Genomic DNA, 263,957 nt, shown 5'->3' with positions numbered 1-263,957 from the left:
GGGTGAAGTGTAGATGGAATCAATGGTCCAGTCTGTGCGTGGAAGTCTAGTCTGTGTGGTGGACGGGGTTACATCTACAACTTTGCAGTTTCTTGCAGTCTTGGGCAGAACTGTTCCCAAACTAAGCTCTGATGCAACCCGACCGTATGCTTTCTGTGACGCATCCATTGAAGTTTGTAAGAGTCACTGGAGACGTGCCGAATTTCTTCGTTGGTATGGCTCCTTGGCTGTCATATCAATATGGTTGGTCCACATTAGATCATTTGTAACATTAATGCCAAGGAACTTGAAGCTCTCAATCATTTCTACTTCTGCACCATTGATGCTGAGCGGGGCATGTACTCCACCACGCCTCTTAAACTAATAATTACACCTCAGTCTTGCTGACATTGAGGGAAAGGTTATTGTCCTGACACCATGTCACTAAGTTCTCTATCACCTTCCTGTACTTGAAGCCACACACATAAATGTGTTGGAAATTCCCAACAGGTGACAGATAGTGTGTTTCAGTTACAGACGGTGAGTATGAACAGGAGTGTTTAGCTTCCAAGGTAGACAAAAATGCTGGAGAAACTCAGCGGGTGAGGCAGCATCTATGGAGCGAAGGAAATAGGCAACGTTTCGGTTTCGACCCGCAACGTTTCGGTTACGACCCGAAACGTTGCCTATTTCCTTCGCTCCAAAGATGCTGCCTCACCCGCTGAGTTTATCCAGCATTTTTGTCTTATCTTAGATTTTCCAGCATCTGCAGTTCCTTCTTAAACAAATGTTTAGCTTCCATATCTAAATAAGGCCAGCTTTAATCAGTATGTACTGTAATAATAGAAGACTTGCATGTAAAAAAATTGCAGCTGATTTGTGTTATTGCTGACATACTTATTTGTACGGATAGTTTTAAACCATCTGTTTTAAAACTCGTTTAGTATTAATGTTGCACATGTTAAATTTATGGCACGATCGAAAACCATTCGATCAAAGCAGACTGAGGTGAAAGGAGGTGCAAAGTAGACAGTGAAAATGAAAATTTGTAAGTGGCTCAGTCAGTTCAACTACTCAAGCTTGCCACTCACTATGCCTGCAGTAACTGATCTGGAATTGCAGGTCAGATCAAGCTGACCTGGTACCCGAGTCGTCACCTGACATGAAGTATCCCGTGAGCATATAACAAGCCCCAGGCAGAGTAGTCTTTGAGTGGATTACTGCACAATAGATTTGTGGAGGAAATTAATACGTTCTTTAATATCTTGTGATAGCCCATAGGTTACAGTGAATAATTCATTGTTAATGACTTAAAGTGTGAAGAGAAGTAGAAACTTGAGACTAAAGCACCACCTCGAGGGACAACTGTGTGTCATATTGGATAGTTATATGGATGGGAAAGGAATGGAGGGTTATGGTCTGAGCGCAGGTATATGGGACTAGGGGAGATTATGTGTTCGGCACGGACTAGAAGGGTCGAGATGGCCTGTTTCCGTGCTGTAATTGTTATATGGTTATATGATATGTACTGGCACAGAAATTCCTATTTGCTGCAGCATAATGGGCCCTTATCATGCAATTACATGCAGATTTATAATGCTCAAAAATACAAGAGCTAAACTGTAATACAAAGTAACCATAATAGTTTAATCAGCTTGCTGAGCTAGGCCATGGTGCAACCTGTCAATGTGCTCTCTACTGTACACCTGTAGAAGTTCATTGACATACTGAATCAAGTAGAGGAGTTGATGAGCTTGCTTGTGATTGTATCAATATGCAGGGCCCAGGACAGATCTTCAGAGAAATGCGCCTCCTGGAACTTGAAGCTGTGGTATATAAAATTATGTGAGGCAAAAGATAATTTAGATAGAACCTTTTAACCCAGGATCCTAGAGGGCATAGCTTTGTGGTGAGAGCGGCAACATTTAAAGGAGATGTGCAAGGCAAGTTTTTATTTACGCAAGAGTGTGGTGCGTGCCTGGAAAGCACTGCTGGGGGTAGTGGAGAAGGCAGATACAATAGTAGCGTTTAAGAGACTAATTGGTCTCAAGCGACTGCAGACTAATTGGATATGCAGGGAAAGGAGAGATGTAGATTATGTGCAGGCAAATAAGAGTTGGACTTGGCATCATATTTCGCACAGTCATTGTGGGCCGATGGGCCTGTGCTATACTGTTCCATGTTGACTCTGTCTGCTGCCAATGTTGAAGATCATGAATCTCTGGCTTTCCCCACCTGAAGTCAACTGGTCTTGCTGAGCAAGATTGCTCTGGCACCGTTCAATCAGGTTTTCAATCTCCCTCTTGTGCTCTGACACATTGTTACTCATCATTCATCCAAGGGTTTTATTGTCATATGTCCTGGATGGGACAATGAAATTCTTACTTGCTGCAGCACAACAGAAAATGTGAAAATGTAAACATAGTACATAGAGGGGGAAGAGGAAAAAAAAAAAGAAAAAGTTCAATAAATTACAAATATAGTGTGACAATAATATTTTATTGCACTTTTGCAGTTTAGAGCTCAGAGCTTATTTGTTGTTGTGTTTAATAGCCTGATGGTTGTAGGGAAGAAGCTGTTCCTGAACCTGGACGTTACAGATTTCAGGCTCCTGTACCTTTTTCCTGATGGCAGTGGTGAGATGAGCGTGTGGCCAGGATGGTGTGGGTCCTTGATGATTTTGGCTGCCTTTTTGAGACAGCGACTACGATTGATCCCTTCGACGGTGGGGATGTCAAAGCCGGTGATGGACTGGGCAGTGGTCACAACTTTTTGTAGTCTTTTTCACTCCTGCACGTTCAAGTTGCCGAACCAGGCCACGATGCAACCAGTCAGAATGTTCTCTACCGTGCACCTGTAGAAGTTTACGAGAATCCTCTTTGACATGCCGAATCTTTGTAATCTTCTCAGGAAGTAGAGGCGCTGATGTGCCTTCTTTATAATTGCAACGGTGTGCCGGGCCCAGGAAAGATCTTCGGAAATATGCACGCCCAGGAATTTGAAGTTATTGACCCTCTCAACCATCGTTGATGTGAACAGGATTGTGGGTCCTCATCCTTCCCCTACCAAAGTCCACAATCAGTTCCTTGGGCTTATTGATGTTGAGAGCCAGGTTGTTGTGCTGGCACCATTTGGTCAATCGGTCGATCTCACTTCTATACTCTGACTCATCCCCATCTGTGATTCATCCAACCACAGTGGCGTCGTGGACGAACTTGATGATGGAGTTTGCATTATGACCGGCTATGCAGTCATGAGTATAGAGTGAGTAAAGCAGGGGGCTGAGCACGCAGCCTTGAGGTGCTCCCGTACTGATTGTTACTGAGGATGACGGGTTACCGCCAATTTGAACAGACTGGTCTGTGGATGAGGAAGTCAAGGATCCAATTGCAGAGGGATGCGCAGATGGCCAGTTCCGTGAGCTTGGTAACCAGCTTTTTTTTTAATCAAAAAATGTATTCCATTATTAAAAAATAATATTTACACTACAATAAAACAAGCCAGAACCCACCACCATAATATAATATAATACAAACAAATATCCATAATAAACTATTATACAATTATGATACAATCCTTATTGAGGATCCATTCTACACCCTGCAGAGCCCAGCGGTCCCGGAACTCTCTCAGGGTGCCTGTGGACAGGGCATATTCCCTTTCTAACCGCACCTGGGCACGAACGTATCCCCGGAAAAGGGGCAGGCAGCAGGCTCGGGTAAAGCCCTCCACCGTCTGGTGCCGTGACTCGCGGATGGCCAGCTTGGCCATGGTAACCAGCTTGGAAGGGATGATGGCATTAAACGCTGAGCTGTAGTTTATAACCAACAGCCAGACGTAAGTGTTTTTATTGTCCAAGTGGTCCAGTGCGGAGTGGAGAGCCAGTGAAAATTGCATTCTCCGTTGGCCTGTTGTGGCGGTATGCGAACTGTAGTGGGTCGAGGTTCTTGTCGAGGTAGGAGTTGATGTGCACCATAACCAACCTCTCAAAGCACTTCATCACCACAGACGTTAGTGCCTCTGGTCGATAGTCATTGAGGCACGTCACCTTACTCTTCTTGGGCACCGGTATAATTGATGCCCTCTTAAAGCAGGTGGGAATGCTCAGACCTCAGAAGTGAGAGGTTGAAAATGTCTGCAAAAATTCCCGCCAGGTGGTCCGCACAGGTCATGAGAACTCGACCGGGTATACCATCAGGTCCAGGCGCTTTCCGAGGTTTCACCCTCCTGAAGTATCTTCTGACATCGGCCTCTGTGATTATGACTGTAACACCGTCAGGGCGAATGGGGAAGGCACATCAGTGTTCACCCTATCGAACCGTGCATAGAACGCATTGAGCTCGTCAGGAATGCGGATCTCATGGTTCATCCAAGGCTCCTGGTTAGGAAACACTGGGAAGGTTTTTGTTGGAACGCAGTCCTCCACACATCTCCTTATGGAGTCTGTAACCACTGTGGCGCATTTACTCTTTATGTCATTAAGCTGTCAAGAGTGCAGAGGAGATTGGCGAGGATGGGGGATGAGCAAAAAGGAGAGGCTAGGATTTTATTCCTTAGAGTGCAAGAGGCTGATGAATGATCTTATAGAGGTGTATCATATGAGGGGAATAGATGTATGCACAATCTTACACAGAGTAAGATCAAGAAGCAGAGGGCATATGTTTAAGGTGAGATGGACAAGGTTTCCATTCATAGGGTGATGAGTATATGAAATAAGCTGCCAGAGTTGATAGTTGAGGTAGGTATTTTGACAGCATTTAAAAAATACAGGGACAGGTACAAGAATAATTCTAGGAATGAGTAGGTTAACCAATGATGGCCATTTGATCGGCACTGGGCCTGTACTCGCTGGAGTTTAGAAGAATGAGGGGGGGACCTCATTGAAACATACAGAATAGTGAAAGCCTTGGATAGAGTGGATGTGGAGAGGATGTTTCCATTTGTGGGAGAGTCTAGAACTAGAGATCATAGCCTCAGAATTAAAGGATGTTCTTTTTGGAAGGAGATGAGAAATTTCTTTAGTCAGATGGTGGTGAATCTGTGGAATTATTTGCCACAGAAGGCTGTGGAGGCCAAGTCAGTGGTTATTTTTAAGGCGGAAATAGATAGATTCTTGATTAGCACAGGTTATGGGGAGAAGGCAGGAGAATGGGGTCAGGAGGGAGAGATAGATCAGCCATGATTGAATGGTGGAGTAGACTTGATGGGGCCGAATGGCCTAATTCTACTCCTATTTCTTATGACCATGGATAGGAAAAGTTAGTGAGATACAGGGCATACATAAGCAAATGGGACTAGCTTAGATGAGGCATCTTGGTCGGCATGGAAGGGTTGGGCAGAAGGGCCTGTTTCCTAGCTGTATGAGCCTATGTCCTACCCGAGTTTGACCTCCCAATGTGCATTACCTCATACTTGTCTGCAATAAATTCCATCTTCAACCATTCTGCCCAACTTTTCAGCTGATGACTTCTCCATCATACTTCAAATTGGGTCCGCAAGTAGCAGAAAGGATTAGGAGCATCAGGACATGGATCACTTGACCATAAGGGGAAACCAGCCGCCTTCTATTTATGAACACCAATTTTCGTGTCAACTGCAAACTTACTATTTGTGCCACTTAGTTACATCTGAGCATCTGTGTACATTACACAGAACAAAAGTATTTGCACTGATCTGTGGTTAACCACACATCTCTTTAAATTCCCCCAGGCTTTGTAATTATTTAACGAGCACTCTTACAATAGAGGGTCGCCAACATCTCTACTTATTTAGAAAATTGAGGAGATTTGGTATGTTGACAAATTATTGAACTTCTGCAGGTATATTTAGAGCGCATATGTTCTGGTTGCATCATGGTCTGGTTCAAATTCAACTCCAATGCCCAGTACAAGGGAGATCACATTGAATGTTACACACACTGCTCGGCCCATCACAGATACTGACTTCTCCACCATTGAAGGGATCTATAGGAGGTGCTGCCTCAAAAAGACAACCAGCAGCATCACCAAAGACCCACACCACACTGGCCATGCCCTCATTTCACCCACACCATTGGGAAGAAGGTATAGGAGCTGAAAAAAACTTGATCAACAGGTTCGACAAGTATTGTGGCAAAAGCAGATGAACTTGGAGCCTGGATCGGTGCTTGGGACTGTGATGTTGTTGCCATTGTGGAGACATGGTTGTGAGAGGGTAGATCTTAGAAATAAGAAATGTGGAAGTGTGGACTCATTGGAATTGTGCTACAAGTCCCCCATTCGCAAGCAGGAGACAGGAGTATACAAATGGACAGATTACCAAGCTATTTATCAGTGGGTGACTGACTTCCCCAATGTTGATTGGGATTTGCTCAGGGCAGAATTTGTGAGGCATATTCAAGAGGGTTTCTTGAAACAGTATGTGTGGATAGTCCAACCATGAGAAAGGAACATACTGGATCTTGTGTTGGGAAATGAGCCTGGCCTGGTGACTGGTGTTTCAGTGGAAGAGCATTATGGGGATAGCGAACACTACTCTGTAAACAATGTTTTCAATGCTCCCCCAAGACCACTCGGTACTCGCCACCCCCAAGACTCCTGGTCCAATATTTCTGCATTTAAACTATATCCCTCTATTCCCGTCCAAACAATATATGTCAATGACTTTTAAAAGTTGTAATTGTATCTCTCTCTATAGCTTCTTCTAGCATCTCATTCCAGATATGGACAACCCTCGGAGCGAAAAAGTTGCCCTGAGGTCCTTAATCCTCTCCCCTCTCACGTTGAGCCTAATCCCTCTTGTTTTTGAATCCTCTACCCTTGGAAGGGAACTGTGAGCATTCATTTTATCCATGCCAATAGTACAAAGGGTCTCACAGTCCAGCACCACTCAAATTCCAAGGGTGCCAGATTATCAGATTTTTAACTGCAGCATTATGAAAGTCAGATTAATAGATTTTCTAGCCTCATTGCAAATTTCAAGTCTGTAATCTCTCCAAGGCCTTGAACTAGTATTCAGATGGTAAATAAATGAGAAACAGTTTGATGGGAGGAATAGTAACCAGATATAACACCATTGGGGGAAAAGAGCTGGAGGTGGCAATGAGAGCCTTAATACATGAAATTACTGTGAAAAGCCATTCACGGTTCAAAAGATGGTGAAAGTGGGATCAAGAATAAAATTGAAATGCAATGTACTTGAAAGGAAAAAAAATGACAGGACTCGAGTAAAAAATGCCAGGACAGACCTACTTGGTTGCCTCCATTCCTGAGTCTGAAGATGGCTCCATACCTGAAACGTCATCTATCCACGTTCTCCAGAGATGGTGCCTGACCTGCTGAGTTACTCCAATACTTTGTGTCTTTTTTTTTGCCTCCATAAAAGAGCTGGCATAAGGCGTAAACATATGCTTCTTTTACATTGTATCACTTCATTCTAAAATTTCTACAATAACAAACGTAAATATATTTAACAATGTTCTCTTAAAGACAGCGGAGTCAGGGGATATGGGGAGAAGGCAGGAACGGGGTACTGATTGTGGATGATCAACCATGATCACATTGAATGGCGGTGCTGGCTCAAAGGGCCGAATGGCCTCCTCCTGCACCTATTTGTCTATTTCTGGTAGCCGCAGTTTCCCCTCATGATTTGTACATTCATTTTCTCTGTGGCTTTCTCTGTCCCATCGTGCTTTTTGACAAGTTTTTCCGCTCTCCTGTAGACACCGCCGACTAGTACAATTTATTTGTGGACATGTAGTATTGGATAAGTAGTCATTGATGTATGTGTCAAGACCATGTGATTGACATAAATATGCAAAATTTAAGGGCCGTCACATGCAAATAATTTTGAGTTTATCCATCCTTCCTCCCTCTCCCCCCCATGCCCTCCCCCCCCCCTCTAGTTTAAGTATGAAGAACGGTTCCGACCCAAGGCGTCATCTATTCTTTTTCTCCATCCTACACAAATGTAATCCTGATCCTGTTTTTACTCTCCATGTGTCAATGTGCACTTTCTTTTTTTTCTTTCTTTTAAAAAAAAAAAATATTTATTAGAAGTACCGTAAATTACAGTGCAGGTAGTACAAGCCACATATATCTTATTACATTTATTGTACCCCTTCATTTTTTAAGCTTTATGGAAAGATAGAAATAAAGAATAAATAAAGTGAGAGAGAGTCGTGTTAGTGTGAAAGAGTGATCAAAAAGAAAAACCCATTAAACAAAGAATTAGGGAAAAAAGCTAAGAAATAGACCATAGAAAAGAAAGAAAGAAAAAGAAACACAAGCTCTATTATGAAAACCGCGCGAAAAAGGGATATACCAACTTCGTATTTTTCATCCCCCCCTTACCAGATCCTGACACCATTTCTTTTTTAAAGTAATGTTGCACCTTATACTTGTAGTAAGTCGATAAATGCAGACCACGTCTTTTGGAAGTGGAGTCTCATATCTTGTCAATGCGCACTTTCAAGTAGGGATAGAGATCACAAGTTATTTAGTTTGGAGATATAACATGGAAACAGGCCCTTCGGCCCATGAAGTCCACGCCAACCAACGATCACCCCGTACACTTGCACTATCCTACATGTTAAGGACAATTTGCAATCTTACCGAAACCAATTAACCTACAAACCTGCACATCTTTGGAATGTGGGAGGAAACTGGAGCACCTGGGGAAAGCCCACACAGTCACAGGGAGAATGTACTGACTCCATGAGACAGCACCCATAGTCAGGATCGAACCCATGCCTCTGGCAAACTCAGGCAGCAACTCTACCACTGCACCACCTAGTGGCATACTACCCAGCAGTGACTTATGTTCCATAAATGGAGAGTCACAAGGTTTCTGCCTGAGTCATAGAGTGCTACAGTGTGGAAACAGGCCCTTTGTGCCAACTTGCTCACACTGGCCAACATGTCTCAGCTGCCTATACTAGTCCCACCTGCCAGCATTTGGTCCGTATCCCTCCAAACCTGTCCTAGATCCATGTACCTGTCTAACTGCTTCTTAAATGTTGGCATAGTCAACAGTCCAAGCCTCAACTACCTCCTCTGGCAGCTTGCTCAATACACCCACTGTAAAAAAGTTCCCCTTTGATTCCTATTAAATCTTTTCTCCTTCAGCTTAAGCCTATGTCCTCTGGTCCTCGATTCACCTACTCTGGGCAAGAGACTCTGTGCATCTACCCGATCTATTCCTCTCATGATTATGAGAATCACATCTGTCAGTGGCTGAGCTTGTCATCACGTTTGATTTATTTAACTTGCCAGTTTATTTATTTTTGTCTAATCCCCTGGAGGTGTGTTTTACAGGGTCAAATTAGGGTTACACTTAGCATCTCATTACCATCAGGCTGTGTCATTCAGTTCCACATGGAGTAATGGGGAGCTGGCCAAAGGCATTCCATCCTGTTGCATAGGTCACTCAAGGACTTTATTGCAATGGGTGACTTGACAGGAAATGGCAGGAAGACTGGTTAGAGAAATGAGTCATTGTCACAGCACGGAAATAGGCCCTTCGGCCCCGCTTCTCCAAGCTGACCAAGAAGCCTTTCTGCGCTAATCCCATTTTCCTGCAGCTGGCCCACATCCCTCTATTCCTTTCCCATCCGTGTACCCTTCCAAATGCTTATTAAATGCTGTGATTGTAGTCACCTCTACTACCTATTCCTTCAGATGTTCCCCCAACACTCACCACCCTCTCTGTGAAAATCTTTCCCTTTAGATCTCATAGAACAATATAGCATTGCAACGGGCCATTCGGCCCACAATGTTTGCGCTGAACATGATGTCAAGTTAAATTGATCTTATCTGTCTGTACATGACCCATATCCCTCTTATTCCTTGCGCCTCCTTGTGCCAATCTAAAAGTGTCTTAAACTCCTCTATTGCGTCTACCTCATCTCCTTAAAATGTTTCCCCTCTCATCTTAAATATATGTTCTCCAGTTTAAGACTCTCCTACCCAGGGAAAAAGACTGTGACCTATCTATGTCCCTCAATTTTGTAAACCTCAAATAAATTCACCGCAGAACCTCCTGCACGCCACTGAGGACAATCCCAGCCTGACCAACCTCTCCTTGTAACTTTGTTCTATCAGTGACGCAGCTGGTAGAGCTGCTGCCTCACAGCGCCAGAGACCTGGGTTCAATCCTGACCTCAGGTACTGTCCGTGAGGAGTTTGCACCTTCTCCTTGTGGCTGCATGGGTTTGCTCCGTGTACCTCCCACATCCCAAAGACATGCGGTTTCGAAGGTTAATTGACCTCTGTAATTTACCCCTAGTGTGTAGGAATGGAAGGGAAATTGAGTGGTGTGATCAATGGGTTGGTGTGGATTCAGTGGGCCAAATAGGCATGTTTCCCAGCTATATCTCTAAACTAAACTAAACTAAAACCCTCCATTCCAGGGAACATCCTGGTTAATCTCATGCATTTAAGAGATATTTAGATAGGTACTTGAATCTGCAGAGAATGGGACAATAGACAATAGGTGCAGGGGTAGGCCATTCGGCCCTTCGAGCCAGCACTGCCATTCAATGCTGATCATATCCCGTTCCTGCCTTCTCCCCATATCCCCTGACTCCGCTATCTTTAAGTGCCCTATCAAGTTCTCTCTTGAAAATATCCAGAGAACCGGCCTCCTCTGTCCTCTGAGGCAGAGAATTCCACAGAATCACAACTCTCTTTCCACAAATCACAACTTTTAAGGATAAGGGGGAAATTTAAGGATAAGGGGGAAATCTTTTAGGACCGAGATGAGGAAAACATTTTTCACACAGAGAGTGGTGAATCTGTGGATTTCTCTGCCACAGAAGGTAGTTGAGGCCAGTTCATTGGCTATATTTAAGAGGGAGTTAGATGTGGCCCTTGTGGCTAAAGGGATCAGGGGGTATGGAGAGGGCAGGTACAGGATACTGAGTTGGATGATCAGCCATGATCATATTGAATGGCGGTGCAGGCTCGAAGGGCCGAATGGCCTACTCCTGCACCTATTTTCTATGTTTCTATGTTTCTCCGTGTGAAAAAGTGTTTCCTCATTCTCTGTTCTAAATGCCTCACCGCTTATTCTTAAACTGTGGCCCCTGGTTCTGGACTCCCCCAACATCGGGAACATGTTTCCTGCCTCTAGCGTGTCCAAACCCTTCATAATCTTACATGTTTCAATAAGATCCCCTCTAATCCTTCTAAATTCCAGAATATACCAGCCGAGCCGCTCCATTTTCTCAGCATATGACAGTCCCACCATCTCGGGAATTAACCTTGTGAACCTATTGCACTCCCTCAATAGCAAGAAGGTCCTTTCTCAAATTAGGAGACCAAAACTGCACACAATACTCCAGGTGTGGTCTCACTAGGGCTCTGTACAACTGCAGAAGGACCTCTTTGTTCCTGTACTCAACTCCTCTTGTTATGAAGGCCAACATGCCATTCGCTTTCTTCACTGCCTGCTGTACCTGCATGCTTATTTTCATTGACTGATGAACAAGGAGACCCAGATCCCGTTGTACTTCCCCTTTTCCCAGCTTGACACCATTTAGATAATAATCTGCCTTCCTGTTTTTGCTACCAAAGTGGATAACCTCACATTTATCCACATTAAACTGCATCAGCCATGCATCTGCCCACTCACCCAACCTGTCCAAGTCACCCTGCATTCTCATAGCATCCTCCTCACAGTTCACACTGCCACACAGCTTTGTGACATCTGCAAATTTGCTAATGTTACTTTGAATCCCTTCATCTAAATCATTGATGTATATTGTAAATAGCTGCGGTCCCAGCACCGAGCCTTGCGGCACCCCACTAGTCACTGCCTGCCATTCTGAAAGAGACCCGTTAATCCCTACTCTTTGTTTCCTGTCTGCCAACCAATTTTCTATCCATGTCAGCACTCTACCCCCAATACCATGTGCTCTAATTTTGCCCACTAATCTCCTATGTGGGAACTTATCAAATGCTTTCTGAAAGTCCAGGTACACTACATCCACTTGCTCTCCCTTGTCCATTTTCCTAGTTACATCCTCAAAAATTCCAGTCAAGCATGATTTCCCCTTTGTAAATCCATGCTGACTCGGACCAATCCTGTTACTGCTATCCAAATGTGCCGCTATTTCATCTTTTATAATTGACTCCAGCATCTTCCCCACCACCGATGTCAGGCTAACTGGTCTATAATTCCTTGTTTTCTCTTTCCTGCCTTTCTTAAAAAGTGGGATAACATTTGCTCCCCTCCAATCCACAGGAACTGATCCTGAATCTATAGAACATTGGAAAATGATCACCAATGCGTCCACGATTTCTAGAGCCACTTCCTTAAGTACCCTGGGATGCAGACTATCAGACCATGGGGATTTATCAGCCTTCCGTCCCATCAGTCTATCCAACACCGGGATGGATCGGAACACTCCGCAGCCATGGAGCTCCCGAGTTGGCCGCTTCTTACCGGAGACCCGTGCTTCAAGGTGTTAAAGTCCACGGCCCCGCGGTTAGAGCTCCAACACTGGCGATCCTCGGCAAAAGATCCCAGGCTCCGCGATGGTAAGTCCGCGCCGCACCCGCAGCTTGAAGCTCTGGGCCGGTCTCCAGGAAAGGCCGCACGACTCCACGTTGTAGGCCGCAGGGGGGAACAGAGATGCGAAAAATACGAGGTAAGTGACTGGAAAAGGTTTCCCCTGATTTCCCCCCCCCCCAATATAAAACATACCAAGAGACATTAAAACAAACATTCAAGACATACTTAATATAATAAAAACAGCGAAGGGACAAGAGAGATTGCTGGCGAGGTGGCCATTACGGGCTCCACCCTGTGGATATTGTGGGCTGAAGGGTCTGTCCATGTGCTGTTCTCAAGTCAAAGCTTAAGGCTCTCCGTCTGAATGCACATCATGTTTCTAACAGGATATCTGAGAGCAGAAATAGTACCTTATGAGTATGATCTAATAGGTAAGACAGAGATGTGGTTGCAGAGCGACCACAAATGGAAACTCAATATTTTCCCAGTTATTTAAGATCCCAAAATAAATGGCAAGAAGGAAAAGGAGATTCATAAGTGCATAAGTATTAGGAGCAGAATTAGGCCATTCGGCCCATCGAGTCTACTCTGCCATTCAATTATGGCTGATATATCTTTCCCTCTAACCCCATTCTCCTACCTTTTCCCCATAACCCCTGACACCCATACCAATCAAGAATCCATCAACACCTTAAAAATATAATTTTATGGCCTCCACAGCCTTCTGCGGCAATGAATTCCACAGATTCACCACCCTCTGACTAAAGAAATTAATCTTCATCTCCTTTCTAAAGGTACGTACTATTATTTTGAGGCTGTGGCCTCTGGTCCTAGACTCTCCCACTAGTGGAAACATCCTCTCTACATCCACACTATTCAGACCTTTCACTATTCGGTAAATTTCAATGAGGTGCCCCCTCATCCTTCCTAACTCCAGCGAGTACAGGCCCAGTGCCGTTAAATGCTCATCATATGTTAACCTAATCACCCCTGGGATAATTCTCGTAAACCTCCTCTGGACCCTCTCCAATGCCCGCACACCCTTCCTCAGATATGGGGCCCAAAACTGCTCAGGTGAGCTAGCTTTGTTAATGAAGGAAGAAAACCAGGTCACTGCTGAATAGCTATACAGACGCAGTGGGAGGTGAGGTGGAATCGGTTTGAGTGGAAATAAGAAATAGCAAGGGAATGAAAGCATAGGCTGGGGGAAGTCAACAGGCCTCCAAGGTGTTTCCCCATGGTAGGACAACGTATAAATGGGGAAACATCAAAAACACACATAAAGACAACTGCAGTTATCATGGGTACTTTAATCTGCATATTCATTGGACTGTTCAAACTGGCAAGGTGACCAGGGAGGAGGAATTTATGGAATGGGAACTTTACCAGAACCAGCAGTGAGAGGCTGTAAAGTTATTGAGGAAGGAAACAAATGGATAATGAGAGGAAAAAACTGGCAAGTAATTGGGAATATAGGACCCTGGAGAGGGAAACTAGAATTAACATTATGAAGAAAAGAAATGCCACTTAAGTTAAATCATTACTTTATGCCAGTTTTCATAGTTGAGGGCACTAAAGATTTCTGAAGTTTCAGAGAGTTTAGAAGAATAATCACCATCGCAAGGTCTTAGATAAACTAATGGGACTAATGGCAGACAAGATATTAGATTCCAATGGCTAGCATCTGAATGTTTTAGGAAATGCAGCTCCAGAAATAGTGGAGCCATTAGGTTTCATTAAGAAAACCATGAATGTGATTCTATTGTTCAAGAGAGGAGAAGTCTGTAACTACATGCCTGATGGCTGAACATCTGTTGCTGGCAAGATGCTGGGATCTAAGGGAAGAAATAGCCAGTCACTTACATTATTATTCTATACTGTGATCAAATCAATATATAACAGTACAGCATGGGAATGGGCTCTGTGGCCCACAATGTTTGTGCCAAACATGATGGCAAATTAAACTGACCTCATCTGCTTGTACAGAATGCATATCCTTCTATTCCCTGCACTTCCATGTGCGTCCAAAAGCCTCCTAAACGCCACTATCCCATCTGCCTTCACTACCACGAAGTTGCACGGTGGCGGCACGATGGCGCGGCGGTAGAGTTGGTGCCTTACAGCGCTTACAGCGCCGGAGACTGGGTTCGATCCCGACTACGGGTGCTGTCTGTACGGAGTTTGTACGTTCTCCCCGTGACCTGCGTGGGTTTTCTCCGAGATTTTCGGTTTCCTCCCACATTCCAAAGATGTACAGGTTTGTAGGTTAATTGGCTTGGTATAAGAGTAATTTGTCCCTAGTGTGTGCAGGGTAGTGTTAATGTGCGGGGATCGCTGGTCGGTGCGGATTTGGTGGGCTGAAGGGCCTGCTTCCGCGCTGTATCTCTAAACTAAACAGCCACGCCTGGCAATGTGTTCCTGGCCCGCAACACACTCTGTATAAAATAACTTGCACCGCACATCTCCATTAGACTTTCCACTCTCATCTTACAGCTATTTCCCCCCCCCCCCCTTATGTTGGCCATTTCCATCCTGGGAAAAAGGTTTTGACTGTCTACCCTATTTATGCCTCTCATGGAGAGGCATGTTTCATCCCTTATGAAAGGACAATCATGTTTGATAAATTTGCTCAAGTTCTTTAAGTTTGCAATAAGTAGAGTAGAACTGGTAGCACATATAGATTTTCAGAAGGCATTTGACAAATTGCAACATAAAACGCTGGTGCACAAGAATAAAAGCTCATGATATTGAGGAAGTGTTTTAAGATGGGTTGAAGATCAATTATCATTTAGAAGATTGAGAGTTGGAATAAACAGGTCTTTGTCGGGCTGGAAGGATGTAATTGGAGAAGTGCTGAAGGATCTGTGTGTGGTCCTCAATTATTAATGATTGTATTAATAATCTGGAGGAAAGGGTGGCGTGTAAGGTATCCATGTTGCCGATGACTCAAAATGAGGAGTGCACATTGCAATGACGATGCTTGAACTTTGGACACAGCATTGGACACAGGGTCTGCACAGTGGCGCAGCTGTCGAGTTGCTGCCCTACAGCGCCAGATGTTCTCTAACAAACCTCTGAGGCCTTCACAGAACAGCTGTATTTATACTGAGATTAGATTACACACAAGTGGACTCTATTTACTAATTAGGTAACTTCTGAAGGCAATTGGTTGCACTGGATTTTATTTAGGGGTATCAGAGTAAAGGGGGCTGAATACTTTTGCACGCCACACTTTTCAGTTTTTTATTTGTAAAAAAATTTGAAAAGCATGTATCATTTTCCTTCCACTTCACAATTATGCGCCACTTTGTGTTGGTCTATCACATAAAATCCCAATAAAATACATTTACGTTTGTGGTTGTAACGTGACAAAATGTGGAAAAGTTCAAGGGGTATGAATACTTTCGCAAGCCACTGTATGTCCCTGTCGAATGATGGGGTAGATTTGAGGGGCTGAGTGGTAACCTTATGACCCGCTGAGTTACTCCAGCTTTTTGTGTCTGTCACAGCTTCAATAATCCAAAGACGTACAGGTTTGTAGGTTAATTGGCTTGGTGAAAGTGTAAATTGTCCCTAGTGTGCGTAGGATTGTGTTAATAATATAATATAATAATAATATATCTTTTATTGTCATTGCACGTCAGTGCAACGAGATTTAGTGTGCAGCTCCACTGATGTACAAGAAAGGTAAATAAATACAATACATAAATAAACAAGCTGAATTGATTGACGTGACCATCTGAGGGAGACTGTCCAAAGAGGATGGGTGGGGGGGCACTCATTAGGGCCGGTTCAGAGCCGCTATAGCTCTTGGGATAAAACTGTTCCTGAGTCTAGAGGTTCGGGCGTAGAAGGCCTTGTAACGTCTGCCGGAGGGAAGTAGTTGAAACAGACCGTGGCAGGGGTGTGATGAGTCCTTATGGATGCTGAGGGCCTTCCTGAGGCACCGCGTGTGGTAGATGCCCTCCAAGGCTGGTAGCTCTGTCCCGATGATCCGCTGCGCTCTGTTGACGACGCGCTGAAGAGCTCTCCTCTCCGCCTCCGTGCAGCTGAGATACCACACAGAGATCCTCTCTGTGGTGCAGCGGTAGAACGTTGTCAGCAGCTGTTGGGGCAGACCAGTCTTTTTTAATGTGCGGGGATCGCTGTTGGTGTGCGGACTCAGTGGGCCGAAGGGTCTGTTTCCGAGCTGTATCTCTGAACTAAACTAAACATCCTTCAGACGGTGACCTTGAGCAACTACAATCCCACCCAGCCTCCAGACAGATTTGATTGCTCATTCGTCAACATAAGATATTCAGAGGTTTGAAAGACTGAAGGACTCAATTGCACCCCAGCATGTGTGTACATGTCCCCACCCAGAGGTCAAATGTGGGAATTGCAGAGTTCTTCATTTGTAGTGACCCAACGAACAATTCAATTCTACTTTTATCATGTGCCTGGGAAATGTCTTGTTTGGAGATAACAACTGTATTTTACATGAGTTTAGTTATAAAAAGACAGCTCGAGATTTATTGGTGAGAACGGTGTCTTAGTTTAGATTAGTTTTGTTTACAGATACAGCACGGAAACAGGCCCTTCTGCCCACCTGATCCGCAACGAGCTGCAATCCCCGCACATTAACACTATCCTACACCCACTAGGGACAATTTTACATTTATACCAAGCCAATTAGCTTACAAACCTGTACATCCTTGAAGTGTGATGAAACCAAAGATCTCGAAGAAAACCTAAGCAGGTCACGGGGAGAGCGTGCAAACTCCATACAGACAGCACCCGTAGGTAAGATCGAACTGTGTCGCTGCTGCTGTAAGGCAGCAACTCAACCACTGCGCTACTGTGCCGCTATGTTGATCCCAAAACGTCACGTATCCATGTTCTCCAGTGAAGCTGCCTGATCTGCTGAGTTACTCTGGCACTTTGTATCCATCGGTGAGCTATTGGTGCCCATTGACATCCGCTGTTCTGTTTGATCCAGCGATGAACAGTCGCAAATTGCATCCCTTGCTTGGCTGTATGGAATGACTAAATGACACAATAAAGGTCTGAAGAAGGGTCCCGACCTGAAACGTCACCCATCCTTTTTCTCCAGAGATGCTGCTTGACCCACTGAGTTACTCTAGCATTTTGTGTCTTTCCACGATAAATAGTATTTGGTCTCTCCTTTCAAATCCACCAGGTGGCGCCGTACAATGGCAGCCTCACTAACAGTCTGTCTCATCCTTTTCTTTCTTTCTTGTTTTTAATATGTGTTCAAAGTATGTTTAGTGTATCTTTATCCTTGTACTATGTGGGGGATGGACTATGTTTAATCTCTTTCCTTGACGGAGATGCCATTTTTCCCCCCATATCGTATCTGCTTCCGCGCTGCGGCCTAACATGGGACGACAGATGGCACAATGGGCTAAGTGTTCGGCTGGCAACCGGAAGGTAGCTGGTTCGAATCCCGCTTGGAGTGCATACTGTCGTTGTGTCCTTGGGCAAGACACTTCACCCACCTTTGCCTGTGTGTGTCCTTGGGCAAGACATTTCACCCACCTTTGCCTGTGTGTGTGGATGTAATTATGTGAAGCACTTTGGGGCCAATGCAAGTTGACTAAAAATGTGCTATATAAATAAAGAAATTTAATTTAATTTTAATTTAACATCGTGGAGCTGGCGGCCTCTTGCTGGGGATCGACTTTGCGATCTCCAATCGCGGGAGCCAGCGGGCTTAACACCGTGGAGCTCATGGTCCCTTGGTTAGGGACGGACTTCGGGGGCTCCAAGCCGCAGGAGCTTTGGCCGTCCCGATCGCGGGCGCTTCGATCGCCCCGACTGTGGGTGGTTCGACTGCCCCGTCCGCGGGAGAATAAGGAGGAAAGAAGATAAGGCTTTATTGCCTTCCATCACAATGAGGGATGTGGGGGAGCCGCTGTGGTGGATGTTTATATTAACTTTTATGTAGTTGTGTGTCTTGTTGCTTTTTTCTGGTATGACATCGAGACCATGTCTCTATTTTTACATTCATTTGCTGCACTTGTCGTTTACACGGTGAAATCTCTTCCTTTACAGGCAGGAAGTGAAGTTTTGAAATTGGAAGACGTTTGAAGTTCACGTTCAACTTGTACACAGCCGCACACATATAGACACATCCCCTTAATCTCCTTAAAGGGCTGTTGAGGAAGAGGGCTCTCTGCACATACCCCTGCTTGGAGGAGGGTGAAGGATATTAAGAGAATGACATTGGCTTTCACATAAGTAATCAAAGCCACATTGACATCCCCAAGAAGGTACCAATGCAGTGTGCTCAGTATATCACACGGTGACAAAGGTTTACTTCGTAACTTCATGTTATGGGAGCAGAATTAAGCCATCGAGTCTTCCTAGCCATTCAACTATGGCTGATTTATCTTCCCCTCTCAACCCCATTCACCTGCTTTCTCCCCATAACCCCTGACACCCGTACTAATCAAGTATCTATCAATTTTCGCCTTAAAAATACCCATTGACGGCCTACACAGCCGTCTGTGGCAATGAACGCCACAGATTCACCATCTTCTGACTAATGAAATTCCTCTTCATCTCTTTTCTAGAGATACGTCCTTTAATTCTGAGGCTACATCCTCTGATCCTAGACTCTCCCACCAGTAGAAACATCCTCTCTACATCCACTCTATCCAGGCCTTCCACTTATACTTTAACGTGACTTGGTTGCTAAAGCCACATGATCTGTATATATAATGTTTGAATAGCAGACACATTGGGCACAGGCATTGTGGGCCGAAGGGCCTGTTCCTGTCCTGAACGGTCTTATATTTATGCTATATTCTTTCTCATCAGAGTGATTGCACCTTTCTCACTACCCATATAGTCTCAGTGTGTCCTCGGCCACCCTCCAGTATGTCTTCACTAAGGACCTGTTCCTGTTCTATACTGTTCCCCATTCTATGTTCTTTAACACTCTGTTTCCTACCCAAGGATTGCCCTTCCCCTCTTTGGAAGCCTCTGTGCATGATTTGCAAAAAGCCTGCATGCAGGTACAAGAAATAATTATAAAAGTTACAGAATGTTGTTGGAGGAATTATAAAACAAAATAGAAAAGTTATCTTCAGTAATTCAGGGCATTGGTGAGGCCTCATCTGGAGTACTGTGCTTAGCACTGGTCTCCATATTTAAGGACAGATGTGGGAAGTTGGTTCAGAGAAGGTTTACTGGACTGATACCTGAAGTGGCCAGGCTGTTTTATGAGAAAAGGTTTGACAGTCTCGGCTTGCATTCATGGAGTTTGGAAGAGTGAGAGGGGATTTGACTGAAACATATTAATCCTGAATAATCCCCGGATGGTATTACAACTAGAGCCCGAGGCCTCCAAGTGGCGCAACTAGTCCCACAGAACGGACCTCCGGAGAAGGTTCGAGTCAAATGGCCACAGGCCTGCAAGACGGCAGTCTGGCATCAATTTGATGAGGACATCGACAAGGTGTTAGAAGCAACTGCGAACTGACAGTGCAGTGGGAGGACCGTCTGGAGGAGGCCCACGAGAGGAAGATGGCCAAGTATGAAGAGCTGGTCATAGACTGCCGTAAGCAGGGCTGGAAGGCAAGGTGTATGCCCATCGAGGTTGGCTGCAGAGGTTTTGCAGGGCATTCGCTCTACTAAGCCTTGAATGCACTGGGCATCAACGTGGAGTGGCGAGGAGAAGGGCCATCAAGAACACCACAGAGGCAGCGGAGAAGGCCTCGAGATGGCTCTGGATCAGGAGAGGAGGTCCATGGGGAGGAGCGAATGCCACCTGAACACAAGTCGTGGTCTGATCAACCACGGCTGGGTCGCCTGGGTGAGGGTGTCTGATGTTGGAAGACCCGAAACACCCAATGACCCCAGGTTACATCACTGATGATGTGTTCAGGAGCATCAATAGATGTATTTTTATCAATCAACCTCTGTCACAGAGGCCGAAGTCCGAAGATGCTTCAGGAGGGTGAACTCTCGAAAAGCATCTGGACCCAATGGTTGTGTTCTTAAAATCAGTGCAGACTAAATGGCTGGAGGTTTTGCGGATATCTTTAACCTCTCATTACTGAGGTCTGAGGTTCCCCCTGCTTCAAAAGGGCATCAATAATACCAGTTTGCATGAAGAGTAAGGGGACGTGCCTCAATGACTAGCTAACGTGGTGATGAAGTGCACTGAGAGGCTGGTTATGGCGCATATCAACACCTTCCTCAACAAGAACCTAGACCTACTACAATTTGCCGACAGCCACAATAGGTCATCAGAGTCATAGAGTCTTACAGCATGGAAGCATGACCTTCAACCCAATTTGCCCAACATGTACTATCTACACTAACCCCATCTTCCTGCATTTGGCCCATATCCCTCTAAACCTACCCTATCTATGTACCTGTCTAAATGTTTCTTAAAGGTCGCGATTGTATCTGCCTCAACTACCTCTTCCAGCAGCTCGTTACATTCTCCCAATGCTCTGTGTGAAAAAGTCACCCCTCAGGTACCCGATCTATACCTCTCATGATTTTGTACACCTCTAAAAGATCACCCCTCATCCTTCTGTGCTCCAAGGAATAGAGCCCTGACCTGCTCCCTATAGCTCAGGCCCTCGAGTCCTGGCACCATCCTTGTAAATCTTCTCTGCACTCTTTCCAGCTTGACAATATCTTTCCTGTAGCATGGTGCCCAGAACTGAACACAATATTCTAAATGCGGTCTCACCAACGACTTATACAACTGCAACATGACCTTCCAACACCTACACTCAGTACTTTGACTGATGAAAGCCAATGTGCCAAAAGCTTGTTTGACCACCTTATCTACCAGTGAAGCCACTTTCAATGAACTATGTACTTGTGCACCTTATTCCCTCGGCCAGTGCACCTTGAACACTTCCCAGAGCCCTACAGTTCAAGATTCATTGTTTATAAGGAAGGGTTTTCTCATTTAAGTATTTTTGAGGTCAAGCTGGATTGATTCTTAATAGGTGAGTGGATGAAACTTACCACAAATAGAGTAAAATATTCTCCCCACATTCTCATCAATCCCACCCAGATTCCACCACTCACCTACACACCAAGGGATGATTAACCTACCAACTCACACAAAACCAGAGCACCTGGAGGAATCCTATATAGTCACAGGGAGAACATGCAAACTCCACGTGGGCAGCACCCAAGGTGATGACTGAACATGGGTCTGTCACGTGCGAGGCAGCGGCTCTACCTGCCCTCCTGGTGAGACAGCGGGAAGTAATTCCATTTACATACAAGCACTGCGCAATGTCAGGCTGCAAATGCCAAGGTTTCCTAAACAATGATTTAGTTCGAAACAAGGAACTTCTTCTCAGGCCCCCTTCGGTCATGGCTGACCAAGGGTGTCTCCAGGGTGCTATTCTCTATATGGAGGACGCCTGTGCGTGACTTTGTTTAACGTGGGGAGACTGGTGCACAGACAGCCACCCCACGGTCCATGACAGATCTGGGCCAGGATCCAGTGGCATGGAGTCCAAGACGACCGGAGACCCTTTTCTGCTGCAGCCTTCATCCGCCTTCCCAGCCGTTGTGACGCTCCACTAAGGTCAGCCATCGTCCTCTGCCTGTTCCACTGTTGAGGTCTTGGTTGGATTGCTCTTTGTCAGAGACCTCCCTCTCGACCTGACCGCCATGGGTGGCCCTCCCAGGAGCATAGCTCCAGACGGCATCGCTCTCAGGATCTCAGGACCACACAAGCTTCTCCACCACGACAAGGTGACAATCCACGGAGAAGGAACTGCAGATGCTGGTTTAATACCAAAGATCGACAAATTTGCTAGAGTAACTCAGCAGGTCAGGCAACATCTCTGGGGAAAAGGATAGGTGACATTTCGGGTTTAGTTTAGATTATTATTATTGTTACATGTACTGAGGGAGAGTGTAAAGTTTTTTGTCAAGTCAAGTCAAGTTTATTTGTCACATACACATACGAGATGTGCAGTGAAATGAAAGTGGCAATGCTCGCGGACTTTTGTGCAAAAAGACAAACAACCAAACAACCAAACAAACTATAAACACAATCATAACACACATGTTGCGTCCTATCCAGTCAGCGAAAAGACTGAACATGATTAAAATAAATACCTCTACCATGTACAGATACAGTACGAAGGCAATAACATTTAGTGCAAGATAAAGTCCAGTAAATTCCGATTAAATATGTAGGAAGGAACTGCAGATGAAGGTTTACAGCTAGTCATACTGCAGTGAGGCAGGCCCTTCGACCTAACTTGCCCATGTCAACCAAGTTGCCCCATCTATGTTAGTCCTACCCGCCCCGTTTGGCCCATGTTGCTCTAAACGTTTCCTATCCATATATCTGTCCAAATGTCTTTTAAACGATGTTATAGTCATAATAATAATAATAATAATAATAATAATAATAATAATAATAATAATTTTTATTGTCATTGCACATATGTGCAACGAGATTTGGGTATGCAGCTTCCATCCGATGTCATAACTTAAATAACTAATAACATTTAGATTCAGATATCACGAGAACATGGTTTGTATAAAGAACATTACAACAGTAAATAGTCAAAACAGACTAAAGTGCAGATGTGTCTGTGCGACGTGACCATCCGAGAGAGACAGTCCAGGGGGGTGGGGGGGCACTCAGCAGGGCCGGTTCAGAGCCGCTATAGCTCTGGGAATGAAGCTGTTCCTGAGTCTGGAGGTTCGGGCGTAGAAGGCCTCGTAACGTCTGCCGGAGGGAAGTAGTTCGAACAGTCCATTACTGTTCGAACTGTCATCATTTGATCATGAGAATCACTGATAACGTTCCTAATGTTAACAGATGCAATGCTGGCACCGAAATTCTCACGCGCACTTGAACCGGGGCTGGCAGATTCACATCCAGAGAGAAGAGCAGAGCAGAGAGGGAGAGGGAGGTTGTGTATGTGGTGGGGGGGAGGGGAGTGATGGGGTGCAAGTACAATAGGGTCAGTAACCCCTGATTGGCTGGCTGTAGTGCGACAAGATATAAAGTCCCTGGATAATGAGAGCTCTCGATTGGACTGCTGTTCTTTGTACGGGAGGCAGCTGCAGGCTCAGCTCCACATTTGAATGTACACCGGGATTGGGAGACAGCAGCTCCATGGGCCATCTGTCCCAGCGGCCGGCAGCAACAAAGACGGCAGCAGGATGGTGCTGGTACATGTTGGCTATCTTGTTCTTCCAGTTTTGGGGTCTGTGAACAATCGAGGTACTACCTTCGCGGGGAAGAAATGATCAAATGTGTTCTTCTTCTCTCTTCTTTAAACGACCAAGTGATGTTGCTTTCATTTTTTGCTGATTGTGGAGTGTGTGTTATGTTGTAAATCTCTGGTGCGAAATCTGTGACACAGTTCAGGTGCTCTTTGTGTTTCACTCTGTGAGGGGATAGTGATGTGTAAATCATAACACATTCCCTGTATTTGTTTACAAAAGCTATCTACGGTGAACTTTCTATACTCTTAACTTAAAATGAAATGTATTTTTGTTAGTCGATCTGTCTTACCCCAGGCTACAAGTTAACATAAGGGTGCAGCAGCATCTATGGAGCGAAGGAAACAGGCAACGTTTCGGCCCGAAACGTTGCCTATTTCCTTCGCTCCATAGATGCTGCTGCACCCGCTGAGTTTCTCCAGCTTTTTTGTGTACCTTCGATTTTCCAGCATCTGCAGTTCCTTCTTAAATACAAGTTAACATAATTTGTTTAGTGTCTATTGCTGAGAATGGCAGAATTGATAATACACCTTCACTGTAAGGTGCTTTATTGAATATAAGTGTAACTGCTGTACTATAGACTACAGACTGGATTATTGTTCTCTGCAGTCCTTTTAAACAGTGCTGTTTCTTGTGATGTACTAATGTACCGAAGCTGAACTGATGTTATCTCCTTTGTTGCTGTACTCTGGTTTCTGCTCTGCTTGAGATTTATTTGTGATCCTTCTCTGGAACTGCTTCTTCTGCGGCACCATCTGACGGCATCATTCTGCAAATTTGCCGATTCCCTGACCTCCTCCATCCGATTCATTGTTTTTAGTTTCTGAGATTTGGTTCTGGAGGCCTCGTCGGTACTCGTGTTGTTCAGATGTAAATCAGAACAGTGAACAGACAACCTGGGAGGAATCAAAGCTGAGGCTGAGGATGCCCCTGCTCTTTGCACATATCTCAAGGCACTCCCGCTGGGTGGCACAGTGGCTCTGCAGTTGAGGTGCTGCCTTACAGCGTCAGAGCCCCGGGTTCGATACTGACTAGGGGTGCTGTCTGTACAGAGTTTATATGTTCTCCCTGTGGCTGCATGGATTTCCTCTGGGTGCTCCGGTTTCCTCCCACAAGATGTACAGATTTGTAGGTTAATTGGCTTCAGTTATATCGTAATGTATAGGATAGAGCTAGTGTATGGGGTGATTGCTGGTCGGCCTGGACTCGGTGCCGAAGGGCCTGTTTCTGCACTGTATCTCTCTAAAGTCTAAAAACCTTCATTTTTCCATGCTTACCTTCCCTATATTTGTTTAATTTAGAGATACAGCGTGGAAACAAACCCTTCGGCTTATGGAGTCCATGCTATCCATCGATCTCCCATTCACACTAGTTCCATGTTATCTCACTTTCTAATCCACTTCTACACACTAGGAACAATTTACAGAGGCCAATTGACCTCCAAATCTGCTAGTCTCGCGATGAAACTGGAGCACCTGGAGGAAACCCACAGGGTCACAGGGTGAACATACAAACTCCACACAGACAGCACATGAGGTCAGGATTGAACCCAGGACCCTGGCGCTATGAGGCAAGCGCTCTACCAGCTGCGACACTGTGCCACCCTTGCACCTGAAATAACAATAAAAATAGAAAACTAAAGAAAACCGAAGCTGTGCCAACCAACGCAGCGGGGATTACTCGGTGGTGATCAGCAGTGCGAATTTTGCTCATTTCATTCCTCTTTCACCCAGGAGCCCTGCATCCAATTACTGGGCTCCAGCTACAGCTCCGAGAAGTGACATAGCTGGTACAGTTGTTGCCTCACAGTGCCAGAGTCTCAGGTTCAATCCTGACGTCGGGAGTTGAGTTGCACGTTCTTCCTGTGACCGCGTTGGTTTCCACCGGATGCTCCGGTTTCTTCCAACATCCCAAAGACGTGCAGGTTGCAGGTTAATTGGCCTCTGTAAATTGCACCAAGAGTGTAAGGGGGTGAGTGTGAAAGGATAGTTGATGGTCGGTATGGTCTCGGTGGGCCGAAGTGCCTGTTTCCATTCTAAACTAAAACTAAAACTAAAACTGATAATCTCAAGTTTGGACTTGAGATTATATCGAAGAAATTGTAGGTGGGGAGGAGGAAGGTAAGGGGAGTAGGGATTAGCATGAGATGGAAGTGACAGGGATGATGAATGGTGCAGGCTTCCCTGTACATCTGTTTCCTTCTCCGTATGGAACACCAGGGCGGCACGGTGGCGCAGCGGTAGAGTTGTTGCAGCGCTGGAGACCCGGGTTCGATCCCAACTACGGGTGCTGTCTGTACGGAGTTTGTATGTTCGCCCCGTGACCGCGTGGTCCCACATTCCAAAGACGTACAGGTTTGTCGATTAATTGGCTTGGTAAATGTAAAACATTGTCCCTAGTGCGTGTAGGATAGTGTTAATGTGCGGGGATCGCTGGTCGGTGTGGACCCGGTGGGACGAAGGGCCTGTTTCCGTGTTGTATCTCCAAACTGAACTAAACTAAATGAAGAAGCCATTTAGTGAAGAGGAATTCTGAGGGCAGCAGATTGGTAATGAGACCTCTTATCCCCACACGGTGGGCTGCCCTGCTCCAGCAAATCACTTGGGTTGGACCCACCCACCAAACCATCAATAAATCGACACGCATCAGGGCTGACTCCCGAGTGATAACACTGTGAGAGATTCCTTTCTTTTTAAGATTGTGTTAAATATTTAATGATCCTCTTCATGGACTTCGTCATCATCTTTCCTTTTGCTCTACCTATTGTTCCTGACCTTGACTTGATTGGATTTATGGAGAGAAGGAATGGGTGACGAGACTTCAGAGTCTGCAGAAGGGTCTCAACCCAAAACGCCACCCATTCCTTCTCTCCAGAGATGCTGCCTGTCCCACTGAGTTACTCCAGCATTTTGTGTCTCTCGTCCATTTAAACCAGTTCCTTCCTACACATTGATTGTATTTATGTCTGGTATCATCTGATCTGATAGGATAGCATGCAAAACGAAGCACAATGATAGTAATAATAATCCCAGATCTAAACCAATGACCTGGTTCAGCATGAAGGCCACTGTAACCAAAATGGAGAAACATGTAGAAACAAAGAACTGCAGATGCTGGTTTATACCTAAGATACTGAAGATAGACACAAGATGCTGGAGTAAACTAGTGGTTAGGCAGCATCTCTGGAGAAAAATGGAGGGGTGACGTTTCAGGTCGGGATCCTTCTTCAGACTCTTAATCTTAGTAAGAGTCATGATGTGCAGTGAGTTTTAAAATTGGGGTTCTCAATTCAGTCACCAAACCCTCACTGGAGATCTCCCAAATTGCAAATTTGGTTAAAAAAAAGACGAACAGCACTTTACTCAGAGAGTGGTAGCTGTGTGGAATGAGCTTCCAGTGGAAGTGGTGGAGGCAGGTTCGATTTTATCATTTAAAAATAAATTGGATAGGTATATGGATGGGAAAGGAATGGAGGGTTATGGTCTAAGTGCAGGTAGATGGGACTAGGGGAAAATAAGTGTTCGGCACGGACTAGAAGGGCCGAGATGGCCTGTTTCCGTGCTGTAATTGTTATATGCATATGCATCTTTCTGAAGAAGGGTCTCGACCCGAAACCTATTCCTTTTCTCCAAAAATGCTGCCTGACCTGCTGAGTTACTCCAGCTTATTGTATTCATTTTGTCAATGCACTCCTGCAGAACTCCCATGGAATTACCGGGTGACTGTGTTAGTCATGATTATTGTTACCTCCGCAGGTCCCACCTTTCCAAGGTGGCAGTCTTCTCAAGTCACTTGCTGCAGACAGCTTCAGCTCGCTCATCAAGACGAGCTTCCTCTGCCTTACTCTGTCGGGCCACAACCGGGCCTGCCCACCCAAGTGGCTTCATCGCACCAGCTCGCAGCATCCCCGCTGCCACTGCCACTGCCCCGGCCTCTGGCAACCTTAACGAGCCGCCGCTTCCAGGACCTGCCCTCATACTTGCCTCAGCCGCTGCACCAGCAATACCTCCTGCACCACCAGCTGCTCGATGCCCAGCGGGGAAGGCTGCTACCGTTCCCCAGGTACGTGAAAGCCAGGGGCAAGCTATGATACCTGTCCAAGATACTCCTGAAGTGAACGTGGTCCAGTTCTGAGCCGTTCTCATCCATCCATGGGATTTATGTGTGATTAGACTCATCCGATCATGATCAAGTTGCAGATTCACGCTAGAATTTAGAAGATTGAGGGGGGGATCTTATAGAAACTTACAAAATTCTTAAGGGGTTGGACAGGCTAGATGCAGGAAGATTATTCCCAATGTTGGGGAAGTCCAGAACTAGGGGTCACTGTTTAAGGATAAGAGGGAAGTCTTTTAGGACTGAGATGAGAAAATCATTTTTCACACAGAGAGGGGTGAATCTGTGGAATTCTCTGCCACAGAAGGTAGTTGAGGCCAGTTCATTGGCTATATTTAAGAGGGAGTTAGATGTGGCCCTTGTGGCTAAGGGATCAGGGGGTATGGAGAGAAGGCAGGTACGGGATACTGAGTTGGATGATCAGCCATGATCATATTGAATGGCGAATGGTGCAGGCTCGAAGGGCCGAATGGCCTACTCCTACTCCTGCACCTATTTTCTATGTTTCTATAGTTGCTAACATTGACCCCCGTTTGGGAAAGGTCAAACCTACTTAAGTCTTCCATTTGGAATTAGAATTGCCATTGATTTCCTCCAAAGTGAAACATTCAGTAAGTATTGACCAGTGTCCCAGGTTCGATCCTGACCTCGGTTGTTGTCTGTGTGGAGTTTGCACACTCTCGCTGTGAAGGTGGGCTCAACAACCTTGCCTGATGTGCAGTGACTTTTAAAGTTGGGGTACTTAGAGGGAACCTTCACCCAAGATCTCCCAGTCTGCAAATTTGGTAGAATAACAGGATTAACAGCATATACTCACAGCCCAGCCATCTCAAGCGAAAAACAAAGTGCAGGAAGAATTCAGTGGCAGGGGCAGCATGGTGGAGGGAACTGGATGGACTGTATTTAGGGACATGACCTTCTCTGTTTTTTAACCCATTGAAACAAAATGGTGGATAGTAAAACTTCAGGTAAGAATGTTAAGTGTCATTTCAGGATCTTTGACCACAGAAAAGTTTCTTCAGGAAGAATACTCCTTTAATCTACTCAGTCAAAGATTCAAATTTCAAAGGTTCAAATATATTTGACACATGCACCATAAGGTGCAGTGAAATGAATTTACCATACAGCGTTACAATGAATCAATTACCTGAGTTACCTCAGTGTCTTTTTTGTAAACTAGCATCTGCAGTTCCTTGTGTCGACAGAGGTTTCTGACCAGCTTTAATGGGATTTCCTCTGATGGTGAGACAGGGCCGCATAGTCTGTGAATCCAGCCAGCTGCCTTCCTCCTTATCACACCTCGCTGCACTGAAGAGTTGGGAGCCATGCTCCCCCTGTAAAACTGCACTAAGGTCTAAACCAGGACATCAGTTCAGCCAGATGCAGTCTACGATTCCAGGGCAATGGAATATCTGCCCCAGTTTCTTTTGCAATGATTAGATTCTGGGTCAGCATCAGTAAGTGTTAACTCACTGTAACTTTCCCGATTCGCTCAGAATAGGCCCATTCTCCAGCAGTTTTGTCTTGTTGTTTTGCAGGCGGATGCAGGAAAGGGCACCTCCTTACCCTCCCCGCCTGCGGCCAGCCTTGGACTTCACCAACCATGCAGCTTCAGCAGTTGCAACGCAGCCCAGGTACCTGACTGAAGGCACTGACTGGTAAGTGCTGGGCAGTCCTTCCTTTGTGGTTTGGTTCTACTGAGGAATCACTGATGCCAAACATTAGTTCTATCACTAGAGTCATAGAGTCTTACAATGTGTAAACAAGCCCTTTGGCCCAACTTGCCCACACCGGCCAACATGGCCCATCTGCACTAGTCCCACCTGCCTGCGTTTGGCACTTATCCCTCTAAACCTATCCTAAATGTTTCTTAAAGTTGTGGTAGTGACTTGAAGAGCAAAACAAAACAAAAAGTCTGAAGAAGGGTCTCAACCTAAAACGTCACCTATTCCTTTTCTCCAGAGATGCTGTCTGACCCGCTGAGTTACTCCAGCTTTTTGTGTCTATCTTCGGTGTAAACCAGCATCTGTAGTTCCTTCCTGCACATAACATGCATTAAATTGTAAATACTTTTTTGGTTTCTGCTCCTGTGTAAGGAATAGGGCACTGAGGAATGTTGATGAACAGAGGGACCTTGTGGTCCAAGTCCTCTGTTCCTTGAACAAGACAACACAGATTAATCAGTAAGATTGTGAAGAAGACATATGATATGCTTGCCTTCATAGATTGAGATATACAATATATGTTGGGAGGTTATGTCATAAATTTACTAAACAAAAGAGACAAGGTTACTTTACAAAGAAAAAAGACACAAAGTGCTGGAGTAACTTAACAGGTCAGACAGGACCTCTGGAAGAAATGCTGCCTGGCTGCATTGCTCTCTTTTTACGGGGGGGGGGAAGAGGTGAGGGGGGGGGAGAGAGAGGTTTGGGGGGGGGGGGGGGGGGGGGGGGGGGTTGCGTGGAGAAGCGGAGGATATCCTGATGTAAAATTATGAGGGGCATATAGTTGAAATCCTTTACTCATGATAGAGGTCTCAAAAACAATAGGGCGTCGGTTGAATGTGGGGAGAAATTTTAGAGGGAATCTAAAGGGTGCTTTTTTTAAATAGAGTAATTAAGGAGATGGTGGAACCAATCTGATACAATTACTATATTTAAGAGACATTTAGCCAGCACTTACATAGGAAAGCCAGAGAAGGACACTGTCCTAATGAGGGCAAATGTAATTAGTGTAGATGGAAAAAAACCATTGGCATGGATGTGGTGAACTGAAGGGCCTGTTTCTGTGCTATGTGACTTTATGATTCTATGATACTATTTTATGAAGGATATCATGTATTATTATGCAAAAGTTATTAAATTAATCTCCAAACTATCTACAATTTGTCCGTTATTTCAGCAGAACAATACACCTCTGGTACAAACAAAAATTGGTAATTGAAATATATTGAGTGTTCCCCAGATAATTTGACCCACAGAGAAACTTATTCACAGAGTTGGATCACAGAATTTGGGGTGGCACGGTGGTAAAGTTGCTGCCTTCAGGGCCTCTCCCACTTGGCCGTCATTTGCGCCTCATTTGCGCCTCATATGTAAAATAGACTGACGCACGGGTAGCATGTGGGTAGCGTGGGACGGGCGCATGGAAATGCGTGGAGGAATGTGGAGTTGCACGCGGTATCGTGCGGCGCTCCAGGATTTCGTTCTGTATGAAATCCTCGCGCGCCACCTGCGTGATGTATAGCGTACGCATGCTGACACATTGGGTACGTACGCTGACGCATTGGCGTCGCACGCTGCGTCACGACATCTCACGTGTATCGGGTGGTGACGCATGGTTACGTTACCATGCGTAACCATGCGTCGCCGTGCGCCGCAAGGTATTCTAATGACATCACGCGCACCAGACGGCATGATGATGCGTGCTTTGCGCGTAACGACGCGTCAACCTATTTTACATATGACACGTAAATGAGGCACAAATGACGGCCAAGTGGGACAGGCCCTTAACAGCGCTTGCCATGCTGGAGACCCGGGTTCGAAGTTCGATCCTGACTACGGGTACTGTCTGGAGTTTGTACGTTCTCCCCGTGACCGCATGGGTTTTCTCCGAGATCTTCGGTTTCCTACCGCACTCCAAAGATGTATAGGTTTGTAGGTTAATTGGTTTGGTATAAATGCAAATTGTCCCTAGTGTGTGTAAGATAGTGTTAACGTGCGGGGATCGCTGGTCCGTGCGGACTCGGTGGGCCGAAAGGTCCTGTTTTCGCACTGTATCTCTAAACTAAATTAAAACTAAAAGAATAATCGCAATCTATTTTAAGTATGTAATGGGCTCAAAATGATTTTTTCCCATTTCTTTGATTCTCTACTTAATAAATGTGGAATTTTCATGCAAAACGTATAACCTCATATTCAATCTGGGAAAGGTCGGCTTCGGAGTTGATGGATTTTCAGAAAAACACAACCTGGTTGCAATTAAATGTTTTCTCTTGTGGCTGTTTCCTGTTTTTGAAGGGACATCAGTGCAGAGGCAGGATTACCTCACACACAATACCAGTTCCTTCCAGTGCATCACCTCCACCGTTACCTAGCAACACCCAGAATACACCACCTATCCAGAGGTGTGTCTTCAACATCAATGGTAAGTGTGTTCAAAAGGGAACTGCAGATGCTGGAATATCGAAGGTACACAAAATTGCTGGGGAAACTCAACGGGTGCAGCAGCATCTATGGAGCGAAGGAAATAGGCGACGTTTCGGGCCGAAACGTCGCCTATTTCCTTCGCTCCATAGATGCTGCTGCACCCGCTGAGTTTCCCCAGCAATTTTGTGTACCTTCAATGGTAAGTGTGTTTGCTGATGGAACGTTTATTGCGAGGGGGTCAATACTTGATGCGTTATCTTAGAGATACAGCGTACAAACAGCCCACCGAGTTGGCGCCAACCAGCGATCACCCGTACACTAGTTCTATGTTATCCCAGTTTATTTTATTAATTAGAGAAGCGTTGATGCAACTTTACATGGTGCTGGCAAGATCTCAGGTAGTTCAAGTTCAAGTGAGTTTATTGTCATGTGTCCCTGATAGGACAATGAAATTCTTGCTTTGCTTCAGCACACAGAACATAGTAGGCATTTACTACAAAACAGATCAATGTGTCCATATACTATAATATAAATATATACACACATGAATAAATAAAATGATAATGTGCAAATAACAGATAATTGGTTATTAATAATCAGAGTTTTGTCCGAGCCAGGTTTAATAGCCTGATGGCTGTGGGGAAGGCACTATTCCTAAACCTGGTTGTTGCAGTCTACAGGCTCCTGTACCTTCTACCTGAAGGTAGCAGGGAGATGAGTGTGTGGCCAGGATGGTGTGGGTCTTTGATGATGCTGCCAGCTTTTTTGAGGCAGCGACTGCGATAAATCCCCTCGATGGAAGGAAGGTCAGAGCTGACGATGGTCTGGGCAGTGTTTACTACAACGTACAGTATTGATCTCCTCGTCTTAGGAGAGATGTGCTTGCATTGGAGAGGATGTCGACTGGGCTCCTGGGGTGAGGGAGAACACTTCAGGAAAGGTTGAGCAGATTGTCCCATAATTATTAAAGAATGAAAGGTATATGATTTTGAAAGGAGTTGCCAGGGTGGATGTTGAGAGCACGTTTCCCCTCTGCTGGTATCTAGAACTTGGGTGCAAAGCCTCAGAATAAGGATTTGTCCATTTGAGATGTAGATGAGAAGGAATTTCTTCTCTCAGTGGGTAGTGAACTTTTGGAATTTTCTGTCCCAGGAATTTGTGGAGGCAGAGCTATCGATTAAGGTCGACACATTGGCGCAGCTGTAAGGCAACGTGAGACCTGTGTTTGAGGCTGACTGCGGGTGCTGTTCGTATGGAGTTTGTACGTTCTCCCTGTGACTGCGTGGGTTTTCTCTAGGTCCTCCGGTTTCCTCCCACATCCCAAAGACGTGCAGGTTTGTAGGTTAGTTGGCTTGCGTGAACTAAACTAAACTAAATGATTTCAGTCAAGGTGGAGATTGACAGCCATTTAACTTGCAGTATAAAGCTATGGAGAGTGTGGGGAGAGAGTGGGAAAGTGATGTGTGTCCAAGAATGGATCAACCAAGATCTCTCTGAGAGGTGGAACAAGTTCGAGGGACTGGCCACCCTACTGCTGCTGATGTCCTTATCATTTTCAGCTCAACTTTGGCTGTTTTCCCATTGTTGTTGATACTATACAATCTATGAGCTGCCTGCCATCGTCACGGCACCATGTACAGATAATGTGAAACGCTTCCACAAACTAACGCAATGTATTTACATTAAGGCAGGTTTCCTCAATCTCTCTCTCTCTTGCTCCTCCCCTGATGGTCCTGTGGGTTTGGGTAGTTTGTGACTGAGCTACGCAAGTTGTGAGGTGATGGGTTGACCCCCATCTGGGTTGGGTTAGCTGAGGCTCAGCTGAAGTCTAGGACTAGAGGTCATAGTCTCAGAATTAAAGGACGTTCTTTTAGGAAGGTGATGAGGAGAAATTTATGGAATCTGTGCAATTCTTTGCCTCAGAAGGCAGTGGAGAGCAAGACATTGGGTATATTTAAGGCAGAGATAGATAGGTTCTTGATTAGTATGGGTGGCAGGGGTTATGGGGAGAAGGCATGAGAATGGGGTCAGGAGGGATACAAGATTGAAAGGCGGAGTAGACTTGATGAGCCGAATGGCCTAATTCTACTCCTATTCCTTATGACCTTAGGAGGTGAAAGATCCTGTGGCCTCGGAAGCCCTCTGTGGGGACATCAGCCAGCTCTTGGTGGAGGAGTGCGTGTGTGTTCATGCATAGACCTGTGTGAGCGAGGGTGTGTCTGCACACCAGGGCATGCATGAGATATTTAACAAGCAGGATTGTAAAATTGTACATTGGTCCTAGTGTGAAGGATAGTGCTAGTGTACGGGCAGGGTGATTGCTGGTTGGTGTGGATTTGGTGGACCAAAAGGCCTGTTTCCACACAGTATCTCTATAGTCTAAAGTCTAACACCTAAAGATTGAGCTCAGCTGTAAAAGGACTTGAAGTGCTAGAATGACTCAGTGGGTCAGGCAGCATCCCTGGTGAACATGGATAGTTGATGTTTCAGGTCGAGACCCTTCTTCAGACTCAGCTGTGAGACGAGCTCAGCTGTGATGAGACGGTACACGCAGTGGTACAGGAGGAAACCTGCACTAGACGTCACAAGCTTACACTCATGGTTAAAGGTTGTCCACCTGTTCTTACCTTTCATCCTGTATCTGTGCACTGTGGACAGCTTGATGGAAATCATGAATAATCCTTCCCATTGACTGGAAAGCACGCAACAAAAAGGCTTATCACTGTACCTCGGTACACATGACAATAATAAACAAACTAAATAAACGTTAAAACTGTCCCCCCCCCCCCACGGGCAGTTAACATCTTCAGGGGAGAGGACGAGGGGCTGAAGAGTGAAATCTCTAACTTGGTGTAGAACAGAAATTGGAAAGACATCACTCTGGTCTGCCAGCCCCAGTCACTGGACAAAGAGATTATTTGTACGCTCTTAAAAATGAAATAAAATCTGTTTTCCAGGTTATTCCTGATCTAAGGAACTATTCTTATCCACATCTTCACCTGCTGACTCTCCAAGCTTTGAATGCGGGACAACAGATTCCTGCTGTCAGAGAAAGTTATGAGGTGCGTTACTTATGTCATGGGTCCTGAGGGAGCTGATGGATCATAAATACGTACAGTATATAATGAAGGATGCCGGTGAAGGGGCATTGGCTTCACACTGTTTTTCACAGTGTGGGTATATGGAACAATCTGTCAGAAGAAGCGAAGGAGAGAGATACAATTACAACATCTATATTACTAAAAGTCTGTTCTTGACCGGTTTTGGCCATCTGTGCTGCGATTTCCGAGAGAATGCCGCCACCTACGGCCATCATTTTTGGCCACCTTGCTCAGAGCCCCCCTCCGCCGCATGTGTGCTGAGGATTTTTCCCGTCGATTAAAAATGACAGAGATATTAATGTATTTACAAAATTCCCCATTCTCTCTGCTGCCCCCGCTGGCGGCAGAGGGGGAGGGACTATAAAACCAGGAAGTGGTGTGCCTCACTCACTCTTCAAGATGGAGGAAGGCAGAGGGTCACGTTTCTCTGAGCCGTGAATAACACTGAACACATGTCTACTCAAATGTAAGTGCCCTTAGTGGTTCTAAAATGCTTGCAGAATGTGTCTATTGGTTCTAAAGCTTGCAAAAAAAGTGTCTATTGGTTCTAAAGCTTGCAAAAAAATGTCTATTGGTTCTAAAGCTTTCAAAAAAATATCTATTGGTTCTAAAGCTTTCAAAAAATGTCTATTGGTTCTAAAGCTTGCAAAAAGTGTCTCTATTGGTTCTAAAGCTTGCAAAAAATGTCTATTGGTTCTAAAGCTTGCATAAAAAGTGTCTATTGGTTCTAAAGCTTGCAAAAAGTGTCTTTATTGGTTCTAAAGCTTGCAAAAAAATGTCTATTGGTTCTAAAGCTTGCAAAAAAATGTCTATTGGTTCTAAAGCTTGCAAAAAAATGTCTATTGGTTCTAAAGCTTGCAAAAAAATGTCTATTGGTTCTAAAACTTGCAAAAAATGTCTATTGGTTCTAAAGCTTGCAAAATGTGTCTCTATTGGTTCTAAAGCTTGCAAAAAAATGTCTATTGGTTCTAAAGCTTGCAAAACAATGTCTATTGGTTCTAAAGCTTGCAAAAAATGTCTATTGGTTCTAAAAATGTCTATTGGTTCTAAAGTTTGCAAAAAGTGTCTCTATTGGTTCAAAGCTTGCAAAAATATGTCTATTGGTTCTAAAGTTTGCTTGCAAAAAAATGTCTATTGGTTCTAAAGTTTGCAAAAAATTTCTATTGGTTCTAAAAATGTCTATTGGTTCTAAAGCTTGCAAAAAGTGTCTATTGGTTCTAAATCTTGCAAAAAGTGTCTCTATTGGTTCTAAAGCTTGCAAAAAAATGACTATTGGTTCTAAAGCTTGCAAAAAAATGTCTTGGTTCTAAAGCTTGCAAAAAAAATGTCTATTGGTTCTTAAGCTTGCAAAAAAAATGTCTATTAGTTCTAAAGCTTGCAAAAAAAAAATTACTATTGGTTCTAAGGCTTGCAAAAAAATGACTTGGTTCTAAAGCTTGCAAATAAATGTGTCTTGAAATTGAAAGGCACTACTTACTGCATATGGTGGCATGAGGTTGAAAGGCACTACTTACTGCAAATGGTGGCTTGGGAGCTTTGGCTTGAAGTTGAAAGGCACTATTACTGCAAATGGTGGCTTGGTTGCTTTGGCTTGACGTTGAAAGGCACTACTTACTGCAAATGGTGGATTGGTTGCTTTGACTTAAAGTTGAAAGGCACTACTTCCTGCAAATGATGCCTTGGGTGTGGCTTGAAGTTGAAAGGCACTACTTACTGCAAATGGGTGCGTGGGTGCATTGGCCTGAAATTGAAAGGCACTACGTACTGCAAATTGTGGCATAAAGTTGAAAGACACTACTTACTGCAAATGGTGGCATAAAGTTGAAAGACACTACTTACTGCAAATGGTGGCTTGGGTGTTTTGGTTTGCAGTTGAAAGGCAGTACTTACTGCAAATGGTGGCTTGGGTGCAATGGCTTGAAGTTGAAAGGCATTACTTACTGCAAATGGTGGCATGAAGTTGAAAGGCACTACTTACTGCAAATAGTGGCTTTGGTGCTTTGGCTTGAAGTTGAAAGCACTACTTACTGCAAATGGTGGCTTGGGAGCTTTGGTTTGAAGTTGAAAGGCACTATTACTGCAAATGGTGGCTTGGTTGCTTTGGCTTGAAGTTGAAAGGCACTATTACTGCAAATTGTGGCTTGGTTGCTTTGGCTTGAAGTTGAAAGGCACTACTTACTGCAAATGGTGGCTTGGATGTGGCTTGAAGTTGAAAGGCACTACTTACTGCAAATGGTGGCTTGGGTGTGGCTTGGGTGTGGCTTGAAGTTGAAAGCCACTACTTACTGCAAATGGTGGCTTGGATGCATTGGCTTGAAGTTGAAAGTTGGATGTGGCTTGAAGTTGAAAGACACAATTTACTGCAAATGATGGCTTGGGTGTGGCTTGGGTGTGGCTTGAAGTTGAAAGCCACTACTTACTGCAAATGGTGGCTTGGATGCATTGGCTTGAAGTTGAAAGGCACCACTTACTGCAAATGGTGACATGAGTTAAAATGCATTACTTACTGCAAATGGTAGCTTGGGTGCTTTGGCTTGAAGTTAAAAGGCACTACTGTAAATGCACTTACTTCCTGTTTGCACTGTATATTGTTTTTAGATAAAACGCTACCACATACGGCTGTGATTTTTGGCCATCTTACTCAGTCCCCCTCCGCTGAGCAGGTGCAGAGAATTCTTCCCATCAATGAAAAATAAAAGTGTGATTAGTTTTTTTTAAATGTTGAGAATCTCTCTCCTGTCAATCACTCCATGAAAGCCACACCTTTTCCGGTGGGGGGGGGGGGAGGGGTTATAAAACCCGGAAATGTAGGTGTGGCTCAGTCTCTGCAAGATGGAGGAGGGAGAGGTCACGACTCGCTGTCTTTAGTGGCTTTGCACCCTACTTCAAATGGTATGAAACTGCACTTGAATTTGGTGGCCTTGCACCCTGCTAGAAGTGGTAAGAAACTGAACTTGAATTTGGTGGCCTTATACCCTGCTTGATAAGGAAATTTCAAGGATTAGCCGTGAGTCAACTACCAGCCCACCAGCCGTGAGTGAGTTGCCAGCACAACAGGCTTGATTGACTGAGACGCCAGCCCAAGAATCCATTTGGTGCACAATTTGCATACTAGCCCTCTGGAAACCAGTCCCTTCAGCCCACAACACCCATACTAGCGCTCCAGAAAGCTCCCCCCCCAACTGGCCACCAATATTAGAATTGGTGGAGAGGTGGAATATTGCGTTGGATGACCAGCCCTCCTGTGTGATGCTGGGACCCAACGGGTCCCACTTAGTCTAGTATACAATATATTTGGGCAGGGATTTGGGCCAAACACAGGTCTGCATGGATTGTTGGGCAGAAGCATCTGTTTCTGTGCAGCAGAACTCTATGACTCTAAATTTCCAATTTTGCATTGATACAAGACTATGAGCATTTGTGTAGTGATGAGGAAGAAAAGAGGCTGCAAGGGGATATTGACAAGCTACGCACAGTGTCGCTGCTTGTAGAGCTGCTGCCTCACAGCACCAGAGACCAGGGTTCGATCCTGACCTCGGGTACTGTCTGTGTGGAGTTTGCGGGTTCTCCCTGTGACCACATGGGCTTCCTCTGGTTTCCTCCTGCACCCCAAAAGATGCACGGGGTTGAAGGTTAATTGGCATCTGTAAATTGCTCCGAGTTGTGGGGAGTGAATGAGAAAGTGGGATAATCTAGAATGAGTGCAAACTGGTGATCAATGGTCAGCATGGACTCGATGGGCTGAAGGAGCTGTGTCCATGCTGTATCTCTAAGCTCAACTGAAAAATATGGCTGACAGACGACATTGTTGAAACATATGTAGTTAGTCACATTGGTAGATATGACATAAATGCTGACTAGATATTGAAGGATGTGAAACAGAGAAACGTTGATCTTCAAGGGCATCTGTGCACCCATGTACATAAATCACTGAAAGCTAACCTATAGGTTCAGCAGAGAATTGGAAAAGCAAATGGTAAATTAATCTACATTATATGAGGAATTGAATACAAGAGTAGGTAACTTAGGAATATAACACAAAACGTTGGTAAACAGACAGAGTTTCTAAAGGAATCAACAGGGTTGGTGCAGGAAACCGTGGAGAATCTTTGGAATTTCCTACCACAGAAGGTTGTGGAGGTTGGGTCATTGAATTAATTTAAACAGAGATCCAAGAATTTTGAGATATTGAAGGAATCTAGGAGGAAAGTGGCATTTGATCTTCAGTGGTGAACCAGGTTAAAAGGCTAAATGAGCTCCTCCTACTCCAATTTGTTAAGTAGGACCGTCGATGAATCGGAGATTTTGTGCAACAATTGTGCGTAAAATTAGATTCTATCCTAATCTCACTGTTTATTCTCCCCACTTCCACACCAGCTCCCCCCCAGACTCTACCACCTACCTTCACCTTAGAAATATGAGGTTATCCATTTTGGTGGCAAGATCGAGAAGGCAGGTTATTATCTGAATGGCGTCAGATTGGGAAAAGGGGAGGTGCAACGAGACCCGGGTGTCCTTGTATATCAGTCAGAGAAAGTAAGCATGCAGGTACAGCAGGCAGTGAAGAAAGCTAATAGCATGTTGGCCTTCATAGCGAGAGGATTTGAGTATAGGAGCAAGGAGGTCCTACTGCAGTTATACAGGGCCCTGGTGAGACCACAACTGGAGTATTGTGTGGAGTTATGGTCTCCTAATTTGAGGAGGAACATTCTTGCTATTGAGGGAGTGTAGCGTAAGTTCACCAGGTTAATTCCCGGGATGGCAGGACTGACATATGATGAAAGAATAGGCCGACTGGGCTTGTATTCACTGGAATTTAGAAGGATGAGAGGGAATCTTATAGAAACGTATACAATTCTCAAGGGATTGGACAGGATAGATGCAGGAAGAACGTTCCTGATGTTGGGGGAGTCCAGAACCAGGGGTCACAGTTTAAGAATAAGGGGTTGGCCATTTTGGACTGAGATGAGGAAAACCCTTTTCACCTAGAGAATTCTCTGCCACAGAAGGCAGTGGAGGCCAATTCACTGGATGTTCTCAAGAGAACGTTAGATTTAGCTCTTGGTGCTAACGGAATCAAGGGCATGGGGAAAAAGCAGGAAAGGGGTACTGATTTCAGATGATCAGCCATAATCCTATTGAGTGGTGGGGCTGGCTTGAAGGGCTGAATAGCCTACTCCTGCACCTATGTTCTATGTAGAAGCAATTAACTGCACCCAATTAACCCATGTCTTAGGGTTATGGGAGGAAAGCTGAACACCCGGAGGAAGCTCACATAGTCATAGGGTGAATGTTCAGACTCCACATAGAATCCAGGATTGATCCCAAGCTTTGGGTGCGCTATGAGCTCCACCTCATAGTAAAGAAGGAAAAGAACATGTTGTTCTGTGCCTAATCTGGCTCGAGATCATAAGGTCATGTGATAGTTGAATTAGCCCATTTTGCCCATCAAGTCTACTCCGCCATTCAATCATGGCTGATCTATTTCCGCCTCCTAACCCCATTCCCCTGCCTTCTCCCCATAACCTCTGACTCCTGTACTAATCAAAAATCTATCTATCTGAAAGCATATTGTTGGCAGATTGACTTGATGTGGAAGCCATAGTCTTGGGTGACGTTGTGTAAATCCTCCATTAAATGGCATGCTCCAGTTCTTGCAATAGTAATAGTTATTATGAATTCATTATTTTCAATTTGTTATTCTTTGCCTGTTCCAGGAATTGTTGCAGTTAGAGGTCAGACTGGGGACCGTGAGCCGGGGCCCCATGCAGTATATGATTGAGAAGTGGACCCTGCCACACAAATATAGGAAGGTGAGTATGGGTGTCTCTTGTGACCTCTTGCAGAGCGTTCAACCAAACCCAGCCATGATCAAAGCTAATAGTGAAGGTGGGTGTTTGGGAGTTGAGTCTGAAAGGAATGAGGTGTATGGGTTGGGACCATGAGAATGGGATTGAATAGACTGCAACGGAGTGGGGTCCATATGTCTGAGACCTTATAACACCAACAACCACTGGGACCAAATTTGGCCACTGTGAATACTATCTCAGTGCACTATTTAGACAATAGGTGCAGGAGTAGGCCATTTGGCTCTTCGAGCCAGCACCGCCATTCAATGTGATCATGGCTGATCATCCCCAATCAGTACACCGTTCCTGCCTTCTCTCCATATCACCTGACTCCGCTATCTTTAAGGGCCCTATCTAGCTTTCTCTTGAAAGTATCCAGAGAACCTGCCTCCACCCCTCTCTGAGGCAGAGAATTCCTCTGAGGAAGAAGATTACGACATTTTCCCACATAATATTCCAACTTGTGTACTTGCACACTTCACCTTATCTATATTCCCCTGATGGCTCTCTGCATTCTTCTCACATCCCATGCTATGCACCTCCAGCAATTTATTAAGTTAGGATGACTTGGCATGGTTATTAGACACTTAGTTTTTCGGAATCACACATTTTCAGCTGTATTAACATCTGCGCCAAGTAAACCACGCAAGAATGAAATAAAAATGTTCACTCTGAATATTTCTATACATGTGCACTATATCCGCAATTCTTATCTAAGATGCTTAGATTGTGCTCAACATAAAGTACTCATGTAGAGTGATATTTGTACTGAACTATATCCAAAAATGAATTTCACTGGACCTTGGTACATATGAGAAAAAACGTACCAATGAATCATCTCTTTTTAGCTGTAATCCAGGCAGCACTCAGGCTCATTTTCTGACATTTCACGTACCTTTCTAAAATGTACAATAAATATTAATTTGCACTTTTTGGAATCCAACAAAAAGGTTGCATTAAAGATTTTCTTTGCAGGTTCTCTGTATAATCAGTGATATTAACTTTAAAACTCCTTAATTGTGAATGAAACTGAAATTGTTGGAAATAATGAGCAGGCTAGGTCGGACTACTGCAGAGGGAATCAGAGTGAATATTTCAGGTTGATTAATTTTCATCAGAGCTGTCAAAAGTCCATTTTAAGTTCCAATTTACAGACCACCTCTTGCACTACAGTAGACTTGTTTTTCTAATTGTGTTTGAACTAATGTCTTGTTCTTGCACAGCCTTAACATAGAACAATACAGCACAGGATCCACAATGCACATGCAGAACATGATGCCAAGTTAATCTCCTCAACTGAGGAGCATAATCTCCTCAGCATATGCTCCATATCCCTCCATACCTTGCATATTCATGTGCCTATCTAAAAGCCTCTTAAATACCACTATCCCATCTGCTTCTATCATTACCCTTGGCAGCACATCCAGTCACCCACCAATCTCTGTGTAAAAATGAACTTGCCTGCTCATCTCCGTTAAACTTTGCTCCTCTCACCTTAACGCTATACATTCTAGTTCTTGACATTTCCGCTGTGCAAAAAAGGTTCTCAAAATTGTATATACTTCTATCAAATCTTCCCTCAGCTTCTGGCATTCCAGAGAAAACAATCCAAGTTTTACCCAACTCCACACCTACAACAAGTGCGACATGAAAATGGCGCCAAATCTGGCCACTCTATACACTGGTACAGACACTTGTCTGAGATGTATCTGAGATGCTTCTCTAAGATAGACAAAAATGCTGGAGAAACTCAGTGGGTGAGGCAGCATCTCTGGAGCGAAGGAAATAGGCAACGTTTCGGGTCGAAACCCTTCGTTAGTCTGAAGAAGGGTTTCGACCCGAAATGTTGCCTATTTCCTTCGCTCCACAGATGCTGCCTCACCCACTGAGTTTCTCCAGCATTTTTGTCTACCTTCAATTTTCCAGCATCTGCAGTTCCTTCTTAAACAACTGCTTCTCTAAGATGCTCAGATTGTGCGTGATATATGGTGCTTATGTATAGTGATACTTGTATTGAACTGTATACAAGAATGAATTTCACTGTACCTTGGTACATGTGACAAATAATGTACCATTGAACCCTCTCTTTTTAGCTAATGCTCTCTAACCCAGGCAGCATTCTATAAACCACATCTGCACCCACTCCAAAGCCTCCACATCCTTCCTGTAGTGGGTGACCAGAACTGCACACAATGCTACAAATGTGGCCTAACCAAAGTCCTATAAAGCTGCACCATGACTTCCTGCCTCTTATACCCAATGCCCTGACCGTTGAATAAATTATATCATACATCTTTCTTACTATTCTATATATGTGTGTTGCCACTGTCAGGGAGCTAAGGACATTTTATTTCTCTTGTGGAATTTATGTCTGATTTATCTCTGTTTTCTGAGTCTGTGATGTTGCTCCAAGCAAGATTCCCATTGTGTGTCTATCGCACCCTACCAGTGCATATGACAATAAACTCAACTTGACTTCACCTTTCCACTTGTTCTCTTCAACCTGCTTTCTTTCTCCACCATTTAAAATCTGCCCTTTTTGGCCTATTTCTCCTTGCCCTATTTCGAATCACCAATCTGAACCATTAACTTTGCTTCTCTGTCTGTAGATGCTGCCTGACATTCACAAGCAAACACTATCACTCACAAGTTTGGATTTGACAGCACGTTTGGGGCAGAGTGATGCTCATGCATCAGTATAAGGTGAAGGAACCATTTGCGCCATTGATAAATCACAGACATTAATCCGTTATTTTTATTTGCAGAGAATACAACTGGAGCTCAAAGAAGATAAAAATGATGAAGAGGAAATTGATTTGGATGAAAAGTGTACAATTTGCCTCTGCATGTTGGAGGAGGGAGATGATGTCAGGTATGTAAAGAGGAAGGTACATCAGTGTTCCTCCAGACTTGCTGTCGTATTCCTCTTCTTCTATACCTTGGGACCTAAGATGTCTTGATTTCACCACATTTCCGTGGATTCTGAGGTATCTAATGTGAAATCCGTAGATGGGACAGGTGGAGTTTGACTGGGCCAGTGGGTGGGTGGATTGGATTATTTGACACTCCTTCCCCTGCCTATGTTTGGTCTCCATCTGATTCCATTGAAGAGGAAATGCTTTGTGCCTTCATGGATCTTTCTCCACTCGTATAATTGGTAAGAGTTTGCATGAGTTTGCATGATTATATTTTTCTTCAAGAAGGTTTTGAGGATGTGGTATTTTCTCTGTCCTCTTGGAAATCCCTTCTGTGACACAGCTTAGAGTAGAGTGCTTGTTCTGGGATTCTGGTCCGAGACACACTGGGACTGGCGTAGATGGGGCATCTGGTCAGCATGGGCAAGTTTGGCTGAATGACTCTATGCCCCATCTTCGCTTGACCCACCTGCTGCGTTTAGCCCATATTGTAATTGTAATTGTAATTAATTTCATTAGCCATGTATGTAAACATACAATATGTAAATATACGAAGAATTTGATTTCCCAACAATCATACAAAAAAAAGTAACAAGATACGTACTCACATAAAAATTAACATAAACTTAAACAGCCACCACAACGGCGTGTGAGAATCCGCAGGGTTTTTTTTCGGGGACCTCACATTCCCCACTGTAATGGAAGGCAAATAACTTGTATCTTCTTTCCTCCTTTTCTCCCGCAGTCGGGGCGATCGAAGCTCACGCTTCAGCGCTATCAGAGCTCCCGTGATCAGGGCAGTCGAAGCTCCTGCGGTTGGAGCTCCCTCAGTCGATCCCTAACAAAGGGACCACCAGCTCCACGATGTTAAGGCCGCAGTGCAGACGGAGATACATAGAAACATAGAAAATAGGTGCAGGAGGAGGCCATTCGGCCCTTCGAGCCAGCACCGCCATTCATTGTGATCATGGCTGATCATCCCCTATCAATAACTCGTGCCTGCCTTCTCCCCATATCCCTTGATTCCACTAGCCCCTAGAGCTCTATCTAACGTCTTTCTTAAATCCATCCAGTGATTTGGCCTCCACTGCCCTCTTGTGGCAGGGAATTCCATAAATTCACAACTCTCTGGGAGAAAAAGTTTTTTTCTCATCTCAGTCTTAAATGACCTCCCCTTTATTCTAAGACTGTGGCCCCTGGTTCTGGACTCGCCCAACATAGGAAACATTTTTCCTGCATCTGGCTTGTCCAGTCCTTTTATAATTTTATATGTTTCTATAAGATTCGCCCTCATCCTTCTAAACTCTAGTGAATACAAGCTTAGTCTTTTCAATCTTTCCTCATATGACAGTCCCGCCATCCCAGGGATCTACGCTGCACTGCCTCAATCACAAGGATGTCCTTCCTCAAATTAGGAGACCAAAACTGTACACAATACTCCAGATGTGATCTCACCAGAGCCCTATACAACTGCAGAAGAACCTCTCTACTCCTAGACTGAAATCCTCTTGTTATGAAGGCCAACATTCCATTAGATTTCTTCACTGCCTGCTGTACCTGCACGCCAACTTTCAGTGACCGGTGTACAAGGACGCCCAGGTCTCGCTGCACCTCCCCCTTACCTAACCTAACCCCGTTGAGATAATAATCTGCCCCCTTGTTTTTGCCGCCAAAGTGGATAACCTCACATTTATCTATATTATACTGCATCTGCCAGGCATCTGCCCACTCACTCAGCTTGTGCAGGTCACCCTGCAACCTCTTAACATCCTCTTCACATTTCACACTGCCACCCAGCTTTGTGTCATCTGCAAACTTACTAGTGTTGCTCCTAATTCCCTCTTCCAAATCATTAATATATATGGTAAACAGTTACGGCCCCAACACCGAGCCTTGCGGCACTCCACTCGCCACTGCCTGCCATTCTGAAAAGGACCCGTTCACTCCTACTCTTTGCTTCCGGTCTGCCAACCAATTTTCTATCCATGTCAACATCCTACTCCCAATACCATGTGCTCAGATTTTAGTCACCAGTCTCCCATGCGGGACCTTATCAAAGGCTTTCTGAAAGTCTAGATACACTACATCCATTGGCACTCCTTCATCCATTTTACTTGTCACATCCTCAAAAAATTCCAGAAGATTAGTCAAGCATGTTTTCCCTTTCATAAATCCATGTTGACTTGGACTAATCCTTTTACTGCTATCCAAATGCCCCATTATTACCTCTTTAATAATTGACTCCAGCATCTTTCCCACCACCAGTCAGGTTAACTGGTCTGTAATTCCCCGTTTTCTCTCTCGCTCCTTTCTTGAAAAGTGTGATAACATTAGCTATCCTCCAATCCACAGGGACTGATCCTGAATCTATTGGAAAGAGATAAAAAAAAGGTTTCCCCCAATACCCCCACCATCCCCCACATAATACAAAAACTAAAGGTACACTAAAACATACAAGTAGATGCAGACCAAAACAACAGAAGAAAAAAGATGAGGCAGGCTGTTGGCGAGGCTGCCATGTACAGCGCCACCCGGTGGAGGGTCTATCCCTCTAGACATTTCCTTTCCATGTACCGCTGGCTCTATGACGTTCTCCAATGTCGTTACAGGACCTGCCTCTTCTGGCAGCTCGTTCCATATACCCACCATCCTCTGTGTGGAAACAGTTGTCCCTCAAGTTCCTACTAAATATTTCTCCTCACCTTAAACTTCTGTCCTCTGGTGAATGATTCCCCAACTCTGGGTAAAAGACTCTGTGCATTCACCGCATCTATTGCCGTATGATTTGACACACCTCTGTAAGAGCTGATTGATCATATTGTGCCTTCTTTCAGGCGGCTCGCATGCATGCACCTGTTCCACCAGGTCTGTGTTGACCAGTGGCTGGCCACCAGCAAGAAGTGTCCAATCTGCCGAGTGGACATCCAGGCGCAACTGTTCCCGGACAGCTGATGGGACAAACGCACGGGACACAATTCAAACATGAGCAAAAAACGTTTCCTTCCCGGAGTGCGGGGAGCAAAACGTGGCCTTCTTACCAATGCTTTGCCTTTTAAGTGATCTGTTTTGGAAACTGGATCAAGCATCAGCGCCCTCTGTTAATGAGGGCTTTACATTCTTTGGAGTAGAGAATAGAAATCCCGACCACTGAATCCTGCGAGCTGGTACTCCCAGAGGCTATTTATCTTTCTTATTAGAATCTTTATTTTCATTATTATTGGACAAGAAAACGTAGATTGAATCACTCAATAATTCTCAATATTATAAACGTGAGACGTATAGACTAACCAATCTCTCACTCATGATTTGGAAACGTCCATCTAGGGTAACAACTGAGGATGAGCCACTTCCCAAAGTAAAGTTCCCAGGCTTTGAACCACGCTCTTGTATCCAAGTGACTACTTATATAGAGATTGCTTAGACTGAGTGCTTTACATATAGAGTCATAGAGCCAGTGTGGAAACCTTCAGCCCAACTTACCGTCACTGGCCAACAAGTCCCATCTGCACTAGTCCCACCTATCTGAATTTGGCCCATATCTTTCTAAACCTGTCCTATCCATGTACCTGTCTAAATGTTTCTTAAACATTGCAATATCTGCCTCAACTACCACCTCTGACAGCTTGTTCCATACACCTACCACCCTTTGTGTGAAAAGGTTACCCCTCAGATTCTTATTAAATCTTTCCCCCCCTCACCTTACACCCATGTCCTCTGGTTCTCTATTCCCCTACTCTGGGCAAGTGATTCTGTGAGTCTATCCGATCTATCTCTCTCATGATTTTGTACACCTCTATAAGATCACCCCTCATCCCCTGGCGCTCCAAGGAATAGAGTCCTAGGTTGCTCAATCTATAGTTCAGGCACTTGAGTCCTGGCAACATCCTCGTAAATCTTCTCTGCACCGTTTTCCAGCATGACAAAATGTTCCTATAACACGGTGCCCAGAACTGAACACAATACTCTAAAGACGGCCTCACCAATGTCTTATACAACTGCAACATGACCTCCCAACTTCTATATTCAATGAGGGTAGACACAAAAAGCTGGAGTAACTCAGCAGGACAGGCAGCATCTCTGCAGAGAAAGAATGGGTGACGTTTCGGGTCGAGACCCTTCTTCAGACTCACTATAGTTTCACTGTAAAACTAAACAAAGTGTTATCATTTATGGTCCAGCCAATCTTTAAAACTGAAAACGACAGGACTTGCTGTTTTTGCTTTGGTTATTCAAACATTTGCAGTATTTAAAGATGATGCCTCTCTCGTTGTATGGAGGTTGTGCCTCACAGCGAGACTAGCCGGAAGCCTTTATTTCTTGGTTGAAACAGAATTAAAAGGTTCTATTGAAAGATGCTTGAGGAATCTCCCAGGAAATCTACACAGTGACCCTGGCCCAGAGTGATCTCATGGATCAATAAATTGCCACTCCGTCTCATTGATTGACTCGAAGAGTAACTGATGGTGATGATCATGAGTGAGCTATTCAGGGTGAAAGGTGATTAGTCTTTTTAGGGTGAATGTTGGAGAAGAGGAAGGACCCTGGATCTTAGTATCTGATAACAAGATCCTGCAACTATTTATGGGAATGTCAGACACACTCCTTTAGACTTGCTTAATGATTGATTGTACTGTAGTAGACTGTATTTTAAAACATGCAGCGTAAATAGAGAGAGTACAGAGGGGACTTACTAGAATGTTGCCTGGGTTTCAGCAACTAAGTTACAGAGAAAGGTTGAACAAGTTAGGGCTTTATTCTTTGGAGCGCAGAAGGTTAAGGGGGGACTTGATAGAGGTCTTTAAAATGATGAGAGGGATAGACAGAGTTGACGTGGATAAGCTTTTCCCACAGAGTAGGGAAGATTCAAACAAGGGGACATGACTTGAGAATTAAGGGACAGAAGTTTAGGGGTAACATGAGGGGGAACTTCTTTACTCAGAGAGTGGTGGCTGTGTGGAATGAGCTTCCAGTGAAGGTGGTGGAGGCAGGTTCGTTTTTATCATTTAAAAATAAATTGGATAGTTATATGGACGGGAAAGGAATGGAGGGTTATGGTCTGAGCGCAGGTATATGGGACTAGGGGAGAATACGTGTTCGGCACGGACTAGAAGGGTCGAGATGGCCTGTTTCCGTGCTGAAATTGTTATATGGTTATATGGTATCAGAACAGAAGCCTTACATAATTAACAATCATAATTTATTACTAACGGCAGCTATTGTAGATGTATATTTAACTTCAAACTTTTGTATAACCGATATAATTTATTTATTTAGAGATATAAAAGTTATTTTAAAATGTTACCTCATTTTTACGTTTTGTGTTGTGGTTTCCTATAATAGAAAGGTTAGGGTAAGTGACAATTGCGTTCCACAATGACAACAACTAACAAGAGAAAATCCAGCTGTCACCCCCTGACCACCTGATACAGGCTCTGGAACCTTGTATAGTTCCCTTTCCGCTTGTTTTGTCACAAGGCAGATGAAGCAAAATGAAGTTGTGGGTGAATGAGCACATATGGTGAATTTAGGTCAGTTCTCTCACCATGTGCTGTGCCTGTTAAGCAAATCCAATTAACCAACAGCAGGGTGTGACTTCAGCAATGCATTAATTAATTTACAAAAGAAAATCGGCAGAAATGTTGCTTCGCCAGCAGGGCTGGAGATTACACCGCCAATTAAATAATTGAGTCACGATGATTGTGCAAACTATGATACCGGTGGAAGTAGATTGCAAGTCTAAATATAACCACACACACCACCACATATACAGTACTTCAATTTTATTGCCACTCCTGTGATTTGGTAAGTTTTTGTTTAAATACCTGGAAAATTAAGCTTATGTCCTCCAAATACGTACAGGTTAGAAGGTTAATTGGTTTGGTATAAATGTAAATTGTTCCTAATGTGTGTAGGATAGTGTTAATGTGCGGGACGGTGCAGACTCGGTGGGCCGAAGGACCTGTTTCCACGCTGTATCTCTAAAAAATCAATTTTAAAAAGAACACGTTATATGGTTTACAATCAAATAACAATTGATGCTCATCACTGGTGATGTTTTGACTGAGTTAGTAGGCTCTCACTTCTCATTAATTTCGAGTCTAGAGGTCCATGGCATTACCGTGAGAATGCTGCAGTGTTCTGCAGATTTAAATTGAGGCCGTGTCATTTTTGTTCAGTAGGATGCAGAAATCCCATTACATTGCTTCAGAAAGAACAAGGGTCTCTGCTGGCAAAATTGGCTTCTGTAAACTGTCCCTAGTGTGTAGGATAGAACTAGTGTATGGGTGATCGCTGGTCGGCGCAGACACCGGTCGAAGGGCCTGTTTCCATGCTGCATTTGTAAACTAAACTAAACTAGTTCACTAGCTTAACTTCATGTTGCTACTTCAGAGCAGATGAAGTGACACGAATTTCATTGCTATATGCAATTAGTTGCTGACCAAAATGCCAACTTAGTGGCAGAGTTTGACAGCACCTGTTCCTGTAAGTGTGGATCTCAGCCACTAGAAGCCTGAGCTGGAGGCCTTGTGGACAGGAATCCTTATTCACAGGGCCAGGAACAAGCCTTCAAGGGCAGGTGGGCAGGGACAACACGTGCTCTTGTGAAGAAGAAACAGAGAGCTGGAGTGGCTCAGCGGGTCAGGGAGTATCTCAGGAGTACATGGATAGGTGACGTTTTGGGTCGGGATCGTACTTCAGACTGGAGCAGCAGCAATTACAGAGGAGAAGCAGTGTGAGAACATCTCACAGATCTCCCTTTGGAGAGGGGAGAACTTCTTCAAAGTTGAAACATAGAAAACAGGTGCAGAGTAGGCCATTTGGCCTTTTGAGCCAGCACCGTCATTCAATATGATCATGGCTGATCATCCAAAATCAGTACCCATTTCCTGCTTTCTCCCCATATCCCTTGATTTTGTTAGCCCTGAGAGCTAAATCTAACTATCTCTTGAATACATTAAGTGAATTGGCCTCCACTGCCTTCTGTGGCAGAGAATTCCACAGATTCACAACTCACTGGATGAAAATGTTTTCCCTCATCTCATTCCTAAATGGCTTACCCCTTATTCTTAAACTGTAATCCCTGGTTCTGGAATCCACCAACAAGGGGAACATTTTTCCTGCATCTAGCCTGTCCAATCCCTTAAGAATTTTATGTTTCTACTAGACCAAGTGGGACCCATTGGGTCCTGTCTCCTCAACGCGCGGTTGCAGGGGGGCGCTGGCCTGCAGCGTCACACACACTAACCACCCCCCACACACACGCACAAACCCTCCGCACAAACCCCCCCCCCTTGATATTATATTAATATTATTCATTTGCTCCTTTTCCCCCTCATCCCCCGCCCTATCCACACGCATAACGCCCAACTATGCAGGCGCGGCTAGAGAGGGAGAGGGAGGGGGTAGAGAGGGAGAGGGTGAGGGGGGTCCCATTACTCACCCTGGAGAGGTAGGGGGGTAGAGAGGATGTGGCGGCAGAGAGGGGGGGGGATCAAAGAGGGAGGGGGATAGAGAGGGGGACGGGGAGGGGAGGAAGATAGGGAGGGAGAGGGTAGAGGGAGGGGAAGGGGGGTAGAGAGGGAGGGGGAGGAGGTAGAGATGGAGGGTGAGGGGAGTAGTGAGGGGGGGAGAGAGGAGGGGGGAGAGAGGGAGGGAGAGAGAGGGAGTAGAGAGAGGGGCAGAGAGGGAGGGAGGACTCCACCTCCTCATTTCCCTCATCCGCATCCCCTCACCCCCATTCCCTGCCGCAGCACCTACCCAGGCCGTAGAGCAGCACCAGGGCCTGGAACACAGCCTGGTTCTTGTACTCGGCCCGGCCCTGGCTGTAGACTGCAGCCGTCAGCTCGGCCTCCACCTGGGCTCCAGTCCAGGCACCCACTTCATCTCCGGGCTTGTCCCTGACCCCGGCTCGTCCTTTGTTCCACTGGCGGCTTCTTTTTCAACGCCGGTCACGGCCACATCCCAAGTCCCGGGCTCAGCCTTCACTCCAGCTCCAGGCTCTGCTCCAGCCCAGGCCCAGGCGCTGGGCTCGGCCCGCGGCAGCACCTCCCCTCCAGGCAGCGGGCCGCGGGTGGGCGTCGACCCGAGGACCCCGAGCGAGGCCGCGGGCGGGCATGGATGCATGGACTCGAGGACCTGCGCAAGGCCGCGAGTGGGCGTGTGTGAAACGGGTGCCAACCTGAGCCATGATGCCCACCCACCTCATTGTGACATCATAACTGAAGCATCAAGGAGTGCATAAAGCAGTGAGAATGAAGCAGGTTGACTGTTGGGGAGGTGATGAAGTGGTTGAGGAATGTTCTGGAAATGCGGCCCTCCCCTTGACGTCACTCGAAGCACGTAGAATATTCTGTGTGAAACGGGCTCCAAGCTGAGCCATCGTGCCCGCCCACCTTATTGTGACGTCATCACTGGAAGCTGGTCGTTATAAAAGGGAGTTAAAAACTTTTTTCTTTTAAACTTTAATCAGCAATAAGTCGTGAAATAAAGCATAAAATCTTAAGTGAAGTTGCTCACTGCTTGGAGGGGGAAAATGTGTCAAAATATGTGTTTTTGTGAAAATATAAAGACACACACATGCACAAGATGAGAGTTTTAAAGTTATGCTAGACCAGGGCCCATCCCCCAAGGGGGGGGTGGGGGGTGCGCAGCGTCACAGGGGAGGGTTGGTCCCCAAATGCAATACTCCACCACTCACCCATAGAGTCCCAATACTCACCACTCCTTAGAGAGGGAGGGGGGGTAGAGAGGGAGGGGGTAGAGAGGGAGGGGGTAGAGGGAGAGGGGGTTAGAGAGGGAGGGAGGGAGAGAGAGGGGACAGGGAGGGGGTGCTAGAGGGGAGGGGGAGGGGGGTAGAGAGGGATGGGGCAGAGAGGGAGGGGGTGGTAGAGAGGAAGGGGCAGCGGGGTAGAGGGAGGGGGTAGAGAGGGAGTGGGTAGAAAGGGGGGGATAGAGAGGGAGGGGGCGGGGTAGAGTAAGGGGGAGAGGGGCAGACAGGGAGGGGGGTAGAGACCCCACCCCATCTCCCTACTCCCCATTTCCCTCATCCTCCTCCCCTCACTCCCATTCCCTGCAGCAGCACCTACCCAGGTTGTAGAGCAGCGCCAGGGCCTGGAACTTGGCCTGGTTCTCGTACTGGTCCCGGCCCTGGCTGTAGCCTCCAGCCGTCAGCTCGGCCACCACCTGGGCTCCAGTCCAGGCCCCGACTTCATCTCCGGGCTCGTCCCTGACTCCGGACTCAGACTCATCCTTGGTTCCACTGGTGGCTTCTTTCTCAGCCCCGGTCAAGGCCCCATCCCAAGCCCCGGGCTCGGCCCTCACTCCAGCTCCAGGCTCGGCTCCAGTCCAGGCCCAGTCGCCGGGTTCGGCCCGTGGCAGCAGCCTCCCCACCAGGCACCGGGCCACGGGCGAGCATGGACCCGAGGCCGCGGGCAGGCGTGGATTTGAGGACCCGAGCAAGGCCGCGGGCTGGGGTGGATTTGAGGACCCGAGCAAGGCCGCGGGCTGGGGTGGATCTGAGGACCCGAGCAAGGCTGCGGACAGGTGTGTGTGAAACGGGCACCGACCTGAGCCATGCTGCCCGCCCACCTCATTGTGACGTCATATCTTTAAAGATGGTGAAGTCAGGATGAGGCATCAAGGAATGCAAGGAATTCGAGTAGGTGACAAAAGTGATTGGTGAAGTTAGGACAGTGGATGTTGTCTATATGGTCTCTCATGGTAGGTTGATCCAGAAGATTAAGATGTGTGGGACCCGTGGTGACTTGATAGATTGGATTAAGAACTGTCTTGCCCATAAAAGATAGATGGTACTGCTGGAATCATGTTATTCTGGCTGGAGGTCTGAGACTAATGATGTATATATTTATATTTATTTTTACGATGACTTTGAATTAAAAATATAGGTGGTTGTTTGAGCTTGCAAATGACACAAAAATTGGTGGAGTTGCAGATGGTGAAGAGGATATAGCTCATGGACAGCGTGGTAAAGAAGGAGTATGTTACGCTTGCCTTCATCGGTCGGGGCATTGAGTATAAGAGTCAGGAACCCATGGTGAAGCTTTCTAGGACTTTGGTTAGGCTGCATTTGGATTATTGTGTGCAGTGCTGGTTGCCCCATTACAGGAAGGAAGTGGAGACTGGAGTGTGTGCGGAACTTGTCTACCAGGTATACCACCCGTTTTAGAGGATATTAACCATAAAGTGAGGTTAAACAAATGTGGGTAGACAAAAATGCTGGAGAATCTCAGCGGGCGAGGCAGCACCTATGGAGCGAAGGAATAGGCGACGTTTCGGGTCGAGACCCTTCTTCAGACTGAAGGGTCTCGACCCGAAGCGTCACCTATTCCTTCGCTCCATAGATGCTGCCTCACCCGCTGAGCTTCTCCAGCATTTTTTTCTACCTTCGATTTTTCCAGCATTTGCAGTTTAAGAAAGAACAAATGTGGATTATTTTCTCTGAAGTGCTGGAAGTTGAGGGGAAACCAGATGGGTTTATTGTAGTTTAATTTGGCATCATGTTCCACACGAACCTCATCGGCCGAAGAGCCTCTTTCTGCTCTATGAAATAAACACTCAGCAAAAAATTATTTTAAAAATCAATTCAAGGATTCTTTATTATAGAGTATCAAAGATATGTTTTTTTTACTTCTATCAACATAATAACACGAAGGCTAGATGGCCAGCAGGTCTTCATTGCTGATCCAGAGCCGCTGTGTGTGGAACCAGCCATGCGACAGACTTCCTCGTTAATTGAGAGTTATTGTAAAGTTTCTCAGATTAGCCATATTCATCAAAGGCCCCGTCCTTCCCTTAGCTTCAACCTCTCTTTCCACTTAGCTCCTCCCTGGTTTCGATTCCTTCTACGCTGCCTCAAAGGACACAATGACTTTAATGACAGTGAGACCTTTGGTCTATTATTTCCTTACCACCGGGGTTTAAAGTATTGTAGGCATGGTGTGCAGAGAGACTATCCAGTGGCTTGAAATACAGTGGAAGGTTTTACTTCTCTAATCAATGTTCCAGTCTAGGCAGCAGATCTTCGCATTTACTTTTCTTCACTGTGCTCCAACCATCGAATCAAATTTACCCAAATATCGAGCTGAAAATCTGCTGCTCGTTGCTAATGGTAATGCCCCATTAACTCCCTTCTTCATTGACTTTGTTAGGTCTGAACTCCCCAAAAAAACAAAGCACAGCTATGGTGTTCCATCATGTTTTCATGCCTAGCTACTTCTCATGCTTGGACCATGGGGAAGCCTATCTTTCAATATTGACCTTGTTCTCTGATTTCTCAACCAATCTTTCATTTGGTGAAATGAGTTGGAAACTCTTGAATAATGAAGATGTCTTCTCTTCGCTGTGATGTCATAAGCATTCTGTTGGATTCTGAGATGATATGACGGAACAAGAAGAATAGTTTGGCTTGTCTGCCACACAGAGCAGTAATTGGCAACAATTACAATTGGTTGATTAGCACACGCCACATAAAGGGCTGGGATGTCCTTTCTCTTTACGGTTTCCCTGACATTGAGGGAGAGGCATCCTAGATGACAGTGAACCTGGGTAACCATTTGATTGTCCCACCGCCCTCTCTATTTGAGAAGCTCAGTGCAGTATGCATGAGGCACATTATAAGTTCCTGCTGAACAGTGGTTTAATAGACAATAAGTGCAGGAGTAGGCCATTCAGCCCTTCGAGCCAGCACCGCCATTCAATGTGATCATGGCTGATCATCCCCAATCTGTACCCCGTTCCTGCCTTCTCCCCATATCCCCTGACTCCGCTATCTTTAAGCGCTCTATCTAACTCTCTCTTGAAAGCATCCAGAGAATTGGCCTCCACTGCCTTCTGAGGCAGAGAATTCCACAGATTCACAACTCTCTGGGTGAAAAAGTTGCTCCTTATCTCCGTTCCAAATGGCCAACCCCTTATTCTTAAAATGTGGCCCCTGGTTCTGGACTCCTCCAGCATTGGGAACATGTTTCCTGCCTCCAGCGTGTCCAATTCCTTATTAATCTTATATGTTTCAATAAGCCTCTCATCCTTCTAAATTCCAGTGTATACAAGCCCAGTCACTCCATTCTTTCAACATATGACAGACCCGCCATCCCAGAAATTCACCTCGTGCTGCCTACACCCTCAATAGCAAGAATGTCCTTCCTCAAATTTGGAGACTGAAACTGCACACAAAACTCCAGGTGTGGTCTCACTAGGGCCACATCCATCCATAGTTCCATCCATAGTTTAATTTAGTAAGCCAATTTTGGCTAGGATGATGACAACTCAATATCAAATGGTTTCAGTTTCCCATCTGGTCAGCTTTTGAAACTTTTCAAGCCTTGAGTTTGAGTTAAACTAGACCATAGGGAGGGTGGGAAGAGGTGCAAAATGAAATACTGAGGGAGGTCATAAGGTGTCAAGAGAAGGCTTTTGACTAAATTAAACAAATGAGCCACAAAGTAGACTTGTGCCGACTGAAGAGATATATCATGGATTGGTCACAGATGGATGTTTAAAGCCTCTTGCCTGGTAGAACTGGTGTTGGAGGTAGAGATTCCTTGGAGTAAAGAAATGTCTTCTCAGCTCAACAGTAAAGGCTCACCTCTGAAGCTTAACATTCAGAAATGCGGAATTTTAGTGGTTGACTTTATGAGTAAATAGTTATCATAAATAACTTAACCCAAGTTGAATGTCAGTAAGGATAATTTCAGGGACAAACACTGGGAAATTGAGCTGGACTATTCATTTGAGGTTTCCCCAACATAAGATGCACACTTAATGATGTCCCAATTTGCATAATCCCCATTCCTGCTCTCAATATTATAAATTAGACCTTTGGAATGAAACCTTGCCATTGGACAATAAAATAACATATCATTCAAGTTTGTTTCTTTTTCTGTAATTCAAAGTCTCTTGACAGTAGGAGATCTGATTGAGCATCTTCAGAACTGACCTCAGGCTGCTCATAGACCTTGCAACGTCTTGTGTGCTTCAACTAACATGGATAGGTGACATTTCTGGTTGGGACCCTTCTTCAACTAACAACCAATGCTGGCACCAGTAATTACCTTCTGAGAGGTTGATTCTATGCGTGCCTCAATGGTGACTCTGCTGGTAGAGTTACGTTACTGGAGCCATGGTTGTAATCTCGTCCAGGTGAGTTCTCAGGATTGGAGGCAAAGTCAATACTCTTCCCCCACAGAGACTTCATGGACACCACAATCTACCTGGACTGGGTCTGAAGAAGGGTCCCAACCAGAAACGTCACCTATCCATGTTCTCCAGAGATACTGCCTGACCCGCTGCCTTACTCCAGCACTTTGTGTCCTTTTTGGTAAACCTCAAAGATAGTCCGATCAAAGATAGTCCGACCAAAGATAGTCCGACTTTACTGGACTCTCTTACACTAAAATTTATTCATGTATTATTTATTTATTTGTCTTTTAAATTCTATTTATTTATTTATTTATTTATTTTAAATAAAGTTTTACGTGAAATAGAAAGATAGCCCGAAAGAAGAAATAAGAAGAAGTAGAAAGAGAAAGAGAAAGAGACGAAATAGAGAAAAAAAAAGGAAAAAGAAGATTGAAAGCGATATACCTATTTAATGTTCCTGGCCACCCGACACAACATTTTATTCACGTTATTCCCTTTATCATATATCTGTGGATGGCTCAATTGGAATCATGTACAGTCTTTCCGCTGACTGGTTAGCATGCAACAAAAGCTTTTCACTGTACCACATGGCAATAAACTAAACTAAATGAAATTGAGCAAAAACAAACTGTTGGAGGAACTCAGTGGGTCAGGCAGCATCTGTGGAGGGAATGGACAGGCAATGTTTTCAGTTAGGACCCTTCTTCAGGCTGCCTGGCCTGCTGAGTTTGGTGTCTGTTGCCTTCTGACAGCAGTATTGATGAATCTGCTGCTGAGCAAACAAAATGGCAGACAGATAAATGCAAGATGGGCAGCCAATACAGCAGACAAGATTAAGAAGAAGGGTGGCACTGAGGACAATCTTCTCCCGACAAGAAGGTTGCTGGGTCATCCAAAAGCACTGATGGGTCTGGCTTGACTCAAAGATCTCTGAACCTCAACAATGCTGAACCTGAGCTTGTCCTTCCAATCCCACTCATCCCAACGTAGGCAACCATGCATTCGTTCCAACTGTTTTGGAGAAGGTAAGCATTTTCCCTGACCTGCCCTTGCTACACGTCACCATGCACAGGACACGAGCTCCCCACATTGAGTTTTCGTAGCTCATAGGACAGTCGGCAAGAGCGGGTTTGGTGTTGAATAGTCTGCTGATGTGTCTTTTTGCTGAGGATCATCCGTTAAAAACCACCAGCAGGGTAAGTTGGCTGTGGAAACATCCACGCATAGGTCATTAGAAGGGAATACTTCAGAAGGGTCTCGACCCGAAACGTCACCCATTCCTTCTCTCCAGAGATGCTGCCTGTCCCGCTGAGTTATTTCAGCATTTTGTGTCTACCTTCAATTTAAACCAGCATCTGCAGTTCTTTCCCACACATCAGAAGGGAGGGTGGGCTCTTGCCACAAGTTAATATTTAGGGTATAACTCCCTGTGCAGCAGCCCATCCCCCTTCTTCTTGTCCAGCCATTTGCCACATGGAAAGATGGAGGTGACCCCAGTGGCAGTGTTGGTAATCTCCACACGTTCCAGCATCCAGCCAGCGTTTGCATTGGCGTTGTCGTGCTCAATTTTCACCTTTGTCAACTCTCCCAAATCCAGTATTTCGAGAATGAACCGGTCTGTGCTGCCACGCTCAAAGAGGTTGCGGAATTTGTGCTTCAGCTGCCGATTGCCCGAGTCCCCATTAGTTCCATAGATGGTGACGGAAACATTAGCATCGGTTCCGGCACCTTTGACATCACTGGTGATGACGATGATTTCATATTTGACGGGCGCTAAACTGCGTACCTTGCTGGCGAAGCTCTCCACTATTCTAGAGCACTCGAACACCTTGTATTCATCTCTCTTGTGGCTCAGCTTTACTTTCGCATTGCATTCAAAGATGTACCTGTAGGGGGAAAAGGTGTTGGCGTGACTTCACAGTAATGAAGAAGTGTCTCGACCCGAGACGTCACCCATCCCGAGAAGCTGCCCGTCCGGCTGAGTTACTCCAGCATTTTATGTCTATCTTCAGTTTAAACCAGCATCTGCAGTTCCTCCCTACTCACTTACTTGTTACCAAGCTCCTTCTCGGTCACAATAACCTCCTTAACGTGCCACTCCACATCTTTCTTCGAAGTGAACTTCCGCCCATCCCGTGGACAGTGACCCACTAAAATTGTCGCTATGTCACCAACGTTTTTTGAAGAAAATTCAAATTTGTCCTTTGCCCCCCTGAAGATAAAGGAAACGCAGATGATTAACGCCAGCGATCAATTCTGAAAAAAGACACAAGATCAACATGGAACTTTTTTGAAATTTCTGAACTTTGATTTTCTTTCCTGTTCCTATTAAATTCCAATGGGCCACAGTATAAATGTATCGGTTTCGTAATTGGAGAGTCATAGTCATAGACAGTAGACAATAGGTGCAGGAGTAGGCCATTCGGCCCTTCGAGCCAGCACCGCCATTCAATGTGATCATGGCTGATCATCCCCAATCAGTGCCCCGTTCCAGCCTTCTCCCCATATCCCCTGACTCCACCATCTTTAAGAGCCCTATCTAGCTATCTCTTGAAAGTATCCAGAGAACCGGCCTCCACCACCCTCTGAGGCAGAGAATTCCACAGACTCACAACACTCTGTGAGAAAAAGTGTTTCCTCGTCTCCGTTCTAAATGGCTTACCCCTTATTCTTAAACTGTGGCCCCTGGTTCTGGACTCCGCCAACATCGGGAACATGTTTTCTGCCTCTAGTGTGTCCAAACCCTTAATAATCTTGTATGTTTCAATAAGATTCCCTCTCATCCTTCTAAACTCCAGAGTATACAAGTCCAGCCACTCCATTCTCTCAGCATATGACAGTCCCGCCATCCCGGGAATTAACCTTGTACACCTATGCTGCACTCCCTCAATAGCAAGAATGTCCTTCAAATTAGGGGACCAAAACTGCACACAATACTCCAGGTGTGGTATCACTAGGGCCCTATACAACTGCAGAAGGACCTCTTTGCTCCTAAACTGAATTCCTCTTGTTATAAAGGCCAATATGCCATTCGCTTACTTCACTGCCTGCTGTACCTGTGTGGAAACAGGTGGAAACTGTGTGGAAAGTACAGTATGGAAACTGGCCCTTCGGCCCAACTTGCCCACACTGACCAACATGCCCCACCTGCCTGCGTTTGGCCCATCTCCCTCTAAACCTGTACAATCCATGCTTCTATCCAAATGTTTCTTGAACAACCTATCTTAGTACTCCTTTCAAATTGGAATTCCATGATTCAGTATTACAAAGTTCATTAGCTTTCTGGCTCTGCATGTTATCCTGTGACAACTCAAACACATGGTCACCTGATGATTTATCTCCTTTCTTTCTGTTCGTTTCAAGCCTACTCATCTGAGCCTGGAGCAATATATAAAGTAATGTAATCTTTACCTCAGGAACTTCTTTTTCTTGGATGAATTCTCCAGTGTGAGTTCCTTGGATTTCCCTTTCTTCCCTTCAAGAATAATCCAGCCATTCTCCTTTGTCTCAGCATCATCTCTGTCACCGGTCATGACAAGGATTTCATAGCCTAGTCGAGCGAAGAAGGTTGTTTGTTATCAGGCAACGGAATCATCCTACCACAACTAGAGAGCAGTCCTGAACTACTATCTTGGTGACCCTCGGACTATCCTTGATGGGACTTTGCTGGCTTTACCTTGCACTAAATGCTATTCCCTTATCATGTCTCTATACACTGCAAATGGCTCGATTGTAAACATGTATTGTCTTTCCACTGACTGGCTAGCACGCAACAAAAACTTTTCACTGTATTTCGGTACACGTGACAATAAACTAAACTGAACTGAACCAAACCAAACATCATGTGTCAAAGGCAATGAAATATTACTCTCAGCAGCTGCTCTTTGACCGCTTGAGGGTTTTAAACCTTGCCTCTCAAGTAGGAAGAAGCTCTGCTGTGATTACCAATATCCTTACAGGAGATACATTGCTAACTTGATTGGGTTTTTTGAGGAAGTCACAAAAGTGCTTGAGGAGGTGGATGTTGTCTTCATGGATTTTATTAAGGCATTTGATAAAGACTCCCATGGTAGACTGATCCTGAAGATTAAGATGCACTGGATTAACAGTGAAACCTTCCCGAGGTGCTGCAGCTGCGGCTCCTGATGAGAAGCCGAGGCCGCAGCCGTGCGCGACCTCGCAGGCTGGAGCCTCGTGGGTCAGAGGTAGAGCCTCGCGGATCAGAACCTTGCGGGTCGGAGGTGGAGCCTCGCAGTTCGACGGAGCCCGCGGCCATCGTCCCCCCCGGAGATGAGTCCCACCACCGTAGTGTCATCCGCAAATTTGACAATGGTGTTGCTGTGGTGGGCGGGGGTGCAGTCATGTGTGTAGATGGTGTAGAGCAGGGGGCTCAGCACGCAGCCCTGTGGAGAGCCGGTACTGAAGCTGAGGGCCGTGGATGTGTGATGGCCCACTCTGACTCTCTGGCTGCGACCCGACAGGAAGCTATTTATCCACATGCAGGTGGAGTGTGGAAGTCCCAGGTCCCCCAGTTTGTCCACCAGTTTGTGGGGAAGGATGGTATTAAAGGCAGAGCTGTAGTCCACAAAGAGCATCCGCACGTAGCTCCCCCGCTGCTCCAGGTGGGACAGTGCAGCATGGAGAGCTGTGGCTACAGCGTCCTCTGTAGATCTGTTCGCTCTGTACGTAAACTGGTGGTGTCAAAGCTTCGGGGCAGGAGTGATGCGATGTGACCCCGGACCAGTTTTTCAAAGCACTTCATCACCGCTGGTGTGAGTGCGACTGGCCGGTAGTCGTTGAGGCTGGAGATGTGGGGTTTTTTGGGCAAGGGGACTATGGTGGAGGACTTCAGACAGGGTGGAACAGTGGACTGGGCCAGAGACTGGTTGAAAATCCTCGTACAGACTCCAGCCAGCTGGTCTGCGCAGTCCTTCAACACGCGTCCAGAGATGCCGTCGGGTCCAGCAGCCTTCCTTGGATTGATGGCCCGCAGCGTGCGCCTCACCTCATGCTCCTCTATCTTGAGGATTAGGCTGCTGTGGACCATGTGGTGTGATGTGGCTGTCTTGGGTGGCTCCACTTCAAAGCGAGCAAAGAAGAGGTTCAGCTCCTTTGCCAACGAGGCGTCACCTTCAGCAGCTCCAAGGTTGGTCTTGTAGTTGGTGAGATACTGGATCCCCTGCCACACCTGCCTGCTGTTGTTGCTGTCCAGGTGGTCCTCTATCTTCCTCCTGTAGTCTGATTTGGCCTCTCCGATGCCTCTCTTCAGGTTAGCTCGGGCCGTGCTGTATAAAGCCCTATCGCCAGACCTAAAAGCGGTGTTCCTCTCTTTTAACAGCTGCTGGACCTCCCGGGTCTGTCTGTGAACACCTCCAGGTCCTGGTGTTCAAACACATCCCAGTTGGTCCTGTCGAAGCAGTCCTGCAGCTGCTGAGATGCACCATCAGGCCAGGTTGTGATGGTCTTTGTGATGGTAGGAGCGGTTTTCCTGAGGGGGGCATATGCAGGAATTAAAAGCAGGTACATATGGTCCGACTGGCCCAGGTGTGGTAGTGGTCTAGCCCTGTAGCCCAGCTTGATGTTGGAGTAGACCTTGTCCAGTGTGTTAGCTCCTCTTGTAGCACATTTAACATGCTGGTAGAATTTGGGGAGCATTTTCTTCAAGTCCGCATGATTAAAGTCCCCTGCTATGATGTGAACACCGTCAGGATATATGCTCTGTTGACTGCTAGTGCTACCATACAAATGTCCGATAGCCGAGTTAGCATTAGCATCCGGTGGTATGTACACAGCAGTTATCATGACAACAGTAAACTCTCTAGGGAGATAAATGGGCCTGCATTTAACAGTCATATACTCCAGGTTCGGGGAGCAGTGACTGTCCACAATCACTGTGTTTGTACACCAGGTGTTGTTCACGTACACACAGAGCCCTCCACCTCTGCTCTTACCGGAGTCTCTTGTCCTGTCATGACGCTGTGCTGTGTAGCCTGCTAGCTCGATAGCAGAGTCCGGAATGAAAGAATGAAGCCAGGTCTCCGTGATCAACAGGATACAGCTGTCCTTCACGGCGTTGTTAGCTGCAGTCTGTAGCCTCAGTTCATCCATCTTGTTAGCGAGGGATCTGGCGTTCGTGAGAACCAGGCTGGGTAGCGGTGGTTTCAGTGGCTGCCGCCGTAGCCTGGCCACCGCGCCGGCCCTGCCGCCTCGCTTTTGCCTTCTCTCTCTGCGCCGTCTTCGCCTCCTCCCCGCGGGGATGGTGATCCACGGAGAGTCGGGGCTCCTCGCTATGTCCGCCGGGATCTTGTATGAGCGGACAAACTCGGCTGTAACCCCCCCGTTCGCGACCGGCTCCAATCCTAAGAAGATCCTGCCGGCCGTAGACGTTGTTCGCCCGACAGTAAGTACACAGGGCGCAAAACAACACGCACACATACACAAAAAACACGAAGCACTGACCGGGAGGACATCGAGCCGCTGCAACTGTGTGCGCCGCCATTTTATCCTATCATGGCACCTTACATATAAGAGTAAGGTGGCATGATGCAGCTTTATAGGACTTTGTTTGTGCTGCATTTGGAGTATTGAGTGCAGTTCTGGTCGCCTCATTACAGGAAGGATGTGGAGGCTTTGGAAAGGCTGCAGAGGAGGTTTACCAGAACGATGCCTGGATTAGAGGGTATTGGCGACAGGGAGCGGTTGGACAGACTCGGATTGTTTTCCCTGGAAAGCCGGATATTGTGGGGAAGCCTGATAGATGCATGTAAACTTATGACAGGCATCAATAGGGTAGACAGTGAGAACCTTTTTCCCACGATGGGAATCAAATACTAGAGGGCATAGCTTTAAGGTGAGAGGGGTAAAGTTTAGAGGAGATGTGCGGGGCATGTTATTTTTCCCACACGATAACTGGTGGGTGCCTGAAACATGCTGCCGGAGGTGGTGACTGAGACGGAGATAATTGTGACACTTAAGATGTGAGCTGCAGAGAAAGTGATTTGGGTCAGCACCTCCCCACATGGGCCATCGAAGGATTGCAATGAAGATTGACACAAAATGCTGGGGTAACTCAGCGGGTCAGGCAGCATCTCTGGAGAAGGGGAATTGGTGATGTTTCGGGTCGAGACCCTTCTTCAGACTGAGAGTCAGGGGAGAGGGAAACAAGAGATATGACAAGGTACAAAGAAACAAATGAATGAAAGGTATGCAGAAGGTGCTTTTAGGTATGCTTGCAGTTCCTTCCTACACAAGGGTCATAAGGTCATAAGGCATAGTAGGCCATTCAGCCCATCAAGTCTACTCCGCCATTCAATCGTGGCTGATCTATCTCTCCCTCCTAACCCCATACTCCTGCCTTCTCCCCATAACCTCTGACATCTGTACTAATCAAGAATCTATCTATCTCTGCCTTAAAAATATCCAATGATTTGGCCTCCACGGCCTTCCGAGGCAAATAATTCCACAGATTCACCACCCTCTGACGAAAGGGTTGGATTGGATCTGTACAATAGGCACATGTGGGGAAGTGAGCCAGAAATTATCTTGGCCACAAACACTTGCGTGATCCTTGGCACAGTGTTCTGCTTTTTGTCACTGCCTAGAGCGCTATGTAGCACAGGAATATGTGACGTTTGTACATCCAACTTACGTGTGCGCTCAGAGAGGTCCAAAATATCATTGTTGGCGCAGGGGATTTCACGGATGGTCTGCCCATCATCCTCATTCTTGGCAAGCCAGCGGTCACAGGGAAATCGGAATGCTTCCTCCATCGCTTCATCCTTCACTTCAACTTGTTCCAAGTGCCAACCAGCTGCTGGGCCTGAAGGGTGAGACAAGACTTTATAGAGTAGCACAGCATGGAAACAGGCCCTTCGGCCCAACTTGTCCATGCCGTCCAAAATGTCCATCTGCGTTAATCTAATGTGGCTTTTGTTATTCACAGTGCAAGCTGCAATGGTTGAAGAGGTTCTCATGCACATTCTTGTGCCCTTGCTGTAGGTTCCTAGAGAAGTCCAAACAGGACAATGGGAATTAGAGAACTTGTGGCGGAACAGCTGCACAGCGGTTGAATCGATGCCTTACAACGATAGAGACCCCGGTTCGATCGTGACTACGGTTGCTGTCTGTATGGAGTTTGTTGTGTTCTCCCTGTGACCACTTCCCAAAGATTGTGTAGGTTTGTAGTTTAATTGGCTGTAGCATGCAGGAAGCAAAACAGGGATAACATAGAACTAATTTATGAGTGATCGTTGGTTGGCGCGGACTTGGTGGGCCGAAGGGCCTGTTTCCACGCTGAATCTGAGGAAAGACATTCTTGCCATAGAGGGAGTACAGAGAAGGTTCACCAGACTGATTCCTGGGATGGCAGGACTTTCATATGAAGAAAGACTGGATAGATTCGGCTTGTACTCGCTAGAATTTAGAAGATTGAGGGGGGATCTTATAGAAACTTACAAAATTCTTAAGGGGTTGGACAGGCTAGATGCAGGAAGATTGTTCCCGATGTTGGGGAAGTCCAGAACAAGGGGTCACAGTTTAAGGATAAGGGGGAAATCTTTTAGGACCGAGATGAGGAAAACTTTTTTCACACAGAGTGGTGAATCTCTGGAATTCTCTGCAACAGAAGGTAGTTGAGGCCAGTTCATTGGCTATATTTAAGAGGGAGTTAGATGTGGCCCTTGTGGCTAAAGGGATCATGGGGTATGGAGAGAAGGCAGGTACAGGATAGCGAGTTGGATGATTAGCCATGATCATATTGAATGGCGGTGCAGGCTCGAAGGGCCGAATGGCCTACTCCTGCACCTATTTTCTATGTTTCTATGTTTCTATCTCTAGACCAAATTAAATTTATTTTTCTCGATCTTTAATGAAGGAATTAACTTGGCCTTCTCACCCAGGCAGAAGGGATCACACTATGTGATCAGACTTGAGTCAGGAATGGTGTGTACCCTGCTGAAAAATTCAGCCTTGAACTGCAACAAGTATTCATTCAAATGAAACATTAGGTGTATATTCTGACAAAGCATTGGGGTTCAGGTTGGGGATGGTTTGATGCACACCAGGTTGTCTCAACAATTTATGCCTCTGTCTTGTGGTCAGGTTGGTGGGTGTGTTTAATGTTCACTTGGCCAGGGAGAAGATGAAGGACTTGGTCGAGATGGGAGGGCAATTGAGAAGTGTCGCTCTCTGAATGGCCTTAGTATCGGTGCCAGGGTACATCGTAATGCAGTGGCTAGGCAACAGAACATGGTTCTCATGTGCCCGATTCAAATTCATAAGTTCATAAGCTCTAGGAGCAGAATTAGGCCATTTGGCCCATCAAGTCTACTCCGCCATTCAATTGTGTCTGATCTATCTTTCCCTCTCAACCCCATTCCCCTGCCTTCTCACCGTAACCCCTGACACCCGTACTAATCAAAATCATGTCTTGGTGCCATGGAAAGGGGGGATGTAAATGTCTGCCCGTGGTGTTGGCATGGGACATCACCAGCTCCTTCTTGGGCTAACAAAGATGTTAACTCTGACTCGATGTCAGTGCCCTGCTTGTAGGTTAATTGGCGGTAGTGTGTTGGATGTAAAACTGGGACAACGTAGATCTCATTTATGGGGTGATCGTTGGTTGGCATGGACTCGACGGGTCAAAGGGCCTGTTTTCATGCTGAATCTCTACACTAAATTTAGCCAATATCTCTGGGTTGGGTCAGACTTGGAAAATGCAAATTCCTCATGGTCAGATTGAGTTCAAATTGGCAGTGATTGGGTATTTACAACCATGTTGTGCTGCTGCAAGTAAGAACTTAATTGTTCAGTTTTTGTACATATGACAATGAAACACTCTCGACTCTCGTGAGGTTCTCAGACCGTTTCACCTATCATCTTCTCTTATTTTTTGGGGGTCAACAAGCAGTAAAGAAGAAATAAACCTGTGATCGAACTATGGAAAGACAAGTTTGCAGAGACAAGTTTGCAGGGCCTATAATGATGCCATGAGAACTCTGCTAAGAAAACCTAGATGGTGTAGTGCAAGTAATATGTTTGTGGCTGCAGGAGTCAGTACTTTAGAAGCTATCCTAAGAAATCATATGTATAAATTCATTTGCAGGATAAATGACTCTAAAAATGTAATTATTATCAAACATAACGTGTAGCACTACACGCTACGAATCCCAGTTGTGGAGACACTGGTATCGTTGTCTCATTGTGGGACATTGATCATTCTTTTTTATTCTGGATTTGAATTCATTTATTGTGGGGTTTTTTAATATATAATTTAAGATGCTTTTATAAGTGATATATTAAGATTTTATATGTATGTTATGATGTTTTTATATGCAATGTATTTTTATGCTCGACGGGCGTACGCAGCGTCTTGACGTCGTATGCCTAGTGCGTGGCGTTGCGCGATGACGTCAGGCCGCCCCTCCCTCCCCCCCTTGCAACCATTGCGGGAACAGACCCAACGGGTCTGCACTTGGTCTAGTTATTATTAAAACAGAAAAACAAATCGGTAGGTAGTAAATTCAAAGAACAGGTTTGTGGTCGAATGTTCAGGATGGCTCTTACCCTTGTTGTCATGCCATATGCGGACTTTGGACAGGTTTCCCAGGCTCAGCATGTCTACGAACTTAAAGACGTCCAAGGCTTTCCTCTCAAATTTATTGGAGTTGTTGGACTGCTTCAACGCCAGGGTGCCTGTGTCACCGTGCTCTCCAAAGATGATGATAAACACGTTAGCGTCTGTCCCAGCTCCTGCATACGACAGATAGCAAGTTAGTGTAATTTCAATGTCAGTGAGAGAATGCTACTCACTAGCACACCGGACACCCCATCCTGTGAAGGTGAAGATTGGATGATCTTATGGGACCAAGATCTGGCTTTCTGAGAAATTGTTTTATTCCCCATTTCTGTTGGTTTACCAACATTGCTTGAAATTGAGCTGGGTTTCCAGTGCTCATAATATTACTAATTACGTAATACTTCATTAACTTTCTAGAATAATTATTACACTAATACTTAACTCCATACATTCAGTTGTATTGTACAGCTGCTTTAAAAGTAGTAAATGATTTTATTGAATTTTTAGACAATAAGCAACACTGTGCAGCCCTTTTCGTTGACCTATCAAAGGCTTTCAATACTGTGGATAATGCCTTATTGTTACAAAGACTATGCAGCATCGGTTTGTCTGATCAAGCTGTCTGTTGGTTTAAAAACTATCTATCAGGCAGATCCCAGTGTGTGCGAGCAGAAGGTATTACTTCTAGCTCTCTTAATGTATCCAAGGGTGTGCCACAGGGATCGGTTCTAGGACCTTTATTATTTACTATTTATATTAATAGTCTAGATCATAAAGCTCCGAACGCAAATTTTCACTTTTATGCTGACGACACAGTGATATATTGCTCTGCGTCTACCCCAAATCAGGCTCTCTGTCAGCTCCAAACTGCTTTTAACACTGTGCAACGTAACCTGTGTGATTTAAAACTTGTTTTACTTGTTTAAAACTTGTTTTAAATGCTGACAAGACAAAGCTCATGCTGTTCACTAAAGCTAAATCAAAGCCCTCGGACCTCCCTCCTATCACCACTTTGCAGGGCTCTGTGGTTGAATCTGTGTCTCAATATAAATATCTGGGAATTATAATTGACGATTCTCTCTCTTTTAAATCTCATATCCAGCAACTTATGAAAAAAATAAAGATAAAATTAGGTTTTTACTTTAGAAACAAATCTTGTTTTTCTTTTGAAGCCAAAAAAAGACTTGTTGCTGCAACGTTTATGTCTGTGTTGGACTATGATGATGTTTTATATATGAATGCTTCAAAATGCCTACAGTCTTTGGACACGGTCTATCACGGAGCACTGAGATTTGTTACTAATTTTAAAACCCTCACGCACCACTGCACTTTGTATGCTCAAGTTGGATGGTTTGCCCTGTCCACCCGCAGACTCCATCATTGGCATATCTTTATTTATAAGACTATCCTCGGTGTTCTTCCTTCATACCTGCAGAAGTATGTAATTCGAAAAAGCACAGGAACTTATCAGCTCCGCTCTGAGGACTTGTTCTTACTAACTGTACCTAAAGTCCGTACTGAACTGGGGAAAAGGGCATTTAGTTATGCTGCTCCCTTCGCATGGAACCAGCTGCAGAATGAACTGAAACTTAAGGAGCTGGTTTCTATAAACAGATTTAAATCCCTTCTTAATGATGTTGAAGCGGGTTCTTCTGTCTGTACATGCTTTGTTTGATGATGTTCTGACCGTGACTCTATTTATATGTTCTCTGTTGTTTTTTTTAAATTGTTGTCTGTAACTGTGGAACTGTGCTGCTGCCTGTCTTGGCCAGGACTCTCTTGTAAAAGAGAATTTTAATCTCAATGAGACTTCTCCTGGTTAAATAAAGGTTAAATAAAAAAATTAAAAAATTCAATACTTTGCATCTCTTTGTTCTTTTGTGTTTAGCGTTAATAAAAAAAACATAGTCTCGATCATCTCCACTAATTCCTTGATGGATTAGTGACATCATAGTCAAGAAGAAAGGAAGCATCTTGCATAAGGTCATGCAGTTAATTAATGCATGGATGTCATAACTCTATAGTTATTCTACGTGTTACACCCACTGATATAAACTCATTGCCCTGAATTATTAACTGTTCTCCTTTCCACAGATGCTGCCTGACCCTCCTCAGTGTTTCCCACATTGTCCTGCTTTTACTTCTGGCTTCTTATAACTTCCTTTTTTATAGTTTCGTTTAGTTTATTGTCGCATGTACCGAAGTACAGTGAAAAACTTTTGTTGCGTGCTAACTGAGGTGGGAAAAAACTTTTTCACCCAGAGAGTTGTGAATTTATGGAATTCCCTGCCACTGAGGGCAGTGGAGGCCAAGTCACTGGATAGATTTAAGAGAGAGTTAGATAGAGCTCTAGGGGCTAGTGGAGTCAAGAGATATGGGGAGAAGGCAGGCACGGGTTATTGATAGGGTACGATCAGCCATGATCACAACGAATGGCGGTGCTGGCTTGAAGGGCCGAATGGCCTCCGCCTGCACCTATTTTCTATGTTTCTATGTCTATGTTTCTAACCAGTCAGCAAAAAGACAATACGTGGTTATAATGAAGCCGTCCAAAGTGTACAGATACATGATAAAGGGAGTAACATTTAGTGCAAGATAAAGTCCACTAAAGTCCGATTAGTGATAGTCCTAGAGTCTCCAATGAGGTAGTTAGTAGCTCAGGACCATTCTCTAGTTATTGATAGAATGGTTCAGTTAACTGATAACTGCTGGGTAGAAACTGTCTCTGAACGTGGAGGTGTGTTTTCACACTTCTGTACCTCTTGGCTGATGAGAGGGGAGAGGAGGGAGAGACCGGAGTGAGACTCGTCCTTGATTATGCTGGTGGCTGTGCCGAGGCAGCGTGAAATGTAAATGGAGTCAACAGAAAGGAGTTTGGTTTGTGTGATGGTCTGGGCTGCGTCCACAATTCCCTGCAATTTCATGTGGTCTTGGATGGAGCTGTTCCCATTTCAAATTCCAATTCCAATTCCAAATTCAGGTTGCTAGTGGATGAGCTTTCATCATCAGGGTATTATATTTCAGTGTGAGCAGTGACTGTTGACACTCACCGATCCTGCTCTTACCAACCTGAAACGTCACTGGTTTTTACGTTGATGATGTAGGTTGTTTTCTCCATCATCGCATCTTCGTCGACCACAGCAGCCAGCTCGCAGATGGTCAATCTCTTTGTACCGCGGGTTTTCGACAGCCAGTCATTGAAGGTAAATGCAGTCATTTCCTTTGTGTTTTGATTCAGCATGAAAATCTTAAAGAACAAAGAGAAATACTTTGCAGCCTGGCTGAGATAAACAAGGCACACTTCCCATCCAAGTTCTTTGCTCATGGCTTTGACAATGTCACCCCTCAGATTCCAATTAGATCTTTTCCCCTTCACCTTAAATCTATGTCCTTATGTCCTCGATTCTTTGGGCAAGAAACCTCCCAACTTCTACACTCAATACTCTGACTGATGAAAGCCAAAGTGCCAAACGCCTTTTTAACCCACCCAATCTACTTGCAACTCCACCTTCAAGGATCCATGCACCTGCTCTACAACACTACCCAGAGGCTTACCATTCACTGTGTAGGCCCTGCCCATGTTAAACGTTCCAAATTGCAACACCTCACATTTCTCAGTATCTGGTCTCCTAATTTGAGGAAGGACATTATTGCTATTGAGGGAGTGCAGCGTAGGTTCACCTGATTAATTCCCGGGATGGTGGGACTGACATATGATGAAAGAATGGGTCGACTGGGCTTGTATTCACTGGAATTTAGAAGGATGAGAGGATATCTTATAGAAACATATAAAATTCTTAAAGGATTGGAGAGGCTAGATGCAGGAAAAATGTTCCCTATGTTGGGGGAGTCCGGAACCAGGGGTCACAGTTTAAGAATAAGGTGTCGGCCATTTAGGACTGAGATGAGGAAACACCTTTCACCCAGAGAGTTGTGAATCTGTGGAATTCTCTGCCACAGAAGGCAGTGGAGGCCAATTCACTGCATGTTTTCAAGAGAGAGATTTAGCTCTTAAGGCTAAAGGAATCAAGGGATATGGGAGAAAAAGCCAGAACGGTGTACTTATTTTGGATGATCAGCCATGATCATATTGAATTACGGTGCTGGCTCGAAGGGCCGAATGGCCTACCTTTTCACCTATTTTCTATGATTCTATATCATTTAGTGCAAGATAAAGTCCGATTAAAGATAGCTCAAAGGTCTCCAATGAGGGAGATGGGATGTCAGGACTCACTCTAGCTGGTGAGAGTACAGTTCAGTTGCCTGATAACAGCTGGGTAGAAACTGTCCCTGAATCTGGAGGTGTGCATTTTCAAACTTCTGTGCCTCTTGCCTGATGGGAGAGGGGGGAAGAGGAATGAGATTCCTCCTTGATTATGCTTGTGGCTGAGACAGCATGGTGTCGATGGGGTTCCATGAAGGGGAGGTTGGTTTGCGTGGTGGTCTGGGCTACATCCACAACTCTCTGCAATTTCTTGTGGTCTTGGAGTAGATGTTCCCAAACCATTCCACAATGCATCTCGATAAAATGCTTTTTTACTGTAGAGGTTGGTGAGGATTGTTGTGGACATGCCAAACTTCGTAAGCCTTCTAAGGAAGTAGAGGCATTGGTGTGTTTTCTTGGCCATCGCTTTGATGTGGCTGGTCCAGGACAAATTGCGGGTGATATTTATTCCAAAGAACCTGAAGCTTTCGTCCATTTCTATTTTGTCACCATCGATGTATGTATGCACCGCCATGAATGTGTGTACTGCTTCGCAGAGAGTCATAGATCAGCCATGAATAAATGGTGGTGGAGCCTCGATGGGCCAAATGGCCTAACTCTGCTCCTATGTCTTATGGTCTTATAGACAATAAACAATAGGTGCAGGAGTAGGCCATTCAGCCCTTCGAGCCAGCACCCCCATTCAATGTGATCATGGCTGATCATCCCCAATCAGTACCCCGTTCCTGCCTTCTCCCCATATCCCCTGCCTCCGCTATTTTAAAGAGCCCTATCTAGCTCTCTCTTGAAAGCATCCAGAGAACCTGCCTCCACCGCCCTCTGAGGCAGAGAATTCCACAGACTCACCACTCTCTGTGAGAAAAAGTGTTTCCTCGTCTCCGTTCTAAATAGCTTACTCCTTATTCTTAAACTGTGGCCCCTGGTTCTGGCCTCCCCCAACATCGGGAACATGTTTCCTGCCTCTCGTGTGTCCAAACCCTTAACAATCTTATGTCTTAACAACAACTTAACAGTCTTATGATCTAAAGTAGAGTACTGTCCGATTCACTTCTGCCCCACTGTGGATATTTGGAATTGGACTATGGAACTGATGCGCTACAATACTGAGAACTATATTCTGCACAATGTATCTTCTCTATTCTTCCCACCAGAGGAAATAGTTTCCAACTTTCTTATTCTTCCTCTCTTATTCCAGTTCCCTGGCCATTGTGTTCTGATCTATTGTTGAAGTCTCGGCATCACCTTATCTAGGAACCAGTCGGCACGACATCCTTTGGCATCAGTGCGAATCCTTACTTTTCTGAGTGGACCAATATCAGAAATCACCATGGTGAAGGTATCTTCTTGACCCCTCTCAAATCTGGAAAGTAAGGGCACAGAGTCATACAGCAAAGAAACAGACCCTTCAGCCCAACTTGCCCATGCCGACAAACATGCCCCATTTACACCAGCCCCACCAGCCCCACTTTGGCCCATTTCCCTCTAAACCTTTCTTATCTATGTATTTGTCTTTCATGGAACAAGATTAAGAAATATAGCTGCAAGAATCAAAATAGTAATCATGTTGATGTAATAATCCCAAACCAAAGTGTAGCAAGAATTCTAACTCTAAGTTTTAACCTTGTTAATGCCTTTGTTATCATGCTCAGCAGATCGGTGGTACAGATCCCAAAGGATATCAGATTACGTAACGTAACACCTGCGGGTGCTGTCTTTACAGAGTTTGCACCTTCTCCCTGTGACCGAGTGGATTTTCTCCTGGTGCTTTGATTTCCTCCCACACTCCAAAGTTACTGTTCCGTTACACTGTCTCTAAACTCTCTGCCACAGAAGGCAGTGAAGGCCAATTCACTGGATGTTTTCAAGGGAGAGTTAGATTTAGCTCTTGGGGCTAAAAGAATGAAGGGATTTGGGGAAAAAGCAGGAACGGGGTACTGATTTTAGATGATCAGCTATGATCATATTGAAGGGCTGAATGGTCTACTCCTGCACCTATTTTTCTATGTTTCTATGTCTCTATGGCATTCACAAGATATTAACCTTCCCCATTGGTGTTGGTGAGTGTGGCAGCACCATGTGTCAACAAAAGCATGTAGTATCCTGAGGAAGGGTCAACTACTCCTTTCCTCCAGAGATGCTGCCTGGCCCGCTGAGGTACTCCAGCATTTTGTGTCTATCATGCAGTGACCTGTTATGTTCATCTGTCAATGCTCAAGGATCATAGTTTTGGAACAGACTGAATGGAAGCCAGCCAACTGATGTAGAATTTAGATTTATTGTTGCTTGGTTTTGTTATTGGGCGGCAGGTTCGTTACTGACCTGTGGTGTTGTTTTGTTTAGTTTAGTTTAGTTTAGAGATTAGGCGTAGATACGGGCCCTTTGGCCCACTGAGCCCGCACCGATCAGCGATCACCACACATTAACACTACCCTACTGGAAAGCACTGCAGAGGATGGTGAAAACTTCCCAACGCATCACCGGTTCCTCGCTCCCCTCCATTGAGTCTGTCCAAAGCAAGCGTTGTCTTTGAAGGGCGCTCAGCATCGCCAAGGACTGCTCTCACCCCAACCATAGACTGTTTACCCTCCTACCATCCGGGAGGCGCTACAGGTCTCTCCGTTGCCGGACCAGCAGGTCCAGGAACAGCTTCTTCCCTGCGGCTGTCACACTACTCAACAATGTAACTCGGTGATTGCCAATCGCCCCCCCCCCGGACACTCCTCCCACCAGGAAAACACTATGACTGTATGCATGTAAATAGATGTATTTATTGCTCATATTCTATGTCGCTCTTCCAGGGAGATGCTAACTGCATTTCGTTGTCTCTGTACTGTACACTGACAATGACAATTAAAGTTGAATCTGAATCTGAATCTGAATCTACACACACCAGGGATAATTTACATTTATACTAAGCCAATTAACCTACAAACTTGTACGTCTTTGGAGTGTGGGAGGAAATCGGAGATATCCATGCAGTCACGGGGAGAACGTACAAACTCCACACAGACAGCACCTGTAGTCGGGATTGGGCTCTACAGGGTCTCTGGAGCTGTAAACGGTGTAAGGCAGCAACTCTACTGCTGCACCACTGTGTCGTCCTTGTCGGTGTGGAGTTTGCACATTTCCTTGTGACCCCCCCCCCCTTGATTACCTGGCATTGTCCCATGTCCTAAAGATCTGCTGATTGTTCAGTTAACTGGACACTGTAAATTACCCATAGTTAAGTGAGTGGGAGGAGAATCAGGGTGGAAGTGATGGACAAGCAAGAGAGAATAGATTGCAGATAAATAAGTGGGGATTGAGAGTGAAGGAATTGTTTAAGATCTATCATTGTCTGGATGGGCCAAATGGTGTTCTTCTATATAATAAGCAAGTATGAAAGGGCGGCACAGTGGTGCAGCACTAGGTTTGCTGCCTTACAGTTCCAGAGACCCGGGTTTGATCCTGAAAACGGTTGCTGTTTGTACAGAATTTGTACATTCTCCCCGTGACCTGCATGTTTTTTTTCCTGAATCTCTGGTTTCCTCCAACACTCCAAAGACATATAAGTTTGTAGGTTGAAGCGGCCGTTCCAGGTGGCCCAGCCGCCGAGAGGACTCTCCCGACGCCAGGGCAAGACCACCCGGTGAGAACGGCCAGGGACATCGGGCCTCCGTAGAGGCAATTGCGGTGGCCTCAATAGGCCTGACTTTGGGGTGAACATGGGGTGGGGACTGGACATTGTGCCTTTCTCCACAGTGCTATCCACTGTGGGGGGATGATTTTTTGTCTAATTGTAGTCCTGTAGGTCTGTGTCCAAGATGGCTGCCGTGAAGAGAGAGTGGACACTGGCGCGCTTTGGCTGCCGCTGCTCTCTCTTCACACTGTGTTTTTGATTTTCTGTTTTTGGATTGAATTCTGTTTTTAATTTGTGTCTCTGTGATGTCTTTATTACTTGTTATATTCCGATTATATGTTATTCCGATTACTATGTAAGGTGTCCTTGAGATGTCTGAAAGGCGCCCATTAAATAAAATTTATTATTATTATAATTGTAAATTGTCCCTAGTGTGTGTAGGATAGTGGTAGTGTGCGGGGATCGCCTGTCGGTGCGGACTCGGTGAGCCTAAGGGCTTGTTTCCGCGCTGTACCTCGAAACTAAACTAAGAGGTTAATCAGGTCATTGTTTTTCATGGGTTCATTATGCTGCATATTTGTTCAGAGCTAAAAAAACACCTCATACACTGAAGCCCCAGATTCGATGAAAAATGCAAAAACGTTGTGCAAATTGACTGGCAAAGGATGGATTTTATTTTAGTGAAAAGTAAAGGCTTCCAGAACATTCCCGATTTTGGAAAGCAAAGAGATGAATCATGCAGGTGGATTCAGACAATGCCAAATGCCAATGTTAAAAGTGGGGGAAAAGATGAAACTGCAATGGACCGGGAACCAACCTGTCTCCATTTTTATCAAGTAGCATCTCCTCCGAGGTCCCGTTGGCTCCAAAGACAGACATGTAAATGTTGGCATCAGTCCCAGCATTTGGAGTGTCACCGGTAATCACTGTTACTTCGAAAGGGACCTGTTCAACAATCGTATTCCTTGAAACTCTTAACAAATAACAAATTTAACCAGAGAATTTCACCAGTATCAATCATTTCTCTTCTATATGATCGATTTGTCCCATTTCTATTTGGATCATGCATCAGGTACCATCAGATAGTTTAGCATCTATATTTATGGGAAGTTCTGAGAAGAGGCATAGATGGGGGAGATAGGCAGAACCTTTTGCCCCGAGAGAAAATGTTGAAGACGAGAGGGCATAGCTATAAGGTGAGAGGGGGAAGGTTTCATGGAGATGTGAGGGGCACGTTTTTGTATGCAGAGAACAGTAGTGGCCTGGAACACATTATTGGTGGTGGGGGTGGGGGTGGAGGCCAATATGACCTGTCTGAAGAAGGGTCTCGACCTGAAATGTCACCCATTCCTTTTCTCCAGAGATACTGCATGTCCCGCTGAGTTACTCCAACCTTTTGTGTTTATCTCCAATGCAATGATTCCAATCTTATAGTGGCGTTTGAGAGGCTTTTAGATAGGCACAGGGAAATGCAGGGAATCGAGGGATATGGATCATGTACAGGCAGATGAGATGAGTTTATCTTTAGCATCATGTTCGGCACAGACATTGTGGGGCGAAGGGGCTGTTCCTGTGCTGCTCTATGTTCTATGTTGAGCAAGACCTTACCTTCTGGCCAACTTGGATAGTTTCTGCATCGAGGATGCTGAATAGTCTAGCTGTCAGTCCATCCCCTCGGTCTTTGGCAAGCCAGCATTTGCACTGAAAGACATACATGATGCCTTTGGTGGGCACTGTGATCTCCATCTCATCCACCATCCAGCAGCTCTCTGGAGTGGCACCGTCATGACCCAGCTGTTTGGAGAGGAACAAAGGCACACTGAAAAACCACACAACTGTAGACATGAATAGACAGAAGTTGCCTTTTTATAGCACCTTTCACAACCTTCAGGTACATCAAAACGGCTTACGGCCAACAAAGATCTTTTTAAGTGTAGTCACAGTTAAAATAAAGGAAGGGCCGCAGCCTTGTGCTGCCATTGGAGACCCCTCAGACTATCTTTGATTGGACTTTACTGGCTTTATCTTGCACTAAATGTTATTCATAGTATTCCCTTTAACATATATCTGTACATGGTGGATGGTTCGATTGTAATTATGTACTAGACTAAGTGGGACCCGTTGGGTCCCATGTTCACATGGGAGGGCTGGTCCCCCAACGCAATATTCCACCTCTCCACCAATTCCAATATTGGTGGCCAGTGGGGGTGGGGGGGGGGGCCTTTCTGGAGCGCTAGTATGGGTGTTGTGGGCTGAAGGGACTGGTTTCCAGAGGGCTAGTACAGACATTGTGGGCCAAATGGATTATTGAGGTGGCAGCTCAGTCACATAAGCCTGATGTGCAGGCAGCTCACTCACGGCTGGCGGGCTGGTAGTTGACTCACGGCTATTCCTTGAAATTCCATTTCAAGCAGGGTGCAAGGCCACCAAATTCAAGTGCAGTTTCATACCACTTCAAGCAGGGTGCAAGGCCACCAAATTCAGGTGCAGTTTCCTACCACTTCAAGCAGGATGCATGGCCACCGTATTCAAGTGCAGTTTCCTACCACTTCAAGCAGGGTGCTAGGCCACCGAATTCAAGTGCAGTTTCTGACCACTTCAAGCAGGGTGCAAGGCCACCAAATTCAAGTGCAGTTTCATACCACTTCATGCAGGGTGCAAATCCACCAATTTCAAGTGCCATTTCATACCACTTCAATCAGGGTGCAAGTCCACCAAACTACAGTGCAGTTTCCTACCACTTCAAGCAGGGTGCAAATCCACCAAACTCAAGTGCAGTTTCCTACCACTTCAAGAAGGGTGCAAGGTCACCAAACTCAAGTGCAGTTTCCTACCACTTCAAGAAGGGTGCAAGGCCACCAAACACAAGTGCAGTTTCCTACCACTTCAAGAAGGGTGCAAGGTCACCAAACTCAAGTGCAGTTTCATACCACTTCAAACAGGGTGCAAGGCCACCAAATTCAAGTGCAATTTCATACCACTTCAAGCAGGGTGCAAGGCCACCAAATTCAAATGCATTTCATACCACTTCAAACAGGGTGCAAGGCCACCAAATTCAAGTGCAATTTCATACAACTTCAAGCAGGGTGCAAGGCCACCAAATTCAAATGCAGTTTCATACCATTTCATGCAGGGTGCAAGGCCACCATATTCAAATGCAGTTTCATACCATTTCAAGACGGGTGAAACCACCATAAAACACCACAAAAGCACCACAAAAACACCACATTCATAGTTCAGTAGACATTCAGTGTGTTCAGTTGATTCACAGCTCAGACAGTCGTTCCCTCTCCCTCTCCCTCTCCCTCTCCCTCTCCCTCTCCCTCTCCCTCTCCCTCTCCCTCTCCCTCTCCCTCTCCCTCTCCCTCTCCCTCTCCCTCTCCCTCTCCCATCTTGCAGAGACTGAGCCACACCCAGGCTTCCGGGTTTTATAATCCCTCCCCCCTCCCACCAGAAGGGGCGTAGCCTTCATGGCATGATTGACAGGAGAAAGATTCTCAACATTTTTTAAACACTAATAACATTTTAATTTGTAATTGATGGGAAGAATCCTTTGCACCAGATGAGCGGAGGGGGACTGAGTAAGATGGCCAAAAATCACAGCCATATGTGGGAGCATTTTATCTAAAATCAATATACAGTGCAAACAGGAAGTTGTCAAGTTTAGACTTTTAATCATTGCCATTTCAAACCAACCACCACCAACCATTTGCTGTGCTTTATTTCAAACCAACCACCACCAACCATTTGCTGTGCTTTATTTCAAACCAACCGCATTTTCATTTTCAAACCACATTAAGGGCACTCAAGGTCAGTTAAACCACACTCACGGTTTAGTATACATGTGTTCAGTGATATTCACAGCTCAGACTGGGAGACGTGACCCTCTCTCTCCCCCATCTTGCAGAGACTGACTGAGGCAATTAACACTTCTGGGTTTTATAGTCCCTCCGGAAGGGGCGTGGCCTTCAGGAGAGACAATCTCAACATTTTTTAAACACTAATAACTCTTTTATTTTTAATCGATGGAAAAAATCCTCTTGTCCTGCACAGCGGAGGGAGACTCTGAGTAAGATGGCCAAAAATCACAGCCGTAAGTGGCAGCGTTTTTTCTAAAATCAATATACAGAACAACAGGAAGTGGTCAAGATCAGACTTTTAGTAATATAGATTGTCTTTCAGCTGACAAAAAGACACAAAGTGCTGGAGTAACTCAGTGGGTCAGGCAGCATTTCTGGAGAACTGAAGAATAATCTAAACCTGAAATGTTCCCCAGCTTTACCCCCTGAGTTACTCCAGCACTATGTCTTTTTTTTTTAACCAGCATCTGCAGTTCCTTGTTTTTAGTGAATGATTAAAGTCTTCTTTCTAGGAATTGTGGGTTTTATTAGTATTTTGAGTTTTGAATATTGAGTTTTGAACAGTTCTTTCAATTTTGGGATCGGCTGTTGATGCAAATATCACAAACAATAAGGTTGGTTGTGCAAATGTAGTTTAATTTACTTCAGTTTAGTTTAGTTTAAAGATACAGCGTGGAAACCGGCCCTTCGGCCCACTGAATCCACACCGACCAACGATCCCCACACATTAACACTATCCTACACACACTAGAGAAAAATCACTTTTTTTATATCAAGCCAATTAACCTACAAACCTGTACCCCTTTGGAGTGTGGGAGGAAACCGAAAATCTTGGAGAAAACCCACGCGGTCACGGTGAGAATGTACAAACTCCGTAGAGACGGCACCTGTAGTCGGGATCGAACCCTGGTCTCTGATGCTGTAAACACTGTTAGGCAGCAACTCCACTGCTGCACCACTGTGCCGCCCATCATAAATCATAAACACCTTAGACTGATACACTGAACATTTGGAATGTAGTTAATAGGGGTTGTTGCCAGAATGTGAGTGGGTGCATAGAGTCTTCTGGCGTGGTAGCAGGCCCTTCAGCCCAACTTGACCATACTGGACAACATATCCCAGTTCCATATCCCTCCACACCTGCCCTATCCATTGACCTGTCTAAGTGTTTCTTAAACATTAGGATAGTCCCTGCTTCAACTACCTCCTCTGGCAGCTTGTTCCATATATCCACCACCCTTTGTGTGATAAAGTTACCCCTCAGATTCCGATTAAATATCTTCCCCATCACCTTACACCTATGTCCTCTTGTCCTCGATTCATCAGGTCTTCAGTAAATGTCCATCTATCGCCATCAGGGGCAGAAAATTTGATTCACTACTGACTGAATGAAAAAGTTTTTTTCCCATGATCTTAAATGGCCCTTATCCCGTTCTTGGATGCTGGACATGAGACGCTATGCATGGAAACATAGAAAATAGCTGCAGGAGGAGGCCATTCGGCCCTTCGAGCCGGCACCGCCATTCATTGTGATCATGGCTGATCGTCCCCTATCAATAACCCATGCCTGCCTTCTCCCCATATCCCTTAACCCCACTAGTCCCTAGAGCTCTATCTAACTCTCTCTTAAATCCATCCAGTGACTTGGCCTCCACTGCCCTCTGTGGCAGGGAATTCCATAAATTCACAACTCTCTGCGTGAAAAAGTTTTTTTCTCACCTCAGTCTTAAACGACCTCCCCTTTATTCTAAGACTGTGGCCCCTGGTTCTGGACTCGCCCAACATTGGGAACATTTTTCCTGCATCTACCCGATCTGTTCCTCTCACGATTTTATATACCTCTACAAGATCATCCCTCATCCTCCTGCGCCCCATGAATAGAGACCCAGCCTACTCAACCTCTCCCGATAGCTCCCACCCTCCGGTCCTGACAACATCCTCATAAAAACATCCTGGTATGTGTGTCAGTTGCAGTGCTCTCCATGCTTAGTATCTGGGCATTCGGGTAAACAACATCCAACTGAAGAGGAAGTAGAGGCCAATAAACGCATGATTAGCTGCAGGAGTCAGCGGGGATAGAAATTAGATCATAGAAGAAAGGTGGAAAAATCAACCGCTAATCGTGAAATGATCCAGAAACGTTCTTGCTGCAACAGTTGGTCAAATGTGTTCGTCCTGCTTCTTACAAACTAGTCCTGCACAGCCATATGCAGAGTTAAAATACTGTGGGAGGACGATCATTATCTGAGCTCACCTCAATTTTCTTGATATCTTCGATGTCCAATCCCTTTATCTGGAACTTTTCAACTGAACCGGGAACAAATCCATTCTTCCCTTCAGGAAGCTCCAGCCACATCCGCGAGGTGTGATTCTTGTGAGCGCCCATTATAATGACGTAAGCCCTGCTGGTGGTGCCCGCATCCCGTTCCAGGCCTGTGGTAATTGTTATGCAGTAGGGGATGGCTGTAAACAGAAGAGGGCAGAAGGAATGCGTTACCTTATTTACGTTGTTTTCTTGTGATTTGACCCCCTGTGGCCATTTAACCGCAAACTATAAACTCATCAATAGTGGTTTATAATCATAGATCTCCATATAGTCTTCATGGCGACTATTCTTCTCCAGGGATAGCGGTAGCAATGTGAATCATTGTAGACTGCAGAACTAACAATAAGCCTGGGTGACAGAAAATAGCCAAGCCAACTGACCAGAGATTAAAAACCCTTGTCAATTGTGTTCATTCTTTTTCATAAATAAGTTGTGGGAAAATAAGTGAGGGAAAGGGAATGATGAAAAATGTTCTGAGGGCTGGCATATTGATCAGCTGAATAGCCCACCATTGCTGTGAGAAATTCTCAAATTTCTAATCAAAATTCTCAAATCATGTCTTTCCCCTTTAATCTCTAGTCCCTCAATATGCATTGCTTGCTCTTGTCCTCGATTGCCTCTACTCAGTGCTATAATTTTGCTTTTATTTCTCATCCCCCCATTTTTCATTGCATACATTGTTTGCTTTTCTCTGATGTATTTTCCATCATATTTTCTTATGACGTACAAGGAAGCCATTTTGGCCCATCGGGTCTCAGATCATTCCTTCCCTCACGCATTTTCTCTGCAAGCTATTCTCTCCTCAATCTCGTCACCTTCTTCAATAGACTCTACATTCACCAACATACCAGGGTCAGTTTACAGTGGCCAATTAACCTACACAAATGCACATCTTAAGGATGTGGGAGGAAACCCGTGAGGTCACAGGTCGAGCGTAGCAAACTCTACATGGATAACACTGAAGGTGAGGATTAGACCCATGTTGCTGGAGCTGTGCTATTATGGTGTCTGATTCATTTTTCATATTTCTTTAGATCGCATTGAGTCTCAGTGGAATCCTATCAATCCCATCTCCCTCATCTTTGCCTGAAACTCATTCTCTTTCATTTGCCTTTAACTTCACTCAATGTTCCTTCCTACACACGACACAGAGAAGTTTTGAGTTAAGGTTTAAGTTTATTATTGCCATATGTACCAAGGTACAGTAAAAAGCTTTGTTTTGTATGCTATCCAAACGGATCAGATATACCTAATATAGATACAATCCACCCAACTCAAGTACAATAGAGGGTGCTAAGGGGAAGATAGTGCAGAATATACTTCTCAGCATTGCAGCGTACCGGTTCCATAGACAAAGTCCAATGCGTTCAATGTGATAGAGGATAGGGAGAGAGGTGGAAGGGGAGGGAGAGAGGGGCAGAGGGAAAGAGGAGCAGTGGTGCAGAGGGGAAGAGATTGCATCTGTAATCAATACAGATGTGACAGGATTTTGTAGTGCATCGCACACTTTACTAATAAAGAGCCGCAAGACATTATCCTGAGGTAGTAATAGACTTCCTATTATATATATATAAAGATGAACAAGTTCAAGTGGTATGTAATCTTACTTGGCCCTTCTTCAATTGTGTCTTCAATAATACTCTTCCGTTTACCCTTCTTGCTAAGGGCACTATTGTTTAGGTTCCGGAGACTCAATGAGGAGCCATGTAGGCTTTTGGCAGAGCTGCGAACACTAGTCCGATCACCTTCAAAACCCTAAGAAGGGAAATAAAGAGGATCAAACAAGATTAAACAGCATTCATTAGGTTTAAGTTTATTATTGCCATGTGTACCGAGGTACAGTGAAAAGCTTTGTTTTGCAGGCTATCCAAACAAATCAGATATACCACACATAAATACAATCGTCAAATTTGAGTGCAATAGATAGAGCAAAGGGGAAGGTACAGAATGCAGAATATAGTTGATGCATTGTAGCGCCCCAGTTCTGTAAACAGTCCAATGTCCACAATGGGGTGGAGGTGAATTGGACAGTGCCCTAGCTTATGGAAGGACCGTTCCAGAAGTATGATAAATGAGAGGGAGCAGCTATCCCAGTGTCTGGTGGTGCTTGTTTCTAAGCTTCTATATCTACTGCTAGATGGTGGGGGGGGGGGGGGGGGAGAAGGAATGACTGGGGGTGGGACAAGTCTTTGATTATGTTGGCTGCTTTTCCAAGGCAGAGGGCAGTGCAGGTGGAGTCAATAGTGGGAGGTCTGGTCTGTGTGATGGACTGGGCTACATCTACAACTCTCTGGAATTTCTTGCGGTCTTGTGCAGTGCTGTTTCCAATCCAAGCTGTGATATAACACGACAGTCTCACCAAATCTGTACTTGTCAGTATCTTTATTCCATCAACTTTCAAATCCTCATCTCAATTTCCTACATTGTCCTGGCGCTCAGCTTTGGGTACGCGCTGATATTAATCCACGTTACTGCTCTGTATATTTGTTGCTTTCATTTATTCTTCAGGATTGTTGCTTGTACCTGGGTTGAGATCTGATAATTTAAATATATCTCCTATCACATAAATGTTCTGAGTTTGAGTTTAGTTTATTGTCATGTGTACCGAGATACACAATTTAACTGAGGAGCGTCATCCACCAATGTCTACCCCAGTTCCGATATCCAAAGTGCTCATAGGTTGGGTAGAAACAGAGTGCTGCATGAACTCAGCGCGCCAGGCAGCATCTGTAGAAGGGAATGGACAATAGACGTTTTGGGGTCTGGACCGTCTTCAGGCTCTTGGCTTTGTTTTCCATGGAGATAGGGTAGATAGTCAGAATCAGTTCCACGTACATGGGGTATCGAAAGCAAGAGACCAAGGGTTTGAGGAAGACATTTTAAAGAGGATTTCAGAGGAATCTTTCTTTAGCCAATATCTGGAACGATTTTTTTTTAGTCAATATCTGGAACTTGCCACCAGAGAAGGTATTGGAATCAGGTACAAGCACTACATTTAAGAGGCATTTAACCTACGATGAACGTTTGTTGGCACTGGGCCTACACTCGCTGGAGATTAGAAGAATGAGGGGAGATCTCATTGAAACGTACAGAATAGTGAAAGGCTTGGACAGAGTGGATGTGGAGAGGATGTTTCCACTAGTGGGAGAGTCTGGGACTAGAGGTCATAGCCTCAGAATTAAAGGACGTTCTTTTAGGAAGAAGATGAGGAGAAATGTCTTTAGTCAGATGGTGGTGAATCTGTGGAATTCTTTGCCAGAGTTGTGAAGGCCAAGTCAGTGGATATTTTTAAGGCAGAGATAGACAGATTCTTGATTAGTACAGCTGTCAGAGGTTGTGGGGAGAAGGCAGGAGAATGGGGTTAGGAGAGAGAGATAGATCAGCCATGATTGAATGGTAGTGCAGAATTGAATGGCCTAATTCTATTCATAGCATTTATGACCTTATGACTTATTTAGACAGACATGTAAATAGGCAAGGCATAAGAAGAAGATGTAGGATGGAACTGCAGATGCTGGTTTATACCGAACATAGACACCAATGCTGGAGTAACTGAATGGCAGCAGCATCTCTGGAGAAAAGTAATAGGTTACGTTTTGGGTTGGAACCCTTCTTGAGTTCTGACCCGAAGCATCACCTATTCCTTTTCTCCAGAGATGCTGCCTGACCCTCTGAGTTACACCAGCATTTGGTGTCTCTGTCCATGCATTAGAAGGACACAATGTTGTCAAATGGGATTAGTGTAGATGGGCAGAAAGGCAAATAGGCACCTGCAACTTCCCTCTTCTGTTTCTGTGGGAGTCCAGGTCATCTTCGCACCAGTAAACTTTTAATCATTTAATGCTGCAAGCATTTTCAATATCCACCATATGGCATGTCCAGAGTAAATAATCATGAATTCATTAAGGAACCCACACTACTCAAATAGCCATACTGTAAGATAGATGCTATTTTGATTTGTCCTGGTGTGTGGCCTATTACACTTCTATTCAGGTTTAGAGGGATATGGGTCAAATGCAGGCAAATGGATGATGGGCATCAGATGGGATCAGGTAGATGGGCAGCTTAGTCGGTTTGGACCAGTTGGGCCAAAGAGCCTGTTTCCATGTTGTATGACTCTATGACTCTAACTGTGGCCATATTACTCTAAATCTAGTTAGTATTTGCTTTTTGCTACCATACTCCCTGACATTAATTTGAATCAGTCACCCTTTAGACTTCCAACATCTCTCTCCTGTGTTGCAAAATCTTACACATTACACAGTTTAAGGATAATGGGGAAATCTTTTAGGACCGAGATGAGAAAATCATTTTTTACACAGAGAGTGGTGAATCTCTGGAATTCTCTGTCACAGAAGGTAGTTGAGGCCAGTTCATTGGCTATATTTAAGAGGGAGTTAGACGTGGCCCTTGTGGCTAAAGGGATCAGGGGGTATGGAGAGAAGGCAGGTACAGGATACTGAGTTGGATGATCAGCCATGATCATATTGAATGGCGGTGCAGGCTCGAAGGGCCGAATGGCCTACTCCTGCACCTATTTTCTATGTTTCTATGTTTACTTGCAATCCCCTCCCTCAAAAATCTGCATCTGTTGTCTATTTGAAGTAAATGCAGTGGCAGCGCCTGTCAGCAGTGCGTTAGTCTTTTCAATTTGTAGTATGTTTTAAAGTATGTTTTAAAGTTTGTTTTAATGTTCCTTTGTGTGTCTTGTGTGGGGGGTGGTGTGGGGGAAACCGCTTTGGTCGCCTCCTCCATGGAGAGGCGACTTTTTCCAGGTCGCCTCGCCCGTGGCCTAACAACGAGGATCGGCGCGGCCTTTTCCGGAGACGCGCCCGGGGCTTCAGCGGCGGGCGCAGCGTGGACTCTCGGCGTGGAGCGGGCGAGCCCTCGCTGGAGGGGAGCGCTCCGTTTCGTTGGCCCGCGGCAGCCGGCAGCCTGAAGCCGCGGTCTGCAGAGCTCCAGATGGCGCGGCGTCCGCAGCCCGGGATCCCTCGTGGAGGACCCGGGGGAAGAAGAAGCCATCACGGCCGGCCCACGGCCAACTTCTACCGCGGGTGCGGCATGGACTTACCATCACCCCTGGAGGGGAGATTCGACCGCAGGCCCTGCGGTCTGCGGTGCTTCTGGCTGCGGCGCGGCGGGAACCTTAAATCTTCGACCGCCGGCCTGCGGCCTACACCAACCTGAAGCCGCGGTCTCCGGTGGGGAAGAGCCGATCCTGGACTTACCTTGACTTTGACTTTGTCCCTTACCATCTGGACGCCCGCAGCAACGGCTGCGGAGGGTGGAGGTCCCGACCACGGGGGTAAATGGAGGAGGTCTGGCCAAGTTCTGTGCCTTCCACCACAGTGATGAATGCTGTGGTGGATGTTTGTGTTACTTTTTTATTGTGGTTGTGTGTTCTTTATTATTGTACCGTTGCTGACAACCCAAATACCACCGACCCTGGTTGTGTGGCAAATAAATTCTATCTATCTATCTATCTAAATGCGATACAAGTCAGTAAATGTTCCCATCCAATCTGAATTGAATGTACTGCCATCTAAAAATATGTTATTTCTGTTCCAACCTCCAGATAATATAATACATCCATATGCACAGTGTAAGTTCCCGTATCTCCAACCCCTGTGTACAATATTGAGTATTTGGCGCACAAGGTACCTTCGCAAACAATATCCTTTCAATTTTCTTGTCCTCCCTGGTCTTTGAAAGCCAGCGTTCACACATGAACAAGTAGTTCTCCTCTAAATCCACGTCAACCACCTCCACTTTCTCCAAATACCAATCAGGGCTCGCCATGCTGTTGTCGTGGCGAATCTTGATCTTGTTTATTTGGCCAAGGTCCACGGCTTCCATGGTGAAAGTATCAACCTGTGGTTATGAAGTAATAATAAAAATAAAAGACTGCAGGTGCTGGGAATCTGAAGTCGAAACAGAAAATGGTGGAAACTCTTGGCAGGTCCGGCCACATCTGTTGACAGAAACACTGTAAATATTAAAGGGTTGGACCCTTCTCAGAAGTGGGAATATGAAAAAAAAAGACACAACTGCGTAGCTGGTAATGTTGCTGCCCCGCGGCGTCAGAGAGCCATGTTCGATCCTAACCTCAGGTGCTGTCTGTGTGGAGTTTGCATGTTCTCCATGTGGCCGCATGGGTTTCCTCTGGGTGCTCTAATTTCCTCCCACATCCCAAAGATGTGAGGGTTTAGTGACTATTTGGCCTCTGTAAATTGCGCTTGGTGTGTAGGGAGTGGAGGAGAAAACGAGATAACATTAAACTAGTGTGAACAGATTGTCGGCATGGGCTCCTTGGGCTGAAGGGCCCGTTTCCACGCTGTATCTCTAAACTAAACTAAATAAATTGCTGGAGTAACTCAATGTGGGTCAGACAGCATATCTGGAAACATGTTGTAGGCGACTTTTCACGTCGGGACACTTTTTCAGACTGTGACTTGCTGAGGGAAACCTGCTCCGAATTTGCAGCACAAATTAAGAATTCATGACAGTATTGCGGTCCTTCTCAGCGGAAAATGCAATGCTCCGAGTCAAAGGCTATACTTTCCCATGTACAGTTTATTGGGATGGACCATCCACATTTCCCAACCCTGTTATATCACTGACACATTTCCCTGTGTTGGGGGTCAGCCATGCACAGCGAATAGACCTCTGGATGAGGGGGCGGTTGGTGGGTGAGTCTGGCACTCTCAAGTCCATCGATGGGTAATATCGTTTCTGAAAGAATGACAGGACTTTCAGGATCAAGCAAAAGTTCCTAAAAAATAAAATCCACATGTGTCCTGGATTCTGCCCTCACAAGCACTGTCAAACACACAGGGTTACGTGGGAAAGGCATGTGAAACCAGGATCACTGCTCAGAGGGAAGCCAAATATCCCAGATCTAGGTCTGGACCCCAGCTCCATTCTCAGGTTATCCTTGAGATCTGCCCCACCTTCTTCCTCCTGTGGTATCATAGCTGTTCAATCTAACGCAAATAGTTTTACTGACAAAAAACAAATCTTATCTATAATTGCTTAAGAAGGAAATGCAGATGCTGGAAAATCAAAGATAGACAAAAGTGCTGGAGAAACTCAGCGGGTGCAGCAGCATCTATGGAGCGAAGGAAATAGGCAACATTTCGGGCCGAAACCCTTCTTCAGACCTTATCATAATTGCTAATGGTTATGATCAGCTTTCATCCAAATAAATGAAAGCCATCTCTGGCCATAGTCAAGGTAACTATAATTTATTTTGCTGCATTTGCTGCACCTGTAGGGGCAAGCAAAGAGCACTCAGGTCACTGCCCTGTTACCACCAATCTTTCCACCACCACGCACAAGAAGCACAAGAAGCACAAGTCAGAGACCATTGTATGCGGATGCCGAGAAGTGTGTTCAGCTCTGGCTGAACAACTTCTAATCTTGTTTAAGAAGGAACTGCAGATGCTGGAAAATCGAAGGTACACAAAAATGCTGGAGAAACTCAGCAGGTGCAGCAGCATCTATGGAGCGAAGGAACTAGGCAACGTTTCGGGCCGAAACGTTGCCTATTTCCTTCGCTCCATAGATGCTGCTGCACCCGCTGATTTTCGCCAGCATTTTTGTGTTACTTCTAATCTTGTGTGTGGACTCAGTAAGAAGAAGAAGATGCGCCTGTAAAGCTATAGCAAGTAAGAATTTCATTATTTCGGTCCCGGTGCATGTGGCAATTCAATGCTCTTCACCAATAATGGTTCAGTGGAGTCGAGATACAGAGTGATTTTCTGATCTCCCCCAGTTCCAATATGTTCCACTCTGAGTCAAAGCTGCAGACTAACCTGGCTTCGTTCAAACTTGTTGGAGTGTGACTCTGATTTACTCAGTTTCCTTTCTCCAGTGTCTCCCAGGTCTCCGTAGATAGTGAGGAAGACGTTTGCATCCGTTCCTCCTCTGTAGACATCGCCCGTGTACACAGAAATCTTAAAATTGTGAGCTTCAATCAAACAGGCATCATTAAGGGATATTTGCATGAAATGTTGTGGTTAAACATAATCCAAAGGCAAGTTAAAATATTAAAAACTCAAAACATAGAAACATAGAAACATAGAAAATAGGTGCAGGAGTTGGCCATTCGGCCCTTCGAGCCTGCACTGCCATTCAATATGATCATGGCTGATCATCTAAATCAATATCCCATACCTGCCTTCTCTCCATACCCCCTGATCCCTTTAGCCACAAGGGCCACATCTAACTCCGTCTTAAATATAGCCAATGAACTGGCCTCAACTACCTTCTGTGGCAGAGAATTCCACAGATTCACCACTCTCTGTGTAAAAAATGATTTTCTTATCTCGGTCCTAAAAGACTTCCCTCTTATCCTTAAACTGTGACCCCCTAGTTCTGGACTTCCCCAACATCGGGAATAATCTTCCTGCATCTAGCCTGCCCAACCCCTTAAGAATTGTAAGAAAAGGCCCCAAAAGTATTCTAACCATTTATATCTTCATGTTATTTATTCACATTGACAATAGACAATAATCAATAGACAATAGGTACAGGAGTAGGCCATTCGGCTCTTCGAGCCAGCACCGCCATTCAGTGTGGTCATGGCTTATCATCCACAATCAGTACCCCGTTCCTGCCTTCTCCCCATATCTCCTGACTCCACTATCTTTAAGAGCCCTATCTAGCTCACTCTGGAAGAGGGTGGGCAGTGGTGGAATCTGATACAACCAAGAGGTAAGTAGACACACTTAAATAGCAGGGTATGGTCCTAATTTGAGAAAAGGGGATGGGCGAAAGAGATGACAAGGTGGGTTGAAGGGCCCATTTCTTTGCTGTACAACTCTATGTTTCTGACTCCAGTAAAATGCAAAGTTAATCATTTGTTCCTGCACTGCTCCATAAATGGTCACCAGAAGTAGGTGTGGACGACCCAGTGACACCTTTGTTTCCGCTTCACAAGGATTAATTTTTGATCTGGTTGGTGAACTACAACAGCTCAGCTGAGAAATGGCAGTCCATGGCTATCATCCACCCCCACCCCTCAGATTCACCCAGTGTAAGTGCATGCTGCCTAGGTCTGCTGTTTGATGACTCAGAGAGCGACGAGCCAGAACCTTTCAGCCAGGTTTGTCTCGGCTGCCAGTGCAGGAGTACTCACTTTCCAGTGCATCTTCCACGGTGGTTTCAGTCTGCCTCAGGGTCCCGTCCTTCAGCAGCTTTTTCTGAATAATCTCCAAGGGCACCAGCTCTCGAATGATTTCTCCATCGTCTTCGGATTTTGCCAGCCAGCGTTCACAGGGGAACACAATCGTTTCTGAGCCCTGGCATTGAATAAATGTCAGATATTTAAGATGCGTGTACGCCCGTAATCTCTTCTTCCCCGTCTTAAGACCATAAAACCGTAAGACATAGCAGCAGAAGTAGGCCATTCGGCCCATTGAGTCTTCTCTGCCATTATGCATGTTTGCCCATAATCCCCTCTTCCTCATCTTGGCAGTGGAGATTTTACCCCAAAATCAGAAGATTGTGGATTAATTCCCCAAACATTCCCCAGATATAATGGACTGAAACATTATTTAGAGCCTAATAGAACAGCACTGGAGCATTGGAAATATACTTTGCACTCTCAATAGCTGGTTAAATTGCACGATGAGAATAAATGCAGAGGAAATCTCCAACTAGCTATTTATATTGCAACAGGCAGCACCCAAAAATAGTTTATCTGGCTATTCATCTCATTGTTACTGTGCACTACATAAATAACTTAAATAACAATGACAACACTTTAAAAATAATTTATCAGCTGCACTAAGTTGCAACATGAATGGTACAAAATAAATTTTAAAATTCATATATTTCCATTCATAACTTTATTGGTGCCAAAACGTGGCGATACTTGTGTACTGCCCAGGTTGTGTGCAAAACAAAGCATTTCACTGTACCTAGGTACATGTGACAATAAAGTATTGTTTAATTCATTCATTCATTCATTCATTCATTCATTCATTCATTCATTCATTCATTCATTCACTCATTCACTCATTCATTCATTCATTCATTCATTCATTCACTCATTCACCTCAAGATCCCACAGCTTCCTTCACCAGCAAAGTCTGCTGGAAACTCTCTAGATCTGAACAGGACTCGAGGGCCTGGGCTATAGGGAGAGGTTGAGCAGGCTAAGACTTTGTTCCATGGAGCACAGGAGGATGAGTGGTTTTCTTACAGAGGTGTATAATATCTTAAGAGGAATAGATAGGGCAAATTGGCACAGAGTCTGTACCCTGAGTTGGAGAATCAAAAACCAGAGGATATAGGTTTAAGGTGAGGGGGGAAGGATTTAACAGGAACCTGAGAGGGAACCGTTTTACACAAAGGCTGGTAGGCAGATCAGATAGAATGAACTGCCGGAGGATGTAGTTGAGGCAGGTGCTATCACAACGTTTTAAAAACATTCAGGCAGGTACATGGATAGGATAGGTTTAGCGGGATATGGGGCAAACGCTGGCTAGATGTGTGAATCAATATATCAGTGAGAACAAATGATCCTGATGACTTTATGGCTGATTTGCGTATTGTTGAAGCCCTTCGTTACAAAACAGTTCTGGTGTTTTAATCTCATCACGGAATGCTTGCCTTATAGTTTAGTTTAGTTTAGCTTAGAGATAAAATGTGGAAACGGGCCCTTCGGCCTCCGGGTCCGCCCTGACCAGCGATCCCCGCACACTAGCACTATCCTACACACACAAGGGACAATTTACAATTTTACCAAGCCAATTAGCCCATAACCCTGTACCTCTTTGGAGTGTTGGAAACCGGAGCACCCGGAGAAAACCCTCACAGGTCACGGGGAGAACATACAATCTCCATACAGACAGCATCCATAGTCAGGATTGAACCCGGTTCCTGGAGATGTAAGGTAGCTACGCCACTGTACAGTGTTGGTAGAATTCCCTTGCACGTTATCTGAGTGAAGGTCATCCAAGCAGCCCGGTTATAAATGCTGTGAAACGCACAGTTAAGAAAAGATAGCGACTAATTAATCTAACAGGCAAAGGGATTTTGCACAACAATGTTAAATGGTGCATCATGAGAGGAAATTAGTAGGAAGGAACTGCAGATGCTGGTTTACACCGAAGATAGACACAAAATGCTGGAGTAACTCAGCAGGACAGGCAGCATCTCTGGATATAAGGAATGGGTGACGTTTCGGGTCAAGACCCTTCTTCATATTCCCTGGGACCTACTTAGAAGGTCAGAATTCAAGTCAATATCTGTGACAAATCTGACCTTCCCCTTTGAAAGCAGTCGGCGGATCTCCACACTGTCCAAGTGCCACCCAGAGCTCATCCCGCGACCATCATGTCCAATGCGAATCTTCTCGATGCACTCTCCAATATCTTCCAACTGAAAGGAAAAGGACATTGTTACAATTTTTGCCTTACACGTTCATTAAGAGTTGATCACAAAAGGTTATCAGTCAGAGACACAGCAGTTCAGGTTTGGGCAGCTTGCTAACATGAAGCAATATGATTTAGAAGGAACTGCCGATTCTGGAAAATCGAAGGTAGACAAAAATGCTGGAGAAACTCAGCGGGTGAGGCAGCATCTATGGAGCGAAGGAAATAGGCAACGTTTCGGGTCGAAACATAGAAAATAGGTGCAGGAGTAGGCCATTCGGCCCTTCGAGCCTGCACCGCCATTCAATATGATCATGGCTGATCATCCAACTCAGTATCCTGTACCTGCCTTCTCTCCATACCCCCTGATCCCTTTAGCCACAAGGGCCACATCTAACTCCCTCTTTAATATAGCCAATTAACTGGCCTCAACTACCTTCTGTGGCAGAGAATTCCAGAGATTCACCACTCTCTGTGTAAAAAATGATTTCCTCATCTCGGTCCTAAAAGATTTCCCCCTTTATCCTTAAACTGTGACCCCTTGTTCTGGACTTCCCCAACATCGGGAACAATCTTCCTGCATCTAGCCTGTCCAACCCCTTAAGAATTTTGTAAGTTTCTATAAGATCCCCCCTCAATCTTTGGATGAGCTCATGCATGTTCTTGAAATGAGACGACTTGAGGAGGAAACCAAGAGGGCAGAGATTAGGCTGTGGGAGAAGGAATTGGATGCCTCCCGGGTTTCCTCTAGGGAACGGGAGTTTGATATGAGCAAGAACATCCGCCTGGTTCCCCCGTTTAGTGAGAAGGATGTGGACAAGTATTTCACAGTGTTTGAACGGGTGGCTTTGTCCTTGAAGTGGCCTAGGGACGGTTGGACCTTGCTATTGCAGTGTGTCCTTGTGGGTAAAGCACGGGAGGTGTACTCGTCTTTGTCTGTTGAAAGCAATCTGGACTATGAGTGTGTGAAGTCTACAGTATTAAGGGCTTATGAATTAGTTCCAGAGGCGTACCGGCAGAAGTTCCGGCGCTTTAGGAAGTTTGATAGCCAGACTTATGTGGAGTTTGCTAGGGAGAAGGAGGCACTTTTTGACAGGTGGTGCGCTTCTCAAGGAGTGAAGGATTTTGAGCTACTACGGGCCTTGATGATTATGGAAGACTTTAAGAACTGTCTCCCTGAGAGGGTTGCTATTTACCTTAATGAGCAGAAGGTGAATGAGGTGTCTAAGGCCGCGGTGTTGGCGGATGAGTATGTATTGACTCATAAATCTGATTTTGTTGGGCGATCCTAGTTTTGGTGCACGGCCGGTTGATCGTGGTGGTGTCGCCGGTGGCAGTGTTTCTGTGCCTGCAAGTGGCAGCACGTTGATACAGGGGGAGGTCCGAGCTGATAAGGTTGACGGAAATTTGAAGACTAATGAAGGTCCTGTGTGCTACTATTGTAGAGGGAGAGGGCACATGTTAAAGTCGTGTCCCGTTCTGAAGCAGAAAAATGCAAAGCCTGTGGCTTTGGTGGGTACACAGAAGGCACCTGTGGTACCTGAGGTGCCTGAGTCTGATGAGTGTAGGAATTATTCTGCGTTCATCATGAATGGTTTTGTTTCTCTAGAGGATGGGGGTGATAGAGTTCCAGTATCCATCTTGCGTGATACTGGTGCTACTCAGTCCTTTATATTGGATAGTGTACTGCCGTTTTCTGGGGAATCATCGGTTGGGTCAAGTGTCCCAGTGGTAGGATTCGGGATGGATGACATGGTAGTGCCTTTGCATACCGTGAGTCTCGAGTCCGAGTTGGTTTCAGGCCGGGTAACTGTTGGGTTACGGCCGTGTTTTCCCGTTGGGGGAGTTTCTGTGATTTTGGGGAATGACTTGGCAGGAGGTAGAGTTTTAGTCACTCCTGAGGTGACGGCTGTTCCGATGGTGCAGAGTCCTGATAGATTGGCTATGCAGCATCCGAGGGTCTTCGCAGCTTGTGCTGTCACGAGAGCTATGGCTAAGAGCCAGGCGAAGTTTGAGGATGTAGTGGACCTGAGTGAGAGCATTTTTGTGGATCAGGATGATAGATCCTGTGTTGTGAAGGGTGTTTCTACATCTCAAGATGGGGTAGTGTCTGGAAATGTGCCGGTGTCGTTGTCACGTGACCGGCTGGTTGAGGAGCGAAAGAGTGATCCAGGTTTATCTGATCTGTTCGACTGCGCGGTGCCTGAGGGGGATGTGGATTCCACAGCAAAGGGGTATTTTCTAAGGGAGGGCTTACTGATGCGAAAGTGGTCTCCCTTGGATATATCTGGGCATGATGATTGGAGCGTGGTTGATCAGATTGTGATGCCTCGTCGGTATAGGGACGAGATACTCTGTTTGGCTCATGATGGTCCTCTGGGTGGACATTTGGGGGTCAATAAGACGTATGACCGTATCTTACGGAATTTTTTTTGGCCAGGGTTGAAAAAGGACGTGAAACAGCAGTGCAGGTGTTGTCACATTTGCCAGGTGGCAGGAAAGCCGAACCAATCGATTGTTCCTGCGCCTTTATATCCAATCCCTGTGGTCGGTGAGCCGTTCGAGCGGATTCTAGTTGATTGTGTGGGTCCTCTACCTCGGACAAGGGTGGGCAACAAGTTTTTATTGACAATTATGTGTGCGTCTACCCGCTTTCCGGAGGTGGTCCCTTTGCGTAGAATTACTGCCCCTGCAATTGTTAAGTCTCTCACTAAGTTTTTTTCGTTGTTCGGTTTGCCCAAGGTTGTGCAGAGTGACCAACTTGATGTCGAAGGTTTTTGGTCAGGTAATGAAGTTGTTAGATATTGAGCATTGTTACTCCAGTGCGTATCATCCTGAGAGCCAGGGGGCTCTCGAGAGGTTTCACCAGACTCTGAAATCTATGTTGAGGACTTACTGCCTGGTGTTTGAAAAAGACTGGGATGAGGGGGTTCATCTAGTTATGTTTGCGGTGCGTGAGGTCGTGCAGGAGTCTTTAGGGTTCAGTCCTGCTGACCTGGGGTTCGCGCATACTGTACATGGTCCGTTGAGGGTCCTGAAGGAGAAATGGTTGCAGGAGGATACAAAACGTAGTATTTTAGACCACGTCTGTACCTTTCGGTCTAGACTGAGGAGGGCATGCGAACTGGCAATGGGTAATCTTGCTTCTGCTCAGTCTAAGATGAAGGACTGGTTCGACCGGAAGGCTTCTAGTAGGAATTTTTCTCCAGGTGACAAGGTCCTGGTGTTGTTGCCTATTCCTGGTTCCAGTCTGCAGGCTCGGTATAGCGGTCCCTATCAGGTGGTTAAGAAGGTTGGTGAGAGGGATTACGTTATTGGTACCCCTAATCGGAGGCGCAAGACTCAGCTCTGTCATGTCAACATGATGAAACAGTACCATGAGCAGGAGCCTGTGGAGGTTGATGTGGAGGAGCTGTGTCCTTCGGTTTCGTCTAAGCCTGTTTTGGCTGCAGTGGTGCTGCCGTGACACGGGTGGTGATGTGGGTGAGGCACGGTTGTCTGTGGCAGTGACGCAGGGAAAGCTGAGTAACTCTGAGGCTTTGGAGTCGCTTCCCTTGCGGTTGTCTCATTTGACTGGAAGTCAGCGGGGTGATCTGCTTGCTTTGGTAGAGTCAAATGGGTCACTGTTCTCGGATGTGCCTTCTCAGACGTCTGTGCTGCAGCATGACATTGACGTGGCCGGTGCTACGCCAATTAAACAGCATCCGTATCGGGTCAACCCTGACAAGCGTCATCGTCTAAGGAGTCAGGTTGACTATATGCTGCGGCATGGCATTGCTGAACCTAGTTGTAGTCCGTGGAGTTCTCCGTGTCTACTGGCGACGAAGGCTAATGGGGAGGACAGGTTTTGCACGGACTTTCGGAAAGTAAATGGTGTAACTAAGCCGGATTGCTATCCTCTTCCACGGATGGAGGATTGCGTGGATCGTGTGGGAAGTGCATCTTTTGTGTCTAAGTTGGACTTGTTAAAAGGCTATTGGCAAGTCCCTTTGACTAGGCGGGCGAGGGAGATCTCTGCGTTTGTTACGCCTGATGACTTTCTTCAGTACACGGTAATGGCATTTGGGATGCGCAATGCGCCGGCAACCTTCCAACGGTTGGTGAACATTGAATTGTCTAGTTTGTCCTTCTGTGAGGCATACCTTGATGATTTGGTTGTGTGCTCCAGGTCGTGGATTGAACACATCGGTCATCTGAAGGAGGTATTTCATCGTCTAGCGGAGGCAAACCTAACGATCAATCTGGGGAAGTGGGAGTTTGGCCAGGCCACGGTAACGGTAACGTATCTGGGTAAGGTGGTGGGCCGGGGTCAGGTTCGCACTCTCGGTATCTGGCTATGGTTGGGTACTATAGAGGGTTCTGTCCCAACTTCTCTGCGGTGGCTGCCCCTTTGACGGATTTGCTGAGTCCGAAGGTAGCTTTTGTGTGGTCCACAGAGTGTCAACAAGCCTTTGATCATACTAAGAGTCTTCTGGTGCGCGCACCTGTGCTTGCGGCACCTGATTTTGAGCGTCCATTTAAGATGGCAGTGGATGCTAGTGATCGTGGGGTTGGTGGAGTTCTTCTACAGGATGATTCAGATGGGGTGGAGCATCCAGTTTCGTACTTCTCTAAGAAGTTTAATCGTCATCAGAAGTGGTACTCCACCATTGAGAAAGAAGCCCTTGCTATTTTAATGTCTCTGAATCATTTCGAGGTTTATGTTGGCTCCTCGAATGTCCCTGTCATCGTACTCACGGATCATAATCCATTGGTATTTTTGCATAGTATGAAGAATAAGAAACGGCGGTTAATGAGCTGGAGTTTGCAGCTGCAAGACCACAACCTGGAGGTCAGGCATATCTGTGGCAAGGATAATGTCTTGGCTGACGCCTTGTCGCGCCACTAGTGTTCCTGAATAGTTTCTGAGATTTGGTGGTGTTTTTTTTCTCTCTTCTTCCGAAACCTATTCAGCATCTTTGGGTGGGGGTGTTAGGCGCTCCCCCCCCTGGTAAATGCTATGTACTTACCTTTCTCTGTTTCTCTCCCGAGTACAGGCCTCGTGGCTGTGAGTCTGGAATCAAGGGGTTAAAAGGCTCCTGAACCCGATTGGCCAAGCTGCGTCAGGTGACAGGTGACTCATCTGAAGCTTAAATACCAGAAACTCCCAGGATTCTTTCTCTTCTTCGTAGACCCTGACTTGTGAGCAGTCTGCTGGTGTGAGCTGCAGAAGGCCTGGCCACATGGCATAGAACTTTGTGTACTTTCACCATTACTTGTTAACAAATATTGAATTGGGACGGATAAGGGCTGACCTTAGTGTTTTCGTGTATTTTGTTTCAGGGTTATATCTCTTTAGGCAGGTTTTAGAGTCTCCGGTTCGACGGCCCATTACGTGGCTGGCTGGAGCACTGTTTAATTGTTTGTTAGTCCATCCCTATCCCTGACTGGGTTGTTTAAATCAGGTTTGGGTTTTGTGTTCCATTGAATAATTAAAAGATTTTTGAACTTGAACCTGGTTTTTGAATTATGTTACGCGGCTCTGAAGTACCTGCATTCGGGAGTCGTAACATGGTCTCACCAAGACCCTGTACAACTGCAGTAGAACCTCCCTGCTCCTATACTCAAATCCTTTTGCTATGAATGCTAACATACCATTCGCCTTCTTCACTGCCTGCTGCACCTGTATGCCTACTTTTAATGACTGGTGTACCATGACACCCAGGTCTCGTTGCATCTCCCCCTTTCCTAATCGGCCACCATTCAGATAATAGTCTACTTTCCTGTTTTTGCCACCAAAGTGGATAACCTCACATTTATCCACATTATACTGCATCTGCCATGCATTTGCCCACTCACCCAGCCTATCCAAGTCACCTTGCAGCTTCCTAGCATCCTCCACACAGCTAACACTGCCCCCCAGCTTCGTGTCATCCGCAAACTTGGAGATGTTGCATTCAATTCCCTCGTCCAAATTATTAATATATATCGTAAATAGCTGGGGTCCCAGCACTGAGCCTTGCGGTACCCCACTAGTCACTGCCTGCCATTCTGAAAAGGACCCGTTTACTCCTACTCTTTGCCCGTCTTCAGACTGATGTGAGGGTGGGGGAGGGGGGGGGAAGAAGAAAGGAAGAGGTGGAGCCAGTGGGCTGAGGACCTCCAATGGTCCTCACTCTGGCCATGGACGAGGCCCAGGATTACAAATCCAGGCACAGGAAAAGCTGCCTCCACCTTGGTTCACATCCAGTGGTGAACTGATTCATTGCTGAGCTACTACTGATGCCAAAACACTGAACCATTCAAAGGATGTAGGATGGTACTGCCGATGCTAGTTTAAAACGAAGATAAGACACAAAAATCTGGAGTAACTTAGCGGGTCAGATAGCATCGCCGGAGAAAAGGAATAGGTGACGTTTCGGGTCTCGACCAGAAACATCATCTATTCCTTTTCTCCAGAAATGAGGTCTGACACGCTGAGTTACTCCAGCTTTTTGTGTCTATCTTCCATTCAAAGGGCCTTGCCTTCTGAGAGCACGCATGAAGAATTTGATCAAACTGTAGTCCAGATTCCAAAAGGTTAATCGCCCCCACATTTGTGCCATTGTCCGTGAATTATTGCCATTTGTTGTCTGTCTCTGATTCTCTCCGAGTTAGATAGGTTTCAGATAGTCATTTCATTGCTGTGGACTTGTAATCACATACAGGAGAGGCTTAAATGGGATACAGCCAGCAGGCTTAAAAACAGAAAATACTCGATGCACTTAGCCGAACAGGCAGCATCTGTGAAAGAGAAGCATTTCAGGTCTCGGACCCTCCATCAAATCATGGGAGGAAAAAAAACAGTTGCAGAGGGTGAAAAGATAGATAGAACAGATTCAGGGACAGTTCCCTCCCAGCTGTTATCAGGCAACTGAATTATCCTGCCACAACCAGGGAGCAGTGCTGAACTATTAACTACCTTTTTGGTGACCCTCAGACTATCCTTGATCGGACATTGCCGGCTTTACCAGTGGCTCGATTGTAATCATGTATTATCTTTCCGCTGACTGGTTGGCACGCAACAAAAGCTTTTCACTGCACCTCGGTACATGTGACAATAAACTAAACTGAACTGAAACCGAGAACATCTCTTAGAGGGTAAGATCAAATTGGTTCATATGTTCATAAGTCATTGCAGCATAATTAGGCCATTTGACCCATCAATTCTACCCGTCATTCAATCATGGATGATCTATCTTTCCCCCTCTACCCCATTCTCCTGCCTTCCCCCCATTACCCCTGACACCGTAGTAATCTGTCAATCTCCATCTTAAAAAATATCCATTGTCCTGGCCTCCACAGCTTTCTGTGGCAATTAATTCCACAAATTCACCAGCAACTGACAAAATAAATTCCTCCTCAACTCCTTTCTAATGGTGCGTCCTTATATTCTGAGTCTATGGTCTCTGGTACTAGCCTCTCCCACTAATGGAACCATCCTCGACACATCCACTCAATCCAGGCCTTTCACTGTGCATAGACACAGACATATTGCTTGAGTTTAACCAGCTTTCATCACATGGCACTTCCGATTCAGATTCAGATTCAGATTCAATTTTAATTGTCATTGTCAGTGTACAGTACAGAGACAACGAAATGCACTTCCAGCTTGTTCGTTACGTCAAGCTTCCAAATTAGTCAGAGTTGAGTGGGAAAATTCCCATCAAACATTAAACAGCTGTAGTCTTTCCGTCACATCCACTAGTAAATACATCACTGGCATCTGCAGTGTTGTGAACTGTTCGATATGGAAGGTATTGAAACGGTTGTGATCTTCTAAATTTGGTCACAGGACTTTAAAAAAGAAAGGTACACAAAAATGCTGGAGAAACTCAGCGGGTGCAGCAGCATCTATGGAGCGAAGGAAATAGGCAACGTTTCGGGCCGAACCCCTTCTTCAGACCCATACTTTGAAGAAGTTCTCCTCCTCTCTCACACATTGTCTACTCCACTGCGAAATCTCCTCAAGGTATGCCTACTTTGAAGAAGTTCTCCTCCTCTCTCTCCTGCGCTCCATAGATGCTGCTGCACCCGCTGAGTTTCTCCAGCATTTTTGTGTACCTTCGATTTTCCAACATCTGCAGTTCCTTCTTAAACACTTTTAAAAAAGGAGTTGCTTGTAAAAGTGTTGGTAGTTCAGTTTTGTTTTGTTTGCCTTATATCAGTTGTTGAGAGAGAAACAACTACTAGTGGAAACTGGTAGGTTAATGTACTGGTAAGAGTTGGATTTGGATAAGATGAAGGTTTTTGGTCCATGCAATGTGCTGCTAACGGCAAGGCTGTGAGTGTAATCACCATCTGACCGGACCCATTAACTGGCCCGCTGAATGTTCTGAGCAATTTTGTATAATTCAATCAGGTTAACCAGCCCCATAATATGATCATGATGCTACTGCAGCACTAACTTGTGAAATCACCCTTTATACCCCTGGCAGGTCACATAAGCATACTGTATATATAATAGGGTCTGGACCAGATTATCCACTCCCTCACACCTGCCCTGCCATTCATCAGGATCATGGCTGATTTTTACCATGGCACCATTTTTCAGGACTATCCTTGATGGGCCGAATGGCCCAACTCTAATCCTATTCCTTATGACCTTATCCTCATAAACTGAGATTCAGAATCTTCAGAAGTCTTCCGGCCGATGTTTTGAATTCACACAATTGAGCCACCACACTCTTCTTCCATTGCTTTCTCCAGTAGAGAATTCAAAGGTTTGCCACCATCTAGGTGATGAAGGTATTACTTATCTCAATCCTTTACAGCTGTAGCAAGTAAAATGGACAAGGGAGAGCCAGTGGATGTAGTGTACCCGGACTTTCAGAAAGCATTTGATAAGGTCCCACATAGGAGATTAGTGGGCAAAATTAGAACACATGGTATTGGGGGTAGAGTGCTGACATGGATAGAAAATTGGTTGGCAGACAGGAAACAAAGAGTAGGGATTAACGGATCCCTTTCAGAATGGCAGGCAGTGACTAGTGGGGTACCGCAAGGCTCGGTGCTGGGACCGCAGCTACAGTATTTACAATATACATTATAATGATTTAGATAAAGGGATTAAAAGTAACATTAGCAAATTTGCAGATGACACAAAGCTGGGTGGCAGTGTGAACTGTGAAGAGGATGCTATGAGGATGCAGGGTGACTTGGACAGGTTCGGTGAGTGGGCAGATGCGTGGTTGATGCAGTATAATGTGGATAAATGTGTGGTTATCCACTTTGGTGGCAAGAATGGGAAGGCATATTATTTTCTGAATGGTGTCAGGTCAGTCACTGAAAGTAAGCATGCAGGTCCAGCAGGCAGTGAAGAAAGATAATGGCATGTTGGCCCTCATAATGAGAAGAGTCGAGTATAGGAGCAAAGAGGTCCTTCTGCAGTTGTATAGGGCCCTGGTGAGACCACACCTGGAGTATTGTGTGCAGTTTTTGTCCCCTAATTTGAGGAAGGACATTCTTGCTATTGAGGGAGTGAAGCGTAGGTTCACGAGGTTAATTGCCAAGATGGCGGGACTGTCATATGTTGAAAGAATGGAGCGACTGGGCTTGTATTCACTGGAATTTAGAAGGATGACAGTGGATCTTAAAGAAACATGTAAAATTATTAAGGGATTGATCAAGCTAGATGCAGGAAACATGTACCCGATGTTGGGGGAGTCCAGAACCAGGGACCACAGTTCAAGAATAAGGGGTAGGCCATTTAGAACTGAGATAAGGAAACATTTTTTCACACAGCGAGTTGTGAATTGGTGAAATTTTCTGCCTCGGAAGGCAGTGGAGGCTGATTCACTGGATGCATTCAAAAGAGAGTTAGATAGAGCTCTTAGGATAGCGGAATCAAGGGATATGGGGAGAAGGCAGGAATGGGGTACATATTGTGGATGATCAACCATGATCACATTGAATGGCGGTGCTGGCTCGAAGGGACGAATGGCCTACTACTGCACCTATTGTCTATGTATCTAGGGCTACTGGACCTTTCACTCCTGACTTCCTGGTTTCTGTCATGCACTCACCTGAAACACCTTGCGGGGCAATACGGCTGCACTTGCTGCCATGGAGCACAGGTACTGATGAAATTGTAATTGGGATTAAAATGGTCTCTACTCAGTGACCCTTTCGTCTACGTTCCCTGATGGCAGGTAGTTTTATCCCCCCCCCCTGGTTTGAATTAAATTAAATAGCATTGAAGTGTATCATGGAGACACAAACAACTGCAGATCACAAAACTGCAGTTTACAAAAAAAAACACAAAGTGCTGGAGTAACTCAGCAGGAGCATCAACTCACTCAACTCGGCAGCATCTCTGGAGGACATGGATAGGTGATGTTTTGGGTTGGGACCCTTCTGAAGTACCTTTACCCAAAACATCACCTATCCATGTTCTCCAGTGATGCTGCCTGACCCGCTGAGTTACTCCAGCACTTTATGTTTTTTGAAGTGTATCATAGACACCAAGTAGACTGGCTGATAAGTCATAGAGTGATACACTGTGGAAACAGGCCCTTCAGGCCAACTTGCCCACACCGGCCAACATGTCCCAGCTACACTAGTCCCACTTGCCTGCGCTTGGTCCACATCCCTCCAAACTGTCCTATCCATGTACCTGTTTAACTGTTTCTTAAACAATGGGATAGTCCCAGCCTCAACTACCTCCTCTGGCAGCTTGTTCCATACACCCACCACCCTTTATGTGAAAAAGTTACTCCTCGGCTTCCCATCAAATCTCTTCCCATTCAACTTGAACCTATGTTCTCTGGTCCTCGATTCCCCTACTCTGGGCAAGAGACTCTTGCTAACAGTGTAACTTGATTGGCTACTTCACCATCTCGATGTTTAATATCTTCACAGTTTTTTGTAAAACTGCACAGTTGTATTAACATAGAAACATAGAAAATAGGTGCAGGAGTAGGCCATTCGGCTCTTCGAGCCTGCACTGCCATTCAATATGATCATGGCTGATCATCCAACTCAGTATCCTGTACCTGCCTTCTCTCCATACCCCCTGATCCCTTTAACCACAAGGGCCACATCTAACTCCCTCTTAAATATAGCCAATGAACTGGCCTCAACTACCTTCTGTGGCAGAGAATTCCAGAGATTCACCACTCCCTGTATGAAAAATGTTTTTCTCATCTCGGTCTTAAAAGATTTTCCCCTTATCCTTGAACTGGGACCCTTGTTCTGGACTCCCCCGACATCGGAACAATCTTCCTGCATCTAGCCTGTCCAACCCCTTAAGAATTTTGTAAGTTTCTATAAGATCCCCCCTCAATCTTCTAAATTCTAGCGAGTACAAGCCGAGTTAATCCAGTCTTTCTTCATATGAAAGTCCTGACATCCCAGGAATCAGTCTGGTGAACCTTCTCTGTACTCCCTCTATGGCAAGAATGTCTTTCCTCAGATTAGGAGACCAAAACTGTACGCAATACTCCAGGTGTGGTCTCACCAAGACCCTGTACAACTGCAGTAGAACCTCCCTGCTCCTATACTCAAATCCTTTTGCTATGAATGCTAACATACCATTCGCTTTCTTCACTGCCTGCTGCACCTGCATGCCTACTTTCAATGACTGGTGTACCATGACACCCAGGTCTCGTTGCATCTCCCCTTTTCCTAATCGGCCACCATTCAGTTAATTCAGATTAAGCCAAATTAAAGGACATTTGCACACCTCTATGATGAACTTATTGACGGCGTCCCTCTTAAAGTACATCTTTCGCTCTCGTTTATTAACACACAGAGACTTCTGGTGGGTGCAGACACCATCTCTCCCATAAAGGACGATGAAGACATCAGCGTCGGTCCCTGATCCGTAGACGTCAGAGGTACGGACAGTGATCTCGTATGGAACAACTGAAACAGCAACATGGACAAGCATAGGTTCAGCTCCGTAGCTTAACACAGGTATTACGCGCAACTTCCTGCAAGACCAGAGCTGCCTTGAATAGGTTCACTCGCTTCTGAAGTTATTAAGTAACTGTTTTCCTACCTGCTCTTCTTTGTAAGGGTGGAACCACATGCGTTGACACCGAGTTTTTAAAGTGGGTGGGACTACAACAGAAATAGTGTACGGTCACTGGATGAGTTGAAGGGCATAAACTGCCTATCGCTGTTCTCATGTTTTTAAGCTATTTCTTATAAAGAAGGGACCCGGGTGATAGAATGTACGTTATATTTCACTGGCAATATTTATCTTTAAAAAACCCATAGAGTTATATAGCATGAAACATAGAAAATAGGTGCAGGAGTAGGCCATTCGGCCCTTCGAGCCTGCACCGCCATTCAATATGATCATGGCTGATCATCCAACTCAGTATCCTGTACCTGCCTTCTCCCCATATCCCCTGATCCCTTTAGCCACAAGAGCCACATTTAACTCCCTCTTAAATATAGCCAATGAACTGGCCTCAACTACCTTCTATGGCAGAGAATTCCAGAGATTCACCACTCTCTGTGTGAAAACAGGCCCTTCAGCCCCACTGGTCTGTGCCGACCAAGGTGTTATCAGAGCTAGTCCTATTTGCCTATCTTGGGCCTACAGTATATCCCACTAAACCTTTCCTATCCATGTTCCTGTCTAAATGTGCTTACTTTGTTAGTGTTACCTCTGAGCTTCCTGTCTTGGTGAGTAGGGTTTATAGGGGGTTGTGCTGCTCTTATCATCAGAGAAGCAGCATCCTGCCTGAGGCTCAGGATGTTGTTCATACCACTGCAGCATGGAAGTACCTAGACACTGGAGGTCAGGTACCTGCACATCTGAACTCTCAATCACCTTTGGACTTGTCCATGGTGATTCCATACCATCATGACCAAATAGACAATGTATTGGGCCACTTAGCTTCATGCCAGTCACAGCTACGTGTCTTATATTTTTAATCATCTTTTTCAAATATTTTAAGTTTGCTTTAAATAATTGGTTTCACTTTTGCTCAATGCTTCTGATCATCAGAGGTATTTATTGGTGACGAGCGGTAGAATTTCTGCCTTACAGCGCCAGAGACCACGGTTCAATCCTGTCTATGGGTGCGTGTCTGTACGGAGTTTGTACGGTCTCCCCGCGACCTGTGTGGGTTTTCTCCGAAATCTTCGGTTTCCTTCCACGCTACAAAGACGTACAGGTTTGTAGGTTAATTGGCTTGGTATAAGTGTAAATTGTCTTTAGTGTGTAGGATAGTGTCAGTGTGCGGGGATCGCCGGTCAGCACAGACTCAGTGGGCCAAAGGGCCTGTTTCTGTATCTATAAACTAAATTAAACTAAAAGGCCACTTATACCCCATACTATCAGAAAGCCACTTTCCACCACCTGAGATCCAGTCTCTGTTCACAGATTGCACTACATTGTGGGACAATCAATGCAGCAATGCCTCATGGAGCCATGCAGCTGCAAGATGCAACTGCAGGACTGCCATGGGGGAGGCAGAGGTGGAGTGAGGAGCAGTCTGCCTTAAGTATGATTCCAGCCATTTTTTTAAATGATGGAAGGCTCTCACTGGTCAGTACAGGGCGCCTGCCTTTCACAGAGCTATGCCTATCAATGGACTGAGTGTGTTTCAGGTATTAGTGCTGCGACTCTTCCCAAGTCTCCACTGCCAAGGCAGAAACTCCAGTTCGGACCCTCAAAGTCAAGATCCCATTTAAAAAGCAAAAAACAGCACTAAAAGCAATAAAAAGTTAGGTGTACAAAATCGTGAGAAAAATAGATCAGGTTAGACGCATAGAGCCTCTTGCCTAGAGTAGGGGAATCGAGAACCAGTGGACAGGTTTAAGGTGAGGGGGGAAAGATTTAAAAGGAACCTGAGGGGTAATTTTTTCACCCAAAGGGTGGTGGGTGTATGGAATGAGCTGCCGGAGGAGGCAATAGAGGCAGGGACTATGGCAATGTTTAAGAAACATTTAGACAGGTACATGGATAGAACAGGTTTAGATGGATATGGGCCTGGTGGGACTAGCGTAGATAGGACATGTTGGCCAGTGTGGGCAAGTTGGGCCGAAGGGCCTGTTTCCAAACTGTAGGACTATGACTGTAAACAGTTCCAGTCTGAAGAATGTTGTCTGCTAGAGTTTGTACGTCCAGCAAGTGAAAAGCATTTTTATCCTTAAAATCCAAGCAGGTATGATGCTGATCTCTTGTTCCATCACATGGTGGAGTTGTGTGAGCTCAGAGCTCATATAGTATGTGGCAAGCCAGTGAGAAACTGGTTGATGAATATTTTCTGAGAAAGAAAACAGAAACCCATAATGGGAACTGACGAATTTTTTAAATTAAGGCAAATAGAAAACTGTGTGCTTTGTGAAGTCTAAAGAAGGGTCCCGACTGGGAACATCGCCCATGCTTTTTCTCCATGGATTCTGCCTGACCGGCTGTGTTACTCCATCATTTTGTGTCTATCTGTGGTATAAACCAGCATCTGTAGGTCTTGTTTATACAAGTGCTTTGTGATCCCTCTGGTGAGGTTAACTTTCTATAAAAACGAGATCCCAGGAGGCAAATCTTCCCATTTATCTTCATAGTGTAGAATCTTAAGGGTGCGTAACATTTTCTTCCCAGTAGCTCAGATGGATTACAACTTGAACTACAACTCCTATTAATTTAAGCAGCAAGGTATAACTTACATGGAACATAGTCCTTGGTCTGTAAGTCTGCAGGGAAGAGGTCTCGTATGATGTATCCATCATCCTCAGCTTTATCCAACCAACGTCCACATGGGAAGCGCAGTATTTGTCCAAGGGATGGAGCATCGATTTCCACCCAGTCTAAAAACCAGCCAGCACACCCTCCTGAAAGTACATGTCACAACAAAGGAGTTGGTGCTGACATCGGAATTGCATTCAACTGTACATCAAGAAAAAATGACACAAAGTAAAAATAAAAGGGTCAGGGAGGAACTGTGGGGTGAGATACGGAACAGAAGCAACAATACTGGGAATTGGTGCTGTTGGAATGTCATTTGCAAATAATAGTAAAGGAGAAAGTAATGTTAGTTGAAGTCTTGCTTCACTTTGCAAATCAAATGGAAATTTCACAGATATGTCGTCATTAGAAGTTTATGTCTGAGCGCTTATATTCTTGTTTGAAAGGAGACAAACCAAACAACTTGAATTTGTCACCAAGAGGGCAACAAGAAATGCTTCTGTTTGTTAGCACACGATTGTTACAGCACAGAGGAATAAATGCTGACTCCTAGCAGATAATCCAATGTATTCCATTCCCAGTTCTTTCTCTACCCTTGAACATTATTTTCCCTTGCGTCACTGTCCAATTCCTTTTGAAATCCCTGACAGATAGTATTTTAACCATTCTTACAGCAACTGAAGTCCAGATCAGGACAACTATCTGTGCAGAAAAGCTTTTTCCTCACATCTGTCATGCATCTTTTGAACACAATTTTAAATCTGTGCCCTTTACTCCCTGAACCATCCACTAATGAGAACATTCTGTCGATTTACTCCATCCTAACCAGTCACAATCTTACACAAAGTTCTTGCCTCCAAGAAGGAGAATCTCAGCTTCTCCAGTCTAACATTAATCAAAAAAAACCTGTCTGGGTCTCCAAAGCCCTTCAGTGGAGGAGATATGTATCCTTATATGGTTTGATTTGGATGTGACTTAAGATCCATCCCCAAGGTTGAATCAAAAACATCCTTTGAATGGTCCAGCAACCATTCAGTTGAAGAGCAATTGGGCAAAATCAATATAAAAAACACTACGATGTTAGATCCAAAAACTAGTGAAGAAACGCATTTTACATTCAGAAGGGGCAAAAATCTAGTATCATTGGTGTTGCTCCCATTGAGTGGGCCACTGAGTGAACTCCCAGAAAGCGACTAGCCTGTGTCCTCATAACCTGTCCTCAGAACCACTTTCATGAGTCTTTTGCAAAGAACATTTGTACCGAATTTGCCCTTGAGAGATTATAGAGATTGTCCTCCTTAGATGCAGGATGTGGAAAGGGAAGGGCTCCATGGACCTTGTGAATTCACATTAATGTCCTATTTAGCATCCGCTCAGTCTCTGTGAAAGGTTCCTGTATTTTGAGGCCCGTTGGGAGGGGCTTACCATAGTTATCATGTCCTATTTGGATTTTTTTCAGTGCTCCAATGTCCACGGCCTCTATAGTAAACTCATCAATATTTCCTTTTTCAAATTTATTTTTATTATTTTTTGTTGCCTTGAGATTAACAATTCCTAGAAAAAAAAATAGATTTATGTTAAAAAAAATCCCTGGATGTACTTTCATGCATTTGTGAAGCAATCTGCAGTCTGGCCGAATAACCCACAGAGCAACAGTTCAAATTCCAGCAAGGCATGAATTTCATTGGGAGGTCATGTTGCAGTTGTATAAGACGTTGGTGAGAACGCATTTAGAATATTGTGTTCAGTTGTGGGCACCATGTTATAGGAAAGATATTGTCAAGCTTGAAAGCTTGACAGGGTTGAGAAAAGATTTACAAGGATGTTGCCAGGACTAGAGGGTGTGAGCTATAGGGAGAGGTTGAGTAAGCTAGGTCTCTATTCCATGGAGCGCAGGAGGATAAGGGGTGATCTTTTGGAGGTGTATAAGATCACGAGAGGAATAGATCGGGTAGATGCACAGTCTTTTGCCCAGAGTAGGGGAATCGAGGACCAGAGGTCATAGGTTCAAGGTGAAGGGGAAAGGATTTAATAGGAATCGGAGGGGTAACTTTTTCACACAAAGGGTGGTGGGTGTATGGAACATGATGCCAGAGGAGGTAGTTGAGGCTGGGACTATCCCATCATTCAAGAAACAGTTAGACAGGTGCATGGATAGGACAGGTTTGGAGAGATAAGGACCAAGCGCAGGCAGGTGGGAATAGTGTAGCTGGGATATGTTGGCCGGTGTGGGTGAGTTGGCCCGAAGGGCCTGTTTCCACACTGTATCACTCTATGACTCTATGATTAAAACAGTTTAAATAAGTAAAGTTAATGAAAGTTGCGTGATAAGAGCAGGTTTCAGAGGTGTAAGATCTATTTCATGAGACTGATGAATTGCTGGCAGCATTAGCACAAAGATAGCAATATCCTCTCGCTTCTTTTCTACCGATCTACTTCCCAGGGTGATCCATGCTCCACCTGCAGCGTGACCACAGGGCAATAATCAAAGACTAAACTTTCGCCACACTCTATTAATTAGTGTGAAAACAATAATGCGGTGCTGAACTCCCATCTGCCACTTTGGCGACCTTTGAACTATCTTTAATCGAACTTTATCTTTGCACTAAATGTTGTATCTTTTATCCGTTATCTGTGCACTGTGGACGGCTTGATTGTAATCCTGTATGGTTATAGTCCTTTCTTTGACAGGATAGCACGCAAACAAGAGCTTTTCACTGGAACTCGGTACCTGTACATGTGACAATAAACTAAACTAACCTAAAAATTCTAGCAGTGAAAGTAATAAAACACTGCGAATAATTAACTAAAACATTTATTGTTTGTTGTTATAGTTCTTTCCTTTTCTCCAGAGATGCTGCCTGACCCGTTGATTTACCCCAGCAATTTGTGTCTATCTAGAAACATAGAAACATAGAAAATAGGTGCAGGAGGAGGCCATTCGGCCCTTCGAGCCAGCACCGCCATTCATTGTGATCAATAACCCGTGCCTGCCTTCTCCCCATATCCCTTGACTCCACTAACCCCTAGAGCTCTATCTAACTCTCTCTGAAATCCATCCAGTGATTTGGCCCCCACTGCCCTCTGTGGCAGGGAATTCCATAAATTCACAACTCTCTGGGTGAAAAAGTTTTTTCTCTCACCTCCCCTTTTTCTCACCTCCCCTTTATTCTAAGTCTGTGGCCCCTGGTTCTGGACTCACCCAACATTGGGAACATTTTTCCTGCATCTAGCTTGTCCAGTCCTTTTATAATTTTATATGTTTCTATAAGATCCCCCTCATCCTTCTAAACTCCAGTGAATACAAGCCTAGTCTTTGCTTTTTTGCTTTGACTTCCTATTTGAAGAGAATCTATTCCCTTTTATTCAATATATATAATGGCCCTCTTTTCAACTTCTTCCTCTTATCTCACCTTGTTGAGCTGAGCGATAAGGTTGTGGAGTGTAGAGTGTTGTGTATCAAACTCTTGCTGGTGCTACTCTGCTGTTGTCACTGCAATGTGTGTGAGCACGCCCCCTAGAGGGGAGAGACCTCTCGCTCTTCCCTGCTCTTCATTCCACCTGGCAGTTTACGTTGGTACAACACTCATTTCTGGAAACATGTCCCACAGTGGGTTTTTACGAACAATCTTGATTGTTAAATTATGCAGTGAGAAGCCTTCTTACCTGTGTCATCCTTCTCACCGAACAGGATAATGAACACATTGGCGTCTGTTCCCGCATTCTTTTTCTCACCAGTTTTTATTCTCACATTGTAGGTGGTGGACTGGGCTGTTGGGAACATTTATACATTGGTTATTTTTGGAAAGTGCCACATTGGGTGAAACATTAACTAAAATCAACCAGGCTTTGGTATAGGAAGGAACTACAGATGCTGGTTTAAACCGAAGATAGACACAAAATACCGGCGTAAATCAGCGGCACAGGCAGCATCTCATTCCTTCACCCATTCCTTCTCTCCAGAGATGCTGCCTGTCCCGCTGAGTTACTCCAGCATTTTGTGTCTATCTCAGGCTTTGGTATATTTTGTATGCAAGGCTGGATGTCAGTGTGTAACTTCCCAATATTATTAAACTATTCAAAGAATTACAGTGCACTTAAAAAAGCACCTTGCAGACTCTCAGGACACTTCAAAATACTTTGCAGATATTTAAGTATTTTTCAAGAGTAGTCACTTTTAATTACAGTTGTTATTTTAGGCATAACAATTTGATAAAACAACTTTAGGGCCAAACGTGGGCAAATGAGACTAGCTTTGATGGAACATCTTGGTTGCATTGGACAAGTTGGGCCGAAGGGCCTGTGTCCGTGCTGTGTGACTCTATGACTCTATATAGTTATACAGGACGTTGGAGTTGTACAAGGCTATTTTGTTGTACAAGACGTTGGAGAGGCCACATTTGCTAAATTGTGTTCAGTTTTGCTCACCCTGCTGTGAGAAGGATGTCGTTAAGCTGGAAACAGTGCAGAGAGGTTTTAGGAGGATGTTGCCAGGACTTGAGGGCCTGAGCTACAGGAAGAGGTTGGACAGGCTTGGACTTTATTCCTTGGAGCACAGGAGGCTGAGAGGTAATCATATAGAGGTGCATAAGACCATGAAGGGAACAGATAGGTGGATGCACAGTCTTTTACCCAGAATAGGGGAATCAAGAACTACAAGACAAGGTAGGTGATGGAGGAAGAACCTGAGGGGTAACTTTTTCACACAGAAGATGGTGGGTATATGGAACAAGCTGCCAGAGGAGATAGTTGAGTCAGATAGTATAACAATATTTAAAAGACATTTGGACAGGTACATGGATAGGAGAGGTTTAGAGGGATATGGGTCAAACACAGGCAGGTTGGACTAGCAGAGATTGGTATTGGTCAGAATGGGCAAGTTGGGCAAAAGGGCTTTAACCAGAATAGAATATCAATCTGTCTGTTTAGTTCTCCTATTCTTGCATCAAAGAGTGCTTTATTGTTTCCTAATATCAGTTTCATATCTAATCTGAAAAATGCATCTGACTGCAACATTTCCTCAGCTTCAGCCTTGATTATGCATTGAATTGTTCTGGGGTAAAGGGGATGGCACCAGGGTAAGTCTGTAGAACAGGTAAGGAGTATTTGCTGAGCTGCATAATGTGCCAATAGTGGGTATTCATAACACTAACACATCATGAGTCTGGACAAAGAGATGGTTCTTTCAGTGACGTTTTGCACCTTTTTGTTCCAGGCCTAGCGTTGCCTGAGACTGTACATCTGTGTCCATATCACTTTTCAGGAAAGCCTCATCCACAGGAACCAGTTCTCTGGCAATCTGGCCATCATCCTCGTCAACAGCCAACCATCGTTCACAAGGGAAGAAGTACCTGGTAAAAGATTGTGTGATGGTGATTTTGTGATTGACAATAGACAGTAGACAATAGGTGCAGGAGTAGGCCATTTGGCCCTTCGAGCCAGCACTGTCATTCAATGTGATCATGGCTGATCATCCACAATCAGTACCCCGTTCCTGCCTTCTCCCCATATCCCCTGAGTCCGCTGTCTTTATGAGCCCGATCTAGCTCTCTCTTGAAAGTATCCAGAGAACCGGCCTCCACCGCCCTCTGAGGCAGAGAATTCCACAGACTCACAACTCTCTGTGTGAAAAAAGTGTTTCCTCATCTCCGTTCTAAATGGCTTACCCCTTATTCTTAAACTGTGGCCCCTGGTTCTGGACTCCCCCAACATCGGGAACATGTTTCCTGCCTCTAGCGTGTCCAAACCCTTAATAATCTTATATGTTTCAATAAGATCCCCTATCATCCTTATAAATTCCAGAGTATACAACTCCAGCCGCTCCATTCTCTCAGCATATGACATTCCAGCCATCCCGGGAATTAACCTTGTGAACCTACGATCACTCCCTCAATAGCAAGAATGTCCTTCCTCAAATTTGGAAACCAAAACTGCACACAATACTCCAGGTGTGGCCTCACTAGGGTCCTGTACAACTGCAGAATGACCTCTTTGCTCCTATACTTAACTCCTCTTGTTATGGAGGCCAACATGCCATTCGCTTTCTTCACTGCCTGCTGTACCTGCATGCTTACTTTCATTGACTGATGAACAAGGACCCCCAGATCCCATTGTACTTTTCCCAACTTGACACCATTTAGATAATAATCTGCCTTCCCCTTTTTGCTACCAAAGTGGATAACCTCACATTTATCCAAATTAAATTGTTGAGAGAAAGAGAGTTAATATTTCAGATGGATGGCCATTGATGAGTTAACTTTGTTCCTATGTCACATGCTGACATATTCACAGCATTCCCTCTTCTTAATGAGGAAATTCTTCATCTGGTCATCTTCTCTGCAATAATTTTTAAAGTAAGTATTTGTGTAGATTTTCGAAAGAATCTAGCAAATGAATAATATTTTGCTCTGCAAGTAAAGGCCTGTCCCACCAGCATGCGATTGCATGCGTCTAGCGCGACCAAACGTGGTCGCTTGAGGCATACGGCCTCGCGGAGCCGGTCCCACTTCCAACCGCGGAGCCGTCTGGAGTTGTGCGGGGCTGGTCCCGACATCATACTCACCAATCAGCTGGGCAGGAGGCGGGCCGACTGAATTTGGACATCGCACGGCGTCGGACGGTTACGTCATCACGCAACGGCACGCCGGGCGGTGACGTCATCGCGCAACGCTGCGTACAGCATCAAGACGCTGCATACGGCGTCAAGATGCAGTGTATGGCGTCAAGATGCTGCATACGCCCGTAGAGGCGCTGCGTACGGCCTCAATGCGGCTGCGGGCCGACAGGCCGTTGCCGCGCTGAATTTTTGGACAGAGTCAGTTTTTTGGAGCCCGCGCGATGACCAGCCCCGCACTCCTCCATACGGCTCCGGCGATTGAAGTGGGACCGGCCCCGCGAGTCCGTACGGCTCAAGCGACCACGTTAGGTCGCGCTCGCCGCATGCAGTCGCATGCTCGTGGGACAGGCCCTTTACTTGCAAAATGCAACAGAAGAATGTAATTTGTTTGGTGTTTAACTTGCAAAGTTGAGAAAAACTTCTGGATTAATATAAAATCTGTAATTCCTCTCATTTGAGGACAATTAATACTCACGTGGTGTCATCCTTTTCATCAACAATTTCAACTCTGTCCAGAAACCAAGCAGCGTACCCTCCTGCGTTATCATGGCGAATTCGGAGTTTCTTTAATGTTCCCAGATCAATGGCTTTGACCAAAAATATATCTTCCTACATTCAGAAACAAACTGCAGTTGTAGGATTTGAAGAAAACTTTAGGAGCCTGGGACAAAGCATGGACAAAGAATTGGCAGATGGCCAAGGTCACCAGCATAATCAAGGGCAAGTCGAACCCCAGCCACTCCCTCTTCTCTCCTCTCCCATCGGAAAAAAGGTGTAGAAGTGGAAAGCCCCACACCTCCAGATTCAGGAACAGTTTCTTCCCAGCTGTTATTAGGCAACTGAACCAACTTGCCAACAACTAGAGAGCAGTCCTAAGCTACTATCTACCTCTTTGGAGAACTTCGGACTATCTTTGATCAGACTTTACTGAACTTTATCTTGCACTAAACGTTAATCACGTTATTCTCTTTATCATGTATCAGTACACGGTGGATGGCTCGATTGTAATCATGTATTGTCTTTAGCCCACAACAAAAGCTTTTCACGGTACCTCAGTACATGTGACAATAAACTAAACTAAACTCAAACTAAACACAGGCCATTTAAAAATTGAGTTGAGAATGAGTTGAGAATGAGAGAACAAGGAGAAAGAACAGAGCAAAGAATAAAGGGACTCCTCCACTGAAGAGTATCAATAAAAGACTACCATTTCCTCCTCACCACCAGCCAACCAGCCACACGTGGTAGAGTAGAGCATCAGTTAGTGCTGCTGCTGCACAGCTCCAGAGATGTAGGTTCAATCCTGACCTTGGATGCTGTCTCTGTGGAGTTTGCATGTTTTCTCTGTGAACACACAGATTTTCCTGGATGCCTAAGTTATGAAGGTGTGCTGATGTTATTTGTCTACTGTGAATTTCCCCTTAAAGTAACAGAGTAAAAGGAGAATTAGTTGGGAATGTGATAGGTTTGTGGGAAAGAATAGGTTGCAGAAAAATAAATGGGGGGAAATGTGATTGCGGGGATGCTTTCAGAGTTGGTATGGACTAGATGGACTGAATGGTCGACTTTTATGTTGTAAAATATATTAAAAATATGAGCATGTCCATTTTTTATAGGGAGAAAGCAGGAACGGGGTACTGTACTGATTTTAGATGATCAGCCATGATCATATTGAATGGCAGTGCTGGCTCGAAGGGCCAAAGGGCCGAATGGCCTACTCCTGCACCTATTTTCTATGTTTCTATGTTTATGATCTTTTTGTAGACATTTAATCAAACATGTTGCTGGGATATTAGGATGCAGTGCTGAACAAAACGATTGCAGCTGGCTGCCTGCTCAAAGGCTAGTTTACACAATGGTCAGCAAATCTTAAAAGCAATGTTGACAGCTGGAATGAAATGAAGCAATAAGGATGGGACTAATTCTAGGTGTTGACCTATGTTTGGATATTTAAATAGCCTATGCTCTGACAGGTTAAGAAGCATCAGCTGATTTGCTCCATGACAAATCCACAGATGGCACTGACCTCACGGTGATTTGCCTAAATTCTCGGCCATTGTGGAGCAAGGAGCCTGTTCCTGTGTAGGAACAAGGAATAGCAGATGCTGGTTTACCAAGTAAAGACATTTAATAAAATGCTGGAGTAACTCAATGGGTCAGCCAGCAGATCTGGAGAATATGGATAGGTGACGTTTCAGGTCAGGACTCTTCCTCAGGGGTGGGGAGAAAGAGAGCTAGAAGATTAGAACAGCAGGACAAAGCATGGCAGGTCATAAGTGAACTCAGGTGAGCGGGGAGTTTTGATAGGCAGATATTTAGAGATACAGCGTGGAAACAGGCCCTTCGGCCCACCGGGTTCGTGCCAACCAATGATTGCCCGTACACTAGTTCGATGTTAGCATAGCAAAAGGATTCATAGCAAAAGGATTTAAGTATAGGAGCAGGGAGGTTCTACTGCAGTTGTACAGGGTCTTGGTGAGACCACACCTGGAGTATTGCGTACAGTTTTGGTCTCCAAATCTGAGGAAATACATTCTTGCCATAGAGGGAGTACAGAGAAGGTTCACCAGACTGATTCCTGGGATGGCAGGACTTTCATATGAAGAAAGACTGGATAGACTCGGCTTGTACTCGCTAGAATTTAGAAGATTGAGGGGAGATCTTATAGAAACTTACAAAATTCTTAAGGGGTTGGACAGGCTAGATGCAGGAAGATTGTTCCAGATGTTGGGGAAGTCCAGAACAAGGGGTCACAGTTTAAGGATAAGGGGGAAGTCTTTTAGGACCGAGATGAGAAAATCAATTTTCACACAGAGAGTGGTGAATCTGTGGAATTCTCTGCCACAGAAGGTAGTTGAGGCCAGTTCATTGGCTATATTTAAGAGGGAGTTAGACGTGGCCCTTGTGGCTAAAGGGATCAAGGGGTATGGGGAGAAGGCAGGTGCAGGATACTGAGTCAGCCATGATCATATTGAATGGCGGTGCAGGCTCGAAGGGCCGAATGGCCTACTCCTGCACCTATTTTCTATGTTTCTATGTTTCTATGTTATCCCAGTTTCACATCCTACACACATGGGGCAATTTACAGGTCAATTAACCTACAATCCATTACTTCTTAGGAATGTGGGAAGAAACCAGAGCACCGGGGAAAACCCACGTGGTCACAGGCAGAATGTACAAACTCTGTACAGACAGCACCCGTAGCCAGGATCAAACCCGGGTCTCTGGCACTGTTAGGCAGCAACTCTACTGCTGCGCCATCCCAAATGGTTGGACATAGGCCAGAGATGAACACGCACAAAGTTGCAGATTGTGAAGAGAGTTGCAAATTGTGAAGCTGGAGCATTGATGATGTGCCGTTGGGTTGTAAGCTATCCAAGCGGAATACTGGAACACTGTTCCTGTGTTGTACTGTTCTATCAGTTGGAGATCTAGAGAGTGTTGCAATAAGCAGTCAAATTAATACTCACTCAACAACATATACAACTGGTGACGGTTACTGGCTGGTAGAACTCATCACAAGGAAGTTAAGTAACCAAATCTGTCCATCTTGGTTAACTCAGCTAACGCTGAATTGACTTGAATCTAACCTGAAGCCTTACTTGTCCATTATCTTAATGTTAGACCGTGCGCCAGGGGACCTATGCGAGGATTTTGTTTGTTGATTTTAGCTCTGCATTCAACACCATTGTGCCAGAGCTACTACACTCCAAACTTTCTGAGTTGACTGTGCCTGAACCCCTCTGTCAGTGGATCACCAACTTCCTGACAGACAGGAAGCAGCATGTGAGGCTGGGAAAGCACATCTCAAACCCGGAGACCCTCAGCATAAGAGCACCACAAGGCTGCGTACTCTCTCCTCTCCTCTACTCTCTCTACACCAACGACTGCACCTCCACAGACACCTCTGTCAAGCTTCTCAAGTTTGCGGACAACACAACCCTGATTGGACTGATCCAGGATGGGGAGGAATCTGCCTACAGACAGGAAGTGTCACAGCTGGCGTCCTGGTGCCATCGCAACAACCTGAAGCTCAATACTCTTAAGACAATAGAATTGATAGTAGACTTTAGGAGAGCTCCCCCTCCCCTCACCCCACTCACAATCAACAACACCACAGTCACATCTGAGGAGTCTTTTAAGTTCCTGGGAACCATCATCTCCAAGGACCTGAAATGGGGGGCTACCATCGACTCCACAGTCAAAAAGGCACAACAGAGGATGTACTTCCTGCGGCAGCTGAGGAAGCACAATCTGCCACAGGCAATGATGCCACAATCTGCCACAGGCAATTCTACACGGCCATCGTAGAGTCTGTCCTCACCTTCTCCACCATGGTCTGGTTTGGCTCAGCCACCAAGCACGACACCTGGAGGCTGCAGCGAATCGTCCGATCAGCTGAGAAGGTTATTGGCTGCAACCTTCCCTCCATTGATGAACTGTACACTGCGAGGGCCAGGAAGCGAGCGGGCAAGATCATCTCTGACCCCTCTCACCCTGGCCACAAACTCTTTGAAGCACTTTTATTTCATACACATGTCTAAACTATAATGTTTTATTATTAATGTTTAATATTTATGTGTCATTCTTAAGTGCTACTGTGTGTCGTGATTTTATTTGCGAGCGGAGCACCAAGGCAAATTCCTTGTATGTGTACATACTTGGCCAATAAACTTATTCATTCATTTATTACTTCTGAGCATTAACTAAAGACAATAAGACAATCATTTCTACTCCGCGTTTTTTTTCTACCTGTCCTTTTTCAAATTTGTTGAGGTGGTTTGACTTCTTGAGGTGTCGTTCTCCTGTGTCTGTTGTCTCACCGTAAATGTTAACAAAGACGTTGGCATCTGTTCCCGCACCCATGACGTGCCCAGTAAACACATGGACTGTGTAGGTGTTCTCTGTAAACGGAAAGACTTTGAAGCAAAATCTGTCAAGATCACTGACACACAATATTAGAAACAGAAAATGTTGGAAACGCTCAGCAGGTCGGGCGGCATCTGTGGAGAGAGAAACAGATGTAATGTTAAAATTGTACAAGGCATTGGTGAAGCCAATTCTGGAGTATGGGGTACAATTTTGGTCGCCCAATTATAGGAAGGATGTCAACAAAATAGAGAGAGTACAGAGGAGATTTACTAGAATGTTGCCTGGGTTTCAACAACTAAGTTACAGAGAAAGGTTGAATAAGTTAGGTCTTTATTCTCTGGAGCGCAGAAGGTTAAGGGGGGACTTGATAGAGGTCTTTAAAATGATGAGAGGGATAGACAGAGTTGATGTGATCAAGCTTTTCCCTTTGAGAATAGGGAAGATTCAAACAAGAGGACATGACTTCAGAATTAAGGGACAGAAGTTTAGGGGTAACATGAGGGGGAACTTCTTTACTCAGAGAGTGGTAGCGGTGTGGAATGAGCTTCCAGTGGAAGTGGTGGCGGCAGGTTCGTTGGTATCATTTAAAAATAAATTGGATAGGCATATGGATGAGAAGGGAATTACAAAATTCTTAAGGGGTTGGACAGGCTAGATGCAGGAAGATTGCTCCCGATGTTGGGGAAGTCCAGGACAAGGGGTCACAGCTTAAGGATAAGGGGGAAATCCTTTAAAACCGAGATGAGAAGAACTTTTTTCACACAGAGAGTGGTGAATCTCTGGAACTCCCTGCCACAGAGGGTAGTCGAGGCCAGTTCATTGGCTATATTTAAGAGGGAGAAGATGTGGCCCTTGTGGCTAAGGGGATCAGAGGGTATGGAGAGAAGGCAGGTACAGGATACTGAGTTGGATGATCAGCCATGATCATATTGAATGGCGGTGCAGGCTCGAAGGGCCGAATGGCCTACTCCTGCACCTAATTTCTATGTTTCTATGAATGGAGGGTTATGGTATGAGTGCAGGCAGGTGGGACTAAGGGAAAAAAGTTGTTCGGCACGGACTTGTAGGGCCGAGATGGCCTGTTTCCGTGCTGTAATTGTTATATGGTTATATGGTTATATGGTTATGTGTCAGATGAGAGAACCTTCGTAGAACTATGAAAGAGGGAAAATAAGGAGGAGAGACAAGACCCTGCAGATACCTGAATCTTGAGCAAAGTGCAAAAGTGTTGAAGGAATTCAACTGGTCAGGTGGCATCTTTGGACCAAATGTACGGGCGAGGTTTTGGATCAGAATCCTTCTTCAGTGGGGGGGGGGGGGGGGGGGGGGAAGTGGGTGGGTGAGGAGAGAAAGCAGGAAAGTAGTGATGCGGCAGGACAAAGAGAGAGAATAAGTTAGATTTAATCTCCAGAGAGGAAGGGGAGTTACTTTTCATTTTTATTTTCATTTACTGACAAAATGGGAGTTATAAAAATACCATTCTCTTGAATTAGCTTGGGAAATATTGATCCATATGGAAAGGCTAATTTGGCTTAATGTGTGTGTCAGGAAACTGTTAAGCTTTAGTAGAAAGTCACTGGCCATTGAGCTTGTCACCATACAGAAGGTTGGTTAAATTTGTACAGTGCAGGCCAACAGAGAAAGGGGGATTCAGTAGTTTTCCAACAGAACTGGAGAGGGAGACTATGGGATCTGGATGGGCTGTCTGCAGTTGGTGACCATGGGACTGCTGCAGTTAGCGACAGGTCACACTCACTGCTCTGGCTGCAGTGCAATTGTGACCCCACATCTCAAAGCGTTGTTTTGCATTCTATCCAAACAGATCAGATATAACATACATTAAAGGTACACAAAAAAGCTGGAGAAACTCAGCGGGTGCAGCAGCATCTATGGAGCGAAGGAAATAGGCAACGTTTCGGGCCAAAACCCTTCTTCAGACACTACATACATTAATATAATTGGTCAAACTCAACTACAATTGATAGAGCAAAGGGGAAGATAGAGAGTGCAGAATATAGTTCTCAACATTGTAAAACCTCAGTTCCACAGACAAAGTCCAATGTCCACGACGGGGTAGGGATGAATTGGACAGTAAAGTCATAGAGTGATACAGCATGGAAACATGCCCTTCCGCCCAACTTGCCCATGCCGACCAACATACCCCATCTCCATTAGTCCGACCTGCCTGCTTTTGGCCCATATCCCTCTCACCTTATCCTACCTGTCTAAAGTACATTAGACAATAGACAATAGACAATAGGTGCAGGAGTAGGCCATTCGGCCCTTCGAGCCAGCACCGCCATTCAATGTGTTCATGGCTGATCATCCCCAATCAGTACCCCGTTCCTGCTTTCTCCCCATATCCCCTGACTCCGCTATCTTTAAGAGCCCTATCTAGCTCACTCTTGAAAGTGTCCAGAGAACTGGCCTCCACCGCCTTCTTAGCTAAGGGAGATACGTTTAGATAATGATTTACCTAAATCATGCTACACAAAATCACAAAATTCGCCCTTTGAAAATGTGTGTGCCCAACATACACCAGACCCTAGTAGGCACTAAATATTGAAGTGAGACCAGGGCTCTATTATAGGTGAACAGCTCATGGAGTGCACAGTGTCACCATTGATTAGCCAGGAAACGAACTGCATCCAATGCCTGCCCATGGCCCACCCTACTGTGTTCTGTTTATGTTCATAAGGAGCAGAATTAGGCCATTTGGCCCATCAAGTCTACTCCATCATTCAATCATGGCTGATCTACCTTTCCTTCTCAACCCCATTCTCCTGCCTTCTTCTCATAACCCTTAACACCCTTACTAATCAAGAATCTATCTATCTCTGTCATAAAAATATCCATTGACGGCCTCCATAGCCTTCTGTGGCAATGAATTCCACAGATTCACCATCCGCTGACTAAAGAAATTCCTCCTCATCTTCTTTCTAAAGGTAGGCCCTTTTATTATGAGGCTATGGCCTCTGGCCCTAGATTCTCCCACTAGTGGAAACATCTTCTCCATTCCCCTCTATACAGGCCTTTCACTATTTTAATAAGTTTCAAGGAGGTTCCCTCTCATACGTACGAGTTTAGAAGCCAGTACAGGGCGGGTGCTATCAGACGCTCATCATATGTTAAACTAATCATTCCTGGGATCATTCTCGTAAACCTCTATTGGACCTTCTCCAACGCTAGCCCTCCTTACTACCAATTCGGGTGGCGCCAGCAATGGCTGCTTTGCCAACAGTCTGTCTGTCCCTTCCTTCTTGTTCTTTAGCTTGTTTTACATATGTGGGGGTGGGTTTGGGGGAAACTTTTTCTAACTGCTTGCCTCGACAGAGATACGATTTTTTTCCATATCATATCTCCGCCCGCACTGCGGCCTAACATCGAGGAGTTGGCAGCCTTTGCTGGAGTCCGACTTCGGGAGCTGCAACTGCGAGAGCCTGCGGGACTTACCAGACTTTATTTCCTTCCATCACAGTGAGGAATGTGGGGAATCCGCTGTGGTAGATATGTTTATGTTGACTTTTATGTAGTTGTGTGTCTTGTTGCTTTTTTTAAATATGGCTATATGATAATTCAAATTTCACTGTACCTTAATTGGTACATGTGATAATAAACTGACCTTGAAACCTTGAATTGACAAATGAACCTTTTGGGAATCCCGCACCAGCACTCCGAGTCCCTTTGCACCTCTGATTTATGAATTATCTCCCTATTTAGAAAATAGTCCACGCCTTTACTCCTACCACCATCATGCAAGACTCTACTCTTTGCTTTGCTGTATTCCATCTGCCGTTTCTTTGCCCATCCCCTCAACCTGTCCAAGTCCTTCTGCAGAGACCTTGCTTTCTCTACACTTCCTGCCGCTCCACCCATCTTCGTATCATATTCCAGTCGTATCATTACAGGCATGGTGTTGTATGTGCAACATGCCTATCTATGTTAATCCCACTCGCCTGCATTAATAGAGCCATGAAGTCTATTCTACAGCAAAAATGGAGCGCCTTCTGCTCCATGGTTCTCCCAGTGGACTTACTAAGTAGTGACAAAGTGCCCAGATTTCTACCCACCTTCAAGGTCATCGGCTTCTTCAGGAAGGAACTCCGCCACCAGCTGCCGGTCTCCCTCATCACTGGCTAGCCAGCGCTGACAGTTGAAGGTGTAGATCTCCACCACTTCCTCCTGCTTGGCATCAGCATCCTCCTCAGCTTTCTTCTTCTTTTTCTTCTTCTTTTTGTCATCTTCCACGGTCCTGGCGCTCAGTCGACTGATTTTGACCCAATCCAGGAACCAGCCCGGAGCCAAGCCGGACCCATCATGGCCGATGCGGAGTTTGACCAGTCTGCCGACATCCAGGGCTTCGATCTACGCACATAAGAAACACCCGTTTTACAACAATGTACAGACACAAGAAACAGCGTCAAGGGGAGCAGAGCCAAGAGGAGCAATCAGAACAGTTGTGGAGGCTAGTGGAGGGGTGTGCTCCTTCAGCAGGAAGTTGGGGATTGGGGATGATCCATTGTCCCTGATGATGGCACTTGCAGGAAATGTATCCAACTTCAACTGTTGGCGGATCGCCTGGAGCAGGTGAAACTGTGGAGAAAGTGGGAGACAATACATTTACTGAGCTGTTCACTCCACAGCCATAGAAAGTGGGTCGGATATCAAATAATGACAAGATGGAGTTATAGGAAGGAGATTGAGAGCTTCATAACCTGGTGCCATGACAACAACAGCTTCCTCAATGTCAGCAAGACAAGGGGGACTGTGATCGACTTCAGGAAGCAAAGCGATACACATACCCATACATTGATGGTGTCGAAGTGGTGAGGGTTGAATGCTTCAAGTTCCTAAGAGTAAATATCACTAGCAACTTGTACTGGACCTGCCATATCGAAGCAATGGGCACGAAAGCACATCAACATCTCCACCTCCTTAGAAGGCTTAGGAAGTTCAGTATGTCCCCATCAACCCCTACCAACTTCTAAAGATGGGGCGGAAGAAGCATTTTATCCAGATGCATCATAGCATGATTTGGGAACAGCTCCATCCAAGTCCGCAAGAAATTGCAGAGAATTGTGGATGCAGCCCAGACCATCACGCAAACCAACCTCCATTCCATTGATACAACTTCACTTCACTTCACGCTGCCTCGCCAAGGCCACCAGCATAATCAAGGACAGATCTCACCCAAGCCACTCCCTCTTCTCCCCTCACCCATCAGGCAAGAGGTACAGGAGTGTGATAACACACACCTCCAGATTCAGGGACAGTTTCTTCCCAGTTGTTATCAGGCAACTGAACCATCCTATCACCAGCTGGAGAGCGGTCCTAACCTACTATCTACCTCATTGTAGACCATCAGACGATTTTAAAAATTGGACTTTACTGGACTTTATCTCATACTAAACTTTATTCCCTTTATCCTGTATCTGTACACATTGGATGGCTTGATTGAAATCATATAACCATATAACAATTACAGCACGGAAACAGGCCATCTCGACCCTTCTAGTCCGTGCCGAACACGTATTCTCCCCATGTCCCATATACCTGCGCTCAGACCATAACCCTCCATTCCTTTCCCGTCCATACAACTATCCAATTTATTTTTAAATTATAAAAACGAACCTGCCTCCACCACCTTCCCTGGAAGCTCATTCCACACAGCCACCACTCTCTGAGTAAAGAAGTTCCCCCTCTTATGAAGTCTTTCTGCTGCCAACAAAGAAAAGCGTTTCCTTGTACCTCAGTATACATGACAACAATAAACTAAACTAATCATCCACAATTTTGGCTACAGTACAATTGACCTCTCAATGCAAGTTATTAATATAAATTGTTGACAAATGATCTGTCTGCATCTTTGATTCCTGGGATGCCCACGGTGTTTTGACTCTCTGTTGGATGAAATCCCCTATCTGTGATTATGTATCACCCTCCATACCCATGTGCCCTGATCTTGCTCAGTAACCTTTGTTGTGGCACCTTATCAAATGTAGTCTGGAAGTCCAAATGGGCCATTCTTTGGAAAGTGAACCAAAATGTCACACACGGGACAGATGGCATCACATAAAGTAATACATTAAAAAAAATCTTATTCATCTTATTCTTATTAATCTTATTCATTGCTATTTCCCTACCTACAAAACTATAATGCATGTCTGTTAAAGATATGAACATTCTAGCTTTTTAAAACTCACAGAGTTTGTAAGATAAAACTGAGTTAAGAAAAGAATGCTTCCGCGTGAGGTCACACACGTGACCATCCCTATTTGACCTCTGGCCCTAAACAAACATTGTAAGCAAAACATGAACATTTCACTTGATAAACTTCGGAAAAAAATATGAATCATATAGACAGTACAAAACAATATACCTGTAATGCTCTCAGAATTAGAAGAGATGTTTTCCACAATTTTTCATATTTTTGGTCACACACGTGTCTAAGAATGGGGCCACATACACCATCATTCCCCTTCATTCACACAATTTGCTACATCCTCAAGCAACTCAAGCAGATTTGTCCAACACAATTTTCCTTTCATAAAAAGCACATTGACCCTGCGTGATTGATTGCCTTGTGATTTTCTAAAAACCTTCCTATTATCTTCTTCTGAAGGGATTTCAGGATTTTCCTAATCATAGATGTTGGATTAAATGGCCTATAATCTCCTGTTTTCTGCTTCTCAGTGTACCAATCTTGGGTCTTTTCATTTGTTCTTGCTTTTCCCCCCAAAATTTCCATATACCATCAGTCAGTCAAGATCTCCTATGTTAAAGTGATTTGTGAAAGGATCAAAGGCAATAGGTGGGGAAATGTTTCTTCACAACCAAAGGTTAGCATTGGAAATATATCATTTGACAATGGAGGTGGATTTGGTTATGGCTTTCTGGAAGGGAATTAGATCAATATCTGAAAGAAAAATAAATCTACGGCTATGGGAGAGGATTCATGCATGGATCCAGCATGGACATAAGGCAGTTAACATTTTTTTCTGTTACCATTCTATGCTCATATGAAATGCATGGGACGACAGATGGCACAATGGGCTAAGTGTTCGGCTGGCAACCGGAAGGTAGCCGGTTCGAATCCCTCTTGGAGTGCATACTGTCGTTGTGTCCTTGGACAAGACACTTCACCCACCTTTGCCTGTGTGTGAATGTGTGTGAGTGATTGGTGGTGGTCGGAGGGGCCGTAGGCGCAGATTGGCAGCCACGCTTCCGTCAGTCTGCCCCAGGGCAGCTGTGGCTACAGAAGTAGCTTACCACCACCGAGTGTGACTGAGGAGTGAATGAATAATGCGATGTAAAGCGCCTTGAGTATTAGAAAGGCGCTATATATAGCAATGTTACAAAATTTTGAGATTTTAAAAATCAAGTCTGTAATTTATCCCATCAGATAAAGCATAAAAATAAGTTTAATTTGACACCTAATTCACTTTCATATCTCAAGTATTTAAAAAGTTATGGCCATTTTCATACTGGGAAATGAGCATCTTGTTCCCTATTGATTTTCTATGGACATAACAAAAAAGCTGTGATCGTGGACAGTCAAAAGCCCATAACTTTCTTAAAAATTAAGAGAACTGAATGAAATTTTCAGTTATCATAGATTGAAGCATTCTGAAACAAATATAAAATAATCTTACTTGGATGACCTGAAATTAAAGCATATAATTAGTTAGTTACCTAATTGTAGCTAATTTCAGACTTCAATTACTAGATCTAAACATCTATCCATTTCTTAATAAATGATTAACATTTTTAAATAGCCTAAATGTCCAAATAATATTCACAAATAATTCACAATAAAACATGATTTTTAAATCTCATTTACATTAATTTATAGGCCAAATGGAAGGAATTCAGTGTTCAATTGCTGTAAATAAATGCCCATTTAAATCAGCTTTCCAGTGGGTCCCTGTGGAACGCGCTGGTTTAGAACGTTCACATTGCGGTAGATTTGTGCCCCAAATGCCCAGAAAAATACTGCGCGATATAATGGGCCCAAATTGAGCTACTCGCAATATTAAACTTTGTATAAAGGGATCTTTAGAAGCCCTTTTTAATGTAAAAATATACAACCTAACTTCTGCTATTTGCTTTATGAGACCCTGCGGTTGCTGACGGTCGCGGGTTTAGAGATTGATTTTTAAACTACTATAACTATTATTCAAGGCCTTTAAACCTAATAATAGCTTTTGCGACGGGGTCTTCCAGCGATTTTTCGTTAATAATTAACTAGGCTGAACATTTTCGATTGGAACAGCTTAGAGAAAATCGCGTTTTAAACCCGCCCCCTCTAAACGGCGCCAAAATCGCGCACACCCGCAACGGAAGATTTTCAAGGACGCTTCAGGTAGGCTTTGCAACATACCTACTATATAAATCCCATCCATTATTATTATTATTATTAGGTGTGTCTCGTGATGCTACATAAGACTTAGGCTTCACATGCATGTCTCGTTAGGCTTCCTACAAACAGGTTCTGGGATGATTTAAGACACTACGTCTGAAAACTGATGTAAACTATATAGTAGTGCCTCCAGTACCATCTTTATTTGCAGCTGCTCACTCCTTCTGAATAGGAAGAGCATGCAACAATATCATATTGATGGTAATGAGCTTCAAGTCGCAGGTCCTAGTCCTGCTTGACTTAATATCCACACTTTCCTCCCCACTCGAAATAACTCCTCCAGTAACTGTCCTCCAGCCTTGTCTGTAGCCAAGCCTACCTTAAACATTTCTGTTTCTCTTCGGACAAAGTTGTTCGAGCGGCTTTGGAGGCGGATTACTTCCGTTTTTCCTAATTTTCCGTAAATCTGGATGAAGACTTTGGCATCAGTGCCAGCTCCAGCGACATCACCTGTGCGTACCTCCACTTCATAGTTGATCACTGGCCAGAGACACAAGTGAATTGGAATAAGACACACTAATGGTCCATACTGAATTGGACTAAAGAGTGCATGGCAAGACAGCCCTTAATAATGTAAGCACAAGGGGGTAAATCCACTGATTTCGCTGCACATCACTATGATGTCGCTGCACCACAATTTTCTCATTTATATCCCCTCATAGTTTCTTATATGACATTATAGATGCCAATTTGCCCCATTGTGATAATGCTGGTTCGCAGAAAAATCCCATTCCACCAACTATTTCTCAATAGCCCAGTCTCTCTCACACCATTTACTGCCAATAGAAACTATACGCCGCTTATTTTGGGTTGCATCACAGCTTAGTTTGGGAATAGCTTTGTGCAAGACTGCAAGAAATTGCAGTGAGTGGAGGATGGAGACCAATCCATCACACAGATCAGACATCCCATCACTGACTCCATCTACTCTTCGCATGGCCTTGGAAGAGTAGCCAGCATAATCAAAGACTTGTCCCATCCCAGTCATTCCTATTCCCATTGGGCAAAATGGTACAGAAGCTTCAATGTATGCTCCACGTTTCTCAGGAACAGCTTCTTTCTCACGTTTATCATGCTTCTGAATGGATACTCCATAGACTAGGATACTGTCCAAATCATCTCCACCCCATTGCAGACATTGGACATTGTCTATGGAACCATTGCAGTATTACTGTATTCTGCACTCTGTCCTTCCCCTTTGCTTTATCTATTGTAATTTAGTTTGATTACTGTATTTATGTACAGTATTATTTGATTCGATTGGATAGCATGGAAACTAAAGCTTCTCACTGTGCCTCAGTACCTGTGACAATAGTAAACCTAAACACTAAAGTGGCCAATTAACCCACCAGGTGAGGACATGGAAGGAAACTGGACCATCTGGGGGAAACCCATGTGGTCACAGAAAGAATGTGCAAACTCCACATAGACAGCAGCAGAGTCATAATAGAAATGGGATTGGTGGGGCTGTGAGGCTAGCACTGAACAACTGGAGTTACAATAATCTTCACCCATCTGTTTTGCATAATCCCCTTGAGCATAACTCACTAAATGTTTCATCCAATAGTACATATGTCTGATCCAAAATCACTAAGTTATAACCAAGACTGAACACAATACATTTGATTGATAGCAGGACAATTTCATATAAATGAAAGACCACTGGGTGGCGCTGTACATGGCAGCCTCGCCAACAGCCTGTCTCGTCCCTTTCTATGTTTGTTTGTTTTTAGTCAGTTTTATTTGTGTTTTAGTGTATCTTTAATTTTGTATTATGTGGGGGGTGCGGGAGGGGGGGAAACTTCTTTAATCTTCTCCCACTCCTCCTCCTATCTCCATCCGATGGCGCTGTTGCTAGCTGCCTGCCCCCACGGTCTGGCTGTCTTTTTTTATTTTGTTATGTTTAGAGTGTGTTTTTTTCGTTTTTTCGTTTTTTTCGGTATTTGATGTGGGGGGAAGCGGGTAGGGTAAGGGGGAAACCGTCCTTCAGTCGTTTCCTGGCGAGGATGCGGCTATTATCCGAGTCGCGTCCTCGCCCCCCCCCCCCTCGCGGCCTACCAACTGGATTGGCGTGGCCTTTCCTGCTGGGACTGGACCAGAGCTTCAGCAACGGCGGCGAGGCACTGGAAACATCGCGGAGTGGGCGAGGCCTTCCTGGGATCGCAACTTGGATCTCCAGAGTGTTGGGCCGCTGCTCCAACATCGCGGAGCTGTGGGTGTGGAGCTCCTAACGCGGGCGGCGCTGACTTCAACATCGCGGAGTCCTGGGACCTATTGCCGGGGGTCGCCAGCGCGAATCTCCGCCCAGCGCGGCCTGTGGACATCGGGAGCCGCGGAACCCGGTGGAAAGTGGCCAACGTGAAGTTCCCGGCGAGAGGGCCTGAATATCGGGTCGCCCGTAGCATTCTAGGAACTAGTCGCGGCCCCATTATGGACGCCGCGAGTTTTTCAACATGTTGAAAAATTAGCAGCGACGAGAATGAAGCCGCCATGGAGAGTAGCGAGAATTCTCGAGCTGTAGGTGGGTTGCCAGGAAGTCCTAATGGGTTGCCAGGAAGTCGAAGGTTTTCGGAGGTTGTCGTAGGTTGTAGCCGGTGCTGACCGGTGAATTTCATTGGGAAAAAAAAAGGTAAGTAGTAGTTTTCAGAACCAAGGATAACAGACCGGTAATGTTAAATGTCCGCCGAGCTTCACAGCCGTGTATCTCTGGCTTTTTAAAAGTTGTCTCCACTCCTTCTCCCCCCCTCTTTTAAAGGACTTACCTTACACTGTGCTTTAACGGTCTTTTTACAGCGCCAACTTTCCTGTTCATCGCGGTGTATGTCTGTATCCTTGGCTTTGCACCGTGTGAATTCTTTATACAGCGCTCCCTCCGCTCACCCTGTCCCCCACTTGCATTACGGCTGGTGAAGGAAGCGATGTGTTTGTGTGTGTATGTGTGTTCCACTCTGACTGTCGCCGTTCCAGTTGCCGGTTTTTCAGGTGACTGCCGGCAACTTGACAGTCGCCTGCAGTCCGCTGAAAAATCACCTAAGTGAGACAGGCCATTTGCCTTACAGTACATCGGTAGTGGGGAAGATGCTCGGATTGATTATTAAAGATGTTATAGCAACGCATTTGGAAAGCAGTGACAGGATCAGTCAAAGTCAGCATGGATTTATGAAGGGGAAATCATGCTTGACAAATCTTCTGGAATTCTTTGAGGATGTAACAAGTAGAATGGATAAGGGACAGCCAGTGGATGTGGCGTATCTGGACTTTCATAAAGCCTTTGACAAGGTCCCACACAAGAGATCAGTGTGCAAAATTTGAGCAAATGGTCTTGGGGGTAGGGTATTGACATGGATAGAGAACTGGTTGGCAGACAGGAAGCAAAGAGTAGGAATTAACGGGCCCTTTTCAGAATGGCAGACAGTAACTAGAGGGATGCCGCAAGGCTCGGTGCTGGGACCCCAGCTATTTACAATATATATTAATGATTTAAACAAGGGAATTAAATGTAACATCTCCAAGTTTGCAGATGACACAAAGCTGGGTGGCAGTGTGAGCTGCCGTGAGGATGCTATGAGGTTACAGGGTGACTTGGACAGGTTGGGAGAGTGGGCAGATGCATGGCAGATGCAGTATAATGTGGATAAATGTGAGGTTATCCACTTTGGTGGCAGGAACAAGGCGGCAGATTATTATCTGAATGGTGTCAGATTAGGAAAAGGGGAGGCGCATCGAGACCTTGGTGTCCTTGTAATTCAGTCACTGAAAGTAAGCATGCAGGTACAGCAGGCAGTGAAGAAAGCTAAAGGCATGTTGGCCTTCATTACGTGTATAGGAGCTTAGGAGCAAGGAGGTCCTACTGCTTTTGTACAGGGCCTTGGTGAGACCGCATCTGGAGTATTGCGCACAATTTTGGTCTCCTAATTTGAGGAAGGACATTATTGCTATTGAGGGAATGCAGCGTAGGTTTACCAGGTTAATTCCCAGGATGGCGGGACTGACATATGATGAAAGAATGGGTTGACTGGGCTTGTATTCACTGGAATATAGAAGGATGAGAGGAAAAACATATAAAATTCTTAAAGAATTGGACAGGCTAGATACAGGAAAAATGTTCCCGATGTTGGAGGAGTCCAGAACCAAGAGTCACAGTTTAAGAATAAGGGGTAGACCATTTAGGACTGAGATGTGGAAAAACTTTTTCACCCAGAGAGTAGTGAATCTGTGGAATTCTCTGCCACAGAAGGCAGTGGAGGCCAATTCGCCGGTGTTTTCAAGAGAGAGTTAGGTTTAGCTCATTGTGCTAATGGAATCAAGGGATATGGGTAAACTGATTGTAGTTGATCAGCCATGATCATATTGAATGGCGGTGCTGGCTCGAGGGGCCGAGTGGCCTACTCCTGCAACTATTTTTCTATGTTTCTATGAATATCCTTGTGAGGGATCGCAGAGGGAATTTCTGGAATTGTTTAGATCATAGTGGATGTAATAGCATCAGGAATTTGGGAAACGATGTGTAACGCATGAGTCCCTCAGTTTAGTTTACTTTAGTTTAGTTTAGAAATACAGCATAGAAACAGGTCTTTAGACCCATCAATAATCGACAACGACCATTAATCACCCATTCACAATATTTCTATGTTATCCCACTTTCACACACATTCCCTACACATTGGGGACAATTTACGGAAGGCAATTAACCTACAAACCCACACGTCTTTGGGATATGGGAGGGACGTGGGAAACCCACGTGGTCACAAGGAGAACGTGTAAACTACACACAGACAGCACCCAAGGTCAGGATCAAACCCGGGTCTGTGGTGCTGTGAGGCAGCAGCTCTACCAGCTGCGCCACTGTGACACTGTGTCTGAAGAAGGGTTTCGACCCGAAACGTTGTCTATTTCCTTCGCTCCATAGATGCTGCTGCACCCGCTGGGTTTCACCAGCACTTTTGTGTACCACTGTGACACAATATTGGTTTTAATTATGTTTTTTTTAGTTTTAGTTTCAAAGATACAGCGTGGAAACAGGCCCTTTTGGCCCACCGGGTCCGCACCGACCAGCGATCCCCGCACATTAACACTATCCTATACCCACTAGGGACAATTTTTACATTTTACCAAGCCAATTTATCTACATACCTGTACGTCTTTGGAGTGTGGGAGGCAAAAGAAAATCTCGCAGACAACCCACGCATGTCACGGGGAGAACGTACTAACTCCGTACAGACAGCACCCGGGTCTCCAGCTTATTCACTATAAGGCAGCAACTCTACCACTGCGCCACCATTTAAGAAACAGTTAGACAGATACATGGATAGGACAGGTTTGGAGGGATAGGGACCAAAAGCATGCAGGTGGGACTAGTGTTTAAGAAGGAACTGCAGATGCTGGAAAATCCCAGGTACACAAAAATGCTGGAGAAACTCAGCGGGTGCAGCAGCATCTATGGAGCGAAGGAAATAGGCAACGTTTCGGGCTGAAACCCTTCTTCAGACTGATGGTGGGACTAGTGCATCTGGGACATGTGGGCTGAAGGGATTGTTTCCACTTTGTCTCACTCTATGTCTCGATGACCATGGATCTTCAGATATTTTCTTTGAAAACAACCTAGGTGAGAATCTTCATTTCAAAGCTTTACCTAGTTTGTGTGCTTACGTTTCTCAATCTCTGTGATCGCACTGGGATATATTTCGATCTCAGTCTTGCCATCTGACTCATCCTTGCACAGCCATCGATGAGCAGGGAACATGTATTCCTTCCCGTGTGCTGGAACCCTGATCTGAACATTGTCCAGGAACCAGCCAGCTCGCAGACCGACGTTGTCATGTCCGATCAGCAGACGTTTCAGCTTGGGAGAAGAAGGTGTTAGAATATCAATTCTTTGAACAACTTTACACACATTCATGTGCAAAAAGTAGAGAGATTGAGATTTGGTCACCATGCACTGATCCTGGCAATGGTGACACGAGGTGTGTTACTATTTCATAGAGTCAGAGAGCGATACAGCACGGAAAAGGCACAGAGACCACACCAACCATCAACTACCCATCTTTACATTCATCTTACCTCAACCCACTTTATTATTTCCATCATCGCCTCACTCACATCCCAGAATCTGCCACTTATTTATTATTTATTAGGTACAATCTACAATGACAATTACTCTATCGACCTACACATTTTTAGGTTATGGGAGGAAACTGGAGCACCTGGAGGAAACCCACACAGTCACTGGGAGAACATGTAAACGCTACACAAAGTCTGAAGAATATACTTGTCCAAAATGTGTTTTATATGCATTAGGAATTCTCATCCTGGTAGAAATACTGGTGTATGCTAGTGTATGTTAATTACTACTAACATAATTAGACATTTACCAATGTATGTACCAATCTATATAGAAAGTATCTTGACTGGTTGCATCATGGGCTGGTGTGGCAATTCCAATGCACAAGAATGCAAGAAGCTGCAGGGAGTAGTGGACTCAGCCTGGTCCGTCATGGTCATGGTCATAGACAGGTACATGGATAGGACAGGTTTAGAGGAATATGGACCAAACGCAGGCAGGTTGGACTAGTGTGGATGGGACATGTTGGTGGGAGTGGGCAGGTTGGGCTGAAGGGTCTGTTTCCACGCTGTATGAGTCTGTGACCCTCTCCACTATCTTAATCATCCACACGAGGTGCTGCCTCAGGTAGACAGCATCATCAAGGATACCCATCATCTGGGCCAAGCTGTTATATTGCTGCTATCGCCAGGCAGGAGATACAGATGGATGAAGTGGGGGAGGGGGGCGAACAAGGAGGACCTGCCCTGGTATACTTTGTAACTTTGTCAACGCCATTTATGTGGCGATTCTTAACATACTTTGGGTATGCAAAACAAAGAACATCACCGTGACTCATCACATGTGACAATAAAGCATTCATTCATTCTTTCACTCATTCATTCAATATAATACCATTTATTGTCATTTGAACCTCAAATGAAGTTCAAACAAAATTTGGTTTCTGCAGTCATACAACAAGAAAAAAACCCCAAAACACACAATTAACACAAACATCCATCACAGTGAATCTCCTCCTCACTGTGATGGAAAGCAAAGTCATTGTCTCTCCCCTGTTTTCCATTCGTCTCCCGATAATCATTCGCTCATTCATTCATTCATTCATTCATTCATTCATTCATTCATTCATTCATTCATTCATTCACTCATTCATTCATTCAAGTCCAATAGCACCAGATTCAGAAACAGATACCGTCCAACAATAAGGTGGTCAAAAAGGCCTTTGGCACGTTGGCCTTCATCAGTCAGAGTATTGAGTAAAGAAGTTAGGAGATCATATTGCAGTTGTATAAGACCTTGGTGAGACCGCATTCAGAATATTGTGTTCAGTTCTGGGCATCATGTTATAGGAAAGATATTGTCAAGCTTGAAAGGGTTGAGAAAAGATTTACAAGGATGTTGCCAGGACTAGAGGGTGTGAGCTATAGGGAGAGGTTGAGTAGGCTGGGTCTCTATTCCATGGAGCGCAGGAGGTAAAGGGTGATCTTTTTTTGGTGTATAAGATCATGAGTGGAATAGATCGGGTAGATGCACAGAGTATTTTACCCAGAGTAGGGGAATCGAGGACCAGAGGACATAGGTTCAAGATGAAGCAGAAAAGATTTAATAGGAATCCGAGAGATAACTTTTTCACACAAAGAGTGGTGGGTGTATGGAACAAGCTGCCAGAGGAGGTAGTTGAGGCTGGGACTATCTCAGCGTTTAAGAAGCAGTTGGACAGGTACATGGATAGGACAGGTTTGGAGAGTTATGGACCAAGCGCAGGCAAGTGGGACTAGGGTAGCTGGGACATTGTTGGCCGGTGTGGGCGAGTTGGGCTGAAGGGCCTGTTTCCACGCTGTATTACTCTATGACTATGACTAAATATCAAGTTCTTGAACTGACGCAGAGCCCTAATCATATCTCAGCAACAGCACATTACGGACTACTTCTTGCACTATCATGGACTTGTTTTTCCAAGTGCATATTTATGGACTAATGTCTTTTTTTGGGCAATTATTTTTTTCTTTTGACTGCAATTCAATTGCAACTGTCCAGAATTAAAATTGCCTTTGGGAGTTGAAAGTTCATTTAATAAAATGAAGTAATTTGATCCTTTTTGGTTATAACTTCCGTTCATTGCTTTCTGTGAAGATATAGATGAGGAAGAACGTTTGATAGTTAAGCATTGTCATTGTTGGATCTTTAACTTCTTATGGTGTGTTTTTAAGACAAAGACTAGAAATTCTCATCAATCAAACACATCATGAACTTGCACGATGAAGGACTCGTCCACCATATTAACTCCGCTCAAATAAATATTTTGGTGTCTGTATTATCACAGCGGGGAAAAATATCTTGTACAATTGACTGAGTGCTTGTTCACTGACAAAGCCAACGATAATTTATAGGGGACTTCCATAGAATAATTGACTTCTACCTGAAGAGGTAGAGAGACTCGCGATCATGGATATAACTTTGATGTTCAATGGATATATTTTCATTATACTGTACATTAGCTCACTTCACTAAGATATACTTACTGTTCCAATATCCATTGTGTCAATGATGAAGACATCCACCTGCCCTTGTTCAAAGTAATTTCCCAAGTCGTTGTCAGAGGTGACCAGTGACTGTTTGCTGGTGTCTCCCTTCTCTCCATACAGTTTGATGTGAACTTTAGAATCGCTGCTGGCTCCAGAAACATTCCCTGTCTTCACCATGACATGGTACCGGATATCTGAAATGTTCACCACAGGAGGAGAACTTAATGAAAGATCGCTCACAGCTCCCCTGGTTTGTAGAGAAATAAAGACTGACATTGGTGCTGACTTTCTCCCAACCTCATGCCATAAGTCCATAAGTTATCAGAGCAGAATTAGGCCATTCGGTCCATCAAGTCTCTTCTGCCATTCATTCATCATGGCTGATCTATCTTTCTCTCACAACCCCATTCTCCTGCCTTCTCCCCATAACCCCCGACACCTTTACTAATCAAGAATCTATCAACCTCAACCTTAAAAATATTAATTGGCTTGGCCTCCGCAGCCTTCTGTGGCAATGAATTCCACAGATTCATCACCCTCTGACTAAAGAAATTCTTCCTCATCTCCTTTCTAAAGGTACGTCCTTTTATTCTGAGGCTACAATCTCAGCTCCTGGACTCTCCAACTAATGGAAACATTCTCTCCACATCCACTCTATTCAGGCCTTTCACTATTTGATAAGTTTCAACGAGGTCCCTCCTCATCCTTCTAAACTCCAGCGAGTACAGGCCTAATACTGTCAAATGCCCATCATATGTTAACCCGATCATTCCTCGGATTATTCTCGTAAACCTCCTCTGGACCCGCTCCAGCACCAGCACCAGCACATCCTTCCTCAGATATGGGGCCAAGAATACTCCAAATGCGGTCTGACCAGCGCCTTATAAAGTCTCAGCATCACATCCTTGTTTTTATATTCTGATCCCCTCAAAATTATAGCTCGCATTGTATTTACCTCCCTTACCACTGATTCATCTCAAATGCTTTATATGCTCCTGGCACCAGTTCAAAGATGGACAAAGATTGCATGACCAAGATTCTCTTTGTTTGAACTTGAAACTACAAATGGAAATCTGAGACCAAATATTGGATAGTTGCCGACTGCCCTAGTCACAGTCATGAACCGGGGAGATGGAATCTCACAATCCTTTAACCCTGTGCCGAGCTTCTGATTCCTTTTCTTTGATCACCAAATTGCCTTCCATCACATTGCAGCCTGCTCGGGCTCCTGGTTCATCAGTTTCTGAATTCTTTGCATGTAATATTGATTCCCTCAACTGCCTTGGCTCTCCTTTTCTGCATTGCACCAATTCTAATCTTCTGTTCGTCTCCAGTTTTCACTTCTCTGCCATGTTTTCCGCTGCCACAAACTCTCAGCCTACTTACTCTCTCACTACACTCCTTAAAATCTAGCCTTCTGACCAGGAGTTCGATCGGCTTCAAGTCGGCTGACGAAGTCATATCTCTGTCCTAAACTACGGCTAACCAACCCCCTGTCCCACTTAGGAAACCTGAACGGAAACCTCTGGAGATTTTGCGCCCCACCCAAGGTTTCCGTGCGGTTCCCGGAGGTTGCAGGTGGTTGCCGGAGGTTGCAGGTAGTGGAAGCAGGTAGGGAGACTGACAAAAACCTCCAGGAACCACACGGAAACCTTGGGTGGGGCGCAAAGTCTCCAGAGGTTTCCGTTCAGGTTTCCTTTTTAAAAAAATATTTTTATTTATTAGAAGTACAGTAAATTACAGTAGTATAAGCCAGATATATCTTATTACATTTATTGTACCCCTTCATTTTTTAAGCTTTAAGGTAAGATAGAAATAAAGAAAGTAGAGAAAGTGAGAGAAAGAAAGGTTTCCTAAGTGGGACAGGGGCAGAAGGGTCTCAACCCGAAACGTCATCCATTCCTTCTCTCCAGAGATGCTGCCTGTCCCGCTGAGTTACTCCAGCTTTTAGTGTCTATCCCCAACATTGAACTGTGATCTGCCCATTCTTAGTAGACTGTTGTTGAACATCAGTCCAGTGGTGATATTGATGTTTCCTTTCTCCGTGAACATATAGTCGGGCAGTGAGTAGGTACCGTGCACTTGAGCTGTGGTTAAAAGAGAAAGATCAGAAAGGCACATTTGGTTCACAAATGTTGCATAGTCTAACAGGACACGCTGGTTGTGTCTATCCAGATCTGTACTCGCTCTAATTTAAAAAGAGGGATCTCATTGAAAGGCCTGGAAAGAGTAGATGTGGAGAGGATGTTTCCAGTAGTGGGAGATTCTAGAACCACGGAGGGCACAGGCTCAGAATAAAAGGACTTTAAAAAAAATATTGACTTAAAAATCACACCATTCCTTTAAATGTAGGTTCCTTGCTCGTACAATGAGAGTTCTTTTAATTTAGATTTGCGTTCCTCATGCGAAAATTCTAACAAATCCTTACTTACTTTTCAGCATCTGTGCATCTCCTGACGGAACCAGCTCACGGACAATTTGACCATCGTCCTCACTCTTATCCAGCCACCTGGTGGTAAGTGAACGAAACATGAATGTTTATTACCTTACTTTTAGCTCATGCATTTTCCTCTTGCACCCTGCCCTCCATCTCCACCCCCCCCACACACACGCACGCACACACACACACGCACCCACGCACACACGAACACACGAACACATGAACACACACACACACACGCACGCACACACACACGCACCCACGCACACACGAACACACGAACACATGAACACACACGCACCCACGCACACACACACACACGCACACACGCACCCACGCACACACACACACACGCACACACACACACACACACACGCACCCACGCACACACGAACACATGAACACACACACACACACGCACGCACGCACACACACACGCACACACGAACACACACACACACGCACGCACGCACACATGCACACACGAACACACACACGCACGCACGCACACACGCACACACGCACGCACACGCACGCACACACACGCACGCACGCACCCACGAACACACGAACACACGCACACATGCACACACGAACACACACACGCACACACACGAACACACGAACACATGAACACACACGCACACACACGCACACACGAACACACACGCACACACACACACGCACACACACGCGCGCACACACACGCACGCACACACACACACACCCGCACACACACATCCATGCAGAGATGACTGAACGCGTACTTATTGATTAGTGCGGGTATCGGGGGAAGGCAGGAGAATGGGCTTAGGAGGGAGAGATTGATCAGCCATGATTGAATGGCGGAGTTGACTTGATGGGCCAAATGGTCTATTTGAACATATGAATTTATTCATGGTAATACATTGGTTAAATCATCAGTTATCAATCATTATCATTATCATTCATCAGTGAAGAGTTATAACCTGTAACATGGGAATTCCACGGCTTGAGTTTCCGGAGCTCCTTCTTCCTTCACGATCACCTTGTCCAGGTACCAGCCACAGCTCCCGCCTCTCCCATCATGTCCTATCCTCACCCTCTCCACTTTCTTCACACTTACTGCCTCAATGACAAACTCATCCGCCTGGATAGAGGGAGCACAGGTAGACGTTGAAGCTTCTTATGTTTAGACAAGGCAATCATTGAGACTGGCTAACTCAGGATTGAGATAGACACAAAGAGCTGGGGTAACTCAGCGGGTCGGGCAGCGAATCTGGAGAAAAAGGATGGGTGACTCTTCAGTCCCAACCCAAAACATCAACCATCCTTTTTCTCCAGAGGTGCTGCCTGACCCACTGAATTACTCCAGTACTCTGTGTCTATCTTCAGTATATACCAGCATCTGCAGTTCCTTTCTACACATAATCCGGGGTTAAAGCAGTCTGAAGAAAGTCTTGACATGAAACGTCACCTACCCATTCTCGGGAGATGCTGCCTGACCCGCCGAGTTACTCCACCATTACCTGGTCAACAAGTTCCCACACTGTGCTGGTCCTTCCTCTGTAAACAGCCTTTAGAGATAAAGCGTGGTCCTTCGGCCTACCAGGTCTGCGCTGACCAGTGATCACCCCGTACACTAGCTATCCTACACACTAGGGACAATTTACAATTTTACCGAAGTCAATTAACCTACAAACCTGTACGTGTGGAAGGAAACCGGAGCACCTGGAGACAACCCACGTGGTCACAAGGCAAATGTACAAACTCCATGCAGACAGCACCCATTATCAGGATTGAACCCGGGTCTCTGGCGCTGTGAGGCAGCAACTCTACCGCTGAACCACCGTGCCACCCTGACAGTTTGTTTTGCCTTGTTCCACTACTTAAACCCACTGTCAAATATACCAAACAATGGGAATGTCTGTGTCTCTGTCATTCAGAACCATCTAAAACTATTAAACATTGATCACATCATTTATTTCATCCAACTTAAAAAAATATTTATGATCTAGATAAATATTTAAAACACTCAAAATTATAAAAGTTAGCTTTAATCAAATATCAATGTCCTTTTAGATAGGCACATGGAGGGGTATAGATCATGTGTAGGCAGAGGAGACTAGATGAACTTGGCATGGACATTGTGGGCCGAAGGGCCTGCTCCTGTTCCATGTTCTTTATCCCATGCAGCCATTACTCTTCATTGAAATAAATGGAATTGACAGATTCAACAGTCAGATTCCCCAGCTGGAATTTGCAGTAAGTTGAGGCTGGAGACACTGCATAAATGTAAGATAAATGCATGGTCACTAATATCAGAGTGATCCTTCCAAAGAACCTCTCAGGACATTTGGAACCTCTGCATTAGTGAACTCTTGCAGAGGAGTTCCGAGCTCGGCACCAGTTTAGTGTAGTTTAGAGATTCAATGCGGAAACAGGCCCTCCGGCCCACCGAGCCCACACTGACCAGCGATCCCCGCACACTAACACTACCCTACACACACTAGGGACAATTTATATTTATACCAAGCCAATTAGCCTACTCTTAGCCTGTGCCTGTGCATCTTTGGAAGTGTGGGCAGAAACTGTAGCTCCGGAGAAAACGCACGCAGGTCATGGGGAGAACGTACAAACTCCGTACAGACAGCACTCATTCATCATCGTTGAAAACATTAACAACACAGTGGTGCTGGTTTCCAATGGGAACGGTGACGGACGCACCACACATCTCTGTCCAGACTTCCGCCGCTGGAAGTATAGGATTTTGGTGTGAGTTCTTTATCATCATTCCTTACAATGCCATGTACGACAGTGATCGCAACTTCTACTGAAGTGTGGATGGCCGTTGGCTCGCTAGAAGCTCATCCGCCCTTTGACAGATCTTGTTTTTGGTCCTGCTGGGGGTCCACAGCCCCCTCCTCACCTGGAAAAGCAGGTGGGGGAGACGGTTTAGTCCCCGACTATCCGACCATGGAGCAGGTAGCACGGGATTACATGGTACCCGTGGTGGGGTGCAGGTGACAGCTCCCATAGTCAGGATCAAACCCGGGTCTCTGGGAGCAACTGTATTGCTGCACCACCTCTGCACCAGCGCAGGAATATGCCAGCTGACCCATGTGGAACTGCGACATGACTCAGGGCGATTGGTGCACAATTATTAAGACTGGGTGATTCAGGGTATGATCATATCGAATAAGCAGGTTACATTACGGGCTGAATACGTTAGTACAGCAACATGCTGGAATGAATGCATATATTGTACTCACATTGCCTTTCTCAAATTTATTGACATTATTCTTGCTGTCATACATCACCCGGTCCCCTGTGTCTCCCTGTGAGCCTATCAGGCAAATAAAGACATTGGCGTCGGTTCCACTGCCACTGACTGTGCCAGTACAGATGATAATCCGATACTTCACCACTGCAAGAACACACAGAGAACATCATAATTATCAGGCACGTTAAACTCACCCTGACTTTAGAATCAGAGATAAGATAGGCAGTGATTATTTTTAAAGTCTAGGCAGGCTAATCTTTAGTTTGGTTTAGTTTAGAGTTATAGCATGAAAACAGGCTCTTCGGTCCACCAAGTCCAGGCTGTACATTGATCACCCAGCCATAAGATCACAGGCTCAACCACCTCAAACAAGGAGTGCGGAGTACCTTGCCTTGATTGTGTGATGAATTGTTTCCATCTGAAGCATCATTTAATTTCCACTAAAAAAAATTATAAAGGAAAATATTGCACAACAGTAAGTTCTACAAAGTCTATGACTCTCCTTCTGGTACAGCGTTGTGTCCGATGTGATAATGCAGGGAAGAGTCCAGAGATACACAACGGCATCCGATGCCACTTTTATAACTCACACAGGCGGAGCAGGTCACTCATGCAGGTCAGTCTCACAACTTGTCAGGCCTCCGATGTTACTACTTAGAGGTAAGTCGTCCAAGCCGATCCAAGACCATAGATTCAGCTGCTCAGTTTGCCTTGGGTAGGTCTTCCTTAAGGAAAGCACTAACTCATCGTGGCTGGGCTGCCCCCTTCTCTCATCTTCTATCATCTTGATCTCCTGCCTCTCACCGTCTAATATCACTATTGCACACATCTTCCCTCAGGCTGGACCCCTCCACCCGTTCAACACCCCAGGTGCTGTGTTATGAGCTTCGGACCTCAACATTTGGTTTGCAGAAAGTGGAAGCCGTTCACTTCCTTGGCTGTGTACTGGGAAGATACACTGCTGAAGAGGCTGGCCTTGTAAGATAGTTTAAAGGAAATGGAGCATTAAACAATCTTCTGGAGGAACTCAGCGCATTGTGAAGCACCGCTAGATGGAAAGAAATGGTCAAAATTTCCAGTCAAAACCCTGCATTCATTCATTCATTCATTTCCACCCACAGATGCTGCATGACCTGCTGTGTTCCTCCAGCAGATTGTCTATTGCTCCAGATTCCAGCATCTGCTGTTTCCTGTGTCTTGTGAAAGGAAATAATGTAGGAAGTAACTGCAGGTGCTGGTTTACACTGAACAAAATGCTGGAGTAACTCATCAGGTCAGGCAGCATTTCTGAAGAAAAGGAGTAGGTGACGTTTCAGGTCGAGACCCTTCTTCAGACTGAGAGTCAGGGGAGAGGGATACTAGAGATATGAAAAAGTAACAAAAAACAAATGAATGAAAGGCATGAAAAGAACAAATCAAAGCCAGCAATGATGATCAAGAAAAGGTGGAGCCCACAAGGGTCCATTGTTGGTTGTGGAAAAGGAGATAACGAGTGGATACAAACAGTGACACTAAGCAGGACGGCAATGATATAGTGTTGGCTCTCTGGCTCCTCAAACAGTTACACCATTCAGTGAAATCCTGTATCAACTTTCATATAACTCCACTCTCTTGCTTCATCCTCTTAGCCCCAATATCCCAATCCAAACGAGGCAGCTGAAACCACCAATTGTTGGTTACCTGCCTGCTGGTTCAGATAAAATAAATTGGGGTAGAATCAACTCAGCAGCTATTTTCATTGGAGTCCATGGAAATAAAAATAGGCTATGAAGTATAGGGAGTGGTTGACTTCCCTGTTCTATCATCGTCAAAACTGTTTCCACCCCAATTGCTTTGGACTGAGTATTTTTACTCACTTTCAACATCTGAGCAAGGCCAGGATTTTTAGGCCATCCCCAACTGCCTTGAGAAGGTGGCATTGAGCTATCATCTTGGACTGCCGCAGCCCTATTGATGAAGGTCTTTCACGGCATTACTGGGTAGGACTTCCAGGATTTAGACCCAGTAACAACGAAGGGCCTTCGATATCTCTGCATGTCAAGATGGTGTGCAGCTTGGAGGGCCACCTGCTGGTGGTGCTGTTCCCATGCACCTGCTACCCTGGTCCTTCTGAAAGTAGACGCCATGGGTTTTTGAAGGTGTTATTGCAGTAGCCTGGGCAAGTAATTGCAGTGCTCTTTGTAGATGGTTCGTACAGCAGGCACAGTATGCGGGTGCTGTCAGAAATGTTTCTCTGGTTCATAGCTTACCCGTAAAATGGATTGTTTAGTCCAGAATGGTGAGAGTTGATGGCACTGAATTAAAATGAGAGACTTTCCATCATGTCCCTGACTTGTACCCTGTAGATAGATGGTGGAAAGATCTTTGGAGTGTTAAGAGGTGAGTCATTCACTGCAATAATCCCAGCCTCTGACCTGCTTTGTAACTATGGTAGACACAACATGCTGGAGTAACTCATCGGGACAGGCAGCATCTCTGGAGAGAAGGAATGGGTGATGTTTCAGGTCGAGACTCTTCTTCAGACTGAGAGTCAAGGGAGAGAGAAACTAGAGATATGTAAGGGTAAGATGTGAAATAAAAAAGTCTAAAGTGGGTAGAAGGCCGTCTGGGGAGTCCAAGAGGAGGGGGCCTGGTGGAGATGGGAGAAAGAGTCCTCACTGGGTGGTGAGAAAAATGAAATCCCTCTCTACATCATAGCCAATGTTTACTTCCATTGACCATGATAACCATGGTGTTTCGTTGGTGGTCCGTGTGGTTATTGAGTTTCTTGTCATGGTGATCCCCAGGATATTGATGGTGGGGGAACCTGCTGATGCTCATGTCATTAGAGGTCAAGGGTAGACGATTAGAGTCTCTCTTCGTGGAGATAATCATTGATAGGCAGTTTGTGGCACAAATCTTATTTATCAGCCCATGCGTGAATGTTGTCCAGATCATGTTGCGTGCATCATGGAGTGCTACAATTGTTGAGAGGTTGGCACTTTATGCAATCAACAGGGAGCAACACTATTTCTGATCTTATGATGGAAGGAAAGTCCTTGATCAGGTAGCTGGTAAAAGCCAGAGTTGTGTGCCCCTGTCCCACTTAGGAAACCTGAACGGAAACCTCTGGAGGCTTTGCGCCCCACCCAAGGTTTCCGTGCGGTTCCCGGAGGTTGCAGGTGGTTGCCGGAGGTTGCAGGTAGTGGAAGCAGGTAGGGAGACTGACAAAAACCTCCAGGAACCTCCGGGAACCGCACGGAAACCTTGGGTGGGGCGCAAAGTCTCCAGAGGTTTCCGTTCAGGTTTCCTAAGTGGGACAGGGGCATTACTATACTGGAATAGCTCAGGTAGAAGTGCAGCTAGTTCAGGTATGCAGGCTTTCAGTGTTACAAATGGGATATTGCCTAATTCCCCAGCCTCTGTTGTATCCAATGCTCTCTACCACTTGTTGATATAATTTGAAGTGAACCAAATTAGCTGGAGACTGCTTCTGTGATGGTAGTAGTCTTAGGAGGAAGCCGCCTAGATCATCTATTTGGCACTTGTTGAAAATGCTGCCACTTTTTCTGAAGCACTCGGGTACCAGGGCGTGCCATGTAGAGGATGGGGCCTTTGTCTCACATTAGCTGCCTAATTGTCCTCTACCATTCACAATTAGATGTGGCAGGGCTGACGAGTTTAGATCAGATCCCTTGGTTGTGAGATTATTTAGCTCTCTATTTATTGTTTTGCTCTCCTTGTGCAATGATTGGTGAATATCTGCACTTTTGTACTATTGATGGAGAAAAGTCCATTGATGAAGGAGATTTGGCCTGAAGACTCCTACAGTCCTGGGACTGGGGTGATTAACGTTGATCACTTTTTTGGTTGTGCCTCATTCAGTAAGTTATGAACTTGGACTCCAAGGTCCAAGTGGCGTGTTCTCCTTTTGATGCCCATTGACTGTCGTTTTACTGGAACACACTGATGCCACAATCATAGAAACATAGAAACATAGAAAATATGTGCAGGAGGAGGCCATTCAGCCCTTCGAGCCAGCACCGCCATTCATTGTGATCATGGCTAATCGTCCCCTATCAATAACCCGTGCCTGCCTTCTCCCCATATCCCTTGACTCCACTAGCCCCTAGAGCTTTATCTAACTCTCTCTTAAATCCATCCAGTGACTTGGCCTCCACTGCCCTCTGTGGCAGGGAATTCCATAAATTCACAACTCTCTGGGTGAAAACGTTTTTTCTCACCTCAGTCTTAAATGACCTCCCCTTTATTCTAAGACTGTGGCCCCTGGTTCTGGACTCGCCCAACATTGGGAACATTTTTCCTGCATCTAGCTTGTCCAGTCCTTTTATAATTTTATATGTTTCTATAAGATCCCCCTCATCCTTCTAAACTCCAGTGAATACAAGCCTAGTCTTTTCAATCTTTCCTCATATGACAGTCCCGCCATCCCAGGGATTAATCTTGTGAATCTACGCTGCACTGCCTCAATCACAAGGATGTCCTTCCTCAAATTAGGAGACCAAAAATGTACACAATACTCCAGATGTGGTCTCACCAGAGCTATACAACTGCAGAAGTTGCAGAATCAGTACCAGGAATGTTCATACAGCGTCTCCCTCGTTAGCTGCTTGATTCTCCACCATCATTCATGATGAAGTGTGGTAGAGATTTGATAAGACCTGTTGGCTGTGAGATCCCTTTGGTGTTTGTGTGACTCCAGAGCCATCAATGTGGAAGACTCTCAAGTGTATGCTGAAATGGTCAAACAACTAATTCAGCTCAAGGATTGATATTATGCTGCATAAAATGTCAATTGTTGTTATGCTGTAAAATTTTTAATGCTATGTTCGTCCATTCTACGGACATTTTTCTACTGCATTTCAGTTCGACCCAACGGCAGGAACATTGGATTCTCCAGTTTCAGGTGACTCGAACCCCTGTTGTGCCTTTTCCTATCAGCCCTCACCTGGCCCTCTTACTGACACCCTTATTCCCCACAATACCCACCAGCCTCCGATCATCCTGTTTCTTTCCTCTCATCCCATCTACTCTATCTGCCTTTCACCCAGCCACTCCTCCCATTGTATTCCCTCTTCCAGCTGCTCACCCCTCCCCCCCCTCCCCTCCCCTCCTGCCTCCATTGTTCCCATGGCAACATCCAACCTTATTTCACTCTGCACCTTCCTTTCTTGTCGGATGCCAAATTCTACAGCATTGCATTCTCCACTTGTCACCTCCCAACCTCAGTCACTATGTCCACCATTCCCTCATGCCACCTGATTCATATCTATCAATCAACCCCACCTCATTGGAGTTACCATCTCTCGCTTGCTACACTTGTCCCAACTCTCTTAGCCCACTCCTTTATGCTGGCTGCTTCCTCTCCTCTTTATCAGTCTGGCGTTTACAAGGCTTTTAGATAGACAGGTAGATCTGCTGGGACTGTATGGACATGGATCCCGTGCAGGCAGGTGACATTAGTTAATCTTGCCATCAAATATAGCACAGACATTGTGGGCTGAAAGGCCTATTCCTGTGCTGTACCTTGCTGTGTTCTATGTGTGTTGTAGATGCAGGGTGTTGACCCGAAGCATCGACCGTCCATTTCCTTCCACTAATGCAGCCTGACCTGTTGATTATCTCCAGCAGCGCTCTTTTCTTTGCTCCAGATTACAGCATCTGTACTTTCTTGTGTCTGCATCTCAGTCTATGCCTTCTTGATAATCTGAGCCACTTTTAGTTAGGAGGAGAAAAGCACTGCTCCCTCAGATGGGGCAGAGTGAATATTGGGGAGGTTAGGGGCAAGAGTCTGAGAATACCATTGCCAGTGGCCTGTGCTGACAATCCTTGCCTGTGGATCCAGAGAACAATGCAACTCCAACAGGATGTCGGAAACAAAAGGGCACTCACAGGGCTGGATTTCATCCACCAGGTCTCCTTCAGCAGGCACCTCCCGTATGATCTCGTTATCATCCTCATTGATGTCCAACCACCGACCACATTTGAAATTATACTTCTCCTTCGTCAGTGATTTCATTAAAGTCACCTGCAGCGAGAAAGATCAAAGGCACACACAGTTGGAGCTTGGACACCGAGACCATCGCTTTTGGCACGGTGATGCAGCGGTAGAGTTGCTGCCATACAGTGCCAGAGACCCAGGTTCGATCCTGAGCACGGGCGCTGTCTGTACAGAGTTTGTACGTGTAACCCCGTGGGTTTTCTCCGGGTGCTCCGGTTTCCTCCCACACTCCAAAGACGTACAGGTTTGTAGGTTTGGTATAATTGTAAATTGTCCCTAGAATGTGTAGGATAGTGTTAGTGTGCGGGGATCACTGGTCAGCGCAGATTTGTCTGTTTTTACGCTGTATTTCAAAACTAAACTGAACTAAACAGCAAGGTACCATGGAGTACTAGACAGGTATCCCACTGTTGATCAGGGAATACAAATTTGAATCCTACCACAGGAACCTTTGGACTTTAATTCAGTTAATAAATTGATTTGAAATGAAAAAAACTATAGTCATGGTGATTATAAAACTACCAGCATACCTACCTGAATGCCTGCTTGTGATTTGAGACTCATCGATGTGGATGATTCATAATTGCCCAGGGAAAATTGCCGACCAGAGTCTAGAGAGTACTGCTGGATGCATGTGCACCAGTTTAGAGAGTAGTGCTGGATGCATGTGTCCCAGAGTCTAGAGAGTAGTGCTGGATGCATGTGTATCAGTCTAGAGAGTAGTGCCGGATGCATGTGTCCCAGAGTCTAGAGAGTAGTGCTGGATGCATGTGTATCAGTCTAGAGAGTAGTGCTGGATGCATGTGTATCAGTCTAGAGAGTAGTGCCAGATGCATGTGTACCAGAGTCTAGAGAGTAGTGCTGGATGCATGTGTACCAGAGTCTAGAGAGTAGTGCTGGATGCATGTGTATCAGTCTAGAGAGTAGTGCCAGATGCATGTGTACCAGAGTCTAGAGAGTAGTGCTGGATGCATGTGTACCAGACTCTAGAGAGTAGTGCCAGATGCATGTGTACCAGAGTCTAGAGAGTAGTGCTGGATGCATGTGTATCAGTCTAGAGAGTAGTGCCAGATGCATGTGTACCAGAGTCTAGAGAGTAGTGCTGGATGCATGTGTACCAGACTCTAGAGAGTAGTGCCAGATGCATGTGTACCAGAGTCTAGAGAGTAGTGCTGGATGCATGTGTATCAGTCTAGAGAGTAGTGCCAGATGCATGTGTACCAGACTCTAGAGAGTAGTGCCGGATGCATGTGTACCAGACTCTAGAGAGTAGTGCTGGATGCATGTGTACCAGACTCTAGAGAGTAGTGCTGGATGCATGTGTCTGAGGCAGAGGGGATCCTCAAACAGAGCTTGAATAAAATGAAATAGACCTGGGCAGTTGGATCACACTTCACTCAGGATATGGAACACAATGATTACTGTGGGATTTAGTCTCAGGATATCCCTTCATATTGGGAAGCTCCTGTTTACACACCATATGTAGAACTGATACTACAGGTGATACCCTGGTGCAACTTGTTGTTCTGATCCAGAGTTGCCCAATCCTTTTTGCAGGGACAGCCACACTAATAATCCGATTCACTTCCAAGGGTCACTAAGACACAGTTCATAAATTAATAAATTATAGGAGCAGAATTAGGCCATTTGGCCCATCAAGACTACTCTGCCATTCAATCATGGCTGATCTATCTTTTTCTCTCAACTCTATTCTGCTGCCTTCTCCCCATAACCCCAAACAAAGTTCTCAAATTTTCTGAACTGCCTCCCTCAAATGTTGGTATGTAGTTGTGGAAGACCAATTTCCTGAGGTTTCCCAGCAAATACTTTGGGAAATTTGGCCACTGACCCAGTGCCAGGTTAAACTGGCAAATTTCCACAACCCTTCCCTTTCACTGAAGATGATTGATTATGAGGGTGATGGGTATATAACCATATAACTATATAACAATTACAGCACGGAAACAGGCCATCTCGGCCCTTCTAGTCCGTGCCGAACACTTATCTCACCTAGTCCCATCTACCTGCACTCAGACTATATTTCAAATCACTAACATTTTCTGAATTAATTTAATTGTTAACTTAAATTGTTTGAATTTTTCTCTGATGGCTTTAATTCATTTTAAGAATTTTAATTCTTTTTCAATTCTTTCTTCATGTATTCCTTCAAGTATTGTCTTTTGACTGACTGGTCAGCTCACAACAAAAGCATCACACTGTAACTGGACACACATTTTCAAGAGAAAGTTAGATTTAGCTCTTGGGGCTAAAGGAATCAAGGGATATGGGGGAAAAAGCAGGAACGGGGTACTGATTTTGGATGATCCGCCATGATCATCTTTCTGAGGCGCAACTTTCATCATTGGTCAACTTCTGTCAAGGAGAAGCTATACTTCACCCTCGTTAGACCTCATTTGGACTACGCAGTTGCAGCATGGGACCCATACACAAATAAAAACATTTCTTCCATCGAACGTGTCCAAAGACAGGCAGCTCGATTTGTTACTAACACCTATGAGAGAGAAGCGATTGTCACCAAACTTCTGAATTCTCCGGGGTGGAACCCTCTCCAAAACAGACGTGAAGCTCACCGTTTGACCTGTTTTTACAAAATGTTAAATAGTCAGCTCGACATAGACTACAAGACCTACACCAAACCCAAACCAATTAGGAGCAGACGAGGGCATTCGATCCAATTTGTGATCCCAGCTACCAAGACAGATGTGTACAGCAATTCGTTCTTCCGCCGCACAATTAAAGCATGGAATAATCTCCACCCAACTATAGTTACCCAACCAGATGCAACTAAATTTAAAGTAGCTCTTTCTTCCCAATAACCCTTTCTGGCTTAAGCTCTCCCTTCACCACCTCCAGTTTAAATTCCATTTGGAATATTTTGGAGGACCAAGAAACCAAGAATGGCGGTGCTGGCTTGAAGGGCCGAATGGCCTACTCCTGCACCTATTTTCTATGTTTCTATGTGACAATAAATTAAAATTAAAAAAATATAAATATAAGAGTGGATTGTTGGGGGTCTAGATATTCTGATGTTCATACTTCCCGTCGTTGACGACTTACTTTGTTCAAATGCCAACCAGCAAAAGGATGGCGTTTCTCATGCCAGATTCTGAGTTTGTAAAAGGTGCCCAGGTCTGGGAGTTCGATCTGCAAGAGGCAAGAAACACATGAAGTAAATGGGTAATGATCAGTGAACCACAAGTCCTGTTTCAATAATTCAGGTGACAAATATTACAATGCAATTTTCTGATTAACTTAATTTTGATTCAATAGCCTCACTGAGGATACATTTCAGGGGGCGGCAGAGTGGGGCAACTGGTAGAGCAGCTGCCACACAGCTCCACAGACCTGAGTTTGATTACTTGGGTGCTGTCTGCGTTGAGTTTGCATGTTCAGGTGTCAGAAGTTATGGGGAGAAGGCAGGAGAATGGGGTTAGGAGGGGGTAGATAGATCAGCCTTGATTGAATGGTGGAGTAGACTTGATGGGCCAAATGGTCTAATTCTACTATTCCTTATGACCTTATGTTCTCCGTTCAATCACAACAGAGAGTTGTGAGTCTGTGGAATTCTCTGCCTCAGAGGCCGGTTCTCTGGATACTTTCAAGAGAGAGCGAGATAGGGCTCTTAAACATAGTGGAGTCAGGGGATATGGGGAGAAGGCAGGAACGGGGTACTGATTGTAGATGATCAGCCATGATCACATTGAATGACGGTGCTGGCTCAAAGGGCCGAATGGCCTACTCCTGCACCTATTGTCTATTGTCCATTGTCAATCGCGTCGGTTTCCTTCGGGGTTATACCCACATCCCAAAGGTTTGAAGGTTAATTGGTGTCTGTAAAGTGCCCCTACTGTGTAGGGAGTGGATGGGACGGTGGGATAAGTTAAAACTAGTGTGGGAAAAATTGAATTAGTGATTAATTTCCAAATCAGGAGAAGCATAGTGTGAACAGAATTAGTTGTTGAAACGAGAGGAATTCGACATGTAACTTACTTTCAATAATGCTGTAGAGAAACGGGACAGAAAAATATCCATCAATGATAAACACATGAGGAGACACATGAGACAGCTGATGGTGTTAACTGAAGTACTGATAAACTTAATACTGCACAGGTTTATAAACTCGTCGAGATTACTGGGGAGTTTTAATAGGAAGGCCACCGGGGGCAGAGTGGCGCAGCGATAGAGTTGCTACCTTACAACGCCAGAGACCCGGGTTCGATCCCGACTACGGGTGCTGTCTGTATGGACTTTCTACGCTCTCCATGTGACCATATGGTTTTTCTCTGGGTGCTCCGGTTTCCTCCAACACTCCAAAGACACACTGGTTTGTAGGTTAGTTGACTTTGGTAAAAATTGTAAATTGTCCCAAGTGCATGTGAAGTGCTAGTGTATATGGGGGTGATCGCATGTCAGTGCGGACCCGGTGGGCCGAAGGGCCTATTTCCTCGCTGCATCTCTAAAGTCTAAATGGATCTTCGAAGACTTTCCCCAGCTCAATCCACCCACCATAAACTTATCTGTTTGACCAGTTTCAAAGTTGTCCGAGTTGTTGTCCAGGCACATCTCATCTGACTTCCCTTTGTCACCATAGAGCTGGAGGAAAACATTGGCATCAGTTCCGGCACTCTTAATGTCACTTGTCCAAATCCACAGTGACCACGGATGTTCTAGTTTAAAAAAGAGAGAGCATTTTATTAATGTATTCTGTGACATCTGAGCAGGTGTTGGGTGAGGATATGTAAAGAATGACGCCCTTCATAAAATGGACCTTGGTGGATGTTATTGAAGAACGCCATTGCTCAGCATAGATATTCTTTGTGCCAAAATTATCTTTCCCTCCCCATCGTCTCTGAAACATAAAACTAACTTTAGTTTAGAGATACAGCTTGGAAACAGGGCCTTCGGCCCACCAAGTCCACGCCAACCAGCAATCACCCCGTTCAATAGCAATATCCTACACACTAGGGACATAGAAACATAGAAAATAGGTGCAGGAGTAGGCCATTCGGCCCTTCGAGCCTGCGCCACCATTCAATATGATCATGGCTGATCATCCAACTCAGTATCCCGTACCTGCCTTCTCTCCATACCCCCTGATCCCTTTAGTCACAAGGGACAATTTACAATCTTACTGAAGTCAATTAGCCTACAAACCTGTACGTCTTTGGAGATGTGTGAAGAAACCGGAGCACCCAGAGAAAGCCCAGGGGGTCACAGTGAGAACATACAAACACCGTACAGACAGCACCCGTAATCAGGATTGAACCCGGGTCTCTGGCGCTGTATAATTAGGCAGCAGCTCTACACCATTTTGTGCCACCACGAAACTTGTTTTTCTCGCATTCCCAGTTGTGACAAAGGATATTCAACCTGAAACATTAACTCTGTTTCTCTTTCCACAGATGCTGCCTGATCAGTGCAGCTCATCACCGGGTTACGGAAGCTCAACATGTGGACACCTCCGTTCGTGCTTATTTCCCACATGAACAGTTCTCACTCTGTCAACACAATACTCCAAACGCAGCCTCACCAACATCTGCCCCACTGTAACATAACACCCCAACTTCTCTGTGTAGGAAGGTTTAAACCAAAGATAGACACAAAATGTTGGAGTGGGTCAGGCAGCATCTCTGGAGAGAAGGAATGGGTGACACTTCAGGTCGAGATCCTTCGTCAAACTTCAGTTGAGCATTTTGTGTCTATCCCAACTTCTATACACAATACTCTGACTGATGAAGGCCAATATACCAAAAGCCTTCCTTACCATGTACCCGTGCTCCTAGATGCTTCTGCTCTACAACACTCCCCTGGGCCCTTTCATTCACTGTGAAGATCCTGCCCTAGTCTTGAATTTCATGGCCATTTTCTCTTTATAATAATCAGTAATCAAACCATACACTAAGGCCGACTTGCAAAATCAGACTTTGGATTTATAGTAAAGTCCATGTAGGATTATATGCTGCAAAAAATTCCTGGCATCTAATTGAATTAATTGTGAAAACTGGAATGATTCCAGATGATTCCCTTGGAAATTCACAGAATATAACAGTGTAGCTTTAGTTTAGTTTAGAAATACAGCGCGGAAACAGGCCCTTTGGTCTACCGAGTCCGCGCCGACCAGTGATCCCTGCATATTAACACTATCCTGCACATACTAGGGACAATTTTACACTTATACCAAGCCAATTAACCTACAAATCTGTACGTCTTTGGAGTCTCGGAGAAAACCCACGCAGGTCACGGGGAGAACGTACAAACTCCGTACAGAGAGCACCCGTCGTCGGGATCGAACCCGGGTCTCTGGCGCTGCAAGCACTGTTAAGACAGCAGCTCTACCGCTGCGCCACCGTGCCGTATCTGTAATTAGAAGCTAAGCGCACACATACTTTTTTGTCTCTTTTGCCGCAGTGAAACCATTTCGTAGAGTTCACGCTCAATGAGTCCATCCCCTTCATCCTCATCCAACCACTTCCGGCAGGGAAATGTCTGTTCAATGCCGGTGAACGGGCAGTAAACAATCACCTGTGGAGATCAAATAGAAACACAATACGTTTTTAGTTTTCTTCAGTTTAGAGATGCAACGCGGAAACAGGTCCTTCAGCCCACCGAGTCCGCACTGACCAACGATACGCGCATGCTAACACTATCCTACACACACTTGGGACAATTTACATTTATACCAAGCCAATTAACCTACACACCTGTACGTCTTTGGAGTGTGACAAGAAACCAAAGATCTCGGAGAAAACCTAGGCCAGTAGCTCTACCGTTACGCCACGGTGCTGCCTCTGGTTAAGGTCAAGTCAAGTCAAGTACAGGTACAATGAGGTACAGGTACAGTGAAAATGTATATCTCACGCTGCCTCGGCAACATGATCAAGGACGAGTCGCACCCTGGCCAGTCCCTCTTCACCCCTCTCCCATCGGGCAAAAGGTATCGGTGTGAAAACGCACACCTCCAGATTTAAGGGCCTGTCCCACTGCGGAAACCTAATTTGCGAGTTTAGAAGAGTCGACACATGGTCTTAGGAGGTCACTGGAACTTCATGCTCGAGGGAAGTTCGAGCGAATACTCGCCGCCTCAGTTTGGTCGAGGAACACGTGTGTGTGTGCGTGTGTGTGTGTGTGTGTGGCCAGTGCGTGTGTGTGTGGGGCCAGAGCGTGTGTGTGTGTGCGTGTGTGTGTGGGGCCAGAGCGTGTGTGCGTGTGTGGGGCCAGAGCGTGTGTGTGCGTGTGTGGGGCCAGAGCGTGTGTGTGTGTGTGGGGCCAGAGCGTGCGTGTGTGTGTGTGTGTGTGGGGCCAGAGCGCGCGCATGTGTGTGTGTGGGGCCAGAGCGCGCACGTGTGTGTGTGTGGGGCCAGAGCGCGCGCGCGCGCGTGTGTGTGTGTGTGTGTGTGTGTCCAGGGTGCGCGCATGTGTGTGTGTGGGGCCAGAGCGCGCGCGTGTGTGTGTGTGGGGCCAGAGCGTGTGTGTGTGTGGGGTCAGAGCGTGTGTGTGGAGCCAGAGCGCGCGTGTGTGTGTGTGTGTGGGGCCAGAGCGTGTGTGTGAGTGTGTGTGTGTGGGGCCAGAGCGCGCGTGTGTGTGGCCAGAGTGTGTGTGTGTGTGTGTGTGGGGCCAGAGCGCGTGTGTGTGTGTGGGGCCAGAGCGCGCGCGTGTGTGTGTGTGTGGGGCCAGAGAGTGTGTGTGGGGCCAGAGCGTGTGTGTGTGTGTGGGGCCAGAGCGCGCGTGTGTGTGTGTGTGGGGCCAGAGCGCGCATGTGTGGGACCAGAGCGTGTGTGTGTGTGTGTGGCCAGAGCGTGTGTGTGTGTGTGTGTGGGGCCAGAGCGCGCGCGTGTGTGTGTGGGGCCAGAGCGCGCATGTGTGTGTGTGGCCAGAGCGTGTGTGTGTGTGTGTGGGGCCAGAGCGCGCGTGTGTGTGTGTGTGTGTGTGTGTGGCCAGAGCGTGTGTGTGTGTGTGTATGTGTGTGTAGGGCCAGAGCGCGGGCGTGTGTGTGTGTGTGTGGGGCCAGAGCGCGCGTGTGTGTGTGTGGCCAGAGCGTGTATGTGTGTGTGTGGGGCCAGAGCGTGTGTGTGGGGCCAGAGCGCGCGCGCGTGTGTGTGTGGGGCCAGAGCGTGTGTGTGGGGCCAGAGCGCGCGCGCGTGTGTGTGGGGCCAGAGCGCGCGCGTGTGTGTGTGTGGCCAGTGCGTGTGTGTGTGTGTGTGCGTGCGTGCGTGCGTGCGTGCGTGCGTGTGTGCGTGTGTGCGTGCGTGCGTGCGTGCGTGCGTGCGTGCTCCAGCTCGCGGTTTCATCGCTGAGGGTCGATCCAGCTCGAGGTTTTTCAGGCGAGTGCCCTCAAGCTTGAAGGTCGAAGACAGTCGCTGAAAAGTCACGTTAGTGGGACAGGCCCTTTAGGGACAGTTTCTTCCCAGCTGTTATCAGACAACTGAACCATCCTACCACAACTGGAGAACAGTCCTGAACTACTATCCACCTCATTTGTAGACCTTTGGAGTACCTTTGATTGGGCTTTACTGGCTCTATCTTTGATAAAACATTATTCCCTTATCATGTATCTGTGCACTGTGGATGGCTCGATTGTAACCATGCAGTGGGAGACTGGCCAGGATGTCAGCTTGCCCGATGGCAAGTGGGCCCCTGATGAAGTGGGCCCTCTTTGTCTCCTGGCAACCAATATTTTTAGTCCGCTACTGTAACCATGTATTGTCTTTCCAATGACCGATTAGCATGCAACAAAAGCTCTTCACTGTACACGTGACAATAAACTAAACTAAAGTCAAAATTCTTCCATCCAGGGCACACAGCGACAGATAAAAGCACAAAAACATCAATTATGTGAATTACACCTAAATTGTACAAGTCAGTGAAAAGAAAAAAAGACTGCCCAAAAAAGGGCATTGGTGCAAAAATGCACAGTTGGAAAAGAATTGCAAGGATGATTAGATTTTGGAACACCTTGCCAGTCCCTGAATCTCAAGATTTATGACTACTGACTAGTACAGGTATTGAATTAGTCTTCATGTGAGATCTGGAGGTGAATTTTTTTTTTTTACCAATTAACCTACACACCTGTACATCTTTGGAGTGTGGGAGGAAACCAAAGATCTTGGAGAAAACCTAGGGCAGTAGTTCTACCGTTATGCCACGGTGCTGCCTCTGGTTAAGTTCAAGTCAAGTCAAGTCCAGGTACAATCAGTCTGAAGAAGGGTTTCGGCCCGAAACGTTGCCTATTTCCTTCGCTCCATAGATGCTGCTGCACCCGCTGAGTTTCTCCAGCATTTTTGTGTACCTACAGGTACAATCAGTTGTACTGGATTAATTTTTTTATACCTGAAAGACTTGAATAATTTGTGTTCCCCCCCCCCCCCCCCCCCCCCCACTAACAATCTGATTATCATTCTATGACATCAATGGTTTCAATGTTTTCACTGGTTTCTTTGACATTTTCTTTTACTTACCTTCTCACAGAACCATCCTGAGCTGACTCCGCCGTTATCATGGCCAATGGTGACCCGACTGAGAGGGCTGAGGAGGGCAGCAATCTCCACGTTAAATATGTCAATTAAACCACGTTCAAAGTGGCCTCCTTCCAGGAAGATTTTTCCACTGTTTTTGAGGCCCTTGGATCCGTGTAGAAGGATGTGCACTTTGGAGTTGGTTCCAGCTCCTCTAACATTTCCGGTTACAACTGAAACATTGTAAACGATTCCTGTAAAATCAGATGAGGACAACATGAAAATGGGGAAGAAGGATCGATGCATCGCATATAACGTCACCTATTCCTTTTCTCTAGAGATGCTGTCTGACCAGCTGAGTTACTCCAGCTTTTTGTGTCTATCCTCTTTTCATTGTTACTTGTATGATCAGCCAGGATGAAAACACTCAGCTAGTCCAGACGTAAGAAACATAGAAACATAGAAATTAGGTGCAGGAGTAGGCCATTCGGCCCTTTGAGCCTGCACCGCCATTCAATATGCTCATGGCTGATCATCCAACTCAGTATCCTGTACCTGCCTTCTCTCCATACCCCCTGATCCCTTTAGCCACAAGGGCCACATCTAACTCCCTCTTAAATATAGCCAATGAACTGGCCTCAACTACCTTCTGTGGCAAAGAATTCCAGAGATTCACCACTCTCTGTGTGAAAAATGTTTTCCTCATCTCGGTCCTAAAAGATTTCCCCCTTATCCTTAAACTGTGACCCCTTGTTCTGGACTTCCCCAACATCGGGAACAATCTTCCTGCATCTAGCCTTCTTAAGGGGTTGAGTTAGATGTGGCCCTTGTGGCTAAAGGGATCAGGGAAAATGGAGAGAAGGCAGGTACAGGATACTGAGTTGGATGATCAGCCATGATCATATTGAATGGCGGTGCAGGCTCAAAGGGCTGAATGGCCTACTCCTGCACCTATTTTCTATGTTTCTATGTTTCTATGAATGGTGGTGCAGGCTCGAAGGGCCGAATGGCCTACTCCTGCACCTATTTTCTATGTTTCTATGTTTCTTACTTCTGGACTAGCTGAGTGTTTTTCAGTGATTTTATGCTTTTAATTTCAGATTTCCAGCATCTGCAGTTTTTAAATTTTCAGTGACCATTCACTGTCCGAGACAGAGTGTCATGAGGGGTTACAACAGCATTGGATCATATGAAGATATTACCACCCACCGACTGTTGCGTTTCCCAGAAGAGTCCTATCCCTGTGATGCTGGTTGTCCTTGCCTAAAGGTCATAAGTGATCACAGTAGAATTAGGCCATTCGGCCCATCAAGTCTACTCTGCCATTCAATCATGGCTGATCTATCTCTCATAGAAACATAGAAAATAGGTGCAGGAGTAGGCCATTCGGCCCTTCAATATGATCACGGCTGATCATCCAACTCGGTATCCTGTACCTGCCTTCTCTCCATACCCCCTGATCCCTTTAGCCACAAGGGCCACATCTAACTCCCTCTTAAATATAGCCAATGAACTGGCCTCGACTACCTTCTGTGGCAGAGAATTCCACAGATTCACTGTGTAAAAAATGATTTTCTCATCTCGGTCCTAAAAGATTTCCCCCTTATCCTTAAACTGTGACTCCTTGTTCTGGACTTCCCCAACATCGGGAATAATCTTCCTGCATCTAGCCTGTCCAACCCCTTAAGAATTCTGTAAGTTTCTATAAGATCCCCCCTCAATCTTCTAAATTCTAGCGAGTAACCCCATTGGGGTTAGGGTTAGGAATGTGGTTAGGAGTTCTCCCTCCTAACCCCATTCTCCTGCCTTCTCCCCATAACCTCTGACACCTGCGTTTTACCTTCTGTGCCCTTAAGGTCGGCTGCTGGGAAACGGCCCGGGGCATGAAGGTTGTTGAAGGTTGATGAGAGCTTTCTCATCAGGAGAGGGACGACAAGGACAGAGATGACAGGGAATGCTGGATGGAGGCGCCATATTGGGTACTTCTTGTAACCCTGAATGACCATGGGGAATTTCAATAAAGTGCACGCATTCTCTGTGCATCGAAACTGAGCCAGCAAACTCTGGTTTCAATTTTCCAGGCAATAATCGGTGACACAGGAACTGCTGATGCTGCTTTACCAAAAGAGATACGAAATACTGGAGGAACTCAGTGGGTCCCTGGAGATGATGGATAGGTGACATTGCGGATTGGGAAGGTTCCCATTCAGTGACATTTGGAATAAAATGGTGGTGGTCTTTCCATTCCCTGAATGCAACCCCTGACAGGTTAGCATGAACCAAACTTTAATTGACATATTTTTCACTGTACCTTAGTGCACATCACAATAAACTAAACTGAACTGAACTGAAAAGTCAGCTTTAATCACTGATTTCTGCTTGGTTAGCTGTTCTTTTTTTCTGCTGTAAATGATGCTGCTATAATGTTTGCAACTAAAATAAATCAACCAATCCAAGTTTAAGAACTACAAAAATATGTATAGTGGCAATGGAATTAAAGGAAGATATTGCTGAGAGATCTCATCTATGGTGTGACTCATCAATGTCTCGTCCTCACTGCTGGTTTTGAATTAAGTGGAACCAAATATCACCAGGGGAGCATAGCCAACAACGGAGTCTTTTACCATTCAGTGGTAAAGGGCCTGTCCCACGGGCATGCGACCTGCATGCGGCAAGCGCGACCTAAAGGGCCGGTCCCACCAGCATGCAACTGCAGGCGGCAAGCGCGACCTAACGTGGTCGCTTGAGCCGTACGGCATGCAGTAAGCGCGACCAAACCAGAAGCGGGAGCCGCGTGGTGATCGAGTGAGTGATACGGCGTCGAGGCGGCTGCGGGCAGGCCATTGCCGCGCGGAATTTTTAAACACGGTCAGTTTTTCGAGCCCTGCGCGATGTCAGAACCAGCTCCGCACAACTCCATATGGCTCCGGCGATCGAAGTGGGACCGGCCCCGCGAGGCCGTACGGCTCAAGCGACCATGTTAGGTCGCGCTTGCCGCATGGAGTCGCATGCTCGTGGGACAGGCCCTTAAGGTGCTGGCGAGCCGTGCATGGCGGAAGGTTCCGGAAAACATGGCCGGCAGAAGGTCCCAGCAAGCCACGGTCACACCCCAACAGCAGATTGACACAAAAAGCTGGAGTAACTCAGTGGTTCAGGCGACATCTCTGGAGAGAAAGAATGGGTGACGTTTCAGGTCGAGACCCTTCTTCAGACCCGAAACGTCACCCATTCCTTCTCTCCAGAGATGTTGCCTGTCCCGCTGAGTTACTACAGCTTTTTGTGTCTATCTTCGGTTTAAACCAGCATCTGCAGATCCTTCCTACATGAAGCCTGACAGTAGGCCTGGCTCGCCCACCATGGAACCGGAGGAGGGAAGCTGCTGAACCCCAGCCCCTGCTCGCCCATGAAGACTGGGAACCGGAGAGGAGGTGGAGGGATCGGCGGGGACGGCTGGACAAAGGGCCGGTGGGAAGGACTGGGAGTTTTACCTTCTACGTCCTTAAGTTTGGCTGCAGGAGACAGCTCTGGGGCATGAAGGTCGATGAGAGCTTTCTCATTGGGAGAGGAACGACAAGGACAGGGATGACTGGATGGAGGTGGCAGCTGCAAATGGACTTTATGGCCAGTAGCGGTTGGGACTGTGAAATAGTGCCAACCCCTGATGACTATTGCATATAGGCTCAGTGGACTGTTTCTATGTATTACGTATTTATTGTACTTATGTATGGCAATAATCTTCTGATCTGTAAACAAATAATTTCACTGTACCTTGGTACACATGATAATAAAGGAACCGTTGAAACATTAAATTCCTTCCCGAGTCCTCAGGAAACCAAAGCTATTAAACTTACAATGCAACGCTTTACTGTAAGTAGTGTTACAAGTGAACCGCATTTCTGATCTGTGTTCAAAAGGGAACTGCAGATGCTGGAATATCGAAGGTACACAAAATTGCTGGAGGAACTCAGCGGGTGCAGCAACATCTGGCTCCATAGATGCTGCTGCACCCGCTGAGTTCCTCCAGCAATTTTGTGTACCTTCGCATTTCTGATCTTACCAGTTGTTTGACTTCCTCCGACCAAAATGTCACGTTGAATTTTACCATCATCTTCATCCATTGCAAACCAACGGTTGACTGGAAAGTTCGTCACTAATTTGTTTCCAATGTCATCAATGATCACCTGGAAAATTGAAGCCAAAAGCTCAATGGCTCAGTTACATTGCACAGTTTATTGAAATTCCCTATCATTACTCAGATGTGCGAAAATTACATGAAATCTCCAAGCAGGAGTTTTGGGCGGCACAGAGACACAGTGATAGAGTTGCTGTCTTAAATGCCCCTTGTCCCACTTAGGAAACCTGAACGGAAACCTCTGGAGACTTTGCGCCCCACCCAAGGTTTGCGTTCGGTTCCTGGAGGATCCCGGAGGTTTTTGTCAGTCTCCCTACCTGCTTCCACTACCTGCAACCTCCGGCAACCACCTCAAACCTCCGGGAACCGCACGGAAATCTTGGGTGGGGCTCAAAGTCTCCAGAGGTTTCCGTTCAGGTTTCCTAAGTGGGACAGGGGCATTACACCGCCAGAGAACCAGGTTCGATCCTGACTACGGGTGCATTCTGTATAGAGTTTGCAAGTTCGCCCTGTGACCGCGTGGGTTTTCTCTGGGTGCTCTGGTTTCATCCCACACTCCAAAGACGTAAGGGGTTTATAGGTTAATTGGCTTTGGTAAGATTGTAAATTGTCCCGAGTGTGTAAGATAGTGCTCGTGTGCGGGGTGATCGCTGGTCGGCGCGGGCTCGGTGGGATGAAGGGCCTGTTTCTGCGCTGTATCTCTAAAGTAAAGTAATGTCAAATGTTTTGACAGTGCAACTAAATGCCACCCCACATCCCATGTAAGGTTATAAGGTCATAAGTGATAGGAGTAGAATTAGGGCAGTTGGCTATTACTAGGGAGAAGGTGCTTGGGAAGCTGAAAGGGCTGAAGGTGGATAAGTCACCTGGGCCGGATGGACTGGACACTAAGGTTCTGAAAGAGGTGGCTTTATAGATTGTGGAGGCATTGATCATGATATTTTAGGAATCACTAGAGTCAGGAGTGTTCCCAGATGATTGGAACATTGCCAATATTACCCTGCTACACAAAAAGGGAGCAAGGCAGAATAGTGGGAACTATAAGATGGTTAAGGGCCTGTCCCACTTACGCGACTTTTTCGGTGACTGCCGGCACCCGTCATAGGCCGTTACAGGTCACTGAAAATTTTCAACATGTTGAAAATCCAGCGACGACCAGAACAAGGTACGACTTTTTGGGTGAATACTCACGACCATACAGGCTTCACCCCGCGACATGTCACCAGGGTGTCGCCTGTATGGTCATGAGTACTCCTCAGTCGCCCAAAGAGTCGTAGTGTCTTTCTGGTCGCCACTGGATTTTCAACATGTTGAAAATTTCGGTGACCTGTAACGACCTATGACAAGTGCCGGCAGTCGCCGAAAAAGTCGCGTAAGTGGGACAGGCCCTTTAGTCTGACATCGGTGGGTGCTAAGATTTTAGGAGTACTTAGAAGTTAACGATAAAATAGGCCAAAGTCAGCATGGCTTTATGAAGGGGAGGTCTTGCTTGACAAATTTGCTGGAATTCTTTGAAGGATGTGCTGGCAATGGAGAGGGTCCAGAGAAGGTTTGCAAAATGATCCCAGGAATGAGTAGGTAAACCTATGATGAGCGTTTGTCGGCATTGGGCCTGTACGCGCTGGAGTTTAGAATAATGAGAGAGGACCTCATTGAAACGTACAGAATAATGAAAGGCTTGGATAGAGTGGATGTGAAGAGGATGTTCACACAAGTGGGAGAGTCTAGGACTAGAGGTCATTGCCCCAGATTTAAAGGACGTTCTTTTAGGAAGGAGATGAGGAGAAATGTCTTTAGTCAGAGGGTGGTGAATCTATGGAATTCTTTGCCACAGAAGTCTGTGGAGGCCAAGTCAGTGGATATTTTTAAGACAGAGATAGATAGATTGTTGACTATTACAGGTGTCAGGAGTCATGGGGAGAAGGTAGGAGAATGGGGTTAGGAGGGAGAGATAGATCAGCCATGATTGAATGACGGAGTAGACTTGATGGGCCCAATGGCCTAATTCTACTCCTATTCCTTATGATAGGAATATTATTAAACATAGACTGACATTGTCACAAAGCGATATCAGGATAGAAGACCAAAAGACCGGCCTAAGAGGCAGGCTTTAAAAACCATCTTACAATCAGAATGAATTAGGGAAGATACAAGGAGAGAATTCCAGAGCTTGGGATTTGGCAGCAGAAGGAATGGCTGTCAGTGGAAGAACATCTAAATTGTTTAATAGAATTGTTTAACAGAATTGGTTCTGGCAGAACTGGAGGGCCATTACTACCTCAGAGAATTATAAAGATTGGTAATAACAGGGATATGGGTAGTTGAGGCCATGAGGGGATTTGAAACCAAGGGTGATTTTAACCTCCTCATAACCTCTGACACTCGTACTAATCACTTCTGGGATGTGTTCTCAGGAAGGGAGATGCCACCTGGCTGCAGCACTGGAACTTCACAAAGCCAAAAATGCATATTTTTTCCGGTTTTTATTTAGTTTTTCTCATAGGATCAGGATGTAGAATTATTTTGGACAGAGATTTTAAAAAAATAACAAGAAATCATAGGAAGGAGTAAACTAGAGGCAACTCTACATTAAATCCCCAGAATAAAAGATTAATCAAGACATTTTGAAACCTTTCAAGTATCATGGGTAACGTTACACTTCATTTACACTTTACACTTCATTTCTAGTAAATCAAACTGGTGAAGGCAGCCAGAGTCGATAAAGTCATGTGCAATGTTTTTTAATTAATTAAATGTCCACTTGAATATATTTTGGGGGGGAAGAGTGATCCTAGCATGATAGAATTTTGTTTAGTACTTTATAGAGGTATAGCATGGAAACAGGCCGTTCGACCCACAAAGTCAGCGTCATCCTGTGATCACCCTCTACACTAGCACTATCCTACACACTGGGGACAATTTACATTTTTACCACAGCCAATTAACCTACAAACCGGTATGTCTTTGGATTGTGGGAGGAAACCGGAGCATCTAAAGAAAACCCACGTAGGTCACAGGGAGGACGTACAGACAGCACCAGTAGTCAAGATTGAACCCGGGTCTCTGACGCTGTAAGGCAGCAACTCTACAGCTGAGCCACTGAGCAGTCCTATTCCGTTTGAAAGTAAGAAACATAGATCTGTAACTGGTGACTTAAAATTCAATATTTATATAGATACGAAAGCAGAGTTGGTTAAGGTGGATGAAGAAAATGGATTAAAAGGTAGAATGGTAGATTAGTAGAGGAAGATATTTAAGGATACAGTATATTTCATATGTACCAAAGATATATTCCATTGATAAATCAAGGCTCTGAGAGGAAGATAATATATTTATGGTTACAGATGACATCAAATTGAAATGAAAGGCACTTATCATTGCAAAATTAGTGATAGGTTAGAAGTTGGAGAAAAATGTTAATAGCATCAAAGGTAACGAGTAGTAAGAAAGAGCAAATGGATTGTGAAGTTAAGCTCACAAAAAATAATAAAAACAGTGATAGCTTCTACAAGTACTGTATGTACTAGAACAACTATGGTAAATATTGATCCAGTAGAAGGTGAAATGGGATAACTAACGTAGACTAAGATAAAGGTAAAGTGAACTGATATTTTGTGTCGCTCTCCAATGTAGAAAATATTAAAACCATTCAAATTATTGCAGATGCTGGCATACTGAGTGAAAATAAGTGTTGCAGGAACTCAGCAGGCCAGGCAGCATCTAGATCAGTCTGAAGTAGGATCCCGGCAACAAAACGTTGTCTGTTCATTTCTTTCCACAGATGCTGCCTCACCCGTTGTTCCTCTAATACTTGTTTTTTTGCTCATCATAGAATATTTAATGAGAAATTGGGAGGAACTTAAAACAAATACTGAAAAAGTGTAATAAAGATAGAAGTGTTCAATAGGTCTAATTCTCTCTCCGCATTTGCTGCTTGATTGACTGAATCTTTTCATGTACTTTCTGTTTTTATTTCAGATTTCCAGCACCAGCAGTTCTTTGTATATCAACCAGAGGAAAGACAAGGCAAACAGCTGGGACCTCTCAACCTCCAGACTAATGACTTACAACCTGAGTGTTAACAGAAATGGTCATTGCCGGGGGTTTTCTCCACCTCGCAACTGTGAGATTTGATTCAATTAATATGTCCTGGTACATGGATAGGACAGTTTTAGATGGATATGGGCTAAATGCAGGCAGGTGAGACTAGTGTAGATGGGACATATTGGCCAGTGTGGGCAAGTTGGGCTGAAGGGCCTGTTCCCATGCTGTCTGACTCAATGATCCAAGATTGTCAGATTTTAGGTCTACTGTGTATTTGAGGTTTGTAGGTACAGGAAGGTGAGTAAGGCTAAAGCCTATGTTGTGGTTTCACTGAATGGTGGAGCAAGCTCAAGGGCCCTTGTAACCTGCTCCTGCCTCTGTTTATATTTGGAAATACTGCTTTGTTGTAGCCTGTAGCCTGCTCCTGCCTCAGTTCCTATTCATTGAAATACTGCTATGGTGAGGTCCTAGCGAGCAAGAGCACAGAGGGGTAGTGAGAGTGGGAGTAGGGATGGGTCTGACAGGATTTCCTCTGGATTCCACCATCCAGACTGACTGTGCTCTCAGCAGCCATGCTTGATTGCACAAAACGCTATTCATGTTATTCCCTTTATCCTGTACCTGTACACTGTGGATGGCTCAATTGTAAACATGTATTGTCTTTCCGCTGACTGGTTGGCACGCAACAAAAGCTTTTCACTGTACCTCGGTAAACTAAACTCAAAGAGCACAAAGGAATCAGAGAGAGACATTTTCAGTTAGACAATTTTCAGATCGCCATTTTGACTGGCGTCACAACAGGGATCTCTGTCGTCACAACGGGGACCCAACGGGTCATCTAGTAACTAATAAAGTCCCAGCACAGAGCAATTCCTGCCCTCAAAAAGGACTTCAAATCAACCGATGCACTGATGCAGATGCAGTGTAGTCATAGAGTCATACAATATGGAAACAGACCCTTTGGTCCAACTTGCCCACACCGGTCAACGTGTCCCAATTAAACTAGTCCCACCTGCCTGCGTTTGGTCCATATCCCTCCAAGCCTGACCTATCCAAGTAGGTGTCTAACTGCTTCTTAAACATTCGAATAGTCCCAGCCTCAACTACCTCCTCTGACAGCTTGTTCCATACACCCACCACCCTTTGTGTGAAAAGGTTACCCCTCAGATTCCTATTAAATCTTTTCCCCTTCACTTTAAACCCATGTCCTATAGTCCTCAATTCACCTACTCTGGGCAAGAGACTCTCTGCATCTATCCGATCTATTCCTCTCATGATTTTATACACCTCTATAAGATCACCCCTCATCCTCCTGTGTTCCAGGTAATAGTCCCAGCCTACTCAACCTCTCCCTATAGCTCACACCTTCTTGTCTTGGCAACATCTTCGTAAATCTTCTCTGTACCCTTTCCATCTTGACAACATCTTTCCCATAACATGGTGCCCAGAAGTGAAAATACTCTAAATGCGGTCTCACAAAAGTCTTATGCAACTGCAACATCACCTCCCAACTTCTATACTCAGTACTCTGACTGATGAAGGCCAATGTACCAAAAGCCTTTTTGACCACCTTATCCGCCTGCAACTTGACCTTCAAGGAACCATGCACCTGCACTCCAAGATCCCGCTGCTCTACCACACTCCCCAGGGCCCAACCATTCACTGTGTAGGTCCTGCCCATGTTAGATTTCCCAAAATGCAGCGCATCATATTTCTCTGTGTTAAATTCCATCAACCATTCCTCAGCCCACCTGATCAATCGATCAAGATCCTTCTGCAATTTTACACAATCATCTTCACTCTCTGCAAAACCACCCACTTTTGTATCATCAGCAAACTTGCTAATATGCAATGTTGCATTGTTCCTTCAGAGTGTCACCAATAAGTGAGATGTTCTTCATCAACGACACTCTATTGTGAGGAATTTGATTACAGAATTGACCTTCAATCAGCCAGCAGAGAGAGATAGGTACACAAAAATGCTGGAGAAACTCAGCGGGTGCAGCAGCATCTATGGAGCGAAGGAAATAGGAAACGTTGCCTATTTCCTTCACTCCATAGATGCTGCTGCACCCGCTGAGTTTCTCCAGCATTTTTGTGTACCTTTGATTTTCCAGCATCTGCAGTTCCTTTCTTAAATAGCAGTGAGAGATGGTGGGCCAAGTTATCTCTGTGCATGCTGTGATTTGCATTAGTCCAAGTCCAGTCTTATTGTCATAGACTTGGGTAACGCACACGGCCTACAGTGGTGGAGCAGCGGCAGAGGACAACAACGGATACGTTCGGTCAGGCCGGGACTGTGAACAATGAAATGGCGCCAAACATGGCCATACATACAAAATGAATATCACTGTGTAATACTTAATTGTATATGTGACAATAAATGTCCATTGAAATATAAACATCCATTGGAGTGATTGGCCACACTAAAGAAATGTTCACTGCAGGTCAAACGTCATAGCGAGAAAGTGAAAATAAATGAACCAATTTCTGCGTGTTTTGGTCCTTGTACTCGGCATGGAACTTGAGGTACCTTGTCCAGGAACCACCCAGCTGATGAACCTTTGCCATTGTGGCCAATCGTAATTTTTTTCAAACGTCCTAGGTTAGGTGAGTCGATTGTGAATTTGTCTTCATTTGCTCGTTCAAAGTTGTCTTTGTCATTATCGAGTCTTCTTTCCCCTAAAGAAAACAAAACTTCAAATGAAAGATTTACTAACGCAAACCCTGGTACACCTTTAATCGACTTTGTCACCGTTTTTGTACTCATCAACATGTCTGACATTTCACCAAGGTGTATGCTGGCATTTGTATCTGACTGTTTTTGGAGGGGATTTTTAACTAGAACCATTTAAATATGTGCATCATAGGAACACAAGAACATAGGAACAGGAGTCAGCCCCTCAAGGCCTTCCCAGTATAATCATGGCCGATTTATCCCCAGCCTCCAACCCTCCTCAATGCCAGTTCCCCATAGCTCTTAACTTGCCAATGTTTAACAATGCACCTTACCTCCTTTGTAAATATCCCACTTCACCACTCCTTGAGACCCCTGCCCCATGTAATAATACATTTCTATGCAGCTCTGTTTTAAATGACTGGACCCCAATCTTGAAACTAACAGCCCTGTCCCACGGTACGAGTTCATTCCAAGAGCTCTCCCGAGTTTAAAAAAAAATCAAACTCGTGGTAAGCACGGAGAATGAATGTAGCGGGGGGAGGTCTCTTAGTGGCTCTTAACGCTAACGGCAGGTACTTGGGAAGACTCGCTAACGGCAGGTAAGCTCGGGAAGACACGTGAAGATTTTTCAACAGGTTGAAAAATGTCCACGAGAGACCCGAGTACCGACGAGTGGCCATTACCGTAAATCTCCGAGATCGAATCAGGGCAAACTCGGGAAAACTCTTGGAATGAACTTGTACCGTGGGAAAGGGCTTTAAGTTCTCTTATACGAGTAAAAAACGAATTGTTGGAGAAACTCAACAGGTCAGGCAGCACCTGTAGTTTGATTTTTCACTCAAGATTCCAGCATCTGCAGTCTCCTCTGGCTCCCCTTTTGTGACTCATCCTCTAAGTGACTACATCACAACATAAGTTCATAAGTTCTAGGAGCAGAATTAGGCCATTTGGCCCATCAAGTCTTCTCCGCCATTCAATCGTGGCATTTTCCCATCCTGTGCCCCCTGAGGGTTTTCAATGCTTCACTGATGAGCAAAACCAACAGGATAGTGAAGACAGCCAGCAGGATCATTGGTGCCCCACTCCCTTTCCTGTTGGAGATCTATCAGAAGCGGAGCATCAGCAGAGCCATCTCCATTATTAAGGACCCCTATCACCCATCACACCACATCTTCTCCATTCTGCCATCTGGGAAGAGGTACAGGAGCATCAGCTGCTAAACCAGCAGGATGCTCCACAGCTTCTTCCCACAGGCAATAAAACGTGTTAACGGACTGTGTCCCCTCCCCATATATCATACACCAACACATCTAACCTCGCCCATACTTTGATAGCTAGGCACCTGTCAAAGTAAAGCCACTGTTCGGTCTGAATGTCTGTTTTTATTTCAATTTTTAGGCCTATTTTAGATATGGTAATTTTAATTTTTAAAGCTATATGTATTTATTCTGTTTTTATTAACTGCACTGATGGGAACTGATTGAGAAACAATGTTTTCGTTTCAGCTTTGTATGTAAGTACTCAGTTAAAATGACATTAAAGTAAACACTGATACTGATACTGATACCTGGGGACGTTGCTGCCCCTCACACAGCACACCGCTGCATTTCAGTTTCTTTTCTTTAGTGGTTTACTATGAGCTGCTGTCACCAATCCTGCCATCAGACAGCCAGACACCAGCAATACCAAGCCTGTGAAGCAGCATCACTTGCCAAGTATTTTCCCCTCCAATCTTCTTCTTCAGAGAGTAGTGACTTTCTGGAATTCTCTACTTCCAAGCAGGGGCGGAAAACTCGGGGGGACCAGAGGGGACACGTCCCCACAATGTTTTGAGAGGTGGGCGGCATCCCCGCCAGGTTAACCTGCCTGGGCTTGCGGGAAATATGGCCAGCGTGGAGAAGCAGCGCTGGTATCCCGTCAGTCCAGACAGGGCTGTAGTTAACCCGGTGAGACAGGCACAGTTGAGCTGCATTTAGCGCTGGATTGAGCCTCCGAAGCCTCACGTGCATGTGTGTGTGTGTGTGTGTGTGTGAGTGTGCGCATGCCCATAACTCCTGACTCCTGTACTAATCAAGAATCTATCTATCTCTGCTTTAAAAATATCCATTGACTTGGCCTCCACAGCCTTCTGTGGCAAGGAATTCCACAAATTCACCACAGAGAGACTAAATAAATTTCTTCTCATCTCCTTCCTAAAGGAACGTTCTTTAATTCTGAGGCTATGACCTCTAGTCCTAGACTCTCCCACTAGTGGAAACATCTCCTTTACATCCAATCTATCACTTTCACTATTCTGTGTGTTTCAATGAGGTGTCCCCTCTCTTATTCTCCAATAAACCATCCATGTTCTCCAGAGATGCTGTCTGACCTGCTGAGTTAATCCAACAATTTGTATCCTTTTGTGTAAACCAGCATCTGCAGTTCCTTGTTTGTACATAGATCAGACATGATCATATTGAAAGATGGGGCAGGCTTGAAGAGCCAAATGGCCTACTCCTGCTTCTCTTTTCTTGTGTTCTTCAAGCAAAACAGGAATCAAGCAAATGGCCACTCAACACAACCTAGATCATTGCAGCTAGCTCCAGCTCATTAGTTCTTTATCTTCATACAAGTTGCACAAAATGTTATAAAATATCCTTTATTTCCAGACACACCTATACCGCCAACAGCGCCATACCGGAAGTGGCGGCGCTGTAGAACAGCTGCGGCTTGCCTGCAGTCCGCCTGTTTTTACTTTTTTGTTGTTTTTTTGTTGTTGTCTTGTTTAGTTAAAATTTTATTAGGTTGTGTATGTGTGGGGGGAGGGGGGGGCGGGGATGAAACATGTTTTCTTGTCTCTTCCTTCGGGGGGAATGCGACTCTTCTTGTCGTATCCCCCTTCTCTGCCTCCGTCTGCGCTGAGGCCTAATGGCGGAGCTGGCGGCCTCCAACTGCGACCGACCTCGAGGCTCCGGAAGCAGAGCCTGCCAGGACTTACCAAAGTGAGGCTGGCCGAATTCGGAGCTGTGGCGGCATTCCGGCGTTCCGGTGGCGGCAGCATGACTCGGGGCTGAGACGGTGCTCCGGTGGCGGCGGCACCACTCGGGGCTGAGGCGGCGTTCCGGTGGCAGCGGCCTGAATCCGGGGCTCGGCCGCGGGCCAGTGGACGACATCGTCGGGAGCTCGCAGGTCACAGGCTGGTGACCTGTTTTTACGGAGCTCCCGCGGCAACAGCTGCGTCCGCTGGACTGGAGGGCGGCAGCTTCGGCAGCTTCGACCACCCCAGGCCGCGGAGCTTGAACCGGCCCGATCGCGGAGCTCGGTTGAGCCGCGGGACTGACTTACCATCGACCGGTGGGGTAACAGCATCGGAAGCCTGGATCGCCTCAGCGCAGAGGGAAAATAAGGAGGGAAGAGACAATGACTTTAAGACTTTTGCCTCCATCACAGTGAGGAGGTGCCTGGTGAACTCACTGTGGTGGATGTTAATTTGTATTTATTGTGTGTTTTGTTATTTATTATTATATGTATGACTGCAGGCAACGAAATTTCGTTCAGATCGAAAGGTCTGAATGACAAATAAAGGAATCTAATCTAATCTAATCTAGTCACAAATTCCAGAGACCAGTTCGGGAGGATCACTATTTTCCCATCACAGATACTTTAACCACCATAATGAGCATTTTAATCACCTTCTTCTTCTTCTTGCGTATGGCATGCACAGTCTAAAGTTGTAGGACAACTTGTTCTATTTGATTTTATTTGATTGTGCACACCAGGTTGTTTGCATTCGTCGAAATAGGGCAGACCATGTGAAGGTTGCAATCTCCCACCCTTTTAATCGCCTGATGCTCTTAAACAGAGATATAGGTCCACCACCCATTTTCCGGCAACAGGTGGTCCGGCACCTCCATTAACCCGAACAAAATTACGAGAGATCACTTGAAATCAGGATCATTCTCTCCTCTCCCCTCTCCCCTCTCCTATTGGGAAAAATATATAAAACCTTGAAAGCACACACCACTAGATTCAAAAACAACCTTACCAGCTGTTATCAGTCTCTTGAATAGATCTCTTATAAGCTAAGGGCGTATTCCTGATCTCCCAACCTACCTCAATGTAGGCCTTGCATTTTTTTAAAATGCTACCTGTTGTATTCGTGAATGGTTTGGTTAAACTCACATACCATATGGTTTGCCTTGTTAGGATGCAAAACAAAGATTTTCACTCTATTTTACTACATCGAACAGTAATAAACCAATACCGATACCAGTCCTGTGGTTAGTTTAAACACTGTGAGGATCAACAGTGTGATTTACATTTGCTCAGAGGGTTCAAAGGGAAATGACATTTTCAGTATCAAATTAGTGGGATCACAGGGAAATGAATATTCTGGTCTATCAATTCTTTCATTGCTTTTATCATTAAAAGGTTAAGCATGTGTGTAATCTTTTTGCTAGACTGATGGGATCAGCAGCCGCCTGTTCTCCTACTTAATATAAACAGAAAATGCTTAAAATATTCCATCGAACAGGCAGCGTCTGTTCTCTCCACAGTTTCAAGTTTCAACCTGAAATTTTAACTGAAAGAGTTAATGATTCAGAAAAAGATTCAGAAAGATACAGAAAAAGACGCAAAGTGCCGGAGTAACTCAGCAGCTCAGGTAGCAACTCTGGAGGACATTTCTAGTTTAGTCTTGTTTCGTTTATTGTCATGTATACCAAGGTGCAATGAACAGGTACCGAGATGCAGAGATGCTGCCTGACCTGCTCAGTTACTCCAGCACTTTGTGCCCTTTGGTGTATTAACCAGCATGTGCAGTTCCTTGTTTCTATGAGTTGAAGATTCAGGTTGAAGATATTTTGGTGATGTTGGGATATGGCAGGAGAATCAGGGGATGTGAGATGGGAATAGATTGCAGTGGAATAGGAAGGGGAAAGGGATTAAGTGGCATTTTTGGGAGCCAGTGGAGACTTGATAGGCCAAATGCCCAACCTCCATGACATAAGTAAATAAGAATATCAATGATAAAACTAAATGATAAAATATGAAAGGGCATCGACCCGAGACAATAACCCAGATTTCCAACACGTGCAGTTTTTTTGATTCTTCAATCCTTCTTCACTTGTGGGCGGAGCACCAAGGCAAATTCCTTGTATGTGAATACTTGGCCAATAAACTTACTTACTTACTTACTGTTACAAGTAAAGCAAATTGGTTAGAAAATAGAGAATCAATTACCTGTATCTCCATTCTCACCAAAAATGTTAATAAAGACGTCAGCATCAGTGCCACTGCCTTTGACATCGGCCGTGAAGACACTCACTATGTATTTGTTTACTGAGGAAGAAGAGAGAAAAGGTGTTAACGTTTAATGCTTTTGTACAATACACTTACCCACCAATGTCCCAGGGATATCAGTGTATTTGCCCCCTCCCTTCTCTTTATTCCCTCTATTTGGCGTTGTTTTCTCCTCTCTTCTCCGTGGGATTCAGATGTATTCCCTTGTCCACAATCACTCTTAGAAATGTCAGTGGATAATGAATCATTTTTACAAGCAATGTATTTGTAATGTCAAAGTGTATAAAGTCATGAGAGGAATAGATCGGCTAGATGCACAGAGTCTCTTGCCCGGACTATGTGAATCAAGGACCAGAGGACATAGGTTTAATTTGAAGGGGAAAAGATTTAATAATAATCTGAGGAGTAACTTTTTCACACAAAGGATGGTGGGTGTAGGGAACAAGCTGCTAGGGAACAAAGAGGTAGTTGAGGCAGGGTCTATCCCAACATTTAAGAAACAGTTAGACAGGTACATGAATAGGACAGGTTTGGAGGGATATGGACCAAACACAGGCAGGTGGGACTAGTGTAGCTGGGACATGTTAGCCGGTGTGGGCAAGTTGGGCCGAAGGGTCTGTTTCCATACCGTATCACTCTGTGACTCTCTGACTCGAAGATTGCAGACAAATGTCTCTGTGTAACTATAACACCATATTCTTGGGTAGTTTTCTCTTCACATTACCTGGTGTACTTGTGTATAGCTTGATTGCACCTATGGATGGTATTATTTGACTGGATAGCATGCAAACATATTTTTCACTGTCATTCAGTACACAATGAATCCATACCAATGTGGCTTACATTTAGGTACATCCATTGGGTTCATACTCCCTAGTAGATCACGCACATAGAGTCCATCCGCCTCTTCTTTGCTGAGCCATTGGTTACAGGGGAAGTAGTAGCGGAGGTGAGGGCGGTTCATGTCTGTGATCACAAGCCGATCCAAAAACCAGCTGGCACTCATTCCCGTATTGTCATGTTCGATCCTGTTGTGTGGAGAAAGGGAGAACAAACCACGCAGGCCTCTGGGTGAGAGACAACTGGAACAAAATGGCATCATCAAGGCAGATACACTTTTGTGGGTGGTATTTTTCACTGCAACTAGAACTATTTGTTTCCAGCTTTGGTTCATTCCTCTATGTGTTTTTCACCTTCTGATTCCTCATTTGATTCTGACCTTGTCAACATCTATCTAAATATTCCTCAAAAACATATCCTCAGATACTTGGAATTATATGCAATATTTCCCTAGTGGTATAGATTTTATTATTAAGACATATAGCTGCATAAAAAGAAGTTCTGCAGCCCAGGACATAGTGCAAGATTCAAACATTAATCTGGTCACTTGGACAATTAATTGCAGCTGACATCTGAGAACAATACTCAGGGAATGCTGCATTGTCAAAGGTGTCATATCTTGCACAAGATGGTGGTCTTCACACAAATTGTAAGCGATCCAATAGCAAAATGAGTAGGAGATGGATTTTGCTCTCTTAAGCAGCATTTATATAATTATCAAATAATTCTATTGAAAACATATCATTTAATCATTTGTCTCATGTGAAACTTTGGTTAGGCCTCATTTGTCCTTTCTCTCCATCCTACTTGATAAGTTTAGTTTAGTTTAGAGATGCAGAGCAGAAACAGGCCCGATGGCCCACCGAGTCTGCACCGAACAACAATCCCTGCACATTGACATTATCCTACAGACACTAGGGACACTTTACATTCAATTCCCTCAATCATTTAGAGTCATAACGTCATTCAGCATGGAAACAGGCCACTCTGCCCAATAAGTCCACAATAAGTCCACTCTGCCCAATAAGTCACACTAATCAAGATGCCCTATCTATGCTAGTCCAATTTGCCTGTGTTTGGCTTGAAAACCTTTCTATCCAAGAACCTGTCCAAATGAGTTTCAAATGTTGTTACTGTACATGTCTCAGCTACATCGCCTGTTCCCTATACCTACCACCCTCCGAATGAAAAACTTGCCCCTCAGGTTTCTATTCATTCTTTCCTCCCTCCGGAAGTGGCGGCGCTGGGAACGGCTGCGGCTCGCCTGCAGTCCATTTGTTTTTACTTTTTTGTGTTGTTTTTTTTCGTTTTGTCTAGTTGTGTTTTTGGTTTTTAGGTTGTGTTTATGTGGGGGGGGGGGGGTGGGGGGTTGAAACGGGGTTTGCTGTCTCTCCCTTGGGGGGAATACGACTTTTTCGTCGTATCCCCCCTCTCTGCCTCCGTCTGCGCTGAGGCCTAATGGCGGAGCTGGCGACCTTGGGACTCCGGAGGCAGCCTGTCAGGACTTGCCCTGGGTTCGCTCCCGTGAGGGCGGCCCAGCTCGGGGCTGGAACTGCGCTCCCGTGAGGACGGCCTGGCGAGGGGCCGAGACTCTCCCGTGAGGGGCTGTGGCACTCCCGTCGGAGTGGCCCAGCCCGAGGGAGGAACGGCACTCCCGTCGGAGTGGCCCAGCCCGAGGGTGGAACGGCACTCCCGTCGGAGTGGCCCAGCTCGAGGGAGGAACGGCACTCACGTGAGGGCGATCCGGCTCGGGGCTGGAACGGTGCTCCGGTGGCTGGGACGGCGTTCTGGCGGCGGTGACCTGAGTCCTGGGTTCAGCTGCGGGCCAGTGGCTGCGTCCACTGGACTGGAGGGCGGCAGCTTCGACCACCCCGGGCCGCGGTGTTTGAGCCGGCCCGTTGCGGGGTTCGGTGAGCCGCGGGACTGATTTACCATCGCCCGGTGGGGTATCGCCTCAGCGCAGAGGGAGAAGAGGAGGGAAGAGACTGCAGCCCTAAGATTTTTGCCTCCACCACAGTGAGGTGCTTGGAGGACTCACTGTGGTGGTGTTAATTTGTGTTTATTGTTGTTATTATTGTATGATTGTATGTATGACTGCAGGCACGAAATTTCGTTCAGACCGTAAGGTCTGAATGACAATAAAGGCATTCAATTCAATTCAATTCAATTCATCTTAAACTTTGGCCTCTAGTTCTTGATTCCCCTACCCTGAGGAAAAAACTCTGTATTCACCCTATCTCTTCTCCTCATTTTATGCACCTCCATAAGATCATCCTCCAGCCTCTTGTGATTCAAGGAATAAAGTCCTAGCCTGCCCAGTCTCTCCCTGTCGCACAGGCACTAAAGTCCTGGCAACATCCTTGTAAATCTTCTCTGCACCCTTTCCAGCTTAATGGCATCTTTCCTTTAGAGGGTGACCAAAATGCTACGTGGGGCCTCACCAGACTTCTCAAAATTTGAACACCTCACACTTATTTGTATTAAACTCCATTAACCATTCTTTAGCACACATCCCCAGCTGATCAAGATCCTCTGGAATTTTTCTCTGTCTACAAAGCACCTATTTTAATGAGTTTAAGAAGGAACTGCAGATGCTGGAAAATCGAAGGTACACAAAAATGCTGGAGAAACTCAGCGGGTGCAGCAGCATCTATGGAGCGAAGGAATTTGTAATTTGACATGAAAAATAAATCAAAGTAGTGGAAGGACATGTTAATACCTTACTTTCTTCAGCGGGCCCACATTGTTGGTTTTGACCCGAAAAACATCAGTTTTGTTCTTTTCAAAGGCCGTTCTACATCTGCAATGCACAGATCAGGTGAAAAGGCAAATTCAATCAATGCAACTGAAATTTGATACTTAGTTTTGTAACCAGGGTGTAAACCTGAGAAATCATGCATACTTTACCAAAGTGAATGCAATCCTTGGCTGTATTTCCTGTTACCCCCAAGAATGATGCATTCATCAAACCCAGCAAGTTACTGAGGCAATCTTTCGAAATTCCCTCAAAAATACTATGCAAACATGAATACAGTTTCCTATCATGCATTGTTGCATTCAGAAAATTTCTCTCTTCAAATTTAATATTGCCAATAAAATAAATCTGTTTGGGGTTAAAACAATATATGTCCACTGGCCATATTAGTGAGTGCAAGGTTAATATGTTCACATTAAAGACCTTGATCTACTCTTTTAACACTTATTTCAGACTAGTTATTATAATAGAGTTCATAACAAAGCAACGTCCAGCAGACAAAGTATTCAGCTGCTCGAAACAGCAACAATAATTTCAGACTGCAGGACAATTCCACAATAATTCCCTTCAATCATGCCCTAGATTAACAACTTTTCCTTGGTTTCACTTCACTTGGTAGATTTCTGCCTCGTGTTTAATTCTGCTTTTGAGGTTCATTTTATAAAAGTAAGCTGGAGAATTTTATTTGGGCATCGATGATTTTCACCAGAGATAAGAAGGTAAGGAATTTAATGGCCCGTATTTTCCAGAGAACTGTTGGCAGTTCTCCTTTCTTCTTTCCTCTATTTCACAAAGTGGTGATATTAGTTTTTTGAAGACTTTTGCCATGAGCAACTCAAGCTGCAGAAGGCAAGATTTTGTCTTTGGGTTCCATTGATTTTTCCCTTTCCCTTCAAAGCATCCCCAGAGACAAGGTATGTGCAGTTAGAACTGTGACTGTAGGTGACTAATGTTAGCTCCAATTGCTCCACCAAATGAAAGTCCATATTTCTTCAATGTTTTACCTTCATTTGACTTCAATGGAACAACTGGTTGGATTGACCAGTGGCATGACTTGGTTGTCATTTCCCATGATGAGTTTGTAAAGAAGTTATAATGAAATACCAGTGACACAGCACTTTTGGGTCAGCTAAAGCAAGGCACCTTCATATGTTCATAGGTTCTATTTGCAGAATTAGGCCATTTGGTGCATAAAGTCTACACCGCCATTTAATCATGGCTGATCTATCTCTCTCTCTCAACCCCATTCTCCTGCCTTCTCCCCATAACCCCTGACACCTTTACTAATTAAGAATTTATAAATCTCCGCCAAAAAATAATCCATTGACTTGAGCTCCACAGCCGTTTGTGGCAATGAATTCCACAGATTCACCACCATCTGACTAAATAAATTCATCTTAATTTCCTTTATTCTGAGGCTATGGCCTCTTGTCCTAGACTCCTCCACGTGGAAACATCCTCTCCACATTCTCTCTATCCAGGCCTTTCACTATTCGTCTCTAATTCACTGTTTCCTCTCTATTTTGTCCCTCCTATAGAATCCCGAGGCAATTAACAATATTGTAAAAAAAAAATACCATTAGATTTCTCAAGTTATCCAGTCATAATTCAACAAACAACATTCAAATGGATAGAAATAATTATCTTTCTTTATTTGATTAATATCCAAATCTTTAACTTGTCTAAAACTATTCAGCTAGGTTATATTTCTTGACTGTTTGAGCATACAATTATAATTTATTATTAAAATTGATTTGTCATTTGACTTTTATCTTTGCAATTCATAGCAGCTATGAGGATAATTGATATTGCTGTGATATTTTCAAAGCTTATGATCATTACTACATGCACACCTGGTAGAAGATTTTACCAGGGACACTTACCTTCCTGGATTATGCCCCAAATGTGGGTTTTGTTTTCAAACTGTTATTTATTGATAATTTGAACACTTAAAAAAGAAAAATACATGTCATTCTATCCCATTTATCATGGTGTACATCTCCTGACTCGCTTGTTGGATTGCTCAGAAGATACGCATGATCAATCGGTGTAAAATTGCATGTATTCGTTTTTCTCCAAGTTGCTGAGAGAAAAAAAAAAATAGGCACCAGCAATGACTGTAAGAACCACAGAAGATTCATGATGTTTCATCGTTTTTATCAGATATGGAGGCTGCCAGATATCGAACGGGGCTTCCACCCTTCTTAGTCCAAACACTAACCAAATTCTGACAAATCCGTCTAAAACATCATGCATTTTCTCAAAAGCAAAACCTGAAACATTCGGAGTAAAAGAGGAGAATTTTTTAATCTCGAGAATATTCCATACGTCATTTTCTATCCTCTTATCATGGCTTTTTGTGGTTGGATATGCTGTTTGGAGGAGTATCAGAGAAAGAGTGGGTGTCAGGTTGGGTGAATGTTGAAGGTGTTTGATAGCCTTCATAGATTCGGTGGGTTGAAGGGCCTGTCTCCATGTTGTAGAAATGGATGAAAGTGTGTCAGCCCATTAGGGAGTAAAATGAAGCGTTCCACGATTTGTGGATTAAATGGCTGAGTGGTTTGGGGAAAACATTTTATCAGACCTCCTTTATAAGGTTGTGCCAGGCATCTTCCAATGAAGAACAGATATACATGATGATCTGCTGTTGAAGGAGTGTTGGCGGTATAACTTGACCGGTCAAGTTGTCCTTTCCCATTTTCTTTGGAGGGGCAGCATGGTGGTGCAGCGGTAGAGTTGCTGCCTTACAGCACCAGAGACCTGGGTTTGATCCTGACCATGGGTGCTGTCTGTACAGACTTTGTATGTTCTCTCCGTGACCTGCGTGAGTTTTCTCCGGTACCTCCGGTTTACTCCCACACTCCAAAGACGTACAGGTTTATAGGTTAATTGGCTTGGTATAATTGTAAAATGTCCTTAGCGTGTGTAGGACAGTGTAAAGTGTGCGGGGATCGCTGGTCGGCGCGGACCCGGTGGGCCAAAGGGCCTGCTTCCTCGCTGGACCTCTAAACTAAACTAAACTAAAGCAGTTCTCTGGTGCATCCATCCATCCATCCTTGCATTTGCAGCGGTTCCAGAAGTACGAATGCCAATGGAGACCAGAGGCAGAGACACCGGGAAGGAAGAACTCACTTTTCAGCAGTGCCAATGCAACAGATAGTAAAATAAATTCAGGCGGTCCCATGTATGAAAGGATGGCAGTTTGCACGGACTAAACAAAATGGGCAGCTGCTCTAGTTATTCGATTAATGGGACTTTCTCATTCCTGTTGGTAAATGTAAAATGCCTCAGTGCAGCTGCGTGGCAAGAATTCTTTGCTATCGACTGTTGCATCTGTACATTACCTCAGTATCTAGGGGTCTAATTACTAAACCTCCTGGCTGTAATGAAATTGTCAGAATGTCGTACATAGAATTCAATTATAAAGAACAGATGGTTCATAATAGAATGGCATCACATTTAACAAAGAAGCCACTAATTCTTTAACAGCTCATGATAAGAAGGTCTGGAATCTCATGTGTTTTCTTGTATCTCAAATAGCCAACATTACTACGCGATCCTGTTACAGATGAAGATACATGATATTCTATCCTTTTTGCTATGGTTTGTCGAACTTAAACATAATATCCAGTGTTAAAGAATGGTTCTGATCAAGTTATCCCTGCTGGAAACAGGGATGACAAGATAATTAGGCTGTGTATAGTGACAGATCCGAACATCTTATGACTCTTACTGAGACTCTTGTTGAGACTGAAGGTGAAGGTGAAGGGTACTTGTTGAAGAGAGAAACATAGACCAAATGGAGGAAACCAAATAGATAAAATTTCAGCCAGTGGCAATAGGTTCAGAGTGCGTTGTTCCACGCAGCAATATAATTCTGAGGTGCAGCTTTAAACAAGTTTACTGCAAAGAGTCAAATCTATGTAAAGTCACTCAGATATTTCCTCGTCTTACATAGGTTGGTGCCTCAAGTACCTTGGCCGAGGTCTGGCAGCAGGACATTCATCTGGTCAGTTCACATAAGTTGAGTGTTAAAAAATAATGAGGATGGAATAATTTCAAAAAAGGATCAAACTGGTTATGTGCTGAAGGGGGCAGAAATAGACAGGGTGCGAAGTTGTTATAGAGAGAGCTGGTTTCAATTCAGTAAATGTTGGTGTTGTTGTGGATACAGAATGGAAGGGAAAACCTTGGTGTTTAATGGATTGAATCCCTTCATCATTTAAATGATGTTGACAAGAATGCCACTTGGGGCCAGTGGGGATAAAATTAAAATGTATAACCAGATGCTGGTTTACGCAGATGGACACAAAATGCTGGAGGAATCACAGTGGCTCAGGCAGCATCTCTGGAGAACAAGGACAGGTGACTTTTCGCGTTGCGATCGTTCTTCAGACTGAAGAAGTATCCTGGCCCGAAAACGTCACCTATCCAAGTTCCCCAGAGATGCTGCCTGACCTGCTGAGTTACTCCAGCACTTTGTGTCCTTTTGGAGATCATGTCAATGTTGGCAGGTGTGTGTAGTAACGGGGGTGGGAGCTGAACTCAGCTTGATAGTCAAGAGAAAGGGCTTAAGAATGAGATAAGTGTTGATGGGATGGGGTATTATCATTAGATGCAGCTTTGGAAGGGGAAAGGAAGGTCAGACTGAGGAGGAAGAGGCCAACGCTTCTCCCAGGACTTGGATTAGTAGGCTACCTGCCTCTCAATGGATTTGGCAGCAACTAGATACCATGAACCTTGAACCTTGACACTTGACTTCCTCAGTCGGTGACATGCTACAGTGCTGACATCTACAGGACACCAGTTCATTTGGATTAGTTGGTTCTCCTGTCCTTAGAACCTGATTCTGCCTGCCTCAAATGGTGTAGGTGAGTAGAAACCCAGAACACATTGTGACCAAGAACTGGTGAATAGTTGTTTAGGGATGGTAATCAGGATAATCCAGCAAATTATAGGGCAATGGCCCTTCCGTCAATGTGAGAGAAATTATTAAAGAAGATTCTGGCGGTTGGATTTACTCCAATTTGGCAGGGAGTGGAATTAGGGATATTCAGCAAGGAGGTAGGTCATGTCTTACAAGCCTGATGAGCATTTTATGAAGGTGACAAAGATGATTGATGCAGGTAGAACAGTTGTATACGTGGACGTTAGTAAAGCATTCAACAAAGTCCCTCATGGTTGGCTGCCGGAGAAGATTAAGATACATGGGATCTTGGGAGATTAGATTGAAAATTGGCATGCCCATAGAATACAGAGGTTTGTGATGGAAGGGTGTTATTCTTACTGGAGGTCTGTTACCAGTTGTGTTCCACAGGGATTAGTATCGGGACTTCTAGTGTTTGTGATATATATAAATGACTTGGATGCAAATGTAGGTGGGCTGATAAGAAAGTTTGCATATGACAGAAAAGTTGTAGAGTTGTCATAAGATCATAAGGTCATAAGTGATAGGAGTAGAATTAGGCCATTCGACCCATCAAGTCTACTCCGTCATTACTATCATGGCCGATCTATCGCTCCCTCATAACCCCATTCTCCTGCCTTTTCCCCATAACCTCTGACAGCTGTTCTAATCAAGAATCTATCTATCTCTGCCTTAAAAATAACCACTGACTGGGCCTCCACAGCCGTCTGTGGCAAATAATTCCACAGATTCACCACCCTCTGACTAAAAAAATATCTCCTCATCTCCTTTCTAAAAGAACGTCCTTTAATTCTGAGGCTATGACCTCTAGTCCTAGACTCTCCCACTAGTGGAAACATCCTCTCCACATCCACTCCATCCAAGTCTTTCAATGAGATCTTCCCCCATTCTTCTAAACTCCAGCGAGTACAGGCCCATTGCCGACAAAGGCTCATCATAGGTTAACCTACTCATTCCTGGGATCATTCTTGAAAAACTCCTCTGGACCCTCTGGAGAGGGTCAGCACATCCTTCCTCAGAAATGGTGCCCAGAATTGCTGACAATATTCTAAATGCGGCCTTACCAGCGCCTTATAGAGCCTCAACATTACATCCCTGTTTTTGTATACATGGCCTCTTCAAATAAATGCTAGCATTGATTTTACTTTCTTTACTACTGATTTGGCCTGCAGATTAACCTTTTGGAAATCCTGCACAGCACTCCCAAGACATGCCCATGGGCCCCAGTTATGCCTGCCTCTCTGTAGGGTACATCGAACTATCCTTGTTCGAGATGTACCAGGGCCCCATCCTCGACCTCTACCTCCGCTACATCGACGATTGCAACGGTGCTACCTCCTGCACCCACACACAACTCACTAACTTCATCAACTTCACCACTAACTTCCATCCGGCACTCAAATACACCTGGACCATTTCCAACACTTCCCAACCATTTCTTGACCTCACTATCTCCATTGCAGGTGACAGACTTCTGACCGACATCCACTATAAACCCGCTGACTCGCACAGCTATCTAGATTACACTTCTTCCCACCCTGCTTCCTGTAAGGACTCCATCCCCTACTCCCAATTCCTCCATCTACGCTGCATCTGCTCCCAGGATGAGGTGTTCCACACCAGGGCATCGGAAATGTCATCATTCTTCAGGGAACGGGGGTTCCCCTCCCCTACTATAGATGAGGCTCTCACCAGGATCTCTTCCATACCCCGCAACACTGCCGTCTCTCCCCATCCCCCCACTCGGAACAAGGGCAGAGTCCCCCTAGTCCTCACCTTCCACCCTACTAGACGTCACATACAACAAATAGTCCTCCGTCATTTCCGCCACCTCCAACGCATTTGATAAGGTCCCACATAGGAGATTAGTGGACAAAATTAGGGCACATGGTATTGGGGGTAGAGTGCTGACATGGATAGATAAGTGGTTGGCAGACAGGAAACAAAGAGTAGGGATTAACGGGTCCCTTTCAGAATGGCAGGCAGTGACTAGTGGGGTACCGCAAGGCTCGGTGCTGGGACCGCAGCTATTTACAAAATACATCAATGATTTAGATGAAGGGATTGAAAGTAACATTAGCAAATTTGCAGATGACACAAAGCTGGGTGGCAGTGTGAACTGTGAGGAGGATGCTATGAGAGCAGGGTGACTTGGACAGGTTGGGGGAGTGGGCAGATGCATGGCAGATGAAGTTTAATGCGGATAAATGTGAGGTTATCCACTTTGGTAGCAAAAACAGGAAGGCAGATTACTATCTAAATGGCGTCAAGTTGAGAAAAGGGGAAGTACAATGGGATCTGGGGTCCTTGTACATCAGTCTATGAAAGTAAGCATGCCGGTACAGCAGGCAGTGAAGAAAGCGAATGGCATGTTGGCCTTTATAACAAGAGGAATCGAATATAGGAGCAAAGAGGTCCTTCTGCAGTTGTACAGAGCCCTAGTGAGACCATACCTGGAGTATTGTGTGCAGTTTTGGTCCCCTAATTTGAGGAAGGACATTCTTGCTATTGAGGGAGTGCAGCGTAGGTTAATTCCTGGGATGGCGGGACTGTCATATGCTGAGAGAATGGAGCAGCTGGGCTTGTACACTCTGGAGTTTAGAAGGATGAGAGGTGATCTCATTGAAAAATATGAGATTGTTAAGGGCTTGGACACGCTAGAGGCAGGAAACATGTTCCCAATGTTGGGGGAGACCAGAACCAGGGGCCACAGTTTAAGAATAAGGAGAAAGCCATTTAGAACGGAGACGAGGAAACACTTTTTCTCACAGAGAGTGGTGAGTCTGTGGAATTCTCTGGCTCAGAGGGCGGAGGAGGCCGGTTCTCTGGATGCTTTCAAGAGAGAGCTAGATAGGGCTCTTAAAAATAGCGGAGTCAGGGGATATGGGAAGGAGACAGGAATGGGGTACTGATTGGGGATGATCAGCCACGATCACATTGAATGGCGGTGCTGGCTCGAAGGGCCGAATGGCCTACTCCTGCACCTATTGTCTATTGTCTATTGTGACCCCACCACTCGCCACATCTTCCCATTTCCCCCCCTGTCTGCTTTCCGTAAAGACCGCTCCCTCCGTAACTCCCTGGTCAATTCTTCCCTTCCCACCCGCACCACCCCCTCCCCGGGCACTTTCCCCTGCAACCGCAGGAGATGCTACACTTGACGCTTTACCTCCCCTCTCAACTCCATTCAAGGACCCAAGCAGTCGTTCCAGGTGCGACAGAGGTTCACCTGCACCTCCTCTAACCTCATCTATTGCATCTGCTGCTCTAGATGTCAGCTGATCTACATCGGTGAGACCAAGCGTAGGCTTGGCGATCGTTTCGCCGAACACCTCCGCTCGGTCCGCAATAACCAATCTGATCTCCCGGTGACACAGCACTTCAACTCCCCCCCCCCCCCATTCCGAATCTGACCTTTCTCTCCTGGGTCTCCTCCATGGCCAGAGTGAGGCCCACCGGAAATTGGAGGAGCAGCACCTTATATTCTGCTTGGGCAGTCTGCACCCCAGCGGCTTGAACATTGACTTCTCCAATTTCCGGTAGCCCTTGCTGTCTCCTCCCCTTCTCAGCTCTCCCCCAGCCCTCTGGCTCCTCCTTTCTTCCTTTCTTCTCCCCCCCCCCCCCCACACGCTACATCAGTCTGAAGAAGGGTTTTGGCCCAAAATGTAGCCTATTTCCTTCGCTCCATAGATGCTGCCGCACCCGCTGAGTTTCTCCAGCACTTTTGTCTACCTCCCAAGACCCTTTGCACCTCCGATATCTGGATTCTCTCCCCAGTTGTGGATAATGGGGAAAATTATCAAGATACAACAGGGTATTGAGTATAGAGGTTGGTATATTATGTTACAGTTGTACAAGGCGTTGGTGAGGCCACATTTGGAGTACTGTGTTCAATTTTGGCCAACCTGCAAAGATGTTGTTAAGCTGAGAGGAGTGCAGAGAAGATTTATGAGGTGGTTGGGCAGGCTAGGACTTCATTCTTTGGAATGCAGGAGAAAGAGGGGAGATCTTATAGAGGTGAATAAGATCATGGGGGGGGAATAGAAAGAATAGATGCACATAGGCTTTTACCCAGAGTTGAGGAATCATCAGAACCCGAGGACATAGGTTTAAGGTGAGAGGGGAAAGATTTAATAGGAATCTGAGGAGCAAGTTTTTCCACACAGAGTGGTGGGTGTATGGAACAAACGTCTAGTGGGCGTACTTGAGGCAGATATTATAACAACATTTAAAAGACACTAGACCAAATGGGACCCGTTGGGTCCCGTTCCCTCAACGCGCGGTTGCAGGAGGGAGGCCTGCGGCATCACACTCACACTAATCACCCCCACACAGATAGGGGGGGGGGGGTGAGGGGGGTTAAGCGGGGGTGAGAGGTGGGTGAGAGGTGGGGGGAGAGGGGGGGGAGGGGGGGGGAAGAGGGGGGGAGACGGGAGGGAGGGAGGGAGGGAGGGAGGGAGGGAGGGAGGGAGGGAGGGGGGGAGGGAGGGAGGGAGGGAGGGAGAGGGAGGGGAGGCCAAATGCAGGCAGGTGGGACCAGTGCAGATGGGGCAACTTTGTTGGCATGAACAAGTTGTGCTGAAGGGCCTGTGTCCGTGTATTGCTATATGACTATATGACTCTATGACGTGCACATGTGTTCATGCGTGAGTCGATAGATGGAGTAAGTCGAGTTCTGCAGCAAGATATCGTTTCACATTTCACCTCAAAAGGCAAAACATAGCAAAACAGGTCTAGAATTTCATGTATTTTCTTCAAGCCAACACAAACACATTCAAGCGGTCAAACTCAGTATCTCTCTCCTTTTATTCGTTAACCTAAAATGTGTGGATACCTCTTCTCTGTGCTGTAGAAATGGATAAATAGAAGTGTTAAGATCATGGTCAAATAAGTCATCAAAATACATTGAATATTCCATAATCACTGTATATATTAAATAGTCACTTTCTTATACACAAAGTATGTTTTACCTGATGCATTATATTCTCGTAACACAAAATATATACTATTTATGCACCCTTGATGTAATAACATTTCAAACTAGCTGGATCCCTTTTCAACATATACAGCAGCTTTCCTTTGTCTTGGTTATGGTACATTTTCTGTCTGAAATATTGTAGAAGAAACTGGAAAGTTAAAATAAAATTGTTCTTGGATTTTCCTCCACTGGGTTTCAGTAAAGTCAGAGTTTAATGGTTGGTGAACTGCTGCCTGTAGGAACTACCCATCCTTATAACGGGTGTTCTTTTGATACAATACGATGGAACTTTATTTATCCCAGGAGGGAAATTGATCTGCCAACAGTCATAAAACACAAGATCCATTAAACATGAAATTAAAGTGACGAGTGGAAAGGATTGGAGATGTGCAAAGATTGGGGAGGGAGGGGGAGGGGAATCAGTCTACCCCATGACAGAAGGGGGAGGAGTTGTACAGTTTGATAGCCACAGGGAAGAAGGATCTCCTGTGGTGTTCCTGTCCTGCATCTTGGTGGAACCAGTCTGTTGCTGAAGGTGCTCCTCAGATCGACCAGTGTGTGAAGGGGGTGAGCTGTATTGTCCAAGATGCTCTGCAGTTTGAGGAACATCCTCTCCTCCAAGACCACCTCCAGTGAATCCAACTCCGCCCCCAGCCTTCCTGATGAGTTTGTTAATCCGTGATGATGAAGGTTTCTGTCCCCCTGACAACCTGAAGCAGCCCATACAACTGTTTCCATGGGTCACTAAGCCTTTAAAATATTATGAGAACTACAACAAGAATGAAGAGTTTGCGATGTAAATGAAGATGACTTTCTTCGAGTAATAAAATGTCACCTGATATCATTGTTATGTCATAAAAGCATTCTTTTCATTTGCAATCCAAAATATATTTTACCACAATATACTACATCCAATATACTAAAGGAAACAAAGCATGGGGTTTATTTCATTATAAAATTATAGAATCATTACAGCACTGCAGGAGAACAATCAGTCCTTAAATCTCATCGGTCATTTCCCCCAATATTTCCTTGTATAACTCTGTGTTCCCCCACACTTACACTCAATGATGGATCAAAACCGTAGTTTGCATTTAAAAGATAAACCTTACATCCCCACACCCTTCCTAGTCATTTATCCACCCCTTTAAATCCATATTCCCTTGTTCTTGAACAAACCACTAATGGATGCAGTTTATCTCTATATAAGCTATCATCTTGCTGAATTCTTTCAAATTTTCCCCTAACGTTTTGCAAGAAGAACATGTTATGAATGGCAAAGAAAATGGTTGTTATAAAGAAGGGGTAAGTTTTGTTCACTCACTAACAAGATTTAGCCCTGAGTAACTCTGATGATATCCTCCCGTTTGCCTCACTGGGGAAAGCTAAGTTGCTGCCTTGACCAAACCAGGAAGACCCTGGACTGTAAATGCAGTTTACTTACTTGCTGGTCAAGTGCACTTTTGGTGTAATCCCAAAATCGCCAAAGAGAGTCACAAAAACATTGGCATCGGTTCCAGCGCCTCGGACATCGCCAGTCACGGTCACTACTTCAAAAACTGCAGAGTGAAGGGCAACAGGAACATTGGAACAATTAAGGATGTGTCAGAAAGGTGCTGCATCTAAAATTAGGACATGTGGCAGGGCAGGACTCTCATCGGCCTGAAGCTAAGTATAGGGAAAGGCCTCCAACCCACAGGGTTACTGCAGTGTAGTGGGTTTGATGGGGGTGGAGGAAACATATCGTTGCAATAGAGGAATCCATCTCAACAGTGCAGACAATCAGACATAAAGTTGAGAGCAGACTAAAATGCTGGAGAATCTCAGCGGGTGCAGCAGCATCTATGGAGCGAAGGAAATAGGCGACGTTTCGGGTCGAAACCCTTCTTGAGACTGATGTGGGGGGGGGGGGGACGGGAAGAAGAAAGGAAGAGGTGGAGCCAGTGGGCTGAGGGAGAGCTAAGAAGGGGAGGAGAAAGTAAGGACTACCTGAAATTAGAGAAGTCAATGTTCATACCTGCTGGGGTGCAAACTGCCCAAGTGAAATATGAGGTGCTGCTCCTCCAATTTACGGTGGTCCTCACTCTGGCCATGGAGGAGGCCCAGGACAGAGAAGGTCGGATTCGGAATGGGAAGGGGAGTTGAAGTGCTGAGCCACCGGGTGATCAGGTTGGTTATTGCGAACCGAGCGGAGGTGTTCGGCCAAGCGATAGCTTGGTCTCACCGATGTAGATCAGCTGACATCTAGAGCATCTCTCCCTCAGCCCACCGGCTCCACCTCTTCCCATCTTCTTCCCGCCCCCCCAACCCTCACATCAGTCTGAAGAAGGGTTTCGACTCGAAACTTTGCCAATTTCCTGCGCTCATCTTCCCATCTCCTCCCCTGTCTGCTTTCCGCAGAGACCGCTCCCTCTGTAACTCCCTGGTCAATTTGTCCCTACCCACCCTAACCACCCCCTCTCCGGGCATCTTCCCTTGCAACCACTAGGAAATGCTACACTTGTCGCTTTACTTCCCTCCTTGACTCCATTCAAGGACCCAATCAGTCTTTCCAGGTGCGGCAGAGGTTCACCTGCACCTCCTCCAACCTCATCTATTGCATCCGCTGCTCTAGATGTCAGCTGCTCTACATCGGCAAGACCAAGCGTAGGCTTGGCGATCACTTCGCCGAACACCTCCGCTCGATTCGCAATAACCAACCTGATCTCCTGGTGGTTCAGCACTTCAACTCCCCCTCCCATTCCAAAACCGACCCTTCTGTCCTGGGCCTCCTCCATGGCCAGAATGAGGACCACCATAAATTGGAGGAGCAGCACCTCATATTTCGCTTGGGCAGTTTGCACCCCAGCGGTATGAACATTGACTTCTCTAATTTCAGGTAGTCCTTACTTTCTCCTCCCCTTCTCACCTCTCCCTCAGCCCACTGGCTCCACCTCTTCCTTTCTTCTTCCCGCCCCGCTGAACCCTCACATCAGTCTGAAGAAGGGTTCCGACCCGAAACGTTGCCTATTTCCTTCGCTCCATAGATGTTACCTCACCCGCTGAGTTTCTCCAGCACTTTTGTCTATCTTCAATTTTCCAGCATCTGCAGCTCCTTCTTAAACATGAAGTTGAGAGCTCTCACTCGGTCAGGCATGTAAGTTCAATACGAGTCATAGAGTCATACAGTGTGGAAACAGGCCCTTCAGCCCAACTTGCCCACACACCGACCAACATATCCCATCTACACTAGTCCCACCTGCCTGCATTTGGCCCACCCTCTAAACCTGTCTTATCCATGTACGCCTCTAAACGTTGAGATAGTACCTGTCTCAATTACCTCCTCTGGCAGCACGTTCCATACACCCACCACCATTTGTGTAAAAATGCTCCCCCTCAGGTTCCTATTAAATCTTCTTCCTGTAAATCCTCTCTGTACCCTTTCCAGCTTGACAACATATTTCCTATAACATGGTGCCCAGAAATGAACACAATACTCTAAATGCGGCCTCACCAATGTCTTGTACAACTGCAACATGACCTCCCAATTTCTATACTCAATACTCTGACTGATGAAGGCCAATGTGCCAAAAGCCATTTTGACCACCTTATCCACCTGCGACTCGACCTTTAAGAAACCATGCACCTGCTCTACATCCCTCTACTCTACAACACTCCCCAGAGTACTACCATTCACTTTGTAGGTCCTGCCCATGTCAGATTTCCCAAAATGCAACACATTTCTCTGTGTTACCTTCCATCAAACATTCCTCAGCCCACCTGGACAATCGATCCAGATCCTGCTGCAATTTTTCACAGACAACTTCACTATTTGCAAAACCACTCACTTTTTTGAATCATCAGCAAACTTGCTAATCTTGCCGTGTATGTTCTCATCCAAATCATTGATGTAGATGACAAACAGTAACGAGCCCAGCACCGGACCCTGAGACACACCACTAGTCACAGGCCTCCAGTCCGAGAAGCAACCTTCCACCATCACCCTCTGCTTCCTTCCATGAAGCCGATTTTCTATGCATTCTGTTATCTCTCCTTGGATCCCATGCGATCAGAGCAGCCTACCATGCGGAACCTTGTCGTATGCCTTACTGAAATCCATGTACACAACATCTACAGCTCTGCCCTCATCAACCATTTTGGTCATGTCTTCAAAAAATCAATCAGATTTGTGAGACACGACCTCCCACTTATAAAACCATGCTGACTATCCCTAATCAGCCCTTGTCCACCCAAATGCCTCTATATCCTATCCCTCAGATATCCTATCCTATCTCTTTTGTTTTATATTCCTTTCCTCCACTTATTAAGAATAGTTCGGTTGGTATCTCAGTGTCCCACTGAGTGTCCCACTGAGTTACTCCAGCATTTTGTATCTATCTTCAGTGATTACTATTATTTACCGCAACACTCGTGAGTAAGGCAAGGCAGCACCTTTACCACCTCAGGCAATTGAGGAATTTTCAGAGTGTCTCTGAGGATCCTCCAGTGCTTCTACTCAGCGTCTGTGGAAAGCATCTTGTCCGGAAATATTACCATCTGGTTTGGGAATTGCTCTGCCCAGGACAAGAAGGCTCTGCAGAGAGTAGTGCGTTCGGCCGAACGCACTATGGGAACTACACTCGCCCCCCTGCAGGAACTATACATAAGAAGGTGCAACTCCAGAGCCAACAATATCATGAGAGACCCCTTCCACCCCAGCAACGGACTGTTCCAGCTGCTACAGTCAGGCAAACGCCTCCGTTGCCATGCTGTGAAAACGGAGAGGTTGAGAAGGAGTTTCTTCCCAGAGGCCATTAGGAATGTAAACTCCTATCTCACCAGGGACTAACTTTACTGAACCATTCTACTGTTGTGTGGTGTCTTTTTAAAATTGCTGTTTTTCTTTTTTTTCTTTCCACAAATATGTAATATGTGAATATGTGATTCTGTTCCATTCTGTTTTGCAGTTTTTTTTTGCACAATCCGCAATCATTGCCACTTTTCATTTCATTGCACATCTCATATGTGTATGTGACGAATAAACTTGACTTGACTTGACAAGTTCACGTTAGAATTAGGCCATTAGGCCCATCGAGTCTACTCTGCCATTCAATCATGTCTGATCTCTGCCTCCTAATCCAATTTTCCTGCCTTCTCCCCATAACCCTTGACATGCATTCTAATCAAGAATTTGTCTATCTCTGCCTTTAAAATATCCACTGACTTGGCCTCCACAACACTCTGTGGCAATGAGTTCCACAGATTAACTACTCTCTGCGTAAAGAAGTTCCTCCTCACCACTTTCTAAATAAGCGCCCTTTAATTCTGAGGCTATGATCTCTGGCTAAGTCCCAGACTCTCCCACCAGTGTAAATATCCTTTCCACATCCACTCCATCTACACCTTTCATTATTCCGTAATTCATTATTATGTTACTGGAGGAGTCAGAATTCCCTCAGGTTCATGTTAAAATGTAAATGCTGTAGTTTCCCGTGCCCACTTCAGACAGTTCATTGGCACTGATTATCTGGCCCCTCATTCAGACTGAAGCAGGCCGTGAAAACCTGATGCTGCCTTCAACGCAGACTTGAGCTTTGAACACATATTCAATCCATCACTCAGTCTGCTTGTTTCTGCCTATGTAACATAATCCCTTAATCATTTCCCTCACCCTCACCGCCACTGAAACCCTTCCAAATGCTCTTTCTGCCTCTAAATCTGAATCTCCAGTGTTTTTCGGGCCTGCCTCTCAAATCCTCACCCTTCAAAAATGACAAAAAGTCCAAATTTTAGACAATGTGCTCTGTGGTAGTTCCTGTTAACACTCTCCTGCTCCCTCTACAGACCACACTCCACCAGCAACTCTGCCCCCTCCCCATGGCTAATGGACTGCCATCTATATCCATGCATCGCTCTAGAATCAACACTCCTATAAAATACTGTTGCGATCTGTAAAACTAGTATAAATAACCATGATAAGCAATGCTAGAATCTGCAAGTGTACAGAATGTTACATTAGAATTGATACATGTTAATAAGACCACACTCACAAAGCACTTTACAAGAATCAGCAATTGAGAAACAAAACTATGCTCATAAATGATGCTACATTAGGATTGATACTCATGGGGTCTATGCTTGTGATTTGGAATTAAATTTCACTAGGTACACAAAATGAATTTATTGTTCATAACGAGTATGATATGGCCCATACAAGGTACACTAGATCAGAAATTAGATTCTCTATATTGGAATCTATAGTCACAGAGCATTTCTATACATAATTTACTGCGTTACATCTAAGTTCAGAGAAAAACATTAGAATCTATAATTGGTGAAGACCGGTGAAATGGAATCCACACTGACAGAGAGCAATGTATTATCGACGGCAAGTGTATTAATTACATGTCATACCTTAAGGAAAGCAATATATTAGACTTAATACCCACAGAAAACAGAGTATCAGAATTTACTGTAGTACTTGAACATTTCTGAAAATGCAAGAGAACATGAAAATTATGTGCAACCATGTCTGCACCACTCGATCCTCCTGACTATGCTTATTTGATCTCTTGATAAACATAAAATAGTGTATTTAGTCCTCCATTTCATATGAGGATCTGAAGTGCGGCTTGAGTCAAAAAGACAGCCTGTGTGATTCAAATGACACGGAAATAAAAGAGGTATATACTTTTACAAAATTGCAGCTGCCAGATATCTAAGAACGAATGTGCAATACATGAAAGTGGAGGTCACAAGAATGTTTCCGATCGAAAACTTCATTCATATACAGGATCTTTCAGATTTGGGGTACGATTATATATACTTCCCTTTCCTCCCAAAATTAGTTTAATTAAAAAGTGGGGTAATATCCTACTGAAAATCGCACCCAGTATCTTGAGCAAATTTATAGATAGAAGGAATTGAGATAAATATACAGAGCTAATAAGAGATTGGTGTAATAGTGACCTTTCTTCCTGTGGTACGGATCCTCTCCATCATCTGATGCCTCTGTGCGGTAGTTCAAAAGTTCTTGTTCGTAGATTTCTTGATAGTTATATTCTTTCTTGGACTTTTTGCCTTTTGTCTTCTCTCCTTTCCCTTTATCTTTTTTCTTTCCTTTTTTTTCATCACCACTATCATCAGAGCCCTTCTTGGATTTTTTCCCTTTTTTCTTCTCCTTCTTCCTCTGTTTTTCTTCATCTTCATCATCATCATCTTCAACTGAACCTTTTGACTTGGACCTTTTATTTGACTCTTCTTTTGATGAAGATTTCTTTTTCTTCCTCTTGTCCAGTAATTCTTCTTCCTCCAAATCTTCGTCCAAATGCTCCTTTGATTTTTTCTTCTTGTCTTTCATGTCGGTGTCATTTTTGATTTTCTTTCCTCCCCTTTATCCTCCTTGTCACATTCATGCAACAAGTCGCTTTCTGTTCTCTCCCGCATAGCTGCACAGCTCTCATGAAAAATTACTACTCTGAAAGGGGTCATGTGATCAGAAGAGAAAGCAGAGTGTAAAAAGAGATCAGACACACCAACCCTATCATCAGGCTTTAGCTCTCTCCATTATTGATGGTACTGGCATCACCTTACAGATGGGGGAATGTCAAAGCAATACCTGAGATCTCCAACCACCTCTGTACATGAAGCAAACAATGACTGGACTGCACTCAGTAAATTGCATGTTAACACCAGTTAAATATTATACTTGGAAAGCTGAACAGTATGCCAATTTGAACAAATTCTATGCCAAGTTATAGAAACGTGTGCAGGATATCATTAACTAGATTGTCTGTGTTACATCACATTGCTTAATTCTACCACAGCACCACTGGACCAGTTAAGTCCCACAACACTGCTTATTTGGCTGCAGATGAGGTTATCACTTTATTTGTTGAACACTAGATGAGGTGTCTCCTCTTTCCGACAGGTCGGGGGTGATTTTAATTTCTTCTTGCTGGCAAATCAACTTACTGGCACTCGGCAACATTTTATCTTCATGCAGAAAGGAACTGCGGATGCTGGTTTAGCAGATAGAAGATAGACACAAAGTTCTGGAGTAACTCAGCTGGTCAGGCAGCATCTCTTGAGAAAAAGGATGGATGATGTTTCGGGTCGGGACCCTTCAATAGGCCCTCGCTATCTTCGACATTTTATCTTCATTAGTCTTATAAAAGATACAGTCAGGCAGAAACCTAATTAAAATTAAAAGTCAAAGTCTCTTGACTCAATTGATACTATGACATTATTTTCATTGAACCTATGAAGAAGCCCAAGTGGTGCTGAAACCATCTGTGTAACTACATGAGTAGTAGCTGGTCGGCCAGAATAGGCCAACAGTTAAACATTTGGGAAGATCCTTCAGGAGGAACTGAAGTGCTCCAGCTGGGAACACAAGCAATATCCTTCTCATTATCTTTCTTTGCTTTCCCCTATCACCATCTCTGCCATCATAACTACGCTTATAGTCCATAAACTGTGCCTGTGACTGTTCACATGGATAGGACAAGTTTGGAGGGATAGGGACCAAACGCGGGCAGGTGGGACTAGTGTAGCTGGGCCATGGTGGCCGGTGTGGGCAAGTTGGGCTGAAGGGCCTGTTTCCACACTGTATCACTCTATGACTCTAAGACGCTATGACACTTGAACTTCCAGCAGTGCTGACTTTTCTTCCTGAAGACATCTTACTAGATTTAACTGGAAGGCATGAAGATGTCCCACAGTAAAAAAGACCTAGACACTTTCACCAGGAGCATCATCTGCCTTGGGATCCCACATACCAGTAGAATGGGGACCCACAGCCCCGTTTATATCAAGATGGTTGAAAGGGCCAAGAGCTTCAAATTCCTGGGCGTGCACATCTTTGAAGATCTTTCCTGGTCCGAGAACACTAATGCAATTATCAAGAAAGCTCATCAGCGCCTCTACTTCCTGTGAAGATTACGGAGAGTCGGATTGTCAAGGAGGACTCTCTCCAACTTCTACAGGTGCACAGTCGAGAGCATGCTGACAGATTGCATCGAGGCTTGGTTTGGCAACTTGAGCGCCATGGAGAGGAAAAGATTACAAAAAGTAGTAAACACTGCCCAGTCCATCATCGGCTCTGACCTTCCTTCCATCGAGAGGATTTATCGCAGTCACTGCCTCAAAAAGGCTGGCAGTATCATCAAAGACCCACAACATCCTGGCCACACACTCATCTCCCTGCTACCTTCAGGTAGAAGGTACAGGAGCCTGAAGACTGCAACAACAAGGTTCAGGAATAGCTACTTCCCAACAGCCATCAGGCTATTAAACCTGGCTCGGACAAAACTTTGATTATTAATAACCAATTATCTGTTATTTGCACTTTATCATTTTATTTATTCATGTGTGTATATATTTATATTATAGTATATGGACACACTGATCTGTTTTGTAGTAAATGCCTACTATGTTCTGTGTGCTGAAGCAAAGCAAGAATTTCATTGTCCTATACAGGGACACATGACAATAAACTCACTTGAACTTGAACTTGAACATTTAAGAAGGACACATGACAATAAACTCACTTGAACTTGAACTTGAACATTTAAGAAAGTCATGATCGCTTGTTAGTTTGTTATCTCAAATGCCCAAGAGCATGGAAGGCTGCAGAAAGTGGTGGACATTGCCTGGTCCATCATGGGTACTGACCTCCCCGCCATTACAGGGATCCACAGGAAGCACTACCTCAAGAAGGCAGCTAAATATCAGTGAGTACCCTGGCCATGCTCTTATCTGACTGCTACCACCGGGAAGAAGATCCAGGAGTCTGATAACCTGTTATCACCAGGATCAAGAACAGCTTCTTCCCTGCAACTATTAGGCTAATGAACCACACTGCACAACTCTAACAACAACCCAACCTCAGCAATGATCTGCAGCGAATTGTGGACGCAGCCCAGACCATCACACAAACCAGCCTCCCTTCTAGTGACTCCATTTATACCTCACGCTGCCTCAGCAAGGCCAGCAACACAATCAAGGACGAGTCGCACCCTGGCCATTCCCTCTTCTCCCCTCTCTCACCAGACAAAAGGTATAGAAGTGTGAAAACGCACACCTCCAGATTCAGGGACAGTTTCTTCCCAGCTGTTATCAGGCAACTGAATCATCCTACCACAACCAGAGAGTGGTGTTAAACTATTATCTGCCTCTTTGATGACCCTCAGACTATCCTTGATCGGACTTTACTGGCTTTACCTTGCACTAAACCTTATTCCCATATCATGTATTTATACACTGTAAATGGATTGATTGTAATCATGTATTGTCTTTCTGCTGACTGGTTAGCATGCAACAAAAAGCTTTTCACTGTACCTTGGTACACATGACAATAAATTAATCTGAATCTGAAACTGAACTGAAAGTGATCTACCATGGACTTTGTATAAGTTGAACTATGTACTTTGGTATTTCACTTCAATATTATTCCCAAACCACAGTGCTATGAAGGTACACAAAAATGCTGGAGAAACTCAGCGGTTGCAGCAGCATCTATGGAGTGAATGAAATAAGCAACGTTTCGGGCCAAAACCCTTCTTCAGACTCAGGTGCTATGACATTGTTGTTCCACGTTGGGTTAACCTGGTTCTTAAAAATGGAATTCGTTTTGCACTGTTCCTTAAACCCTGTTTTGTCTCAAAAGGTCCAAAATTGTGGGATTACTCATAACTCCCATTTTGTGGAGGGGTACTGACTGTGTTCTAATCTGTCTTTTTTATTGTTCATATGCGACTGGGCTTATATTCACTGGAATTTAGAAGGATGAGTAGAGATCTTATAGAAACATATAAAACATAGAAACATATAAAATTCTAGAGGCTAGATGCAGGAAAAATGTTCCCGATGTTGGGGGAGTCCAGAACCAGGGATCACAGTTTAAAAATAAGGCGTAGGCCATTTAGATGAGGGAAAACTTTTTCACCTAGAGAGTTGTGAATCTTGTGGAATTTTCTGCCACAGAAGGCAATGGAGGCCAATTCACTGGATGTTTTCAAGAGAGAGTTAGATTTAGCTCTCAGTGCTAATAGAATCAAGGGATATGGGGGGAAAGCAGGAACGGGGTACTGATTTTAGATGATCAGCCATGATCTTATTGAGTGGTGGTGCTGGCTCGATTGGCCAAATGGCCTACTCCTGCACCTATTTCCTATGTTTCTATGTTTCTATGAGACAGTGCATATCGTATGTTATAAACCATTATAATTAGTGATCACAATGTGCAAATGATGTGCATTCATGATTATTTAATATATGTGGCATATGATGTGGCATATGATGTGGCATATGATGTGGCATATGATGTGGCATATGATGTAGAGAGAGCAAACACAAACAACAATCATATTTGAAGCAAACGCAACTTGTCCCATAATGTGTAAACAAGGCTTTTCTTTATACAAATAATGATCTTAATCTGCCATTTAAAGATTATTTTAGCTGGTAGACACAAACTGCAGGATTAACTCAGCTCCGGTTTTCACCCACACTCCAAAGACGTGCAGGATTGTAGGCTATTTGGCTTGGTCAAATTGTAAATTGTCCCTAGTGTGTGTACAATATTGTCAGTGCAAGAGGATCGCTGGTTGGCACAGACTCGGTGGACTGAAGGACCTTTTTCCAAGCTGTATCTCTGAACTAAACTAATCTGCAGTTCCTTGCAACACATTGTAGCTTGTAGATCAGGTGCCACATTTAGACAGGTTGAGTTACACTGCAGTGAGGTTCAGCAAGGTTTGGCTTGTAACCATAGAATGCATTAGTTTATGAATGAATTTGTTGATCTGAATGCGCAGTTCCTTCCTGGCATCTGTGGGTGCATTATGTAAGAGTTCTTGTTCAACTACAGGTTGGCCCTAGTATATATTTGTCTAGACCATCACACCTTGCTAATGAAAGTTATGAGATTCTAATAAAATGTCGTCAACCTGAAACAATCTCATTTCTAGTATTTTGTGGCAACCGCACTATACATAACTTTCAGCTCTTGGGGGGGGGGTCACCAGTGGCGGACTGGCCAGGGTGTCAGCTTGCCCGATGGCAAGTGGGCCCCTGTTAAATGATAGCATTGTAGTTGTGGGTGGGCCCCCTTTGTCTCCTGGCAACCAATATTTTTAACCCAGTCCGCCACTGGGGATCACTTGTCCCGGTGACGAGAGGTAGGGGTCACAGTGTGGTCATGGGTGCCCCTGGAGAGTATGTAAGGGGTTAATCGCGCGTGCAAGGGGTTGGTGAGTGCGGAGAATTAGCCTAGCAATAAAGGACCAGTATTTTTGGACAAACTTCGTGTCTGCCTCGACAACTCAGCGTCCGCTACAATTTTCCGTTTTATACTTGATGATTGCAGTTGTTCTGAAGCAGTTGGTACTGAACCGCTGTAGGTTTTCTGATAGGAGTGCTCCCAGAGTGTTGTTGAGTAGGAAGTGTCAAGAAATAAACTCAATGGCGATTCAATTCCAGATCAGGATATTGTGATTTGGAAGGGAGCCAGCAGGTGGTGATATCCCCATAAGTCCGCTGCCTTTGCCGTTAATGAATTTGGAGTGGTACTTGGAGTAAGAGCTGAATCAAAATTTGTAGATGGTAGATGGTAGATGCAGTGTTCATGGTGAGCTGCTGGTAAATAGAATGAAGGTTCAGAGCTATGTGTCACGTTCTGTGTGGTGTGATTGCAACTGGCTCATAACAGATTAGTTCTTGTAAAATTCAGTCGATGAAGCCCACGGCCTGGGTCTGCGGAGCCAGCGGCTGGGGCCTGGGTCCACAGTGCCGTGGCTGGGGCCTGGGGCCTGGGTCTACAGTGCCGTGGCTGGGGCCTGGGGCCTGGGTCTACAGTGCCGTGGCTGGGGCCTGGGGCCTGGGTCTACAGTGCCGTGGCTGGGGCCTGGGGCCTGGGTCTACAGTGCCGTGGCTGGGGCCTGGGTCTACAGTGCCGTGGCTGGGGCCTGGGGCCTGGGTCTACAGTGCCGTGGCTGGGGCCTGGGTCTACAGTGCCGTGGCTGGGGCCTGGGTCTACAGTGCCGTGGCTGGGGCCTGGGGCCTGGGTCTACAGTGCCGTGGCTGGGGCCTGGGGCCTGGGTCTACAGTGCCATGGCTGGGGCCTGGGTCTGTGGAGCTCGTGGCTGGGGCCTGGGTCAGCGCCACGGAGGCATCCAGAGAGGATCTGGCAATGATATTGGAGAAATCGGTGCGGTGGTCGATGATGGTGCCGACCGACTGACAAGGACGGACATGTGTAAGTGAGCACACCTCTGCCGGGGGAAGGAACAAAGGTCCCAGCGTGGGGGGAGTACCGTGAGGGAGGGCGAAGAGCAAAGGGGACCTAGCATGGGGGAACCGCCGTGAGGGGGGGGTAGAACAATGGACAATGGGGACCCGGCATGGGGGGACCGCCGTGAGGGGGGGGGAGGGGGGAAAAGAACAAAGGGGGACCTGATGTGGGAGGTACTTTGTAACTTTGGAAGCGCCCTTTATGGGCCACTATTTGCATACCTATGCAAGCAAAGAATTTCACTGTGACTTGTCACATGTGACAATGAAGTATTCATTCATTCAAACTGGAGGCATAAGAGACTGCTGGAATCTTCAGCTGGAATCTAAATGTTAGAGGAACTCACTGGGTTAGCAAGTATCTGTGGTTTAATGGCGTTTTGGAGACTGATGGAGTAGCGGGGTGAAAGCTGGAAAAGAGATGTGGGAACAGGTCAAAGTATGGCAAGTGAGAGGGAGCAGTTAGAGAGTAGCAACTACAGTTCTATACATTGCATTCAGAAAGTATTCAGACCCCTTTACTTTCTCCACATTGTGTTGCCTTATTCTAAAATGGATTAAATTCTTTTTTTTTAATCTTCAATCTACACACAATACCCCATAATAAAAAAGCAAAAACAGGTGTTTAGAAATTTATGCAAAGTAATTAAAAATAAATAACTGAAATATCACATTTACATAAGTATTCAGACCCTTTACTCAGTACTTTGTTGAGGCACCTTTGGCAGTGATTACAGCCTCAAGTCTTCTTGGGTATGATGCTACAAGCTTGGCACACCTATATTTGGGTAATTTCTCCCATTTTCCTCTGTAGATCCTCTCAAGCTCTGTCAGGTTGAATGGGGAGTGTCGATGCACAGCTATTTTCAGATCCTCCAGAGATGTTCGATCGGGTTCAAGTCCGGGCTCTGGCTGGGCCACTCAAGGACATTCACAGACTTGTCACAAAGCCACTTCTGCGTTGTCTTGGCTGTGTGCTGAGGGTCGTTGTCCTATTGGAAGGTGAACCTCTGTCCCAGTATGAGGTCCAGAATGCTCTGGAGCAGATTCTCATCAAGGATCTCTCCGTTCACCTTTCCCTCGATCCCGACTAGTCTCCCAGTTCCTGCCGCTGATAAACATCCCCACATGATGCTGCCACCAACATGCTTCACACTAGGTATGGTATTGGCCTGTTGATGAGGGGTGCCTGGTTTCCTCCAGATGTGACGCTTGGCATTCAGGCCAAAGAGTTCAATCTTGGTTTCATCAGACCAGAGAATCTTGTTTCTCATGGTCTGAGAGTCCTTTAGGTGCCTTTTGGCAAACTCCAAGCGGGCTGTCATGTGCCTTTTACTGAGAAGTGACTTCCGTCTGGCCACTCTACCATAAAGGCCTGATTGGTAATGCTGCAGATATAGTTGTCCTTCTGGAAGGTTCTCCCATCTCCACAAAGGACCATTGGGTTTTTGGTCACCTCCCTGACGAAGGCCCTTCTCCCCCGATTGCTCAGTTTGGCCTGACGGCCAGCTCAATGAAGAGTCCTGGTGGTTCCAAGGTTCTTCCATTTAAGAATGACGGAGGCCACTGTGCTCTTCGGGACCTGCAATGCTGCAGAAATTGTTTTATACCCTTCCCCAGATCTGTGTCTCGACACAATACTGTCTCGGACGTCTATGGACAATTCCTTCGTCTTCATGGCTTGGTTTTTGCTCTGACGTACACTGCCAACTGTGGGACCTTATATAGACAGATGTGTGCCTTTCCAAATCATGTCCAATCAATTTAATTTACCACTGGTCGACTCCAATCAAGTTGTAGGAACATCTCAAGGATAATCAATGGAAACAGGATGAATAGCTCAATTTTGAGTGTCATGGCAATGGGTCTGAATACTTATGTAAATGTGATATTTCAGTTATTTATTTTTAATTACTTTGCAAAAATTTTGAAACACCTGCATTCTCTTCTTTTCATTCTGGAGTATTGTGTGCGGATTGATGAGGGGAAAAAAGAATTTAATCCATTTAAAAATAAGGCTGGTAACGTAACAAAATGTGGAAAACGAAAGGGTCTGAATACTTTCTGAATGCACTGTAGTGAGAAAAAACGTTTTCACCCAGACAGTTGTGAATTTATGGAATTCCCTGCCACAGAGGGCAGTGGAGGCCAAATCACTGGATGGATTTAAGAGAGTTAGATAGAGCTCTAGGGGCTAGTGGAGTCAAGGGATGTGGGGAGAAGGCAGGCACGGGTTATTGATAGGGGACGATCAGCCATGATCACAATGAATGGCGGTGCTGGGTCGAAGGGCCGAATGGCCTCCTGCACCTATTTTTGTTTCTATGTTTCTATGTTTCTATGTAGTTAGTAAGAAGATTGTGGTTTTGGGCGGCACAGTGGCGCAGCGGGAGAGTTTCTGCCTTACAGCACCGGAGACCGGGTTCGCTCCTGACCATGGGTGTGGACTCGGTGGACCAAAGGGCCTGTTTCCACGCTGTATCTCTAAACTAAGCTGAACTACTCAATGTCTTGAGCAGAAGAATGTGAACTAATACTTATTGCAGCACTATTGTGAAACATGCTATGTAGGGTCATTAGAGTCATGGAGCCATACTGCACAGATACAGACCCTTCAGCTCAACCATGTGGACAATGATGAGATGGAGTACAGGAAGGTGATAGAAAACTTAGTAACATGGTGTCAGGACAACAACCTCTTCCTCAATGTCAGCTAGACGAAGGAGCTAATTGTCACCTTCAGGAAGCCTGTTCATTCCGCAATCAGCATCAATGAGGTGAAGTGGAAATGGTTGAGAACTTCACATTCCTTGGCACTAATATTGCCAGCAATCTGTCGTGGACCAACTGCATAGATATTACAGCCAAGAAGGCACTCCAACGTCCCCACTTCCTAAGGAGACTGAGGAAATTAAGCATGCCTCCAATGACTTAAAAAAAAACTCTGCAGACGCATCCTGTCAGATTGCACCACAGCTTGGTTTGGGAACAACCCTGCCCAAGACTGGATGAAATTGCAAAGAGTTGCACATGCCACCCACAGACCAGACTTCCCATCATTGACTCCAACTAGACTTCATGCTGCCTTGGAAAACAGCCAATATAATCAAAGTCTTGTACCACCCTGGTCATCCCTTCTTCTCCCCGCTCCCATTCAGTAAGAGGTACAGAAGTTTGAAAGCATGCACCACCAGACTTGCGGTAGGAACAGCTTCTTCCCCTGTTAACTCTCCTTTTTGTGCTACAATCTGAGAACTATATTCTGCACTCTGCATCTTCTTTTAAATCTCTTTTAAATCTTTCCCTTCTCACCTTAAACCTATGCCTGCTAGTTGTAATCTCCCATACCCTGGGGAAAGGACTGTAACATTCTCCTATAGGCAGGGCAACCAGAACTGCATAAGATTACATTTTTCCATCTTATTTTGTTGCTTTCTACAAATAGCTTGACTACAATTCTTTTTCGTTTTTTTCTCCATCATTTTCTTTGTTTCTTTCTCTCCTTAGATAAAACTATTTAGTTTAGATTAGAGATACAAGTCTCTTCGGCCCACCGAGTCTGTACCGACCAGCGATCCCCGCACATTAGCACTACCCTACACACACTAAAGGTAATTTTACATTTATGCCAAGCCAATTAACCTACAAACCTGTACGTCTTTGGAGTGTGGGAGGAAACTGAAGATCTCGGTGAGAACGTACAAATTCCATACAGACAGCACCCATAGTCAGGATTGAACCCGGGTCTCTTGCTCTGTAAGGCAGTATCTCTACAGCTGCGCCATCATGCCCCCCCCCCCCCCCCCCCCCCCTATTGGTTCAGAATCACCAGAACGCATGATGCCCCTTTGATGTATTTTGTCAATAAGTTTAGAGTTGAAGTGAAAAGGAAGTGAATTTCAATTCACATAGATGGAAAATCCAACAAGACTTTGCCCAATACTATTTGTGAATAATACAACTCTTTACACTGGGTGCAAATTCATTTGGAAAACCTTGACCAACTTTATTTGATATGAAATTGGTTTTATAGTTTCAGAAATGTTAATGTTAGCTATTGTCTTGCCTTGGCTGGAGCCAGGGCAGGAGGCAGTTAAAGCTTAACATCATTAGATGGAGCTGGCAGGGATGGAGTGGCCAGGATCACAAATGCTGACTGATCTTTGGCGGTGCAGACTCGAAGGGCCGAATGGCCTACTCCTGCACCTATTTTCTATGTCTATGTTTCTATGTTTCTGTCTTTGTCCTCCCTAGGTCAGGGCTGTTGGCCTGACAAATTTAGCACCCTGACCAAGATCAGAACAGGTCATGAATATATCCAACCATTTATATAGTCTGTATTTGTTGGGGTCACGTTGGATACCTATGCCACTGGAACTTCACCACAGTGAGGTTCGCCTTCCCCCGACCGCGGGAGAGCAAAGAAGGGAAGAGATCTCAACTTTTCTTTTGCCTTCCATCGCAGTGAGGAATGTGGAGGAGTCACTGTGGTGGATGTTTATGTTAAAATGTATTTTATGTGTTCCGTTGCTTTTTATTTGTATGACTGACTTGGCAAATGAAATTCCTCGTATGTTGCAAAACATACTTGGCTAATAAAGTATTATTTTGATTGTGAAAAGAACGTCCTTTGATTGTCACTTTAAAGGCAAGACCACGCAGATCTCACCACTGTGAATAGCTAGCTACCAGCCTGAATTACAATTAGCATTCCTTCCAAAACAACCACAGTGAAAATGTGGAGACCTGACAGGGCAGTAGGGTTTTAAATTGATTGACTTTAATGAGAAGATGGCAAAGATGATAAAGAACAATCACTGTATTTTGAGACAGAATTAATCAGCCTTTTCTCTGTGAACAGTATCCATGTCTCAGAGTAAATGATAGGGAAGTCTGCAATTAAATAGACAGGTTGAATATGGCAGCCTGCACCTCTATATGATCACCCCTTGGCATCCTGCACTGCAAAGAATAAAGTCCTAGCCTGCCCAACTTCTCTTTATAGTTCAGGCCATCAAGTCCTAAGGGTCATAGAGTCATAGAGATGGACATTGCAGAAGCCCAGGCCCTTTCACTAATCACATCTTACCTCTAGTTGTACCTTCTATGAAAGACTTTCATATGAAGAAAGACTGGATAGACTCGGCTTGTACTCGCTAGAATTTAGAAGATTGAGGGGGGATCTTATAGAAACTTACAAAATTCTTAAGGGGTTGGACAGGCTAGATGCAGGAAGATTGTTCCCGATGTTGGGGAAGTCCAGAACAAAGGGTCACAGTTTAAGGATAAGGGGGAAGTATTTTAGGACCGAGATGAGAAAAACATTTTTCACACAGAGAGTGGTGAATCTGTGGAATTCTCTGCCACAGAAGGTAGTTGAGGCCAGTTCATTGGCTATATTTAAGAGGGAGATAGATGTGGCCCTTGTGGCTAAAGGGATCAGGGGGTATGGAGAGAAGGCAGGTACAGGAAACTGAGTTGGATGATCAGCCATGAACATATTGAATGGCGGTGCAGGCTCGAAGGGCCGAATGGCCTACTCCTGCACCTATTTTCTATGTGTAAAGGAGTGAAGTCTAACACACTGTAACCTTTACTGAGTCCTTTATTATAGCACATGGTACACACGTCCCAGCACTGACTGCATCTAGTCTTCAGGCGTGCTGGAACCAACAGGGAGGAACAAAGGGAGGATCTCACAGTTATACTGATATGGGTAGGCGTGGTTAGTGGTATTGAGGTAGCTACGTTATAGGTTGCATGCATAAACCATCTACATCCTTCCCCTTAGGAAATTAAGAAATCAAAGATACAACAGTGGCAGGGAGATTATACAAAACCTGCAAATCTAAACAAAATCACCGTAACGGTCAGGAGGTCTGACAACCCGACCCGAGCGGGTGCGCATGGCACCCTCACCCTCCCCACCCGAAAGAAGAGGAGGAGGAGCAGGAACAGCTGGAATGGAGAACGCAGGCGGAGACTCAGCCTGGAATGCGGGAGGGGAGCCGACCGGCACAGGAGAGCCTGGGGAAGGGGACTGTGCAGGAGAGATCGGAGCAGGCGGTGAGAGAGGAGCGCGGGAAGGGGAGGAGCGGACAGGGGTTGAGAAACCCGGATGAGCATGGTGAGGGGACCGCGGCGAACGGGCAGATGGGGGCATGCGAGTCGAGGGGTAGTCAGTGGTTGGAGGCTCGAATCGCAACCGAGGAGCATGCGGGGCCGCAGGGGATGGCTTAGGCTCGTTGACAGCCAGCAGGTGCTGGCGGCTGCGGCGATAGATAGTCCCTTCAAAGTCCACCAAGTAGGACCGTGGCGAATTGTCCACCCCGACCACGGTTGCGAGTCGGGAGAAACCGGTGGAAGTCTGCAAACGAACGACCTGGCCAGGCAGCAGAGGTGAGAGAGGGCGGCAGGACTTGTCGTGGGAGCGGCGCTGAATTTCATGCCGTTGAGCAATCCGTTGCTGGACAGCAGCAGGCTGAAGGACCTTTGGCACCAAGGATTGTTGTGCGATCGGCATCGGAGGGCGAAGAACGCGTGACATCAGACGTTGAGCAGGGGATCGCATGGTATTGTCCCTGGAAATGTTACGGAGGTTTAACAAGCCCTGGTAGAAATCACTGTTGGGGAGACGAGACTGTTCGAGCAAGGTCTTGGCGCTGTGGACAGCACGTTCGGCCAGGCCATTGCTCTGCGGGTATTCTGGGCTGCTGGTGAAATGAGTGAAGTTCCACTTCACGGCAAAAGCTTTGAACTCAGCGCTGGTGAACTGACGGCCGTTGTCGGTCTGTAAACGGACCGGGGACCCAAAGGTGGCGAAGTGTCGGCGCAGCTTACTGAGGACCATCTCAGAGGTGATGGCAGGGAGAAGGTCCACTTCGAACCAGTTCGAGTAGGAATCAACCAACACGAGGTATTGCTTACCACGCCAATCAAAAATGTCTGCGGCCAGCGATGACCAGGGCATGTCAGGGGCCGGCTGTTGTAGAAGCGGCTGGCGCTGCTGGTGAGGGGCAAGAGAGTTGCAATCAGGGCAGGAGGCTACACGGGCCTTAATGTACTTTGCCATGCCAGGCCAATAGTACTGTTCTTGGGCATGTGAGACTGTGGCATCGGCTCCTGGGTGCCCCATGTGGGCAGCGGTGTAGTACGAGGCATACAGGGAGGCAGGGACGACCACCTTGTGACCCTTGATGATGATCCCGTCCCGGAGCACCAGTTCATCGCGAACCAGAAAGAAAGGAAGTACACCCGCAGGCAACGAGGTGCGCTTGTCGCTTGTCCTGATGACAGCAGCAAGCTGTTGCAGATCGGGGTCGTTGGCAGTGTGCTCAACCAGGCACTGCAGCTGTTTGGAGGGAACGAAATTGACGTTGAGAACCTGCAAGTCCTCCTGTTCGTAGGGATGTCTGTCGCAGGAGGACCGGGGGGCTCTGGACAGGGCGTCAGCCACGTGCATCTCAGTGCCCTTCTTGTACACGATCTTGAAGTCGAACCGCTGTAGTTGCAGCATCATCCACTGCAGTCTGGCCGGGGCGATGTGGATTGGCTTGTTGAGGATAGTCACTAAAGGTTGATGATCCGTCTCGACAGTGAACCTGGCACCGAAAAGGAAGTCCTTAAATTTGGAGCAGGCAAACACAACCGCCAGAAGCTCCTTCTCTATTTGAGCATAGCACTGCTCGGTGTCCGTCATAGTCCGCGAGGCATAGGATATGGGCTGCAGCGAGCCATCACCATAGAGCTGCAGGCAGGCAGCACCGAGTCCAAAACGGGAAGCATCGCACGTCACCACGATTGGACGCTGCAGATTGAAGAACCGAAGAGTCGGTGTGCTGATCAGCTTCGTTTTGAGGAGATCGAAAGCCTGCTGGTGTTGGGGAAACCAGGACCAGGCGATGTCCTTCTTTGTCAGTTGCCTCAGAGGCGCGCTCAGATCGCTGAGGTTCGGGATAAACTTGCCCAGGTAATTGACCATACCCAGGAACCGCTGCAGGCTGGTAACATCAGTCGGGGCAGGCAGCTCGGAGATAGCGTTTGTCTTCTGCGGATCAGGTCTCAGCCCGCGGGACGTGAAAATGTGGCCAACATATGGCACCTCAGCTACACGAAACCTGCATTTGGACAGGTTAAGCTTTAGGTTGATCTGGCGAGCGCGGTCAAGAATCCGTCGGAGGTTGCGATCATGCTCAGCAGCATCTCTCCCATAAACAAGAATGTCATCCACAATAATGGCACACGGCAGACCGGCAAACAGTTGCTCCATGGAGCGCTGAAACACCTCGCTAGCAGAGTTGATGCCGAACGGCATTCGTAAAAACTTGAACCTTCCGAAGGGTGTACTAAAAGTAGTTAAGTCTGAGGAGCGTTTGTCCAGAGGTATTTGCCAGAACGAGCTTCTGGCATCGAGGACCGAAAACACTGTGGCCTGACCGACCTGGGCAGCAACATCTTCTACAGTCCGCATAGGGTAGTGGGGACGTTTTATAGCCATATTTAATTCCTTGGGGTTGATGCACACCCGTATTTCGTTCTTACCCTTCTTCATGGTGGCGACCATGGTGGAGACCCATTCGGTGGGATCGCTGACGGCTTCCAACACCCCCATTTTAACCATGTTGTTCAGCATGGCTTCCACCTTGTCCTTCATAGCGAATGACACCCGGTGTGGGGCACGGATCACAGGCGTGACAGAGCGGTCAGTAGCAATCTTGTACACAAGAGGCAGCTTCCCCAATTTGTCATCGAAGAGGTCGGGGTACTCGGAGAGTGGGTTCAGCATCACCCGCACTTCGTGGACCGTGCGGTCGAAAGACACTAGACCAAGGTCCTGGCAAGCTTGATTACTCAAAAGAGTCACGCAGTCACAGTCCAGAATGAAGAACGACAGGTCACGGGATGCTTTCTGCAGCACACAATGGAAGGAGGCCCTCCCCACGGGTGTTAGCTCTTCTCCCCCATAAGCACGTAGTATAGAGTGATCAGCAGTCAACAGCTCATTATTCCTTATCTTGTTGAACAGTGATGTTGACATAACATTCACTTTTGCACCCGTATCTAACTTCGCAGAGAAAGACTTGTCGTTCACAGTAACGAGCACCGAAGGATCGGGGAGGCGAGATCGGCTATGGAGGAGAGTGTAAATACTGGTGACACCCATGGAAATGCTGAGCTCAGAGTCGGGGGCAGTGTCGGCAGAAGACTGAGAATCGAGGTCATTATCAACCTGCTGAAGGTTGTTTAAGAATTGTCTGGAAGGTTGGGGAGCGTTCCCACGGGAGCGGCACACAGCTGCAAAATGGTTCAGTTTACCACAGAAATTACAGGCTTTTCCAAATGCCGGGCACTGGGACTGCATGGAGTGGACATAACTGCAGTTGGGGCAATTCTTGGTATTCGGGACCCTGGATGTGCGGGCGGGACGCGGCGGAGGGCGAAGATTGTCTTGCCTGCGACGAGGCACGGTGAAGCCCGTTAGATTTATAGCACGGTTTTCAGACCCCCTCAGCCCATGAGGCGGGACAACCACTTCAGCGATACGGCAGGCATGCATTGCCTGAGTTAGAGTGAGGTCCGACTTCTGCAGCAGATCTGCACGTAGTTTCTGATCTAGCATGCCGGTGACCAGGATATCCCTGGTGAGTTGATCACGCATAGTATCGAAACGGCACCGCTGAGCAAGGTAGCGCAGGTCAGCGATAAAACACTCAACAGGCTCATCAGGCTGCTGCTTACGAGTAAAGAATCTAGCCCGCTCCAATATGCGGTTGGAGGGCAAGTCACAAATCTCCGCAAACTTGCGCAAGAGACATACCGGGTCATTGGCAGATTCCGCCGGCTCGACGACCTGGTCGTTGTCATCCAGGACCGCTGGAGTGTAGACGAAAGCTTGAGCACGTTTCATGGCGTCTGAACCGGCAAGGTTCAACAGAAGGGAGGCTTTGACCGCATCTGGGTCATTTCGGTGCACAATATTAACGAAGTGATTGAAGTCCATCACGAAAGTAGCCCATCGTTCCGCAATGTCAGCGTCAAAGACAAGGGGAGATGGCCTTCGGCATGAAGATGCCATGACAAAATGAAATTAAACACCGATACACAAGGGAGAAATAAAAACCGATAAACAGGAGGCGCTAGGCTTACTTGCTGACACCATGTAAAGGAGTGAAGTCTAACACACTGTAACCTTTACTGAGTCCTTTATTATAGCACATGGTACACACGTCCCAGCACTGACTGCATCTAGTCTTCAAGCATGCTGGAACCAACAGGGAGGAACAAAGGGAGGATCTCACAGTTATACTGATATGGGTAGGCGTGGTTAGTAGTGTTGAGGTAGCTACGTTATAGGTTGCATGCATAAACCATCTACACTATGTTTCTACGTTTCTGCACTAATTCCATTTACCTGCCTTTTATGTCTATGTAATTGGTTTATGAATCTGTACACCCATACACCAGAACATCTGGCGGGCTGGAGAACACACTTGGAAGATAGACACAAAATGCTGGCGTAATCAGATTAATCAGATCAGGCAGTATCTCTGGAGAAAAGGAATAAACCTTCTTCAGACTGAAAGATAGAGAAGGCCAGAACAAAACAGAGGCGGCAACAAATGCCCTCAGGAAGGGTGAAGTCCATAATGGATGTGCTAATGACAGGGATGCAAGGATGCAAACAGTAGGATGACTAGGGTGGAGGGAGGAAATGCAGGAGTTACTTGAAATTAGAGAAATTAAATTTTATCCCGCTGTGTTGTAAGCTGCCCAAGCAAAATATGGGGTGCTGTTCCTCCGATTTGTGTGTGGCCTCATTCTGACAGTGGAGGAGGCTCAGGCCACCTCCAACTGGATCCCACTACTGGCCACATCTTCCCATCTCCACCCCTTTCTGCTTTCCGCAGAGACCGTTCACTCCGAAACTCCCTGGTCAACTCGTCCCTTCACATTCAAGCCACCCCCTCCCCAGGTACTTTCCTCTGCAACCGCAGGAGATGCAACACCTGTCTCTATACCTACCCCTCAACTCCGTCCAAGTGCCCAAACAGTCTTTCCAGGTGAGGCAGAGGTTCACTTGCACCTCCTCCAACCTCATCTACTGTATCCGCTGTTCCAGGCGTCAACTTCTCTACATCGGCGAGACCATGACAGGCTCGGCGATCGTTTTACTGAACACCTCCGCTCAGTCTGTGTTAACCTACCTGATCTCCCGGTGGCCGAGCACTTCAACTCCCCCTCCCATTCCCAATCTGACCTTTCTGTCCTGGGCCTCCTCCATTGTCAGAGTGAGGCCCAGCGCAAATTGGAGGAACAGCACTTTATATTTCGCTTGGGTAGCTTACACCCCAGCGGTATGAACATTGACTTCTCCAACTTCAAATAGCCCTTGCTTTATCTCTCCTCTCCCTCCCCCTTCCCAGTTCTCCCACTTGTCTTACTGTCTCCGCCTGCATTCTTTCTTTTTCCTACCTACTCCCCTGACATCAGTCTGAAGAAGGGTCTCGATCCGAAACATCGCCAATTCCTTCTCTCCATAGGTGCTGCCTCACCCGCTGAGTTACTCCAGCATTTTGTGTCTACCTTCGATTTTACCAGCATCTACAGTTCTTTCTTAAAGATTAGTATGGCAATGGAAAAGGGAGTTAAACTGTTTGGGAACCGAGTGATCGCGTAGGCCTAGGCGGACTGAACGTAAGTGTTCAATGAACCAATTGCCAAGTCTACACTTGGTCTCACTGGGGTCCCCGGATGAAATCTGGTTTTCACTGAACACCTTTGCTCAATCCGCTTTAGCCTACGCGATCTCCCGGTTGCCACATATTTTCCCCTTGCATTCCCTCTCTCTGCATCCCTCCCCCACACAAATTGTACCAGCTTCAAAGTCTTCTTGTTGAGTCTCTTGTCTGTACTCGGTCTCACCCAGCACTCGGCTAACAGTGGCCTGGTTCCTTTATCATTGTTACTTTTTTGCATATCTTTCATTCATTTGTTCTATATCTCACTACATCACCATCTATATCGCTCGTTTCCCTTTCCCCTGACTCTTAGTCTGAACAAGGGTCTCGACCTGAAACGTCACCTATTCCTTTTCTCCAGAGATACTGAGACAACCCGTTGAGTTACTCCAGATATATGTGTCTATCTTCAGTTTAAACCAGCATCTGCCGTTCCTTCCCACATCTAACCTCTGGAACATCTGGACGCCAATGATCCTCTCTGCTCCCCTCACTACCCTCTGCAGAGCCTTCCTGTCCGAGCAGTTACAGTTGGAGTACCACGTATTTATGCAGTATGTGAGTACAGACTCCACCGTGCCCCTGTAGAAAGTCCTGAGGGTGTTGGTGGGGAGTGAGGATGGACAATCTAGGACTTTATTCCTTGGTGCACAGGGGGATGAGGGGTCACCTTAAAGAGGTGTGTAAGATCATGTGGGCAATAGAGAGGGTGAATGCATAGTCTTTTTACCCAGAATAGGGAAATCAAGAACCAGAGGACATAGGTTAAGGTGAAACGGGAAAGATTTAATAGGAACCTGAGGGGCAACTTTTTATACCCAGAGGGCGGTGGGTTTATGGAACAAGCTGCCATAGGAGGTAGTTGAGGCAGGTACTATCACAGTGTTTAAGAAACATTTGGACAGGTACATGGATAGGAAAGGTTTGGAGGGTTATGGCTAAATGCAGGTAGGTGGGACTAGCGTAGATGGGGTATTTTGGTCAGCATGGGCAAGTTGGGCAAATATGTAATCTGACTATTTCAGTACACAAGCAACCCATTTTTCTTTGGAGTTTCAAGCTCAAAATGTTTCTTTCATTATATTCTGTCTCCAGTGTCCTCCTCCATTCTTCCACTGTAGCCAGAAAGAGCTGAGCACCTTCCTCAATTGATTGTTCTCCACAAGAGGGCCACTCCGAGCGAAGGATAGATGAAGGCACCTGGCTTATCTGAAATTGGTTCAGGGGAGAGTTTTCTGCTTCATCATTTACATGGTTTTCAAGGGCAGGTTTTATTGCCATCACTATCTGCCCTCACATTGACATTGGCGTTGGTGAGCCATCTTCCTGAAATGTTGCCGTATCCTGGGTCGTTGGTGAGAGTGGAGGGCCGTCGATGAACGAGAGGGATGTCCATGAGCGAGTAGGGCCGTTGTCAAGCAAGAGTGTCCTCGGCGAGAGTGGAGGGCCGTCGGAGAGCTGTTGCCCGCGTGAGTCGAGGCGGTCGGTGGAGGACACATCATCGAGAACAATTAGGGACCCGACATGGGGGGGCGGGGGAGGGGCCCGAGAACAAAGGATCTAGCATTGGAGGGGGGGGGGGGGGGGGGGCACGGAGAACAAAGAGGGACTGGGGGGGGGGGGGGGGGGAAGGAAGAGACACTATATTCGATACTTTTGTAACTTTGTCGCCTTCCTTTACGTGGCGACTCTCGCAAACGTGTACTGTGTGCAAACAAAGAACCTCACTGTAGCAAGTACACGTGACAGTAAGGTATCGATCAGATCAAGTTTATCAGAGTAGCAGGTTTTCCACTTTATACAGAAGTGATTTGATTTGCTTTGAAAAAGAAAAGAAACTGTGGATGCTGAAAATCTCGAACAAAAACAGAAAATGCTGAAAATAAAGGTGTGCACGCCAAACGTAGTGTAGAGTTTTGTGTAGTACAGTTTAGTTTATTATTGTCACATGCACCGAGGTACAGTGAAAAGCTTCTGTTTGTGTGTTATCCACACAAAGGAAAGACTATACATGAATGAAATCAAGCCATCTACAGTGCACTGATAACGGATAAAGGACAATTTTAACTGACACTGTCTTTGTAGTCGTGCTGATCAAGAAGGATTTGCTGCAATGTCTAATTTCCAGTGGTCAGCACTTTAGCAGACTGGGCATTCAAATGCAGACCTGTTTCACCACCAGTCTGAATTCTGCTGCAATGCTTGAAGTCAGCATCGGAGCACTTCATCAATACACTGCACTGGTACCTGTGCGAACATTACGCCCCTCTGGCACACAAGCAGAGAGCCACTCAAACAACATGCAGCTCAGTGATTACCAATTCACCGGTTTCGCAGTTCACAGTAGCTAATTCCATGTTTTCAGTTATCATCACTCTGAATAACTTCACAGCAGCTTTTGGAGAACTAGAAATCAAAATGCAGCTCCGCTCACTCTGACAAATATTGCTCCCTGCTTGCAACACATTGCGAGGGTTGGAGTGTTTTCTGGTATTCTTGTGCTACAGAAGGAGGATAAACCCCATTATTCCCCTCATGAATTGTCCTCATGCACAAACACGATATTTGTTTGCTGCAAAGGAGAAAGACCCGGTTGAAATTTCCAACTGCAAATTGCAAAGCAGTGATGATATGCTTGACTGGTTTCCGCAGCTCATTGCTCCTGCTGTTTTGCTGCGCACTTTTCAACAAATGATTTCACCTCAACAGAATTCACGGTGCTCAAAATTTGCAAAATATGCTATTTGTGTCAAAAACGATGCCTGAGTCATTTTGCATTGGATTGAAATGTAAAGCACACTCAAATCAGACCGCACATCCACCCAGTGGCATGTATGCTGCAGAAGAGACATCGTCAGCACTATGGGTAAACAGTTGGGACACAATACTTTCTCAATTAAATCTAAAATGTTAACCCACTATAATTCTTTAACACAACTGCTAACCAACCTGCAGACTTCAGAGGTTGCTTGTTTTTCATGTGATAAAAACGTCAAATAAGATCTCAATAAATAGCTCAATCTTCACCTTACTTTAACTCAGCAAGGACCAACTTGCAACCTAAAATCAATGGCTACATGAAATGAAATAATTCAAATGTCACATACCTGTCTCACCAGTTTTCTTTCTCATCATGTCTTTCAGATGTTTCCACCACACCAGCTCCAGTAAAGTCTTACTTTTCCAAACCTTTATTTCAAAAGAAACATTCTTCTTTTGCCTTATAAAAAAAAGCCTTGTAGTTTTCTTTCCACTTTGACTGCTGCACCTCCCTGCACTTACTGCCTAGGTAAAGGTCAAGAGTTTTCTTTTTCCTCCAGGTGATAGCAAGCCCAGCCCAGAGGAACGTGACACGGCAGAGAATTGGTGAGAGCAGGACCAATTGATGCGTCCCCTCTCTCAAGTCAAGGAGTGGTTTCACATTCAAACTGAATCCTGGTTCACTGATGCCTGGAAAATCATCGGAGATGATAGAATACAGAGAAAGCAGTGAGCACTCCAGATTTTACTTTGAATCAGCCAAAAGATGCTTAGATAATCAGGTCAGAACCGTTGTATTTAAAATGACTCTTCTGAGAACTGTGGTGTTACTCGTGAACGTACTGTTTACTTTCTCTCTTGTCCTCCATCCCTGTGCTCCTCTTTCTCACATGTACCTTTGCATTTTATGTGTGTGTAGATGTAGTACCTCATGCGTCTATCTGTCTGTCTGTCTGTCTGTCCGTGTGGATGTATGTGGAATCCAACAATGGATCCCTCAAAAATGTCATCAGACAACTACTGAGAGTTAATTCTGCAGTGATGGCTTTCAATTCCATTTTTTTCTAGGTTTATAAAAGCGATCCAGTGGAAGTGAAAATCATTCCTGCCGGGCTGCAAAGAGACACTGTTGTAAATGTTAATAAGGGGGTCAGTAGAGCCGTTCCTCTGGAAAGTACAAGTCAACAGTTATATGTTGATGGCAGGATAAGGTTTGTCCATGATGCACTGTTCACAGACTACATTCACGTCTCCATGAGGTTGATTAGCTGTATGGGCTTAGAATGTGTCAACTGCTTGCAGAGGGCAGTAAGTGTCCAACTTGTGGAAGAACAATGCTATGGTATTGAAAGAAATTCCCAAAGCCTCATTTAGTTGGAAGTATTTCTTGTTATTTTATGGTTAGTTTTTATTTTATTTTCAGTTTAATTATACCGCTACTTAACCTGTGTACGGGCCTGCGGGTATCCATTTCTATATTAATAAAAGATTCAGGTGGATTCTATTTTTGCTGAGAAACTAATTGACAGAGCCTTGGATCTCCGTGGCTCAATTCCAGCTGTCAAGTTTGAAGAGTTGCTCACACGAATACACTTGATCTATGAGCTCTCTCGTTCCAAGTACTGAGAGGAGACTTATTGTTGCTATTCTTTTATAGGATTACTAGACCGAGTGGGACCCGCTGGGCCCTGTTGAGCCCTGTCCCCCAACGTGGCGTCGGCATTCACCCTGGAGACAGGCGCCCCCAGGAGCCAATCACCCCCATCACCCCCCACAAGGAAAATAATGGAATTTATGGAGGTGGCGGGGGGTGGACGATGTACGGGGCAAGGGGGGCAGGGTGGGGGTCGGGGGCAGGGGGTGGGGGGGGGGCCAAGTGGGGGCGGGAGGTGGATGTGGGAGGGGGCGAGAGCGGGGGGGGGGTGTTGGTGGGGGCGGGAGCGGGGAGGGGCGGTGTGTGGGGGGAGGGAGGATGTCGGAGGAGGGAGAGGGGTGTGTGGGAGGGAGGAGGTGGATGTGGGGGAGGGGTGTGTGTAAGAGGGAAGGGGGGGGTGTGTGGGAGGGAAGGGGAGTGTGTGTAGGCGAGGGGTGTAGGGGAGGGGGGGTGTGTGGGAGGGAAGGGGAGTGTGGGTGGGGGGTGTGTGGGGGGAGGAGGGTGCGGGTGGGGGGAGGGGAGTGCATGTGGGCGTGGGCGGGGTATGGGGAGAAGGGGGATGTGTGGGTGGGGGCGGGGGTGTGGGGGGGGGGAGGCGGTATGACGGGGGAGGGGAGCAGGAGCCAGTGGATGGGACCAGAGGGGAAGGGGCTGGAGCTGGGGGAGGGTGCGATGGCGGTGCAGTCAGGACTCACAGAGGGCGGCACCAGCAGCAGAGGCCGCGGGCACAGACCTGAGCGAGGTCGCGGGCGGGGGTGGGGGTGGACCGGAGTGAGGCGGCGGGCTGGCGCCAACCCAAGCGAGGCCGCGGGCTGACCCGAGTGAGGCCCAATTTCCCTCCTCTGCCTCCTCTGCCTCCCTACCCCCTCCACTGCCTCAATCCCCCCAGTCTCCCTCCTCAGCCATCAGCGCCCTCAGAGGCAGGCTCACCGATCTTCTGCGCTGCCCCGGAGCATCAGCAGCAGAGTCCCCGGAGCATCAGCAGCAGAGGCCGCGGGCGCTGATCCTGAAGCCGCAGTCTGCAGGAGCTTCTAGCCGCGGGCGCGGTGTGGACTTTCCATCGCGGAGCCTGGGATCCTTTGCCGGGGATCGCTGGAAAATAGCTGCGGCCGCCGGCCTGCGGCCTATAACATCGTGAAGCCCCGGTCTCCGGTAGGAAGCGGCCGATTCGGGACCTCCAAGCCGCGGAGTGTCCGTCCGTCCCAACGTCGGAGTTTCGAGCAACCCGACGAGAGGGCCTCTACATCGGGCCATCCGTAGCGGTGAATGCGGATGGTTCATGGCTCCGACCACGGATTAACAAAGGAGGAGGACTGACAAAGTTACTGCCTTCCACCACAGTGAAGAATGTTGATTCCACTGTGGTGGATGTTCATGTTATATTCTATTGTGTATTGTGTTCCTTTGTTTGTATAGCTGCATGGTAAATTCAATTGTACCTCAACTGGTGCATGTGGCAATAAATGTGAACTTGAACTTGAACTTTTGCCAGAACTGCACTTTGGCTTCAGACTGGCATCTTTACACGTCCCAGTTACAATTAACTTGTCAGATCCAAGTAAAAATTAAACTTGGAATGGAATGGAATGCTATTTATTGTCATTCAAACCTAGGTTTGAACGAAATTTCATTTCTACAGTTTTTACATTACAAAAAAACCCAAGATCAACACTTAACACAGTTTACACAAACATCCATCACAGTGAGTCTCCAACACCTCCTCACTGTGATGGAAGGCAAAGACTTTATCTCTTCCCTTTGTCCTTCTGCAACTGCAGCGTCGAGTTGAACTGGGGATCCCGATGTTAAAGCCCCCGGCGGGCGATGGTAAGTCCTGTGGCCGTTGAAGCCACGCCGGGCGATGTTAGGCCCCGGCTCCATCTCCTTTAAACCCGCGGTTCCAACGGGAGAAGTTGCCGTAGCGGAGCTCAGAAAAGCGGTCTCCCACCCGGGACCTGCGAGCTCCCGATGTTACTGTCCACCGGGCCTGCGGCCGGAGCCTCCGAACTCCGAAGTCGGGTCGCAGCCGCGCGCCACCACAGCTCTCCCCGCTCCGAAGTCGGCCAGCTTCGCGATGTCAGGTCCGCAGGCTCCGCGACTGGAGCCCTCAGGTTGGTCCCGGCTGGAGGCCGCCGCCGGTTCCTCGATGTTAGGCCCAACGACACCGGAGACCCAACAGGGCAAAAGTCGGGTCCCCCGTACAGGGAAGAGATTAAACGGTTTCCCCCCCAGCCCCCCCCCCCCCACACATATACACAGCTAAAAAAATTAAAAAAAATTAGCTCAAGACATACATCTAACAAGACAAAAAAAAAGACAGACGACTGTAGTCGAGCCGCTGCCGTTAGGCGCCGCCACTCACCATCTGGACAAAGATACTACTTCAAATCTTGACAAAGCATAGCTACTTTTCCAAAAAGCTCAATGCAATAGTTTTTATTCATTCAGAGGTGAGATGCACATGGCATTGGGAAAATATCACCGTCTTGTCATAACACTCATATCTTTCACTCCATATGTACAGCAGTTCATTATATTTCCAAAAAATACGAGTACAGTTGTGTAAAGACATGGAGGAACTTCTGAAGATGATACTACTTTCTTTTAGCATTAGGAAATTATACATATTTCCCATTCTACTTAAGTGGTTTTTACCATTCGTAAATTGCTTTACTAATTAAAAACAGAATAATTAGTTCACAAACATTCCTATTTATTTTTGGTCTGGCCAAATTCCCAATTTCCTTCACAGCTGATTCAGTCAACTTTATTCAACTGCAATCTTATAAATCAAAAGGACTATTCCTTGGACAGGGAGTGAGAAATGAGAAGGTTTATAAACTGAACGACACCCTCAGATCTAATGTACCGACTGACCGTCTCTTACTAACCAGAATATTCATTCCGTCTTCCAGTTATGGGACTGAATGTACGACTTAGTTGGCAATCTGTGTGAAACAGGGACAGCCAGGTCCTGCAGGAAATATTCCAGGACTTGTTCCGAGCTGTGTTTGTGATGGAAACCTGTTCAACGTACCATGCCTGTTGCTTTTCCAGACCATCGTGCTGAGGAGATGATAAGAGAAGGCAAAAATACCCTTGGAGTTAATATCAGTGCAGGTATATTGTACAAAGTAACTATAATGCTGAAATGGTGAGGAGAAAAGTCATGTTCATTCCAAATAGCTCCAAGTATCGAGAGATACGCATCCACTGATACTGACAATTAGCAGCATACAGAGTGGCAAATGATAGAACAGTCCCATAATTCGAAAGTGGTCAATGGTTTAGGATATTAAAATGTGCTTCATTGCTTGTAAAGGAAAAAATTCTAAGGAAACATCTGCTCATCTGAGGTTCCTTCTCAAAGAAGGGCAGTTGAAAGAGAGGGGATACGGGGATGTGAAGATCAAACTGCATTTAGTGTGATGTGTAAAATAGCGAAATGGTCATCTGGTCAGGGCAGTGAAGAGATTCTGAAATCTTCACACTGGATGCCAAGACAGAAGATAAAATAGTGTAGAGATTAATCCTCACGCTAATCCATTCTGATAGCAGGCCTATGTCAAAATCAAAACCTGGCCTGATCGCCATAAAAAAGGGGACAGAAACCTATGTGGTCTTTGTGTGTGTGTGTGTGTGTGTGTGTGTGTGTGTGTGTGTGTGTGTGTGTGTGTGTGTGTGTGTGTGTGTGTGTGTGTGTGTGTGTGTGTGTGTGTGCGTGCGTGCGTGCGTGCGTGCGTGCGTGCGTGCGTGCGTGCGTGCGTGCGTGTGGTATTATGAGCCAGTTGCATGTTGCAGTTATCAACATCCTCCAAGCTAATGTCCTTCCTTTCCATTGCGTTAATCTCCTCTCTAACCAGCAACTCTACCCCACCTCCTTTTCCTTTCTGTCTATCCCTCCTGAATATTGAATATCCCTGGATGTTCAGCTCCCAGCCTTGGTCACCCTGGAGCCATGTCTCCGTGATCCCAACTATATCATATTCATTCATAACTATCTGCACATTCAACTCATCCAACTTATTACGAATGCTCCTTGCATTGAGACACAAAGTTTTCCGGCTTGTTTTAACAACACTCTTACCCCTTATACAATTATGTTGAAAAGTGGCCCTTTTTGATTTTTGCCCTGGATTTGTCTGCCTGCCACTTTTACTTTTCACCTTGCTACCTATTGCTTCTACCCTCATTTTACACCCCTCTGTCTCTCTGCACGTTTGATAAGGTCCCACATAGGAGATCAGTGGGCAAAATTAGAGCACATGGTATTGGGGGTAGGGTACTGACATGGATAGAAAATTAGTTGGCAGGAAACAAAGAGTAGGGATTAACTAGTCCCTTTCAGAATGGCAGGCAGTGACTAGTGGGGTACAGCAAGGCTCAGTGCTGGGACCGCAGCTATTTACAATATACATCAATGATTTAGATGAAGGGATTCAAAGTAACATCAGCAAATTTTCAGATAACACAAAGCTGGGTGGCAGTGTGAACTGTGAGGAGGATGCTATGAGGATGCAGGGTGACTTAGACAGGTTGGATGAGTGGGCAGATGCATGGCAGATGTGGATAAATGTGAGGTGCCACCACTTTGGTGGCAAAAACAGGAAGGCAGATTATTATCTGAATGGTGTTAAATTAGGAAAATGGGAAGTAAAGGGTAAAGTGGGGGTCCTTGTTCAGCAGTCACTGAAAGTAAGCATGCAGGTACAGCAGGCAGTGAAGAAGGCTAGTGGCATGTTGGCCTTTATAACAAGAGGAGTTGAGTATAGGAGCAAAGAGGTCCTTCTGCAGTTGTACAAGGCCCCAGTGAGACCACACCTGGAGTATTGTGTGCAGTTTTGATCACCAAATTTGAGGAAGGACATTCTTGCCCTTGAGGGAGTGCAGCGTAGGTTTACGAGGTTAATTCCCGGGGTGGTGGGACTGTCATATGCTGAAAGAATGGAGCAGCTGGGCTTTTATACTCTGGGATTTAGAAGGATGAGAGGGCATCTTATTGAAACATATAAGATTATTAAGGGATTGGACACGCTAGAGGCAGGAAACATGTTCCCGATGGTGTAGGAGTCCAGAACCAGGGGCCACAGTCTAAGAATAAGAGGTAGGCCATTTAGAACTGAGATGAGGAAAAACCCTTTTAACTAGAGAATTGTGAATCTGTGGAATTCTCTGCCTCAGAAGGCAGTGGAGGCCAATTTTCTGGATGGTTTCAAGAGAGGGTTAGATAGAGCTCTTAAAGATAGCGGAGTCAGGGGATATGGTGAGAAGTCAGGAACGGAGTACTGAATGTGGATGATCTGCCATGATCACATTGAATGGCGGTCGGTGCTGGCTCGAAGAGCCGAATGGCCTACTCCTGAACCTGTTGTCTATTGTCTATTGAGTTACATTGACTGCATAAAAAACAAAGGCAACATGGGGGAAACAGTTTTGCAGTGTTGGTGCTATTTGGTATGTATTGCCTTACAGATTGTTAGATGTAAATGCAATTGAAATGGGAACCAATAAAAGCAAATGACAAGATTACAGGAAACAGCATGGAAATGAGCCTAATAATTGACCTGCTCTAGGATAAAATGCAGATATGAAAGATCATAACTATTTAGTTAACAAATATCCGATGAATGTACTTTTTGCACGGTTACCTCTAATGTGATGTTCTGGAGTTCCCCGATGTCTGGTCCACAGATCTTGAACATATGTGATGATCCCTTGTTGAAGCAGAATGATTTTGGCCTGTCAGTATTTTTTGACAGGGAATTCTTCCACAGGCGCTTTTTGGTCAATTTTCCTCGTGATCCTTTCATTTGCAGGAAAACCTGATGAAGATGACACATGATTTACTATAATTCCCATCTTCAAATTCACCCTGGGGATGTGACATTGTTGAAGCATGGCTACTCGGTGAACAGGTCTGGAAACTAAACAATTTTACTGAGGTAAAAAGAGTCAAGAGTGTTTTATTGTCATGTGTCCCAGATAGAACAATGACATTCTTACTTGCTGCAGCACAACAGAATATGTAAACATAGTACACTGTAAACAATATGATAAACGAGAGAGAACAAAAAGTTCAGTGTGTGCAACCAACAACCAATATCTTTGCACACTAGCAATCAATGATGAATTATTTTTCTCGTCTCATTCCTAGATCTGTGCTCTCCCTCAATGTGTCAATCCTGCCACGAGTGCCTCCTCTGCCATCAGGTTTGATTTAGTTTTCGATTTATTATTATCCTATGTACCAAGGTACAGTGAAAAGCTTTGTTATGCATGGTATCCAGACCGATCAGATATACAATGCATTGTTACAATCTGTTCAGGAGTCAAGAGTGTTTTATTCTCATAGGTCCCAAACAGAACAGTGAAATTCTTAATTGTGGCAGCATAACAAAATATGTAAACTTGTAAACAATATAAAATACAAAAAAAAGTTCTGTGTATACATACACTCCACATAACCTCCAGAGCTTATTTGGAGATTAGAGTATTTAATAGCCTGATGGCCTGCAGGGAAGAAGTTGCTCCTGAACCTGGACATTACAATTTTCAATGCTTCTATAACTTCTTTGTGATGGGAGGAGTAAACTGAGTGTGTGGCCAGCCCACCACATCCATGCCAATCAGTATCCATCCATGCATGGTAACCCTATCTTCCAGCACTTGGCCCTTAGCCTTCAATGCTTATAAGGCTCAAGTGCTCATTCAAACATTTCTTAAAGGTTAACACAGAATGCTGGAGTAACACAGTGGGACAGTCAGCATCTCTGGCTAGAAGGAATGGTTGACGTTTCAGGTCGAGACCCTTATTCAGACTCCAATTTTGTTTGTTTCAATTATACCCCCACTCATTCTTCAAAGCTCCACTGAATGTAAACTGAGAACCTAATCTTTCCTCGTACATCAGTCCTGCCATTCCAGGAATCAGTCTGCTGAACCATTATACACCATTTGCGGCAAATATCTCTTTCAGAGGTAATGGGATCAAAAATGCACACAATACTCCGTTTGGTCTCAGTGAGGCCTTATATAAATATAGCACGCTATATTTTAAACAAATTTTAAACAAATAAATGCAGAACACACATCCTGTGCATCAGTGCAGAATGTTTCTCATGTCAACGACTTAGTGAATCAACTGCGACAATATTGAATAAAACAGGGGAAAATAAACGTCGCCTATTTCCTTCGCTCCATAGATGCTGCTGCACCCGCTGAGTTTCTCCAGCATTTTCGTGTACCTCCTTCTTAACATGTTTGCTTTCAGTGATTGGAGCACAAGAATACTGAAATAGTCATACAGCGTGGAACAGGCCCTTCGGCCGAACTTGCCCACACCGACCAACATGTCCCATCTACACTAGTCCCATCTGCCTGTGTTTGGCCCATATCCCTTTAAAACTGCCCTATCCATGCACCTGTCTAATTGTTTCTTAAACATTGCAATCGTCCCTGCCTCAACTACCTCCTCTGGCAGCTCATTCCATGCACCAACCACTCTTTGTGTGCAAAGGTTAGTCCTCAGATTCCTATTAAATCTTTTCCCGTTCACTTTAAACCAATGTTTTCTGGTCCTCGATTCCCCAACTCTGGGCAAAAGTGGGTCTCTGATGATGTTGGCTGCCTTTTCGAGGTAGCTATTAAATCTTTCCCCTCTCACCATAAACCAATGTCATGGAGTTTTTGCTTCTCCTACTCTGGGTAAAAGACTTTGTGCATCTACCTTATGTGTTTTCCTTGTGATCTTATACACCTCTATAAGATCACCCCTCATCCTCTTGCACTCCAAGGGATCAATTGTTCAATGGTGCTTTATTGTCACGTGTTCATTGCACAGTGACATTTCTTTTGCATAGATCACACGTTCCTGAGTCGCCATATTTTGGCGGCGTTTACAAAATGTCCAAAGTCCGGTCCACACGCCTAATGTACTGTAGTGGCTGATGCAGAGCACAGTTGAAGGGATGGAGAGTTTCAAGATGTACCCATCCAATACCACAAGTGGGATGGATTCAAGTCATTGGGAAATGCCTTGCACTGGGATGCAATGTGTATGTATCAGCTGGGACACTGGCATAAGAGTCAGGAAGTCACGTTGCAGCTTAATGAGACTTTGGTTAGGCTGCATTTGGAATATTGTGCAAAGGTCTGGTGGCCCCATAACAGGAAGGATATGGAAACTTTGCAGAGGGTACCTGAAAGTTGCCTGGATTAGAGGGAATTACCTATAAGGAGAGATTGGAGAAAGTTGGATAGTTTTCTCTGGAACATCAGATGTTGAGGTGAGATGTGATAGAAGTATATTAAAATTAAGAGAGGCATAGATAGGATAGTCAGAGGTTTTTCCCCAAAGTGAAAATTTCAAGGACTATAGGGTGTGGTTTTAAGGTGAAAGGGGCAAATTTTAAAGGAAATATGTAGGGAAGGTTTTGAAACACAGAAAGTGATGCATGTCAGGAATGCACTGTTGGGAGGTGGTGGTGGCAGTTACAATAGTGAAATTTAAGAGGCTTATAGATAGGCCCATGGATATGCAGGCAAATGAAGTATATGGATCACCTGTAGGCAGAGCAGATTAGTTTAATCTGGCATCATGTTCGACATGGACATTGTGGGCCAAAGGGCATGTTCCTATGCTATTCTGTTCTATGCTCTACCTGCCTTGGATTGCCACTGAGTCAGGGGGTTGTGTATTTTAGTCCCTTCCAAGGGCCAAATATGAAAATTAAATTAATAATCCAGTGCAGGGCAGATAAAATCGCAAAGTAATTATCTGTCTGCTCTTCTGGATGGATGTAAGTGGCGATAAGAGGAGTGTTCTCATGATAGGCCTGGCCACCATTAAACCAGGGAGGTGGTCTGGTTTGGCTCGTGAAAAACCAGTTAAATTCTCCAGGGCCTGAAAAATGCCATCAGTTGGATGATTTTATGGTTGACATTAGTTAGTACTGCTTTTACTGCATTTTTTTAGATGAGTTTAGTTTATTATTGTTACTTGTACTGTTGTACAGTGAAAAGCTTTAGATGCTATTCTATCCGTTTAAAGAAAAGACGATACATGATTACAATCAAGCCGACCACAGTGCACAGATCTTATCGAGTCCACACACAAGATTAGAAGTTGTTCAGCCAGAGCTGAACACGCTTCTCGACATCTGCATACAATGGTGTCTGTCTTGTCGCTTCTTGTGTTTCTTGTGCGTGGTGATGGGAAGATTGGTGGAAACAGGGCCGCGACGTGAACGCTCTTTCCTTGACCCCAGTGCACAGATAAAGGATAAAGATTACAACATTTTAGTGCAGGTTAAAGTCCGATATAACCTGATAAAGTCCGATTAAAGATAGATCATAGGGCTCCAATGAGGTAGATGGGAGGTCAGGACCACACTCTAGCTGATAATGTAGGTCTGTCTGAAAAATGACATGCCTAATTCCATCTACTTATGAAAAGACTAATTTGATTGTTAGATGGGGCACATTACAGACACTACCTAGAATATAACTCCTCTGATAGTCAATTGCCATTGTTTAGATATTTCTCCCCAAAGATGTATCCTCAGAATTGTGTTGTGCACCATTCGGTACTGAGTTTCCTATCCAGAGGATGCTGCTCAGAGCTGGAAGTTTTCATTGTTGCGTAACCATGGCAACAGTTCTCACACTTGTCACAATTGAACTGGGGGAGGAGCTAGAAAAGGGTGGGCTTGCCTGGTAAAAAAAAAAGCCAAAAAAGTTTCATCTAAAGGTGAGTTTGCAGTTGCAAATTCAACATAAAAGCAATGCTGAAATCATGTGAAAGACCAAAATAAATGTATTTAAGAACATCTGAAGAAACCTCTCTGTATGGAACTCACACACATCTTTGAGGCTGTTCTAGACCGACAAGTTACTGCAATTGTCATGGATGTATCATAGAAGAAGAGGGAGTCCCATTAGTCAAAATGCTTCTGTGATTGTTTGCAAATCCCAGCTGGGGTATTCAAAAAGGTGTTCTCATGGAGTCAAATCTGGACATCCCTGCTGGAGCTGAAACACACCCAAAGATTTCAAATTTGCAAAGACCTGCAGCAGTGAATCCTGCAGAGGTAAGAAACAATGAAAGAGATCCTGAAGAAATCATGTCGTATGAAAGTCAAAGGGAAATGAGTCCCCATGGTGATAAAATGCAAACCGCCCTCAATCGGGGACAAATGGAATTCAGCCTCGACAAGATGCCCGGAGAAATGAGTCACCAAGGAAGCTCTACAGAATCAAGACTGCATGGAAATCCAACAGAAACAAGGTCGCTTGAGAACTCAGCTCTTGGGGGTTTATTGGAAACAAAACCATCTGGGAGTCCAATGGAAATGGGACCCCCTGGAAAATCAATGGAAAGTGGGCCAAATGAAATTTCAATGGAAACTAAGTACCTTGGAAGTTCAATACAAATAAGCCCCTATGGAAGTCAGACAGAAGGCGAGTTCCCTGGGAGTGCAGCAGATCTAGAGTCTGAGAGTGATCTAAAAGGTTATACATCTCACAGCAGTCCTGGGGATGGGCTCCATTGGAGTCCTGATGACATAATAAAGATGCCATCTTCAGATCTTCCATTGAGGGTCCAAACTGAAGAGGTCATTTTAGCAGGAAGGCCCTACAGGGATTCATCGATGAATAGAAGTGCAGAAAACTCTACAGAAGTCCTCATGATCTCAACCATTGAAAGCCCGTTGGCAACAAAGGGCTATGGGAGTCGTGAAATAAATGAACGCCAGGAAGATAATAACATGGTCACATCCAAAATGAGTCCAGCGTCTGTCAGAGCTGAGAGTGGTATAGCCAGGGTCGGATACCACAGGGGTCCTGAGGATCTGAGGATGTCAAATCTCAATCTTCATACATCTGCTGGGCCAGGGGAAACTGAATTTACAGCCAGGTCTAGAATCCTTCCGAGTGATGATGTGAGGAAAATGAACGTATGCAGTGCTTTTGTAGTCAATACGCCTCAGGTATCTCCGGCAGTGAACCCTGAATGGAATCTTGGAGCACGTGGAGCTCAGGGCTTTTATGGAACAGGTTGGTGTCCAGTCAATTATGAAACCAACCTAAACAAGTCAACAATGAATAACCCCCTAATGGTGAGATCCTACGCGAGTTCTTTATCAGAAGTGCCATTTCCGAGGTACATTGAGGACCTGTTGCCATCAAAGGCAATAGGCCCTGCAGAGGATAAACTATTGAAGAGCCCAATAAATGTTAATTCTGAAGCGCATGTATCATGGCAGCCTCCTGTGGCAGTTAATCTACAAAATTATCTGCAAAATGACATGCAGATGTCAAATCAGTACAGTCTTGCAACTGTAAACCCCCTTTGCGGCTCTCTGGCAGCAACAAGAGGCAGTCCACAAATGGTCTTGAATGATATAAATAAGGATCCTCTTGAGATGGGAACATGCCAAGCCGGTTTTATAAGGACTGAGCCCCATTGGAATACCATGGAAAGTCAACTTTACAACAGGACTGTAGCTGGACAACACAAAACTAACTTTGCAAACAACATACCCCAAACAGGCCTGATGGGAGTCAGGCCCTTTAGGTACCCTGAAATAGAAGACCTAAAGATGTCAAGTATAAATATTCCCGCAGATGTCAGATTTCATGCGAATCCTTTAGAATTTAGGAATGAAGCACAATTTGTTTCAATGAAGCCCCAAGGACAAGCATCCACAAGCCAAGAATATCCCACCTACAGTTCAATGCAAATAACAAATCCTGCAACAATTGTAACTCCAGAGACTCCAATAGGCTTGGGTTATCATTGGAATCCAATGTATGATGTAGAACGCTTAAACATCCATCCCCAAACTGTTACCAGTCCATCATCGATCAGACAATTTGAGACTCCTGCATCGATGGGAGGTTTCAATGGCCCATTACCATTCAGGCCTCATGTCTGTCCTGCCCCAATTCAGCAATTCAACAACTACCCAGGACCAGGCTCGAGGATTCCAAACTGGGATAATTCCACAGCATCACACTTCCCATGGAGTCCTCCTGGGGCTGGAGCTTCAGGTAGTTATTTAAACTTAAGTTTAGAAGAACGTCTTGCCATAGCCAGACACCACGCCATTGCGGAAGCCATGCCAATGACAGGTTACATTAGCCCTTTGACAGCGCCCATCCCTGGGAACCCGTCCATGTTCAAACCGTACATCAGTTCCGGGGAGGACGTGAAATATGTAGATTTGTACAGTCCTGCCAACTTCAAATCCCAAAGGCCTGTTACAACTGTTTCACAACTTACGGCTTATGAAAGCCCTGTGGCAGTAGGTTCCCTTGGTACTCTCCCCACTGTAAAATGTGAAGCCAGTTTTGGTGTTCACCCGAATTATCCCACCCCCGACAATTTTCCAGCAAGGGGACCTTTTGGGAGTCCTATGGCGGTCAAGCCGCATGTTGATCCAACAGCTGACCGACCTTGGGGGAATGCCATGCCCCAAAGGAATCGAGTAGATGTCCAAAACGTAAATGAAAAGTGTCAGGGTAATCCAAACATGCTTGGCCCTGCAAAGATTAGAAGCTTTGAGAATCCTGTAGGGATTAATCCTGAAGAAGGTTATGTCATGCTCAATCGTTTCCATGACATTAAAAAGTCATCTGCTATCAATGGAAATTGTAAGGCAATAAAATGCCATGGCCTCTCCCTGGAAATTAATCCTGGAGTAAATGTTATAAAAGATGAATCTCAGAAGAGTGCTGCGATTGGCACAACACCTGAGTGTGCAAGGGAAACGAAGAGTGATGAAGACAATTTGCTGGCTAGACTCCATGGGAATTGTGTAGAAGTCAAATCACAAGGTGGAGGGCTAGTGAGCAGAGCTTCAGCCAGTACTGCAGGCAATCCTGAAGAAGATAAAAAGGCAACTATCAATATTTCCCTTACAGTCATCATTCCCTCCAGTTCATTGGAAGCAAGTACGAAAGGAAGCTCTCTAGCCAAAATGAATGGGAATCGCCTTTTGTTAGAACCAAATCCAGGTCTTGCGAATGGAGGGTCAACGGCCAGTCTTTCACTACAGCATTGTGACGATAAAACCATGTCAATGACCCAGGAAAATAACTCTGAAGAAAGCTTGGTACTGGACACCGAGAGGGATCCTAAAAATGCTGGACTTTACCACACAACTACTGAAGATAAGCAGTGCCAATATCCTGAGGAAGACCATATACCAAGCCTCATTAAATCCGCTACTGATATACCACATGAAAACAAAGTGGAGGCCAGTTCTAAAAGCATATCCAGCATATCCAGCAACACGGAAAGCTCTGAAGATTTTAAAGCAACAAACTTGGCTAACACAGTGAAAGACGGTTTCCATGAATATAATGTATTAGACGAGGACGAAAAGGAAAATGTACCGGCTGCGGAGGTCGATCAAAAAATGGACTTTATTGAAGTACAAGCACAAAATAACGCTGCACCAACCTCATCTCCCACGAATCACAGTGAATGCCCAAGTGAATCACATCTTAATACCCCTTTACCCGTCACTCCTCAGGCCTGTAATGTTGCAGTCACAGCTGAAGATTCTCGAGGAAAATTGCTGGCTTTTACTGATGACAAAATGGAGACTCATCAGGGAAGCTTTGACTCAAACACACACCATGAGATCACAGAGGAATGCCCGAATGACATGCCATTTAGCAGTCCTACTCCAAGTAGTGATCAGGGGAGACTTCTGGATGTCAACATGGCTGTTGAGAATCTGTACGTCGTGGTTAAACTTTACAAGAGTGCTACAAAGTTCAAGCGTCAAGACTATCCCGTTATACTATCTGGAGACAGTCCTATAGCAAGCTCATCGCCACGCAGTCCCTCAGCGGTGGACTCTGAAAGAAGTTCCGGAGTAGTCTCACCCGAGTGGAACTCTTCTGAAGCAATGACAATATCAAAGCTAATTAGTCCAAGAGCAGTTAGTTGTCAGGAGAGCGTTGTTTCAATCAGACCAGAAACATCAGCTGGTGAGGATAAGAGGCCGTTAAATTTAGATAGTTCTGCAGAGATCGCACTTGAGGGGAGTAGCAGTCTGAAAGAGCAAAGTCCCAACTGTCCCAAAGTAAGACAATTGCAAGAGAGTCCATTACAAGTCAATAAGGAAGCAAGCCCTAAGATAGACAAATACTGTGGGACTTCTGGTGAGCAGCAAAGTACACAGGGCGTTGAAGACGAGGTTTTCACTTTAGAGAAGCCTCAGGAAAATACTACAACGGTTACATCTGGAGAAAAGTCGCCAGTGCTCCCTGACAATGTTGGCTGCAACGTGAGTCAAGCATACAACAAATCTAAACCTGCTCCTGTGGCGAATGCACCTCAGAGGGTTTGCACAGAGGTTGAGACGAGTCTTACAACATTCAAGCAGCAAATGGATCCTCCGGTACTCATTCCAGAATGTAGTCTTAATGCAGCTTCATTGTCAGGGAGACATTCCACAACTGATTATCATAGCAGCCCTGGTGCATTCACACCTCAATGTGGCCTTGATGGGGAAATGAAGAAATCTAATCTGAGTACCGCAGGAGTAGTCAATGGTGAGGAATGTGTTGGGAGATTAATATCAGAAGCAACTACTGTAAAAGATCTGGCATCAAATATGGCAAGTCCTATAGTTTCCTCACCTGAGAGGGCAATAGATTTGAATCATAATAGTTCGGTAGCAAGAATATGTGAGGGGAGACCTCTGGAAGTCAATGCTGAAGAGGCTCTGAACATAATCAAACAGCAGGAGAATTGTGACGAACAGCAAAACCTCCATTTTTCACAGAGTAGACAAGGAAAGGTTTCCGTAGTGGAGACGGATTGTGAGAATCCAGAGGGTATATCTGTAGATGGCCCAGGTACTCGAATGACACCTCGTGAAGTGGTCAACCTGGTAGATAAGGAACGTGAAGATGATCGTGGAGAGAGCACATTCGAAAGGAGTCGCACTGAACTCAGCGAAGATTCTTTAAAATTCATCCCTCAGGTAGTTCCTGTGATTCTCAACCCTGAGGATGGGCCCACAGCAAGGTCAGTATCAGGGAGCCCTTCTGCAATAGCTTCTAAAGCATGTCTTGATGAAGACTCACCCTCATGGACCTCTGATGAAGAAATTAAGTACCAAAATCTGAAGAGTCTGATTGAAATGATTCGTCAGGAATGTGCTGATATACTCAGTCCAGAAACACTTAGTAGGGAAGATCCAACATCAAATCTGTGTAGTCCTCCCGACAATACACCTAAAGGGAGCAGTGACGTGAGAGCCCTCACATTTAACAGTCCTGGTGGCAGAACATACCAGTGGAGTCATTTGGAAGTCATTTCAGAAGAAGCTCATGCAACAGTTATACCTCATGGGAATTCTAGGGACTTGATGAGCGATTCAAACCTCCAATGTTTTGTGGAAAGCAAATGGGGTGACATTCCTGCTCACGAACCACATCAGGAGAATCCCCCACGGGTCCCACCTGGAAATTATTCTGATACGTCGAAGCCGCACCAATGTGTATATGTCAACAACCACGTGAATCAGGTGAATGTCAAGCCCAAACACTCTCCTGCGGCAAATACAACCCAAAAGAGTGAAATAGAGATCAGACAAAGTGACAGTTCTACAAACTTCAATCCTCAACAGAGTTCCATGGTTCTCGGACCTGAGGGCCATCCTCAAGTAAACTCCCCTCTGCATTGGGCTTCTTCTGCAATAGTTTACGAAAGTAGTCTTGAAGCAGCTTCACCTCTGCGGAGCACTGATGGAGATATGAAGAATTCAAATCTGAAGAATACTGGAACAGTCCACCATGAGGGGAATGTTCTCACAACTAGACCAGATCCAGCTGTCGGAGAAGATCTTGACACACATGTCACAGCCAAGGGGACTACAGGTGTGCAAACGATTGATAGCGATAATCTTGATGAAGGTAAATATCAGAGGTCTCCTTCTGAAGAGGTTGGATTCCATGGGAACTCCAGAGTACAGCTGAGCAAGTCCAACTTGCATGGTACTAGAGAAGATGATCCAGTGTTTGAACAATCCCAGGGGAATTTTACAGGTGTTGCACCTGGAGACGTGCAAGAAATATCAAATCGTGCAAATCTTGGCCTCAACGAGAGTCTCTCTGACATGGAGTCAAGGAGCATTTCTGCAGCAGAAGGACGTCAGAGAAGTCACACACAAATAAGGCACAATGTAAACCCTCCAGACATTCAGGAATATCCAGCGCCTCTCAAGCCCGAAGGCAGTGTTAAAGCAGGCTCATCACCAAGCTGTCCTTCCACAATGGCCACCGGAAGTCCCTGTAGCCATTGTAAAGAAACAACGAGGTCAAATCTGAACAGTCCTAGTGCATTCAGTCATCAGGGGAGTGTCACTACATTCAGACCAGAAACAGCCACGAGAGAACGTGAAAGGGGATCAGATTTGGATAATCCCATCGATGTGGAACCTACAGAAGGTGTGGAGCAAAGACAGCCAAATCCAAGCAGTCTGCCAGTAGGGGAAGTCCAGGGAAATCTTTCAGAAGTAAAGACTGAAGTAGTTAAATGCCAAAGGAATTCTGGGGAACATCAACACATCTGTGGCATTGTAGAAAACAAACAAAAAAATAGTTCTGTGGTTGAAACACCTCAGGGCAACCGTGTGGCTGCTAGGTATGGAAGTGGTTCAGAGCTGTCAAAACAAGAGGATTGTGTGGATGGCAGTCTCTCTGAAAATGGCACAGGTGTCGTGTTCAACTATATCCCTTTAAATAACCCAGCTCAGGGGGAAGTTTCCTCAGAGATCAGTGTCTGTGAGTGCCCCACGAATGTCAAGCTTCAGAGGGGTCCTGAACCATTCATTCCCAATGTTGGACTTAATGCAGGCTCGTCACCAGGGGGAGCTCTCGCATTTGACGCCGATAGTGGACTTCCTGCAGTCGCAGCTCAGAGGAGTTCTGAAGAAGAAGTGAAGATGGCAGATCTGAAAGGCCTTGTTACAAGCAATCACCAGGAGAGTGCCCGTACAGTCAAATCTGATCTAAAGAATACAAATGTACCAGTCATGCATGAGGGGTGCCGAGGCAACCTGATAAGAATACGTCTTAGTGCTGTAAGAAGAAAATGCCATAAGAATCCCTCAGAGGTAAATCCAAGCGAAGATCTGAGAGGGCCAAACCCACATAGCTTTATTGAAGCCCATCACCAAGAAAATGTAGTGGAAATCAAACCTGAAGACTTGCCAGAGACAGGTCAGGGGCATTCTTTAACATTCAGAGCTGGGCATGACCACGAGAAACCAACTTTGAATCAACAGGAAGATTTCGGAACTTTCAGAAGACACGCGGATGCCAGGCCTAAATAAATTCCTGCAGCAAATCCAACTCGGTGTAGCTGTGTGAAGGGTAGACCACAAGAGAGCCCGGCAGAATTCAAACCTACAGTCTCCACACATCAGAAGATCATTATATGCAACGCACAACACAATGATCCTTTTGATGGGGTCTCAGAAATGATGCATTCATCAGTCACACCACAACAGAGTCCAGAAGAAAGCACAGGGGTTACAAATCTGGAAGGACCTCTTCTAGTCTTTACAAATGATTAGCTTGAAAAATACAAGAAGCAAACAAACATGGATTAATAAACCTAGGAAAATGAAAAAAACTAAAGAAGCCCTCAGCCATAACAGGAATCATTTAGAAATGAGGTCGGAATGCAGCCTTGAAAATGTCAGTTCCACAGTGAGCATTGGAGAAGTCAAATCGGATTTGAGCAAGTCAGGTCTGATTTAAGTTTAGGAGAGGTCGGGTTTGAGTGGAGTTATACCTGAGAAAAAGTTCTGGATAAAGATATGAAGATGGCAGCAAAAAGGTTTTTAGAGTGATGTGATACAGGCAAGAATTGAATAGGTAGGGCTTAAGGAAGTGCCTGTTTTGTTTGTAAGCTCTTCCTTTAGTGAATCTGCTTTTTTATTATCCATCATGAGGTAAACAAAGCCCTTCTTGGAACAATGTTAATGAAGATTTGTAATATTTTTACATATATAATGCTGTTATTTTCAAACTAGTTTTACAACTATGAAGTTTCATAATTTATTGAAAAAAATCAGAATTAAATAGCAGATAATAGGTTGACTATAACAGAAAATAAACATTCAAAGAAGGGGTGAAAACCACAAAAAAAATGCAAATTCTACGACTCAGGATACATTATAAATTGTAAATGTTCCGAATGAAAACAAAAGGAAAATGTTGGAAATCAGAAATAAAATAGAAAATGCAGATCAGGCAGCATCTGTGAAGATAGACATAGAATTAATGTTTTAGGTTAAAGATGATCAGCAGAAAATTTCTGATGAAAGGAGATCGAAGTGAAACACTAATTCTGGTTCTCTCTCCACAATTGCTGCCTGATGTACTGATTACGTTTCTCATTTTGAATGACTTATTTATTTAAGCATTAGCAAGGGGTGATATGACTAATGTTTCCTCTCCAAACACTCGCACCACAAAAAAACACATTGGATGCATTTGTCTTTTAACTGGAGCATGATGACAAATCGGCATTAAGGGCCTGTCCCACGAGCATGCGACTCCATGCGGCAAGCGCAACTTAAGCGACTCCATGCGGCAAGCGCCACCTAACGTGGTCGCTTGAGCCTTACGGCCTCATGGGGCCGGTCCCACTTCGATCGCCGGAGCCGTATGGAGTTGTGCGGAGCTGGTCCCGACATCGCGCGGGGCTCCGAAAAACTTTTTCACAGAAAGGGTGGTGGGTTTTGTGGAATGAGCTGCTAGAGGAGGAAATTGAGGCAGGTACTATTGCAATGTTTAAGCAACATTTAGACAGGTACGTGGATAGGCTAGGTTTAGAGCGATTTGGATCAAATGCATGCAAGTGGGACTAGTGTAGATGGGATGTGTTGGCTGGTGTGGGCAAATTGGGCTGAAGGGTCTGTATCCACACTGTATGACTATCACTCTATTATCACTAGTTAGAGTAGTGAATTTTCCTCACCTTTGCATCAGTCCCCGCTTCTCTCTTCTCGCCCGTTTTCACCATCACTTTGTACAAAACATCACCGTCAGCGAGGGACCCAGTCCTCGACAGGTCACAGCGGGAGCTAAATGATCGTGGAAGCAGAGCGCTCCTCGAGCGCTGAATATCACATTGAAACAAGGATCAATTTTATATAAAGTTAATTCACATTATATTAAATTGCCTCGAAAAGATATAAAAACGTAATTTCAAGATAAGCATAGCTATAAGACCACCTTGGATACATTTGATGAATTCTTTTCAATGCATTTAATTAGAAGACTAGAAAGTTTCTCTTTTATCCTTAAACATATGGATGTTTGTCTAGCTCAACAGCCTACTATATTTTACATCAATTTCCCAGGCATTCATTTCTTCCTATTAATGCCTGTGGCTTGTCACTTTGTAATAATGATATAATTTTGGTCTGTGCTGTTGGCCCTAGTTAAAGAAGATGCCACTGGATATTTGAATAAAAGATTTTAGTCATCTTGCTTTCTTTATCAAATGGGAAATCAGTCTGAAAACTTCAAACTCTGGAAGCATCATGAGCACATTTCCTTCAGCTTTAAGCAAAGCATTTTTGGAGGTGAAGGAAATGAAACTCTTGTGGCAGCACTTGGTGGCAAGCCACGGGCACAACGAACCCTTGGCTCTGGAGGGAGGCTTCTTGGTGTGGGAGGCGCTAGTCACGGGGTTTTTACCTGAGTGGGTATTTAAGGCCGGGCAAAGTCCCGTGACCAGTGAGGAGTAGGGAGCTGAACTCTACAGAATAACATACATACATCTCATGCACACAACTTGTGTTCCGCTTGGTTTTTGGCTGGACTCCTGTGAGTTCCCCGCTACACGCTATACAGGGCTGCCAACTCTCACGCTTTGAGCGTGAGACTCACGCCCTCAAGCAAACTCTCACGCCCTCACGCTCATCAGAAATTTCTCACGCTCAGTGGTGAGAAATTTTGTGATCAACGAAAATTTCAAAACTCGGATAAACTGCATGGTCCGCGGGTGTTGGAGAGCCGGGGCTGCGGGAGGGATGGGAGCAGAACCAGCGGCCGGAACAGATGCGGGGAGCCGGGACAGACGAGTGTTTGCCGGGGCAGGCATGTCGCTCGCTGCAGCTCTAGCCATGGAGCACTCCAGACAGTGCATGTCCCGGGCATCGGAGGCGTTGTGCCGCTGCCGCGAGAGTCTCTGTGCCGAAGGGACAGACTCTCAAAGGGAGGTGGAGAGAGAGAGAGAGGGGAAGGAGACAGTGGGGAGAGAGAGAGGGGTGAGAGGAGAGAGAGGGGAGAGAGGAGAGAGAGGGGAGAGACGGGGGGAGTGAATGGAGAGAGAGAAGAGGGAGAGGGGGGAGAGAGAGGGGAGAGAGAGGGTAGGGGGGAGAGAGGGGGGAGAGTGAGGGGGGAGAGTGAGGGGGGGTGAGAGAGGGGTGAGAGGGAAGAAAGAGGGAAGAGAGAGAGGGGTGGAGAGGGAGGAGAGGGTAGGAGAGAATGGGAGAGGAGAAGTGGTAGACAGAGGGGTGGTAAAAGAGAGAGGGGAAGAGGGGGAGAGGGGGAAGAAAGAGAGAAACGGGGAGGAAAGAGTGATAGGGGGGGGGGGCAAAGAAAAATATATAGAGACAGAGGAGAAAGAGAGGGGAGAGAGGGCAAGGGGAAGAGTGAGGTAGGAGGGAGAAATGGGGAAGAGAGGAGGAGAGGGGGGAAGAGAGAGAGGTGAGAGGAGAGACAGAGAGAGAGGGGAAAGAGAGAGGGGAGAGTGTGTGGAGAGGGAGAGAGAGGGGGAGATAGAGAGGGAGGGAAAAAGAGGTTGGGGGAAGTGAGGGGAGAGAGAGCAGAGAGGAGGAGAGAGAAGAGGGGGAGAGAGAGAAGAAAGAGGGGGAGAGAGAGCGGGGGGAGAGAGAGTTAGGGGAAAGAGAGGGGAGAGAGAGGGAGAGGGGGGAGAGAGAGAGGGGACAAGAGAGAGGGGGAAGAGTAAGGTGGTAGGGAGAGAGGGGGAGAGAGGGGGAAGAGAGGGAGAGAGGGGGAGAGAGAGAGGGGGAGAGAGAGAGGGAGAGGAGAGGGGGGAGAGAGAGAAGAGAGGGAAGGGAGAGTGAGAGGGGGAGACAGGGGAGAGAGAGGGGGTGAGAGGAGAGACAGAGAGGGAGAGAGGAGAGAGAGAGAGGGGAAAGAGAGGGGGAGGGGAGAGATAGAGGGGGAGAGAGAGAGGGGGGTTGAGAGGAGAGAGAGCGGAAGAGAGGGGGGAGAGAGAGAGAGAGTCTCTGTGTCGAATTCGCCCAGGTGACCGGCATGGATCAGGCTGCGGCTCGGTGCATCCTGGAGGACAACCAGTGGCTGCTGGAAGTAAGTACCAAGCACTGGGTAGAAACGGTGGAAGGTAGTGGACTTCAAATGGGGGTGGTTGGAGAAAGCATCCTGCTTGCCTGCTAGATTTTCACTTACTGTAACTGCAGTAAAAATGTTCCCGACGTTGGGGACGTTCAGAACCATGGGTCACAGTTTAAGAATAAAGGGGGGGGGGCAGTTAGGACTGAGATGAGGACAAACTTTCTTCACGTAGAGAGTTGTGAATCTGTGGAATTCTCTGCCACAGAATGCAGTGCAGGCCAATTCACTGGATGTTTTCAAGAGAGAGTTACATTTAGTTCTTGGGGCTAACGACATCAAGGGATATGGGGAAAAAACAGGAAAGAGGTACTGATTTTAGATGAATAGCCATGATCATATTGAATGGCAGTGTTGGCTCGAAGGGCCGAATGGCCTATTCCTGCTCCTATTTTCTATGTTTCTATGCTTGAGTATATGGCAATAAAACTCGATCACTTGATATTGAAGCATTCATGCATGGTGGAGGTATAATGTAGTCATAGAGTGATACAGTGTGAAAACAGGCCCTTCGGCACAACTTGCCCACACCCGCCAACATGTCCCAGCTACGCTACCTGCTTTTGGTCCATACCTCCAAACCTGTCCTATCCATGTATCAGTCTAACTTTTTCTTAAATGTTGGGATGGTCCCTGCCTCAACTACCTCCTCTGGCTACTTGTTCCATACACCCACCACCCTTTGTGTGGATAAAGTTACCCCTTAAAAAGTTACCTCTTAAAAATACTTCATACAAAAAACATTGCAAACGTCTCTCGCAGATTTCTCACTCCCAACTCTCCCCCAATGTTGGCAGCCCTGCGCTATACCATATTCCAAGGATAGCCTTGCTTTCATCGTAGCCAAGGTTACAATTGAGTGATAGTTTTCATTGAATAAAACATAGGGGATTGTGACCTGGTGACATTTGGAAACAAAAATCATGAGGCATTGAAAATAGGCTGAGGAATTATTACCAAACAGTGAAAAAAATGGAAATTACTCTGGTGTCAGCTTACAAACATGCGTGAAGAGGTGGTACTACATTAATATTTCCTACCATTGTTTAATTTCCATTTCCCTTTCTCTCCTTGCTAATACACAAAAATCAGGAGGCATTTAAAATAGACTGAGAAAGTTCTATCAGGCGGTGAAAAAATGGAAATTGATCTTTCATTTGGCTGTTTCAATTTCCTGTTTCAATCTGCATTCGTTCAACGTTAGATCCACCTGATATTTCAGTAGCACTCTATACACAATCGTTCAAATTCTGTTTTCCAATGGCAACATCATCACTATTTCCACCATTCAAGATTGCAAAATATCATAGGTGATCTTAGTGCCCTTATTGAAACAGGTATAATCCAGAAGGGACGTGGCAGGGTAAATACAAAGAAGTTATTTCCATTCATTGGAAAATCTAGAACAAAAGGCTGTTACTTCAGAACAAGGGGCTGCACATTTAAAACTCTAATGAGGAGATATTTCTCCTTTCAGAAGGATGCTATATTTTGGACATCTACTCCAAGGAGCGATGGATGCGGAGTGAGACTCTACTGATTGATTTCAGACTGTAGCAGAATCAAGTGGTAATGGGAACAGTCCAGAAAATTGAGTTGAATACAGAATCAGATAAGCCATAATGTTATTGAATGGCACAACTAACTAAGGTGCACTTTTTGTATTTTATGTTCTTATAGGCTGAAGATATTGGATTGATAGGGACTATGACAGGATAGTTTCCACAGGTCCGAGAGTCGTGAATGAGAGGACATAGTTATAAGATAAGGAGACAATTATTAAAAACTGAAGCACATAGTAATTTCTTGTTCAAGAGGATGGTAGATTTCTAGAATTCTCACCCCCTGGAGGATTGTAAATGCAAGAACACTTGAGGTAATTTTAAAAAGCAATTAGATACATTCATAAAAGATCGGGGTATTGAGGACAATGTGGACTGGCACAGAGGAGGGGTTGAGGCCTGGGGACAGATAAGTCACAATCATATTGAATGACGAGGCACACTTGGGAAATCAGGTAGGTTACTCCTACTCCTCCTGAATGTTCTCAGACGGGAGATTATTCACCTTTGTTGCAAGGTTCAGAGCTGGGATTTTGTGTTTGCTGGACACACATTGCGCTAGTATAGACTCTGACAATTCATCTGATGCCACCAGACATCTGCTGCATCGTGCTTGTGTTTGGTTTCATTGCATGTGCGGAGCGGAGCTTCCGTGTGGAGCTTCTGCTATTGAGCGACTTAATAATAATAAAATAATAATGGATGGGATTTATATAGCGCCTTTCTAATACTCAAGGCGCTTTACATCGCATTATTCAGTCACACTCGGTGGTGGTAAGCTACTTCTGTAGCCACAGCTGCCCTGGGGCAGACTGACGGAAGCGTGGCTGCCATTCTGCGCCTACGGCCCCTCCGACCACCACCAATCACTCACACACATTCATACACAGGCAAAGGTGGGTGAAGTGTCTTGCCCAAGGACACAACGACAGTATGCACTCCAAGCGGGATTCGAACCGGCTACCTTCCGGTTGCCAGCCGAACACTTAGCCCATTGTGCCATCTGTCATCCCTGACTTACAGAGGCAAAGATTATTAAAGCAGGAGGAAAATAAGGGCTGATTTTGCAGTCACCACCGCCCCTCTCCACCACTGCCCATTCCTATAATTATCATTGCAGCCAGAACAATAGTGGGATAGAAACCTACATTCATAATAGAAACATAGAAACATAGAAAATAGGTGCAGGAGTAGGCCATTCGGCCCTTCGAGCCTGCACCACCATTCAATATGATCATGGCTGATCATCCAACTCAGTATCCTGTACCTGCCTTCTCTCCATACCCCCTGATCCCTTTAGCCACAAGGGACACATCTAACTCCCACTAAAATATAGCCAATGAACTGGCCTCAACTACCTTCTGTGGCAGAGAATTCCAGAGATTCACCACTCTCTGTGTGAAAAATGTTTTCCTCATCTCGGTCCCTAAAAGATTTCCCCCTTATCCTTAAACTGTGACCCCTTGTTCTGGACTTCCCCAACATCGGGAACAATCTTCCTGCATCTAGCCTGTCCAACCCCTTAAGAATTTTGTAAGTTTCCAGAATGTTACCAGAATTTTGTAATGTTACCAGAAACTGCCTTGCTGACATCTCACTCCAGCCATAGTGTCATTCAGCATGTAAACAGAACTCTCCGCCCAGCTTGTCCATGCTGTCCAGGATTTTCATCTACGCCTGTCCCATTTGCCCTTGTTTGGCCTATGCCTCTATAAACCTTTCCCATCTGTACAAATGTCTCAAATGTTGTTATTGTACCTGCCTCAACCACTTTCTCTAGCAGCTTGTCTATTACTCATCACCCTCTGTATGAAGTTGCCTCTCAAGTCCCTTCCAAATCTTTACCCTCTCAACTTAAACCAATGCCATGCATTCACCTTACCAATGCCCTTGTGATATTATGTGCCTCTAGAAGATCACCCCCCAGTCTCTTATGGTTCAATGAATAAAGTCCTGACCTGCCCAAACGTTCCCTGCAATTCAGGTCCTCCAGCCCTGGCAACATTCTCATCATTTTTCTTTCCAGCCTAACAATGTCTTTCCAATAGCAGGGCGATAAAACTGAAACAATACTCCGTGGGCATCCTCACCACCATCTTGTGCAACAGCAACACAACAAATCCAACTCTGATGACAGACACAAAATGCCGGAATAACTCAGGTAGCGGTCAGGTAGCATCTTTTGCGAAATAGTATAGGTGACGTTTCGGGACAAGACCCTTCCGTCACCTATTCCTTTTCTCCAGCGATGCTGTCTGACCCGCTGAGTTACTCCAGCATTTTGTGTCAATCTTCTGTGTAAGCCAACATCTGCAGTTCCTTCCTTCACAACCCAACTCTATTACTTGGTGCCCTGACAGATGAAGGACATCGTGCCTAACGCCTTCTTCACCACCTTCTCTACCTGTGATGTCACTTCCAGGAAACTCTCACAGCTTCAGTATTGGCTGCTACAGGTATTTACTAAATATGGATTATTTAGAACAACAAATATGCTTACAGAAAGACAACGTGGCTGCTTTCCGACTCCAAACTTCTTCACGTAGTAATTGAAAAGATGGGGATCATTCAGCGTGTTGTATCGAGGGAAGTTGCCCATCCGATTATCCTTGTATCTGTAGCCAGGATCGAACGTCCGTGCTGTAAAACGCAGAAGGTTGGAAATTGTATGAGTTTTCGCTGTTCTTCGGTATATGTGACAATAATAAACCTAAACTAAACTGTCTTCATTGTGTGTTAAATGCTGACATCTGATATAAGATGACCACAGATTTTCCACGGACATATGCTTGTTCCAGAAAACTAGATCTAATTTCCTCACATAAAAATGACAATCGCCCAGAGGAGAGCCAAGATAATGCAGAACCAACAGGCAAGATCATGATATGAAGCTCCAATGCAGGTAAAGGTTCACCACCAATTTTCCAGCAAATGATGGTACACATTGAGACTTCCATGGCCGGGCTGCCGATCGGTGGGTCGAATTTGCCCCCTGCGGCTGGAGCTCTAGAACTCCGGCCCAGCCGGAGCTAGTGGATCCGTGCCCATAGCCGACTTCCGAGGCCAACTTTGCAGTATCTTGGCCCCCCGGCAGCTTAGACGGACCGTTCCAATTGTGTTTGACTCCTCTCGGATGCCATGATCTCTGTTGGTTCACAAAATGGATAATCGGGCAAGACTCTGGAGCCAAGGGTGGGCCTGTGTTCAGAATTATGCAGAGCCTTCCTGTACACCCCAATGTCAGTGAAGTAAACATGGGGGTCCGGGCTAATGAATGTATGACATATTATGACGTTACTCCAATGAAGGGTCCAGGGACATTCCCCCAACATTACTCACCAGCGAACGGGGCCTTTCTACTGACGCCAGACTCCGTGGACCTGTGATTTAGGATCACTTTGTATTTCTTTACACTGCCAGTCCATAGTTCACTCTTTTGTCTGGGGTCGTTCCACACAGGTTTATTTCGCGGTGGAGAAATGTTCCTGAATTGGAATCCTATTGGAAAAGTACATACACATCTGACTTGACAAGACTCAAGAGTGTTTAATTGTTGAGTGTGCCAAAACAGAACAATGAAATTCTTACGTGCAGCAACATAACAGGCCTGGGATAAAATGTGTAGGAAGGAACGGCAGATGCTGGTTTACACCGAAGATAGATTCAAAATGCTGGAGTAACTCAGTGGGACAGGCAGCATCTATGGAGAGAAGAAATGGGTGACATTTCGGATCGAGACTAAAGAAGGGCCTCAACCCAAAACTTCACCCATTCTTTCTCTCCAGAAATGCAGCCTGTCCCACTGAGGTACTTTGTGTCTATTAAAGGCAGCTGGTCTGAGTTCAGAACTTGTATGCTCCATTAAGGAGGAAGGACATAGATGGCAAAGTAATTAAGTAATGACGAGAAAGGTTGCAAATTTGTTCAAAGGGATAAGGTCAGCATATTTAATGTTTAGGATGAATTCAGACGGGGTCTTTAAGGAATATAAAGAAAACAGGAAAGAATCAAGCAGGGAATTAGTTGGGCCAGAAGGGGCCATGAAATGTCATTATCAAGTCAGATTAAAGAGAATCCTAAAGCATTTTATACATATATTAAAAACATGATAGTAACTAAGGTCATGTGATAGGAACAGAATTTGGCCATTCGGCCCATCAAGTTCACTCCGCCATTCATTCATGGCTGATCTATCTCGCCCTTCTAACCCCATTCTCCTGCCTTCTCCCCATAACCCCTGACACCTGTACTAATCAAAGTAACTATGGAGAGGGTCGGACCTCTCAAAGGTAAAAGAGGGAATTTATGCGTGGGGTTACAGGGTGGAGGTGAGCTTTGCAATGGTATTCATCACTGAGTAATTACAATCTTCTGACTAATTTACAATTTGGGAAGAGGTTGTAAATTTGGTCTTAAGTATTTCTAATGTTTAGGAAGATGAATTACAGATAGGGTCTTTGAATAATATAAAGAAAGCAGGAAATAAATCAAGCAGGGAATTAGGTGGGCCAGAAGGGGCCATGAAATGTCATTATCAAGTCAGATTAAAGAGAATCCCATAAGTATTTTATACATACATTAAAAACATGAAAGCAACTTGGGAGAGGGTAGGGCTACAAAGATAAAAGAGAGAATTTATGTTGGGGTGGAGGCAAGGTAATAAATAATAACTTTGCAATGGTTTTCATCAATGAGTGGAACATATTGAGATCAGAATGCAAGGGATAAAAATTATTATTTCAACTGAAATGCGGGAAACTGGCTTCAACAGGAATCAATGTTGAATATGCAATAGATCACCATTTACAAGTATCATTTTTTTTTTTTTAATTCATTCAAGGGATGTGGGCTTTATATGCTGAGCCAGCGTTTAATTGCCCATCCTTAATTGCTCCTTGGGTCGGTGATGGTAGCTGCCTTCTGACACCGGTGCAAACCTTGGCCACAGGAAGAGCTATTTCAGAAGATACTCTTTGTGGCAAATTATATCTTTAGTTCTTAGAAATCCTAAGAACGAGCCTGACTAATTACAAGATGCTGATAAATATACAAAATGGGAACATGAAAGTATGAAATGGTACATTATGGTAGAAGGAAAAGAACTCCTTGGAAAGCAGGATTAGAAATGGGATACACAAAAATGCTGGAGAAACTCAGCGGGTGCAGCAGCACCTATGGAGCGAAGGAAATAGGCAACGTTTAGGGCTGAAACCCTTCTTCTTTAGAAATTGGATAGAGAAGCACTTGGGTGTAGGATACAGATTCACAAATTGTTAGAAGTTTTAGCAGGTTATCCAAACCAAGAACTAGGGTTAATTTCCAGAGGAATAGAATTCAAAAGCAGATAAGCTAAGTTGCAGCAGAAATGACAACTGCTGCCACTATCTATAAGGTTTCTTTAAAGCAATACCATTTTGAAAGGAGATCCACAGAGGATTATAAGGCAAAGTTTGATAATAAACATAATAGGAAATATTAGAAAAGATATTTAAGATCTTTGAAGTCTCTTGCCCAGAGTAGGGGAGTCGAGAACCAGAGGACATAGGTTTAAGGTGAGCAGGGAAAGATTTAATAATTATCTGAGGGGTAACCTTTTCATGCAAAGGGTGGTAGGTGTATGGAACGAGCTGCCAGAGGAGCTAGTTGAGGCAGGTACTATTGCAATGTTTATGAAACATTTAGACAGGTATATGGATAGGACGGGTTTAGACGGCTATGGACCAAATGCAGGCATGTGGGACTAGTGTGGATGGGACATGTTGGCCATGTGTGGACTAGTTGGGCCAAAGGGCCAGTTTCAACACTGTAAGACTCTATGACTCTATAACTAAAATGGTATTGGGTTATTATTGTCACAGACTGAAATTGATTGTAAATTCGTGTCATCAAGAAGAGGGAAGTACAAGGCATTAGACAGGTTTGAGAAGCATTGGCTACAGGGTGGAACTTTGAGCTAGCAAAAGTTGCACAGTTAGAATGTGCAGGACTATGGGTAAAGTGATCTAAAGCAAAGAAACTGAATTATGTTTATTATAAAAATCAGCATAAGATGAGAGAATAGATAGGGTAAATGCACACTTTTATCCAGAGGAGGGGAATCAAAAACCAGAGGACATAGGTTTAAGGTGGGGGAGGGCGGGGGGAAGATTTAATAGGAACTTGAGGGACAAACTTTTTTTACACAAAGGGTTGTAGGTATGGAACAAACTGCCTGATGAGGTAGTTGAGGCAGTTACTATCACAAAGTTTAAAAAACATTTGAACAGGTACATGGATAGGACGTGTTTAGAGGGATATGGGCTAAATGCAAGCAGGTGGGACTAATGTGGATGGGACATGTTGGTTGGAGTGGGCCAAAGGCCCTATTTCCACGCTGGATGGCTCTCTGACTAAAACAGGAATAAGTAGGAGAGAGTGAAGGGGTTCGGGGGTGATAAATAAGTGAAATAATACAAGAAAGTAAAATGCAAACTGTTGGAGGAACATTTGTGAGGCCACATTTGGAGTATTGTGTTCAGTTTTAGGCGAGCTGCTCTGGAAATATGTTGTTAAGCTGGAAAGAGTGCAGAGAAGATTTATGAGGATGTTGCCAGGTCTTGAGGGCCTGAGCTATAGGTTGGACAAACTAGGACCTTATTTTCCTTGGAGTGCAAGAGATTAAGGGGTGATCACATAGATCACATAGATAGAGGGTAATGTATAAGATCATGAGGGGAATAGATACGCCCCTGTCCCACTTTTTTGTCGAGTTACTCACAAATTCTCCCGAGATTTCCCCTTGATTCAAACTGGGAGATGCCATTCGTAGGTACTCGGGGCTATTATTTTTATTCGTGGACATTTTTCAACATGCTGAAAAACTGTCCCGACTTACCTGATGCCCCGAGTACCTACGGCTGGCATTACGAGCCGCTAAGAAATATCTACGGACTTGCTACGGACTCGCTACGGACATTCTCCGAGTTTGAATCAAGGGGGAAAACTCGGGAGAATTCGTGATTAACTCGGGAAAGTGGGACAGGGGCTATAGGGTAGATGCCCAGAGTCTTTTACCCAGAGTAGGGAAATCAAGAACCAGAGGACATAGGTTCAAGGTGAGAGAGAAAAGATTGAATAGGAATCTGAGTGGCAACTTTGACAAACAGAGGGTGGTGTGTATACGGAATGAGCTGTCAGAGGAGCTAGTTGAGGCAGATACTATTTAACATTTAAAAGACATTTGAACAGGTACATGGACAGGAAATGTTTCGAGGGAAATGGGCCAAACGTAGGACTAGTGTAGATGGGGGAGCTTGGTCAGCATAGTCAAGTTGGGCCGAAGGGCCGGTATCCATACTGTACGATTCTATGCTTTTATGACTCTAACTTAGTGGGTTAAAGAGGGGAATGGATGCTTGGTTGAAGGCCCCACATCAGGACAATGAGAAAGTATGTGGAAATTAAGTTTTGGAAGTGATGGCATTTACAGGACTTCAAAACAGCATGTGCCAAGTGGGAATAAATGAGAATTGGACCCGAATGTGAATTTTCAAGTCTGACTTGATAGCGGGGAATAAAGCCAGAAGGCAACATTTTAACTTAAATTGCACAACCTTGGGCAATATCTCAAACTTGTTTGACAATTTTGACAACGTGTGATTATAAAGTATCATTCATCTAATTATAATTAGATATTTTAATGGCAGTGGGTAGGTTTAGCGCTACACTAGAGAATCGTACCTGTCACTGGGCGAATGCGTGCCACAACATTGATGGGGTAGGGGTCCACTGGCCTGGTGGTCTGGATTCCACATCCAGAGGTCTGAGGCTGCAGGATTCCAGTCACAGCCGCCGAAGAGTTATAATATTGTGTCGGCATTTTGGTATTCTGCTCCTGGAAATTAAGGAAGAAACATAGGAACATAGAAAATAGGTTCAGGAGTAAGGCCATTTAGCACTTTGGCCAGCACCGCCATTCAATATGATCATGGCTGATCATCCATAATTCTGCTTTCTCCCCACATCCCTTGATCCCATTAGCCCCAAGAGCTATATCTAACTCTCTCTTGAAAACATCCAGTGAATTGGCCTCCACTGCCACCTGTGGCAGAGAATTCCACAAATTCACAACTCTCTGGGTGAAAAAGTTTTTCCTCATCTCAGTCTTAAATGGCTTACCCTTATTCTTAAGCTGTGACCCCTCGTTCTGGACTCCCGCAACATCGAGGACATTTTTCCTGCATCTAGCCTGTCCAATCCTATATGAATTTTATCTGTTTTTATAAGAATTTGAATGGAAGATGTATCGCAGAACAAATTTAAATGGTGTTGTTACTCAGAGTAACACAGCTACTTAATAAGCTATAAGAAAAGTTCCCCATTATGTTACTTGTTTTCTCAAACTTCCAACTTCTGCCATCAGGCCGCCGATATAAAGTCCCCCTATCCAAGAAAAACATCCACAAAAACTTATTCATACCCATTGCCATAAACAGCTTAAATAAAAAATGAACAAGGGACAAATTAACCCTGACGCACTGTCACTTTACACGTATCCACAACTTTTATCTTGTCTATTTTTATAGTTTCTAATCTTTATACTTGCTTTTAAGATCTATACACACTGTGTGTGCTCGCAGAAATCTGTGTTGTATGACTGCTTATCAGTACATTGTCCTGGTTGTATGTTGAGCCACGTCAAAGAAGATTTTCTGTTACGACAGACAATAACGTTTTCTGAATCTGAATCTGAAAGCTTATGTGCAACAAGCCTCCCTGTCCTTGCTTAAACAAAACAGGTTTGGGGCATAGAAGATAAGCCTGACCCTGAGGAGAGGCAAGGTCAGATGTCAGAGCATTAAGCGAAACAAGGGTCAGGGCATTTGGCATAATTTATAGCAAAATCCAGCGAGTCATTTATTTAATACATAATGAACACCAGAAATCTCCTCCCAAAATACAGTGGCCCAGATTTTATTGGCACCAGTAAGAGGCACCACTCACTTCTGACTTTGAGCAGATCTGGACAGAAAGATGGTGTTGACTTTGCGGAGTGGTTTCCCCCAGTTTTAGCTGTTGAGGTGTGGATTTGCCCTGGTTTGACCTAATCTGGGATCATAAGATCATGTGATAGGAGCGGCATTAGGCCATTCGGCCCATCAAGTCTACTACGCCATTCAACAAATTTGGATTGTTTCCCCTGGCAAATCCAAAACTAAGCTGTGCTGCATGCCAACCTGACAGTATTCTTTCTATGGTGCATCTGTAGAAGTTGGTAAAAGTTGTTAAAGACATGCCAAATTTCCTCAATCTCCTGAAGAAGTAAAGGCTTTAATGTGCCTTCTTAGTTATCGCTTCAATATGGTTGGTCCATGACAGATCATTAGAACTCAAAGCTCACAACCATTTTCACTTCGGCACCAGTGAGGCTGATTGGGACATGTACTCCATCGTCCTTCCTGAAGTCAATAACTAGATCCTTAGTCTTGTTAACATTGAGGGAGAAGTAGTTGTCCTGGCACAATGTTACTACGCTTTATATCTCCTTTCTATACTCCGTCTTATCATTGTTTGTGATCCGGCCTACCACAGTGCAAACTTGTAGATGGGGCTAGACCAGAATTTTGCCACACAATCGTGAATGTATAGGGAGTATAGTAGGGTACTGAGAACCCATGTTGCGGGGCACTGATATTGAGGATTATTGTGGAGGATGTGTTGTCGCCTAACATTACTGATTGCAGCACTCTCCTCCGCCTGGCCTGGGTTTGTAGGTTAACTGGATTCTTTCAATTGTCCCTCATCCGTAGGATAGAACTAGTATACAGGTGGCCGCCGGTCGATGGGCTGAAGAACCTGTTTCCACGCTGTATCTCTAAAACTAAAAAACTACTGCAAAGGAGGATGATTAGATCATCATCTAATTATTAATTAATGAGCAATTCAAAATTCATTCTTTCCCTCCCAGAAGAATAAATCTAATTAATTTATACAGAGACTACTGGGTAAAAAAGTTAAAGTTCACTTCCAATCACTTCTTCTTCTTCTTGCGTATGGCGTGCACAGCCTAAAGTTGTAGGACAACTTGTTCTATTTGATCTTATTTGATTGTGCACGCCAGGTTGATTGCATTCATCGAAACAGGGCGGACCACGTGAAGGTTGCAATCTCCCACCCCTTCCAATCACTGAATCTGGATTGATTGGATGTGCAAGGACTCAACAGCGCACCCTGCTGAGAAATGTCAGTGGTTGCATTCATTGTCAAGGCCAAGTGCAAATATTGCTTCTATCATTTCAATCGCATGTTTTTGGCCATGAACTTATGAAGTTTAAACATAAAATTGCCATCCTTGTGTCCATTTTCCTAAAATGTCAATGCTTTCCAAAGGTATTTGTATGCAGGTAAATGCAAATAATTCCATACGATACTGTTTAAAAAAAACTGGGATGTTTCCCCCGATACAACCCACAATACGTATAATTAAATTGGTACTAGTTCTTAGTACATTAAAACTAATACATTGTCATACTGCTGTTCATATAGCACAACATATAGCACATCGAGCTGCGGCGGCGTTCGGGCAGCGGCACGACTCGGCGCTCCGGTGAGGGCGGACGGCGCGGGGCTGAGACACTCTCGTGTGAGCGGCACGGCTACTGGCTGGAAGGCGCTCCCGTGTGCGGGGCTGAGACGCTGCCGTGTGGGCGGACCGGCTCCCGGCTGGAAGGTGCTCTCGTGGGGGCAGCCCGGTGCGGGGCTGAGACGCTGCCGTGTGGGCGGACCGGCTCCCGGCTGGAAGGTGCTCTCGTGGGGGCAGCCCGGTGCGGGGCTGAGACGCTGCCTTGTGGGCGGAGACGGTGCTACGGCGGCGTTTCTGGCGGCGTTCTGGCGGCGGCGACCTGGATCCGGGGCTCGGCCGCGGGCCAGTGGAGGACAATGTCGGGAGCTCGCAGGTCACAGGCTGGTGCCTGTTTTCCGGAGCACCCGTTGCAACAGCTGCGGGCAGCTTCGACCACCCCCGGGCCGCGGAGCTTGAACCGCGGGACTGATGCCATCACCCGGTGGGGTATCGCCTCGGCACAGAGGGAGAAGAGGAGGGAAGAGACAGTAACTCTAAGACTTTTGCCTCCATCACAGTGAGGAGGTGTTTGGTGAACTCACTGTGGTGGATGTTAATTTGTGTTTATTGTGTTTTGTTATTATTACATGTATTTTTCAGGTTGTCATCAAATCTCCCCTAGCACTGTAATAAAAAGGAACTGCAGATGGTGGTTTATACCAAAGATAGACACAAAATACTAGAGTAGCTCAGCAGGTCAGGTATTAAGAAAGGTCCCCACCCGAAACGTCACCTATCCATTTTCTTCAGAGCAGTGACATGCGGAGAGGTCAATGGCTGAGGAGGCATTGGCCAGTATCAGAGCAGGAAGCAGGTCGCATTAATAAGGTCTTTTAAAATCTCACTGTTTTCCATTACCTTAGCATTGTGGATGTTGATATTTAATCTCCGCTGTTCATTCAAAGCCAGATCTATTCTTGAAGTTCCAAAAGTTTTTAAAAGCAATTTGTCTTTGAATGTGAGTTGTCGATTTTTCATGTTTGTTGAGGCTCCTTGGTAGATTTTTCAGGTCACAAAATCCCGCTAACGTGGAGGGAAAGCGAGCGTCAATTACAAGGGCTGAGCATACGTAATTGACGCTCGCTCTCCCTCCACAGGGCTCAAGACACGCCCCCCTCAGTGAGGCAGATGTGATCGCTGCCTCCCCTGGTGCTTTTTCATTGCAGTTTTATGACGAGACCAATGAGCCTAAATATCTTTATACGTGAAATAAGTTACCTGGACTATGGAAGGCGAGGACATGTAATGAAGGGGTCTACAAACTGGTGACATACAGAGAGATAGTAACAGGCACACGCTTATTGCCCCCGCTCCACACAGTTTCTGAGGGGTTGCGCAATCAGAGGGAAGGCTCAGCTCGTCTCTGCCTCACCTCTCATCTCTCCCTGTATTTGCAGAGGAGCTGTGCAAATTTGGCCATTTTGACTATAAAAAATGATTGGAATCATACAGAAATGACATTTATACCACAGATCAGTGGAAAAATCTTTATATTTATTTTATTTTATTATTTGTCTTTACTTTTCATAACAGCTATTTTCATTGGAGTGTGACAGGTGAGGCTCTGCCTCCCCTGCCTCCCCTGACCGCACGTCCCTGCTTCAGAGATGCTGTCTAACCAGTTGAATTACTCCAGCATTTTGCTTCTATCCCATAACGCTGTTTGGAAATGGATTTAGGAAGTTGTCTTTGGTGCCTTGACCAATATCGATTGTTCAGCAATATTTCTGATAGTGTTTATAATATGGACAATACAGAAACTACACCATTCCCAATAAAAAAAGAAAAACATCTCAAGTAAATTGCAGTGTGAAGAAATGTTACAAACAAATTATATGCCAGATAATCAGGTTTTTACTCTAATGTGCCATTGGTCTCCAGTGCTCATCCACTAAATAACGTCACCATTTTAAAGGAGGTGCTAATCCAATTTAATTAATTGGGCTAATGCTTATGTTAAAATGGTCAATAAAATGTTTGTTGAGGGTCCTTGGTAGATTTTTCAAGTCACAAAATCCCGCTAACATGGAGGGATTTGTAACATGTAACAAACTGATATTTTAGACATTTAGAGCATGTACATTAAATGGGGGAAGTCTCTCTCGGGGCTTCCTTTTGTAAGAATGTCTTAGGTGCTTAATAAAGAACCAACTCATTAATCTGCTTAATCTCAATAACAACATCCCGTGGATCATCTGTTGTCCAGACCTCAATCAATCTGAAAGGCCACATATTGCAACAACACTCCATTAGGGTGGAGTGGAGCGGATTTGTTAATTCCCATGTCTGGATTAGGCTTTGTGACCATCCAGCTGGAAATGATTGATGTCTTACGTACATCATTAATAGAGTGACAGAGCTACACATCATGAAACAGGCCCTTCGGCCCAACTTGCCCATGTTGACCAAGTTGCCTAACAGCTAGACCCACTTGCCTGTTCCTTGCCCATAGTCTCCAAATCTTTCTCAATTGTCCAAGTATCTTCTTATAAAGGTTGTAATTGTACCTGCTTTGTTTATGTCCTCGTAAATCTTTTTTTCCCACAGTTTCCAGTTTAATGACAACCTTCCTATAGCTGGGTGACATAACAAGTGGCCTTACAAACATCCTGGTTAGCTCATAGGTCCATAAGACAAAGGAGCAGAATTAGGCCATTCAGCCCATCGAGTCCACTCAAATCAAATTCATGGCTGATCTATTTTCCCCCATTCAACCCCATTTCCTCCATCTCAACCCCATTCTCCTGCCTTCTCCCTGTAACATTTAATGTCCTTACTAATCAAGAACCTATCAATACCCATAGCCTATCAATAGCCTGGCCTCTACAGCCATCTATGGCAATGAATTCCATAGATTCCTCCTTGTCTCCATTCTAAAAGTACATCAATTTATTCTGAGGCTATGGCCTCTGGTCCTAGGCGCTCCCACTACTGGAAACATCCTCTCCACATCCACTCTATCTTCGCTGTGACATGACATCCCAACTTCTTTACTCAGTACGGTGACTGATGAAGGCAAGCATGCCAAATGCTTTCATTAACACCCTTTCTACCTGTGTTGCCACTTACAGGGAATTATGTACTTGTATCCCTTCAGTCTCTGTTCAATAATATTCCCCAGAGCCTTATGATTTACTGTGTAGATCCTATCCTGATCTCTTTCCAAAATGCAACATCTCACATTTGTCATTCCTCGGTGATCAGGTTCCTGTTGTAATTACAGATACCCTTCTTCACTGCCCACTATAGCAACTATCTTAGTGTCATTCTACCTACATTCACATTCAAATTACTTAATATGAAGAATAAACAAGAATTGACCCAGCACCGATCTCCTTGGTACACCACTCATTACAAGCCTCCAGCCCCAAAACAACCCTCTATCACTACCCCACATCTCCTACCTTCAAGCAAATTTTGTATCCAATTAGCTGGCCTGCCCTTTAGACAATTGCCAATAGACAATAGGTGCAGGAGTAGGCCATTTGGCCCTTCAGGCCAGCACCGCCATTCAATGTGATCATGGCTGATCAATGTCCTTACTAATCAAGAACCTATCAATTGCCATAGCCTATCAATAGCCACAGATGGCTTGGCCTCCACAGCCATCTATGGCAATGAATTCCACAAATTCACCAACCTTGTGGGGGGGGGGGGGGGGGATCAGGGGAAACTTTTTTTCAAGTTCTTACCTTCCCGGAAATGTGATTGATTTTCGGATCACATTCTTCGGGCTCTGCGGCCTACCATCGCTGGAGCTGGGAGCCGCCTCGGACTGTCGTGAACCCCACCGCGGGGCGTGGACTTAACAACGGAGCGGATCCCTTGCCTGGGATCGCTCCCACCGCGGCCTGCGGACTTACCATCAAGGACTCGCAGTCTCGGGAGAGGCTAGTCGGGTGCTCCAACGCCGCAGAAGGTTCAACCAGTCCCGACGCGAGGTTTGATCGCCAGGCGCGGGGGAGCTGATAACCCCCCGATGCAGGAGCTGAACGCCTCGACGCGGAGGGCCCGAACCACGGGAGTCAAGATCGTCCCGTCAACGGAGGGCTCGAGGCCCCCGACCGAGGAAGAACAAAAGAAAGTCCTTGAACTTTATTTTCGCCTTCCATCACAGTGAGGAATGTGTAGGAGTCACTGTGGTGGATGTTCATGTTAAAATGTGTTTTTGAGTCTGTTGCTTTTAATTGTATGACTGACCTGGCCAGTGAAATTCCTCGTATGTTGCAAAACATACTTGGCGAATAAAATCTGATTCTGATTCTGATTCTTTGGCTGAAGAGATTCCTCCTTGTCTCCATTCTAAAAGTACATACTATCTTTATCTTTATCTTTATGGTAGGGAATTGAAGAATGCAGGTGAACAGAGGGATCTGGGAATAACTGTGCACAGTTCCCTGAAAGTGGAATCTCATGTAGATAGGGTGGTAAAGAAAGCTTTTGGTGTGCTGGCCTTTATAAATCAGAGCATTGAGTATAGAAGTTGGGATGTAATGTTAAAATTGTACAAGGCATTGGTGAGGCCAATTCTGGAGTATGGGGTACAATTTTGGTCGCCTAATTATAGGAAGGATGTCAACAAAATAGAGAGAGTACAGAGGAGATTTACTAGAATGTTGCCTGGGTTTCAGCAACTAAGTTACAGAGAAAGGTTGAACAAGTTAGGGCTTTATTCTTTGGAGCGCAGAAGGTTAAGGGGGGACTTGATAGAGGTCTTTAAAATGATGAGAGGGATAGACAGAGGTGATGTGGATAAGCTTTTCCCACTGAGAGTAGGGAAGATTCAAACAAGGGGACAAATGACTTGAGAATTAAGGGACAGAAGTTTAGGGGTAACATGAGGGGGAACTTCTTTACTCAGAGAGTGGTGGCTGTGTGGAATGAGCTTCCAGGGAAGGTGGTGGAGGCAGGTTCGTTTTTATAATTTAAAAATAAATTGGATAGTTATATGGACGGGAAAGGACTGGAGGGTTATGGTCTGAGCGCAGGTATATGGGACTAGGGGAGAATACGTGTTCGGCACGGACTAGAAGGGTCGAGATGGCCTGTTTCCGTGCTGTAATTGTTATATGGTTATATGGTTTACCTTTATCTTAAGTGATTCAACCTTCTAGCCCAGCTACCAAGTGGTAGCTTGTCAAAGGTCCTGCTAAAGTCCTTGTAGAAATGTCTACCGACCCAATCAATCTTCTTGATCACATTTTCAAAAAGAATTCAATCACTTTAGTGAGACGCTATTTCCCATGCAAACCCTTCTCTTCCCACTGCATTTTTCTCAGGAAATTCGTCTGCTTTTATTGGGAGAGGTTGTTGTGATTTATGTTTCCTTAACTCTTTAAACAGGGGTTATTTTCTATCTGGAGTCTGAAGAAGGGTTCCTACCCAAAACATCACCCATCCTTTTCTTCCAAAGATGCCGGCTGAACTGCTGAGTTACTCCGGCACTTTGTGTCTAACTTCGGTATAAAGCAGCATCTGCAGTTCCTTCCTACGCATTATGAATGAATGAATTAATTAATTAATTTGTTCATTCATTCATTAATTGATACTTTATTGTCACATGTGACAAGTCACAGTGAAATTCTTTGTTTTGTAAACCCAAGGTATGCAAAGAGTCGCCACATAAAGGTCAACGACAAAATTACAAAGTATTTCCATTTGACTTGATTTAGTTTAGTTTAATTTAGAGATACAGCTTGGAAACAGGCCCTTTGGCCCACCAAGTCCGCACCGACCTGCGATCCCCGCACATTAACACTATTCTACACCCACTAGGGACGATTTACACATACACCAAGCCAATTAACCTACATACCTGTACGTCTTTTGAGTGTGGGAGGAAACCAAAGACTGCGGAGAAAACTCACGCAGTCACGGGGAGAACGTACATACTTCGTACGGACAGCACCCGTGGTCAGGATCAAACCCAGGTCTCCGGCGCTGCAAGGACTTAGTTAGCTTTTCAAAGGGTTGGTTGCTTGGAGTTACAAGACCAACCCCCTTCAGTTTCTTGGTTGATGCTATGTTGATGCTATGTTGCCAATACCTAGTCTGAAACTGAAATGTGATCCCACACCTCTTTCACTGCTGCACGCTATCTCCTGAAGAACAGTGTTGGCTGTGACAATGCCTCAAGCTTTCTGTGAATTAAGTAAGATTACAACTACTTTACCCCCTTGACCTTTCCTACTGCCTTCCAACTTTTCAACCTTCAGACGGACATTGCAAAGTCACCACTTTTTCATTTCACTTCTCTTTTATTTCCTCCACATCATGGCAATGCTAGACTATAGTTTGGCTCTTCATAGGGATTTTTTAAATGAAAAAAAGTAATTTAAAATAATCACAAAGCAGCGAGGAGCTGGCAACAAATTTGGCTCTGAGAGACATCCCCCCCCCCCCCACTAGCATATACAGAAATAAATGTCCTTTATTACATAGAAACATAGAAACATAGAAATTAGGTGCAGGAGTAGGCCATTCGGCCCTTCGAGCCTGCACCGCCATTCAATATGATCATGGCTGATCATCTAACTCAGTATCCCGTACCTGCCTTCTCTCCATACCCTCTGATCCCCTTAGCCACAAGGGCCACATCTAACACCCTCTTAAATATAGCCAATGAACTGGCCTCGACTACCCTCTGTGGCAGGGAGTTCCAGAGATTCACCACTCTCTGTGTGAAAAAAGTTCTTCTCATCTCGGTTTTAAAGGATTTCCCCCTTATCCTTAAGCTGTGACCCCTTGTCCTGGACTTCCCCAACATCGGGAGCAATCTTCCTGCATCTAGCCTGTCCAACCCCTTAAGAATTTTGTAAGTTTCTATAAGATCCCCTCTCAATCTCCTAAATTCTAGAGAGTATAAACCAAGTCTATCCAGTCTTTCTTCATAAGACAGTCCTGACATCCCAGGAATCAGTCTGGTGAACCTTCTCTGCACTCCCTCTATGGCAATAATGTCCTTCCTCAGATTTGGAGACCAAAACTGTACGCAATACTCCAGGTGTGGTCTCACCAAGACCCTGTACAACTGCAGTAGAACCTCCCTGCTCCTATACTCAAATCCTTTTGCTATGAAAGCTAACATACCATTCGCTTTCTTCACTGCCTGCTGCACCTGCATGCCCACTTTCAATGACTGGTGTACCATGACACCCAGGTCTCGCTGCATCTCCCCTTTTCCTATTATTGCACATTAACGCACTGAGTCTCTTGCCCAGAGTATGGGAATCGAGAACTAGAGGACATAGGTGAAAGGTGAGGGAGGAAAGATTTAATAGGAGCCTGAGTGGTAATATTTTTACACAAAGGATTGTATGTGTATGGAACGACCTGCCAGAGGAGGTAGTTGAGGCAGGTAATGTCGCAATGTTTAAGAAACATGTTGACAGGCACATGGATAGGATAAATTTAGAGGGACATGTTTGGTCATATATAGGCAGGTGGGACTAGTGTCGATGGGACATGTTAATTGGTGTCAACCCAGTGGGCTGAAGGCCTGTTTTCACGCTGCATCTCCAAAAACTAAAAAAGAACTAAGACTGATGTGCTGCAATGCTGTGAAATATAATCTGCACCCTGTATCTTTTCCTTTGCTCTACCTATTGTACTTGAGTTTGACTTGATTATATTCATGTATGGCATTATCCGATTTTTATGTGTTGTATTATTTGATCTGATTGCATAGCATGCAGAACAAAGCTACCTCAGTACATGACACTAATAAACTTAAAGCACTGAGGAAAAACATTAGCCATCATCGTACAGATTGGTAAAACATGTGTAAGAGGCCAAATAAAATATTATGTTTTCATATTCTTGACTTTATTCCAAACAAAAATATCACATAGATAAGAGAAAAAAATAAAACACAAAGTTGCCATAGAAATTTTGTACATCCATGGGCCACCTGGTCTTTGGACAAAAGATTGAAAAAAATACAAAGGTCTTTCACGATCACTGCAAAACATATTGTTCATTGGAACCTCATTGAAGAATTTGATAATTCGATACTTTTATAGACCACAGATGTTATTGTCTATGGCATGACTACAGAATGGAGCTGAGCTGTGTCAAGCTAATTATTTTCAAATAAACTACCATCCATTAGACAACAAGGAACTGCAGATTCTGCTTTACAAAAAAAGACACAAAGTGCTGGAGTAACTCAGTGGGACAGACAGCATATCTGGAAGGTACAGATAGGTAACGTTTTGGGTCAGCACCCTTCTTCAGACTGATTGCAGTAGGGGGGGACAAAGCTGGAAAAGAGGTGGGGGGGGGGTGTAAAAAAGTCTGACAAGTGATAGGTGGATACAGGCGAAGGAGGTTTGATTGGTAGATGGGTGGACAAAAGCCAGAAATGAAAAGATGACAAAAGGCTGAGATATAAGGAGAAAAGAGGACTGAAATGTGAGTCCAGAGGATGGATTATAGGTGGACGGGGATAGGGGGAAGAGGAAACAGGGGCAGGAGAGTGGGAGAATTTGTGCATATCAGGGTGGGGCACAGAGAAGAGAAGGGGGGAGGAGTGGTTTGTTTAGTCACCTAAAATTGGAGAATTCAATATTCAAACCATTGGGTTGTAAGGTGCCCAACCGAAGTATGAAATGCTGTTCCTCCAATCTCCATGTGGCATCACACTGGCAAGGCATTCTGGAGAAGCCCAGGATAGAAATGTCAATATGGGAATGGGAAGGGGAGATCAAATGATTAACAATCGGGAGATCCAGCAGTCCTTGGCGGACCAAGCGCAAGCGTTTGGCAAAATGGAATTATCATCCATTACTGCGCCTGAAATCCAGTAGGAGATTGTGTAGTTGGTGGAGGGTGCTTCTCTTCAGTTTTGTTTTGTTTTTTTCATCCGACATTTTCGGAGGCTCACAAATTGGTCAATACAGTCTATACATTTCTCAAGTCTGTCCCCACCCGTGCCACTCATGTGGCCCCCTGGCGTGCGATACCTTCCCTTGTTTTGAGGGGCATACCACCATACCGTGCCCCCCATGTCCAGCAGCGGAAGGACACTAGACTGTTGTCCTCCCCCACAGAGCCTTGGCGTTGGCTGAACCGAGCTTCAGTGAGTCCCTCAGCACGTACTCCTGCAGTCTGCAGCAGGCCAGTCGGCAACATTCCCCGATGGACATCTCGCTCTGCTGGGTGGTTTTAGTTTAATGAGTTTACTTCACCCAGCAGTACATCTATTCGACTCTTACCCATGTCTGCAGAGACTCTGCTAAACATGCACTGGTGAGTCAGAGAGGGGCCATTGCATAGGCTCCACTCCACGCTGCCCCTCACTGCTCTGATCGGCCCCAGTGTTTCCCACTCACGGACTGACCCCCATATGCCCAAACACCACATTACAATTGGCATCAGGAGGGACACCACTGACGTGCTGGTGGGTGGGACAGAGAAACCTATGGAGAGACTGAAGGACACAAATTCAGCAGATCAGGCAGCATCTCTGGAGAACATGGTTAGGTGACATTTTGGGTCAGAACCCTTCATCGGACTGATGAGAAATGTTGCAACCCGAAATGTCATTTATCCATGTTTTCTCGAGATTATGCCAGATTTGCTGATTTACTCCAGCATTTTGTTTTATTTTGTGTAAACCAGGATCTGCAGTTCCTTCCTTTCACTTAGGGAGAGATTGTCCTGGTACATTATTGCCTTTCAGTTCAGTTTGGTTGGTTTCCATCCTTTAATTCATCCTTTTCCCATCATTTTGCATCCTTTCATTCTGCAACCCAGAGTCATCCAAGCAAATAAAAGTGAAAGGCAGGAATAGGTCAACTGCTCCATCAACCTGCCCTGAACAAAAAACTTGGTAGCTGAAACATCAAAAGTAGACACTTCTCACCAACATCTTCCCTCTCAGTCAGAATCAGATAACCTGGAGGAATGCAAACATGTTTTGAAAATCCTCTATAACAGCTCTGACCATTGAGATTCCAGCTGGTCAATTGAACCAAGTGATGATATAATTCTCACTAACAATGAGCCCAACATAAGTGTGACTCCACCACCACTGGAGATGCTGCCAATTTGCCAATATTGAGGGGCACCAGAAAATTGGCAAATATAAAACACTATAACAGCCCCACAAATGTTGTGGGCACTTAGCTCGCAACTACCTGCTGGGCAAATACAAAGATCACACTCTTAAAACAAGCGCAGAGAGAGAATGGATGACTTCAACACATCTTAAAGTTCAAGTGGTGATCGGGGTGATTATAAACACATTGTGGGATTCAGAAGGCAACCCTCGTGCTCACCTTTGTATCGCCGTTAGCACTGGAGTCGAAGTGAAGCCGTGTCCGCTCATCCAATTTATAACTGTAAATAGTTGACACAAACAGACATAATAAGGGCAGAGAAAGTCCTCGGGGAAACTGGCCGCGGTGATTCCTGCCTTATATTGACGGTGTTGCAACCTGTTGGTTGTCCCGCGGAAATCCAGCTCCGCGATCGTTTGTTGTTTCAATATGTTATTCTTTGTTGCTAAGGAAGTGAAGATAGTAGTGGAGAAATTGAATGGATCGCCTGTGATTTAATTACAAACCTACTAAACTGGATCGCCGCCTACAAAGCTGAACTGGAACCTGACTGAGGTTGTGACCCTCCGACCGCTCTGTGTTAGTTCACTGGGCGGGTAGATACATGATGGCAAGTACTGGGCTTACTGTCCAGCCACACTGGACATTACTGACGAAGGCTCTCTCACCTGAAATATCTTATAAAACGCGTATATATCTTTCCATGGACGCTGCTTAACCAGCTGAGTGTTTCTAACATTCTTTATTCACTTCAAATTTATTTTAAATCATTTTAAATTCAGTGATTAGCATCACTAGTTTTATTTTTGAGATTTTCATTGCCTTGCCCATCCCCTGATTGTCTCTGAATTGTCACAGGAAGACTGGATCGGCCAGATTTCCACCCTGGCAATAGTAAACCAGGTGATAGACAAAACGCTGGAATAACTCAACAGATCAGGCAGCATCTCTGGAGAAAAGGAATAGGGGACGTTTCAGGGTCGGAGTTCTTCTTCAGACCAGTAAACCAGATGTTTTGTTTATGACAGTACTGAACTACACAGTTTAACAATCTTCTGCATAAAGAAGTTTCAGTCCTAAGTGGGCCATGGCTTTATCCTGGAACTTCGGCCCTCTGCTCTTAGACATGAGACCTACGATGCAGCTCACAAGCTGCTCTCACCTGGACCAGGACTCCATAACAGTGTCCACTCCATAACAGTGGTCAGAAAGGCAGACTTAAAGGTGCATTCTGCTCCAAGCTCCTGGACCTAGAAGTCAACAAACACTCCCCCCCCCCCCCCCCCCCCCCCCCCCCCCACAAATACTCATGACTGTGCAGCCAAATTCAGCACCAACTCCATCTGCAAGTTTGCAGATGACACCACTGGGGTGGGCCTGATTACAAACAATGACGAGACAGAGTACAGGAAGGAGAACTTAGTAACATGGTGTCAGGACAACAACCTCTCCCTCAATGTCAGCAAGACGAAGGTGCTAGTTATCGACTTAAGGAAGCAAGATGGAGTACATGCCCCAATCAACATCAGTGGTGCTGAGGTGGAAATGGTTGAGAGCTTCAAGTTCCTTGGCATTAATATTAGCAATGATCTGTTGGGGACCAGCCCCGTTGACGTGACTGCCAGTAGGCACCCAATGCCTCTACTTCCTCAGGAGACTGAGGAAAATCTGCACGTCTCCAATCTGACAGACTTCTGCAGATGCAGCACAGAAAGCGTACTGTCGGGTTGCATCATAGCTTGGTTTGGGAACAGCTCTGCCCGCAGGAAATTGTTGAGAGTTGTCCAGTCCATCAACACAGCCCAGACTCCCCACCATTGATTCCATCTACATTTCATGCTGCCTCAGAAAATCATCCAACATAATCAGACTTGTCCCACCTCAGTCATTCCTTCTCCTGCCCACTCCCATTTTGCAGAAGCTAGTTTGAAAGCATGCCCCAACACCTCCTTCTTATTAATCGCAAAATGCCCTTGCATATTAGTGTTCGCCACTCTGATCTTACTGAACCCCATGTCCTTCTCCTTGGTGAAAACAGATGCAAAGTACTCATTTAGTACCTTGCCTACCAGGGCCGGCCTTAGGAGGTGCGAGGCCCAATTGGGAAAAATGTTCATAGAAATATAAATAAATATTTATAAATGAGTCACGTGTCGTGAGTAATATGACAGTCAGTCGGCTTTAAAAAAATCTTAAACCGTGCATGCGCAGATTGTTCTCCTCTCTGTAAAAAAATAAATAAATATAGTAACAATCTCCTTCTTTCTGAATTACTGAATGGGTGGGGGCTGGAGGATGAAGGCGGGTGGAAAGATGGTGGGAAAAACGGGAGCACACCGGGACAACATGAATCAGTTGTCATCTTATTGAATGCCAATACTAGTTCAAGGGACCAATGGGGGGGAGAGTTCCTTTCACAGCGCGTGGGGAGTCTAGCCAGGGGTAAAGTTGCGGGCAGGGCGGGAGCGTTGAGAAGGAGGGGGTCGGGTTCATGCCAGTAACCCACTCACTCACCGCTGCCGCGGCGCTCTGGGGGCGGAGCCACCGCATTGTGGCCGGGGAGGGAAGCAGCTCGTATGGCTATGAGCGGCCGCCATCACTGGACAGCGGAACCGACTGCCATCTCAGCGCCTTCTGCCGGCCCGCTCACCTCTGGCAGTGCTCTCCGTCTGAACAGTGAGGGGACCAGCTCAAGAGCAAAGATCATAGAGCGGAGTGGGTCAGCAGGTGATGGATAACATCACAGCGGGCGGTGGAGCTTACTCCTGTGTCAGCGCGATCAAGGGATCAATTGTGGTTACTCGCACTAACATATGGAGTAAGCTCCACCGCCCACTGACCCGCTCTTGAGCTGGATGCTGGCATGATCCCTGACTGCCTCCTTCTCAACGCTCCTGCCCTCCCCGCAACTTTACCCCTGGACAGACTACCCAGACACTGTGAAAGGAACTCTGATTTTCATACTCGGAAATTAGCATCGTGTTCCCTATTGCTTTACCATTGACTTAACACAAAAGCTGTGATCGAGGACAGTGAAAAGCCCATGACCTTCTAAAAAATTAAGAGAACTGAATGAAATTTTCCAATTATTCTTAATTGAAGCATTCTGGAACAAATATAAAACATCTTACTTGGATGACCTGAAATTAAGCCCCCCACGAGAAATGTTATCTAACTCTGAAATTGAGGATAGACAAAAGCTGGAGTAGTTCAGCAGGACAGGCAGCGCAGCGACTCTGGAGAGAAGACCCTTCTTCAGACTGAACTGAACTCTCGTCGGTGAGAGTACTTGTGATTGACTGAAGAAGGGTCTCGACCAGAAAGGCAACCCTCTCCTCCAAGAGCGGAACTCGCTATCAAAACATGGAGGGGAAGGGGACACAATTATTTTGAGGTCACACACGCATGCGCACACTCACACACACACACGCGAGGCTTTGGAGGCTCAATCCAGCGCTAAATGCAGCTCAACTCTGCCTGTCTCACCAGGTTAACTACAGCCCTGTCTGGACTGACGGGACACCAGCTCTGCTTCTCCGCGCTGGCCATATTTCCCGCAAGCCCAGGAAGGCTGTAGGCTCACCTGGCGGGGCAGGCAGAGTTGAATTGGGTTTAGCGCTGTTTCTCTGCGCTGGCCCGTCTGATTCCCGACCAAAGATCCTATAGCGGAGGATCTTTGCTGCCGCCCTCTCTGGCGGGGGGAGTGGGGGGGGGGGGTACTTGGGAGGGGACAGGACAGCGCCGGAGAGCCGGCCGGGATCAATCCTGGCTGCGGATGAAGCACAGGTCTGTGCCACGTCTCCCTCCTCCAATCACCGCGCTCTATCCTCAGTCCTACCCCCCTGCCCCCCACTCCTCCCTCCTCCAATCATCGCTCAATCAGGTCCCGCCCCCATTGCCTGCTGACCGTCGTCTCTCTCAAGTCCAATCGCCGCCCTCGATCGTC

The 263,957-nt window shown here is 45.4% G+C and overlaps 2 protein-coding genes across 4 annotated transcripts; one reads left to right on the top strand and one right to left on the bottom strand.

Annotated features, from left to right (window-relative positions):
* The first annotated feature begins 23,532 nt into the window (after nucleotides 1–23,532).
* On the top strand, nucleotides 23,533–60,110 carry rnf165 (ring finger protein 165). 3 transcript variants are annotated; one of them, XR_004414204.1, is made up of 9 exons: nucleotides 23,533–23,701; nucleotides 27,459–27,765; nucleotides 29,358–29,477; nucleotides 31,839–31,965; nucleotides 34,925–35,029; nucleotides 40,786–40,881; nucleotides 43,683–43,789; nucleotides 46,667–47,286; nucleotides 60,080–60,110. XR_004414204.1 is itself a non-coding variant. In XM_033034210.1 (8 exons), the coding sequence occupies exons 1-8, from the start codon at nucleotides 23,563–23,565 to the stop codon at nucleotides 46,782–46,784; spliced, it is 1,119 nt and encodes a 372-aa protein (XP_032890101.1). In that variant the 5' UTR covers nucleotides 23,533–23,562; the 3' UTR covers nucleotides 46,785–47,353. The 3 variants fall into 3 exon arrangements, 2 of the variants coding, with proteins under 2 accessions (XP_032890101.1, XP_032890115.1); XM_033034210.1 differs by lacking the exon at nucleotides 60,080–60,110 and having other exon boundaries at nucleotides 46,667–47,353; XM_033034224.1 differs by lacking the exons at nucleotides 27,459–27,765; nucleotides 60,080–60,110 and having other exon boundaries at nucleotides 23,631–23,701; nucleotides 46,667–47,353.
* loxhd1 (lipoxygenase homology PLAT domains 1) lies at nucleotides 58,351–247,208 on the bottom strand. The gene is made up of 46 exons (XM_033034197.1): nucleotides 247,070–247,208; nucleotides 242,690–242,848; nucleotides 241,851–241,990; nucleotides 235,381–235,521; nucleotides 222,017–222,190; nucleotides 219,260–219,434; nucleotides 188,389–188,503; nucleotides 177,004–177,084; nucleotides 174,288–174,472; nucleotides 173,385–173,483; nucleotides 168,018–168,166; nucleotides 161,366–161,489; nucleotides 157,312–157,562; nucleotides 154,243–154,378; nucleotides 152,363–152,523; nucleotides 150,914–151,000; nucleotides 147,727–147,862; nucleotides 141,824–141,978; nucleotides 139,541–139,701; nucleotides 138,565–138,641; nucleotides 136,130–136,326; nucleotides 133,196–133,388; nucleotides 127,866–128,026; nucleotides 123,198–123,492; nucleotides 119,008–119,159; nucleotides 114,731–114,864; nucleotides 112,842–112,990; nucleotides 111,306–111,410; nucleotides 109,065–109,193; nucleotides 107,621–107,785; nucleotides 104,679–104,860; nucleotides 92,868–92,984; nucleotides 90,736–90,898; nucleotides 89,411–89,565; nucleotides 87,258–87,467; nucleotides 83,204–83,351; nucleotides 81,525–81,733; nucleotides 77,019–77,204; nucleotides 76,228–76,355; nucleotides 73,034–73,151; nucleotides 70,636–70,813; nucleotides 67,554–67,739; nucleotides 64,639–64,809; nucleotides 60,402–60,540; nucleotides 59,041–59,202; nucleotides 58,351–58,876 (listed from the first exon to the last, which is right to left on the bottom strand). Exons 1-46 carry the CDS (start codon nucleotides 247,206–247,208, stop codon nucleotides 58,396–58,398), a joined length of 7,458 nt encoding a protein of 2,485 aa, XP_032890088.1. The 3' UTR covers nucleotides 58,351–58,395.
* Nucleotides 247,209–263,957: the final 16,749 nt, after the last annotated feature.

This window comes from Amblyraja radiata, chromosome 1, assembly GCF_010909765.2.
Source record: "Amblyraja radiata isolate CabotCenter1 chromosome 1, sAmbRad1.1.pri, whole genome shotgun sequence".
Taxonomy (NCBI): domain Eukaryota; kingdom Metazoa; phylum Chordata; class Chondrichthyes; order Rajiformes; family Rajidae; genus Amblyraja; species Amblyraja radiata.
Note: the sequence above shows the minus strand (reverse complement) of the source record. Positions and strands in the feature narration are given on the sequence as shown.

What these genes read in the sequence shown, in the direction of transcription:
- rnf165 (XM_033034210.1), top strand. Translation starts at nt 23,563, where the DNA reads ATGTACACCGGGATTGGGAGACAGCAGCTCCATGGGCCATCTGTCCCA. An exon ending in CTGACTGAAGGCACTGACTG is followed by an intron (nt 29,478 to 31,838) that starts GTAAGTGCTGGG and finishes CTGTTTTTGAAG; the next exon opens with GGACATCAGTGCAGAGGCAG. An exon ending in CTGTCAGAGAAAGTTATGAG is followed by an intron (nt 35,030 to 40,785) that starts GTGCGTTACTTA and finishes TGCCTGTTCCAG; the next exon opens with GAATTGTTGCAGTTAGAGGT.
- loxhd1 (XM_033034197.1), bottom strand. Translation starts at nt 247,208, where the DNA reads ATGCCGACACAATATTATAACTCTTCGGCGGCTGTGACTGGAATCCTG. An exon ending in TAGAAAGGCCCCGTTCGCTG is followed by an intron (nt 241,991 to 242,689) that starts GTGAGTAATGTT and finishes TGCGTTTTACAG; the next exon opens with CACGGACGTTCGATCCTGGC. An exon ending in CGGAGGAAGTCAAACAACTG is followed by an intron (nt 157,563 to 161,365) that starts GTAAGATCAGAA and finishes CTGATTTTACAG; the next exon opens with GAATCGTTTACAATGTTTCA.